At 35.9% G+C, this 288358-nt stretch overlaps 2 protein-coding genes across 2 annotated transcripts; one reads left to right on the top strand and one right to left on the bottom strand.

The window, feature by feature from the left end:
* Nucleotides 1-162811: 162811 nt before the first annotated feature.
* Nucleotides 162812-254878, bottom strand: Pcif1 (Phosphorylated CTD-interacting factor 1). The gene is made up of 12 exons (XM_081760553.1): nucleotides 254728-254878; nucleotides 253889-254126; nucleotides 223241-223396; nucleotides 220326-220486; nucleotides 218208-218362; nucleotides 216631-216862; nucleotides 206906-207026; nucleotides 199935-200076; nucleotides 194789-194988; nucleotides 189073-189353; nucleotides 183046-183315; nucleotides 162812-166316 (listed from the first exon to the last, which is right to left on the bottom strand). The coding sequence occupies exons 2-12, from the start codon at nucleotides 254090-254092 to the stop codon at nucleotides 166064-166066; spliced, it is 2175 nt and encodes a 724-aa protein (XP_081616679.1). The 5' UTR covers nucleotides 254093-254126; nucleotides 254728-254878; the 3' UTR covers nucleotides 162812-166063.
* A 20-nt stretch (nucleotides 254879-254898) lies between these two features.
* On the top strand, nucleotides 254899-287704 carry LOC145687002 (uncharacterized). The gene is made up of 6 exons (XM_081760554.1): nucleotides 254899-255109; nucleotides 264753-264829; nucleotides 268213-268294; nucleotides 273404-273596; nucleotides 277312-277427; nucleotides 284868-287704. The coding sequence occupies exons 1-6, from the start codon at nucleotides 255050-255052 to the stop codon at nucleotides 286128-286130; spliced, it is 1791 nt and encodes a 596-aa protein (XP_081616680.1). The 5' UTR covers nucleotides 254899-255049; the 3' UTR covers nucleotides 286131-287704.
* The last annotated feature ends 654 nt before the right edge of the window (nucleotides 287705-288358 follow it).

Here is a 288358-nt window from a genome sequence, read left to right as displayed (position 1 = left end):
AGATGCAGTTTTCTAGTATGGACGTGGAAGACGGAATAATAACGAAAATGTAACCTGTGAATTGTGCTTTAGAAAAACTTTGAAAGCTTTTACTACCAAAGAAATAAAAAGAAAACAATTCTATCATCGAAACTATAGCCACTTTGTTTAAAAATGGTAAATAACTATCCAGCTTTCACTACTTTTTCTCTAAACTAATACCATTAAGGAAATAAAGATACAAGTAAACGTTCAGGAAAGACTTTTAAGTCACAGGAAAGATTTTAAGAGCTTATTCGTAGAGTATATAGAATGTATGAATGAAAGTAAAGGCCTTCAAAAATAAAAAGAACTATTCTCCTAAATTATCAAATTATACCACGGATATGGCCTAAATTTACTACTTCTAATAAACCATTATTAAGCAGGAGCATATTTATGGAAAAAAATACAAAAGTGTCCTTAATTGGTAGAAATTGCATGTGGTATAATGACTGAAAACAAGTATTTGAAATAAATTCGCATTTTATTTCTTATTTACAATACACAATAAAATACAGAGTATTAGTTAGTTTTATAAATGCATTACGCTATTACAACTAGGTATTCGACAACTTACACACAACACATTTTACACTTAGGACATTTTTAATGTTTATAAAAAATGCAGTATGTTCAGATGTTCTTTGGGATTTTAATACGCAAAAACAACAATAAATAAAAACTAAAGTTGTGTGTGTGTGTGCCATTATAATGTTACAAACATTTAATTTCACAAATAAACATATCATATTAAAACTAATTTTATCTGCCATGAGACATTTGTTGTAGTGTTTGTTGGTATTTTGATAATAATTCAAAAACTATACTAATCCAATACTAAATATGTTATAGTTACAAAAACCAAATAAAAACGAGAAGCATCTAGTTAAAAAAAATAGAGGTGACTACCTTCGGATGTTCTTACTTAATCTAATGAGTTTTCATCAATACAATTATCTATAAATCTCCTTCTCTAAAAAAAAGGAAGAATTGCTACAAGAGTGGAAAGAATCAATCATTGTTCCAATTCACAAGAAAGGCGACAAAACTCACTGTAACAATTATCGAGGCATTTCTCTTCTCTCAGCATCCTATAAAATCCTTTCAAATATTCTATTAGCAAGATTAACCTTATACGCAGATGAAATTATTGGAGATTATCAGTGCGGATTTAGACGAAATCGATCAACTATCGACCAAACATTTATTTTTCGACAAATACTCGAAAAGAAGTGGGAATACAATACTCCGGTACATCAACTATTTATTGATTTTAGAAAGGCTTACGATTCGGTTAGGAGAGATGTATTGTATAACATTCTTACAGAATTTGGAACACCGAAAAAGCTAATTAGATTAATTAAGATATGTTTAAATGAATCCCAAAGTAAAGTCCGGGCAGGAAAATTTTTGTCCACGAGCTTTCACGTCGAGAGTGGCCTGAAACAAGAAGATGCGTTGTCACCATTCAACTTTGTTCTGGAATACGCTATAAGGAAAATCAAAGATAGCAACCAGGTCCTAGAGTTGAATGGGGTTCACCAGGTTATAATATATGCTGATGATGTAAATTTAATAGGAGATGCAATAGAAAGAAATGCAGAGGTCTTACTAAAAGCTTGCACGGACATAGGTTTAGAAGTAAATACATAGAAAACTAAATACATGGAAATTCGTCGGGATCGTAATACGGCAAATTATGGATGCGTTAAAATATCGAATATTATTTTTGATAAAGTGGATACTTTCAAATATATGGGATCAATATTAACAGAGGAAAACATATCCACGAAGAAATTAAATGTCGACTAAAAGCAGAAATTAAACGTCGACTGTTATTATTCAGTTCAAAATCTCTTGTTGCGAATTCTGTCGAGGAATTTGAAGCTTAAAATATATAAAACAATAATGTCTGTTGTTCTGTATGGTTGCGAAACATGATCGCTCATTCGGAAGGAAGAACATAGATTGAAAGTATTTGCAAACAAGATCCTGAGACGAATATTCGGATCCAAGAGAAACGTGAATGGGGAATTGCGGAAACTTCATAAGGAGGAAGTACATAATTTATACGGTTTACCTAACATTGTTAGAGTCATCAAGTCTAGGAGGCTTAGGTAGGCAGGGCATGTAGCTAGAAAGGAAGAAAGTAGAAACGCTTTCAAAGTCTTAACTGGAAGACGAATCGGAAAACGACCATTAGGACGACCTAGGCGCGGATGGGAGGACAATATTAATATGGATGTCGCAGAAATAGGAACACAAAGTAGAAACTGGATCCAATTGGCCAAGGATAGAAGTCAGTGGAGAGCTTCTGCGATTTTAGTTAATGTTAAATAATTTTCTGTTCACATCTCTTTGTACCTTATCTTTTATTGTTCAAATGAACATAATGAAATTTTCCTTTACTTAGACTATTTTAGTGCATAGTAATACAACCGGCAAGTAACAGTAGATAGCCTATTATGCAACATGTTTCGTCAGTAACTTGAAAGTGAACACATGCATTATATTATTATTATTATTATTATTATTATTATTATTATTATTATTATTATTATTATTATTATTATTATTATTATTATTATTATTATGTACTTCTACCTGTCGGCAAGTTCTGGAATAATGAGTTTTTCTTTCTTTCTTTCTAAAGTTCTGAGTTGAGTTGATTTTGAATTTAACGTCCCGTTCAGCAGCGAGGCTATATGAGACGTGGACCTACTGATTAACGTGGAATCCCAACCACATGAACTCCCGCCGGAATCGAAGCCGGGTCTCCCACGCTAAATGCACGTATGCTAACAGCTTAGCCACGAAGGAAGTCTTCTAAGGTTCTGGTCTGAATATATTACTTCCACTTTCCTTAAATCTTCAGCTTGCTCTTTAAAGGTGGATCACCACCCGGAAGTCAGTACATATGTTAGCTCATTCCCTTAACTACTGCGCAATGAAACGTTACACATTATAAATATTGTGCTGTAAGATAGAGTATTGTTTCAGCTACAGCACAAGGCACTGATTCATTTGGTTGTGTCTCCTGATATCGAAAAATGTAACAAATAAAAGAAAATATTTGATTCGTTTTACAATGAGCACACAAGATGGTACTTGCTGGTAGATCTTACTTGAAGTGCTCCGTTTATGAAATGTTTACTTGTATGTGTGAAGTATTTTAAGGTAACAATCTTATCACGAAATAGATATATTGTTTGACCGTTTTTCGTGTTATGTCTCATATTTTATTCAAATATTAATTTATATTTAAGGAAATAGATTTTGAGACGAAACTTGCGCAGAACACCATAATGCGTTGTTGCCAAATTTGTACATTTACTGTAGTAGTCACAATAAGAACATTCCTGGATTCTGGTATTGCAGTTCGAGAAGCGGAATCGCGGTAAGGGTCGAAAACTAAGTTTTCCAGTAAGTATCTAAGCAGAATTTCATGATTACTCTATTTATTATCTGGCATCAATAAATACTATCTGGCAATGCCGCATTATTCAGGCAGCGTTTAGCATAGCACTGAGAACACCTAGTGATCTACCTTAACTCCCAATGTTTTCTTCTATTTTTCAAATCATCGTATCAATTGTTCTTCCTACTCCTCGCTTTCTTTCCATCTTTCTTCTAGGACCTTATGAAGAAGACAAATTTTTTACGTGTATACCATGTATCCAATCCAATTGGCCTTCCTACGAAACATTTAAGCTAAAAGCGTTCCCTTCTCTCTTACCCTTTTTAAAACATCTTCATTTGTTACTCTTTCTATCCATTTTATTTTCCCTATCTTTCTCCAAGGTTCGAAATGATGTTAATTTTTCTTCTCTAACTTCTATAATGTTCAAGTCTTCTAACCGTACAATTCAATACGCCCTATATAGCACTTAACTAGCTTCTTTCTTGGTCCAATTCGTTTCAGCATATATTTATGTAACTAAAACAATATAATTATTTTTCCTAGGTTGTATCTAGTGTATCTGATCAATCAATCTGTTCCCTCATAGCGAGGTTTTGAGGAAAAAGTTTTGGTGGATATCCACGTTTACTACTGACTTAAAAATGTGCTTCTTGTGTTACATAAAATACAGGAAGAAACAACAAAAAAGAAATGTTGGTAAAGAAAATGTGAAAAAGTGCATTTAAAGAAAAAAAATTGAAAGATTGCTTCATCGTAAATGCTCTATTCAAGGCAACAAGTCCACTTTTTTGTTATTGGAATTTCAAAATGAAATTCTTTCTCTATGTTAACACGGAGAAACTTTTGGACTAGAAAAACAATGGACTATGTTCCTATAAAAATTTTGAATGAGAAAAAGAAGGGCATAGGACATGGCAGCACAATTAAAAATGGGGACTAAGAAAGTTTAAGAATTCGACGAAATGGATCATCAGATAATTACATACGAGTATGATTACAAGTTAGTGCGTATTTACAAAATTTCAGAGCCGTAGCTAGGGGGGACTAGCGGGGCGGTTGCCCCAGGCTCTGATAGCAAGAATTGGCGCCCTTTTAAATCAACATTATTTCCTACTTGGAAAGAAATACGGTTGTTAAAAATTTTCTTTCTCGCTCCGCTCGCAACACAACATTTTCAATAAGAGTCATAACAAGTTTTTACTTATTACTTAAAGAAGGTTATTATATACGATTTGTTAATAACAATGTGATATACAAGGTGTCAAATAATGACTTATAGTGTACGCAGGAGCGGTTGCAAAATCGGAAATCGTCAAAGTCTGAAATACGTGTTCAGCGTTGTGATGGTGGTGAGTTCGGTTGGTTAATCACGCTTTTCTACCCAATCGGATTAATGGGATGAAGATGGTGAGACTGAAGGTGAGTGAAGAGACACGCAAGCTGCTGTTTGGGAGGGAATATTAAAAATGAAGGTAAACAAGAGGAATAATAACATATTCGAAATCGTAGAGTAGAGCCAGAACTTAACCCAATAAATTTCGTCTTTTTCAAAGACTAATCACTACCAATGATTTCTTTTTATTCCATTGACATATGAAATGCTTCCAATTTAAAGGAATTTATTGGGATCATTTCTCCATCAACTAGCTGTACCGCCAGAATATGTTTTCTGTGTATACGCATCAGCTGTGCTCTGTTTTATCTGAATTTCCGTTATATTTCACAAAATATCTTTTACCGTAAAAGTACTAACTAACTAACTCTATGGCCTATAGAACTCGGAGGTCCAATGCTGCGTTCATAAAACTTCTCCAGTGACGTCTGTCCTTACTCAACTGAATCCAGTTTCTACTTTGTATTCTTATTTCTGCGAGATTCATCTTAATATTGTCTTGCCATCTGCGCCTAGGTCTTCCTAATAGACGTTTTCCGATTGGGTTTTCAGTCAAAATTTTGAAAGCGTTCCTACTTTCTTTCATTTTCGCTACATGACCTACTCATTTGAGCCTCCTAGATTTGATAAATCTAGCAATGTTTGGTAAAGGGTGTAAATTATAAGTTGCTCGTTATGAAGTTTCTGCTATTCTTTATTGCCGTTCCTCTTGGGTCCGAATATTCGTCTCAGGATTTTATTCTCAAATACTTTCAGTTTACGTTCTTCCCTTAAAGTAGGCGACTATGTTTCGCAACAATACAAAACAACAGGAATGATTATTGTTCTATATATTTTAAGCTTCAAATTCTTCGACAGAATTCGCGACGACAAATGATTTTGAACTGAATAATAACAAGAATTCTTTGCTTTCAGTCGACATTTAATTTCTTCATGGATATGATTTTGGTCTGTTAATATTGATCCTAGATAATTGAAAATATCCACTTTATCCAAAATATTATTTGATACTTTGACGCATCTATAATTTGCAATATTACGATTAAAGTAAACTTAAATGTATTTAGTTTCTTCTGCATTTACTTCTAAACATGTAAGCATTTGATAATGTATCTGCTTTCTTTCCATTGATCTCCTATCAGATTTACATCATCAGCATACGCCATAACCTGGTGAATATAGTAATATTCAGCCCTAGACAATGGTTGATACCTTTGATTTTCTATGTAGCGTACTCCAGAATAAAGTTGAATAATAATGTCGACAACGAATCTCCTTGTTTCAGACCATTCTCGACAAGGAAGATTGTGGATAAGAATTTTCCTACTCGGACTTCACGTTGGAATTCGTTTTAACACATCTTAATTAATCTAAGTAGCTTTTCCGGTATTAGAAATTCTGCAAGAATATTGTACAATATTTATCTCCTAATAGAATCGTAAGCCTTTCTAAAATCAATAAATAATTGTTGTACGGGGGTATTGTATTCCCATTTCTTTTCGGGTATTTATCGAATGGTAAATATCTGGTACATTGTTGATTCATTTCGTCTAAATCTACTGATAATCTCCAATAATTCCATCCACGTATAGGATCAATCATGCTAATAAAATGTTTTAGAGGATTTTATAGGATGTTGACACAAGAGAAATGCCTCGATAATTATTGCAATCCGCTTTGTCGCCTTTCTTCTGAATTGGAACAATGATTGATTCTTTCCACTCTTGTGGTAATTCCTCCTTGTTCCAGATAAGGAGAATGAGTTGTTTCACAATTTTCTCCTCTAGTTAAAATTAATTAAGACGGAATTTCGTATATACCCGGAGATGTGTGTTTCTTTAATTTCTTTGTAGCGATTTCTACTTCTGTTAGGCTAGGCTCTGAAATTTATGATTCTGCTGTGCATTTCCCTTTCCCAACGAACATTATTTATTTATTTTATTTTTTTGCCCGCGTGTTAAGCAAATCGTCAAAGAAATCTTTTCATGTATTCAAGATGCTATCTGTATCAGTGAGAATTGTTCCGTCGTCCCTCTTTAATATATACGCGCGAGTTTGATAATCTTTCTTAAATTCGTTGATGCCCATGAACATGTCTCACTTTTTCTTTTACTATTATCTTCAAGCCCATTAATTTAAGCTTTTCAAAAATTGCGTTTCTCTCTTCTAAACATTTTGGAAGTTTCTCGTCTGATGTCAACAAACTTTAGTGTAGTTATATTGTTCGGATTTTGTAGCTAATGCAGTTTCGCCTATTTTCTCTTCCGTTAGTTTGGTGAATTCCTGGTCGAACCATGATTTGTTCCTGCGTATTTCTGCATGTTCCAATTTTTCTCTTGCTGAAATTTTAACTATCCCTAATTTGAACCCAAGTATCCTCGACATTAATGCTCTCAAAACCTTATCCCCGTTAAGTTAGCGACCAAAAGTTTAATAAATCGATATTTTTTAGTTCTGAGTAGCACTCAAAGAGTTCTAGAGTTCTTGCTAGGTTAGACCAATAGTTCTGGGTAAATAAAGATTTTATAGCGATTTTAAAGTTTCGGTGCTAACTTCACGCAACACCAAAAATCTTTAAATCTCTATATTTTTTTAGAGTTCTGAGTAGCACTCAAAGAGTTCTAGAGTTCTTGCTAGGTTAGACCAATAGTTCTGTGTAAATAAAGATTTTATAGCGATTTAAAAGTTTCGGTGCTAACTTCACGCAACACCAAAAATCTTTAAATCTCTATATTTTTTTAGAGTTCTGAGTAGCACTCAAAGAGTTCTAGAGTTCTTGCTAGGTTAGACCAATAGTTCTGGGTAAATAAAGATTTTATAGCGATTTTAAAGTTTCGGTGCTAACTTCACGCAAAACCAAAAATCTTAAAATGTCTTTATGTATCTAGAATTGTCAGTAGTACTTGAAGAGTTCTAAAGTTTCTCATGAAAATTTAGAACAATTCTCGCAAAATCTTATATATAAAAGAGAACGCAGAAATCCTTTGTTCCCTCATCACGCTAATACGGCTGAACCAATTTCTTTCATTTTTGGGGGGTTATTAGGATTTGGACCCTAGATGGTTTTTATCATATCACTTTAATTTTCAATTACCAGTGTCTTGAGATAATTGACCATTCAAGTGTCCATAACGTACAAATCCTTTGTTAGTTCATCATAGGTAAAAATAAACGTATTTATATGCAACCCGCATGACCGTGTCACTCGGCGGGTTAACATAAATGACAGGCGATATAATGTTAACATTTACTGCAATCTACTATGGTTTTTATCATATCACTTGAAAGCGAAAAAGTAAAAATTATCTAAGTAACAAAGTTTATTGCGTTCCGGGGTGACCGCAGCGAAGCGGGGTGAACGCTGCTAGTAAGGGAATAAATGAGAAATAAATTTTTCGTCAAAATCTACTGACCACACATGCAATCGGTGCAAATCATTAACAAGTACGTATATAATACGTGCGCAATAAAACAATGTTACCTGAACATAGAAATCGACAAGTGCTACTCAAGACTCTCATCAGAACTCTATTTCATTACGAAATAAAAGTTCTAACACCTTGCTCACAGTCGGCTTGCGAGCGTCCCATAAATTGTTAATCTAATTTTTATAGAATATTTTAATAGAGCTTGAGTAGCGCTACTCAGAACTCTTATCAGAACTCTATTTCATTGCGAAATAAAAGAGTTCTATCACCATGTTCAGAGTCTGTTCGTGAGTGGCGCATAAATTGTTAATTTAAATTGTTAGAAATAAATATTTAACCATTCTACCAACAGAACCCTGTAGAACTTTACGAGTGCTACTCGGAACTCTTACCCAGCACCAAAATGTACTACATTCACATATAAAACCAGAAGGTACCATATCCATAATTTCTAAAATTTTAAATATTTTATTAAAAATTACTAATTACATGTATTCGGTGTCCCGACAAAACGTACCACTTGAATTTTTGCGACAAAACGTACCACTTTTGACGACCTGTCATAAATGACAACCTGTCCTGGACTAATTAAAACATTTCAGATATTTAATCCGCGACAAAACGTACCACTTAAAGGAAAAAATTGACCTTGAAATGTCAAACATTTAGTTCGAGGAAATCTGACATTGTACACAGGGTCGGTGGTGGGTTATTAAAATTTACTTTCACCAAAGGTTTTCGTGGGGGGGGGGGGGAAATAGGCCTCCTCGCTACTGAGAAGAACTCTACAGAGACAGAGATCTGCGGCGCAAGGAAATAGAAAAGAGCCTAACAAATGTAAAGAAGTGGTGTTGGAATAAGAAACACTCAAGATGCTTGACGGTACTTCTTTTCTGTTAGCTGATGACGGAGAAGAAAATAGAATTATAATTTTTTTGTGGCGATAAGGGCAAAGAGAGCTTGGAAAGCTTTAATCATTTTTTCATGAGTGGTACTTTCAAGTGCTCTAGTAAACAGTTTTCTCAGATTCACAGTATCCATGCAGATTTTGGCAGTTCGTATGAAGAAACAACATCAATCCGGTAGTTTTTGCTTTATTACCCAATAAGAATAAGGAGACAGATATTTGTTTGTTTCAACTCATCCTTCAGTCTGTCCCGGAGTGGAAACCAGAAATAGTGAACGTGGATTTTGAATCGTCGGTAATATCAGCGCTTGGCCAAGTATTTCCTTCGACAGAAATCAGTGGGTGCTTCTTCCATTTTAAGCAATGCCTTTGGCGGAAAGTTCAGGAGATAGGATATTCGGTGGAGTATCGATAGAATGAGGAAATCAGGCATGGTCATGGTCTTGCATCCCTTAGTCTTAGTCTTGGTCTTACATCGGTACTTTTCTCATCACCAATCTGTTCAACTTTTAACCTTATTATACTCATATACCGTCCTATCAAGTGGTAAGTTTTGACGCTTGTCATTATTTAAAGTGTTTTTAGAAAACCCTTCACAAGCAACCCTCAGGGTAAGTGGTACGTTCTGTCGGTGGTACGTTCTGTCGGTGGTACGTTTTGTCGCTAGTACGTTTTGTCGCGTATTCATGTATTCACCGAATTATGTATCATAAAAATAAATTGTAAAATATTCTACCTACATGAAACTGAATCACCATTCTAAAGCACAATTTAACGATCATATTTGTTTTTTCTATTTCCTTTAAAAATTCCTAACTGTGATATAGTACATTTTGAAAACAAGCTCCTCAATTGTTGATTTAAGTTGCTATAAAATAAAAGGTTAACCGTTCTCGGATAGGAAACAGCATAACCTTCAAGTATTGACTAATGGGCATTATCGTATATTTTGTGACCTGTTCATAATTTTAAAAAAGTAATTTTGTCGCCCGATTTTTTTGTTAACAATGTCAACAACAATCCTTGTGTTTAACAATGTCAACAAGAACTCTGCAGTAAATACCATAAAAATAATATATATATATTGTTTCCGTTTATTGTTTATTCCTTGTATATAGAAAAAAACAAAATGAAATTTATACTGACAATATAATAAAATAAATTGTTTTCAGCTGAAATTGTATACGTAGCGGAAGTAGTAGCTTAAGATGACCATCGAGTAGTACACATAATTCCGCCTTAGAAATTATCTCATTCTAGTAAAAGGTACAATTATTATTTTTATACAAAATTATCGCATATTAAATGCAGGTAGTGTTATCTAAAAAATAATATTTTTACATACTACACTGAAGAATGGTCCAATTAAGCCTAATCAAAATTTAATTATTTTTTATTCTAAAAAATGAAATCAGTCCGTTAACTTATTAAACTCTCTTATATAGACATTTTAAGATTTTTTGTTTTGCGTAAAGTTAGCAGCGAAACTTTAAAATCGCTATAAAATCTTTATTTACACAGAACTGTTGGTCTAACCTAGCAAGAACTCTAGAACTCTTTGAGTGCTACTCAGAACTCTAAAAAAATATAGAGATTTAAAGATTTTTGGTGTTGCGTGAAGTTAGCACCGATACTTTAAAATCGCTATAAAATGTTTATTTACACAGAACTATTGGTTTAACATAGCAAGAACTCTAGAACTCTTTGAGTGCTACTCAGAACTCAAAAAAATGTAGATTTTAAGTTTTTGGTGTTGCGTGAAGTTAGCACCGAAACTTTAAAATCGCTATAAAATCTTTATTTACCCAGAACTATTGGTCTAACCTAGCAAGAACTCTAGAACTCTTTGAGTGCTACTCAGAACTCTAAGAAATATAGGGATTTTAAGATTTTTGATGTTGCGTGAAGTTAGCACCGAAACTTTAAAATCGCTATAAAATCTTTATTTACCCAGAACTATTGCTGTAACCTACCAAGAACTCTAGAACTCTTTGAGTGCTACTCAGAACTCAAAAAAATATCGATTTATTAAACTTTTGGTCGCTTACTTCACGGGGGTCAAAACCTTCTAAAATGAGAATCTATTACACTTCAATCTGGTATTCCAATCTCGTCTGGTTCTCTTCTAATTTCTTTAAACTAAAAATCTCTGTTTTCAGATGTTGAATATTCTTTTTATTCAGCGATAATCTCTCTTGTTATCACTGCTACCAGTAGTGATCAGTGTCACAGTTGGGTCCTCTGAACTACTGAACATTAATTATGCTAGACCATTTTGTTCTATCTACTAAAACGTGATCAATTTAATTGGGTGGTCTTCCATCTGGCGAGGTATTTATGAACGTCTCAATGTGAGAGTTTTGAACTCTTCACGATAAGGTTTTTGGATGTTCCAAAGTTCACGAATCTAACTCCGTTGTCATTACTTTCCTTGTGCAGACTTTCTTTCCCTATAAGCGGTTTGAAAATATTCTATCGCCTACCTTCGCATCGAAATTCTCTAATAGAATTTTCATATGTTATCGCGAGACTTGGTCGAATACTGTTTACCCATTCGGCCGAGACCTCTAGTTGGCAGAGTGTCAAGAAGAGTCTATCTTAATGAAAGGAATGGACTGTAAAAGAAAATGAAAAGGAAGGAAGGCGTTGGTTATTCATGTCGGCGGTAAAGGTATTGTTTGCAGTGTTACCAACCCGGCCCAGTAAATTTATACCTGATAAGATTTTATAAATAATAATATGAGAATGAAATCAAAGTGGGCCTACAGTACTGAAAGCACGATTACCGATTATTATTGTCCATACGGCATGACTGGGGATCTACGGTGCAAGATGAACAAAAAAAAAAAAAAAGAAAGAAAGAAAGAAAGAAAAAGAAAAGAAGCAGAAGAAGAGGAATCCAAAATTTGGAGGCGGGGATAAGCACAATACTTTGCTTTCACTGGTCGACGGTATTGGCTCCATCATAACAAAATAACAAAACGACGCGCGTACCCACACACGCTCACGCAAACATAACCACGAAACAGATAAGGAAAAGAACTAGAAAAATACAGTAAACTCCACACGCACAAGCGTATGTGTACCGTACAGAAAGACAATAACTGAAGTTCTCCTGTGGGTTGTTGGCGCGATCCACCAAATGTCGAAGCCCCTATAAAACACAATGCTAGGCTGCATTTAAAATGCGCGCGCTCTGTTCACTGCGTGACATCACCTAACAAGAATGTATTGCTAACCTGGGACCAATTTACGTAGGCTGGCAACTGTTTAAACATCCAACCTTCTTTTTCTCGCTCCCAGAGGAGAAAACGAACACATGTTGTCCGTACATACACATACCCATTTTTCGTAATGGACTCTTCTACTTCTGTCATGCGCAGAAGTGTTGAGGGACCTAATATCCGAGGGTAAACAGTACCCGTGATACCTCTTAAAAAGCGTCTTTTATATCGTCATCCTGTTGGGTTATATTGTGATCTTTTATATTCTGTTGGGTTATGCATATTTAAAACAATAATATCACACCAGCGATTCTTAGGAGTAATAAAAGAAAGTCTATCATTAACAAATTCAACCTGATTAATTGCTGATATTAAAAGAATCGAGATTAAAATGCTATTTGTGTGTCACATACAAAATAAAATTACAAAAGTTTGCAATTTTTAATGGAAATTAATGCTGTCACCCATTTCGAACATTTTAAAGGTACATAGTTTCTAATGTATTGAAATTTCATTTCTTATCGATAGTGTGAAACGTTACAAATAGTTGTACTGTAAATTTGCACAACTGATCTGCATACCAATCAAAGGTAGTTTTGTCAAGTTTAACAAAAAGTCCAAAATACGCATCTTGAGAACAGCTCTTATTTGTAAAAGAACACATAATAATCGCTTTTGGCTGTTTCAATAATCTGTGCAAGCAGCTTGATTTAAAAAATCAACATAGCATAACAACAAAAGTTGCTTCTCTTATATGTAGAAAAAAAGAAAGAAGGAAAAACTTGGTGGTGAGTGTAGGAGGGCGCCGAATTCTACTTCGCTCCGGGCGCTAAAATCTCTAGCTATGGCTATGAAAAGAAAAGATTCACACCTGCGCCTTAGCTACTCTAGAGTCACTGCTTCAGTTCAGTTTGTATGCAATTATGCTAGTGACAAGAAGTAGCGATGTTGTTGTAGTCGAATACGGAATGCCGGGCAATTTTGCACTACAGTTTTGCACATGAGGTTAAGTGCTGATCAGCGTTTGGAGGAAATAGTTCTTGTGTTTGGAGAGCTGTGTCCTCATCATACAACAATATTTATGTAGTTACGAGAGTTTCAAAGACAGAATTTTGGCCTGGAGGACCCTTCAAAGTCGTGTCGAACGCCTTCGTCTATGGCTGGAACAGTGTTTGGTAAGTTACTTGTAAAAATGTAACGCGTTACAAGTTACTTTACTTTCTCTTAAAATGTAACGCGTTACTTGCCCCAAAAAAGTAACTGTTACTTTACTTCGAAAGTAACGCGTTACTTTTAGGTTCGAAACTTTAAATATGTGAAAAAATATTACTTCAATTTTCCGTACTATTATTACTATTGCTTTTATTATTGAAACCGTCAGTTTTTTTATTATGTTTTAACGCTAAAATAAATATAATCCTGGCCGATTTAAGCCAATTTGTCACACACCTTTTTCAGTAATGAGAAAGAAAAAAATATCAACATAAATAAAAAAATCATGATGAGTATAGCCAATTTGTAAACACTTAATTCTGTTAAAGCAAAGAACGAGAATTGATTTCTTATTTACATACGCAACGGAATTTCGAAAGCAATAGCAGATTCTTGTCAAGTGGTAGACCGTCAATGAGATCTTAGCAGCTGTGCCATCTAGCACATGTTCGACATCAACTTGCACTTTATGTTACTATTATCCTATAATCTAGGTATTTAATATAAATTACTGAAATGGAATCATACATTGCAGTTCAAGTTATCATTTATTGTCGAAAAGAAAATGATATTACATCTTAGAAAAAAATGGATATCAATTTTGAACTATTGTTTCAGAATAAGTTTGATTCTTTGCACTGCTTTAGTTTTCGCATTTGGTCAATACATAACTTCCCATCAACATTATTACAATTGTACGTGATTTACGTATTCATAGCTTGCCGGTACAAAGAAGTAGAAAAAAAACATATAGATGATACATTATTAGTAGCTTCTTTGGCAGGTTGACATAGAATATTACGCTCCAATGGAACAATCCTATTAATTCTAACTATTCATTGATCCGTTTATTTTTCATTCAAGACTCAGGAAAGTGTCAGGAATAAATAAATAAAAAAAACATGAAGAAGAATTATATTCCGTGCACTTCTGGCACGTATTGTATATGTGCCCACTTGTGTCATTTCCGCTTCTGTATACTACATTATTATTATTGCTATTATTATTCCTCTTTAGGAATCATTTCATAACATATGTTTGTAGCATATTCTAAATTTGTTTCTATGACATTGGGTCACATTTTCTATAACATAACAACAGTACTTTGACTATCAATATGAATGAATATGATATATATATATACAAATGAATATGACAAAAAAATACATCTACAATATTTAGCACTTTCCTGATTATACTGCAAACATGACATTTTACTCTATGGATCAATATATTCAAGGAAAAGAAAAGAACGACCAGTTGAGCATAACTTAACCTAACCTTGAAAACTACATAAGGACATCACGTTCGAAATCTGTACCACAAGCTAAGTTTATGATTTTACCGAATGCATACTAGAAATTTAATAATGAGATTAGTGGAAGTATTACGATAATCCTATTAGGTGCGTGGCACAACACGAGATTTTATTTGCACATGTTCGTCATACTATTGATGTACTGAATAAAATTTCATAAACAGTCATTAAGTTCCAAATGTTTTTGGTTTTATAGTACAAATGGTACCCTTGTTGTCATCAGTCTGAATGGTTCACGGTTCAGGATAAATAAATAAGGAAAGTTTGACCTTATGACACGTTGGTTGTATCCTCCTCACCCCTCCGGATCTCACAGTTTCATTAAGGAATGGAATTGTGTGCTCCGGAACACTGAAGACCATACACACAACTCATCAACCACCTGACACCGATTCTTTGCAGCATTCATAGGTGGTTGAATAAGGCGACTATTGACTAGACTTGTTAAGAATTAATTTAGCCTTCAGCCTCCAATTCTTTTATCCCAATTATTTTTAGGTTGGATCAAGACACAAATTTTATACTGTTAAGTCCGAAAGATGCGATTTATGCATTAAAATTTCAAATTGCTGTGTAGGACTGAAGGGGTCGCCTATTTCTTAGCACGGTAAAAATGGCTGAGCAGCATGCAATACCTGGTAACTACATAGCCCAGGCTACACCATATTTTTCATATTGTAAAACTTAACATTCTATTATAGTTACCCCCCTGAATTTTGAGGACTTAATGAAGTGTTAATATATATAATATATTTAATTAGACACATAATCCCTCAAACTAAAAACAGAATATTGATATTTCTCACCTAGTCGTGTCAATCCATTCACTTGAAGAGCACCAATCGGCAGTCATTACACTTTCATGTCTATCGCCATCTTGGCCTCGTTATCCAGCATGCAGCAAGCACAAGACAATTGAATGCCATGAACCGATGCTCGACACGACTGATTATACGATGTCATGGGTGAGTGTTATATAAATAAGAACTTTACTATTACAGTGTTAATAGAATTTACCTAGCAGATTTAGAGGAATCCGATATAATGTTAAATCATTTGTAATTTAATAGGTATTCAAACATAACGTTACATATAATTATAGCTCGCAGGTATAGAATAATCTCACCATCTAGAGGCTTGCATTAGTGATTAGAACATTTCTATATAAATAACAATAATAAACAACACGCAAAGTAAAAATTAAACCTGTATTTAAACTAATGGCACGATTAAAGCAAATGGGGGCCACTCACACAACATAACAAAAACAATAACAACAGTAATGTGAAGTACCGTAAAAGGGTACGTTACATTTTTCCCAGGGGCCTCGAAAAAAAAATTTTATTTAAAATCTTTCAATAACTTTTCGTTTGTCTTCTGTACAATTAAACAATTTTATATTTATTAAATTTTGGACTGGCACTCCTCTCCCCTTTAAATCTATCAAAAACACGGAATTGTGTTGCACTTTTGACACAAAATAAGGTCCAGTAAACACAGGAAAATATTTGTGCGTGACCTTTTTGAAGGCGTCCGAAAGGAAATGAGTTTTTACCATGACCAAATTTCCTTCCTTGATTTCGACTACATTCCTTTTCAATTTCCTCTTCCTCTTTGACAACAAGCGGGGTTCCACTTGTATCAATCTCTTTGAATTCTCTACATTTTGAAGTTCAGGAGGCCAAGGAAATTTCTCCCGAAACCTATCGGCAGCCGAAAAAGAAATGAACACTTCTGCGGGTGTGCAATTGATGGAACTATTGTAAGAATAGTTTAATAGGTCTTGGGCCACCTTCAAGACATTTTTCCATTTGGTATGGTTACTACTACATAGCAATCTGATGATTCTATTCAAATCGCGATGCGATCTCTCAACACAAAAATAAAAGTAATGTTTCTCCAAAGTTCGAATGATTTCAGCTGTGGTTGCTGTTCTTAAAGGTAGGTAACAAAGGAATCTGGAGTAAGCATCAACAATTGACAATACATAATAATATCCATAGGTACATGGAAGCTTACCCACGAGGTCAACACACACTTTGGAATGTGATTTATCTGCCTCAATATGCAAATCTTCGCGAGAGATAGCTCTGTTCAAAAATTTTGTTCGCGCGCACGATTCACAATTATTTATATGTTGCCGAAACGTTCGCTTTTGATCTTTCCAAAAGAATAGCTCTTGCACGAATTTCACACATTTAGCAACGCCGAAATGTCCTGTCTCATGAATGTGTTTTACTGTTCTTTCAATCAGAGATTGTGGAACCACTAGCAGCCAATTCTTAGTTTTTTTGAATTTTGAATATAAATTAGATTATTTATAACTTTGATTCTAGATTTCATAGGTTCCGAATTCATTTTAGCTCTCAAGTCACGACAGTACTTGTCCGTTGCTTGCATTCGCTCCAACTCGTTTGTATCAAAAAGACTATTATTGTAATTAATGAAATTTACGTGATAGTCCTCCGATTTGGCTTGGAGTTCAGGAGAATTCCTACTCAATATATCGGCAATTTTATTATCTACTCCCTTGATATGCTCAAATCGGAGATCAAATCTCTGTAGCTTCAATAAAATTTTAGTTGTTTTAGGATCAAGGTTTTGCAAAGTAAAGGCATACGTCACTGCACTATTGTCGCAGAGTACCGTCACCTTTCTGCCTAAAATGTACGGAAAATGCTCACATAAGAACAGGACAGCTAGCAATTCTAATTGAAAAATCGAGTAAGACACTTCATGGAGTTTTAATTTTCGACTCATGTATTCGATGACCAAAAGTTCTCCATCCTCGTCATATTGAGCCAGATAACCCGCCAAATTTTCTAATGAAGCGTCCGAAAATAGATGAAAATGCTTGTTGAAATCTGGTTGACTAAGTGCAGGAGGTTCACTTTGTAACTGTCTCAATTGTTGAAATCTCTCCATTAGTTCCTCCGTAAAACAATATTTCTTATCTTTCTTTAAAAGGTCAAAGAATGGAGCCGTTAATGCAGCGAATTGAGGAATACATTTTCTCCTCCACGAAAGGATACCTAAAAAGGATCTTAATTTCTTTTTGTTTTTGGGAAGCGGAAAACACTTAATGGCTTCATTCTGTTTACGGTTCGGCTTCAATTCCTTTCCTTTTACTACATGTCCAAGAAACGAAATTTCGGTTTTTACAAACTTGCATTTTTTTAAGTAAAATTTCCAAATTCTAGAATTTTGGAGAGAGTTTCTAAATGTTCAAAATGTTTAGTTAAGTTCGAACTAAAACATAACAAATCATAAAAAGAAGTGAACCTAACAATAGTTCAGCCTCCATATTCTTTACTATAAATATCGGCACACGGGAAAACTATCTTTGCCCGCAAACGCATTTAAATGTACACTGAGCACAGGTTGAACTTAGTCAAACGAAAAGAATTTTTGTAAGGTTTGCAAAATATTATAATTTGGGAAGTTCAGCTCGACTCCTGTGTTCAGGATACATCTTTATTTGTATTTCCCCCAACTTACACTTTAAAAAAAAGGGGAAGGAAATATCCCAGAAATTTCGATTTGCTATAATTCCTTCTTCTTCCTTCAGAACAAAGTACGTCAATAATTTGAAAGAGGGTAATACAAATTCACTTTGTTTCTGAACGAATTCATTTCAAATTCAAATATTATTTTGAGGAGAGAAGTTCAATCGAGCAACCATAGCCTCCCCTTAATGACGACTGCTCAATCTGTTTACCCGAATTAAGAACTGGGTTACTAACGAACTGGGAAACATTATTATGGTGATTATTGTTATTGTTAGCAACTGACTTCGCTACAACAGAAGAATACGGCGATGTAAAGAAGATGTGACCGTAGTCACTATTGGTACGCTTGAAGAAATACGGAAAATTTATCATTGGACCCGAAACGAATTAGCTACCAGGTAGGTTTATACCGTTAAATTATACATTTCCGGTACTGCATAATATACTGGTACGTAAAAAAAATTATCCTGAATATTCTGAGTTAGTTTTAACAATGCTTTTTACTGGAAACTATCTTTTCCTGTGAGCCTAGTTGCACGATAAGAAATTTTCAAGTTTTTTTTTTTTTTTTTTTTTGACCACTGCTCGGAGTGACTTGAGTCAACTTGTCGTTCTTTTACAAAATTTTAGTTCTTAGGTTTAAATTTTAGGCCTATTCTTAAGTTAAATAAGGCCACTGGCAACAAATCTATAAATCAAGGTTCTAAACCCTCCATTCTGTTATTGCATATCTATCTATAATCTTTTACCTCCTACGTCAGTTAAAAAAAACGTCACAAAGCATAACTTTAACTAATAGACAACACAACGAAAGAAACAAAAAAACAAAATTCAGGGTTACAATCTTCAGTTGTAGGAGGAGCTAATACAGGCGGTGAGATCTTTGCCTGTCTTATCTTATGAAGTTCTTCTAGCCACTTCCAACAGTGTTTTTCGATTAATATATGTCTCCGCCCTTGGCTAGAGCAATTTCCTACTAGCCACCTAAACACCTTTGATCTGTTTATATTAGTATCTACGACTAGCATTAGGTTAGATTTCCTTATCTCTTTTCTACCCGTTTAGAATCTACTCATTCTTTTCTTAACAATACCGAAGGAATTATCAACGTCATCACCACTCAGTATGTGGATACTTATAGTATCGACTATACTAGACTTCCCTACCCTATCATATGGATCTTTCCCATAAGAGACATGCATGGAAGAGCTATTGTTAACCTCATCGTGCATTATTTGGGGTACATTCAACAAATATTTATGAGATATATTATATTTATTAGTACAAACTAAATCTAAATCTACTTCTAAATCTACATCATTATAATACTCAGTCTCATTAGCTACTTCATCATCATTAACATTTAAATGAGACCTGAGCTCAGGAGCTGCTAAAGCAGCCATGTCATCTTGTAAACTATTATTCATTTCTAAGACACCACAAAAATTATTGTTTACTAATTGTATATCTGTGCCTTCAACATTATTATTTGCACATGACCCCATAGCTCTTATTTCTAGTTTATCAGTAGCTAGTTCGGTTACTTCATTCCCAGAAGTCAATATTGATGACATTAATGATGACATTTCCGTTCGGAAAACTAACATGTTAGACGATAATTCAATTTTCAACGCTGTCGCCTCAGATGATACTTCATCTTTAAGCGCTTTCACATCGGAGATCATTTCACCAAATAACTCATCCATAGTATTAACTATGCGTTGTTGGCATGGAACACAAACCCAGCATGAGTCTACTTTAATACTTCGTTCAACTCCGGGCTGCGATATTTTCAAACAGTCCAAGTGAACTTCTTTTCTACAATTCGCACATGCCATCGTTTTCACATTATTTCGATCTAAGCTTTCTTTACAATAAACACAATCATTTAACATCATCTATTTACATCAGAATATGAGTCACGCATCTTTCAGGCCTATCCCAATACTTCCACTAATTATTCTAAAATCTTATTTCAATCCTACCTACTAGACATTTAAAAATAATAATAATAATAATCCTGAAGCTGAAGTCGCCAATTTTGAAACCGTCAGTTTTTTTTATTATGCTTTAACGCTAAAATAAATATAATCCTGGCCGATTTAAGCCAATTTGTCACATACCTTTTTCAGTAATGAGAAAGAAAAAAATATCAACATAAATAAAAAAATCATGATGAGTATAGCCAATTTGTAAACACTTAATTCTGTTAAAGCAAAGGACGAGAATTGATTTCTTATTTACATACGCAACGGAATTTCGAAAGCAATAGCAGATACTTGTCAAGTGGTAGACCGTCAATGAGATCTTAGCAGCTGTGCCATCTAGCACATGTTCGACATCAACTTGCACTTTATGTTACTATTATCCTATAATCTAGGTATTTAATATAAATTACTGAAATGGAATCATACATTGCAGTTCAAGTTATCATTTATTGTCGAAAAGAAAATGATATTACATCTTAGAAAAAAATGGATATCAATTTTGAACTATTGTTTCAGAATAAGTTTGATTCTTTGTACTGCTTTAGTTTTCGCATTTGGTCAATACATAACTTCCCATCAACATTATTACAATTGTACGTGATTTACGTATTCATAGCTTGCCGGTACAAAGAAGAAGAAAAAAAACATATAGATGATACATTATTAGTAGCTTCTTTGGCAGGTTGACATAGAATATTACGCTCCATGGAACAATCCTATTAATTCTAACTATTCATTGATCCGTTTATTTTTCATTCAAGACTCAGGAAAGTGTCAGGAATAAACAAATAAAAAAAACATGAAGAAGAATTATGTTCCGTGCACTTCTGGCACGTATTTTATATGTGCCCATTTGTGTCATTTTCACTTCTGTATACTACATTATTATTATTGCTATTATTATTCCTCTTTAGGAATCATTTCATAACATATGTTTGTAGCATATTCTAAATTTGTTTCTATGACATTGGGTCACATTTTCTATAACATAACAACACTACTTTGACTATCTATATGAATGAATATGATATATATATATACAAATGAATATGACAAAAAAATACATCTACAATATTTAGCACTTTCCTGATTATACTGCAAACATGACATTTTACTCTATGGATCAATATATTCAAGGAAAAGAAAAGAACGACCAGTTGAGCATAACTTAACCTAACCTTGAAAACTACATAAGGACATCACGTTCGAAATCTGTACCACAAGCTAAGTTTATGATTTTACCGAATGCATACTAGAAATTTAATAATGAGATTAGTGGAAGTATTACGATAATCCTATTAGGTGCGTGGCACAACACGAGATTTTATTTGCACATGTTCGTCATACTATTGATGTACTGAATAAAATTTCATAAACAGTCATTAAGTTCCAAATGTTTTTGGTTTTATAGTACAAATGGTACCCTTGTTGTCATCAGTCTGAATGGTTCACGGTTCAGGATAAATAAATAAGGAAAGTTTGACCTTATGACACGTTGGTTGTATCCTCCTCACCCCTCCGGATCTCACAGTTTCATTAAGGAATGGAATTGTGTGCTCCGGAACACTGAAGACCATACACACAACTCATCAACCACCTGACACCGATTCTTTGCAGCATTCATAGGTGGTTGAATAAGGCGACTATTGACTAGACTTGTTAAGAATTAATTTAGCCTTCAGCCTCCAATTCTTTTATCCCAATTATTTTTAGGTTGGATCAAGACACAAATTTTATACTGTTAAGTCCGAAAGATGCGATTTATGCATTAAAATTTCAAATTGCTGTGTAGGACTGAAGGGGTCGCCTATTTCTTAGCACGGTAAAAATGGCTGAGCAGCATGCAATACCTGGCAACTACATAGCCCAGGCTACACCATATTTTTCATATTGTAAAACTTAACATTCTATTATAGTTACCCCCCTGAATTTTGAGGACTTAATGAAGTGTTAATATATATAATATATTTAATTAGACACATAATCCCTCAAACTAAAAACAGAATATTGATATTTCTCACCTAGTCGTGTCAATCCATTCACTTGAAGAGCACCAATCGGCAGTCATTACACTTTCATGTCTTCTCACCCGGCTATCGCCATCTTGACCTCGTTATCCAGCATGCAGCAAGCACAAGACAATAGAATGCCATGAACCGATGCTCGACACGACTGATTATACGATGTCATGGGTGAGTGTTATATAAATAAGAACTTTACTATTACAGTGTTAATAGAATTTACCTAGCAGATTTAGAGGAATCCGATATAATGTTAAATTATTTGTAATTTAATAGGTATTCAAACATGACGTTACATATAATTATAGCTCGCAGGTATAGAATAATCTAACCATCTAGAGGCTTGCATTAGTGATTAGAACATTTCTACATAAATAACATTAATAAACAACACGCAAAGTAAAAATTAAACCCGTATTTAAACTAATGGCACGATTAAAGCAAATGGGGGCCACTCACACAACATAACAAAAACAATAACAACAATAATGTGAAGTACCGTAAAAGGGTATGTTACATTATTATTATTATTATTATTATTAGTAGTAGTAGTAGTAGTAGTAGTAGTAGTAGTAGTAGTAGTAATTATAACAGCTTTTTATATACACAGCCTTGTATATAAGAAAGATAGGCGGTTTGTATTTGAATAAAAACTAGTTGATTGCCAGTCTCGGTAGTCGTGAAGTCTAAGAGTCAAGGACATTGTTCACGAGCTTCTGAATTTGGGTTGAGGGTTTAGGTTGAGTATTCGGGCTCGAGCCAAACACTGTTAAAATTTATAGGGCACTGGCCAAATATCTTCAAAACTACTCGGCCCGGTCTTAGAAATGCCAACAACTCGAGCAGCTCAGCTCACAGCTCATTCACTATCAACCCGAACCGAGAAGTGAGCCGAGCCAAAAGCTTATAACGAAATACTTTGGATAGATTAATAATTACCTGCACCTTGGGCAGAAAGTGCTCATACATAAGCAATATACTTAATAGAATGTTAATTTAATAATAACAAAAGACGAATGTTTTTAATATATGTAAAAAAGATATATTATGGGATAGTGTTATGTAGTTAGTTGCTATGTAGTTGTTTATGGATACCTAATCATCTTGTATGTGTGCATGACATTTTGAATAAGAATACATAAAAGTGTATCAACTAATAAACCATTTGATACCGTTCATCGACGTTATAATTTTGATAGAAAAGGTGAGGATAATAATATGTATAATTATTAAAGATATTTTTACATGCAAACTATTACTACCACTCAAGATATATATCATTGATCGAACCAGGTTGACGACTACCCTTGGTGAGTCGTTATAAAAATTTTGGTGCCTTCACACCGGGATTAGCTAAAAATTTTGGTTTACCTCACCCGGGATTTGCTGTAAATTCATATCCCGAAGCAAAGTAAGGGTGAATTTACTTTTGTAATAAAGTTAATGAATACAAATTTCACAAGACTGAGAAGTGGTAAAATAATTATAAGAAAAATGAACGGTGAGGCAATAGAAAATGAATCTAATAATGGTGATAACGGTGAACATAGTGTAGCACCAGGAATGACATTCGAAGAACGAATCTTGCTAACCTTACAGCGGCAAGAACAATGTCGAAAGGACGATTTTGAAGCCATGAAACAAAATTTGGTCGAATTGAAGCAGACGATAGAACAGAAGATAGAACAGAAGTCCGAAGAATCTAACAAGCAATACGAGGAGTTAAAGCAGACGATAGAGCATAAGTCCGAAGAATCTAACAAGCAATATGAGGAATTAAGTAGACGAATGGAACAGAAGTCAGATGAAACGAAACAGTCAATTGTCCAGGCGATGAATGACATCACCTCGCAGTTCGAGGAAAAGTTAAAAAGAATATCCGAGGATTGTCAGGATAAGCACAACCACCAAATCCAAGAAATCAGTGGTGTAAAAAAGGATTTAGAAGTAATAGAATCTTCTGTTCAACAGCAAAAGATTCAGGTCATCAATAATTCTAACAACATACGTGCAAATACGCAATTGATAGCTACTCTACAGGAAGAAATTAGAACGCTACAGGTTAAGGACAACACATACCACGATAATATGGGTAGTGATCGCTTGGAGTTTCCCCACTCACCAGAGATGACTTCGCCTTCACCTGTGTCTGATGAGGATATTATTTTGGAAGAAATTCATCCGAAGAGGACAGATGGGCGTGAAAGGGATGGTGTAACGACACATCACGTCATGGATAGGAATTGTCACCCAATAAGCACACGGAATGATAAAAGGAAGGTAAAGTTAAGTGTTAAGATGAGTGAAATACGGGCTATGAGTAAATTCAGTGGTAAATGTAATGAGAACGCTACTTCTTTCCTGGAAAAATTTCAGGACGAATGCAATATAATGTGTATAGATAGATCACAATATATGAAATTAATCCCTCATGTATTACTCCCACCATGTTCTTTATGGTTTAAAGCAGTACGTGATCACATCAATACATATGAGGAATTTAAGGCAGCACTGATCGCGAATTATGAAAATGACTTTTTGCTTGCAAATCGAGATGCCACCATTAGAAATCAACATTTCAATCCTCGTTTGCACAAATCTGTTGTTGAATTTGTCGTAAATACATACAACGAATTAAAAGTCGTTAATCCATTGCAATCGGAATCTAGAATAATAGCATCGATTCGAAATTTGCTCCCATTTAAGTTACAACAGATCTTGTTTTCTACACAATGTATGGGTTTCAACCATTTATTAATGCTTGTCCAATGCTATGAAACTCAATACCATGCTTTGAATCAACAAGTAGGAGTGGGTAAAAATAAGAATAATTCAGATCATTTTGTACCCGTTCGGAATCTAAATATCCGAAGTGTGAATGATACGGAACACAACCTAAACCGAGTAAATTCTAGCAATCAAAACGAGCAAAATAGGCAAAGTTACGTAGGGAATACGCCTAACCTAATTAATCGTAGCAATCCTTATGTTAGATCATATAATCAAAACATTTTTAAAAATAGACGGGAATGTATGGCGAAATTCCAGGAATACAACAAACTACGTGGATAGACGTAATTGGAGGTCAAGAGATGGCACTTCGCATCAAGATAGAGGTATCGAAGTAATTCCTGTACAGAACAGTAATACGGGACATAATCGTGATTGTGCAATACAATGTACTTTGTTAGAATCATATGCAAGTACGAATGTAAGCTGATTACCGTTAATGAAATTAGGTTAAACCCATATCAGTTATAGATTCTTGTGAACTTTTATTTTCAATTTTATGAGTTAATGTTGATAATGAAAACGACTCTTATGAATACTTGAAGTGCTTAAATATAGTTTTAGATAGACTGGAAAGTTAATTTTCAAATGATTTTTATTTTTTTCTTGTTAATGTGAAGAATCGTAATTCGATTCATAATTGATTAAAAGCAAATATTATTTATATTAGATTGATTTGTGTTGAAAACTTAATTGTCAAAGATTATGTTAAGAATAAGGTCCATTTTTATTAAGCTCATTATTCGACGACTGTTTTTATGAGCTATCCTATATGTTATTCAAACAAGATTCTTCTTTATTATGACATCTTAGTGCTACGATGTATACATTAAAATACACCATCTAACTTATTTGTTATTCAATGCGCCCTGAAAGATCAAACATTATTGGTAATATCACCGTTTTAATAATGATTGAAACTATTAATCATGGTAATTTGTGTTTCACCCTCGTTAATTATATTAATAAGCGTCGACGTTTTTAATAATAAAGGATAAATATTAATGTAATAAAAGATAAATGATAATGGAATAAAAGATTTATTGTGAATGTATTTATACGAATGAAAATAAATAATGTTATATATACGAGGGTTGATCAAAATGTAACGGATGTAATCAATGGAATATCATTATTGTAAACGGACCAGTGGTTCTTGAAGATAAAAGCCAAGCTCGCTTATGACTTTTGTATTCAGTCCAATTGTCGGGCGACATTTTATATAACGAAATACTTTGGATAGATTAATAATTACCTGCACCTTGGGCAGAAAGTGCTCATACATAAGCAATATACTTAATAGAATGTTAATTTAATAATAACAAAAGACGAATGTTTTTAATATATGTAAAAAAGATATATTATGGGATAGTGTTATGTAGTTAGTTGCTATGTAGTTGTTTATGGATACCTAATCATCTTGTATGTGTGCATGACATTTTGAATAAGAATACATAAAAGTGTATCAACTAATAAACCATTTGATACTGTTCATCGACGTTATAATTTTGATAGAAAAGGTGAGGATAATAATATGTATAATTATTAAAGATATTTTTACATGCAAACTATTACTACCACTCAAGATATATATCATTGATCGAACCAGGTTGACGACTACCCTTGGTGAGTCGTTATAAGCTCACCCAACCGACTCTGCTAGAGCCCTCGGCTCAGTTGAGCCGAACCGAGCAGATGGCTCATCCCAACCAAGCTAGCTAGAGTCGATGGTTCACCCCAAGCGAGCCGGCTCGAGCCATCTTCTCAGTTGAGCCGAGCCGAGCTGAGCTTAGCTTGTTATAAAAAATCTCATGTGGTCTTGCTATCGAGATGAGACGAGATGCGAGCAGAATCTCCTATCGTAAACAACACTAAAGTATTCTATATTACTGCTTAGCTTACATTTCTCATGGCTTTCGCTTTACAGTGTAATCAGGCCATGATTTCAAGACGAGTTAAAACGAACGAGCAATTTTATCAAACTCGACTGGACTCGAAACATGACGCGAAAAACTGAATCGGCTCGGAACTCGACTCGAGAATATTATAATACCTTTGACTCGACTCGAAACTCGACTTGAATTCGAGTCGAGTCGAGTTTTAGCTTGACTCGTGCTCATCCCTATGCGTTAGAAAAAATGGTTGCTTATTATTATTTTGCTAAACTAATTATATAATAATAACAATGTTGTTATGTAAATTTAAAAATACAGAATATAGAGAAGCATTACACTACAACTAATAAAATGAGAAAACATGAACTGGGGTGAATCAAAACTTGCCAGTAATTCTAAAATCGATACATGCTTTTTTTAAAAAAGCTAGTTTCAAACTCTATAATCAACGTTACTCTAGAATAAGCAAACTCATCTGAAAGAACTCCAATATTGCATACCATCAGCAAACTATTTTCTAGTAATAAAGTAGGCCTGCTCATCAGAACACAGTTTATTCATATTAACTCCTTACTGTAGAAATATATATCGTTAATTATGGTATCCTAGTTGTTGATAATTTTTCCCGCCGGGGCACTTCAGACACTTTACTTTTAAATTCTGTCCACCATCATCTTCAGCTCTTAAGAAAAAAAAGTATTCTTTCAAATGTTCGAACAGTAAAATATTTTCGTTCTCTATCTTTATAAAAACAACACCAATCAAAGTAAAATAGACTACCGGTACCATTGCACTCCTAGTTCACTCACTTAATTATTGATTTGGAGCTGTCAAAATCTACGAGTAAATCTTCCAGGTGCTTGCAATCAGTACACGTGATTTCCCTGAGGTTGCCCTCATCTTCCAAAAACAAGTGGTATCACGATCTTAACTGTTTCTCTGTGTGTCGATACTGTCGGTCACTGACATACGTAGTTCATGCTCCATTGTTTCATTCTGAGAAATTCACTTACAGGAAAGAAACATTTGTTTCCGAAAAAAATACATATATTGTAGTCACTCATCCGAAATGTAACGCGAAAAAAGGAACGCAAACTAGGTACGTTAATTAAAAATTTGTAACGCGTTACCGTTACAGTTACTTTGGAAAAAATGTAACGCGTTACTAGGAGACGTTACTTAAAAAGTAACGTGTTACAAGTAACGCGTTACTTGCGTTACGTTACTTCCCAAGACTGGGCTGGAGGAAATATTGCTGCAATAAAACAAATACTTTAGAAAGGTAGGCGTGTGACCTACCACCAATTGAAATGTCATTGGACATTAATGCATCAACATTATGTGCCATGCTGTACTACCACCTAGAAAGATTTGTACCCTTTGGGTTCTGTATAACTTGACTGACAATCAGATGATACATAACATTTTATGGTGCCGTAAAGTTTGAAGATGGGAAATTACTGTGAAACGTGACGAAATTTGGTTTTGATATGATATCCTGACCAAGGCTCAGAGCAAAGTATATGAGAGTCTGTAATGATAAGGAGGCACCATGGCAGTTCGAAAATTCAGACCATAAAAAAAAATATTTGTGGCCGTTTTTTAAGTGGAAACGGAGTTATAGAAGGCAGTCACAGGGAAGTGGTAAACTGAGAATTCCTTCTTAAAGTTAGAGAAGTTCTCAAGAAGCTTCATACAAACTCAAGAATGGACATAAGATATCTACACCATGATAATGCTCCAGTACAGCACTCCAAAGTTTTCTTCGAATATTTGGTTAGCACTAGAATAAAAATCGTTAAAATACATTACCTACAATTCTGATCTCTCTCTCCATGCGACTTTACGGTGTTCCTCAAGGTAAAGAACAGACTAAAAGGGAAATGTTTACGAATGATTATGAATGAACCAGATCTCTGACGAATCATGGCAAAGTTTATTTCAAGTTAGCAGTCGAAGGATGGAGGATTGGATAATATGTGGTAGAATGTTTAACAAGAATTTTAGGAATGATAAGAAAATGGTTCAAAAGACTGTGATCTTGGCCAAGAAGTTTAGGAATGATCAAAAAATATATATTAAAAAAAATTGTGATCTTGGCCAATAATTAGGGGTCACATATTTTAATTTATTTTTAAAATAAAAATCGTAACTTTAAAAATGTACTAATATTTTATGTGAATATATGCAATAATTTTCATTTTCCAAATCTACAAAAAAGTGTGCTTTCTTTATAAATTATTTGTTTTGTTAAGGTTTGTTTTTGTTTTTGGTCCTTCTGATTCTTTGAATTGCATAAGCATGATTAAGTAAGTTGCCACAGTTCCAGCAATCTGAAAGAAAACAATACATTGGTAACAGTAATATAATAAGTAATGTTTTCTTAAATGACAAAATATGTTACCTTTGCTTGCTTTTAAACTGTACTCACTAATTATTTTATTTAAGTATAGTGAATTTAACGAACATACTCAAAACATTTACGTGGAAAACGTTTCAGGTAAATAACAGAGCTCTCGTGACTGAATAGACGTAACGCCCCTATATAACACATTTTACAATTGTATTATCAGTACAATTTACAACTTACCTCTTGTAACCTTTTTGTATTTGGCAACCCTGTTGAAACATCATGTTCGCGGGTTCGCGCGAGGGATTCTGGGTACTCGAAGCTGAACAGGAAGACGCAATGGTAACCATAACCTTTGTGTGCTAACAAAATGGTGTTAAATCTCTCTCTCCAGTGTCCATCGTAATATTTAGACATATGTTTACTCTACTTCGTAACTTGGTGAACAATTTCTCACATTTCTCTTGTGTGCAACTGGTCTGCACAGTATAAATTTTTGAGTGGAGTTGGGTAATATTCATTCGCCCTAGCTAGCACGTGAGCCATCTTTGTGTGTGTGCATGTTTCAAGTTTGACTTTATCCAGTTATACTATCATATTCGGATATCTAGTGTGTGCTATTCTGAAGTAGTAGTAATCGCATGACTTGGCCTAACTTTTAATTATCCAATTTGGGTCCCCCATGGACCATAATGAATGAATCAGGGATGCTTTGGCCCCGGGATTACGTCACCTATTGAAATTTTGCTTATGCTTATTCAGGGGCCATGCACGATGGTACGAATGAGTCAGAGGTACCTTGGCCATGCTATGACGTCATTGAATTGGGAATATTGGATCAGAGGTCATGATGATTCTTTAAAATTACTAAAAATATGGTCTTGATGATTCATTACGTTATGAAATAGTACAGGTTTACGAATGCTTTCGTTCCCTTTTATGGCATAAAATTTGGAGATTGTTATATCTTTGATGAGATGGACTAACACTTGTGCAAATGAAATCTTTAGTTTTACGTCCCACGATTATGCCGGTTAGGCTAAAGACCCATACAGCAGAGGTGAACGCTCTACCACTGAGCCACCGCACCTTTACTGGTATGAATGAATTAGAGGTAGTTGGTTCGATCTAATATGTTCGTTTGACGTCACTGAACTGGGATTTTTAGCTTGGAGCTTATGATGGCTTGTTTCGTTTCCTTTTATGGGTATAAAATTACCAAAACAAGGTTTGATTTCTTTCTTGATGACCTATTACATTATGAATTAGTAGACCCCAGTAATAGTATAAATTAGTATTAATATGAAACTCGAAAACTTTGGAGTTCCTTTGTGGCTAACCGGTTAGCGTATGCGCCTTTAACGTGGGAGACCAGGGTTCGATTCCCGGCAGGAGCTCATGCGGTTCGGATTGTTATCCCTTTGATGAGATGGACTAACACTGGTGCAAATGAAATCTTTAGTTTACGTCCCACGATTAGGCTAAAGGAGACGGTGACGATGAGAAAGGAATGAAAGTGTGGGAGGAAACTGGAGCATAATGTTGCTTACCACAAAATTACTTTGAACCAGGGACCCCATACAGCAGAGGTGAACGCTGTACCACTGAGCCACCACCTTCCTTACTGGTGCGAATGAAGTAGAGGTATTTGGTTTGAGCTAATGTGTTTGTTTGACGTCGGGCAGACCCTATTTCACTTTTGGGACCCCACACATGGACCATAGCGAATGAATTAGAGATGTTTTGCCCCGGGATTGCATTACCTATTGAAAGTTTTGCTTATGTTTACTCAGGGGGCAGGGATCACTCAGGACACATAAGATCACATTGATTTACATCAGGAGTTGGGGGAGGGAGGGAGGGAAGTATCGCACCTCGTACTCTTTGATGAGTATAAAAATATCAATTTCGGAAGTTTTTTTTTTTTTTTTTAACTTATCCTATTATCTTTCACGAGACATTTTCGTTATATAATAGAGTACAATGGTTTACTTTTTGGGAGTTATCGTTCCCTTTGGAGCCTTATTACGTTATATGGAGGCGTATTTAAATATTCCCTTAAATTTGATAAGTACTTTGTGATCCATTTTGTTCCGGTTCAGGGGTGAACATGGATACCTTGGAATCGTCCCGAGTTCGATTCTTGGAAATGTTGAATTTAATGTCCCCACCGATGATGAGAAATGATGAAATGAGAAAACATCATAAACTTACTTGCTTGCGGATTGAAGCAGCGACCTCACACATCAGAAAAAAAAACGCTGAGCCATCATGCCAACTTCAGTGCGAGCAGTTTTGCGTATGAAAAAGAACATGATCAGATTATGTTACATTACACATTTCTGCTCGTTGTTAAGCATAGAAGTTTGTTATTGTGAAATTGCAGCATGTGCTTTTACTAGATCAGCATTTTTCTCAGCTGACGGACTTTTAAAGCTCAACTTTACATTTATGTCAAAGACAGTTTCGTAACATATCGATGAGTGTTACATCTTTTCAATCAAGTTTAAGGAAAATGAATCACATTTTAGATGTGGTAATTTGAATGTCGTATTAAACTAACGAGTCAACGGTATGATGTCATTATCAAAATTGCGATACTAGATGTCGTAACGATTGATGTGTAAGGAGAAAAACGTGAATAATGTCACAACCAATCAGATTGCTTCTTACATCACGTTTCGGCTCATGATACATGATGAAAGCTGTGTTTTCATTGGTTCTCCGTGATGTCATTGATTCATTTCCTCGTTTCTGATTGGCTGATAGTGTTGGCACTTTATAGTTGAACCGTTTCAGATCTAAATAAAATTCTTAATTTCATTTTCAAATCCTACTTCCACGAAGATCTTGAATGAACGTAGGTGTACCTCTAGTGACAGCGTGACTTTACTCCGTTCCTTGAATTTGAGGTAAGTATCAACCGCGTTTTCTTAACATCAATGGAGTGTTTTTGCATGAGGATAACATTGTTATCACTGTTTTATTTAACATGAAATATTTTAGCAAATGGAAGAATAACCCTCACTTACTTGACCGGGGATCGAATTAGGAATCCCACACATTAGAAGTAAGCACGAGAAATTTATTGATTTTGGTTTAGCGTCCCTTCAGTAGTGAGGCTAGGAATACAGCTTAATGTTGAATTTGAGCGCATACTGGGTGTTGAACCCGGGCCACATCCCACACATTAGAAGTAAGCACGAGAAATTTGTTGATTTTGGTTTAGCGTCCCTTCAGTAGTGGGGGGGGGGCTAGGAATAAAGCTTAATGTTGAATCTGAGTGCATACTGGGTGTTGAACCCGGGCCAGAGGTGCGTAACGCTAACCACTTAGCTCAGTTTCTGAAAGTTACCATTAACGTAAACAAAGAAACTACGCACGAATTTGTTCCCTACAACGTGAGACGTGGACTTGCAGTTTAATGTGGGATCTGATCTCCCGCCGAGAAACGAATTCGAGTCTTTCTTGTCTAACCGCTTGAAAAAAGCAAGCGCATGAGATTTTGTTTTCGTTTCATGTTCGTCGTACGTTTAAAGTTCAGTGTCAGGGGAAAAATGATTCTCTCAGCACAGTTAGAAAAACAATTTCATTCATTCTTTTTATCACTACAGAAAGTTAGGTCAGTTACATGTTGGTCCCGGGTTTGATTTCCAGTATGACGACAATAAAACGTTTCAGTAGTAGAACTGTTTGAGATATGATAATTCTTTTAGGATTGATCGTGTAGTCATTTTGATAACGTAGTGATCTCTGAATTCAATTTTAATTCGTGCTTTTTTTTCTCTTCTCGTTTTAGATATTTGTTTTCTTTGCCTATTCCTTTTCTGCTTACCTTACCTTTTTCCTATTTGAATATGGCTACTTCTGGCTTTACTGTCTTGCGAGAAATCAATAGACATTATCGGCGTTTTAATCTTGAAGGACGAATGCTGGAAATTCAAATTAATGCTCCGACCAGTGGCACCGATATTGTTGAATGGGTTCAGGCCTCCTTTCAACAGATGTTGGATTACTTATTGGAAAATGTCGACGAATTATCGATGGTTGGATTATCTATTTTATCTCATGATGAGAAGAACAAACCGTTTTATTTATCTTTTCGGCGTGCAAGTAATTTGACACTGGAGACTTTATGGGCTTCCTTTGATCGCATCCTTCAAAGTAACGATAGTTTTCTCATGAACGAACCGTTCATTGTACATTTTCATCATGTGGATGTGCCCCGTGGATTTGGATTGGTGCGTCGAGGTCTTTTATCAAACGACGAATTATTAAAGTGCAAGAAAGGCATCCTACGAGTAAAAAACACCGACAAGAAATGTTTGGCTTATGCAATTGTGATTGCTATTGGCTTAAAGAAATATAAGGATACGAACAAGAAACTGTACAGACAATATCACAACCAGAGCAAGTGTGTTGTTCTCCCAGCCGTGCATGAACTTTTGTCCAGATCATCAGTGAATTTAGATCATGGAGGATCCGTGGAAGAATTGCGACAATTGCAACGTTACTTGACAAATTATAAACTTACCGTATACACCAGCTTCTCCGGAGAAGATATTCTGTATGAAGGGCCGGGTGGCGAAGACAAGATTTCAATCAATTTAATGTGCATCAATTCTCATTATGACATCATCACGTCATTAACGTCTGTTTTTTCTACCAACTATTACTGTGCTGCATGCCACAAAAAATATGATCATCGTAATGCACACGTCAAGAACTGTTCGGCCATGTGCGAGAAATGTTTGCAGAAACCGCCATGCAGTAAGACCAATACGGAGAAGCAGTGCCTAGAATGCAATCGTGAATTTTATGGTGAAACATGCTATACAAATCATCTGACTCTACCATATCATAAAGGCCAACCAATATGCAAGATGGTGAAACAGTGTGCCAAATGTCTACGCATTTATTCGTTTGTCCATACAGGGGAAAGAAAACATGATTGTGCAGATTATTTTTGTAATGTGTGCCATAAACACGTTACGTCTACCCACCAATGCTACATGAAGCCTGATACGACTCAATTAAAACCTGGAGTTCCATCAGTGTTACATGCCAAGAAGGCTATGATTGTCTTCTATGATATCGAAGCCACACAGGATACTTTCTTCGATGAAGACACGTTCATTCATAAGCCCAATTTACTGGTGGCCCAACAAGTATGTTACAACTGTGTTCAAGATGAAGATATACATCATCCGTGTGAAGTTTGTGGACAGCGGGAACATATTTTTCAAGATGATCCGATCAATGCCTTTCTTGCGTATTTACGTCAACCACGACCCAACATCAAACTTATTGTATCTTTGGCACATAACTGTAAGGGATATGATGGTCATTTTATTCTTAAATCTTTAGTGGAAGAACATGAATTGAAACCTACTTTGATCTTGAACGGAGCAAAAATTTTAAGCATGAAAGTGAATCACTTATCGTTTATTGACTCCTTAAATTTCATGCCAATTGCTTTAAGTAAATTATCCAAGACATTTCATTTACCAGCGACCAAAGGATATTTTCCACACTTTTTTAATACTGCTGCAAATCAAGCGTATGTGGGAAAATTACCGGACATCCATTATTATGGTGCAGATGAAATGAAAGTGGATGAACGAGAGAAATTCATGACATGGTATAACGAACACCAGAACGATACGTTTATTTTCCAAAAAGAATTGGTGAACTATTGTATCCAGGACGTCAACGTACTTCGATTGGCTTGTATATCTTTCATGACCACTTTTGAACAAGAAACTCACGTCAATCCTTTCCTGGAGGCTATCACTTTGGCGAGTGCGTGCAATTTAGTATTTCGACGAAATTTCTTAAAACCTAATACTATTAGCATTCTCCCTGCACGAGGATACCGTCACAGAAACAATCAGTCACGGATTGCTTTGCAGTGGCTTGCCTACATGGAGGAAAAAGAGGGTCATTCAATTCTGCATGCGGCCAAAGGTAAAGAAGTTTATGTTGCTGGTTTTCATCTGGACGGCTACTACAAAGATCCTGACACTAAAGAGGAACACGTGTATGAATTTGAAGGTTGCAGAATTCACGGCTGTCCTCTATGTGTCCCTACAGGCCGTGATCAACCCATTTATGAGAACTCCGAAGAAACGATGAACTATCGCTACGAGAGAACACAGCGTAAAATGAAATTATTACGATCCATGGGATATAAAATACATGAAATGTGGGAATGTGAATTTCGTCAAGTGTTAAAATCCAATCCAGCATTGGCCTCTTCTTTAAGCACACATCCTTATACTAATAAGACACCATTAAATCCAAGAGACAGCTTCTATGGTGGCCGTGTTAATGCCATTAAATTGTACCACGTCGCAAATGAAAATGAAGGCGAAGAAATAAAATTCTTGGATATCGTTTCCCTGTATCCTTATGTGAATAAATGTGGACGGTATCCAATAGGGCATCCACGAATATATCTACAGGGAGATCCAGAAATGCCCGACATTCAAACTGTCAACGGATTGGTCAAGTTGAAGATTTTGCCTAGCAGAAATGTGTTTCATCCAGTGCTGCCATTTCGTTCAAATAAGAAGTTGTTGTTTCCACTTTGTGCTGCCTGTGCCACAGCATTAAATCAAGATTCTGAATGTACACATTCGGACAGTGAACGAAGCCTAACAGGAACATGGGTGTCCTATGAAATTCAAAAAGCCATTGAACTTGGGTATCAAGTCATTGAAATTTACGAAATTTGGGATTACGACATCACCGTATATGATCCAGAAACCAAGACTGGCGGATTATTCAGCGAATACATTAACACATTTTTGAAATCTAAGCTGGAAGCTTCTGGATGGCCTGCCAATTGCGTCACCGAAGAAGAAAAGCAGCAGTATATTCAAGTGGTACAACAACGGGAAGGCATAACTTTAGATGCAGCAAATATAATGACAAATTCAGCACGTCGTAGTCTTGCAAAACTCTGTTTGAATGCCTTCTGGGGACGACTCGCTATAAGAGACAATTTCAGCCAAACGACCATCATTAACGACCCCAAAGAACTGTATCAGAAATTAACTGCTCCAGATATAAAAGTCAACCAAATTTTACCTGTTAACGATTCGATGTTATACCTTTATTGGCAGTATGAAGATGATGTTCCAGTACAAAATCACAATGCTAATGTTGTCCTTGGAGCATTTACAACGTGTCAAGCTCGTCTGGAACTCTACAAATATTTAGAACTGCTGCAAGAAAGAGTACTATATTTCGATACAGATTCCGTAATATTCACGCAGCGACCATCACAGCCCACAATAGAACCAGAAGTATTTCTTGGTTCAATGTCAAATGAACTGGAATCAATTGGACCAAAAGCATACATTAAAAAATTCGTGTCTGGTGGCCCAAAACAGTACGCCTTGGAAATCTACAAACCCGACACGAAATCAACCAGTTATGTATGCAAAATTCGTGGATTCACACTCAATTATACTGCAAGTCAAAAGCTAAATTTTAACAGTCTGGAGCAAATGATCATAAATCAATCCAGTGAAAAAATCTCCATTAGCACGCCGCACAAAATTTACAGAACCCACGATCATCATCTTGTCACAAAACCTGAAGAAAAGAAGTACAGTTTCAACTATAAAAAACGCCGATTAATACCAGACACATACGAGACATTGCCCTATGGGTAAAAAAAAACCAGAACAGAATAACAGCCATATTTTCCCCTAATCCCACCAACATCACCTCCCAAAGACGGGGCAAAGAATCAACGCAACACGGGACATGCTTCAACGAGGCCACAGCGGAAACAAAACTCAGATGACATCACCTTGCAGAAACCCGTGGAGAAAAAAAAAGGAATTCAGGTACGTCACATTTGCGTTTCTTTTCTCACCTCACTCTCTCTCTTGATCAGTTAGTTCGATGTTAATAATCTGTTTTTCTTCTTTCACAGGAAACAAAATAAATATTACCATGTATATTCATATGTTTTATTTTCTCTTTACAGAATTTGTACCCGTCACGGACACGTCTTCCTTTGAAGAAAAAGAAATTCTGTATTCTATTTCACATGCTAAAATAAATGTACAAAAACATGATTCTGTGTTTTATTTCCTGTACTGCGATTTCAATTTATTTTTTCTGAATCAGTTTACCGATAAAATAAATCAATGTTTTGCGGGAAAAAAAATCAAACTAAATTTTTGTTTCAGAAAATTTTTTGTGTACGAAAAAAAAACTGATTCAGAAAATTTTTGTGTACGAAAAAAAAATGTTTTCAGAAAAAATTTTGTGTGTACGAAAACAAAATTCTGTTTCAGAAATTTTTTTGTGTGTACAAAAACAAAAACTGTTTCAGAAAAAAATTTTTTATGTACAAACAAAATTCTGTTTCAGAAAAAAATTTTATGTACAAACAAAATTCTGTTTCAGAAAAATTTTTGTGTGCAAAACAAAAATCAGTTTTCGTCACGAAACTGCTCCGACTAAATGAATCGATTCATTCTGATAGTATTGGCAACACTGCAAATTTTCGGTAAGTATCGCTCAGACCCTGAGTTACAGCGAACACAACTAGATTCGAACCAACAACCTTAAATGTCTGATTCATCTCTAAATACAGCCAACTAAACAATAAGATTATGTGTATACGTCAATGCTTTGCACTGAGTCAACAAGGTTTTCTTCAAGGTCAAAGTCGTACACAAAATAAAAAGATGACAACACAGATCTTCTATCTTTCTATATGAAACATAAACCTAGTATAAACTGTTCGCAATGAAATGTGTAATGTAACATAATCCGCTCGTCTTCTTTTCATACGCGAAACTGTTCGCACTGAAACTAACAAAAAAAAATCGAACTCGGGACCATTACAAACTGAACTTCTCAATGGAGTACAGTGACTCAGCTCTTATTTCTGATGTGAGGTCTCTGCTTCAATCCGCAAGCAAGTAAGTTTATGATGTTTTCTCATTTCTCATCATCGTTTCAAGGGAACGTTAACATTTCCTGAAACTAACACCTAGAATCAAACTCGGGACCATTGCATAGTAATCAACACACGTGTACGGTCGCTTAGCGCTTGTCTCTAGTGTATGAGGGCCCTGCTTCAATCCTCAGTCAAGTAAGTTCCTGTTTCGTCCTATCATTTCTCACCGTTTTCGCGGGGACGTTAAATTCAACATTTCCAAGAATCAAACTCGGGACGCTTCCAAGGTATCCATGTTCACCCCTGAACCGGAACAAAATGGATCACAAAGTACTTATCAAATTTAAGGGAATATTTAAATACGCCTCCATATAACGTAATAAGGCTCCAAAGGGAACGATAACTCCCAAAAAGTAAACCATTGTACTCTATTATATAACGAAAATGTCTCGTGAAAGATAATAGGATAAGTTAAAAAAAAAAAAACTTCCGAAATTGATATTTTTATACTCATCAAAGAGTACGAGGTGCGATACTTCCCTCCCTCCCTCCCCCAACTCCTGATGTAAATCAATGTGATCTTATGTGTCCTGAGTGATCCCTGCCCCCTGAGTAAACATAAGCAAAACTTTCAATAGGTAATGCAATCCCGGGGCAAAACATCTCTAATTCATTCGCTATGGTCCATGTGTGGGGTCCCAAAAGTGAAATAGGGTCTGCCCGACGTCAAACAAACACATTAGCTCAAACCAAATACCTCTACTTCATTCGCACCAGTAAGGAAGGTGGTGGCTCAGTGGTACAGCGTTCACCTCTGCTGTATGGGGTCCCTGGTTCAAAGTAATTTTGTGGTAAGCAACATTATGCTCCAGTTTCCTCCCACACTTTCATTCCTTTCTCATCGTCACCGTCTCCTTTAGCCTAATCGTGGGACGTAAACTAAAGATTTCATTTGCACCAGTGTTAGTCCATCTCATCAAAGGGATAACAATCCGAACCGCATGAGCTCCTGCCGGGAATCGAACCCTGGTCTCCCACGTTAAAGGCGCATACGCTAACCGGTTAGCCACAAAGGAACTCCAAAGTTTTCGAGTTTCATATTAATACTAATTTATACTATTACTGGGGTCTACTAATTCATAATGTAATAGGTCATCAAGAAAGAAATCAAACCTTGTTTTGGTAATTTTATACCCATAAAAGGAAACGAAACAAGCCATCATAAGCTCCAAGCTAAAAATCCCAGTTCAGTGACGTCAAACGAACATATTAGATCGAACCAACTACTTCTAATTCATTCATACCAGTAAAGGTGCGGTGGCTCAGTGGTAGAGCGTTCACCTCTGCTGTATGGGTCTTTAGCCTAACCGGCATAATCGTGGGACGTAAAACTAAAGATTTCATTTGCACAAGTGTTAGTCCATCTCATCAAAGATATAACAATCTCCAAATTTTATGCCATAAAAGGGAACGAAAGCATTCGTAAACCTGTACTATTTCATAACGTAATGAATCATCAAGACCATATTTTTAGTAATTTTAAAGAATCATCATGACCTCTGATCCAATATTCCCAATTCAATGACGTCATAGCATGGCTAAGGTACCTCTGACTCATTCGTACCATCGTGCATGGCCCCTGAATAAGCATAAGCAAAATTTCAATAGGTGACGTAATCCCGGGGCCAAAGCATCCCTGATTCATTCATTATGGTCCATGGGGGACCCAAATTGGATAATTAAAAGTTAGGCCAAGTCATGCGATTACTACTGAAGTGACTTAGTCATCATGTTATTATCGGCACACATTCTTAACTTGCAGCTTGAATTAATTAATATTATGTCCAGCTAAACCTTTAGCAGCGGGGCCCCCAACCCATCCGAAATGTCCGTGAAGCAAGGCAAAAGTAAGCATTTTCTTCGGCTGTTTTATTTGGTTATATCAGTGCAGTTATTTACCATGGAAGTACCAAGAGTGTATGGTAAGCTCACCAGTGATAATATAACCTTCTGTGAATGTAGTCCAGAAAGCTGCTACCGCAGCAAGTTATGTGAACAGTACGCATGGCTACAAAGCCATAGTATGTGCATAATAAGTTTGTATGAACTGTTCAGTTACTTAATCTTATTCGATCCGTTAATCAGCGTGAGCAAGTATTTTGTCGGCTATTAAAAGACTAAAAAAATGCAGCATCACGCCAAGTAATTAAAGTGGAATTTTGTGTATATACTCATATGGGAAGTGTTAACCAACAAGAGTCTCCTTCACGTACCTTTATTAGTCTTCTTTTGAACTTTCAACGAGGCGTTCAATTTCCAGTTTATTGTTATAACATCATACTCATTCTACTTATCAGTTGGATTTAAGTTCATAATGGTAAATAGGCGTAGTATCATCATTATCTTGTAACGTTCCTCTTTGAGCGTTACATTTTCTCAAAGAGAATATTTGCGGAAATGTTCAATCAGCTCTTAGCTAATATTATTTCTTATTATATTTTCTCAATTCTCGACTTTCATGAAGGATTCAAGATGGTTGACAATTGGACTAGTGCGTGTAGATGTAGTATGCTACTTTCCTTTGTATGTCTATGATTTGCGTTGAGCGGCTTTTGAGAGTAGCTCGGATCGTTTGAAATAATTTAAAATTTTGTGTTTCATGTAAAACGGAAGGACTATTATGAATCTGCATATATAAATGCTCGTTTATATAATTTTTATTCTCCTTTAGTTATATTTGTTTTGTTATAAAATCTGTTATTTCCATTCTACGCTTTGATGCGTAGTATGGAATGACCAATCCGGAAGTGAGAGGGCTGCGGAGAGCCCCCTCTGGTTCACCTTTTCTTTGTACTATTATACGAACTGCGAACATGGCCGTGGTGTGGTGAGAAGCACGATTGTCCATTTTGTGGATATTAATTTACAGTGAGCTATGCAGTGAGTGGCTGTTATTTAATATAAATATTTAAAGAAGCTGTTTTAGTCGAACGGTATGCTAGGCTAGCGGGTATAAACAAGAATCACAAGAGAACTTACTCAAATATTCGACCTGTGCGTTTAGAAGTATGGCTGAGATTGGTTAGATATTTCCTAACTGTTAATGTGATGAAAGCTGAAGTTCAGAAATCCCTTTTGTGCTGTCTCCGGGACTGAACTCGATTGATGTATGGCCTCCTTCTCTTGACGTGGTGAATTTCCGTCCACCCTTACTACATTTTCTTGGCAAGGGACTTCGTCCTATATTACTTGTTGTCAGCTCAGCCTGCCTCTCTGGAATTTAATGTGTCTAACTGTGGTCGCTGTTGTGAGGATGAACATTGCAGCAGATTTGCAGTGATTGTTTGTCTACCTGGTGGAGATAGTAGCGGAACGTATGCTTTTGCTATTAACCCAGGAGGGGTCGTCGTGTGATCAATCCACGCCGAGGTTATGGCTGTACACATGGTGAGATGTTGGAGGAGTCATCAGGACCGGTCGCCACCCTGGAGTGCTGTTTCACAGTGTTTCCACAGTGTCCCTATTCGTAAAGTGAAACCACGGTCGGGTGAGCTTTGGTAACTGTCTACTAGGTAAATATGTCTATTTCTTTTTATTCCGTCTGGTGAAGAAACTGGTATCATCCGGGAAGTTGCGGAAGAAATTGTCCACCATTTATAGTTGTCCAAATTGTTTTAAATATATCTAACGTCATATCAATGTCTTCGTGTGTTCATTATCTTACTACAGATTACTTATGAACAAACAGTAATATACGTTCAATAATTCTCAGGTTTCTTGGTGTATACATATATATATATTATCCGAGTCAGTTTACAATGTCCATAATATTGTCCGAAATGAGTTTTGTCTGTAATATGTCCGAGTAAACGAGAGTGAGTCTCTATCCAGTAAGTTGAATCATACGCCAGCGGGGTAGTCTGATATCAAAGCCGTTTCTCTCTTGCTCTGAATAAGATCATCTCTTAGAGTTGTCTAGATGTGTAATATATTACTAGCTGCCATCTAGCACATGTATGTTAGCAACAGGAATTCCGTATTGTCTATTCTCTCAGGCATTTTATTTGATAAATTAAAGATTGATTAGCGATGGCTAGTTTATGTCTGTCTAGCAGCGGGCATTCCGTATTGTTTATTAATAACTATATACATATGTATATCTATATAATCTACAATCTAAGCATTAAGTCGCCGCACCCCAAGTTTGCATTCTCGAGTTGTTCTGTTACGTTTGATTGTGATGTTGCTCACTAGATCAGTGAGGCACGTTAAGACGGTGGGTGTACGATACCACTCGTACTTCAATGCGGGAGTGTCAGAAGTCGAGTCTAATTTCACTGGCTGGTTTTGTGTTCCCCATAATGTGCTACAGAGTTTAATGTTATTACCGCCGCTGCTAATAGTAAATGTCGAGGGAAATGCCCTCTTAGCGGTTGGATGCGGGTGAAGTGGAGAAGTTATGTGCTAAAAGGGGGAAGGTTAATCGACGCAGCCGTAGGTCTCTCTCTCTCTTCGCAATGAGATGTTCACGAGTGGTAATGTAATTGGTAAATTTCCTTTGGTGAAGTAGCCTACCAAGGATTTTGTGCTATTGTCTAGAAATGTAAACAACTCTCTTACTGTTAGTACAGTGTGGCTTAATTCATATTGTTATTTACCTTTGAGTGGTGTTGGCGTTAAAAGGTTTGAGGAACTTAACGGAATATAAAGATTTTTTTTCCCCTGAATCTAGCTATCCACGATCATAAATGTCAATGAGAGTCTTTTGTTATGCGTTTATTACAAGGAAAGTTAAATAAACAGAGATGCAAGATATATGGTGTTATCCTAAATGATTTTTTTTCTTTCTTTTCCTCGTCTTTTCCTTAGCATTGACAACGCAAGTAGTGTACAAGAATCTGGAGTAAGTAGCGTTGTGTTTACTGGTCTATAAATTATAGTGTAAGAAGGAATAACGGCGACCCAATGTTTTTTTTCTTTCTTTTCCTTCGTTTCCTTAATGTCAGCTACGGATACAAATTCAAGGTAATATAAGACGCAGGGTAGCGCTTTTCAAGATGGCGTACGCAGCCAGAATTCTAATTATCGAAAGTGTCACTTTACAAGATGGCGAACCCAGCTGTAGGATTATTTTATTGTCTAAAATGTTACACTATTTTTGTCGTGTCATGCGGGAAGAAACGAGTGATACGGACTGTTGCGTTGGTGTTGATGAGATATACTGGATAGAGCTCACATATGTTTATGTTTATTAGACTTATAAGTCAGTAAGTAAGAATGTCGGCTGAGTCGAGGAATCTTCCTCCTAATGGAGATGATATTATTTGTGTTTGTTGTAGTGAACCTCTTGCTGCCGCGGAACAAATTGATTCTGATAAGAAACGTGCTATATCTTGTGACAGGTGTCACGAATGGTCACATTTTGTTTGTGTTAAGTTAAAAGATACTTCTAGTGTTTTCGAAGCTGTTAGCTCAGATTCTTTTGTTTGGGTTTGTCCTAAATGCGACGTGCATGTTTCTCCTGAAGTGTCGGAGCGTGAGAACGAATCACCTCCCAAGCATTTTTCTTCGCCTAAGTCCCCGCAAGGTAGCGAAAAAGGGACAGAGCACGTTAGTGAACTTGCTGAAATGTTCGCTCTTGTATTGAGTAAGATAGAAGAAAGTAATGCTAATATTAACAGGAAAATAGAAAGTAAGATAGAAGAAAGTAATGCTAATATTAACAGTAAAATAGAAAGTAAACTAGAAAGCGTTGAGCAGAAAGTTAATGAAAAAGCTGAAGCTAACAATGCTAGAATTCAAGAGTGCATTGTCGAAAATGTACCTAGCCTCTCCACTACAATTAACAAAATTGATGAAAGAATAGGTAGTGTAGAAAACCTTTGTAGTTCGTTGACTGTTAACCAAAGGGATTTGCAAGTGCAGTTAGATAGTATTAAATTGGAAGTTGACAGTAATAAGTCATGTATTGAATCTGTGAAAACGGAAGTTGAAAGTAATAAGTTGTGTATTGAGTCTGTTGAATCTCGTGTTGATTCCATTGAGAATGAGGCAGAATCTCATCATAAAGCATTAAAGGTTGTTTTTGATAGAATAAAAAAACTTGAAAATGAGAATGAGGAAGTGAAAATTGAACTAGAAGGGTGTAATACTAGTCAATCTAAGCTTTTCTCTGAAGTGTTAACCCTAACTAATAAAGTGGATAAATCGCAGAAACCTAAATTTACGTCAGTTGAGTGTGGGAGCCTGAGTAAAGAAGGTGTTCCCTGTAAACGTCCTTGTATTAGTGAAAATTCTTTTGTGTCTTTTTCTGAGTCAAGGGATAATTTGCCTGTTAATACTATTGTTAGTACGTCTGCTGAATGCAATGCGTCTGTTACTAGTTCTGATAGTTATCTGAGTAAACCTGTGTTTATGCAATCAGAATTAGATATTAAATACGAGTTTCCAGCTAGTCCTAGTGAAACCAAAGTAATTGCTAGTGCTTTAAATGTTTTTCCAAATGTTAATTCTTCTGTTTATTACAGCAATAATGTAAGTAATAGCACTCGTACTACTGACACTGTCACATGGTCAATGTCGAGAGGGATCACTTCTCATGTTGGGAATAGCCCACCAGTGTTTAATACTAGCTATTTAAAGCCTAGTTATGATCCTAGTGTTTTTCACACTGCTATTGTGCCGAATAATCCGGTATCGCGAAACAGTGTTGCCACCTTTAGTGGTATAGCACCGCATCCATTGCCTTTTGCGATTAAGCAGAAAGATTTACAATCTTTTCCTTCGTATTCTGGGGATATCAAACCTGGAGCCCCAAGGAAGTTTTTGAGGGATCTTGAGAAATGTTTAAGTATGTATTCACTTACTGATGGAGACAAACTACGGGTCGTAGAACATTGTATGGTGCGAGCCGCGTTTGCTTGGTATAGCTCAGTAGCTCCTGAAATTAAAACTTATCAGGATTTTGTGCGTCTTTTTAAGAATCAGTATTGTTCGCCTCAGATAGAGCGTGCACAGAAGAAGTCGTTGCAATCTTTGCGCTATGATAAGACGAAGTTTGCTTCATTGTTAGATTACGTTTGGTTTGTAGTCGAAAGTTACTACAATATATGCGAAACCCCGAGTACTTCGGAACTTGTGGAATTAATTTTGAATTGTTTACCGCCTAGGGACATGCGTTTGCTGTCCGTTCAGCAGTATAATAGTGTTGATGAATTAATGAGTAAAGTAGCGTTATTATCTGGGATTGAGGATACTTCTATGCATGAAGTTAGGCCTCCAACAAAGAAAGTATTCGCTAAGCAAGCTAAAATCATTAATCGTAATTCGGAACATGTTGACAGTAGCTGTCAAACTGAATTTTTAAGCTATGCTCAGACTGAAAATAGGAATAACAATAACAATAACAATAATGGTAATAATTATCAGTATAATAATCGATATCGAGGAAATGGTAGAAATCGTTATCGTGGAAGAAATCGAGGACGTAACGGAAGATATCAAAATAATGATAGGAGACGAGGTGAAGCATCTTCCAATCCAAGGGAAGATCAACCTTCATCTACTTCGGAAAACTGAGGTTGCAGTCTTTTCCGAACACGGGGGGAAACGACTGCTGTATTTCTCCAGTCCCCGTAGATAATGATTCGGAAACTAACGTCAAAACTCATAATGTCTTGGTGGAGTCATTATCCGGAGATGTAAATAATAACGAGAGTAATAATGTCATATCATTTAACGTAAACTTTGTAGTCGAGGAGGATGAAGAAAAAGAAAAGCCCGACTATTATTTTTCTTCTTCCCCTGTTGTCAAAGGAAACATTGGCGGAGTCCAATTAACCTGTACTATTGACTGTGGATCAGATTTATGCCTTTTGGACTGGAATATTTGGAAGCAGTTAAAATTAAAATTTTCATCTGCTAAATTGCGACCATATACTGGTTTGTCGTTAGGTGCCTTTGCTGGTACAGAGAAGTTTTCGGTTCAAGGTGTCCAGATATTTAGTTTAAATATTCAGGGTCATTTATTTGATATTCCATTGTTTGTTATAAAATATCTTCGAACAGATCTTATTTTGGGTTGTCCATTTTTAGACAAATTCAAAGCTGTTATCGACAGGGAGAGGAAAGAAATCCGATTGCGTGATAATGCTGGTAGCCATGTCGTAATTTCGACTAATCAACCTAGTATTCTTATAGTAGCTTTGTCTTCGAACAAGGTTGAGATCGGGAGGATTGAATGGCCATCCGATGAGCAGGAATCGCTTCCTTCTGAACTTTTGTGTTCTGATGTCAACATTTTAGAGGTTCCTCCTTCAGTAGAAAATCCAGTTACCTTTTCTGTGTCAGATGTGCATATAGTTTCTGAATCTAACCTTTCAGATACTGAAATTCAGAATTATATCTCATCTCGAGAAGATTTAGATACTAACGTTAAGCAACGTTTATATAATTTGTTACTCCGATATCGTAATATTTTCTGCGAGTATCCTCGTAGGATACGAACGCCCTTGTACAAGATAGAATTAACTGACGAAGAACCTGTCGTAGGACCATGTTATTCTGTGCCAAAATCCATGGAAATGGAATTTGAGGCAGAATTACAAAAATGGATTGAATTAGGCTTAGCCCGTGAACAGACCTCACCGTACCGGAACCCCATGCATTGTGTTCGCAAGGCGTCTGGTGCTGTTAGACCTGTAATTGATTTTCGCCTACTGAACCACCGTGTTCGAGCTCCTAAGGCTCAGGTGGAACCAATAGGTGATATATTGAACCGTGTAGCGAAAGCGCAATACTTTTCAAAGTTTGACTGTTCGTCAGGATATTATGGCGTAGGTCTCCATCCTTCGTCATACCACTGTACGAGTTTTGTTTATAAAGGGCGACAATACGTAATGATGGTCTTACCTCAAGGAATAAAGAGTGCGCCCGCTATTTTCCAGAGCGTCATGCATAGTTACTTCGATCAAAGTACTAAAGATTTTGTCACTTTGTTTCTGGACGATATTTTAATATCTAGCACTTCTCTAGACGAACACTTCGCCCATCTGGAGCGTGTGTTCGAAATTTTTGAACGTGGGAATTTTTCCCTAAATTTCCGGAAGTGTTGCTTCCTTCTGACGGAAGTGAACTTCCTGGGACATGTCATTAGTGGTCAGACTGTCAAAGTTGACCCACGTCATAATGAGCCAATCCGTTGCTATCCCATCCCGAAAACCAAGAAAAAGATGCGTCAATTTCTAGGATTATTGGGATGGCGACAGCGGTTCATTCCCAATTATTCGACACTTACTTCTCCGTTGTACGATCTTATTAAGAAGGATGTTAAGTACAAACTCACTCCTGAAGTTTTGGATCTCTTTTATAAATTGCGGGAAATCGTCAGTAATCCACCTGCGTTGGGACAACCAGATTTCAATTTGCCATTTCACATCCATTCGGATGCTTGTTCTGAGAATTTGGCTGGTTTTCTGGCACAGTACCCTGATGGGTCCGATCATCCAAATGTCATCGCCTACGCTAGTCGTAGAGTTAAACCTCACGAACTTTCATTGTCTTCTTTTCAGTTGGAATTGCTCTCTGTTTTATTTTTGTGTGAACGTTTTTCACAATATATTCTTGGAAGAACTGCGTATATCCATACGGATAATGCTGCAGTCACTCATTCTTTTTCTATGAAGAACTTAGATACTAGGACGACTCGTATGCTTCTTAAATTACAAAGGTTTGACCTTGTCTTCGAGCATTGTCCTGGGAGTCTGAATTTTGTCGCGGATACATTGAGTAGAAATCCACCGGAAGTGCCTTCGAAGTTAGAAGAGTATCATGTCAATTTCTTGTCTGTTCAAGATTCGTCTCTTTTCAATCTGGAGAAAGTCAGGGAAAAGCAGAAGTATGACGACTTCTGTATTAAGTTAAGGTCTTTATTGGATAGTTCCTCAGAACATGTCACTTGTTATCAAGGTTTGCTATATTTCAAGCATAGGAATTCGAACCAATGGCTTTTGGTTATTCCTCAAGAGTTAATAAAAGAAATAATTGGAATAGTCCATTCACGTGGTCATTTTGGAGCTAGGAAATGTATGTCTTTATGTCGTTCTTTATTTTATTGGAAGAAACAAAGACTGTCAATTCGACAGTATATTAGAGATTGTCTTGATTGTGCTGAGACAAAGTTCGCCAATCAGGTAATACTTAAAGAAGAAATTCATATAGAAGCTAGTCGACCTCACGACCGCCTAGCGGTAGATCTCGTTGGGAGGCTCCCAGTTAGTAATGGTTATTATTATATTTTATCTATTATTGATGTTTATTCTAGGTTTGTTTGTTTCTTTCCTTTAAAGACTGCTCATGTTAAAGGTATAATTTCAGTGTTGGAAAAGAATTATTTTTATTTGTTTCCTTATCCTAATGCCATTGTCTCGGATAAAGGTTCACATAGTTTATTTCGCGCCTCTGGCAGGACTATTGTAAGGAGCATAATATGAAATCCGTATTAACGTCTAGTTATTCCCCGTCTTCGAATGGTTTGGCAGAAAGGAGCCATAAAGAACTCAACCGAATTATTCGTTTAGAGTGTCATAGTAATCATTCTAAGTGGAGTACTGTACTGAAGCGATGTCAGGAACTCCTAAATTATTCATTATGTAGTAGTATTGATTGTACGCCTGCAGAGCTATTTTTATCTTATTCTGCTATTGAAGCATTTAAAAAGAATTTTCCTTGGCCTGGTGTTCTAGAGAAGACACCTACCCAAGATCGTCATATTACATTGTATCCTAAAGTTACTAATAAAACTAAGAAATCTTTGAAACGAACAGGAAGGGAAGTTAAGTTAGAAGAAGGAGACCTAGTAATGGTTAAACTTCACCATCTTTCCTCTTCAATTAAAGGAGAATTTGCTAAATATATGAAATGTTTCTCGGGCCCTTTTTTGGCTAGAAGGGTTCTGAAAAACTTTGTGATTTTGCATACCCTCACTGGGGAAAGTGTGGGAACGCAGAATTTTCATAATTTGAAGAAATTCAACTGTTCCAAAGAACGAAGAGATGAACTTCTTCGAAATTATACATATAAATAACTTCTAATAATAATATATAGGGTAAAAAAAAGAGAGAGGAATTTTTTTTCTTTTTTTCCTTGTCCTCTGGGTGGATGTAACGTTCCTCTTTGAGCGTTACATTTTCTCAAAGAGAATATTTGCGGAAATGTTCAATCAGCTCTTAGCTAATATTATTTCTTATTATATTTTCTCAATTCTCGACTTTCATGAAGGATTCAAGATGGTTGACAATTGGACTAGTGCGTGTAGATGTAGTATGCTACTTTCCTTTGTATGTCTATGATTTGCGTTGAGCGGCTTTTGAGAGTAGCTCGGATCGTTTGAAATAATTTAAAATTTTGTGTTTCATGTAAAACGGAAGGACTATTATGAATCTGCATATATAAATGCTCGTTTATATAATTTTTATTCTCCTTTAGTTATATTTGTTTTGTTATAAAATCTGTTATTTCCATTCTACGCTTTGATGCGTAGTATGGAATGACCAATCCGGAAGTGAGAGGGCTGCGGAGAGCCCCCTCTGGTTCACCTTTTCTTTGTACTATTATACGAACTGCGAACATGGCCGTGGTGTGGTGAGAAGCACGATTGTCCATTTTGTGGATATTAATTTACAGTGAGCTATGCAGTGAGTGGCTGTTATTTAATATAAATATTTAAAGAAGCTGTTTTAGTCGAACGGTATGCTAGGCTAGCGGGTATAAACAAGAATCACAAGAGAACTTACTCAAATATTCGACCTGTGCGTTTAGAAGTATGGCTGAGATTGGTTAGATATTTCCTAACTGTTAATGTGATGAAAGCTGAAGTTCAGAAATCCCTTTTGTGCTGTCTCCGGGACTGAACTCGATTGATGTATGGCCTCCTTCTCTTGACGTGGTGAATTTCCGTCCACCCTTACTACATTTTCTTGGCAAGGGACTTCGTCCTATATTACTTGTTGTCAGCTCAGCCTGCCTCTCTGGAATTTAATGTGTCTAACTGTGGTCGCTGTTGTGAGGATGAACATTGCAGCAGCTTTGCAGTGATTGTTTGTCTACCTGGTGGAGATAGTAGCGGAACGTATGCTTTTGCTATTAACCCAGGAGGGGTCGTCGTGTGATCAATCCACGCCGAGGTTATGGCTGTACACATGGTGAGATGTTGGAGGAGTCATCAGGACCGGTCGCCACCCTGGAGTGCTGTTTCACAGTGTTTCCACAGTGTCCCTATTCGTAAAGTGAAACCACGGTCGGGTGAGCTTTGGTAACTGTCTACTAGGTAAATATGTCTATTTCTTTTTATTCCGTCTGGTGAAGAAACTGGTATCATCCGGGAAGTTGCGGAAGAAATTGTCCACCATTTATAGTTGTCCAAATTGTTTTAAATATATCTAACGTCATATCAATGTCTTCGTGTGTTCATTATCTTACTACAGATTACTTATGAACAAACAGTAATATACGTTCAATAATTCTCAGGTTTCTTGGTGTATACATATATATATATTATCCGAGTCAGTTTACAATGTCCATAATATTGTCCGAAATGAGTTTTGTCCGTAATATGTCCGAGTAAACGAGAGTGAGTCTCTATCCAGTAAGTTGAATCATACGCCAGCGGGGTAGTCTGATATCAAAGCCGTTTCTCTCTTGCTCTGAATAAGATCATCTCTTAGAGTTGTCTAGATGTGTAATATATTACTAGCTGCCATCTAGCACATGTATGTTAGCAACAGGTATTCCGTATTGTCTATTCTCTCAGGCATTTTATTTGATAAATTAAAGATTGATTAGCGATGGCTAGTTTATGTCTGTCTAGCAGCGGGCATTCCGTATTGTTTATTAATAACTATACATATGTATATCTATATAATCTACAATCTAAGCATTAAGTCGCCGCACCCCAAGTTTGCATTCTCGAGTTGTTCTGTTACGTTTGATTGTGATGTTGCTCACTAGATCAGTGAGGCACGTTAAGACGGTGGGTGTACGATACCACTCGTACTTCAATGCGGGAGTGTCAGAAGTCGAGTCTAATTTCACTGGCTGGTTTTGTGTTCCCCATAATGTGCTACAGAGTTTAATGTTATTACCGCCGCTGCTAATAGTAAATGTCGAGGGAAATGCCCTCTTAGCGGTTGGATGCGGGTGAAGTGGAGAAGTTATGTGCTAAAAGGGGGAAGGTTAATCGACGCAGCCGTAGGTCTCTCTCTCTCTTCGCAATGAGATGTTCACGAGTGGTAATGTAATTGGTAAATTTCCTTTGGTGAAGTAGCCTACCAAGGATTTTGTGCTATTGTCTAGAAATGTAAACAACTCTCTTACTGTTAGTACAGTGTGGCTTAATTCATATTGTTATTTACCTTTGAGTGGTGTTGGCGTTAAAAGGTTTGAGGAACTTAACGGAATATAAAGATTTTTTTCCCCTGAATCTAGCTATCCACGATCATAAATGTCAATGAGAGTCTTTTGTTATGCGTTTATTACAAGGAAAGTTAAATAAACAGAGATGCAAGATATATGGTGTTATCCTAAATGATTTTTTTTTCTTTCTTTTCCTCGTCTTTTCCTTAGCATTGACACCGCAAGTAGTGTACAAGAATCTGGAGTAAGTAGCGTTGTGTTTACTGGTCTATAAATTATAGTGTAAGAAGGAATAACGGCGACCCAATGTTTTTTTTCTTTCTTTTCCTTCGTTTCCTTAATGTCAGCTACGGATACAAATTCAAGGTAATATAAGACGCAGGGTAGCGCTTTTCAAGATGGCGTACGCAGCCAGAATTCTAATTATCGAAAGTGTCACTTTACAATCTAGACTGTCCAGTGACCTCCATGGAGTGGGTGCACACCACCTCCTACCTGCCCAGGCCGGATCGTGTTAAAATGAAGATGTCTTCTTGCACTTAATTTCCTATGTCAAATAGTTTAGAGGAACAACTCAACAGCCATGATCATTTAATTCATCCAAGCCTCAGTGCCTTGTGTGTGCTTAAAGCAGCAGTTAGTGTGCATATCGTGTAATTTGTTCCCAGTTGGAAATGTGTTTCGCTAATGGTGAAAGTGTATTCGTGAAAAGTATAATAATTTTTGTTTATTTCATACCTGCCAAAAGGGTAAGTACCTTGTGTCATAAGAGCCCGCCTTCGTAGCCGGCTAATAATAATTCTGCCTGGCACAGAATTATCGTCTTCACTATTGGTGATTTGTGGAATTACGTGTACATAATCGCACCCTCATGTGGATTTGCTGGTGCACGTCTGAAGAATGTTGTTCTGCAGGTATTCATTTTGCACTTATCAACGCCGTAGTTATGTTGGAAGTATTCTACCAGTAACATAAGTGCATAGTTAATTACTATTCTTTGAGTTTATCTCTGTTTAAGTCACGAGCACGCCTCTAGCGTTTAAGAGTCACTTGGCCATCTAGCACAAGTTGATCAAGAATGTTGTCCCTTTAACTTATTATGTCCGCATTAACATTGAATTAACTTTGGCCAGTTCGTATTGGTTTCTCGCTAGCTCTTTCCTCTTAACATTGGCCAAGGTGTGTCTAAGCCACGGCAGTGTATTACTGTAAAATGATTACATGGGTTTTGTTAAGCATGTCATTATGTCTACATTAACATGATAATCCACTATGCCCAGCATCGGGATCAGAGCTTGGTTGTTAGCAACCCGTTGTCCGGATCGGTCATAACGTCTTGTGTCTATATCTGTCCAATTTGTCCACCTTTTGTCCACGTTTATATCCTCATTCAGTTAGGGTAGTTTATTTGTTTTATGACGACATATAATGTAATGAAAACTCAATCTATCATGATGTTTCTTTGGGGTTCACTATTACTATGATAATTACTCACTGTTATATAATGGTTACATTTTAAGCATTACATAATTTGTGTACACCCGACTAGTCGTGGTCAGTAAGCTTACTTCGCTCGAGCCATTGGTCCTAATACTTGTCAGAACTATGATAAACCATTTATCATGATACTTTTCTTATAATCATTGTTTTTGGTGTGTGTGTTTAATTGCTTATCGTATGTCTATTTTTCTACCCACGTATATTTATATTTAGTATGATTTTATTCAGTCATGTACCTGAATAGGTTATAAAGGAAAACATTGCAGAAGATTCTCAGCAATTAGTTTCAGTCTTAATCTCAGTATAATTATGTTGCTATATTTAACAGGTGTATAATGAATAATCTTAATTGTGAGAATACGTTTAGCCAAATAAATCTTACAACACCTAAATTATAAGTGTTATATTCCATGAAACCAAACATTACTGGTTCTTCTTTCAGCATCTGCATTCTCTTGGAATACGTATAGGTAAGGAAATCACGGCACAAGGAAAGGGCTGTTTTCTGTGCACTCGTAGAGTGTGCAGGGGGCAGTCTCGCACAGGTTGGATTCGTTTACCGTTGTACCAAAGAATTGTTTTTTTATTTTTATTGCATCAATTAAGTGCAGGTTTGTCCTGTTTTTGTATTTGTCTACTCATTTCCTGTGTTCTAAGGTGATCACAGGTGGCGACCCCTTTTATATATCTATCAACTCAGTGCCCCGGCACTGAACATCAAACTTAGCCGTAGCCTGCCAGGGATTAGGGCCCTCTGGGGCGCTACAGCGGTTTGTTGTTTTTGGCGACCCAGCCAGGATATCAGCTGGTACCCTTTTGATTTTTCTTGTGTTTTAGTGATTTCTATTCTTATTTCTCTATATAGGATTTTGTTGGTATCGTATTACAATTCTTGTTTATCAGTATCTTGTATATCTAGTATATTTTGTATGTTTCTTAGCTTCCGAAGATGGATACCGTCCTCTCCGAATCTTCCATAAAAAAAAACTTACTGTTTTAAGTCAACTTTCATTGTAGGTGAAGTGCAGTGCTCTTTGTTGACAATGTCGGATTGGGTTGGGGACCCGCATCATATGTCAGTAAAGTAAAAGTCAATTGAGTGTTTAACGTTAGATAAACTATTTTTTCAGTGTATTCTTTTAATTCTAGTGCATGTGTTAAACTGTTAGTGCCAGAATGAACAAGTTTAAGAGGAAAGCTCGTCAGTGTGGCCATTCAGGCACTTTATTAGAGTGTACTTCCTGTAATACTTGGTACTGTAAGCAGTGTTCAGGATTAAGTGATGAAGCTTTTGCCGAGAAGGGCAAGCCCAATGTTTCGTGGGATTGTAATTCATGTTTGGTACAATTCCCCGGAGTAGCAGATAATACTATTGAAATAGACGATGTAAACACTGGATCTTTAGTAGAGAAGAGTCAAAGTGGAAGTAGTAGTGAAGTTGGTGTTACTTCTAATTTTTCGGAGCTCCTAGCGCAGCTCACCGTCCAAATAGATTCCATTAAAGTGGTTGTAACGGAGGAAACATCGCAGCTAAGGTCAGACGTAGTTAATGAAACGTCCCAGTTGAAAGGAGAAGTCTCTCAAGTTAAGTCAACTGTGATTAATGAAATGTCAGAGCTGAAGGACACCGTGGATCGTCATATTAAAGAGCAAGACGCTCGTATAGCTGCCTTGAGTAACCAATTGGAAAATAACACAGCTGAATTGAATCATCAATTGGAAGTGGTGAACGAGAATTTAGCCTCTCAGGAAGAGACCCTGCTTAATTGCTTAAGGGACAATAGTGTGTGTAAGCGTCAGTTGGAAGCTCTGTCTACCCAAGTGAAAGAAATCCATCAGACCAGCAACTCCTGTTTAGAACTACGGGACGAACTTGAAGCCTTGAAGGAGAAGGTTGACAGCCTTTTTGATCAAGATTACGACGAAGAAGTGGAAGAGCAAAGTAACCAGCTCAATTCTGATGTTGTTAATGTGGAGCGTAGACACTTCACAGGCTTTGAAAGATTTTTGGGTCTTGTTAAGCCTAGCACTTGTGAAGGTAGTAGCCAATCTGAAATTCCAGTGGTTGTTTCTAGTCCTTTGATTGGAACTACTTCCGTAACCACTACCTCTTGTCTTCGCCCTGCCCAAGTCAATCTGTCCCAGGTACAGCATTTCTTTAACAATGCTAGTTGTGTTTCCACTGCTTCTTTTCATGGTATGCCGCATAGTCATTGCACTCATTCTCAGCCTAGTCATGATAAAGGTTTGAATGGTCGGAAAGCTGATGGTTTTCCTAGTTATGAACGAAATAATTTATTCAACTCTTCTCTTTCTCAGCATGCTAAGGATAGAAATGACTTGCCATGTGTTTCGTCCGTTAATATTGGTCGAGGTGACTCTGCCTACCCAAGAACTTCCACCTTGGAGCCAGATGTCCCCTCTTTCTTGTCCAACGGTTGTCCACTGTCTAGCATCAATGGTAACAATAATAATGGTCATGGTCTAAAATCGTTACGTTTGTCAGATTTGAGTCATTTCCCTGAGTTTACAGGTAATGTGTTGGAGATTTCTCCACTTGATTTCTTGCAACAATTAGAACAGAATTTTAAGTTGTTGAATCTTGATCCCGAATACCAAGTGTTAGTTGCTATGAGAGCCATGAAGGATTCTGCTGCTTGTTGGATCTCGCAGGTCTCGGATCAAATTCACTCATATCATGACTTTAAACGTCTTTTCCTGTCACAGTATCTAAATCCAAAGGTTTGCAGGGCTCAGTGGAGATATTTGTTGTCCACCAAGTATAACCCCAGCATTCACAGGAAAGCTTCTGAATTTGTATGGAAACTTTCTAAAGGTTTGAGGATGCTTAAGAATAACATGTCACAAATAGAGTTAGTAGATTATCTAATTGACACCTTACCTCCAGAATATCAGTTTACCTTAAGTCAAGTAGAAATCACCTGTTTCTGAACTCGCTGAGCGCCTAATGAGGCTAGAAGTACCTGACAAAACCAAGTTACTAAACAGTCCTCTAGTGTCTTTAGAGTCATTTAGTTTTAAACGTAAAGCAGGTAATGATAATGATACTCCTAATAAGAGTAAGAAACGAAATGTTCATTTCGATGTTAACCTAGCCACTACTATGATCAACGAAAATAATAATGAACAAGGTAGTTCTGGTGCTAGTTCTAGTTCTGAAAATAAAGTAACCACTAAAGAGAAATGGGCTCAAGTGGGATATGCCAATGTAAAGGATTACTTAGGCAATAATCCTCCTGGTAATAGCAATAACAATAGTAATAACAATAATGTTAATTTTAGACGTAATAATCGAAGAAGGTTTGGTTTTGGTAATCGTAATAACAATAATAGTAGTAATAATTTCAATAATAGACAAGGCAATAATGGTTTTCAAGCTAGACAAAGCAATCGCAATGTCCGAAGGGTTAACGTTAGAAATCGTAACATTAATAATGGCTTTACCAGAAACACTAATAATCAATCAGGAAATTCTAGTGAACAGGCTGAACCTATTTCTTCTTGTTGTAATTGTAGTCATTGTCCTAACTTTAGGAATAACCACGAAAGTATGGGTGTAAATTCACAAACTGTCTCTGAGCCTTATGCTCAATGTAATGCAACTTTAAATTAACAGGGCAGACTCCTGATTGGTCGCCTGGAGCCCGCCAAGATTGTAGTCAGCGACCAGAAGCTATGTTATCTAACAGAACTAATGGTACCTGGTTTACTCAGTCTCCTCTTCAAGTTTTCTTTATTTTAAATGAAAATTCTCATGATAGTGTTAATGAAAATAGCACCTTCGTAAAGTCACCTTATCTGTCAGGCCAAATAGCCGGTTTATCTCTATCTTGTATAATCGATAGTGGTTGTGAGGCTAACCTTTTGAGTTATGATAATTGGAAAAGGGTTGTAGAAGTGTTACCTACTGCCAGGCTAGCGCCAGCTAAGCATGTAACTTTGCAAGCCTTCGTGGGTGATAATAAACACCGGGTTAAAGGTCAAAAGACTTTATACCTGGAATTTTCCGGTCATGTTCTCGAAGATCCTTTCTTCATTGTGGAAGGGATGAAGTCAGACGTTCTCCTAGGAACTCCTTTCTTGAGTAAATACAGCTGTGTTGTAGACTTTGCTAATCGTATCCTTACCTTCAAAGACCTAGATGGCAAGCCAGCCAAATTGAATCTGAACTCCTTGTGGATAAGTTCAGTGGAACCGGAACCTTTAATACAAGAAGTGAACCAAGAAGATGATTATTTGGTACCAGTGAGCGAAATTCGAGATACCATCCTGTCCAGAACTGACCTAACCGAGGACGTTAAATCCAGATTAGTGGATTTGTTAACTCGTTACAGGGAGTTATTCTCCGAGAGACCTAGACCAGTAAGAATAAAGCCGCTGAAGATCGAACTCACTGATAACGAGCCAGTGGTGTGCAAGCCGTACCCGATAGCCTACTCAATGCGAGAGCCATTCCGAAAACTCTTGCAGAAATGGCTGGAATGGGGAGTGATTGAAGAAAGATTGTCACCTTATTTAAACCCTGTGCACTGTGTCTACAAGGCAGACAAGCAGTCTATTAGGCCCACGTTGGATTTAAGATGTCTGAATAGGAAGGTAATATCTGCTAATGTGCGTGTGGAGCCCATACAGGATATTTTAGCTCGCCTCAAAGGTTCTATGGTGTTTTCCTCATTTGATTGTAAAGATGGATATTATTGTCTACCCTTGGAAGAAGAATCCTACGAGAAGACAGCTTTCTTGTTTGAAGGAAGACAATATTGTTTTCGTTACCTAGTGATGGGGCTGAAATCCGCCACAAGTTTGTTTCAGTTCGTTATGAACAGCATTTTCGACCTGTCCACAAAACATTTTGTCTCCTGTTACTTGGATGACCTCCTTTGTTTTTCACCCTCTATAGAACAACACTTCAAGCATCTGGAATTTATCCTGTATACGTTAAACAAGTTGAACTTCTCTCTAAATTTTCGTAAATGTAGATTTTTGTTTCCAGAACTGTTATTCCTAGGACACATCATATCTGGCCGAGAAGTTAAAGTTAACTCCAAGTTAAATGAAACCATCAGAAATTTTCCTGTGCCAAGAACTCGTAAGCAGTTACGTCAATTTCTGGGTATAGCCAATTGGCGTCGCAAATTCATTAACAATTACGCCGAATTAACCGAAGATTTGGTGCATCTTCTACGCAAGGAAGTGAAATTTCAATTTGGTCTAAAACAACTGGAAGCTTTTGAATCACTAAAGCGAGAATTAATTTCTCCTCCTGCCTTAGCATTGCCTGACATGGGTAAAACTTTTCACATCTTTTCAGATTCCTCTGCCATAGCCATTGGCGGATATATTGGTCAGTACGAAGGTGACGAATTTAGAGTTATTTCTTATGCCAGTAGACGTATCAAACCAACTGAAATGTCATAGTCTATTTTCCAGACCGAATTGTTAGCGGTAGTATTTCTTTGTGAGAGGTTTGCAGATTATATTCTTGGTAGAGAAACTGTTGTCCATACAGACAACAAGGCCATAACACATCTTAAAACTATACGTAATCTAGATGCTAGAACCACTAGATTATTGTTAAAACTTCAGGATTACAACTTGCAGTTTGAACACCTGTCCTCTGGTGAGAACTATATTGCTGATGTCATATCACGTAATCCTCCTGATGAGGATGAGTCTGTTAATGCTATGTACATGGTGAATGTTGTGTTCAGAAATTTAACCCAATCTTCTTTCTTACAGCTAATGTCTAAAGAACAGCAAAACGATGTTTTTGTTAGTAAGTGTTTAACTAAGTTGGAAGAAGGTAATTCAAATTATTGTAAACATTTAAATTTAGTATATGTTAAGCAATCTAACGTCTGGAAATTAATCATTCCTAAAAGTTTAGTACATGTAGTAATAGACGAAATTCATAAGGAAGCACATTTTGGTTCCAGGTAATGTTACCTACATTGTAAAAAGCTTTTCTATTGGCCGAATATGAAACGTGACATTGCTAAATTTATAAACGATTGTGAAATTTGTGCAACAACTAAACCATGTTCACAGGCCAAAGTACATCAAATTTGTCATGTGGAGGCTGATCGCCCACATTGTAAATTAAGTGTAGATCTTATAGGGCGTTTGCCAAAGAGTAACTCCTATTCGTACATATTATCTATCTTAGATGTTTACAGTAAATTTCTTGTGTTGTATCCAGTAAGGAATGCTAATGCCAAAGAAATCATTTCTATCTTTACTAAAAGGTACTTTTACCATTATCCGATTCCCCAGGAACTCATTACTGATAGGGGAGCACAGTTTGTATTTTGTTTGTGGCGTCGTTTTTGCCGCCGGAATGGCATTCAACATTTGTTGTTGAGCCCGTACAATCCAAAATCTAACCCTGTGGAAAGATACCATTCAGAAGTTTCTCGTTTGTTAAGGGTATTTATTAACAAAGATCATACTCAATGGAGTCAAAAATTATCAGAGGTTCAGTCACTGTTAAATAACTCTGTGTCTCTTACTACTGGTTACGCTTCCTCAGAGCTTTTTCTAAATTTTTCAGCGCTAGATAATTTCAAGAAAGAATTGGATTGGCCTTCAGAGTTTGGTGAAGTAGACTATAAGTTTAAACATCAGTCAGTATTGTTAAATACAAGGAAAAGTCTCAGGAAAAATAATTCTAAAGTAAAAACCAAAGGTATCGAAATTAAAATTGGTGATCTTGTTTTTGTAAACAATCAGAAGCTTAGCTCTATGATAGATAAGACCATTAGCAAGTTTTTCTTGAAGTACTTAGGTCCATTTTTAGTCATAGGTGTGGAGAATAACGCAGTAAGTCTGGTAAATTTAAATAATGAATGGATTGGTACTCATAATTTGGATAATATTAAATTGTTTAACTGTTCCTTGGAAAAGCGCCAAGAACTGTTGGTGAATACGTACTTATAAAAAAAAACTGTTTGGTCAAAGTTTTTTTTTCTTCAACCAGGGCGAGGTTGTAACGCCCCTATATAACTCATTTTACAATTGTATTATCAGTACAATTTACAACTTACCTCTTGTAACCTTTTTGTATTTGGCAACCCTGTTGAAACATCATGTTCGCGGGTTCGCGCGAGGGATTCTGGGTACTCGAAGCTAAACAGGAAGACGCAATGGTAACCATAACCTTTGTGTGCTAACAAAATGGTGTTAAATCTCTCTCTCCAGTGCCCATCGTAATATTTAGAAATATGTTTACTCTACTTCGTAACTTGGTGAACAATTTCTCACATTTCTCTTGTGTGCAACTGGTCTGCACAGTATAAATTTTTGAGTGGAGTTGGGTAATATTCATTCGCCCTAGCTAGCACGTGAGCCATCTTTGTGTGTGTGCATGTTTCAAGTTTGACTTTATCCAGTTATACTATCATATTCGGATATCTAGTGTGTGCTATTCTGAAGTGACTTAGTCATCATGTTATTATCGGCACACATTCTTAACTTGCAGCTTGAATTAATTAATATTATGTCCAGCTAAACCTTTAGCAGCGGGGCCCCCAACCCATCCGAAATGTCCGTGAAGCAAGGCAAAAGTAAGCATTTTCTTCGGCTGTTTTATTTGGTTATATCAGTGCAGTTATTTACCATGGAAGTACCAAGAGTGTATGGTAAGCTCACCAGTGATAATATAACCTTCTGTGAATGTAGTCCAGAAAGCTGCTACCGCAGCAAGTTATGTGAACAGTACGCATGGCTACAAAGCCATAGTATGTGCATAATAAGTTTGTATGAACTGTTCAGTTACTTAATCTTATTCGATCCGTTAATCAGCGTGAGCAAGTATTTTGTCGGCTATTAAAAGACTAAAAAAATGCAGCATCACGCCAAGTAATTAAAGTGGAATTTTGTGTATATACTCATATGGGAAGTGTTAACCAACAAGAGTCTCCTTCACGTACCTTTATTAGTCTTCTTTTGAACTTTCAACGAGGCGTTCAATTTCCAGTTTATTGTTATAACATCATACTCATTCTACTTATCAGTTGGATTTAAGTTCATAATGGTAAATAGGCGTAGTATCATCATTATCTAGACTGTCCAGTGACCTCCATGGAGTGGGTGCACACCAGCTCCTACCTGCCCAGGCCGGATCGTGTTAAAATGAAGATGTCTTCTTGCACTTAATTTCCTATGTCAAATAGTTTAGAGGAACAACTCAACAGCCATGATCATTTAATTCATCCAAGCCTCAGTGCCTTGTGTGTGCTTAAAGCAGCAGTTAGTGTGCATATCGTGTAATTTGTTCCCAGTTGGAAATGTGTTTCGCTAATGGTGAAAGTGTATTCGTGAAAAGTATAATAATTTTTGTTTATTTCATACCTGCCAAAAGGGTAAGTACCTTGTGTCATAAGAGCCCGCCTTCGTAGCCGGCTAATAATAATTCTGCCTGGCACAGAATTATCGTCTTCACTATTGGTGATTTGTGGAATTACGTGTACATAATCGCACCCTCATGTGGATTTGCTGGTGCACGTCTGAAGAATGTTGTTCTGCAGGTATTCATTTTGCACTTATCAACGCCGTAGTTATGTTGGAAGTATTCTACCAGTAACATAAGTGCATAGTTAATTACTATTCTTTGAGTTTATCTCTGTTTAAGTCACGAGCACGCCTCTAGCGTTTAAGAGTCACTTGGCCATCTAGCACAAGTTGATCAAGAATGTTGTCCCTTTAACTTATTATGTCCGCATTAACATTGAATTAACTTTGGCCAGTTCGTATTGGTTTCTCGCTAGCTCTTTCCTCTTAACATTGGCCAAGGTGTGTCTAAGCCACGGCAGTGTATTACTGTAAAATGATTACATGGGTTTTGTTAAGCATGTCATTATGTCTACATTAACATGATAATCCACTATGCCCAGCATCGGGATCAGAGCTTGGTTGTTAGCAACCCGTTGTCCGGATCGGTCATAACGTCTTGTGTCTATATCTGTCCAATTTGTCCACCTTTTGTCCACGTTTATATCCTCATTCAGTTAGGGTAGTTTATTTGTTTTATGACGACATATAATGTAATGAAAACTCAATCTATCATGATGTTTCTTTGGGGTTCACTATTACTATGATAATTACTCACTGTTATATAATGGTTACATTTTAAGCATTACATAATTTGTGTACACCCGACTAGTCGTGGTCAGTAAGCTTACTTCGCTCGAGCCATTGGTCCTAATACTTGTCAGAACTATGATAAACCATTTATCATGATACTTTTCTTATAATCATTGTTTTTGGTGTGTGTGTTTAATTGCTTATCGTATGTCTATTTTTCTACCCACGTATATTTATATTTAGTATGATTTTATTCAGTCATGTACCTGAATAGGTTATAAAGGAAAACATTGCAGAAGATTCTCAGCAATTAGTTTCAGTCTTAATCTCAGTATAATTATGTTGCTATATTTAACAGGTGTATAATGAATAATCTTAATTGTGAGAATACGTTTAGCCAAATAAATCTTACAACACCTAAATTATAAGTGTTATATTCCATGAAACCAAACATTACTGGTTCTTCTTTCAGCATCTGCATTCTCTTGGAATACGTATAGGTAAGGAAATCACGGCACAAGGAAAGGGCTGTTTTCTGTGCACTCGTAGAGTGTGCAGGGGGCAGTCTCGCACAGGTTGGATTCGTTTACCGTTGTACCAAAGAATTATGTTTTTTTTTATTTTTATTGCATCAATTAAGTGCAGGTTTGTCCTGTTTTTGTATTTGTCTACTCATTTCCTGTGTTCTAAGGTGATCACAGGTGGCGACCCCTTTTATATATCTATCAACTCAGTGCCCCGGCACTGAACATCAAACTTAGCCGTAGCCTGCCAGGGATTAGGGCCCTCTGGGGCGCTACATAGATAAATTAAAAATTAATATTTTAATTCCTTCCACTAGTCGGCCAAGAAAACATCAATTCTTTAATTTGATTGTTTTATTATTTGAAGTTCGGATGATCAATTGTATGATAAGATATGAAATCTTTAAGTTTTATGTCCCACGGTTATGCCGGTTAGGCTAAAGGAGATGGTGATAATGAGAAATGAGTGAAATGGTGGAATGAAGAAAGTGGGAGGAAACGGGAGAACCCCGAGAAAACCCACGAGCACGGCGAGCTGAGATCGAACCAGTAACTCCAAGCATCAGGGGTGAACGCTCTACCACTGAGTCACCGCGCCCCTCTATTGTATGATAAGGATCCTAGTAAGTGCACATATACGATTTACCATGAAAGAAAGAAGATCGAAGTTTCTAAATTATTTCCAGCCTGAAGTTTGTTGTTAACGCTACTATGCGTATCGACACGAGTCCAGCTTCGCTTTCTACATACAATACCTGTAGCAGATCTAAATTAGCAACTCACAAAACAGAGTGGACACACGTTCACATGTGTGATTAAAGATGCAAACACCTAGATAAAGATGTATTAGATATCTAAGGATCTTCTGAGACAACGGATTCTCTTCACCAACGTTTCCTAACACAGACTAATAAGGGATTATTTACACAGGTTTGATTTACTGTAAAGTACCATGTGGTTTAGATTCCATGTTAAGTTATGACACCTGTCCTGAAAAGGACCCTAAAATGAAGCAGTAGCATCTTTAGAAGACAGATGTTCGAATTCGCGAACCTGGAGCTCTGTAGTCCGGGATTAATAACCAGTTCAATAATTAAGCTCAAGCCCGACTGAGGGACAATGAGTGCTAGACCTATACATATTAGTGACCACGAACCATAACAAAGTTATTGAGCCTGATCCTGAATGAAAGCTAGACGAGACCCATTGATGGTAATGAGACCGAGACCGAAAAAGCTCGAATCTCATTGAAATTAGAGAACCCGAACTCGATGTCCTTCTCGCATGCCACCACCTCTCTCTATACGCTGTGAATATTGCTTGCAATATAATTTTCATCCGACAAACACTCTACCACTAATTTGTTCTCACTGCAAAGGACCTTATAAAATTAAAAACTGCACAGTACTAAGTCAACCTTCTATCTGCAATACTTGTAATGACAATCATCCTATTTATTCCTACCAATGTCAAAGCAAACCTAAACCTATATCTGACAAATCTCAAACTGTTGTTTACAAGCCCTCTACGTCCAATGTCTCCACAGGAAACCAAACCTCGCTTCTACCGCCTCTAACCGTAGAAAACACCCTTACAATTCATCACATTAATGCTAAAGAATGTGTTTCCTTTTCAGCGTGACGCTATTCTTACGCAAGCCTCAAAAGCTGCTATCGACATTTTTCATCTTCATATGGCAGCCACCTATTCAGGCCTTTATTTGCACGTGCATTTTCACTCTGAATCTAATAATCATGGGCAGAATGGAGAAGAACAGGAATAAAAAAAAGCCGTCAAACTGCTCTTAGCTATTATCCGTTTGCTTCAAACTAATACAGTTCTGCTCGAAACCATGGCATTATTGCATGAAGTGGATTCCATTGCGCTCAAAGAAACTTTATTAAAGACATCAGACCATTTTTATTTTCCACGTTACCATCTGTTTCGATCTGACGGTAAAGTATCATGTGGTGTAGATTCCAAGTTAAGTTCTGACACCTGTTCTGAAAAGGACTCTAAAATGAAACAGCAGCATGCGCAGAATTCCATCCAGAGGGGATTCAAATACTTAATCTCACATTTACTTATAGGATAATCGTATACTTTTATAAAAGTACTTATATATAGGGTCTATATATAAGTGAAATAGCAGCTCTCTACGAGAACGTTAACCTATATAAGATTCATTATGGCCTATATAACGTTCACGGTGCCGACTTGACAAAGTCATGAAATGGCGTTTCCACATTATAATATAATTTAGAATTTCCAACTGTGATAACGAAGAAACTAAAGGAGACAGAGAAACGAAATTTTGCACGAAACAACTAGAGAAAGGATGACGTCTGTTCGTGTATTGACAAATAGCACCGAATGAACAGTGTTGCCAACCCAAGACAAAGTTGTGTTTTTGTAAATGGAATGACCTTAATTGAATATCAACGTTGGAAGCAGCAATGCAAATAAAGATAAAATAGATTGTAAAGGCAGATCAGTGTTGCAAACTTTTCGAGAAATAACGTGTAATATGTGTTGGCGCACACAGGGAGTGAGGTACTAACGTTTTGTACACCTTAAATCAGATATTGAAAAGAATTGTTTGCGTTGACTCTATGTCTAGAAGCATCCGCTGAACAGTGTTGCCATCAACATAAGGGAGATATTGAGTTTGGAAGAGATAAAATAACTCGGAAAGGGTCGCTACTAGTGCTGTATGCTTTAAAACCTATAATGCAAGGCGGTAGAGCATGAGGAGTAGAACCGTGGTTATGTGAGATCGATAACTGACCCAGATATACGATATCTTGTAAAAGCTGATAGGTTTGTGAAAGGTGGCTGCACAGCGGGTTGGAATCCTAACAACCTGGTTAAAATATGAAAACAGCGTTCAATTTGTATGGATTTATGTACTCGTGGGCTTTTGAGGACGCTGATAACCATGATGAAATCAATTGTTGGCCTAGCCCCCACCCCCCAGTTTTTTGGAGTGACAAAAATAGTTTAAGGTATTATTTATATATTTTTGAAAGTTTACGATGCTTATCATAGTCTGGGTTGTAGATGCCTTCCAGTTTTTACCTTCTAGATCCGCCACTGTTTTTAACTAATGAACTCCTTACTTTAAAAAATAAAAGGTTCATCCTCTGAGATACATAAAAAGTCTCTGGACCTAGTATTTTGTTCTAAGCTAGTCCAATAAGGATTGTTCTTATTGACTTCTTAAGATCAAGTAATATACAGTATTATCCTTCACCTTTATCTTAGAGCTCCCTTATAGCTATATGGTTAGCGTGGGAGATCAAGATTCGATTCCTGGTGGGAGCTCGTGTTTCAGCTCAAACGTTAAACTGTAGGTCCACGTCTCATATAGCTTCGCAGCTGAAAGGAAAACTAAATTTAATCAACAAACAACTAACGATCCACCTTTTTAGCCCTTTGCACTGGTTTTAAGCATCACTGGTAGAAAGGCATAGTGCCTTTCCTGGTGAGAGGGAGAGAAAGAGAAGGAGAAAGAGAGAGAGAGAGTAGAACACGCTACATTAGTTCAAATTACACTTTAGACTGTAAGTAACTATCACTGCTGAAGAAGGACGATTAATTTTCCTACCCAAAGGTTACTCAAGTAAAACTCTATACCTTGATGCCTCTAATCTCATATGCCTTATCTTATCCGTATGGTATTCAGTGACAAGTACTATACACGTTGTAAAGCTCCAAATACTATAATATTCTCCATTCACTCTTTGTTCAGTTCTGTTTTTTAAAAACATTTTCCTTAAAAGATTCGTGTGTTTCTCCGTGTGAGTTACCACATATTATCATTGTTACGCTGCGGCTACTGTACATATTTATTGTCTCTCAACTAGTTCTGATTTCATATGCAGTATCAAGTGAATTTTGTCTTCAGCGTTGCATAAATAAATCTTGTGAATCATTCTTCCATGCTGCATAGCGAATGATGTATATAATTTTATTGAACATATTTAGGGATGCGCACGAGACGAGTCGAGACAGGATTTTCCTGACAAAATTCGAGTCGAGACTCGGCTCTTCCAATAGAAAAATATACATTTTTCGAGTCGAGACATCACTTTTACAGCAAATTTTCGAGACGAGACAGCCACAAATCTTGTCTCATGCGCATCCCTAAACATATTCTAGTATTATATCATTCTAAATTGTAATACCTCGAGATTTTGATATTATAATCTTACATGTAAGTTGAATTCTGTATATTTTTACTCTTACCATATTCAATTAACTTCTAGACTCTGTACACACACAGTACAACACACAGAGTCGACTTGATATTCGACTTTTATCTCGTATTGTTCCAACTCACACATAACCAAGTGGTGAATTAAAAAGGGAAAATAATTTATTTGCGTTCGATATATTAATTCAATTACACATTTCTCCTAGATCAATTCCATTATACCTCGTACTAAATGACTCGAATTAACGTGTGACTGAAATCCAGAGCCGTAGCTAGAGATTTCGGCGCCCGGGGCGAAGTAGAATTCGGCGCCCCTACACTCATCTTACTAATCTTACCAATCATTATATATATATATATATATATATATATATATATATATATATATATATATATATATATATATATATATATATATATATGTATATATACAGTGAAACCTCTCTAAAGCGGACAGCCGTGGGGAATCAATAATTGTCCGCTATAGAGAGGTTTTGATATTTTCTTACGTAAATTAGTAAAGAAGGTAATATGCAATTAGTAACAATATTTTTGGATGAATCATGTATTCACGAATATTACAAAAATGTTACTGTAGCTGTGTTGTCCTCTGCAGTCCAATACTCTATGTTCGAGGCACAAGATGAAAATAAGATGTTATAGTTCTCTGCACTTTACACTTACGTTTTCAGTAGGGATGGCCAAAATTTTCCGGAATCCGGATTCCGGAAATTTTGTTTTCCGGAATCGGAAAATTTACTTTCCGGAATACGGAAAAATTCCGGATTTCGGAAAAATTCCGGAATTCGGAAAAATTCCGGAATTCAGAAAAATTCCGGAATTCGGAAAAATTCCGGAATTCGGAAAAATTCCGGAATTCAGAAAAATTCCGGATTTCGGAAAAATTCCGGAATTCGGAAAAATTCCGGATTTCGGAAAAATTCCGGATTTCGGAAAAATTCCGACATTCGGAAAAAATCCGGAATTTAGAAAAATTCCGGAATTCGGAAAAATTCCGGAATTCAGAAAAATTCCGGATTTCGGAAAAATTCCGGAATTCGGAAAAAATCCGGATTTCGGAAAAATTCCGACATTCGGAAAAAATCCGGAATTTAGAAAAATTCCGGAATTCGGAAAAATTGCGGATTTCGGAAAAATTCCGGAATTCAGAAAAAATCCGGAATTTTTCCGAGATCCGGAATTTTTCCGATTTTACTTTCCGGATTCCGGAAAGTAAAAATTCTGGAATTATCCATCCTTAGCTAATAGCTGTTAAAAGAGAAACACAATAATGAATAGGCTATATATACTGTATTAATTTCTTGTAGTTGGATATGTCTTTATCATTTACGTAGACAATTGCTACTGCAGTTATTTACTACTTTATGAGAAAGGTCTTATTTTCACACACAAAAAAGTCGCCGGTATGTCTCAAACATTATCGCGTTCCCACCTGCAGCTGCTCCAAAGCACTGCAAACTACTTTTTAATCAGGCGAAAGGCAGTGAAGGAAAACAAATCTCAACAAATATTCTAATAACATTCGCTTATTGTCAACATACCTACAGTGAGCGCAGAAAGTGTTCGTACACCGTGCATAGTTTATATTGAAAACAGCTAGCATGAGAACGGGAGGTGGAAAAATATATATATAACCAGAATTAAGACTACACATTCATACATTTTATTTCTATATACAAGAGAAAGGCCAAACAAACACAATCACTGTTTTGTTCAGAAGAAAAGAGAGAATTCCTTTTTTGTAAACGCAAAAAGTCACCGTACACTTATGCTTGAATTAATGCTTATAAAGTATATTACGTTATTTAATATTTTGTGGGATTACCCTGTGCGTTAATGATTGTCTGTAATCTTCGTGGCATTGATTTCACCTGTAGTAGTTCGTAGTTCTGTAGCTTCGGGACTGATTAGGTCCCATTCTTCTTGAATAGCTTTTCTTAGGCCTTCTTTAGTAGACAAGCTGTGCCTTCTGATTCTTGTCTCCAGAACAGATCATAGATGTTCTATGGGGTTCATGTCTGGGGATTGGGGAGGTGTGCGAAGCTGTTTCAAGGTATTATAGAGTCAGGGGCGGGTCCAGAGGGGGCAATCGCCCCCCCCCCCACAAGAGGAAACTCTTATTTTATACATAAATAAACCCATCCATAACAAGTTTGGAGCTCTTAAAAGTAGCAGTATTACCGCCGACCGCCCCCCCCAGAAGTCCGTCCTGGATCCGCCCCTGGCAAACCTTGCAGACAGGCCTTGTTCAACAGTACAAACAATAATTGCGATGTATAATGTTTCTATCACTGTGCGAAACCATAAAAAAAATAATAAAAAAAGAACTCGAAGACCAAGAGTGTTGAGTGAACAAGTTAAACGTTACATTATTAGGGAAAGAAAAAAGGTTCCAAAAAGTAGTGCTGTGCAATTGGCAACGGATCTGGAAACACGCGGTGTTAAAGTATCAGCCAGTACAGTGCGGAATATTTGCAGGGTATCATGGTCGGATAGCCAGGAAAATGTTCTGGGTGAACAAGACAAATCGTATAAAGAGACTAAAGTTTGAAAAAGAGTATAAAGATAAGGGATCAGGCTTCTTTCTGGAATAGGGTCATATTTTCGGACGAAAATAAATTTAATTTTATCGAGTCCAATGGGAGGCGTATGGTATGGCGCAAGGTGAATACAGAGATGAATCCTCAAAATCTCGTCTCTAAAGTAAGACACGGAGGAGGGTCCGTGCTCGTCTGGGGTTGTATGAGTGCCTCAGGAGTGGGTCGTCTCCACCTTATCGATGGAGTGATGATCCACAAAGTGTATATTAACATATTAAAAGAATATCTCCATACTAGTGCGCAGAAGATGGTTCTTGAAAACAATTTATTGTTCAGCAAGACAACGACTCCAAACATACAGCGGAAAATACTCGATTGTGGCTACTCTATACAGGGGCGGATCCAGGACGGACTTCTGGGTAAGGGGCGGTCGGCAGTAATACTGCTACTTTTAAGAGCTCCAAACTTGTTATGGATGGGTTTATTTATATATAAAATAAGAAAGTTTCCTCATGTGGGGGGGGGCGATGGCCCCGATCGCCCCCCTCTGGATCTGCCCCTGAGGTTTGCTATCTTTCTCAAAGACTTACCCTTCTTATGCACTTTAATAATTACTTTTCTTGTCTCCTCATTTGTTTCTGTTCGGTTGCTTCCCATTTCGACAGCCCACCGTGCAGTTTTTTCACTCCTATTCACAACTAAACTCATTCTGTTACTCGTCATGCTATACAGAGGTGTATACTCAGGTGAATACTAGTGAACCCCAGTTGTGGTATCTTTGTTTCGTATTCGTACGTCAGGTGTACGATCACTTTTTGCGTCTACTCTATATATTTTCTACGGAATTTATTTACTTTCTGACCATTAAACTTGTCTTTGTGGTTCTTTATTGATATATTCATAAAGCTTAGTTTTCATTATTCATATTGTGTGTGTTATTACACTTCTTAAATTTTCTGTTTCTTTTTCGCAGGCATTCTCGTTTCAATAGCATAGGTGTACGAACACTTTCTGCGCTCACTGTATGTACAGTAAATACAAATTTATAATTTTTGACTTTACGAAGTATACAATGTAATTGTTCAATAATTAACATAAGCAGGCATTCATTAATTTATATTAATATAATAGTTAACAAAACTAATAAGCGGGTGATTGATGACTCAGTGGTAGAGTTTTCATCTATGGTATTCTAACCCAGGACATGTGGGTTTTCGATGGCTAATTTTGTGTTCGAAAATTTTCCCGGTGGTACTCTTGGTTCCCTTTCTTATATTTGTTCCATCATCACTCATTAACGAATTTAGTTTATCAAAACTCTATAGCCATATATTCATTCTGTCCGTCAGTGAAACAAACAGTCTCAAGAACTATCTGATGGATTACCAATCAATTTTGGCCATGATGTACAGAGTCAATAGTTAAGAATCGAGTTCCCTGATGAATGTAATATTCAAACCGGAAGCGGTACAAATCAACCATTTCCGGTTTTAACGTTAATCATTATATAGTAAATATGGTAATAGATAGCGAGAAGCGGTTTCCAGTAATCGACATATATAACATTCATGTAGATAGCATGTTACCCAGTTTGTGCATCTGCTGAAAATAATGAGCTTAGGTATTTAGAGAGCATTTTCCGCTTTAGAAAATGTGTGCTTGGTAAAGAATGTAGAGATTTAGCTGAGTCAGGCACGTAGCTAGAATATGGTAATAGGAAGGGGGGGGGGGTTTGTCACGAAATACTATGGTTATTTACCAGGGGCTCAATCATTCTAAACTATTTTATTGGCAACATATATTGATTCGTTTAGCCAAGATTTCTAATGGGGGCATGATATGAAATACTGTGGTTACACACCAGAGGCTCGATCAATCTAAATATTTTACTGACAACATACCCATATTGATTGGTTAGGACAATAAAATGAGGATATATTAGTAAGTATTTTAATAAGAAGCTATGAAGAAATCTCGAGTAAAAGAATATAAAAAAAGTATTGAAAAAGATATCGTCTTCCGAGGTCATTCGAACGGTGTCGAGAATTTTGCGTCTGGGAAATTTGCGCCCTACCTCAAGAACAGGGAAAATTGCGCCTGCGATGTACCTCCACCGGGAAGTTTGAGACCTGCGAAATAAAAGAACCTATTGGAGCTTACGCATTTCCTCGGAGGGGCTGACATTACAGCATAAACAATCCTCCCCCCACAACCATGCCATTTGTGATTTATTTTCATTGTGGCTATATAAGGGGAGAATAAACTTCAATATAAGCCAAAAGAACACAACGGATCAACGCAATCACTGCTTCTTCCAGAGATGATTTTGGGGGAACACTGGCCTCCCCAGAGCTCTCAGAGTGCCCCCTCGGAGGAGACCAAAATAATACGTCTATAATATAATAATAAATAGAATAGTACCAGCAGTGACCCCCCTCCGGAATACTAAATGTGCCCCCCGGAACATTTTTCCTGAAAGAACGACTGAACGCAATTGTGTGTTTGAAGTGTAATTCCAGCAAGTAAACACACTGTACATAGTTTTCTTGATAATATTACTGAACTGATTTTACATTCACTTTACATTTTCTTTTCTATATTTTGTGTCCTGAAAAGCCAAACAACTCTCAAGGATTGTGAACAGAGATATCTGGGTAGAGCCAAACAGCCTTTTGTAGATTAAATTATACTCTTTGATTATATTAATAAATAATTATATATCAGTCATTTATACGTTTATTGTAAATTTTGTAGTATAATGAAAAATTGTATTTGTATGGATTGCCCTTTAGTGAACTAAAATTGTATTTTTTTTTCATTTGTTCGGAATATTATAACGGATGGAGTAACTCACTGAGACGATGAGAGGCAAGCCTAGTTCAAGTGCGAGTGGAAGTTACTTTACACAATACAATAATAAGTTGAATTGTAGGGCGCTAACATCCCAGTGCAAATATATAGCCGGCGCATTTCCCCCTCTTTTTGGGGTAGGGCGCAAACATTCCAGTGCAAATATATTGCGAGTGCATTTTTTCCTATTTTTGTGGTAGGGCGCAAAATTCTCGCATTCAAGGAAAATATAATGTCCGTGAAGTTGACAAGCCACTTATGTCAGACTCCAATTTCGACTTTAAACGTCGCTAGTGCTACGTTAGTGTTCGATAGTGACGCAAATCGTTAGTACTCCAACTGCATGCCAACACGCCCACTTCTAAGAATCATCTCAAAAGTGAGGTTAACCATTAGAGCAAGTAAGTGCTCATTGGTGCCATTAACATTAACGTTAAAGCCTCCATCGTACGGCCCTTTGAGTAATAATAACACCACGTTTTTTGCTAGTCTCAATGCGTCCCTATATTCTCGCGAATATTCTGACGTGCCCAAGTTAGTTACTTTTTTTTTGGGACTATTGTTTATGTTATTGTTTATTGTTTATTGCTAGTCTGCAGAGTAGTCCTTACATTAATATGCCATTGTCCTTGATAATCATTGCGTATTTACAAGCAATTTGTTATTACTGTTAGAAGATATCAAAAAACAACAGATAAAATCTACTACTTAACGGTTCATATTTTTCTTTTACAGTACATAAACGATTAATAATAATAATAATAATAATAATAATAATAATAATAATAATAATAATAATAATAATAAGAAGAAGAAGAAGAAGAAGAAGAAGAAGAAGAAGAAGAAGAAGAAGACTATTCCAGCATAAAAGTTATCAATTGCATCACACTGGCAACAAGCGACGCATATTTTAACTTCATAAAAAATCGTTTCTCACGATTTTCTGGAAAACTACGTATGATAACATCTTCATTATGTCAAGTTGTTTATCTCAGTGTGATATGTCTTACATCTGGACAATATCACAGTAAAACGAAAATTAAATATTAGGAGTACATCGTACTTTTGGACTACATCTCATTAACCATGGGAAGATTGAGTAGTGTATACTTTAGGATGTAAGTTTCAGCTTAACTTGCATCATACATTCTTAGGATTACAAAAAGGAAATTTGTTCGTTTGCATTTGAACAAAATTCTTAGGATTACAAAAAGAAAAAAATAATTTTTCCGAATTCCGGAATTTTTCCGAAATCCGGATTTTTTCCGAAATCCGGAATTTTTCCGAATTCCGGAATTTTTCCGAAATCCGGATTTTTTCCGAATTCCGGAATTTTTCCGAAATCCGGATTTTTTCCGAATTCCGGAATTTTTCCGAATTCCGGATTTTTTCTGAATTCCGGAATTTTTCCGAATTCCGGAATTTTTCCGAAATCCGGAATTTCTCCGAATTCCGGAATTTTTCCGAATTCCGGAATTTTTCCGAAATCCGGATTTTTTCCGAATTCCGGAATTTTTCCGAAATCCGGATTTTTTCCGAATTCCGGAATTTTTCCGAATTCCGGATTTTTTCTGAATTCCGGAATTTTTCCGAATTCCGGAATTTTTCCGAAATCCGGAATTTCTCCGAATTCCGGAATTTTTCCGAATTCCGGAATTTTTCCGAAATACGGATTTTTTCCGAATTCCGGAATTTTTCCGAAATCCGGAATTTTTCCGAATTCCGGAATTTTTCCGAATTCCGGATTTTTTCTGAATCCCGGAATTTTTCCGAATTCCGGAATTTTTCCGAATTCCGGAATTTTTCCGAAATCCGGAATTTTTCCGAATTCCGGAATTTTTCTGAATTCCGGATTTTTTCCGAATTCCGGATTTTTTCCGAAATCCGGAATTTTTCCGAATTCCGGAATTTTTCCGAAATCCGGAATTTTCCGATTTTACTTTCCGGATTCCGGAAAGTAAAAATTCCGGAATTGGCCATCCCTAGTTTTCAGTATATCGCTTTAATTTGTGGGTTAATTGCAGTCCAGTAGTGTCGTTTTTGTGACAATATGCGTACCCGTGGGCAAAAACTACTGAACTTGTCTTCTGCATGGTTAGAGGTTCCAGCAGGACAGTAGAATAACGTGTTATTCTAAACGGTGGGCTACTGTCAATCACTTTTGTGTCTAAAACAGCTTGGGTGGGAGTGGAATGCAAGCAAAGGACATGCGAGTGTTGTTAAACAGAGACTCTTCGTCTGGGTTGCTGAGTAGACAGTTGAGGAGACATAATGTCTTAATGCTTTCTTGGTGACACATGTATGAATTACTAAAAATGTATTTTTACAATACTTTTCAACTTATTTATAGAGAAAGTGTCCGTAATACGGAGGTAAATAATACCTATAAAGGACAGAAAAGACTGTCCGTGTCCGTATTAGAGAGTGTCCGCTTTAGAGAGGTTTGCCAATATGTTTTATCCTATTACAGTGTTTGGGAATTACAAAATATGTCCGTTACGGGAGGTGTCCGCTTTATAGAGGTGTCCGTTAGTAGAGGTTTCACTGTATAAGAAAAGCAGCTTTTGTTGTTATGCTACGCTGAATTTTTATAAATCTTCTTGGAAAGACCATTGCAACAACTAAAAACGATCATTATGTATTCTTTTTCAAATAAGAGCTTTTTTCAAGAGTCTTATTTTGGACATTTTTGTTAAGATTGACAAAACTACGTTTGGTTGTATACAAATTCACTAGGAGAACAGTTCAGGAAAATTACTACTATGTACAACGTTTAATACTATCGATAAGAAATTATATTTCAATACATTAAAAACTGTGTGCTTCTAAATTGTTCGAAATGGGTGACAGTATTAATTTCCAATAATAATTGTAAACATTTTAATTTTATTCTGTATGGGACCACATCAATAGCATTTTAATTTCGATCTTTTTACGGTAAAAATTATTTTGTGAAATGTAATGGAAATTCAGAAGGAGCCTTCTTTGTGAATTTCTAAATATTGATCGATGGGGGTGAAGAATATGTTCAAAGTTTGTACTTAAAATCCAAAATATACTTTTGCTACTACATATGTCTGAAATTATAGTAATTACTTAATTTCTTAATGAATGAAAGTTCCGAATTTAAGCTACTTATTATTAATTAACATATTAAAATACACTAACACGTACTTATATTAAGAGTATGCCTACTTATGTTTTGTATGTATGTAGATAGATAAAAACATCACACAACTAGACACGTATGCACAAAATAATATGCTGACAATACAAAAAGTTGATGAAAAATGACCCCAATAAATTCCTCCAAACTGGAAGAATTTCATATGTTAATGGAATTTAAAAATAAATCATTGGTAGTGATTAATATCTAAAAAAGTTGAACTTCTTCGGGCTAAGTTCTGATCCCTTAAGTCCCTATTCTACAACTGCTTGAAGTTCGAAAATGTTATTGTTCCCCTCGTTTACCTTTATTTTTAATATTATCGCACAAACAGCAGCTTGAATGTGTCTCTTCACTCTTCTCACTTTCATACCTTCATTCTCACCGTCGCACAGTGGGACCGAACCAAGCAATTCTTAGCAAAAACTCGAAGAATGAAGTAAAAGATTGACTTGATATAATTTGTTATAATGAAGCCTTAATAGTGTACACGTAAGATAGTGTTCAGGAAAATAAGTGATAGCAACTTACAATGAACTCATGGGACGTGTAAATTTGGTTATCCGCTGAAGCCGGAGAGAAGATAGGAAATTGATTTTGAATGCGACTATTTCTACATTGCGTGTAGATATCAGTGACTGGTAAACATAGTGACACGACCGACATGTATGTATCGTTTTGTATATTTAGAATATTGATGTAATGTGTAGTCAATAATCATATTAGCAATGATGCTAATATCATTATCATATTTTTATGATAATCCCCTACTTAATATCATATTTGGGAAATGCTGTGGTACTGAAAGCATATAAAGTATGGTCAAACGATAGAATGGCATTTTACTAGAAAATATGGCATAATATGTCTGTGATTTTTTAATATGTCGTAACAGAAACATTGTTCTTACTGTATGCAAAGAGAAAACCTGCACATATTTGCACGTTTGGAAAATATAGCACATGAAAATGTTTGAGAAAAACCGCATTCTGGATGCAATGTTGCTTTTGAATTGAGCTGGGATGAATGTGAGAACAAGTGTTAGGTTATTAGACAAAGTTGAATATAGGCCGATTCTGGGAATTTTGCCCCCAGACCCATCTTGTTTCCAACATCTAGTCACACTTCTCTGTCATTCACCAACAGAACTAAACTCTAGTCAAACATATTTGATTAATGGTGGCGACATTTTGAAACGCCAATGCTAAACAATCTATGAACCATATTAAAATGGTGTTGATCAATTCAGTATTGTGTTTTTGTGATGCATGCACAGAAGTGACATTAGAATCAACTGTAATGAGCCTCCGCTCGCTCCAGCTCAGAGTGTTCCAATCAAGCTATGAAATGAGCTCACGTAATGCACGATGCAATATATGGAACAACCTGAACAGGTTACTGATGCTTGTAAATCATAATATGTTTAATGTATCTGATAGTATATTCATAATGAGATAATTTTTATGTATTGAAGGTCCTTGCATCTTCATTGTCATAACGAATCCTCTACAACTTTGAAATAATTTTGAGAAGCAAGAACTTTTCTTCAATTTTATTACTCTTCAGTTGTAAAATGAATAAGTACACTCTTTCCTTTCATACATAAGAATATAAGTCAATCGTAAATTGCCAAATCAAAGCATATTGCCCACGCGTTTCTTTATGCCAATCATATAATCTGTTATATAGTTTAGGCGCGAATATAAGGGATATTTCCTTTTATGATTAAAACTCTATGTTTTTGATTAAATAATGTCGAAATAACATTATTGTAGCCACTGCATACGCCGAACTAATTGGTTTCAATTTTCCGCTTCATATTGCGAATTCTTATTTTTGCCAAGAATTCAGTGCTTTGGCCCCACTGTGCATCGTGATTAATGCGATTGGGTAGAAAAACGTTTTGAAGTCAGCAAATTTATCACTGTCAAAACGCCGAACACGACTTTGCTCGTTTCTGATTTTGAAAATGCTCATGCGTACACTATAAGTCATTACTCGGCACCTTGTATACCACATGTTATTAAGAAATCATGTATAATAAATCTTCAAGTAATAAGTAAAAACTTGTTGTGACTTATTTAAACTCTTGTATTGCGAGCGAAGCGAGCAAGAAAATTTTTAAGAAATCTATGTATTTCATTGATAACCTACAGCAATATTTATCTAATAGGGCGCCAATACTTTCTGGGGGCGACTCGTCTTTTACTCATGTTCAACACCACTTTTTCTTTTTCCTTGCTCGTGCGGCGCCCCCTTGCTGTCAGCGCCCGGGGCGGGCGCCCCGCTGGCCCCCCCCCCCTTAGCTACGGCTCTGCTGAAATCTGATTCGTTTTCATTTTGAACCTCATATCATTCATAATGGCAATCAAGACATTGGAGTTCAGATATGTACTCTTGGTAATATCCTGAGTTTAATAAGTGGAAATATTTAATATATTTAGGTGTGGCATAAGAAACTTACCGATTGTAACAGAGTAAAATCGATTGCAAAGAATCCACATGCAGAAAACTCGACTTTAGTACTAGCCAACTGCGTTGAAAACTGATTTATCTGTGAAATAGATAGGGGAAAATATGACAGGTAAACTTACATATATATTAAGTAATATTAATTTTCTTATTAATGAATTTAACACGTTAACTGCCGGCCAAAATTAGCTGGTTGGGCCCCAGGCGCCATCGATGCAGTATTATGTAACTCTCACTGAAATATTCACTGCTTGCTATAATCCTCCTCGCATAAAGTTAGTAAGCAAAAAAAATAAAAAAAAAATCAGAGGTCATTAGTTCTGGTATACTTTCGTGCGCCGTGTTGGTCCCAAAGCACGAATAAGTAGCTTTGGTTGTGAGCCAACGGCTGGAAATAGAGTCATAAACTCAATATTACAATGTTGGTCCCATCGGACCAACGCGGCGCAGTAGGAAAGTTCACTGTTAGGCCCATCCGCCCAACACGGCAGCCAACGTGTTAAGAAACTATTGGTACTACCGAATCAGATAAAAGCAATTCCATAGTCACATTTTAAAATTACCTTTTATTAACATATTTGTGTATTTTTTCATTTGAATTGTCCTTTTAGCCTTTAGACTACTTTAAAAGTAACCTAGAGCTCATCCGTAGCTAAGCGGTTAGTGCACACGACTTTGGCGTGGGAGATCCGGGTTCGATTCCCGGTGAGAGCTTATGGGGTTCGGATTCCACGTTATTCAGTCGGTCCCGTCTCATATAGTCCCTCCCTGCTGAAAGGGACGTTAAACTCAAAATCAACTCAATTAAAAGTAGTCTAATTAGATGCTTTACACTTCTTTATACTTAGGGATGCACGCGAGACGCGAGAAGTCTCGTCTCGTCTCGCATTTGCGAGACGAGACACGAGACGAGACTGAAAATTTTATGCGAGACGCGAGACGAGACTAAACCATGCGAGACGAGACGCGAGAAGAGACTCAGTTAAGTCTCGCACGAGAAGTCTCGCGAGACTTCTCGCAGTCTCGCAACATTTATGAATTACATGTAATTATATATTTAGTGATTTTACATTTATTGAATATTCTAAGTTGAGCGTTAATGTCTCCAGAAACAAAAAAGTGATTGGGGCAATAGACATTTTATGAGATTTATTATTATTCAAGGTTGATTTTCAGAATTAAAGCCTTCTTTAGTTTCTAAACATCATTAAAAAAGAAAAGCTTTGTAAATTGGAAATTTATTAGAACAACATGGATTTAGGACTTTATTTTGCGACACAAACACATACACGCGGGCGCGCACGAATACATGAACTTCTGTTTTTTGGTCTGAAAAGCGAATAAGACTCCCTATTGCCGCAAAATGTGATATTTCTGTTGTTTCTGTCTTTTCCACATTACTACTAGCGATTTATGTTGGGGGATGGCGGGGAAGTCCCCTCTCGTCAAAGTTTATCCCGGGTCCGGCTCGCAGAAATATGATATTTTTACATGGAATAAGTATTTTCTTTCTATATATTTATCAAAAACCCCTCTAGTTCGGAAGTTTAATTCAAACACTGGTTTGGTAGGATGGCCCTATAGGTTTGATGCGAGATGGTAGGAATGGCCCTTTATCTGTCAGTAATTTTATTTTCTAGATCTGGCAACACTATATAAGGTGAAAGTGAAAGTTGATAAAATGTGATAATGCAACATTGCTACAAGCGCGAACGAACCAAAAGAATTGGGTCGTATTGTGTTGTGAGGAGTTCTTTTGTTGTCTACAAGCGCTTTTGGTGGTATAAAAACATCTTTATAATGGAAAATCACCCTTCAAGCAAACGACCAAAACGTGTAAGTGTTGATAGTGGCGACGATATTTTAGAAGGACCAAATATTGCTGGAGACCTCTAAGCTGGAAAACAATGTTGGATCCAGCAACAATTTATGCTGGTTTTGCTGTAGATTATGCTAATAACCCTTTGGGGATCCCATGGTACAATCTGTACCATACGGAGTGTTTCATGGTACATTGCGTTATAACTCTCCTATTTGAGCTTTTTCGTCGGTTTTTTTTCAAGTCCAGAGGCATTGTAGAAGACCTTACGTATGGTTTCACACCTTCCTGCGTCGAGACATAGGAGGTGATGACGTCATAATTCTAAAATATATATTTTCTTTTAATATTGCGGGATCGGTCTATGTTCATTATTTTTTGGCGGGCTTATTTTTACACATAGAAGATTGAAATTGTGCACAAACATTCAGTCCACCGAGTAGTATTTACCAGATTTTTTTCAGATTTCTGCGTTAAAACAGGGGGGGATCCAGAGGGTCAAAAAGTTGAAAAAAGGGATATTTTTACCCAAAAATCCCGTTTTTCCTCATTTTCCCGCCTTAGATACATGATGCAGACAAGTGAATGGCCGCCTGAAAGGCAGTTCTATTCTGAAGAGAATGATGTGCGACACATGGCCTTAGGGTAATTAGGGAAGTGTCAGGGAATTTTTATCAAAATATACTTCTGTATAGGGGAATGTTGGACATTTTGGGTATTATTTTTTGCGGACTTATTTTTGCACCTAGAAGATTGAAATTGTGCTCAAACATTCAGTCCACCGAGGAGTATTTACGAGATTTTTTCGTACTTCTGTGTTAAAATATGGACGTACAAAGGGGCTAAACGTTGAAAAAGAGAAATTTTTACCAAAAAATCCCTTTCACGGGATTTTCTCGCCTTAGATACATGATGGAGACAAGTGAATGGTACCGCCTGAAAGGCAGTTCTAAGCTGAAGAGAATGATGGGCGAAACATGACCCTAGGGTAATTAGGGATGTCTTAGGAAATTTTTTACCTGAGATCGTGGTGTTTTACGGTAATTTGGGGCATGGTGGGAATTCCTGATAAAATTTCTTCCGCCCTTACTATTCAAGATAGAAACTTGAAATTTGGCACACACATTTAGTATACCAAGTACTATTTATCAGATTTTTTTTAGATGGGTACGTTCACACAGGGCCGCTCCAGAGGGGCCCAAAGTGCGAGAAAAAATTCCCTCCGTAATTTTCCCTTTGACATCATTTTCCCGCTCCTGGTATATGGTATGAGCATGCAAGTGGTACCATTTGAAAGCCAGCTTCATTCGAAGAGATATGAGGTATGAACCATGATCCTAGGATAAATAGTAACGAGGCAGTAGCTGCTTGACTGAAAGTCTAAAAAATAGCCCAAAAAGCCGGGTACCGGAAAGGGTTAATTTGACGAAAATTAATGGTAAAGGAATCAAATTCCAGCACAACTTTTCTTTTAATTTGGAGCGGAGGGGACACAAGTTCGGATACCATTTTGAACTTTAGGTTCCGTCTCCTTAGGATGTTATGAACATTCATCCCATGGAAAGCAATAACAAACCACCAAGCTTGCCAAGGGACTTTTAGGTCAAATACCTGCCTTCGGACAGAATATCACATCATCATTCATTAACAGCCATAGAATAACACATTGCAAAATTTTGACCAGAATATATGCGAGACTGCGAGACCATGCGAGAAAGTCTCGCGCGAGACGCGAGACGAGACTCAAAATTTTATGCGAGACGCGAGACGAGACTTCATATGCGAGGCGAGACGAGACGCGAGACGAGACCAACATTTGAGGCTGCGAGTCGAGACGAGACTTTTCCATTTCTCGTCTCGTCTCGTCTCGCGTGCATCCCTATTTATACTGAATATTTAAGATACCTTACACATCTTTAAGATGGACCTTGAGACTGCCAAATTTTAATTGGTTGTCTTTCTACTCTTGTATGTTTTTTTTCGTAAATATTTATATCATGCGTGCTAGCAATTCATACCAACTTCAAATATGATCTATGCATAAAATAGATATTTAGTACGGAATTATAATAAGTTCTTTAAATGTACAATACTTTTATAGCTCAATTGTTCTTCTATAGCTATAGTTTAGACTTCAAATCCAAAACAAGTCCTTTAAAGTCAAAATTTAATGAAAGTTTGATTTTAGAGCATTCAAATTTGAAACCCCTTGAATTAAGTAACAGAAACAAAACTTATTTTCATTAAACTACAGACCTTATCCAGAGCGAGAAAACATAGTACATACTCAAAAAGAAACTTTAATTGATCACATATATGCTCTAAGATTTGAATATGGCTTCGAGATTGAAAAACCTGTCAAAAATACCATATCCAAAACAAGTCCTTTAAAGTCAAAATTTAATGAAAGTTTGATTTTAGAGCATTCAAATTTGAAACCCCTTGAATTAAGTAACAGAAACAAAACTTATTTTCATTAAACTTATCCAGAGCGAGAAAACATAGTACATACTCAAAAAGAAACTTTAATTTATCACATATATGCTCTAAGATTTGAATATGGCTTCGAGATTGAAAAACCTGTCAAAAATACCATTCGGCTATATGATCTGTGATACCAACGTTTGCTATTAAATTTCTCTCGTCTTTAAGTTCTTCAGTTATTTTGCTAAAGTCATGAGCAAGAGCAATTTTTAGAATTGTATGTGTGGTAAGTTTGGGTATGATTTATTTCCTTTCTGTTCTTTCTTTCTTAAACATTTTACTTGTTTTTTTCATGGTATTCTCATTTCTATTTTTCGCAGTCGTTTATTTAGGTGTGCATGAGATTATTTAAATCATTCATTATTTTCTGCTAAAAGGATTTCGTCATCAGCAAATCTTGATGTGCCGAAGAATTGCCGATTAGTAACAATAAATAATACGTATATTACATATAAAAATAATGCAACATTAATTTTTAACGAGTTAAAAACCTTGTTACACAAATTATTTCATTTATTCCATTTCTAATTAGACTAAGTAATATTTAGATCTTTATTTATGTTTGTTCATTGTAGACTTACGTATTCTGCATCATGTCAATATTATTATAAAGTGTACATGTCCGCCATTTTGAGAAAGCATGTGCATAAACTAATATTGGTTAAATAGCTGGTTCAACATCATGAGCAAGCAAAGCGAATATCAAACTGATTCGCAAAAAAAGGTATATTTCACAATAGTATTGACATGGTACAGAACAAGTTTATAATAACCAAGCAGAAATAATGATGTTAATATTACTTAATCTAATTAGAAAAACAATAAATGAAATAATTTATGTACGAGATTTTTAACTTGTTACACACTTATCTTTAGACGCTCATACATCTATGTCTAATTGCATTCTTTACAGAAATCCTTCATATTTTCATCTCCTTAAGAGATCTGGGTATTCTTTTACCTGTAAGTTAAAGATAAATTAATTTTGAAGAAAGCTAAATGAGTATTGCAGTTCCTGAGCATAACTATTTTTGTACAACAAAATTGATCCTAATGAATATTAATAGGCCAGCCACCTTCTGTACCTACGCCCCTATCAAGAATTAACCTACTGGAAATGTATAAGATTATAATGATATTACTTACCTCTTCTCTGGCAGCTGGCCAGATGTATTTGTTATTATTTATCTTTTGTAACAGCCAATTTGTTCTGGCAGCCTATAAGATTGAAAATAAAAATATCATCTAAAATATGCTTTAGTGGATTGTATTAGAATACAAGATAATTTAAATATATGAGGGAACGTTATCAAGAATTCTCAGTAATAATGAATGTACCCAAAGTACTGTACTTAACTTCATTTAATAGATAAGTCTCACTTACTACATTTCTGGTAATTCAAGATAAATAACATCTTACAAAAAAGTTCTTATAAAAGTATAAATATAATATTGGTTACGGAAGAACAATTGGAAACGACTCCTTGGCCATGTACACTAACGAAGTTCTAGTGAGCGTTCATGTAAATCAGTTCAAAATTGAGTTTCCTAACTTGAATGTATTTCAAGGAATTTTATTCCATAATTGAAAATCTAAGTTTAGTATATTTGGTTTGGTAGACTAACCAAGATCAACGAAATCAAACCCCGAAACTGTGCCGTTCAAGGTTAAACCTAGTTAATCCACCACCTGATCGAGTCTTAACGTTGAACGTTGCTCATGCAAAAAATATTTTCACTGAAATTTAGTGTTAACGTCATACAACAGTTGAACTTCGTTCGTACACAACCACTGTTAGTGATATATTGTGATGTTCTTGATTCATTACTAAAATCTGTAGTGTTAAGCCCAAGCCTTTCCTCACTATGTCAGTACAATAATTTTAAATTTGCAAATTGCCTGCAGCTGGCGACACCTGTTGGCATCAGGCAAACAGCACAGCTAGCGACACCTATTAGCTTGACTGCTTACTATTTAACATTAATGCCATGCATAGGCTGACATATTTTACTATTATAAATAGGATATGTTGTATTCACTGAAAATCATGCTATTTCTAGTTTACAGTCTGCTTGTTGGTTGAAGTTTAGGGTTTCTTTTCAGCGCCAAGGTTACATGTGACGTGGACAATATAAGGTGGAATTGGAACCTTCATAAAGAGTTCAATTTTTTGGAAGATATCTCACCAGAAATGGAACCCGGAATCGCATGCACCAAAAGCACACACCCCAGTCACTAGACCAACGGGGAGAGCACGTGTTTAGGTATTCAGAGTCCCAAGTTATACTTGGAGATGGCACAATAGTGGTAATATTCTGATTAGTGAAAGTATTTTTAAGATTCTCCCCCCTCCCTCTTAGAGTTCCAATTTCTCAAAACCCAGCCTTATATGTAACCTAGGGTAATCTTTCATTATCATCTCCAATATGAATTTACACATTATCATTACAAAACAAATGAAGCATTAGACCAAATACATGTAACGCTGCATAGCACAGTTTAGAATGTGCTAAACTACCAGTGGAATGAAGTGATGAACATGACTGAATATACAGAAAGGCTTGTTTCTCCGTTGTTCAAGTGATGGCACTAGTATGCTGACAAGCTGGTCTCAGCCGAAGAATGCTGTAGTACAGAAATGTACAGTCATGGGTTTAATCACTGTTTGGAGCACCATCTATAACGTTATTAGTCCCTGTGAAGCACAACCATGTATAACAATCACGGGGTTCACGGGTCTCTATAGAAGTTAAAGCTATATGTAACAGTAGGGTCTATGTGTTCCCTTAGAGGGTTTTAACTAGACTTTTACGGTCCAGGAAAGGTACTGTAACTGGATGGAAACATAAATCACATTTACACACTTTTTACTGTTTTGGAAATATTCATAATATTTTGAATTGTAATATTCCATACGTTTATCATAATTTTGAAATGTCAATTTCATAGTAAAATCCACTTTTAAGCACTGTTTATCTTCAACCACTCGGGAAAGTGCCGAAGAAGTTCAGCTACTTTGCTATGACGAGAGTAGGTAAGAGAGTAGTTATCAATAGTATACTTGGATCATTTCTAAAAAATAACTTTTGATTGTATGCAATCACATAAGGGCTGTTTAAAATGCTGAATTTTTTGTGTATTGATATCTAATAGAACTGCCAGAGTGTCATAAGTTTCCTCTGTTCTTCTCGAATTCACTGAAATGTGCCATACTGTATTAATCTGTGGAGTGCTTCAATTTTTTATTGGAAAACTGACTCATATAGGCGACTAGAGCCTAGATCTGCTTCCAAAGATATAAAACATCTTGTTAAGAAAAAGAATATGTAGAATCCAGGAAAACATTTAAGAAAAATTTGCTGTTATACCTTAAAAAAATCAGATCTGGCCAACAACAGAAACATAATCTATTCCAAGGATCTTATAAAATAGCATCTACTTATAACATCCTTGATCTAGTCCTTCTTTTCTACCTTAGAATTTGCATTTCGCAAAACCTCGTCTTTTTCTTCCTCTAGTCAGGATTCAAGCACAACATTTAAGCAAAATACCAAGTTCCTACGCCAAACATTTTCGGGGATCAGGTGAACGATGAGCTCACTCTTTCTCTCCTTAGGATTCATATTTCACAAAACCTCGTCTTATCTACAGCCTGAGACTCGAGGAGAGCATTTGTGCAATATTTGATATTCCTAATTCTAATTATTTCGGAGATTCATTGGTGAGTGAATCATTGAGTGCTTCAAGAGATTTGCTCTTTTCACTTTTCTGTCATTGGTTCACAACAAACTGTCCTTGATTCTTAACAATTATTCATATATAATTGAATTCTGAAGAATCAATCAAATATTTTCTAAACCATGGATTATCATTTCTTTTGCTACATAGCCAATAGGAACAGTGACAATCGTAGAGTTTTTAACGAAATATCATGTGCTGTGAATGACATGATTGCAGCATAAGAGATGATTTGTCTATAAAATTGATAACGATGAGAAAAAACCTATGGGTAAAAGTGTACTTGAGTGCAACAAAACGCTAAACTTCTAAGTAATGAAAGTTGTAATTTAAACACTTGCAACATTGTGATTATGCTGTGTCACTTTGTTTTCGAATAAACACTCGATAACTTCAGTTTTAATCACTCTGTATTTTCCAAACAAAATAACAAATAATCCTAAACACAAAAATATTAATACTTCAATAAAAAGAACTTACTTCCTTTGAAGCGTTATTGCAGCAGACTATTAAGCAAAAAAGACGTATCCCATAGCACAAAATATACGCAAATCCTACAGGAATTAACTTACTCTTATGTGGAATAGTTTCATCGGTAACGAAATCAATTACAATGTAGATTTGTATAGTTAAAGAGAAGAACAAGTCAGCTATTCTACATAGGATAGGAATGCCATAAATAGAATTCAAATCAGCGACAATTTCGGTTGAAGAATAGTAAGCAACACGTAAAGTATGAACACGCCTTTCGATAGATATATTTTGAAATCGCTTCAGTGACATGAATGCAGATGTTTTACAATATTGTGCAACAGAATATGGTTGATGGCTGAATTTACCTTCTGACAATTGATCACATAATTCGGATATCTTTCTGTTAATATGATTATAAATTTGAAGTAAAATATACCCAAAATCGGTGTATTGACTTTCTACCACTATTGTTATAATATAAGGAACTATGAACGCAAGTGCAGAAAAAGGGTAGAGATTATCTTTCTTGAGATTAGGAACACAGGCTGCAATATGTATCGCTACAATTATAGCAGCGATACATACCTTAATCCAAGAATGGATCCTATATCTCTTACATTCATTAGGTTCAACAGACAAAAGATGATCTGTGTTTCTAATTCTCGAAAAAACATTGATAATTAGATTCCTCTTCATAAGACATGAAACGTAGCAAACAAGAGCTGAAATTTCTGAAAAGAGGTGAAACACTTTACTGACAACCGCTAACCAAGCTGAATAAAAAGAGTCGTCAAATAAATTATTGGGCACAAAGTATAAATAAAACAACTTAATACCAATGGAGAATAGAATGAACATAACAAAGCAAAACCTATAACAAATAAGAATGAAGATATTTACAAATCGTTTTCCATTTATTTCAAATGTGAACGGCAAACCACCTAATAACGCCGAAAGTAATTTTACTGGACTACGAAGTGCACTCTTATATAAAGCATGTGAGGACATTTTTACTTCGAAAAGCTCAGTTTTTGATGGATTTCTTCTCTAACGTACGGACCTCTAGTTACAAATAGTGTATCACGCAGAACTCGAGCAAAATCAAAAAACATTATTGGTCAAGTTACTTCATATAACATTGAAATGTCTTTCAATTGCAAGATTAAACCACACCTTTATAAAACAAATTTAAAATATTGATATATTGGAAACACGTGACAATGGAAATCCAGAAGTCGAAAGTAATTAAATATGGTTTATTGCGATACAAGTTATTTATAATGTCCCTCTAAAACCATGGACTTTACTCTAAGTTACTGTATTCTGTTGATTATAATTATTAAAAATAGCTTACTTCAGATGGAGTCTAGTAAATGAAGTTCTTTAAATTTCATAGTATTATATCTGTGCCTAATCACTATACTATAACGTGTAACTACAATATTTAAATCTTTGATAGTTTTACTCGTCTAATTACCCTACTTTGCCACTCTAATAAAGGGGAAATTTATGATTCCATATATGCAAGAAGATACATGTACTTTTATTTGACACGTTTCCTGATCCAAACACACATAGATTACATGGATTTTATGTCAAGTCGAGGAAAACTTCAAGAGGCATTTCCCGCGTCCAACAAAACAAAGCTGTTTTAAAATGAATCAAACTATATATTGATTAGGGGACAGATGCATGAAAGATTTAATAACTGTGAAACCTTCAGATAAAAAGATGTTCGAATTCGCGAGCCTGTAGCTTGGGAGTTCGGGATTGTTAACCAGTTCAATAATTAATAGCGAGCTCGATACTGATCTCCAGGCATATCGATATAGTGAGCACGAACTATAACAAGATTATTGAGCGTGATCCTGAGTGAGAGCTAGAGGAGATAGTGAGGGGATTATTTCTCGGAAGCTTATTTTTCCACTGGAATCATTTGTGAATCGTTTCTGAACGCACTTTTTAAATTCCATCTTCTATTATTGGTACGTCATTTCCAGTAAAATAAAAATCTTCTATTCACCACGATTTTAAGCCGATCTTTTACCAGGAAAGAGTCCGAATGGGGCACTCGAGTTGCCGAACGACATCTATCAGACATGAAAGAAGATGTGAAACTATGTATATATGCAAATTTATAGCGGCTGAGGGCAACATGGAAAAGCAAGAGAGCCGGAAGAAATATGGCTGACTGTAGGGCCCAGCAACACAGAAAGCTAAGGAATCATTCGTTCTACGGTCCAGAAATTAAGGCTACAGAAATTAAGGTCAAGAGTTTAGTAGTGCATGATAAGATCTGCTATCCTGTAATTAACATCCTGGCCGCCATATTGAGTGGCCATCTTGAATTCGGATTCACAACGTAAAAGAGAAAATGGGTCATGTGGCATATGAAATAGCACTAAAATTTTACCAGGAATTCATTGGTATTAACCATTTTGTAGTAACTTTATTGTGAGTTGAGAAGTAACATGCAAGACAGTCGTGCCGGGATGTTTGAACAAACTGCGGAATAACCTGTCTGAATAATGTTGGCACAGGATGTAAGTACATCCAGCAAAATATTACAAAGAGCATTTGCGCGTGTAAAGAGCTAGTAATATTGCAGAGTAAAAGATGGATAGTTGTTGTCACGTTAAAACACCCGACACAAAGGAGAGCTGGGGATTACAGGTACAATTACGACGTGGTTCTTCTCAAAGAAAATAATATATATCATCACATAAGCAAGTATACTAATGAATGTACATACCAATCTTTGAAGGACAGTTGATATGAACAGTATCTGTAAGAGTGTGATGAAAACACAAGAGCTGTTCTCAGCTGACACCCTATCATCTATCTCTGACGTTTAATATTCTTTGACCACTGTATCAATATTCACTAATAACTACATTTCCGATCTTCTTCACAGGGATTATTGTTGCACGTCCTAAACTCACGCACCAATAATGACACAACCACCTGGAGATTCACATTCATGCCCACAAGAAATAACTTATTCATATGATGAATTAGAATATACCTTTCCATTTTCTAGCACTTCCTCAACAGTGACTCACTGACCAAGGGTACATTTACCTTCCTACCAACCACTCTACTGATAACGCAGATACTAGCTAATGAGTAAGGCCCGGATTTTTATGTTTTTACATATTTTTTCCTTTGTATGTACGCTGGTGAAAATATGAAATGTTCGCAAATTACGAAGTAAAGAGCCATATAAACCAAAATCACGTTACATATTTTTACATATTTTGAAGTCTGTTACATATTTTCCGTCTACTGTACATATTTTTACATAAATTCAGTTTCCTTGCTTCTTTTCGCTAATTTTCTTTAAATAATGCGCAAATAAAAATAGGCCTATATATGAAACAATATCCCAAAAAGTACTTTATTTAATTATCTGTATTTTTTTCTCTCACTTTGTTCAACCGATTTGCATTGCGGGAAAGCTGGGTTAAAACAAATCATACACCCTACAATATGCAAAGAAACGTCGTCAGTTATCGCTTCCAATCCTGAAAAAATCTGTTTTTTATATATATATAAAGAAAACAATATAAGGATTTTTGTGCTTATCGCCTTTGCAAGCAGACGCCACTCGGATGTGTGCCGACAAAACAAACTAAAACGCACACAGTTGACTGGCTCTCTCACTTTTTTTTATGTGCAACCTCTACGGGTGGGGGCGGGGGTGGTGGTGAGAGGGAGGTGATTGGAGCGGCTAGACTTTATCACTTGTTTCTTAAATCGAATAAAAAATCACTTTTGTATGACTCGATGGCTATTTCGCCACTTCGTCCTTCAAACAAAGGGAAAAAAGATTCAGTTTCGAGACCGGTTTGTTAGTGTCCAGCTTGTGACCGAGTCAGTTTTGTTTCTTGTTTTCAATGATGGCTTCCTCTTTAGCGTCAAAATTGGAGTTGTGGATAGCTATGGATGACGCTTATACCACAGACGGTAAAATTGTATTTTGTCAAGTATTCGATAAGAAAGTGGGCTGTCCAATGAAGTCGCAATTGGACCAGAACAAGAAAACAGCTTTCACATGAAAAACAAGGTGTTACAGCGTGCCACAAAGCAAAAACTTTTAACCGAAACAAAATCAGCATCTGAAAACAGCAGTGAATTTTACGAAACCTTGCCAATGCGTTCATAGCAGCAGACATACCGTGGTATAAATTGCAAATCCCAGAGTTCGCGTCGTTTTTGGAAAAATATTGCAAGAGACACATTCCTGACGAATCTACTATTCGCAAGAATTATTTGGATGTGTGCTATGAAGATACTATCAAACACATTCGAGCTGAAATTGGTGATTCGCATATATGGTTTGCGGTGGATGAAACTACAGACGTATTAGGACGTTTCGTTGCCAATCTGGTAGTAGGAAAGCTTGACCCTGATTCTCCATCACGACCATTTCTGATCTGTTCAAAAGTTTTGGACAAAACAAACCATTCCACAGTTGAACGTTTCGTAAATGATGGACTGAGAGTGTTGTGGCCAGAAAGTGTTCCTGCAGAAAAAGTGCTTCTGATGTGTTCTGATGCTGCGGCGTACATGTTAAGTAGGGATGCGCACGAGACGAGACCGTGTAGCAGAGGAAGTGCGGATCAACTTTTCTGAAGTCAATGAGCTTGTGTCTTCTACTAAGAAAGTTTTTGTGAAAGCCCCTGGTCGTGTGCAGTGCTACAACAATATGCTACCAAATATGTCGCTACCACCGAAGCCTGTACTGACACGGTGGGGCACCTGGATACAGGCTGTTAACTTCTACAATGAAAATTTTGATGCTGTAAAGTCAGTTGTCACCACATTTCCTGCAGAGTCCAGTGCAGCAGTACGTGATTCTCAAAGTGCGTTCAAAAATCCTGTTGTTCAATGTTCACTAGCGTACATTGCAAGTAATTTCGGGTGGATTGCAAATGTTAGCGAGAAGCTAGAAAAAAATCAATATTTTTTATGTTCAATAATGTGATTTTTTACTTTTTTCATACATATTTTCATTTGTTTCTCTTGAAAATTTGTACTATCTGTAGGAAGTTATTACAGAAAGATGTTACAGTATATTTATTAGCTAAGAAAACAGCACAGACACAAAATAAACACGAAAAAATATTTTTACATATTTTCATATTTTTAACATATTTCTTACATATTTCATTGATTTTTGTTACATATTTATGTACATATTTCGGTACTTTGTACTACATAAAAATCCGGGCCTTACTAATGAGCTTTCTCGCGTATTTTCTGTCTGCAAACTGGACACACAGTAGGTGGCACGGACTCACCTTTGGTCTCTTCTTTCTCTGTCGTCAATGACTATCTTTCCCTTACTCGCAATTATTCTGGATGTAAACACACTTTTCTTTTAGTCTGCATACAAACCAGAGTTCTCCAAGCTGTAGCTTTTGCGTCATACTAGTGAGTCTATATCATACAGTTTATATGCGTCCTTCTTGCATGTTACTTCTCCACTCACAACAGTTACTACAGAATGGTTAACACCAATGTATTCCTGGTAATATTTCGGTGCTATTTCATGTGCCACATGATCCACTTTCCCTCTTCCATTGTGAATCCAAATTCAAGATAGCCACTTTCAATATGGCGGCCATGATGGTAATTACATATAGCAGATTTTATGCATCTACTATTAAGCATTTATCTTCATTTCTGTGGCCATTTACGCGTGGAACAAGTGATTCCTTAGCTTTCTCTGTTGCTGGGCTCTACGGTCGGCCATATTTCTTTCGGCTCTCCTCCTTTTCCATGTTGCCCTCAGTCGCCACCCGCACCCGCACCAAATTTTAACTTAAGGTTGCTATAAAATTTCCTAGGGGTGTTTTTCGAGTTTCCTTCCTACCCAAAAAATTAAGGGTAGTTTACTGAAGTGCGAAGATTGAAAACTGCGATTTTTTTTTATTTTGAAAATGGCTCCAAGGACTTTGTTTAAATTTCAAACATCAATATTTTATTAACAATCCTATACTGTTGTATGTCACTTCTCTAGGAAAAATCCAGAAGGGGTAGCTTTCTCTTAGGAGTGAATTCTTTTAGAGTGATATTCTCAAGAACGTCTCAAGCGATTTTGTCCTATTTCATATAAATATTTCGTTTATAACCTGACAATATAGCATAATTCATTTGATCAAAAAATATTCAAAGGGCTCTCTTTTCTCTTGGGTTTGAGTTTCTTCCGGTCCATTTTCTCAAAAGAGACTCGGGCGACTTCATTCATACTTCATAAATAAATATTTTATTACTAACCTGACAATATGGCAAAAATCATTTGCTGTGAAAAATCACGAGTGGTAGTTTACTTTTGTGGTGAGATTTTTTCAAGCAATTTTCTCAAAAACAGTTCAAATGAGTTTGTTCATATTTCAGTAATACACATTTCATTACTAACCTGGAAATATGGCATAAGTCTTAAAAATGTGCCCAAGGAATAATTTACTCTTGAAATGATTTTTTTTTCGGGTGATTTTCTCATAAACGACTTAGGTTATTTTCTTCATATTTCATAAACAAATATTTCATTCCCAACAATATGGCATAAATCGTTTATTCAGAAAAATTACATAAGGGGTATTTTATTGTTGGGGTGCATTTTCTCGAACGATTTTCTCAAAAGTTTCTCAGGTGATTTTGTTAATATTTCATAAATAACTTTCAAATAATAATTTATTTCATAATATTTCATTAATAACTTCACAATGTGAAATAGCTCATTTCTCCTGAAAAACTCCACACAGGAAAGTTTACTCTTGTGGGTGAATGTTTTTGGACAATTTCTTCAAAAACGTCTCATTTAATTATGTTCACATTTCTTAATTATGTTTCATTAACCTCAGAATGCACAATATTCCACTACTCATCAAGTAATCAACAACGGGTAGTTTACTCTTGGGGATTAGTATCTTTTCCAACATTTTTTTAAACGAGCTAGACGATTATTTTCATATTCCATAAATAAACATCTCATCGATACCGTGTAAGTTCCGTAAATTATTTCTTTTGAAAATATCTACAAAGGGTAGTTTACTTTTGGGAACGAGTTTTCTTCTTTCCAAGTTTCCTTCGAAAACGCCTGTAATTTTGTTCGTATTTTACAAATCAATGTTTCAGTTGCAACTCTGGTACAACATGATTTAGTACATGAAATTGGAGCGAGAAAGTTTGGTGTGGTGGCCTGTAACTTTATTCTTTTTAATGAACCATCACCAGCAAAAACTGTAGATAAATATTTATCATTAAATTATTCTGAAGTTTAGCACACTCATTCTCCCCTGCTTATTTCGGTTTTCTGTTTCTCTTACTACGTCACTAATATATATATATATATATATATATATATATATATAGGGCTGGATTTAGGAGGGTGCACCGGAGCACGTGCACCCATCCCACCCCGTTTTGAACATACACTATCTAAAGTGAGAAACTGGCAGTGTAAATAGCCAATACTTTCCAAAATTTCATGTCATATTTCCGTTTCGGACTTATTATAAAAGAAAGCGGTTTTGCTAAACACAATAGTTTAAGTCAGTTAGTTTCTCATACACATCATAGATGCCTAAAGGCATTTTTTTAATTAATTTGATTCAAATGTACTAATAGTTATTGGTGCACCCCTCTCAGAAAATCCTGAATCCGGTCCTGTATATATATGTATATATATGGCTGGATTTAGGGGGTGAAAAGGTGCACGTGCGCCCTCTTTCGTGTTAAATATGCATTACCTAAAATGAGAAGCTAGCAGTGTAAATAGGAACACTTTCCGAAACTTTTCGCTGTCATGTTCCCGTTTGGGCTAAAAGGAAAGCGAAGTTTTCCAAAAATCAAGTAAAGTTTCTGAAGGTTGAAGGAAAAGGATTCACGAGAGCGGGAACCTAGCATTTCCAGTGCAATTCCTCATACACACTACAGTGTATGCCTAAAGGCAATTTTAAACAAATAATAATAATTTAATTCAAATGTACTGGTAGATATTGGTGCACCCCCTCAGAAAGTCCTGGATCCGACCCTATATATATATATAAAGAGAGACAGAGAGACGCTAGTATCAAGATGACAAATAAATAAAACAGATCCGTTGCGATAAAAGTTTTTTGCAACAATTTTGATATTTTGTAACATTAATTATCACAATTTTCGCATTTATGTTCCATTAGTTTTATAAATATCATAAGTTATTTTTAAAAAATTATAGAACTTGTAAACGGTATATTTTTGATAGTAAGGTGTATATCTAATACAAAAATGATAACTTGATTAGGTGCATATTCTAACTAATGTGTTTACTGAAATATAGAAATTAATGCAAAAATTGAAACACTTCCTCTAACGTCATCCTAAGTTAAAGGATAACATGCCGCAAGACATTACCAATTCTTGTTTTAAGTTTGTTCTCCTAACAGTAACAATCATACTATACTTGGAAAATAATCTCTCGGCATCAAACACTCGAGACTGGCAACCATATTGAACGTAACGAGCTGACAGCAAAAGACCTGTGGTTAGCTTTTAAACTGTTTAACAATGATACAATGTCAATGATACAATGATACAATGTCAACTTCCTTATCCTCACTCTTGAGAACTTCAATAATCTTAGTTTGCAATTCACGGTAAGCAACCAACAGATCATGAATATTTTCACCACAAAACACAGACAACAGTTCAGTTTTGTTTATGACTACATCTTTATGAAGTGAAAGTTTCTGGATCAAATAACTCGCAGAGCTTCTTTTTCGTAAATGCAACGTTTTTAAGTTTAATAATATTGGAAATGTGTGTTTTTTTTAGTTATTATTGGCAATAATTAACAAGAATTGTACTTTTTCGTTTTCATTTGCATTTATCGCAAGTAATGCCGAATTCACCCAAAATTCGCAATAATATAAACGTGAATTCTGGCTCTGTAACGAAAAGTTTGAGGTTTCCTGAAACATATACGCATTTTTAACGTTTCGCACATATTGGATTAACAAAAAAGTTTCGTCTCTACAGATATGGGTACGAGACTTGGGTATGCCTGTTTTGTCATTGTGCTCGCTTCACTGTCGTCTCCTTCTAATCACACACAGAATATAAAATTCTTATTTCTTTAGCTTTTTGGTTGATGGACATCATCGTTGTTATAAAGTGTTTTCCTCTTTTGATACAGATGTTTTATCCATTTGTTAAAATATATTTTAATATATCTACTACGAATTATCTGTGTCATCCTCGCCTCAATCTCCGTTGCATAAAAATAAAAAGGTCAATAAATAAATAGTTCATCCTGAATGTCTTGTTATCTGAGAAGTACATTCCTATAATCAGGGCCGGATTTAGCATTTTGGCGCCCCTAGGCCCAATAATTTTTTCCGCCCCCTAGTCTGGTTAAAGTTACTTTCCAAAAAACCTCTATTTAAAAAATATCAGGCCTATATGTTAATTGCTTAAACACCACTCCACGATGCAATTTTATCATTGCAGGTTTTTTGAGGAATTTACTTGGTTCTGGGTTAACAAAATACCGTTAACGTATTAACAAAAGATTGGTGAACCAACAATTATTTGTTACCAACAATTATTTGTTCCAATGAACTTCAAAATCAGAATGCTTTATTAGACTGATTTTTAAAATCAATTCAAAAAATATGTTATGGCTATTTATTTTTATTTCTAGATATTTTTTCTATTTTTTTCTCTCGGCCGTGCGCCCATAGGCCCGGGCCTACCGGGCCTATTGGGAAATCCGGCCCTGCCTATAATTGTCTGAATCTGTCTTGTATCTGTTGCTTGGATCTATTTCTATATACAAAAATCTATTTGGTATATATCCGGCCGATTTAGGAACGTAGCTGTTTCCTGTGTAGTAGAGCCAAAAGCGTGAAACGGGGATCATAATCAGTGCGCTGTCTCAGCTTGCTGGTGACAGAGTATCGTGTAGGTGCTGGTGAAATGCTATTCAAAATGTATCTTTATTAGAAACATACATTTTCTCTTTCCTCTTTCCTGCACATTTTTATACAACTGAATAGCGAAAGTGATGTGAAACCATTTAACCATCGGATTGTCCACTGCTAAATATCTTGTGGTCAGGCAAACACATAGAGAGCATGCAGAAACATTCGACAAGGTAGAAGGGACTTTTTTTCCTTCTCGCAGAAAAATATTGACATATATTGCTTCATGGATGAGAGAATTTCACAAAAGATTTTCGAAACATTATGTTTGCTTTGCGTATTATGAAGGAGAAAATAAAATACCTTCTTAATGCACTTTGCAATATCGGAATTTAATAACACTTGATATATGTTTATGTAATTTCTTTTGTGTAAAAAACATATAGGAAACGAATGAATATTCTTGAAGTACATTTTAAATTGATTTACCTCTGAAACGTTACTGTGAAAGCAAATACGCGAAGCCACAGACAATTATACAGAATAATCGTTACACTTATACATCAAATGAATAATTACAAAATACCAATAAGCAGAGAACAGACAATCTTGTAGTCATGTTGTAGGACAGGTTTAATGCTGGGAACGCTCAGAGGGTTCAGTTCATTCAGTCCACGCTATATTTGCGAAATTTCATGCATATTTTGGAGCTATGTAGATATAAGATTAAAAATACGTCTATGGCATGGAATACCGGCTTTCGACTCCTGGTAGGAGCACATATGATTCATATTCTACCTTAAACAGTAGATATATGTCATAGTGCTCTAAATGAATTATCATATGAATTACTCATCTGGAAACGATTCAATTAGAATATATACATACTTGAGTTTAAACACATCATGAAAATATTATCATGCCCCTATTTTACAACTTAATAAATATTATAAATATTGTCATATCTAGCACATGATTCCATTTGTAAACATTAACATGTGCTCTTATGTACAAATACTACCACGTGTACTTACTACAAGCCACTATGAGAAGCTGATGACAGAACATAAGCGCCACCACTCATCACGTGATAGAGGAAGAACACCAGCACCACTGCCAGACATGAATAGCTATAAAAATTCAGAGGATTACTGCAACGGACATCAGTCAGTCTTTGGCTGGTCAAGTCCTCTCTCCTAGCTTTCAGCAGAGCTTTTAGCCCTTCTTCTCAATTGGATTTCAGCTGAATTCTGTTGGGTACCTAACCATTCTCATAGTTTGCAGTAAAGATTTGAGAGAACCTTAATCACAACACCGTCTAGTTTGCAGCGGAACTCTGTGGTTCTCCTTTTCCCGCCTACCCTTCCGTCGAGTTTTGCGAGTCTCTAACCTTTCTGCTTCCAGTGGAGCATTGAGAATCCTATCCTACCTCAATTAGCTTGCTGTGGCGCTTTATAAGGAATCCTTCCCTTGGCCATCTGGTGTTGGGACAACTACTTATCCTATTCATTAGAAAACATTTGTACTTATTTTAGTGAAACTGAATCATACTAACAAATAAAACACAGTTCTGACCAGAGCAGAATGAAATATATTAAAAACTATACTTACAATGTTACAGTTTCAAGGACCTAACGTCCTCTTCATCAGACACAAACACTCTATGAGAGTGTTTGTGTCTGATGAAGAGGACGTTAGGTCCTTGAAACTGTAACATTGTAAGTATAGTTTTTAATATATTTCATTCTGCTCTGGTCAGAACTGTGTTTTATTTGTTACTCTACTTATCCAGAGCCATGGAGTTTGTTCATTATGAATCATACTGTGTTATACCTGTAAGTTCTGTAATGAAATTGGTGGTGGGAGAAAACTATTCCTGTGTATAATTGCTCTAGCTTCTACCTGCTTCAGCAGAACGTCACAACATACAAGAAATAAACCTACACAGTAAAAAATGATTGTGTTAATTCAGCTCAATTTTAACATAGAGCAGTGGTTCCAGCGTGACAACCACTATGCGGTGTTAGTTCGCCACAGACCCCGCGGTGTTGGGGTTTAAGACACGGGGTGTGTTACGTCTTTAACACAGAACCGGTGTTGAGCAGTGTTAAATTCGGATCTGTGTTACTATTTTCGTGTTGGTTCGACACCATTTCAGGTCGGTAATGTCGAGAAAAGTGTTGAGTGTTACTTGTGGCGGTGTTGTATCAACACGAAGAAAGTAATACAGTGTGTAGTGTGTTAATTATTTTGTGTTAATATTACACCATGTCAAGTATCAATATAATACAGTCCCTGTGTTACTTCAACATCATTTTCTTATTATTTCAACACACAATCTTGTCATAATTCAAGGTCAAAGCCGTATAAGTAACACCGTTTTGGTGTTAATTCAACACTCCCTGTGCTAAAATTCAAGGTTAGACTGTTTATGGTGTTAGTTCGACTCCACTTCTGTGTTACTACGACACCTGTTTCAGTGTTGAAATAACTCCGTGTGTGGTGTTAATGTAACCATTTGTCTGTGTTGGAAAACAATGTGGTGTGCATGCTTACGCTTACCGAGGATTCTAATTTTAAAATAAGAATAGTAAACTACAGAACACTTCATATAGAAAATCTTCATAAAAATGTTGTCGTCCTCCACAACATTTATTGTGAAGTATTTCTTGATGGTGTGAAACGCAACCTTCACCAACATCTTGTTCAAGAACAATAGGAAACTCTTACGTACATCCTTATAATATATTTGCCTCTTAATCATGATTCAACTTGTTTTCCACCATTTTTGAAGCACAGTCCCCGGTGTTGACTGGTGAGCTCTAGTGCAGTGTAGAATTGACACAATAATACGATGTTGTTTCTCGCTGTTGACATATTTCTTCGGAAACATTATGTAAAACAATTGAAAACACATTGCGAGGTTTGCATGTTGAAATTTTGCGTATAGTATACCTGGATTTATTTAAATATTTCTTTCTACTGTGTTTGTCTGTAGCTTCAATTTATAAGCCTTTATAATTAGATGCCCAACATATTTGGCAATCACGCATAAAACAACACCGAAGATTCTACACTTGCCTTAATTTAACACACAGGCAGTGTGTCATGTCAACTACAGGCATTTGACACACAACTATAAGTGGAGAGTGAGTTGTTCTAACCACCAGTTGTGTTATATTTTAACACAATCGTGTTAACACATAGGCGTGTCGTTGAAATAACACAACGATTTTTTCAGTGTAGTTCCAATGCCGGATCTATAAACCACAAGACCACGCAGCGAGGGGGGCCCGGACGCTAAGGGGCCCAAGAGCTTTTCAAAGCTCCCATGCACTTTGCCTTTAAATACTAATTTTTAAAACACTTGGAAAATAATGATATCTTCACAATAGTTGAATTACTCGAACCAAGTAATGAGTTAGCAGGACTCATAACGATGCACAAGATGTCTCTTACTTTCAAGGAGTTTAAAAATAAGCTTATTCGCACATTGTGCCTCTTTCTCATTAATCATTGATACGACTCAAGATTTATTAAAGATCGAATGAGTTTCATTATTCGCTATGTAAATTTTATAGAAGTAAACGATAACTTAGAAAACAAAGTTTCTAGACGGGTCGAGATTGAAGAAATGTTCTTATTATTCTTACATGTAAGAAATCAAACTGTATCCGGACTTGCAACACTAGTGTTAAGTCATTTGAAGTCAATTGGAATTGTCTGTGAAAAAAATGCATAATTCGGGGATATATGTAATGGCACTGCTCTGATGAGTAGTGCTTACTCAGGTGTTCAGAAGAAACTTCAAGAAATTGAAGTACGAGTTATATATATTCACTGTGCGGTACATAACCTAAACCTATACCTAGTCGTTAATCATGGGCGCTCAACGGGGAGAGGAGGGTGTCCCCTGGCTCACGAAAATGTATTCAAGTTCTTAAGATTTTCTTAATACAAATAAAAAATATCAAACGTAATATAGCAATCAGGGAGATTACCCCTGATTCGGGCGACTATGTCGTTAACGATGCCGCCAAAGGTGTAAAAGAAATTGCTAGTTATTTCATAACGCTCCAGGATTTGTATATATTTTTTGGTCAAAGTATAAATAGGTGGGATATTCTGTGATCATTGACAGGAGAATCAGATGTCACTTTGAAACATCTCAATCCAATCAGATGGGCCTCATGGTATCAGTCCATTGTATCTATCAGGTTGAGGTATGCTGATGTAATGAAATCTCTCCGAAAACTTTCACTGACAAGTAAGAAGGCTAGAGTGATTGGTGAAAGTAGGATTCCTTCGATTTTGTGTTTCTGAGTGTGGTACTGTCAAAAATATTTTCACATCTGAACATCACATCGCAACTTCTCGAAACTAAACAAATTGACCTTGAGAAAGCTTTACGCACTGATAAAAAGAGAGCCGAAAGGAATTTAAGAAAATGAGGGAAGAATACCATCAAATAAAACAAGTGGCCATAGCTGTTGCTGCGAAGTGGAAAGTCAACCCTGTGTTCGTAGAAAAAGGGCAACTTAAAGTAAAAAACGCTTCAATAAACTGGTAGAAAATCATCGGTTTTCGGACACAGAGGCTTCTTCAGGATTAATGTTTACAATAGACTACCTACACTGTAAAAAATCGTTGTGTTATTTCAACGACATGCCTATGTGTTAACACGATTGTGTTAAAATATAACGCAAACAAGTGGTTAGAACAACTCAACCTCCATTTGGAGTTGTGTGTCAAATGCCGGTACTTGAAATGACACACAATCTGTGTGTTAAATTAACACAAGTGTAGAATCTTCGGTGTTGTTTTATGCGTGATTGCCAAATATGTTGGGCATCTAATTATAAAGGCTTATAAATTGAAGCTACAGACAAACACAGTAGAAAGAAATACTTAAATAAATCCAGGTATACGCAATATTTGAACATGCAAACCGCGTAATGTGTTTTCAATTGTTTTACATAATGTTTCCGAAGAAATATGTCAACAGCGAGAAACAACATCGTATTATTGTGTCAATTCTACACTGCACTAGAGCTCACCAGTCAACACCGGGGACTGTGCTTCAAAAATGGCGGAAAACAAGTTGAATCATGATTAAGAGGCAAATATATTATAAGGATGTACGTAAGAGTTTCCTATTGTTCTTGAACAAGATGTTGGTGAAGGTTGCGTTTCACACCATCAAGAAATACTTCACAATAAATGTTGTGGAGGACGACAACATTTTTATGAAGATTTTCTATATGAAGTGTTCTGTAGTTTACTATTCTTATTTTAAAATTAGAATCTTCGGTAAGCATAAGCATGCACATCATATGGTCTTCCAACAGAGACAAATGGTTACATTAACACCATACACGGAGTTATTTCAGACAAATGGTTACATTAACACCACACACGGAGTTATTTCAACACCGAAATAGGTGTCGTAGTAACACAGAAATGGGGTCAAACTAACACCAAAAACGGTGTTAATCTGGTGGTCTGACCTTGAATTTTAGAACAGGGAGTGTTGAATTAACACAAAAACGGTGTTACTTATACGGCTTTGACCCTTGAATTATGACACAGATTGTGTATTGAAATAATAAGAAAATGATGTTGAAGTAACACAGGGACATGTTGAAGTAACATTATATTGATATTTGACATGGTGTAATATTAACACAAAATAATTAACACACTACACACTGTGTTACTTTCTTCGTGTTGATACAACACCGCCACAAGTAACACTCAACACTTTTCTCGACACTGGTGACCCTGAAATGGTGTCGAATCAACACCGAAAATACTTGAGTGCTAAAGACGTAACACACCCCCTGTGTTAAAGGCCAACACCGCGGGCTCTGTGTCGAACTAACACCGCATAGTAGTAGTCACGCTGGGACCACTGCCCTTTGTTAAAATTGAGTTGAATTAACACAACCATTTTTGACTGTGTAGATATCCTGTACAATGAAAAAGAGAACCGTTTTACATCATTAGAAACAGTTCTTAACGAATTTTCGATCATATTCTCGAAAGTACTTGTGAACCACTCAGACGAAGAAATTTTAGTTTAGGCTGAAAAACTACAAAAGAAGTACCAGCAAGACATTGGCCCGTCGCTACCATTGGAATTAATTTCCCTTCGCATTGGACCATATTGGACCATATTTCAAAGATCAACACTGTTCTTGAATTTGCGGTATTACTATACAGTACGTCGAGTTTAATACTATTGCCTCAAGTTATCCGGAAGGTTTGACTACACTTGCTTTATTCTTGACTTTGCCCGTGAATGTGGCTTCTGCTGAAAGATCGTTCTCAGTTTTAAAGAGAATCTAGAGCTATTTAAGGTAGTTCAATGACACATAAGAGGATGAGCGACTTGGGAATGTCGGCAATCAACTATAAGAGGCTTCGACCATTGAAAAGAGAGATCTTATACGGGAGTTTTCGGAGATGTAGTCGAGTAGGAAGGATTTCTTGTGAAACGTAAGATTTTAATCTGTATTCCATAGCAAATAGAACATTAGGAATATTTCATTAAAATGTACTATTAAAAAAAAAGTATATAATATAGAGGGGACCCTTTCAAATTTTCTTGCGGGGGGGTCTGAAATTTCTAGATCCGGTATTGCCTAGTTCACTTTTCACCGTCTCATTTTTTGCACCTATTGCGAGTTATACTGTTAATAAGAATTTGTGTTAATGGAAATGTAACAAAATGAATTTTAAAGAAACGATTGATAAATTCAAATTGAAGAAATAGGCTCAGCAATGTTAGCTACATAAATTGTTTTAGACATCTTGATTAGCTTAAATACTTAGTGCTGAGTGAAATATATAAAAACTAAGTTCAATAATTTTGTAGGCAAGACAGATACTAAATTTATGATTTTGAGATAGCAATTTTTTTCCTTCTTTTCTTTTTCTTTCTTTTTTCTTTTTCTTACTTTCTTTTTTATTTATTTTTTTTTTGTTATTTTTCATGTAATATTTGTGTGTCACATCAGAGTTTAAAGAAAGCATTCAAAGTGAAAGAACACTGAAGACTCTAAAGCCAGTTTTCCGTTAATGCTGATTTGACACCTCTTATACAACTCGGAGTTGCCACTGATAAGTGGATAGGAAATATTTTATAAATTGATACTAACCGCTTTTGTAATTTCTAAACGGGATTTTATTATAATATTTACTATAGCGATACAATGTTTTTTGAGTATGTGATTAGGTGTTAGTAAAAGTACACAATCTTTTTTAAGTGTACATGTAAAGGGGAAAATGTCTAGAGAATATGAGTTTTTATTTATGTCACGTCTGTTAAAATGCGCATCATAATTGATATATATACTCATTATTTTTTAAAAAATAAGTTGAGTTCCCAACGTTTACGAAAAGTCCATCTCTTAAGATGAGAGAAGACAATTATTATAATATGTTAATACCACATTTCGTATTCATAAAAAAAATAAATAAAAAATAAAATAAAATAAAATAAGGTAAGATACGGTTGAACTTCTAAACATAGCTAACAGTTGTGAAATATAACAAATTTTGATCAAGGTACAACATTCTTCATTTAGTGCACTTAAGATAACTTGAAAAACATTCATACTTTAAGTCTGAAAATAAATTGCAGTCATTCACTGCTGATGCAGGTCAGTCATATAACATCTTAACAAATATGGAAGCTCAAATACTTACCTTAAACTATTTATGCACAAGATACCCCTTTATCTAGGCAATGAGAATCGGTATCTAACCGTTGCCGAATCGGAGAGTAAGTTGTCTTTCTATAAATAACAAATCTAAGAAACCTTCTGCAATTGGTTTTTGAAGACCGACAAGCGCGAAAGTTAAAAGAATCTTGTTAAAAAAAAAGTGTAAAGAGTAACATCTAATGAACACGAACAAAATAACTAATGAAATGAAATCTTTGAGTTTTACGTCCCAAGGTTATGCCGGTTAGGCTAAAGGAGACGGTGATGATGAGAGATGAATGAAATGTGGATTGAAGAAAGTGGGAGGAAACGGGAGAACCCTGAGAAAACACACGCACACGGTGTTTGTCCACCACAAAGTTCACTTGGCGGGAGCAGGGTTTGAACCCGGGACCCCAAGCAGCAGAGGTAAACGCTCTACCACTGTGCCAGTGCGGTCCCAAAATAACTAATGAGTATAAAGTTCCATTACGTTGATAACGATGCATTATAGCATTAAGACCGATTCATAAAAATTCGTCTCTCATTTTTACATCATAATAATACATTTATAAGTTTACCATGAGCTATTTTCATATGTTATTAGCTTTAGTATATCATTTAAATCTAAGGGAACGTGACCAATAGCTCCCACATATACGAAAGTTCGTGTTGCACTTGAATTGGACTAGGATTTTATCATTACACTTCGATTGAAATAGTATCCTAAGGGGGTGAAGGGGGCTTAAATTCCTCGCAAATCATAACAACTGCACCGTTTGAAATGAATTTTTGAACTTTGTTAGTACATGCGTCAAGCTACTTATTTTTTAAAAAAAATCATTTCGATTTCAATATTCATCCTAAAGGAAGAAGGCAATTCAAATATTCATTTAGTATACATTTCACAAACGTATTCCTCCCATGCGAAGAAAAAACATTTCATCTGGTCAGTTACCAAAAATCTAGTATTATGCATCAAGGAACGTTTAATCGGAACAACAGGCTAAATTAATGTGTAAGTAAAGAAGGTCGTAATTTCAATACTTACGAAATTGTACCCGCCAATAGTAGTCCATTATAACATTCCTTTAATTTGATTAATACCCTGACTAAATTTTGTCAATCACTCAATCGTAAACCTACTTTTGACCACCTGCATTTTCCAAACAAATTAACTTAAGTGTAAAGAAGTCTGAGTACTTAAATAATAATAATAATAATAATAATAATAATAATAATAATAATAATAATAATAATAATAATAAAGAACTTACTTCTTTTGAAGCGTTATTGCAGCAGACTATTAAGGAGAGAAGCCGTGTTGTATAGCATAAAATATACAATATTGAAACAAGAACTAATTTATTCTTATAGTTAATATTTTGATCGCTAATGAAATCAATTGTAATGTAGATTTGAATAGTTAAAGAAAAGAACAACGCAGCTATTCTACATAGAATAGGAATACCATAAACGCAATTTAAATCAGTGACAATTTCGGTTGAAGAATAATAAGCAACTCTCAAAGTATATATATGCCTTTCGAAAGAGATACTTTCGAGTCGTTTCAGTGGTACCACATCGGATATTTTATTACACCGTGTAGCAGAATATAATTCGTGAGTCAAGTTACCTTCTGACAATTGATCACATAATTCGAAGATCTTTTTATTGATATCATTATAAATGTGAAGCAAAATGTTCACAAAATCTGCGTATTGACTTTCTACCACTGTAGTTATAATATAAGGAAATGCTAACGCAAATCCAGAAACAGGGTAAAGAATGTCTTTTGGAGCACTAGAAATGTAAGTTCCAACATGGATCGCTACAAGTATGACAACAATACATACCTTGATCCAGGATTGGATACGATATCTCATACATGCACTAGATTCACAAAACAGAAGACGATCTAGTTTTCCTATCCTTGAGAAAATGCTGATAATTAGATTTCTCTTCATGAGACATGAAACATAGCAAACAAGAGCTGAAATTTCTGAAAATATGTGAATGATTTTACTGACATTCCTCGTCCAAGATGAATAAAAAGCGTAATTATATGGGCTTGCATCAGCAGAATATACAAAATAAATGTTAACTCCAACAGAGAATAGAGTGAACATAACCAAGCAAAATCTATAACAAATAAAAATGAAGATATTTGGAAATCGTTGTTCATTGTATATTTCAGATGTGAAGGGCAAACCACCCAATAATGTCGAAAGAAACTTTACTGGGCTATGAAGCGCATATTTATGTAAAGTATTCGTGGACATATTTACAAAGTAGAAATCAGCCTGGGAGATAATTCTTCAGTGCTCAATGGATTTCAAATAAAATTTATGTATTAAGGAGTACTGAGACGAAACAAAAGAGCCTGTTATTGATCAATGACCTAATACAATATTTTAATGATTGCCATTTACATTAACTAAACCACACCTTTTTGAAACAAAAATATCAATTTACTTGAAACAAATTGCAATGGAGGTCCAAAAATCGATAGTACTTAAGTACATTAAGTACGTAAGTACATTAAGTTTATTACAGTACAAGAGAACATTGTACTTCAGAATAACATAAAATTCATTAATTTTAATCAATCAGATTTGTATACCTCAGGGGAGTCTATTAACTTAAGTGAAATTGCATATGAACACATCGTGATAAGACACTATAATACATTTTAAATATTAGTAATACTACTACTACTACTACTATTACTACTACTACTACTACTACTACTACTACTACTACTACTAATAATAATAATAATAATAATAATAATAATAATAATAATAATAATAATAATAATAATAATAATAATAATACAAGTTTTGGACATGTCAGATTGGCCTGGCCTCCAACTCAGTGAAATGTATGAACATTATTCATTTGATGTTATGAACAGTGAATTTTCTTTATCAAATCAATGTTAAGATTATATTTTAAATTTTCATTTTCTTCAGTACAATTTATAGTTCATTTACACTTTCAGACATAAAACAATTTCTATATTGTGATGACTTTTCCTTCCTATCGTATTTCCTAATGAATAAAAACACAGATTGTTCTTGTATTAATATTCCTAAAGATCTCCTCATTTGACATCAGTCTACAAGTAGATCTACTGTCTTTTTACATGCTGCTTCGATTCATTGAATTAGAGATTTAGTGACCGAGGTCTTTCAACACAACTAAAGAACATGTCCTCAGGAGGATACTTCAACAATAGGATAGAGAAGTTCGCTCAGTAAATCAAGTTTTTGATGCACCTACTTTATATAGGCAAAAGAGGACAATACGTTCAGAATTATGTGTTCGTTTTGGTAGACTGCAACGATGGATTTCTTATCTAAGAGAGCTTTAATTTGAGATAATTTTGATGTACGAAACTTATGTTCTTTGTGTCGTTTTAGCGCAGGAGTTTTGTCCAAAGCCACCAGGCAAACCATAGCCTAAATGTCAGAATTCAGAGGATGGATTGTAACACGCCGAGAGGACCATCAATGAAGATAACCAGCCGTGCCAGACAAATCCTGTGTAGAGTTTTCCTATTTTAAGCAAATCCTTTCTGTTTCACACTATTTATCACCCTACAACATCACAATCTGTTTTTATTCGAAAAATTTTAAATTTCATTTTGTTAAGAAATTCACGCCACGATTCCATCACCTTTTGCTTTAAAGTTTTGATTTACAAAATCTTGGGATGAGTTTATTAGTTCTGAGTTCATAAATTCTTAATTTTCCTTTTGTTTTATAGATCTACAAGAGCTGACAAGATCTTATTGCACAGTACATACTTCATTATTTCGTATGTGATAATAATCATCCAACTTTATGTCATATAATATTAAAGTGGAAACTATAATAAAATACAATGTTTGCTTTAGAATGCATGTCATCTCGATCTTTAATTCTCTACTAAAACAGGAAGATATAAAAATCTAGGACAACTTCCGGTTTGAATATTGAGTTGATTTTAAGTTTAATGTCGCTTTCAGCAGCAAGGCTATGTGAGACGGGGCCTACTGATTAACGTGGAACTCGAACCACATGAACTCCCGCCAGGAACCGAGCCCAGGTCTCCCACGCCAAAGGCGCGTACGCTAACAGCTTAACCACGAAGGAGCTCTCTTCTTGAATATTGTTCTACATAGAGAAAACACGATAAAAGATTACGAGAAGTGATTTTTAATCGATTTAATGTTCTAAGAATAGATACGCCTTAACCCTCTATTCAAGCCGGAAGTTGCATCAATCAACCACTTATTGTTTTAACGTTCATTAAGGCTTTTCACCGCGTGAGTTGGGAATTGTTGTTGGACGTTCTAAAGAAGATTGGGTTGAATGGAAAGATCGAAGACTCATAAGGAACTTATATATGTAAAAACAAATAAGTTAGAATAGGGGAGGAAGTGACTGTGGAGAGTGCAATTGGAAGACGAGCTCGACAGGGATGTTGTCTCTCGCCATCAATATTTAATATTATCTAGAAGAAATAGTGAAAAAGAGCCTACAAAATGAAGACAGCATTTCAGTAGGAGGTAGAATGATTAGGTGTATACGGTTTGAAGATCATATGGCGCTTGTTGCAGGATCTGAAGAGAAACTTAATAAGGTTAGAAGTTTGAGGAAGGGCTGAAAAGTTAAGAATATGGGAAGAAAATAAATGATAAAAGCCATGGTGATTGAAACGAAACGGTCAGTGTAAAATATAGAAATAGTAGGAAAGAAAATATAACAGGTGACTAGTTTTCGATACTGATACCTGAGTAGAATTATTAGTGATGATATGAAATGTGAAGGTGAAATAAAAGCAAGAATAGGAATGGCGAAAAAGCCTTTAGGAGGAGGAACTTATATATGTAAAAACAAGTAAGTTAGAATAGGGGAGGAAGTGACTGTGGAGAGTGCAATTGGAAGACGAGCTCGACAGGGATGTTGTCTCTCGCCATCAATATTTAATATTATCTAGAAGAAATAGTGAAAAAGAGCCTACAAAATGAAGACAGCATTTCAGTAGGAGGTAGAATGATTAGGTGTATACGGTTTGAAGATCATATGGCGCTTGTTGCAGGATCTGAAGAGAAACTTAATAAGGTTAGAAGTTTGAGGAAGGGCTGAAAAGTTAAGAATATGGGAAGAAAATAAATGATAAAAGCCATGGTGATTGAAACGAAACGGTCAGTGTAAAATATAGAAATAGTAGGAAAGAAAATATAACAGGTGACTAGTTTTCGATACTGATACCTGAGTAGAATTATTAGTGATGATATGAAATGTGAAGGTGAAATAAAAGCAAGAATAGGAATGGCGAAAAAGCCTTTAGGAGGAAGAAAATATTTTGTAAGACCTTGAATAAAGAGTTGACAAAGACTCATAAAATGCTTCGTGTAGAGTACCTTGGTATTGCACTGTGTGGTCAGAAACATGGACATTACGCAAAAATGATGAAAAATGACTGGAAACTTTCGAAATGTGGGTGTGAAAAAGAATGGAGGGAATACGCTCAGCCGAGCGGAAAACGAATGAAAGGGTATTAGAAATGGTGGGGAGAAAAGAGCAATTTTAGATATCACTAAGAAGAGGAAAATAAACTGGTTGGGGCATTGGATAAGAAGGAACTGTATCATGAAGGAAATGCTAGAAAGTATGGTGGCAGGAAAGAGAAGAGGAGGGCGAAGAAGAGTACAATGGAAGATATCAAAGCAGAAAAATCGTACTTGAAGATGCAGAGCTTAGCGGAATACCATAGAGTATGGAAGTTTCTCAGTTACTGCAAGTGAGCTGCCAATAACGGCAGAATACCTATGATGATGATGCCAAAGAGTAAAAGCGGTAATACTGACCAATAAGCAGTTTTCTGCAATCAATTAAGCGTCCAAATATTCCATCTCCACTCTAATATCTTTACTAAAACCAGAAGTGGTAGAAATCTCCTATCACTTCCGGTTTCAATATTGATTGAAAAAATACACACACACTATACAAAAAAATAGTCAAATAGTATATAGATGACACTGCTACTTATTTTATTTCTGCATAAGCTTGAAAAGCAGCTTCACTAAACCAAATATTGTTCCAACCTTATATTCATGGACAATGTTTGAGATTTCCCTAGCGAAGGTTATGGACTTGTGCCATTAAAAAAAAAAAAAAAAAAACGAAAATATATGTTTCTTGCAGCACATACAATTACTTTTCACATAATTAAGCTCAAGGTAATAGAAAGTTACAAAAGTATAAGAATTTAGATTCTGTTACAGCCATGTCTTCTGTTTAAAACATATAAAGTTACTCGGACTAGAGTGTTTTGTAAGTCTTTGCACAGCGAGAGCAGAAGATGCTTCTGGACTGATTATTTTTAGCTACTGAAATGAGCCGTGTTTTTTTCTGATGAACCATTAAGGAGCAAACACTTGTTGACATCACATCATATCTTATTCCAGCCTAAGAAGCATTTTTCTTTCTTTCTTTCTTTTTATATAAGTGGCGTACGTATCACACTGTTCAGGTTCTTTTTGTCTATTTTTTTGCATGTGCATGTGTGTGTAATTTTGAAATGCTTACTTGGTGGGTAAAGTAACTTAGAATAGGTCCGCAAAAGTTGTAGTTAATTTTCCTACCCAATACAATAACTTGGGAAATGAAATAAAACAAACATTTCTAATATATTAAAAAAAAGTATTTCGTTCTAACAGGAGAAATATATGCATGTTGAGTTGAATTTGAAATTACAACAATTTATGACGGTATCTAACAAACGCAAAACTAAATGATTTTACATTGTATTGTTATCTTCCTCCATTCTAATGCTTATTTGGGGGAGGGGACATCTTAGTGGTAAAGCGCTCATTTGTGGTACTAGGAATTCTAGCTTGATCCCAGGTTATGTAAGTTTGTGGTGGATAACATTGTGTTCGTGAGTTATCTCGCGTTCTCTCAGTTTCTCCCACATTCTACTCCCACCAATTCCTTCATATTTATTAATTTTCATTATTCATTGATCACCTTTAGACTAACATTCACAAATATGGAATATAAAATTAAAAGATTTCATTTCTAATATTTATTTCTGGATTTGTCCAGTGTAAATCACAGAAATTTTAAAGCTCTGGTACACAAACAATACGTTCGTCATTATTTGATATTGACATTTTGCTTAAAGCATCGCCCTGTTTTAAAGGTGACAATCGCTCAATATAGTAAAGACTGTTGACATACGCTACATAAAGACTGTTGATTCATTTGTTTACTTACTAATATAGTCCCAGATTTAACATTTTTACATTAAGAACGGAACAAGAGAATTAATTTTATAACGAAGTCGATATGCCTATTATACACGATTTTATTTTTATATCATATATTGTATCTAATTTTTTTGCATGAAAGTTTGAGGAGACTACAATAAAAGTTGAACGAAACTTCTATAGGTATTATACATGATCAAATAATAATAATAATAATAATAATAATAATAATTTTCGTTACTGTGTTAAATTAGATTTTATTTGTAAAAATAAATTATACATTAGTCAGGTTTTCGTATTTTACTTTCGAGAGATGATAAAAGAGGGGAAAAAATTGTGGCAATCGTGGAAAAATCAAAGTCGAGATTTTAACGGATATAAGCGTTTCATGGACGCTACATGCCAAAAATTGCTTTTAGATTGTCCGTTTGTACGCTTGTTCGTCCTGAAGTATGTACATTTGCCTAGAGGACATTGTTCAACGTATCCAGAACAAATTTGAAACGTAGGCTTTTTATAAGATTTCCCAGATTTCGAGTTTTCTTCCTACCCCAAAAATAATGTTAGTTTACTGAAGGATATAAATAATAAATTACAGCTTTCCCAAAAACAGCTCTAACGATTTTATTTGTTTTATATATCAATATTGGGTCAATCCATGTGAAATGGTCCAAAAATTGTGAAAATGGTTGCTTGACCACCTCCGAAAATGATAAAAATTTGAGCGTGACGAACCGTGTGTATGAGAAGGTCAAAAACATCATTCACGTTTTCGTATGTGTAAGTGTTCCTAAATGGCGGCCATTTTTGTTGTCGATGGAGTGCCAGTTTTGCATTTGCAAGCGTTTACGAAAACTACAGTTGCTCAGGATGTACGAATCAGACGAACACCAAAGACAAATCTTCAGAGGAGAGACTCAGGTAGACAAAGAATATAAACTTTTGCGTCTAAATAAATATGCAGGGTTGCAAACCAATACACGAAATTACCAGGAAAAATAAACAAAATTACACTTTTAAAGGAACTGTATTTTGGAATGGCATAAAATGGGGGTTCATAAGTTTTGTGCTGAATACTATTGCATGTAAAGAGTCTGCAGAAACATCCACAGCTATGATGCTACTGGCAATGTAGATTTATGGAAGTCCGAAGGTTGAAGTTTGTGATTTTGATGCCATTTTTGGGGCGTAATATCCCAGGAGGGCAAAGTGCTAAAAATTGTTGCTTATGCCACAAATAAAAGTGATTCTGCATATGAATAACCTATTGCAAAAAAATCATGACTGATATTACACGGAGAAAAAAGTGAGGACATGCTAGAAACGCAAAGAAAGCACGTGCGTGATGATGGTTGTAGCCCGGAAAAATGTAAATGTTTGGATTGTTTCATGCTATTACCTGACCAGGATAGCAGTGCGGTTTTGGGAGGATGGCGCTGGTGTTATGTTTACATCAGTTTCTTGGCAAGCGCGGTGGGACAGGGGAGCGGAGAGTTTCACTCTGCAGTGTATCCAACGGCTTTTAAAAGTTGCAGTTTGGATGTTATGCATAGCCTAATCTCTTCCACTCAATAAAGAACGCCGTAAGTTATGTGGTTGTAGTGAACCATTCCTGCAGTAATGCAGATGTATTGTGAATAGTGATATATGAATGGAAATTACCAATTTAAGAACACCAATGCACAATTAACAATTCAGTGACCTCCTACCGTGTATTGAGCAGATTGTATAAAAATTGATTACATTTTATTCGATGTCATTTTAAAACAGAAGCAACCTGTAAAACGCTACTCGCTAGTTTGTTCGCAAGTTAATATGAACTGTGTGTTTTTGTTGTAGTTGTTTTTTTTCTTTGTTACTTAAGATGTTCTGCAAATAACTTCAATAACTTTTGAAACTGTTTGTCTTAACTTGAGCTAGGGGCGAATCCAGGCTGAATGTTCAGGGCGCGGTCGTTCGAAGTGAAATCAAGCAAAGAGTATTGCAAAAAAAAAAAGAAAGAAAAAGAAAAAAAGAAAAAAGAAAAGTAAAACAACTTTAGAAAAGGAGAAGTAGCTATTGTCTGCTATTTCTAGAACAGAAATGGCCACCTGCGATTTCGAAAGTGGACATTTTTTAAGTAAGAACGACAATGTAATTAATTTATTGCATTTTATTGTTTTATTTGACTTCTGCAACGTAAAACAAAAAAGTATGGCCTGCCTATTTTAAGTTTTATTTTACATTTATAATACAAAGGTGAAAATTCTTAGGTTTTATTTTTAAAACAAAAAATATCCTATTCTGGGGGGAGGGCAATCGCCCCGATCGCCCCACCCCCTAGATCTGCCCCTGACTTGAGCATATGCGTGAAGTGGTTTATTACGAACAGAACAAAAAGAACTGTGATAGATTGATTACAAGTAATCCGGTTAGAAACACTGCTGCTTGCATTTTAGTTCCAAAACCGGCCGCCCGCACTCGTTCGCTGGTCAGGATATAGATCTCAAAAACTATGCATGGTGCAGCAATTAGGCTCGCTTTTGTTTGTGTTCAGTTGTGCGAAAGCTTGCGAATGGCGTTTGTTGCATCTTTCTAGCTCCGTGATCATTGCCACGTCTATATGGTAAGGAGGTTAGCTCCCCCATACACCCACGACACTCATCGTCTAACTGGACCTCGGTATTAAGGCCCTTAATGTATCAGCAAAGTGACATTGAAATTCAATCCCAGTTACGGAAGTTAATATGTTCAAAAGATTGCGTTATATCTATCCTAACTATGTATAAAACTACTTGAACTGACATAAAATAAAGGGGGTACTTCGGGTTGACGTGGAAAGTTGAAATTTAGCATGGTTATAGATTTCAATTACTAACAAACAGGAAAATTGCCAAAAGTTAACATTTTTAATTTTTAGGGGGTCTAAGGGGGATGAAGAAATTCTCTATGTTATTTAAATGAGCCCTAATCTCATCTTTTAAATCCTTGGAATTGGAATAAAAACTTGAAATTCTATATGCTTGTATACGTTTCCGTTAGCGTTACTTAACTAAATCACCAAAAATAAAAAAGTTCAACAGCAGAGAGGTTTTATGGGAAACTGAAAAGTCTTCCCAATGTTATTTATATGGAACATCTTCTACACTCCAAAATGTTTAGGCACTTCCGGCAGGATTAGAATGATGAAATTTGGCATGATTGTAGACTTCCGGGACTAACAAACAGGAAAATTGCCAAAAGTGAATGTTTTTAGTTTTTAAGGTATCTTTTGGGGAGATGAAGTAATTCCCATGTTATTTAAATGGGTGTTTTCTTGTGATACAAAATCTTATCTTTTAGATAGTTGAAATACGAAAAGACACTTGAAATTGGTAGAATTATAGGTTTTAAAGGTTCAAGGCCCTAGGCCAAGCAAACGCGGGGGTCTGGGGGCAGAGTCCCCAGCTAGCCAAAGATTAGTCTATCCTATATAAAACAACTTTGTGAACATATTAACTTCCGTAACTGTGATTGGATTTCAATGATACTTTGCTGATAAATTAAATGCTTTAATACTGCGGTAAAGTTCAACGATATGTGTCGTGGGAGCAGTTCCCTGCGCCACTGCGTGGGAGCAAGAGGGAGCTAACCCCCTTGCCATGTAGACGTGGCAATGATCATGGAGCTAGAAAGATGAAACAAACGCCACTCGCAAGCTTTTACACAATTGAACTCAAACAAAATCGGGCCAAATTGCTGCACCATGCATAGTTTTTGAGATTTAGCATGAAACAATCCAAACATTCACATTTTCCCGGGCTACAACCGTCGTCACGCACGTGCTTTCTTTGCGTTTCTAGCATGTCCTCACTTTTTTCTCCGTGTAATATCAGTCATGATTTTTTGCAATAGTTTATTCACATGCAGAATCACTTTGTGGTATAAGCAGCAATTTTTAGCACTTTGCCCTCCTGAGATATTACGCCCCAAAAATGGCATCAAAATCACAAACTTCAACTTTCGGACCCCCATAAATCTACGGTGTCACTAGTATCATAGCTGTGGATGTTTCTGCACACTCTTTACATGCAATAGTATTCAGCACAAAACTTATGAGCCCCCATTTTATGACATTCCAAAATACAGCCCCTTTAAAATGTAATTTTGTTTACTTTTTCTGGTAAATTCATGTATTGGTTTGCAACCCTGCATATTTATTTAGACGCAAAAGTTTATATTTTCCGTATACCCCAGTCTCTCATGTAAATATTCGTTTTTGTTTGGTGTTCGTCTGATTCGTACGTCCTGAGCAACTGTAATTTTCGTAAACGCTTGCAAATGCAAAAATCGGCACTCCGCCGACAACAAAGATGGCTGCCATTCGGGAACACTTGTACAGTCCGCAGTTTTTTTTTTTTTTTTTTTTTTTTACCGCGGACTGTACATAGGACGACGTGAATGATGTGATTGACCTTCTCATAGACATGCTTCGTCACAATCAAATTTGTATAATTTTCGGAGATGGTCGAGCAACGACGTCTGGACCACTTCGTATGGATTGACCCTATTTCATTAACAACCCAATACTTTTTAATAAACTATTTTTCTAGGAAAAATCCTGAAGAGGTGCTTGGAGTGGAGTTATATTCGAGTGATTTTTCTCAAAAACGACTAAAGTGATTTTGTTTATATTTTATAAACAGACATTTTATATAAATATAAATTAATAATTTGGCATAACAACTCGCTTGTCCTGAAAAAATCCATAAGGATAGTTTAATTTTTAAGTAAGTTTTTCCAGACGATTTTCTCAAATTGAAAGGAAGGAAGAAATAGATGTACTTATGGACTTCGTTAAGACCTTTGATAATTTAGATCACAACATATTAATTAAGAAGCTTATAAAATTTAAACCCTCCAAATAGCTTAGTTCTGCGGGTTCTATCTTATGTACAGAATATACAACAACATAAGAAATTTCAACAAAAAATATCCTTTAATTTTTTTAAGGTCACCTGATGTTCCTGAGGGTTCTAATCTTGGTCTTTATTATTTTTTAAGTTTAATTAATGATTTCCCGGGAGTGGTAAGCAATTACAATTGTTTTCTATTGGCGGATTTTCTAAAAAAAAAAAAAATTATAAACCAATTTCAACTATAGAATGATTACAAGATGGCTTGGATAAAATTAGTGTTTGTGTGAAAGGAATAAGCTACAACTTAATGTAAATAAGTGCAAACGTGTAACTTTTAATAGAAAAAATAATTAATTGTAAGTTCTTACTTTATATGTACAAAATCAGCAACATACATATTCAAACTGACACAGTGGTTGAATTTCTTGGTGTAATACTTGATAGTAAATTAACAATCAGAAACCATATAGTTACTGTTATTAATTCAGCAAACAGAGCCTTAGGTTTTCTTACGAGAAATACTAATTTTTTTTACAGCCATCCGTAATTATTAAGTTTATTTAACTCTTGTGAGAAGCAAGCTTGAACATGCTTCAGTAATCTAGAATCTCTATTTAAGAAAGATATACAATCCATTGAAATAATTCAAAACAAATTCTTGAGGTGTATTACAGAACTTTCTCATTGAAACTAAGAAGTTTAAGCAAAAGAATAATTGTAGACGTGATGCTTGGTTTAAGAATTGTTTAATAAAATTGATGGTTCAACAATTGATGGTCTGTGCGAAGTAATTTATAAGGAGTATGCATGATCATTTTTGTTTGATAAACTTGCTGGCATGTATACTTTTTTTCTCGCGGTTGTATTTATTGTATGTTCTTTTCCACAATATTCATCTTATATATATATATATATATATATATATATATATATATATATATATATATATATATATATATATATATATATATATATATATACACTTATTGATTTCTTATTTTTCTTTCTTCCTTTCTTCGTATATTGTATATTGTAGTGTTTATATTATTATTTAAGTACGGTAAGTTAAGAAGACATGTTGTGGACTTATGTCTATGCTCTTTCAAATAAATAAATGTTTGTAGGTTTTGTAGGAATTCTTTTGTTTCCTTCCACAAAAGAATTCCATCATTCCATCAATTCTTTCATAATCATCTGTTTACGTTTATCATCCATCTTCTTCAACATAAAGGGTATAAAACGTAGGGTAATACGTTTAAGAAAATTAACAAATTCACTGTTGAAAAATAATCAGTTTCAGTTCATCCAAAATTATAAAAATGCAAAAATGAAATTTTTCAGTTTAACCCCCGTTAGTCTAAGGGAGTTGGTAATAAAGCAAGTGAATGATAATGGAAGAATTGGTGGAATGAGAATTTGGGAGGAAATAAGAGTACCCCGATAAAACCCACGAACACGATGTTGCCCACCACAAACTTGCTTGGGCGGGGATCAAACCAAGGACCCCATGCACCAGAGGTAAGCGCTCTACTACCGCTTCAATGAAAATTATAAAGCATCAATGAGTGATCTCAAATAACCTAGCGTAATGCTTTTTGTATGACCGGATGGTACCTGAATAAATTGTATGACTTCAATAACAAAGATGTGATTATCATTGCACTAAAACTATTATAAAAATATTCTATGGAACAGTCAGTTAAATAAATACTGAAAGCAAGAAAATTATATTATTTATTTTGTTATATTTTCAATGCTTTTTTTCGTATATTTGTAAACTTGACAGATTTATTGAAATGGGAAGCAAGATCTATTGCAGAATGTTCCTCTCACGAGAACATTTACTAAGTAATTAACATCAGAAGAGATCTCGAAGAGTCCTGGGCGTCAGATCTCATGGGGACTTGAAATTCGAGTCTGGTGCATAACTAATTAAAGGCCAAGAAATATAGGGTTATGTATAAAATTGGATTTCTATTATTATAGCACCTGGTTTTCCGAACTGACGCTAGGGCAGAAGAGAATTTTTCTAGCACTGATTAAAGGTGAAACATTTGACAGATCGTTACGCTTTAGTGATCATGTACAGAACATATGTAATGAAGCAAGAAAAATAATTGGTTACCTATTTAACTAATGACCTGCTTTCTGTCAGTCAGATACTTATGTACTCGTATATAAATTACTGATAAGATCAAAACTAGAGTATGCATCGGTGATTTGGAACAGCCTAACAAATGCTCTCGTGAACAAAATTGAAATGGTTCAGAAGTGTTTTCTTAGGAGACTTTGTTTTAAGCTAGGACTGAATTATTACTCTAGCACAAATGAATACTGGAAAACATTTAAATTCGAACCACTGGCCGACAGGAGAAATTTAATTGATTCTGTATTCCTAGGAAAGATATTTGACAACCGATGTAACTCAGACTATATTTTCAAAAATGCGGAGTTTAAAGTTCCAATCCAATGCGGTACAAAGGGAAAAAATATTCTAACCACATGATAGGCAATATATTTTAATCTCTAGGCTTTTAAAAACTATAATAGACGCATATCTGAAACTGTGACTTTATTTTAGAATTTTTTATATATCTTTGCAGTTGCTTTTATTTTTGCTTTTAATTTTTGACGTCTCATGGTTGTGTGCACCAACAAAGTTCAACTGTTGAACGAGGGTCATAACCAAGTTCGGTGAAAATGTATGTTGCACCAACAACGTTCAAGATTAAGTCTTGGTCAAATGGTGGATAAACTTGGTTTTAGCTTGAACGGCCGAATTTGGAGATTTAAAATTCGTTGATCCAAGTCAGTCTGTTTACATTCAATAATGTATTTGTATTTTTCCACTAATGAAATTACAGTACATTTCTCGTGTTCGGAATTTTTTTTTCATTACTTTTTCCATTATAATTACAATAACTGAAATTAGACTACTCACAACTCTATACACACAATCTCGAAAGTCGAAAAGACCGGCACGCGGTATGCTTTCTCCATTTGTTAAACCAAGATTAGAGACAAAAGACGACAACCAATCAGAGTCGATTTTACAAATTGACCGAAGTTTACTTAAACGTGATGTACTAAACTTCAACTTTCAATGATGTAACAAAAGTCCTGGAACCACGTTTAAACTTGAAAGTTTAAAGTTGAATGCGTTTGAGCGAACGCTCGTTTAAGCTTTGTTGGTGCCAGTGGCGGATCCAGGAAGGGGGGGGGGGGTGATCGGGGCGATCGTCTCCCCCAGAAGAGGAAACTTTCTTATTTTATACATATATATATTAATAAAACCCATCCCAGAGTTCGGAGCTCTTAAAAATAGGTCTAAGTAGCAGTATTACAACCCCCTCTCCGAGAAGTCCGTCCTGGATCCGCCCCTGGTTGGTGCACACGGCTCTCAGTGTTTTAAAAATTGACATATACTACACTGTCGGAGTTTATCTTATTATCAATTCATGTTTACAAGTTAATAATTATTTATCTCTTCTACTATATTATAGGGTTAAAATAATGTAGAATAGGATAAAGTGTTGTATTTTTGCTGCATTTCAATTGTTCTCAGCACTTAAAAATAATTTTATTATTATTATTATTATTATTATTATTATTAATAATAATAATAATAATAATAATAAAAATATTATTATTATTATTATTATTATTATTATTATTATTATTATTATTATTATTATTATTATTATTATTATTATTATTATTATTATTATTATTATTATTATTGGAGTTAGAGATTATTGTGAGACAACATTTGAGGTAGTCTCGTCTCCTGTGCAACCGAAATTGGTGTATAGTAAAGAAGGCCCCCCATGAAGTTTCAGACTCTGACTACACCTTTCCCAAATAAACCTTAGTTACAAGGTATAATTTCATTTTTATCATCAGTAGATATATTTTTCAGCTGTTTCTATTTAAATTATTCTAATATATTATATTTTAATACTAGTAAGCACATTGAAAACTGGCATTATCTCAATTCTTTATTGGTTAGCATGCCTACATTGTTGTACGAACTGAATTTGACTTGTGTCTTCACCAGAACAAGATTCAGACTGTGCTACTACTTCCATTTATGTTTAATAGCTTCAAATCATACTGATTGCCCTATAAAATATATCGTTCAGAAAAATTTTGCTCGTGGTTCGTAATGCTTATTTTGCTTATTACTTACGTTTTACGTTGAACATAAACGGTCAAAGTTCATCCCTTGTTATCAGAAGGCTAGGTGGAAACTCCATGACATATCATCTTATCTTATGATTTTCCATAGCTTTTTTCGGTCTCATAGGAGAAAACTCAAAAGTTACCTTTACATCGATAAGAACAATCATATTTTGCATTATATAGTGCAAGGTATTTCAACTTTTGGTACGCGTACGACTGGTGGTATGTGAGCCGCTGTTGGTGATATTTACAATCTATAGTGGTATCAATTAATTAATATATTTTGGTGGTTAGCCAGTGGAAAAGGTTGATAATCCTGATATAGCATATAAGAGATACCATTGTACTAAGGTTTGAATGTGTACTACGACTTTCTGTGTGAAATTTTAGAATTGCATACTAATATTTGATGCAACGATATATTTCCACCCAACACTGGTTCAATGAAAACAAATGCAAAGCATTGTGTGGAAGCATTAATATTATCAGCATTTCTTTCGAAATGATGTATAATTATGCAAGGGGTGACTGTCACATAACTTAAAAGTTCATGAAAAACCATGTAAGTATAGTCAGTTTATTTAAAATATTCTAAGCATTTTAACATTAAGTGAAATTCATTTCGAGAGACTAAGATTATGAAATGTGTACTATAACATCCATAATCACTACGCATCAAATTTTATTGGATCACTTTGGCAAATTGTAGAGACAGGCAAAGTGACGTAACTAAGGGGAAGCAAACGGGGCTTGTGCCCGGGCGCCGGATTGGGACGGGGTGCAAAACTGGACAAATATTTATTTTCAATATAAGGCAAGGAAAGGAGTTTTAGCAAAGTAAAGATCATTAAAAAAAATTACTTCAGAAACTTAACAGAACAACAATGACTCATCAACCTTAGGATCATCCATAGAGCATAAGTTAGCTTCAAAACTATCTTTTGAGGACATTGTTAGAAACCCTTGCAGCCGAAAGAGCCCGCAATGTAAAATTTTAGTTCCAGCTTTTTGTGTTCTCATTTAACTTACATCGATTTAAGAGATTTGCAAAATGTCCGAGTATAATATTCAAGACAACAGCTTGGCTGTTTGTCATAATTAAATATTTTATTCTAAAGCAACAGAGTGTTGATTCATTCTACACATATGCACATCCTGATATAATTCCAAAAACATTGTGATTTACAGTTATTATGATAAGACTATAAGAATGTCAACCATGCTACTCTCAGATTTTTGACAATCAAATACTAATTAGGTTGGTATTTTATCTTGTACTAAAAATTAAATTATGTACTGCAATTTTGAAATCAAACTTTACCACTTGAAGAAAAAAATAAATAGGAGAATCACTGTGTGATGTCAATATCAGGTACAGTCGTCGGAAAGCGTTTTAGTTTGGTTGGCCAAGGTGGGGGGGTTGCCCCGGGCGACAACTAGCCTAGCTGCGTCGCTGAACAGGCAAAGAAAAGAAAAGAAATCAAAAATGCAAACATATTGCCATACTAGTTACATTTTGTTATTACATGGAGACATTCAAGAAATAATTGATCCCTTAAACCACCGAGGTGAATTTTTTGATACCGAGATGATTTCCCCCCACAAAACTTGCAGGTTACAACTGTTGATTTCTTTGAAATAAGATAACATTTATTATTATTATTATTATTATTATTATTATTATTATTATTATTATTATTATTATTATTATTATTATTATTATTATTATTATTCATTTTCTATGTCTTTGGTTCGTACATAACTATCGTGTTACGATTTTCGACAGCATAAAAAAAAGTACGATAATTCCGCCAACGAACAAAATATCGCTTGAAATAGATTCAATTCCAGTCGAATCGTGCTATTTCTAGCTCTATTTAGCTTGCATCATTTGTTTCATGACAAATTAGAAAAGTCATGGTATCCCCTGTAACAACTTCCTGGCCACACCGCTGCTGAAAGTTAAAGTATACACAAAGGGTACATCAATTTCCACGTAATTTTTTTGCTAGTATTCCAAATGCTAGAGTGACCATCAATTTAGTGGCAAGCTAATTTCCACTTAACCTCCATATCACTGGAACATGTAGAGGCTGGCCGACTATATTTATCTGTGTCGTTGGCAGCTGTACAATTTTTGCTCGTTTTCATGTTGTTCAGAGCTGAAGAACATCTGCTCTTTTGCATACTTTTTTTTAAATCATGATGCATTCAGTTCTTACACTTATTACACGTTGCTTGTTAATAATTAGTTCAAAAATAATCGATCAATTCGAGTAAGAGTACATTTTACGATAATATAGAGAATGTAAGTTTCGCAAGAGTTGGACAAATCTGATTCAAAAGTCCATTTGTTTCGAATTTTTTTTAAACGAATCACTCGTAAAACTGAACAATAATGGTATTAACGTTTTGTTCGTTAAATGCATCAATGAATGATTCAATTTCAAAAATGAAATGAAATTTTTGAGTTTTACGTCCCACGGTTATGCCGGTTAGGCTAAAGGAGACGGTGAAGATGAGAGTTGAATGAAATAGTGGAATGAAGAAAGTGGGAGAACCCCGAGAAAACCCACGCACACGGTGTTTGTCCACCACAAAGTTCACTTGGCGGGAGCAGGGTTTGAACCCGAGACCCCTAGCACCAGAGGTGAACGCTCTACCACTGAGCCACCGCTGCCCCAGATGATTCAATTTCAGTATTACACAGGATCTAAGGAATTGTTCTGGACCATAATATCATTATCAATCTCCGTTGTAAGATTTCCGCTTTACTTTCTGATAAAATTGAAGAGGACGCATAATGTCAGGATCTCATTTACTAAGTGAGCGATTAAATAAATTCTATATTGGTGGTAACTATTGAAACTAGTATTTAACTGATTCTATATTAAGTAGAAATCAGTGTTTATCGTTACCATTATCTGGTTACAGAATCATTACACATTGTAATTTAACCTGTATTAAACGAAAATCTGTGTAACATAAATAAACGCGAAATTAATAAAGTTTGGGTTTACTGTATACCAGTACTGTTATGTTTAAAATAGAATGTAATATGAGCCATTTTTCCTTCAATATTTCTAGAAATAAATTTGTGGTGGCCGCAATTGCTCTAAATGTGAAAAGTAGCAGAAATACACGGTTTGTCCAGAAAGTAATAGGACTGATTTTTTTTTTTTTTTTTTTTTACACATTGAATTAATAGTTTTCAAAATATACCCCTTCTGCATCAACACATTTCCAGCGACTCTGCTAATTACTGAAGGCTCCCTGGAACGCAGAAAGTTGAATGGTCTGGACCGTGCCGTCCTTTTATGACCCTTTTCAGTCGGGGGAAGAGAAAGGAGTCTGCAGGAGCAACATCCGGGCTGTAGGGTGGCTGGGGAAGCTGGAAAACACATGGCATCACATAGCTTTCCCAGCCACCCTACAGCCCAGATGTTGCTCCTGCAGACTCCTTTCTCTTCCCCCGACTGAAAAGGGTCATGAAAGGACGGCCCCACGCCTCGGCCCAAGCCATTCAAGAGGACATAACGAGGGAACTAAAGAGCATTCCAGTTTCTGCGTCCCAGGAAGACTTCAGTGATTGGCAGAGCTGCTGAAATCGCTGTGTTGATGCAGAAGGGGCATGTTTTGAAAACTATTAATTCAATGTGTCAATATATATATATATATATATATATATATATATATATATATATATATATATATATATATATATATATATATATATATATAACACCAAAATAAGATGAAAAGTGTAGACCAACCTGGGTGTACAAATGTTTCCTTTCGGAATTATATCTTGCTGAAAACATGAAAAAAATAACTTTAAAAGTCCATAGTTCCAATACTATGGGACTTACCGTAGTGGGATCAAGACTTTATCTAGGAACTAGTATGTGCCCTATCCAAACATCCATTTCTCAGAATTCTGCGATACTTCCACAACAATTTTTATGGAGGTAGTTGGTGAGTACTTCAAATTATATGCCAGTAGTCAAACTGCCTCTATAAAAATTATTGCGTGAGTATCTTAGGATTCTGAAACATGTATTTTTTGGATAGCGCACATATTAGTTTCTAAGTGAAGTCTTGACCCAGGAACTTTACATTTCATTTTTTCATGTTTTCGGCAGCCTATAACTCCGAATATATATTAATTTAGCCCTACTCTTGGGGCCGCGGTGGCTCAGTGGTAGAGCGTTCACCTCTGGTGCTTGGGGTCCCTGGTTCAAACCCTGCTCCCGCCAAGTGAACTTTGTGGTGGACAAACACCGTGTGTGTGGGTTTTCTGGGGGTTCTCCCACTTTCTTCATTGCACCATTTCATTCATCTCTCACCGTCTCCTTTAGCCTAACCGGCATAATCGTGGGACGTAAAACTCAAAAATTTCATTTTTTTTCAGTCCTACTAGTTCCGGACAAATCCTGCAACCGAAGACAATAAGTTGAATCTGAATCAGGTCTTCAATGTTGAGTTCCCGAAAGCGAACCAACCTATGTAACTTGGTTACAAGGCAGCTTAAGCCGAAGACAATCCTTATAAAAGTTCATTTACTTTAGATTTCACGAACATTTCCGAAGCTAAGGGAGACGGTGATGATGATGATGATAATGAACGAAATGGTGGAAGAAGAAAGTGGGAGGAAACGGAAGAACCACGAGAACACCCACGCACACGGTGTTTGTCCACCACAAAGTTCACTTGGCGCGATCAGGGATAGAACTAAGAGCTCCATGCACCAGAGGTGAACGCTCTACCACTAAACCACCGCGCATATATTAATAAACCATACAACTGGAGTGAAAGAAATGGGTTATATATAAAATAACAGTGGTTGCTTTCAAATAACATTACTTACCAATCAACCCATCCTGCATTGGTTGATACCACTGGCTGAAAACTTGGCACTAAGACTGGCTAAGACTCCATGGTATTCTAGTGCTTCGTTGGTCCTTCAAACTCCCTCTATCATGTTCAACTCTTAAAAATCTTATAGTTGCGAACTAATATGATGATACTTATTGTGATACCTATATTACCTGTCTATATACATACAAGAAAGCACGAGGAAGACGGTATCTTAAAAAATGCAGTTATAAAGTTTCTTTCTTAAACCTGGAGTTGTGTTTTCACTTACGTATGTATGATAAAATTGTCAACTTCAAACAATACATAAAAGAAAAGCAATTGATTCAATAAGAACGATATACATGTTCTTGTATTTAGAACTCGTACCCTACGTAGCTATTGTAATTACCATACCAAGGTAGAAATCAACGAAAGTAAATTTATGATCTGACATAGACTAAAAACGTGTGTTAACCAAAGCATAAGACATATTTTTATCAATATAAATAGTATCATTTTTATTAATACAGTTTTGTTTGTAAATCGTAGATAATGAATTTATAAAAAAAATGTTTTATTTTAAATTTACAAAACATAAATATGATAATTTAATTTAATTTTTGATTTATGATTATGCTAATCAATTAATTATCACCATCAAACTAGTAACATTTAATGATAAATGCAATCACTGGTAATTTGATGATGGATTCAAGAAAATATTTGATCTTGAAAAACTCTCGTATCAGAATTATGTTATTTTACATGTGAGAAAATCATTCTTTCGAGTATGTTCTCAAAGAACTAGGAAAATTGCTGCTGCATTTAAAGCTAAGAAATTTGCTAATTCTTTTTAAGGTTCTGCATATAACAAGTCGATCATTATTTTTTAAATAAAAATACGTACATAATTCAGTTTGTGCTAAAACATTTCTCTTATTTACTCATATTCTAGGACGTGGGACATTCGGGAATCATAACTTGACACTAAGCTTTCCAGCATACTACATCATGCAGTCCTTTTCTGCCAGAAATAAAGCAAGGATTTCTTTTAACGAAGATTCTTCATCTATACTTGGACTGAGTAATTTTCCAGATTTAGTGCGTCAAAAAATACTATCGTACCTTTTGGTAGAAGACTTAGTGAACTTAGGTCAAGCGTGCAACCGGTGGAATGAGTATGTAAATGATCCATATGTATGGAAAAATTCCAAATTCGTCTATTATGAGTCGCAGTCCATTACCAAATCGATACTTATCATTACTCATGCACCACTGTTGGAAATCTTGTGCATTTATAGTCAAAGAGGTCTCGATGAAATTCTAAATGCAGCCTGTGATACCTGTTTTAATATTAATACTTTAATCATAAGAAAAGCGGATGTTTTATCCCTAACAATACTCAAAAGGATGGCAAACAGCTTTCGTAAATTAGAAGTGCTTGATATTAGCGATACACTTCTTTTACGAGGCCTAATGCCAGGAGGTAGTGTGGGTCCTCAAAACACTCATGGACATATATTTGGAGAATTCATACATTTACGACGACTAGACCTCGGATCCTATGAATACCTAAGCTCTTCTTCATTTAGAACTATAATTGATCAATGTCCACGTCTTAATGAGCTGTACATTCCACGCGCTGTTCATATTAGGGATACTGATGTTCTATATTTGCTACAGAAAAAGGAACATATTATGTTAGGTTTGTCTTTGTGTGGGACACAATTAACGGAAATTTCACTAAATGTTGTTGGAAAATTCCACAATTTAAAAATTCTTGAAGTGTTTAATTGTTTTCGAATGACTGATGAAAATGTAACTAATATTAAGTGTTTGAATTTATTATCTTGTAAACTGCATGGTGGTGAAATGCTCACATCATATTCAATGGTTCGTCTTTTAGCACAAACCAGCATGATGAATTTACAACAAATTGATTTGTCATACTGTAAACTACTAGACGATGCAGTAGCTGTGAGTTTATCAAAGAGTTGTCGTTTATTACAATTTTTAAAACTTCGAGGATGTACGTGCATAACTGAAAATGGTTTAAAATCTATCGTTAAATATTGTACTCAGTTAATAGTTCTTGATATTTTTGGCCTGGGTTTACAATCGGTGAGTTGGATGAAGGTAATCCCTAGCTACCTGAAGTGTTTGAAAGTATGGGGTGTAGGAGCTTATAATGACGAAGTAAATATAAAATTACGGTTGTTGGTTTCTGATATACGTAGGTATTTCCCGAAACTAACAGTAGTAACAGACAGTTGCACATTTGATACAATTTCTCAAGGTAAAGAATACAAGCTTACATTATAAGTATTCTTCAAAATTACAATAGAGCATCCGATAGGGTGGTGTAATTTTTATATATAGAGTTACTATAAACATTTAGAATTGAATTCATTTTTAAAATATTAGTATATTAATATTTCGGAAAATCTTTTCAAGTGTCGGAGGCAATGTTGATTTTTTAAATGTTTCAAATATTTATACGAAATTACAGAACGAATTAAAACTTATCAGCACAACTTATTAAATCAATACTTCGGTGAGTATTCTATCTAATACATGATCATTGCTCTTATTATTATTTTGTATTTTTTTAATGTTTTATTTTAAATATGTCCTCTTTCCAATGTTCTTGCCATGCTTGATATTTCTTCTATTTTCTTTTTTATTTCATTTGTTGTTGTTGACGATGTAATTATGTAGTAGACCGACTGGAAGATAAGACACAAGACACAACCCTTAACTCAGTCTTTAATAAATTGAAATTGGATTAATATAATGTACTTTAAATATGAATATGAATTCTATTTTATAAAGAGGGACTACAATTCATATGGCATCGAATTGCAAATAATACTAATTTGTTACACAGCTGATACTTTATATATAGATGAACATTTGCATCTAAATCAAATTTAAATTCATGTGTATGTAATACTTAATTCGTATGAGAAACCTAGTGATTTTGTAAAATCGAAACACGTTGTGCATTTTGTGTTTAACAATTTACTCATTATTTCCTATTTGAAACTCGCATTACTTTTAACTTACACAAAACTACAAATAATAAAACCAAAATAAGCTACAGTTAAATTTCTATGTTAGGATTATGCCTGAGACATCAGTCAAATTTTACTAATGCTACTAACCGACGAAGGGAAAGCGTAAATATGATAAATTTCAGAATCATTGTATTATTTTATAACTTTTTGTTTATATTAGAGATACAATAGATGCATAAAATCAAAGTGACTGTAATTACGAAAAGATAATTATAGCTAATATTATTCTGAACACCTACTATGTTTAGTTGAAAGGGAGTTTCTTCCAACTATGAAACATTACCTTCTTTTTATTGTGTGTACTTACTTGAATATTATCTATCTAATGTGTAATTTTACACACACAAGTGTATTTGAATTTTTGTGCCTTATCCCTGTTTGTTGATAAGTAAATATATCCATGCTTACTTCAAAATGAGTAATGTCATTGATTAATATACATATTCTGGATATACTAATTCAATCTCTCTTTTTTTCTTTTTTTCTTTTTTTCTTTTTCTTTTTTCTTTTTTCTTTTTTTGTAAAATGCATTGTCATGAAAAAGTATAAATTACATGCTTTATTGAGTCTTTTCTTTCATAGATTTATGCAAATCCCTAAACACCTATCGGTTGTGTGCTGAGAGTGCGAGTATTACGAAAGTACCATGAAAGGGAGATATTCGGAATTTCAGTTGAATTTTCCAGAAGTTTCTTTGTCTAATCATGAAGATATAACTGAGCTGAACGATTTACCCACCGAAATATTATCGAAAATATTTTCTTATATTGGAGTCAGTGATCTGTGTTTCAATGTTTGTAATGTGTGTAGTCGATGGAAAAATGTTGTAGACCAACCATTTGTTTGGCGTAACTCTAAATTTGTTTGCGACAAAAATCAACCAACTGATCAAATTATTAATATTCTTTCACGTGCTCCATTTTTGCAAATATTGTGCATATATCATGACAGTGATCACCGTAAGATTCTAGAATTTGCATCTGAAAATTGCAAAAACATTCAAGTCTTAAGCGTTAAAAGTTCAAACTCATTACTTCTCAGTACCCTAGAAAATGCTATGAAAACTTGCTCTAAACTTAAAATATTGGATGTGTACTGTCTTCTGGAGTGTGACAAACAAATTGGTGACATAGTAGGATTATTCAGAAACTTGAAAACATTAAATATACCATATTGTTCTTTTGTGGATAGTCAAATATTTAAACAAATTGTAAACGATTGTATAAATCTAGAAGAATTAAATATTGAAGAAGCAGAGACAATATGCGATAGCGATATTCAATATTTATTTGAAAGGAAAAGAGAAACACTGATTAGTTTAACCTTAAATGGATCTGAATTAACAGATGTCGCTTACGTCAAATTGGGTAACTTTCGCCAATTGCGAAACCTTGAAATTAGAAATTGTATTAAAATGACAGATGCAAGTTTAGTGGAGATTTCAAAATTACACTTATTAATTTTACGTCTTTGGAATGGTTTTAAATTAACACCTGCTGCAGTGTCTCAGTTACTCAGAATGCAAAATATGTCAAAGTTAATACATATTGATTTGTCATTTTGTATGCTATTGGATGATCAAGTTGTGGAAGCTATTTCTGTAAACTGTTCTTCTTTACAAACTTTACAACTTATTGGCTGCGACAGGATTACGGAAGATGGTGAGAATCGAGTGAAAGCTTCTTGCAATCAGTTAATTTGTTATAATTTACGAGTGTTGTTTTAATATTGTGGCAGAGAGAGAAAGTGGTAATCACTGGTCATTTTGAAAAAAAAAATATCAATATCTTGTTTGTATTAACTACATGGACGAGCACTGACGTTAGCACAATTTCATCATGTGAGGATTTCAAGTATTTAATCTAATATTCTTTCAGAGCAAGTGAGATTTTTGTATATCTGTAGTTTTTATGGAAGGGGATGGAGAACGATTCCAAAATCTACATTTTATAGTAGATACTTTGAAGTTTTTTCAAATTAATTTTGTTAGTAGGTTGTCCTAACAATACAATGTTGTTTCTTAATATTTCATATATAAATATTGGAGAACAGCATTCTATTGTGAACACAAGTCAGTAACAAAATATGTAAAAAATTTCCGAAAATTGAGGTTTTGGGTCTTCTCTCCTTTTCCTCGTATATATGTATAAGAAATGTTTGTTTTTTATATTTTACTCAAAGGGGAGGTTTTAAACACTGAAATTCCCCTTATATACGTCAATGTGAGCTAGTGTATCTTTTTTGAGATTTAGACATAGTTACATTGAGAATTTAATATGTTTTCAGCTTCAAATTTACAAAATCAGATATTGTTGGTATAGATTGTGCGAAAATGTTGAACTACAAACTAGGAGAGAGTGGAGAAGACAATATAACATGCAACTTTATAAGAAAATATTTTTTTATATATTCCCTACTGTTTTGGTAGATACTGTACAATAGTGTGAAATTAATCAATATTAACACTAGAAGGACCGGATGGGTCAAAATGACCCATCACCATATTTTAATATTCTACTGTAAACGTATTTGAAATACTAAGTGAATAATATTTTATGAATTTGTTAATGCTATTGGCCTGCAGCAATACTAAAATTCAGAGCATTGTGGGTTCACAAACTAAGGCAAATTTTATAGTTATACCTAAAATGCCCGCAATGGGTCATTTTGACCCATGTTAAATTCCATACATTTTTACGGTATATTTCTATTTAAATATTTGGTACGAACTAAACACATAGCAACATAGTTTGTACTATTGTGTTTTACAACTGTGTTACACATAACTAGACGTACCTCATTTTTACTGAAGTTATTGATGTGTCTGACAGATGGCGCGCAAGGATAAAATACATGTAACTACCAAGTGGAATACATAATGCTACCTCTAGATATTATTCGTTAATGCTGTAATCATGCATATAAAAAATCTTCTTTCACTACGTCTGTTATTTTTTATTCCATATTTATTCATTTCCAATCCTTGTCAGTAATAACTAATTAAGCTCCAATGGAGAAATGGTCGCTTGCTTTCTAGAAAAGCATCTTGATCTTCTCAAAACTTACTCAATATTTACAAGTTACTTGTGTTATTGGTGACGGGTGATGTGATGAAACAGACTGCTTTGTAGACCAAGATACAATTTTTATGTGATCATTCTGGAAGCATGTCACAGGAAAGATCGAAAATTGTACGTAACAACGAAGAAATACTAGCATAATTGCAAAGTATTCCGTACCACAAACACATAATCTACCAAGATCTGTAACTGCAGCTGATGGAACAAAATGGGAGGTTATAGATTCATCAGCTCCATCTCAGGGTAGAAGACAGACGCATAACATCGTACGTATTACTCCAGGGCCAACACGTTATGCAAAGCAAAATATAACCGAGGATTCGTTGTTTAGTGCATTTCGACTGATTATCAATGGTGAATTCTTATCAATTATCAAAAGATGTACCGATAAAGAGGCGGAGAAATAAAAACCTAATTGGACAGTAGATAAAGATGAACTTCTAATTTTCATAGCATTGCTCTATGTTAGAGGTGCGTTACGTCTGCGGAATATGCCACTGAAAAGTGTTGGTCCAGCAAATGGGGAGTAGCTCTTTTTAGAGATGCAATGCCTAGGAACAGATTTATTGAAATCATGAAGTACATTCGATTCGATATACGTGCAGAGAGAAGAATCAAGCTACAAACTGACAAATTTGCCCTTGCATCTTCAATATGAGACATTTGTGAAAAATTCGTTGAATTGTTTCAACCCTGGGGAAAATGTTACGTGTGACGAACAACTATATCCCAGAAAGTGTAGATGCAGATTTTTGCAGTACGTTGCAACGAAACCGGATAAATTTGGAATAAAGTACTGGCTGTTAGCTGATGTCAATACCAAATACTGTCTTCACGGGTTTCCTTACCTAGGAAAAGACGAAAATAAGCCTGCAGATCAGCCTTTTCCCGAATATGTAGTTTTACATCTAATGGAACCATATAAGAAAACCGGCTTGAACCTTACATGCGACAACTTTTTTACTTCTGTTTCGCTAGCTGAGAAGTTGAAGAAAGATGATATCAGCATTGTTGGCACAGTACGGAAACAACGTAGAGAATTACCAGTCTGTGTCAAGAAAGTGGAACCAAATCGAGAGCTATATGATACAAAAATATATAAAAACCAATATGGCCACACGATGACAGACTACCTCTGTAGAAAGAATAAGAACGTGCTAATTTTGAGCACTCTGCATCCTGATGTAGAAGTACCAACAACAAGGAAAAAGAAGCCTGAAACAGTTGTCTTTTACAATCACACGAAAGTGGGTGTAGATGTTCTGGACCAAATGGCGCGTAAGTACTCTGTTCGAGCTGGTAGTAGACGATGACCAGTTCATATTCTTTATAACATATTGGACTTGACAAGAATAAATTCTTGGATAGTTTACAAAGCAGTCACTGGAAGACGGATAAGCAGAAGGAAGTTTCTCTTGGATCTAGCTGACGAAATCATAAAAGAAAGGAAAGGGAATCTACAACCCAAACAATATCATCCACAGCAAACTAAGGGTTCTACAAAACGAAAGCACTGCCAGGTCGCACCAAAAAGTGCCAACAAGTCATCTGCATGCTGCCCATCATGCAAAAGATTTGAATGCGGAAAGTGCTCATCGAAAGTGTTGGTGTGTAATGAGTGCAAGAAAGACGTGTAAGACAGTTTTCTCCTTGCACCATTTTCAAGAGTAGGTGAAGCTCTATAGCTCATTGTATTCTCAAATTATTTCAATAAGAAAGGAAAAATGTTAACTAAAGTGTTCATCTATAAAATAACAGACTGCCTAGAAACACTTTTGTATTCAAAAAAGAATAATAAAAGGAAAATTATTAGAAACATCATTTTGTAATAAATCATTTATTTTTTTCAACATGTTAATTCTCATACATATTAGGAAACTAAATTGTGTATTGTTTAAGCATATATCATTTCCATATATCCTGTAACTAACTAACTAACTAACTAACTAACTAACTAACTAACTAACTAACTATATAAGTATATCTGTATATATATCTGTATATATAAGTATATAAGTATTTCTGTTTACACCTTAATGTACGTAAAAAGTACTTCTGAACTAACATTTACTATAATTCGCGCTCTCTAGTGCATAAAGACAAGAACCTAACAGAAAAATCCATAATATCAGTATAAAAATTAATATGGGTCAAAATGACCCATTGCGGGCATTATAAGTAGGTAGAAAGTGCGGTCCTTCTAGTGTTAAGTCCTCAGTGTTGTTCATCGCAACTAACTCCGTAAATAGTAGAGGAATTTGTTTAACATTAAAACAGAAATATAAGTGACAAAAAATAATTTACACACAAAATATAGTCGTGATAAATTTATTATTCCTTTCAGACCTTTCTTTATCATTGAAAGAAATATTTCTGCATTTCAGAGAATCAAGAAAATCGTCAGGTGCAAAGTTGAAAAAAGAAAGTAAAATCTAGTACGCATCTAAGGTAACAGATATTCTCAATTAAAGCATTCCATTATAAAAAAAAATAAGAAGTAACACGATAAACTACATGTCCATTTTAATGAAAACTGGGTTTGAACGGAATATAATGACATCTACATAGTTACACACGGAAGGATTTTTTTTTTTTTTTTTTTTTTTTTTACTTTCGTTGAATTTATGTCCAATGAAGCTACAAATTTTCTTCATTTTTACAGAATTGACATTTTCTTAGATAAAGTTGAATGTTATAGTGTCATCTGCACTCTTTTCTAGTGTGTTAGTTTAATATTTATTACATTATATAAACCTTTGGGTATAATAGTAATTAAAAGTGAAATCATGTTATTTTGTCGTTAGAACTTGTATTTTCGGTTTTTTAAAAAACAGAAGTGTATTACTTTTTAAATTGCCGTTATGTTTAATACAAGCACAGTATACGTTAAAGCTGAATAAAGTAAATTAATATTTGACAATTTTTATTTATAATGTTCATCAGTTAGAAAACAAACACAAGTTAATTTTATATACTATTTAACAGTTAATACAAGTAGATGATTTCATCAGACTCACCCCAGCCTCATAAGATACATGAAACCAACACCATCTAGAAACAGGATGTAAACATTATTACCCTTAGAGTTTTAAGATAGGGGTAACATTTCAGAGAGGAGTATGGACCAATAAGTGTTTGCAAGCAAGTACGTAATAAAAGTTTGATACTGGATTTGTTGATTGGTAGTTTATGACTTTCTAGGATGAAGATCATGAGATGTGGATCTACCGGTTCATTTGGAATGTAATTGGGCATATACGTACCTAATACTTTTATAGCCAGTATGTACTTACCTCAAATTTACGAGAGACTTAGCGTATACTTGGGATGAATATACGCTATGTTTTTGAAAATGGTCTGGTGTATTATTGAAAGTTCAGACATTATGTCACTGTGTTTAACGCAGTATCCAGACCATATCCTTTCCAAAATATTTGGGTTGGATCTATGATTGATGTTTGCATATTGATTATGATAATGTATGTTATTGTGGGGCGTTCAGAGCACAAAAGAATCAAAATCCAATTAATAAAGTTGTAGGAAAATGAGACATAACGTCTGTGCGGTACGCTTAAGTTCATGGAAAAGTTAACAGAGTGTGTGTTTTTTTTTTTTTTACATCAAAAGAATTGTTTACAATATCTGAACATGAATCTTTTAAGCACTGAAAAGAGCTTCAGATAGAGTTTATAAAAGGTTTCATAAGCACAAAATGACCAAACATGGATTTGAATCCTTAGTACACTGCAAGCGCTGTATGTTGATGTTAATAACCGTGTTGATCCAACCTTATGAGTTGATGACGAACACTATGATTATTTTTCCATATCTATAATCTATATTTGAATGTTTCCCACTTTTGGTTTATTTTCTTGTGTAACTATAACTTCATCAGGGTTAGATTCAATCACTCAATTTTATATTATTTCAGGATATATATGTATGTATACAGGGTCGTATCCAGGATATTCTGAAGGGGGTGCACAAATAACTACCAGTACATTTGAATTGAATTGGACTTTTTAAATGTCTTTAGGCATCTCTGGTGTGAATGAGGAAATGCCCTGGAAATGCTAAATGTCTGTTCTCAGTGAATCCTTTTCTTTCAACTTTTAGAAAAATGACAAACTATCGATTTTGCAAAACTTCCCTGTTTTAAGCCCAAACGGAAACATGACAACAGAAATTTTCGTCAAGTGTTGCTATTTTCACTGCTAGCTTCTCACTTTAGGTAGTGCCTAAATTTGGCCCTATATATATATATATATATATATATATATATATATATATATATATATATATATATATATATATATAGTAAATATTAATTTTTCATTATATCTGGCTTAAGGTAGGGGTTTAAACCCCAAAACTCTCTCTTGTGTACGCCATGATATATATTGTTATTACGGTTTTCGGGTAAGAGTTAAGTCCATCAAAATACCAACACATATTAACATGTAATATGAATATCTCATCATAGTGACAATAACAACAACAACAATAAATAAATAAATAAATAAATAAATAAATAAATAAATAAATAAAAATAAAAAAGGTTTTGTAAGACAAATGGTCATTTATGGAATTGAGTGTTTGGAAGATAGTAGTTTCTATTTATTGGTGTTTTATTGGTCATTGAGCCTTCAAAATGTCTATACTTCAACATAGGCTTATGCATTTTTAATGTTCAAAATAATACAAAATGTAAAATGTTTAGAGAAAGCTTTAATTATGAAATATAAATTTATATAATTGTATAGATACAGTATAAATGAGAAATAAAAATTTAAATTGATTCCAAGTTTGTTTTCACTCATTTTGTTAACACGCATGAAATAACATTGACTTTGCTACCTCTCAAACAATGTATATTTTATGTTTGTTCAATAAATTTGTTGTTGAAATATTTCTTTCTAGAAAGATAATAATGGTAGACTAAAATTCGTAAATAGTATACTGATTATGCACTGTGCATTTTTCATGGTAAATTGCCTGTAGTATGGATAATCAAGGACACTAATCAATACCACTAAAGAGTAACATTTCAAAATCATGTGACATCACAAGGTAATAGGGTATATTGTGACAGATTGCGTGCAATGTTCGTACCGTGTTCCTTTGTCCTTTGTGTAATTTTGGTGAAGAAATTACAAGCTTTTGGAGGGGGGAGATTAAAGACGAAAATTCAGATTTTCATTTTAAAATTAGGTTAGGCTAAGTTAATGTATCTGTGTTATTCAAGCCCTTCTCACATGGATCTGAACTGAGACCTTAACCCAGGTTACAACCTGACAGTGTTGCTAAACTCAAACTTCCATGCAATTTCTTTTATTCTGAGGTGATGTAGGGGTCACAGACGATCCTTAGAACAAGGTACCGGTAGGTTTTACCATCGGAGCCTCTCGTGGCTGCTGTATTAAACAGACGAAAAACAATTGAAGAATGTATTACGTGCAGGGCAATCAGCTGTCATAATCGTAAATATTATTGTTTTTCTATTTCGCAATATGAGTTCATCCGCAATATGACTTGGCCAAATATGATATTGAGGGCAGTTATCAGACGTGGAAAGATAAAATAAAGGAGGAAGAGCAATTTTCTATTTTAGGTACTGAGGGTATCCACTCAGCTCTGTACTCACATACCCCATAAAGTAAACTTATACCGCACCGGGGATCCTCTCATGTACCACACTCAGACTTTTTGTATTGCACCAGCATTCTAGAACCGTTCCCTAAAATTGAACGAAGGCCATACAACACTGATGACAACTCTCATTGTTTCCTTTTTTAACATATTACATTATTGTTTGGTATACAAATTGCACACAGCTATTTTTAATCTTTTAAAAGATGTAATTACGTTTGTTCACACCTATAGTGTTCGGGAGGACACTCCTTACTTCACTGCATACCTCCTCTAAGGTCTCTATTCTTGCAGTTTCTTTTATAATAAAAATCATGCTTCACGTTATACAAAAAATATCTTATTTTTCGATGCATCCCTTGTCTATGTTTTGAAATGACAATAAAAAATAAAACAGAACGTCGTCACGTGCTATTCTTTTCTGATTGGTAATTGTATGCAAGTCCAGGAGAAAACCAAGGATCTTATAAAATATAGGATCTGCCCTTACAACAAAATCTTGAAGCCATACGTCACAGTTTCGTCATTCCTACACTGCCCACTCTGCCCAATAGGATCGCAATGTTTTGAGCCAACAATCATGGCGGAAACGAAAGTAGCCAATCAGATGATGCAAGAAACGAGAGTAGCCAATCAGACTTAGCGATGGTCGGTTGTTTTTTTGGCTTCATTGATTTAATAGGATGAAGATACATATGGGCAGATCCTCTATTTTATAACATCCTTGGAGAAAACAGGAACTGCTTCTATTTCTTCCAAGTCAGGATTCAAATAAGGACAGCAAAAAATTTCAACCTGAACTAAGGACAAGTTACCTCTTACACGATCTTTAAGTAAGGTTGTGAGTTTTAGATCGTGAATCGCAACCTTCAGGCCCGTCTGAGACAAGCTTTACTAAATACTTTCTTAAATGATTATCCCCCCCCCCCCCCCGTTTGTAGTTTACTCTCTTTTTATTTTATTTCACTTTATGTTGTTACTTTTAGGGAAAAAATCATATGAAAAAAATTATATATCGGTGGTGTAGGCAAAAGGGGGCTTACCCGCCTCAAGCTCACTTCGTGAGTACAGTAATTTGGAGAATGCATTGTACTGACATACAATATTTCCGACTATTTCCGATACATCGTGTTACTACCTTTTTCAATAAATTATCACAAATAGTGTTCAAATAAGTTATTTCTGAGAGGCTCTATATTTTTCACCTAATATCAAGATTTAAGAAAATTAGTTGTATATAGTGTTCCTAATCTTTTTGAACTCTTTCTTTTTAGCATATACATCAAAATATACCATCTGTAGGTGTAAATACAGAGTATTAAAAATGAAAATCATTTTCTTTTTAATATATACGAAGCGCATGTCAAAAAGGGATCGATAATTTTTTTATACGGGGTTGGCAACACTCATAAAGTAGAGCATCCGCAGAAGCATGTAATAATACTCTGTGCTTGCAACAGAGATATAATCGTCCCAGCAGTGTTGCCAGATCTACTGATTTTGCAGGAGATCTCCTGCTTTTTCTACGTTCTACTGAACTACTGCGAAAGAAAATGAAAAGTGAACAATCTCCTGCGTTTTCCTTATTTCGAGGAGTTGAAGAAATATATTATTATTAATATTGAATTTTCAATGTTTCCTCACATAAAAAGATGAAACTTCTCTGTTATAGTACACAAAGCTCTGTAGAGCATATAGTTATACTGTACTATATACTTTACTGTATATAATCTTTACTGTAAGCTTTATCTTACTTATAAGCTTTACTGTATATAATATGAATCCAAAGAATACAACTGTACGTCATCTTCTATAAGATTCGTCTACATTCTGACTTTCTGTAAGATTTACAAGTAAGTGTTGTTTAGATTGGGACTTAGGTTGGAAGAGTGGCTTAGATCATTTCTCCACGATCGTCAGCAAGAAACCGTCTTACGCCACGATCACGTGTGACTGTACCATATAACTACGTTATCGCTACGTGCATGAAAAGGCATTTTCCCACTCCACTTTGCTCTTCACTACGTTTTACTTCACACACGTGTGTATCAAATAATATTAATATGAATCGGGAGTTTCCCTTTTATTTGCTCAATGTAGTTAATCGGAAATGAATTCTGGACTGCTTGTTTTGACTACTGCCCCTTAATAATGGCAAATTTTACTGCCCCCTCCCCCCGGATTTACAATGAAACGCCACCACTGTAAGTGTCTACTGCTTTCTCCTGTTTTTTTATCTTCGAATCTCCTGCTTTTCCAACTGATTGATCTGGCAACACTGCGTCCCAGTGGACTTGTGTACGTACGAGGAACAGTAATGTTAAATGGCTGCCGTAATACAAAGTTTCACCAAATGTGAGATCTGTTATGCGATTTCTGAACGATAAAGGATAGAATGCAGCTGACACCCATTGGAAATTGTGTGCCATTTACGGACCGACAATTATGAGTGAAGAAAAGGTCAGAAAATGGTACAGAGAGTTTAGGAAAAAGTGGTTCAAATATTATGACGATGAGCGTTGCAGAAGGCCTAGTGTTTCAGACGAACTATCTGAAAAAGTGCGATCTAATCGCCGGTTCACAATAACTGAAATCGCCAAAGAGTTTCCAGAAGTGTTTTCAAAAACAGTGCATCGAATTGTAACTGATAAGCTGAGTTATCTCAAACTGTGTGCTAGGTGGGTGCCAGAAATGCTGACAGACGTTCTCAAAGAACAAAAATGACTGCTGGACATGAATTCTTGGCCAACTGGGGGGGGGGAGATTGGGGATGTTCTATTTTCTCACGTAGTGACGGGGGACGAAACCTGGATATCATACGCAACTGGGAAGTCGAAGGCAGTCATTGCAATGGCGGTTCTCCTAAAGCAAAGAAATTCAATCAAGCAAACACAATCAGTTCACAAAATCATAGCACTCGTGTTTTGGAACTAATAGGGTATGATTATTGCTGAATTATTTAAACCAGGATGAACAATTACAGGAGATCGTATTGTCAAACACTTAATAATCTGTGACATTGCATTCAAAATCGGCGGAAAGGAATGTTGTGCTCTGTAGTTCTTCTAATCCATGACAACGCCCTCCCAAATGTAGCTGCTCGTACTATTGAGATAAAGATCTCGTAGAAACTATTCAATCATCCCCTGTTACAGCCACGACCTTGCTCCAGCAATTTTTTCTTGTTCTTCATCTGAAGAAGCGTTTCAACAACGATAAGGTGCTCAAGACATCAATTCTGGACTGCCTGCACTCTCAGACGTCAGAATTTTACACAGAGGGTATACGGAAACTTATGCCACACAACCAGAAATGTCTCAAGGTTCATAATGACTACGTCGAAAATTAGCAAAAGTGTATATTTGTATATCAATTACAATAAATTTCTTCTATTACTTTCTTGTTTCTTTTTAAAGGAATTTCGGCCATTTTTTGGCATGCATCTCATATTTAAAACTTACTATGCTCATGCTCACCCGAATAGTTAACCCGCGCCACTTCGCTGTGCATCGTCTCTAGTTCTATTCCCGGTGGAAAAACTAAAATTATCCAGTGTTGATTCAGAATCATGACGCAACTGGGATCTACCTGAATAAGAAAGTAGCTAACTCAAGTTTAGAAAACCAGAAATAATGGTGCCTGAGAAATGATACGCTGACTACACATCATCCAGTTGAACGTGTACCATTTGGTCGACCTTACATCTTGATACGATATAGTGTCAGGGAGTTTTGTTTAATACTTTTTTTTTTCATCTGTTAACTAACTTGAACAGTATTTCAATAAGTCTAACTGAAGAAAACTAATAAAAATGTAACTTCTTTATTATTTGTTTCCTGCAATTCGCGTCGCCTCTGTACACGTAAATAAAAATAATGTAGTAAACATATGTTCCAAGAACACATGACAAACTGGCCGGCCATATAGCGCATATTGTAACCGATGACGAATGGTTAGTGCATTGGCCTCTAATGTCATAATTTTCACCCTCTCAGGTCTGTATTTTCACACTCATAATGTCACTTGTAAATTCTCTCCTGGGCATATCTCAGATCATGCTTAATGTGGGTTACCAGCTTTGCAATAGTAGTTTCACCTTCTGTGTATTGAATTTACCCACCTAGGGTCAAAATTCTTCAGAAATAATCACGTGCACCATACGAGGATAATCCTAAAAATAAGGTCTCGTGTTTTTTTTTTAAGGAATACAAAGAAACGTTTATTCTCAATAATATTTATATCATTTTTAGCTTGTATGTACATTTAGCTATTTTTCTACATGATCGTAATTTCGGTCGCTAAATTTTTGGAGGCACTGTAGCAGTTTTTATATGCCCATGTCATACCAGCTTGCTGCTATTTGTTTGAGGAAGCGTTGAACCTCATCTTTCAACTTATTGTCGTTGCTGAAGTGCGTTCCGGCCAATATGTTCTTACAACTTACGAAACAAATGCTAATCACTGTTTTACTCAATTTTCACGACTGTCAGGTCGGAACTTAACGATCTCCGTTCCTTTGTTCATCGCAAAATTTCTGTATGACCAGTTGCAATCTCCCTACACTACTTGCGGACGCTTTGACATTCATACATGACTCCACACACATCAGTCAAATGGTGATTTCAATCGGTTTAATACCTTTAGCGTTGAAAAACTGAACAACTGCGAGAATTTTGCACCTTCAAGCGGGAACTCCATTATAAAAAGCTGCGAAGCCAAGACGCAGGGTTCCAACGAGGTGCCCTCATGTTTGCTGGGTAGTAGAGGAAACAACAAACATGGACAGTGTTACCGACAACCGCACGAACAGTTTCCTTGCGTCCCCAGCGCTTTTGCAAATCCTACATTTGAATCACTCTCATGTATAATGTTCAGTGTTTTACCAATTTCTTGACAAGCACAGAAATTAGTTTCTGTGTTAATGTTATTTAGTTTCCTGCAGCTGAGGTAGTTGGTTTAAAATTTTCCTCCTTTTTTTTTATCTTAATTTACCAGATTCAACCTAGTAACTATTTATAGCGTAAACACATCCAACCGATATTAATTCTCATCATCGTCCATGTAACTTCTCCCCTTGTTAATCCTTTACTTCAAATCCGAGATGTCTTTTACTTCGTAATGATAGATTTAATTCTCGATTAGTGAAGGAACAACGGAATTAGGCCACCTCTGCAACCTTAGGAGAAAGGAAATACATATCTGTATATTTTATTGAGAAAAGAACATACAGGACGGCTCACATATGGTTGTTAACCTCTATGATTGTTTAAAGTTAAATTGAAACAACTTTGTAACAGACCCGTAGCTCAGAAATGTTCACAAATTCCCAGCGCTCTCTGTTACCACCTTCAGTTCTCTTTGTTAATATGTATGGATGGAACAGAGTCCTTATTTGGGGAAGGCATTTTCCCTCTTACAAGCAAAGGGTACAATATCAGGACTCCAGTTGCGCAATAGGAGTTATATATCCTTAAAGAGCATCAAATAGTTAGTTAATTACCAAGTTGTTAGCTGCAGTCCGATAATAGGTAAAAAAAGGGATGGAACTAGGGTGGCCAAATGTCCTGCTTTTGGCCGGACAGTCCAGCTTTTGGAAATCCTGTCCCGTGTCTGGCTTAATATTCGAGCCGGACGCCCATTTGCCCTGCTTTTCAGTTGTCTCATTATAAATGTTTAACATTCCATTATTCTGATGGTTCCAGTCTCAGACATTTCAGAATTTCCAAATTATTATCAGTACATTTTTGTAAGTTGTAAAATAAAAAAAAAAAAGTTTAGAGTTCCAAAATTTGGTAGGAAAACCATTAAGCGAAACATCAAGCGAAAAAGGTTTTGAAAATTTAAAGAAAGTCGGTTCATATTGTCCATATAAAGTAGTAATGCTTACTGCGAACGGGTATTTTCATTAATGAATGCTGCTCGGACAAAAGAACGCAATTGACTTAATATATCCACAGTTAAGTCCTAACTTCAAGTTTGTTTCAACTTTTAAGGAAAGAGTGAGAATGGAACGTGCAGTGACATATTTAAAGAATTCTTGCAGAACAAGCGTCTATTGAAAGCCGCTCGAGCAGAGAAATATAAATGAGGTAAGAATTTTAACATGTAAATGTAGCTTTCCCAGCTTGCTTGAGCCAAAGATGCCTAAACGCAATTAATGAATTGAATTCTTATATGTGACGAAAAGGTTTACAAATTCATAAAGTCCGGCTTTCTAAGTCAGTGTCCGGCTTTTTAATCATTGCCTTCTGGCCACCCTAGATGGGACTGGAAAGGTAACATGGAGGTTTATGGCAAACACAAGAAAGAAAGCGTTTATTCTGTCTCTCCTATGTATTTGGGAAGGTGAGATAGCGATTGAAATGACATGTTCAAGCCATACAGTTGATATAGAGAGTAGAAAGAATCGAATGATCCAAACAAAAGCAGTTTGTGCAGTATGTGCACATCCTACAATGGCCATCGACTCGGAGTGATAACACAATTCAGTGGCAAGAGTGTTGAGGCTGTACTGAAGGGGTGTCTAGAATGTTTCCGGTTCGATATCCGGGTATCCTGCTTTGTAGAAAGCAAATCGAACCATGTTACTGGACAGGGGAGCACAGAACTGATACAGCGTAAACGATTGGAGATTCAGGAACTTGTCACGGTGCCACATGTTTGTGTCCTGGAATTGCACCAGTGACGCAGTTCTCGTAAGGACCGAAAAAGTACCGCAGGGGCTGCGCATCCAGCCGGGATCAGTTTCTTCATGAATGTGACATTCCCAGGAACATGTTTGTCGTAAAGCTCGTTGTCTTTGTTCGTTGTTGTAAGATGTGCACATTGTACAAACTTCTTTTGTTTGGATCATTCGATCTTTTCTACTCTCTACATCAACTGTGTGGCTTGAATATGTCGTTTGAATCAATGGGTGATATCAATAAAACGGAGAAGTTACTCATTACGCCCAATTTTGAAGTAGTTACTCGCATTGGTATCAATAAAAAGAGAACTGAGCACTAGTCGCCTCGGCTGACCTCGGAGAAGCCCCGCCCTTTTGAAGTAACCACACCTCTATTCTCGAGCCGAGTAACTACTCCGCGTTTGATATCAATAAAAATCAAAGACTCCTCTGTGATGCTAGTAACTTCTCCAAATTTGTGGAGCAAGCTAAATAGGTGACTCCGTGCGAAATATGGCAGAGAATATGATTGTTTTACTACGTGGAAAAACTTATAAACTGCATAGAAATGTTGGAAATGGAGATTATAAAAAGCATTATAAATTTATGAAAGAAAATGTAGTGATTAGCACAACATTTTTAAGGAGAATCAACCGAAATTCGGGGTGGTGGACTACGTAATGATGAAAAGATGCGGGTTTTCTTCAAGGGGCCCCCTATTGTATTTATGAATATACAATATTTGGCATAATTAGAGTGCAATTTGTCTTAAAATCCTGATATATATACCTTCTGCATCTGAATGCCCTCCCCCCCCCCAAATTTACAGAGAAATCGGTGCCCTTGGTTTTCTTGCGTTACGTGAGTGATCTGGGATTCCAGGTCGGAGTGTCAGGGGATTCTGGTGTGGCTCAAAGTACTGTCTATGACTACCTGAAAATGGATTGTTTCCGGAAGTGTGCGTAATATACAAACAGCAAAGGCATAGTGGCAAGAACAATATACATTTCCGGGTGCTATCGGAACACTTGACTATACACAAGTGGCATTAAAGAAACCTAGTATTTTGGAGAGTAATACGTTAATAGGAAGAGCTATTTCGTGGCTAAGCGGTTAGCGTACATGCCTTTGGCATAGGAGACCCGCGTTCGATTCCCGGCAGGAGCTCATGTGGTTTAGATTCCACGTTAATCAGTGGGTTCTGTCTCATATAGGCACGCTACTGAAAAGGACGTTAAACTAATAATCAACTCAACTCAACGTTGATAGAAAGGGTGTATACATGAGAATGTATTTTGTTTATGTCAAGGCGAAAGGGGACACGTATGGTGTGGAAAAAGCAATCAAATGGACGTGATTTATGACGTGGGTGGCTGGACTTCTTTAAAAACAAAACAAAGGAGCCAAGTGTCTGATTTCGTTCTTAAAGCCAAACAATCTACAAAGACCTTGGACAACACGTGATATGCGCTTGTCGTGTTAATCTTGATATTGCTGGATTCCAATCAACATCCATGAGTTCCAAGAAGTTCATTCCCGTGGTTTCAGTATTACTTTCTTATTTCCCGTTTTCTTTTTCAAATTAGTTTTTTTTTTTTTTTTTTTTTTTCTTAATGCTCGCTCGGATATTAAAGATTCTCTTTTGGATTTGTGTCTCATTTGTAGATGTATTTGATATTTCGTTGCATTTCACTGTAATTGCCTTCAAAGCTTCGGCTTTCCTTCGTTTACTTTCTGGTAACTGTGACTTTGAAAGTACCACTGGAACTTTTATAATATCCACAAATGCATTTTAATTGAAACTGTCGTTGCTACTTGTCCCTTCCATGGCGTTTAGGATATTACGCCATAAGTTAAAAACAACGAAATGACCACGCGACGGAAGGGAGAAATGAATAACTACTTCTTTTATTGATACGACTCAGTGCTACGTGCAGAGGAAGCGCGAGAAAACGTTCATAAATCTGGAGCAGACTAGACCTGAGTAGTGGCTTGTTTTATTGATACAAAATTGAGGGAGGAGATTACTCCAGGTGTAGTTACTCCGATTCTCGAGCAGGACTTCTCAGGAGGAGTTACTTATTTTTATTGATATCACCCATTATCTCACTTTGTAGAAAAAATGTTTGTATAACTGTGCATATTGCAATAGTCCTTTTGATCATTGTAGTTAATACTGTAATAGGCACTTATATATTACATCTTTTTCTTTTCTGTTTTTTTTTTTTTCTTTTGTAATAGTATTTTGAAACATATGCTTGTACACCTATTGTAATTGGGGGGAAACCCCTGTTATAAGTAATAAATAATAAATAACTCTGGAACGCCTGGAAATTTTAAGCACACTCGGTGCACATATTACTTACAGTCTAGAAAAGAGCACTGTTGGGATCAGAGCCCCTAACACATCTAGAGGGAGAGAGACATAAAGTGATCGAAAATTATTGATACTAGTGTCGAATACATAGTTTTAGGGTCCATCAGCTGATTGCTGACAATTCCAATTTTGTAATTTTCTTCTACATTAAATGATTGTTTTCTGTATATGCTTGGAGAGTACTCCTACCGTCCAAAAGATGGTTTCTACCCTTAAACCAGCACCATTGCCGAAATAAAAAATTAAAAAAAAATACGTGCCGATTATTTTTCGGTGTTCTACAAGCAGTGTTCAAAGTGGAAAAAGAGCAGAGGCGGTATGTTTTATCATGATTTTGACTCAACATACCGGCTATTTAAATATTGTCTTGATCAATGAAAAACCAGAGGAGGTATGGCATACCACCGCATACCGTCTCACTTCGAACACTGTCTACAAGTATGCAAAGTTTCATTCAAATCGGTGAGTGACACTTCCGTAAGTCTCCTCGTCAGTATTCACAAAAATCCAGCTGCACTATCCCACAAAACAGGTAGGAAGAATACCACAGGTACGGACAGAGAGGCGATGTTAGGTACCTTGTGTGTCGACGCGAACTGGTATTAGTGTCGAATGCAGTTTTCGGGGTCGCTCAGATACATAGTTACACTCCAGATGCCGTTAAAGTCCGATTTAAGTCCTCATTGGCACCCGGAGTGTGTGTGTTTGTGTGAAATAGTAATGTAAAACATTGAGAACGACGGATATTAGTGTCGAATCATTAGTTTCCGGGGTCGCTGAAATGAATAATGAGCAAGACGATCCAAATATTTCCCCTAAAGATATTGTTCCCGTGCGAAGAACGGACATTTCATCTAGTATACTCATAAAAAAAATCGTGAAACTCTTTATGTCAATGGAGAATCTAATCTAGCCTTCCCCCTTCAGCAAAATCTGAAGTGTTGCATTTGGTATGAATGTAAACTAAACCAAAGTTAACCCTCTAACAATTATCTCGCTTTACCTGTATTCAGTGATTTATTTGTGGATTTTGTAGAAGGGGGAATGTTTACGCAAGATTGTGTTCCGTATAACAACAACTTTAAAGTGGGGTTGGGACAACGATATTTTTAAACCTACCTACTTTGAAATTATGGTACTAGTTTGATAGGAGACCCCCCAAGTTCATCATATTTTAAACTTTTTTAAAAACAATTTTAAGATAAATACGGATAGGTACGTTAGATAAGATTTGATTAGGTAGATTAGATTGCATGCGTTAGTTACTTACTACTTTTTGTCCTACTGCTGAGGACAAGTATAGAGCATCCAGTAAAAGCCCTATAGTTGCATTGCAATCTGCACACCTTGTCATAACAAGTGTCACACTCCTACGCAAAAGGGCTTTGCTATGACAAGTAATTCTTTAGTCTGTTCTAATTTGGTCCTTAAAGACCAAATTCCTCGCCCGAACAATAAATATAACAAAAGGTAAGAGTTTACTTTGGGCAGAACAGTGATAGGTGCATATATACTTGAGCCTAATTTTATTAAATAGAAGGGGAAAGACGCTACTAAATGTCATTCCTCATTATCAAAGTAAGTTTTAGTACCATTTTGCTCCTTGTACAATCCGCGGCAAAAAACGTGCAACATGAGGATGTAAGTTTATTGTGAAACTACTCCTAACAGCACAGGGAATGAACATAACGTCTAAGTGGAACGAATCACGGCAGGATAAACCTCGGCCTCCTCCCGTGCACACTTACTTTGGAGCAAAAGACTTCGTCATTTCACAATAAACTTATATGCTCATGTTGCAGGTTTTTTGCCGCGGATTGTACTTAATAAAATTAGGTTCAGGGGTGTGTGCACCTATCAATGTTCTGCTAAAAGTAAACTTTTGGCCAACAAAATATACTGGTATTAAAATGAATCCAGAATTGAACAAAGACAGGGTTAAGCTGAATCATGATTTATGGCATGTTATCTAACACTGTCTTTAGAAATTAACAATACTCTCACACCGTACTTCACTTTAGCAATACGTAGAATAGTGTAACAATACGATGTTGTTTTATATCGGATACCGTCTTTTTCCCAGTTGATTTGTTGATAGTAGCATGATGTCATGATGTCCATTTTTTGTCCAGCTGATGGCATACTTTTCTGCATTGAACAAGGTAACATCTGGTCCATTAACGTTTATGAAAACAATAAATTCAAGTTTTTTTTTTCTTCAGATAAATGGTTTCTAGTATCAGTATGTTGAAAGTTTAAGCTGGAAAAGCCTCTCTCACACTCTGCAGAAGAAACTGGAAGAACTCTGATTTCCACGTTAAGATTTTGTAGATTTGGGCCAATATTAGGTTTCATCTTATGCTCTCCAAATTCCTGCAGAATTTTGGCTGAATCATCAGAGGAAAATTTTCATTCTTTTATTTCTAATTTTAATTTTTTTCTTTTCTTTTCTTTTCTTTTTAAAATTTGCATTACTTCTGTGTCGACGTTTAATTTTCTTGCAGACAATTCTTCTCGCCAATTGGATTGTAGCAAAACTTCGGCCCCATTGAATGTTTCGAGCGTTTGTTGTCTGCTAGACCCTTGCAATTTTATTTTCAGGTGCTTCACAAGAGAATTGTCTAAGGGTTTTGCCAGTGAGACTCCACAAAACTGACCAGTTTCTTCAAACTGACGTAATTGTTCCATGGACATGCCGCCTTTTTCTTTCAACGCTTCCAGAACATTTACAGTTTTTCAATTTTGCTTACCTGTACAAGGAATGCAGATCTTTCTTTTAGAAACAGGCTAAGGATATGTAGAGGTTCCAACGCATCTCGGATCATGGACATTTTATAAACAAAGTTCCACTTACTGAGTTTTACGCACAGATCTGAAAATATTGCATGCTGCTGAAAGCTTCTCTGCGAATTTGTAGAAGCTTCTCGAAAGTGTTCCACTAGCGCAGGGTAGGACTTCCGATATGTTTCTATTGAACGGTATGAAGAGCCTAACCACCGTACATCAAAAACTTCAGTAATATTATAGAACCGAATACTTAGTTCTCCTGATATTAATTCGATTTCTCTCCTGTTTTTCGGGGACATTGAGTAAACACTGTGCAATCGCTCTAGAAGGCTTTGAAAATGAACCATATCTGAAATTGTATTTACAACGTTGTGAACAGCCAGTTCCAGATTATGACTCATGCAGTGAAACACGAATAAATTGGTGTCTCTCTGGAGTAAAGAAACTAACTAACTAACTAACTCTATGGCCTATGGAACCCGGAGGTTCAATGCCGCGTTCACAAAAACTCTCCACTGACTTCTATCCTTAGCTAACTGCATCCAGTTTCTACTTTGTATTCCAATCTCTGCGAGATCCATCTTAATATTGTCTTCCCATCTGCGCCTAGGTCTTCCTAATGGTCGTTTTCCGATTGGTCTTCCAGTCAAGACTTTGAAAGCGTCTCTACTTTCTTCCATTCTAGCTACATGACCCGCCCATCTAAGCCTCCTAGACTTGACGACCCTAACAATGTTGGGTAAACCATATAAATTATGTAGTTCCCTGTTATGAAGTTTCCGCCATTCCCCATTCCCGTTCCTCTTGGGTCCGAATATTCGTCTCAGGATCTTGTTCTCAAATACTTTCAGTCTATGTTCTTCCCTCAGAGTAAGTGACCATGTTTCGCAGCCATACAGAACAGGCATGATTATCGTTTTGTATATTTTAAGTTTCAAATTCCTCGACAGAATTCGCGACGACAAGAGATTTCGAAACGAATAGTAATACGAATTCCCTGCTTTTATTCGACATTTAATTTCTCCGTGAATATGATTTTCCCCTGTTAATATTGATCCTAGATATTTGAAAGTATCCACTTTATCAAAAGTATTATTTAATATTTTAACGCATCCATAATTTGCTGTATTCCGGTCCCGATGCACTTCCATGTATTTAGTTTTCTCTGCATTTACTTCTAAACCCATGTCCCTGCAAGCGTTTAATAAGATCTCTGCATTTCTTTCTATTGTTCTCCTATCATCTCCTATTAAATTTACATCATCAGCATATGCCATAACCTGGTGAATACCGTTCAACTGTAAGCCCTGGTTGCTATCTTTGATTTTCCTTATAGCGTATTTCAGAACGAAGTTAAATAATAATGGCGACAACGCATCTCCTTGTTTCAGGCCATTTTCGACGTGAAAGCTCGTGGACAAAAATTTTTCTACCCGGACTTTACTTTGGGATTCATTTAAACATATCTTAATTAATCTAATTAGCTTTCTCGGTATTCCAAGTTCTGCAAGAACGTTGTATAATGTTTCTCTCCTAACCGAGTCGTACGCCTTTCTAAAATCAATAAATAGTTGATGTACCGGGGTATTGTATTCCCACTTTTTTTCGAGTATTTGGCGAATGGTAAATATTTGGTCGATAGTTGATCGATTTCGTCTAAATCCGCACTGATAATCTCCAATAACTTCATCTGCGTATGGGGTCAGTCTTGCTAACATAATATTTGAAAGGATTTTATAGCATGTTGACAGAAGAGAAATGCCTCGATAATTATTACAGTCATTTTTGTCGCCTTTCTTGTGGATTGGAACAATGATTGATTCTTTCCACTCTTGTGGCAATTCTTCCTTGTTCCAGATAAGGAGAATGAGTTTGTGTATCTTGTTCCACAATTTTTCGCCTCCAGCTAAAATTAACTCAGCCGCAATTTCATTTACACCCGGAGATTTGTGTTTCTTTAATTTCTTTATAGCGGTTTCTACTTCTATTCGGTTGGGCTCTGGAATATACGGTTCTGCGGTGTGTATCTCCTTTTCTCCACGAACACTAGTTTTTGGTTGCGTGTTAAGCAAATCGTCAAAGAAATCTTTCCATCTATTTAAGATTCTATCCGTGTCAGTGAGAACTGTACCGTCAGATTTCTTTCATATATAAGCACGAGGTTGATAGCCTTTCTTAAATTCGTTGATCCCCTTATACATGTCCCGGATGTTTTTATTTTTACTATTATCTTCAAGTTCCTTAATTTTAGCTTTCAGAAAATCGCGTTTCTTTGTTCTAAAAGTTTTGGAAGTTTCCCGCCTGATGTCTGCGAAATTTTGTGTAGTCATTTCATTCGGATTTTGTAGTCAGCGTAATTTTGTCTGTTTTCTCTTCTCTGCTAGTTTTATGCATTCCTGGTCGAACCATGGTTTGTTCCTACGTATTTCCGCGTGTCCCAATTATTCTTTTGCTGAAATTTTAATGCTATATCTAATTTCAATCCAGGTATTTTCAACACTAGTGCACTTCGAATCTTCTAAAGCCGAGAATCTATTCGAAACTTCAATCTGGTATTCCTCTCTTACTTGGCTCTCTTCTAATTTCTTTAAATTGAATCTCTCCGTTTTCGGACAATGAATATTACCTTTATTCAACGATAACCTCTCTCGTATTATCGCTGCTACCAGGTAGTGGTCAGAGTCACAATCAGCCCCTCTAAACGACCGGACATCAATTATGCTAGATTGTTTCCTTCTATCTACTAAAATGTGATCAATTTGATTATGTGTTTTCCCGTCTGGTGATGTCCAAGTGTATTTATGAACGTCGCGATGTGGGAATTTTGTACTCTTCACGATTATGTTTTTGGATGTTGCAAAGTTTACGAGTCTAACACCGTTGTCATTACTTTCCTTATGCAGACTTTCGTTCCCTATAATCGGTTTGAAAATATCCTCTCGTCCTACCTTTGCATTGAAATCCCCTAATAGAATTTTCATATCGTATCGCAGGAGTTGGTCAAATATCCGTTCCACTTCTTCGTAAAAACTGTCTTTTATATCATCATTCTTATCTTCAGTTGGGGCATGTATCATACATTTAAAACAATAATATCACACCACCGTCCCTTAAGAGTAACAAAAGAAAGTCTGTCAGAAACAAATTCAACCCGGAGTAAAGAAACAGCACCATTTATTTCGCCATGCATGTTATTTGCGCAATCAATACAAACTACTATAAGTCTTTCCCGCAGGGGTGTAGCCAGCAGGTTTGTGTAGGGGGGCCCGTCGTTTTTGAGGGGGGGCCAACTACAATGTACAAAGCCCAAAAAATGTGTTGCTGCTAGTGTTTTTGAGGCCTGAAAGAAAGGAAAATTTGGTTTCCTTCTGGAAAACTGAAAACGTTATTTTATCTTCTTCTTCTTCTTCTTCTTATTCTTATTATTATTATTATTATTATTATTATTATTATTATTATTATTATTAGTATTAGTATTAATATTAATATTCTCCATAAATTATATTCAAGATCGTTTTTATTATGCTTAATCAAGAACTACTGCCTGGGACCAAACGCTATACTTTTGTGCATAACTGTAAAGGTAACCAAGAAAGTTCTGTCCCTTTTCGTGGAGGTCTGTGTTCAATTGGATCTTACACCTTGAGTTGAATGCGAATGGAGATACGGCGAACGTTAGTTGTTGGTGTGGGTATATCCAACATTCTACCTGGTTGTGGCAATTGAGATACACAGTGAACTTACATAAAGACAGAGGGAACATGGGACATCCACAGAGCGTCATAAGAGCATGTATGCTGAACGAATTCAAATGGAGGTCAAACGCCGCTGTAGCGGGACAGAAGATATGCCAGGCCTTTGGTGAGGGTGTCGTGACGACGCGGACAGTGCAGCGATGGTTTAACAAGTTTAAGGACGATGACGAAACACCCGAAAACACCACGTACCAGAAGACCAACACAAGTACAAAGAGGAACTGAGCCTACAATTCAGTGTGTGGAGAAACCATTCGGCAGCACATCTATGAACTTGGGAAGCACTACAAGTTACGTCGATGGGTCTCACATGTTTTGACTCCGGGCCGGAAGGCAACGCGGCAGTCGCCTGTGTTTATTTACTGTTTCGGAGCCATTTCTGGACAGGGCGTTGACATGTGATAAAAAGTGGGTCCTATACGAAGCTCCACGGCGCCGTCATCATTGGTTAGCATCCCACGAACCGATTTCAAAACAGCCGAAACCAGAACTGTACCAGAATAAGGTCCAAAATAAGGCACTGTGTTTGGTGCATCGTGCATCGGGAACTGCTACCAGCTGGTCAGAGTATCAATGCAACGGTGTAGTGTCAGCAGTTGAGCTGTGCTCAAAAAAACTCAAAACTCTGGAGCCATCACTTCTGAATTGCAAATGGGTCCTCGTTTACGGGACAACGCTAAGTCCCACGTGGCTAGTAGGACTCAGGACACCATTCTCCGCCTTGGATGGGAAACAATATTACAACCACTATATTCTCCGGGTATTGCACCGTCCGATTATCACCTGTTCCATTCTTTGGACAATCATCTTAGTGCCTGCCAGTTCAAATCCCTAGTAAAAGTCCAAAATGCAGCTGATACCTTCTTCTTTTCACGGCCTACCAAGTTCTACCGCGATGGATTCCATGGCCTTCCAGAACGTTTTCAGGTCGTCGATGCTGATGGGGACAATTTTTGATCTTTCAGGTTAGGTGTTCGAAGGTGGTGGGTGAAAAAGCGACAGAACGTTCCTTGCTTACCTTTATATTTAAATTTAAGACCTTGTATACAGAACCTATCTACACAAAATTGATTTTCTTTGAAATTTCACTTAATTTCTTTACGGTTTCCTGACAAAAATACTTATTTGTTATTCGTGACTAAAAAGAACGTAATTATTTTATTACACTGAGTAGAAATAAAAGAGAGAGCGAATTAAATCCAAATTAAATAAAATCACTGTTTCTCCCAAATTTTCCATCCTCTGTGTCTTTTAAAACACTTGTTAAAGCATATAAAATATACTGTACTTACAAATCAGTTTAGTACCTTTGTTTTATGGCTGTATTTGTAGTACCTTGTTAAAACGTTTGTCTTCAAACTGTCAAATATAAATCGCAGTAAATTGTGTAATCTGCTGTCACAAAAAAGTATCCTATTTTTCGATCGGTATAAGGAAGAGATACTATACTATTTTTCGATCGGTATTTAAAAACAATATTTCTCCATACTATTTTAAAATAAATTATTAATTGTCAATAAACTTTGTTACTTTTAAATGAATGAATCGAGATAACTTTACTATGATGTTTTAAAAGCTGGTCATTTGGGGGGGCCAGGAAACCATTTGGGGGGGCCGGGCCCCGATAGCCCCCCCTTGGCTACACCCCTGCTTTCCCGTAATATCATTTTGGAAAGATTCATACTTTCACATATTTTAACTATGGAATTACAAACCTTTCTGCCTGTTATTACCTATAATTCAAATAAACCTAAAAATATATTGCTACACACCTGATTAACTACAGTACGGATATACACAATGAGATCAGATTTATGAGACACATTGGAAGATTCGTCCATCATTAGCGCGAAGGATTAATCGGAATTCGCAAGATATTGGGTCATTTTTCGTTTATTTCTGTAGCTACAAAGTCAATAATATTTGAATACGTAACAATAGAGTAGAGAACTTGTTCGAGGTTCATTCCATTTATTTCTTACTATTTAATAAGATGCACGGTAAACGAGAGACGATTTTGCGCAATAACATAGGCAGTTCTAAATATCACAGTTGTCTTTTAAACACGAATTTCATTTACAATTAACACAAAGGCCTCTTACTTTCTTACTTTGTGTACCGGAATTACTTGCCTTTTAATCGTCAGGAGCTTTTCTTTTATTAAAATATAGTTTAATATCCATATAGTCTAATAAAATTTATTGATATTTTTTTTTTATATACAGCAGAAAGTTTGAATTTATTACATGTGGAATGATTGTGTACATTAGAACGTTTAGTCAACTTATTGAACAAATAATCTGGATTCTCAGTTAAGAATCGCTCATTGTTAAATTTCACAATACTAATTTTTTTTTTTTTTTTTTTTTTTTTTTTTTTTTTTTTTTTTTTTTACGTATAAACAATTTTAATACTTCAACTAAGTATTGTAACAGTCTGAACTATTAAACATTGTTATAATAAACAGAAATTGCGAGAGTTTGGTGACAGGAGGGTGGTTACAGAAGGAAGATTTCTTCCAGTGCCTTTCCCGGTGGAAGCGTTCCTAGCATCGCTGCTACGTTCCCTCTTTGCACAGCCATACTTAATCTCTGTATAAGAAAAGCTGAAGCTCGAGTGTCGCCTGTTTTGAGAGTTATTCGGCGCCCAACTTCTTTAATAAAATTTAGTCCTTCATGACCCCAGGACCCACAAGTTTCGATGGTGATGGTGATGAAGTGGTCTAATAAAATATAGTCTAATTTCCTTATGTTCTTTTTAAGTTGCTAATCAATGGTATCAGCTGCAAGATTTTTTTTCGGGAAACAATTCTATAAGCAAGACCAGCATAGCTCACGACAATAAACATACTAAAAAAGTAAAGAATTGTTACTAAAATATGAAGTTGAATTATTGTATTTTAAAACAGATTGTATAGGCTAAGAAAGGTGGAAAATATCTTCCCAGGCTGGGAAGATAGAATTAAACCTACAGACAGGGAAACCGAAACTTAGAAGAGGGGAAATTCCCAGGCTTCCCTGGCTACAAATAAATCCCTGCCTGTATTAGTATTCTCGTTACGAGCCTACTTTGAAGTGATGTGTTCGTTCGCTTTATCATATTACGTAGTTCTAAATGCATGAATTAAGACATCGTATTATTGAAAAAATAGTTCCCAGAGTTCAGAGTCCCCTAATAAATGCTATTACCAAGGTATAAATAATATTGTACTTACATACTGCCACAACGCTGTATGAAGTTGAGTCGTCTATGCATTGCAGTGAACACGTTGATAGGCCTATGTAGGTACGAGTAATACTTATTCCCATGCATAGTCGACTCACAGCGTCGTACAAACAAACACACAAACGAAAAAAAAAATGTTTCATTACTTCTGTTTATATGCTGAACTTCTAAGTTCTTAAAAACAACGGTATGATACTATAGATGTGCTCTTCAAATAAGAAATAGGCGACAGAAATAATACAATAAAAGGTGCACAATGCTCCTTCACACTTTTAACACATTTTAAGGCCAATAAGCGTCTAATACTAGAATTTTAGTAGGAATACGTTCGGCCATGTTAAAAAATAGTGAGTATATTCGCTTCCATATATGCTTGTTCTTTCCAACTTCATCAAAAACAAGTTTATGTAGACCCTGATACGACACAATCATCCATTCAACAAGAGTATTCAGCGTAAGAGGGTTTAGTGCTTCAACTGTTCTCCATCCTACATGGTCCCAGAATTAGTACTTGAAAATAAGGGCGTGTGTGAAGTTGGCCCAACCACTCTGAAAAAATGAAAAATGTTCAGGTTAGGATTTAGTGCTTAATTAGCGCTCAATAAATAAGGTCGTACGGTGTATATTTATGTTTGAGGTATATGTGAAAGTGGCCCAACCAGTTCGAAAAATAAATGCTCTTTTTTTTTTTTTTTTGTCAGAATTTAGTGTTTATTCAGTACTTTCCATCCTATATGCTCTCAGAATCAGTGCTCAACAAATTGGTGCGTATTTATGAGCCTTTATACATGAAATTGGGCTAACCTGATAAAATGGGAAAGATTTATGTTATGGTTTAGCGCTTAGTGCCTACCAGGTGTTTTGCTAAAATATTAATGTAATGGGAATTGTTTTATTTTGACTGCTCTTATACGATTTGTAAGTGTGTTTGTGAAAGTTCTCACTTTTTATGAGGTTTAAAGACTAATTAAATTTCACAGAAATTTAGTGTATTATTAGAAGTCAATATCTTTCATTATACAATACTTACTTTAAATTCATATTTTGTTATAAAGCTGGACATGCTAACTTCATAATTGTAGTATTTCTTGAAGATGATAATTAACTATTCATGGTGATAATGCTTAATTAGTGCTTACTATTGTAGAATATCCTAGAATTAATACCTGATCCTTTTAGCTCCCGGAGTTAGGATGTGAGTTCAGGTGTATATAGACGTAAGGCTTCATTCCATAACAGTCTTCGTAGAATTTACAGATCATAACGCAACGCACATAATGCTGCAAGTAATTACAACTGCAATCCCGACTGTCGCAAAATATAATGTAAATTTTGTGTTGCGCTGGCGCAAACCAGTACGTAATGAGGCCCCCAAACGAGAGCCTCCAGAACGTAATTCGCAGTTTAAAAAAAAAAAAAATGTTCAAAATATCCTATTTGAAGTCTGAAAGAAATAGAGATATACATTTACTGTTACATAAACGCCATAAGCAACCTCGGAGCTTCTATTCTCGAACATGAGAACGAACATATATACTTCCATCATACCCCTATCTCTCACCTTGTCGACGTAACCGTCAGCCTATTTCTGTAAAGGCGGATTTTCATGTGTCCTTTACCTCCGTGAGTTGCGAGCGATTGTGCTAAACAGCCAATGAAATCACGCATCGGAGATGGCGCGCTACACTCGCGTCAGAGTAGAAATTTGTTCAATTCTGACGGAAGTAGCGCGCGTACACTATTGTATTTACTGACTAACATGGCGGAAGTCGCAAACTTTCTATTTTACGCATGCGCATTAGCTAGGGAGTAGTAATTTGGCGCAATACACGCACGGATGTATGAAAACGAAAATAATTTACGGTGAATACGCTACATGTGATGCTTCCGTTCTAACGCGGGCATGAAAATCCGCCTTAATAGTTACGAATTCTTCCACTCAGCAGCGCTTGACTCAACTAGAGCCTTTCTATTTCAAGCGTGCCCCTCCTGACGTGGTTTTTTCCCCGTACTTTTTTCAGAGAAGCAAGTTGCTGTGACTGTGATCCTTCAATAGTTGGATGTGGACAGGGTTGCCACATTGAAATATTCCGAATTATTTTACAGGCTTTGCTGTGCACTATCATGTTAGACATTCTAAGTAGCTAACGATCTTCACTTGCCAAAACCAAACGACTAACTGACAAACTGGGAACAGCCAAAGTCATTCACTTCTTTCCCCAAGGCAAAGGTGGGGCCGAAGTATATTTCAAATATTTTCCGAGACTTGAAATAGAAAGGCTCTTTCCCTTGTAGCTTTGGTGCGAATGAGGGACGGGTCAGGTCGCAAGAAATTTGAAGTAGCTAGATAATGATCTACAAAATACTCGTACAAACAGCTTCATAAACAGGGAATTTTTTTACACCCCCTACAACCCCCTGTGATAGGCGATATACCCCTGGCAAAACTCTGACTTAACTGAAGTGGTCAGCATTTGTAATGTTAATAAATCTGAGCTCGAACTCGAGTATAGAATTTGCAAAAGAGTTACTGCAGGTCCTAACATCAGCATCCACCAAAAATTCTTGGATCTTCCCTCTGGAGAAGAAAGAATTATGTTCCCAACTCTGTCCGAAGTAGCAAATGTTCTATTACTTCCTGTGGGCACAGCAGAAGTAGAGCGTCCATTTTCTACAATGAACAGAGCGTTCGATGCCGACGTAGTTTTGAACATGTAAACGATTTAATGAAAATGTGAATAGAAGTCTCTATATTCCTGATATTTGCTCCGGTACTAAAGAAGAAGAACAAAGGTTAAATGAACTAATATATAAAGCTTGCAACATCTGGTTGAAGCTACCTCACAGAAATGTGTAGATAACTACTATTCATTCTGCGCCAGTATAAATCACCTCCTTGGAGGTGACCAAGACAAGACACAAACTACTATTCATAAACATACGTGAAGAATGAATGAACGTGGTACAACTTTGGTAGAACAAATTATATGTATGAGGGCAAGTGTGTGTCTGTTTGTGCATAAGAGTGAGAATAACAAAATGTGTTCATACAATAGCAAATAAAAGTGAAAGGAAAGTATTTTTCTGTTCTATTCATAACCAAAACAAATAATGCAATCCTTTGCCGAAGTTATGCGAAATTTGTAACGTGTATGTAATATTAAGAAAAATTACACTTAAGAACTAAAAAAAAATACAATCTACACTCCTTCCAATTCATTATACCCCCTGAAGAAAATTTCTGGCATATACCCTGTTCACAAAAGAACGAATTCACGCTAATAGTGGTACACATAATTCAATCCGTTATTTAAAATTGTTATACTTAACGGTTTAAAAATGCCGTGTTGTGTAGAAACAAAAAAATAAACTCACGTTGATGAATAACTGCTAATTATCTTTGAAAGTGCGAGGTGCATACCAAGAGTGTATATGCCGTTTTTTTTATAACACAGTTTTCAATATTCGAGTTACATATTTCTCTGTTTTCAACACAATTTCCATCCCCTTCTGCACTCTATTGCAATATTTGTATCTCATTATCAACTGAGAAGTCTTTTTATAAGGTATGTTTTCGACGGAAGTGCTCTCTCATCATTTTCAGAGGGCACTTCTAGAACGAAAAGTCCTGCCTCAAACGAATCCTTCAGTTTTCAAAACATAAACAAGTAACTGGAGGATAGTTCTTGGGAACAGAATGAGGGACCACTTCAATGTTCTTATCTTGTAAAACGCCTTCTTCTTATTCGGGAGCCCATTCCTTCATCCAACTGTCGAGATTTTATGTGAACCGACCTAGACATCATCTAGTGGTCTGTCAAAATCTTTACCACACTAAAATGAGAAAAATCTGTAAGGTTATTGATACCCTGAACGGTTAACTTCTTCTGTCCTCTATACTCAAAGCCTGAACAGGAACTTTTTTTAAAGGCAAGGACAGTGTTCTCACAAATATCCTTCAATTGGCGATGGATATCGGTACCTTTCCACATCTATGGTTAAATCCGTAATTTCAGGTTAGTCTCAAAAAGGCTTTCTTTCACAGATGAATATATTAAAAAGGAATACGGAAGCTTGAAATTTTGCACAGGTAAAAGTTAATTCAGGTGTAATTATAATAATTTACCCTTACTAGCTCTTGAACTATGTCAAAACAGTACGCACTTTTGGTGTACTACACCTCAAATCAATAACTATATATAGAAAGATCAGCATACATCAGGTATTCTTCTGATCATATAACACTCCCACGCAAGTCTTTAATACATACTTCAACCGCAGACCAATCCAATTGCACAATCAAGAAGTTTCCTGGAGGTGATAAAGCTGTTTGAACACCGAATGAAACTACGTATAACGATTAAAAGATAAAGTTACGTATGATAGTTAATTGCGAAACATTTAGAATTTGAAACTAGATTAACGCATCTTCGTCGAATTTTTTCACTTTTAATACGAATGAGCAATGTGCAAATGCTTAATGGTATGATCATTTTCCCTTCGTAAAGGAATATCTACAAGCCAATTCACCGAAAACTTTGACAGTAGCGATTTTTATGAATATCTTTCAATACAAAGGGTACTAGGAAAGTTTTGCATACGATGCAGCTGTGTGTTGCATAAGTCTGCTTCTTGATACATGCTGAGAGATGTTCATAAATGTACAGTAACCGCTAACCGCTGCGCCAAGTCGATGGGCTGAGTTATTCATTAGTAGTGACAGTCTAAAGTGCTTGCTATGGCATCTTGGTTACGAAATGAGATACGAGCAGTTTTGTGATGTAACTTCGCGCGTGGTTTAAATGTAGACCAGTGCTTAGTAGAAATGACTTGTACTGGGTGATGTCTGTCCACATCGTACGATTATATTCAGAGAATTCCAAAGGGAAAATTTCACTCTGGAATACATTGAGAGGGCGGGGTGGCCACGAACTTCAGTTACCGAGGAAAACATCAGTGCTGTTAAGAAAATGCTTGACGAAGACAGGCGAGTGACCTACCAACAGATTGAGGATATCTTAGGCCTAAATGCACCTGCAATTCGTTCGATTCTGCATGATCATTTTGCACGTGAAAAACTTGGTCGTCTTTGGGTGCCGCGTAGTCTGATGAAGAGTAGATGACACGATGTATGACATGGTGCCGAGAGGTGCTAAAAATGTTTGGTAAGGCATAATCTCAATATGTGAACAACATCGTGATAGGTGACGAGACTTGGTTATATTATTATGATGTACCAACCAAGACCCAGAACAAAATTTGGGTCTTTGATGATGATGATACACCTGCAGCTGCCACAAAAAACCCATCAGTAAAGATAGCTGCATTTTTCAAATCGAGTGGAATTGTGGAGTGTGTCGTTTTGGACACACAATAGAGAGTCACAGCTAAGTGGCACACTAAACAGTGCCTGCCTAAAGTCATCGAATGTATGAAGAACTACAAAAAAGCCACGAATGGATACCTGGTACCTCCATAATGACAATGCTTCAGCTCATCACGCGAAAGCCTGCACCGAATATTTGACCACTACAGAACTGAAACTTCTTAAGCATCCTCCTTACAGTCCAGATCTTGCTCTCTGAGACGTTGCACTGTTCCCGCATGTGAAAATGAAGCTGAAAGGGATGCGGTTATCCAGTGATGAGGATCTTCTGAGGGCTTGGGACAACAAGTTGCCTTACTCCCTAGTGAAACTTGGCAGATCTGGTTTAACTATTGGTTTCGGAGGATAGAGGTACTGGCAATTATTTTGAAAAATTAAATAAATAAAACTATACTGCAAAACTTTCCTAGTACTTTTTTGTATAGCGTGTAACAACTTTAGATATTCCGTAAGTTTCAGAAGCAAATTTGTCACCCAGAATTACTCATTACTAGAATTCAACCAAACCAAAAGCATTATACCCTCGTGTTCCCATGAAAACTGTGTTGCACGCGTTAAGGTTTCACAGCTTCCCTTAATATATCAGAAATAACTGTAATGAGATCTAATATGCTAATCATATCTCACCTAGCTAAAAGACTGTCAGACGACTATATCTATCCATAATAGTAGATTGTAGACATTGAAGAGTACTTTTTTTTTCATTCAGAATATGTGAATGGAAGTTGTAGGCAACCTTGGTCATTCCCGCTTGGCATTTTTTTAAAGTTTGTGCTTAAATAATTTTCTGCCAGTACTAAATACACTTAGAAATCTTGTGTCAAAACATTAACTGGTATTAGAAGGAATCCCATCTTCCAAATAAGGGAAACTGCGGAAAATAATGAACAGAATTACATATACGAAATTATACTTTTCATTCACTTAACTCCGAAACTTTTGAGCAAAGAATACCACTTTCAAAAACTGAATATGAAATCTTTCAGTTTAACGTCCGACAATTATGTCCGTTAGGCTAAGGGAGACGATGATTAAGACAAGTGAATGATGATGGAATGAGAATATATGGGGAGAAACGAGAGTGCCCAGAGAAAACCCACGGACAACACAAATTAACCTGGCCGCGGATGGAACCAAAGACCCCACGCACCAGATGTAAACGCTCTACCACTGAGCCACCGTACCCTCTAATACAGGTTTTTCAGATTGGAAGTTAGAACTCTTGGAGAAGTCAAATTTTCTTCCAATAATTTAGCTTAATCTACAAGTAACATTTCAACTAATAATACATAAATATATTTATTGTACAATATGGTCGTTTGTTTTTATTTTCAAAACATTCTAAAATCAACATCAAGAAAGTAAAATACCAACATACAAAATATAAACTATTCCAGTTTGACATTTACTTTGTGTATTTGTAAGAAAGAAAATAAAATAAACATATAAACAAATTAGTTGATATTTGATTGGAGGAGGAAAACAGGAATCTCACCACTAAACCTTTTAAACAACAAGAAACTATGGCAAGATACAAAAAACGAGCAACACACATGAACATACAAAGAGAGTGAGACAAACAAAAAAAAATATTCATTAGAATCAAAAAGTACAGAGAAAAAAATATTTCAATTGACCATTATATACACACAATACTTTGTTGTAAAGCAGCAGGGTTCTGCACTAATATCCAACAATGAAACTAGTTTTGTTTACAGCTACTGAACACATTATGGTCAACATAGTGTAGTGGTGAGTCTGAATGCCAATCATTAACAATTCTCTAGAACCATATTTTTTTCTTCAGTGATGAAACTGGATTATTATTAATATATTAAACGTGTATTACTTATATTTCTATAGATGATTTTACTATACACACGTATGAACAAAAATAAATCTATATTTATATATCTATATATATATATTATTAATTTTGTATTTTTGTTCTATTTACACTACAAATCTGCTATCTTGACCATATATATATATATACGTATATACATTTATAAGTTTAGATGCATTAACTCTTTTTCATTGAATAAACAAATCTATGTGCGTAGAAATAATAAGAATTGCTACGAAGTGTGAAACTGTAGAAGAGAATTCACAGCTTGAAGAAAGTAGGTTTTATAATGAAGTTATAAATTGAGAAAACCAAAACAATTATAACACAGATGTATATTATATACATAAAATATACCATAGCTACCACTCTATGCATGTTGTTACTGCTAGATGAAATTTACTAGGATTTAGATTTAAAATGAAAATAATGTTAGTAGTAAAACATTTGATTTGTACTTTGTGTTTTCCTTTCCAAACTCATATAAAATTTATGACATGAAACATTTACTTTTCAATATATTTATCTATATCAAGCTATTATGAACAAAATTTATAATTGAGATAAGTATTTATTTCAATATATAAAATTGGAAAATAAACCTTAAAGATTTCAACACCATTGGTGTTTCTATATAAGAATTCGATATTTGCTCATTTTTCATAAATTTGCACGCATTAAAATCCATTTATACATACTTTTATTCGCACGTACACTCCATAAATAGTTCAAATTTTAATCACATTTTTAAAAAAAATCATACATTTTATGTGTTTGTAAAGCTTTCATAACTTGAATCAGCCACTAGTGAAAAAAAAAAATCTACATATTAAAAATGTCCGCTTACTTTAGATTTTTCATATGTTCATGAACATACAAGAATTTAGTTTACATATTATAACGCTTTTACCAGCAAACAAAACTAATGTAAAAAGAGCATACCCACAGGGCATAAAATAACAAAAACTTATTACGCCTTTAAAAAAATTAAGTGCCACTTAATGAACGCGAATAATCGGAAACATGCTTTTCTAATAAAAGCAATATAAAATCACAATAAAATGATTTTGATCTTCTCATTAAAACTGTATATACATAATTCGTAACTGCAGAATTTTATACTTTTGTTTTTCTTCTACATTTGTCAACAAGAAATAAAGAAGTTTTATAAATTGAAATTTACTGAGAACATATGTATGACAGCACTATGTTCCTGAATCTTTTGTAAAGAAAGAACTAAAATTATTCTCATAAACTTTGTATTTCCATACAAAATAAACAAGATTTGAATACGTAGCACTGTTCCTTTTTATTCCAATCTTTATGCTACTACGTATATAGTCGTGTTGCTATCATTAAACAATACATATATTATGCATGTCCATACACATCATGTCATAAAATATTGACTTCTATTCTTTGCGGTGAAATTTAAACTCCATAAACAGCTAATTTTGTGCCATAAATATATATACGGAACATTCTTAAAAGAAGGGGAAAAAATCTAAAAAGTCACAAAGTTCGATTATGCTTGTTTTTACTGAACAGTACAGGAATTAATCAGAAAAACAAACACTACCCGAAAGAATTAAAACACGAAAATATTCGAAAAATGACGTCAATTATTTATGTTAATAAATAAGGCGAAAAACCACTTCATTGCCCTACTTATGATGAGATCATTGCACAAGACTATAAATGTCACTTCCCTATCTTATTGATCATACATAGCACAATAATATTGCAACTTTCTCAGTCATGTCCGAAATCTTGAAAAGCGATATATGAGAAACACCATCAACCAGTGGTTTCTGTAATAGGACATGAATTCTGGAAACATTGTTTTAATAGCACACTCTCACTAATGCTTTTCTTTTAACTTTATATGCTTTTCCTGCTTGTATATTATTTCACTGCAATTTGTGCATACATATTTTCGTTGACTAACTTGCATCGTATAGTAATATAAACAATAACCACGGCAACCACCTATTATAGTTTATTTTAATGAAGTGGCTATATTCAATCTACCTGCAACATGCTTTCAAACAAGTAAATAGTTTTAAAATAAAATTCTCAACTTGTAAAATTCATACACACTCTCTCACACACAAAAGTACACCTTACGCCATATGTACATATATTTATATATTTTATTTAACTCACACCAGGAAGTCACTCTTTCAAAAAATGTGCTGACGACTAGCATACAAAATTGCAATTGAGTGGGTTGGTCATTTTCATAATAATTATTATACAATCTTCCCCTCTGAAAATTGAGAGAATCATTGTCATTTTACATTAAAAATCTGTACATTATCAGTCAGGTACAAACAGAAATGTGCAATGTTCAGAACATGACATTTCACAAAATTTAACGGTTTGCGATGCCATAAATACATTATGTCGCATGTACATATTAAAATATTTTTAAATGGTTCATTTAAAAACGAAATATATGTATGTACGTTAAGTACTGGCACTATATACAGAATCAGGATAAAACTTTTTAACTTATTATTATTATTATTTTTTAGTACATTGTCATGTTTCCTTAGGTGAAGTACGAGATGTCTTGAAAAGCGGAAAAAATATCTTGAGATTCAGGTTAAAATAAACTACATTAACTAACACATTCCAACCTACATTTGGCGTCTTTTTATTACTAATATTACTCTTTTTTCACAGGTACTTTCCAGTTCACTTCACATCTGCAGTAACAGTTTTTTCAGGTGTATTTTGTACAGTCGGTGTTCCTGGAGTTTCTAAAGTACTGTTCCGTCGCTGTGGAGAGAGCAACTCCTGCCGATCACGTTCTCTTTCACGACCTGGTCTAAATGCCTCCAAAAGGGCTTCCACGCGGTCTTCTGTTGGCCCCCATCGCTGAAAGCCTGCGTCATTCTGAAGCCAAACAACGAAAGTACCATGCGCTGACCTCACGTTCAATTCGTTTCTGAAAATAATCATTGAAAGTCATCTGATATAATGAAGAAAATAAAATCCAGTCAGAGTTAAGAGAGAAAAAACTCGATTTAAATTTCTTCCAACATGTAGGTGGACTGATCTCCCTCACCCCCCTTCTTTTTTTTTCTTTTTAATCTGTTTTATCGCACCTGGAATCTACGTATTAGTTTACCCGAAAACTTATAAAATGAAATTTCACTTTTAGGTTCAATCTGAGTTATGACCTTAAGACGAGCAGTGAATAAACTTAAAATTATATTAAAAGACCAATATTGTTGCCAAATTTGTACAATTTATGAAGAGTACAGCTTAAATGACAGATTATTCGGAAATCAATTACCGTCATCGTCATGCACATACATAACTGAATTTCGCAATATAAAAAATAAAAAAAATACCTATTTCAGGGCTCATAGTGGTCTGGTCTCTTGTAAATAGTTGAAAAGTGACTAAAAGGTGACCAAAATCTCATCATGCCCCTTTTTTCCTTTGTCAATTTCTCAATCACCACTCTCTGTTTGTTGTTTTGTTTCATCTTTTCTTCTTCTTTTTGAGCTTTCTCCTTTCTTAGGTTCTCTGTGCATATCATGGACCGAAAAGAAAAGGAATGAAGATGTACTAAAGGAAGCTAATGAAGGACGACAGATCATGAAGATAATAGGAAAAAGAAGAAACAGCATGATTGGCCATCTTATTCGACACTTCGATTGGATCACTGTGCTGATAGAAGGAAAGGCAGAAGAAAAACCAGGAAAAGGAAGACCAAGGATAGAATATCTAGATGCAGTTACGAAGAGGAGGCCTTATCAAAGTATAAAACAGCTCTTCCAGACGAGAGAAAAGTTTTAAAATTTCCATGTTACCTATCAACCTATGGTTGAGGTGAATAAGAAGAAATATGCTTTGTAGTTACGGTAAGCAGACGTAGCAGATGTAAGAAGCTTCTGAGTAAGTGGAACAAGTTCTGGCCTATTTCCGAATTCCTTCATTCCAGACATAATATGTAACTTAGCACTGAGAGTTCTCAAAGCCGTGAAATATTCAAATTCATCACCTACTCTTAAGAAGAACATACAAGAAGCATAACACAAGACGAACATGATGAACCACACAAACACACACAACGTTGAGCGGAGCGTTGACTGTTTCTCATGTGGCAGCAAGTACTGAAGTTTTCAGAAGAGTAATGAGTAACAAGTTTCTGCCTTTTTCCATTTATTTTTATATTTTTTCTTAGAAAACTGCCAATACAAAACATAAATCACAAGAAAAAAGTCACTTTACCTCCCCAAAAAGTAACTTTTAGTGACAAATTTGAAAAAAAGTAACTTTTAGTGACCAACTTGAAAAAAAGTAATTTTTAGTTAAAAAAAGTGACTCGCTATGAGCTCTGCTATTTCATTCAAAATAGTCTCTTGTCTGAAGCAAAAGTATCTAGTACTCAACGAGTAGGCAGCCGCTTCCGAGCCTATAGCTGATAACCTATAGTCGAGCCCTGATCACGAAGAGGTAAAGATAAGTAAGGAAGTGAAATTTCTAGTTTAACGCCCCACTATTATGTCATTTACGCTACGGGGCGGGTAGTTAATGAAAGTGAACAACAGAATTATGAAAGCATAGATAATTATGAACTGATGGAAAAAGAATGTGAAAGGAAATGGGAAAACCCCGAGGAAATATATGGACACGATGTTATCAACGACGAAGTCCCATGGCCCCTGGAATCGAAACAGGGAACCCTTGTATCAGACAGAAGTGAGCGCTGCCACAGAACCGCTGCGCCCCCTAAAAGCTGAGTAGGAGTAGCGAGACAGAACATGAAATAATCTAATTGATCAACAACTTTATAAATTTGTTTTGTTGAGTTTCATATTAAGCAGAAGCTGAAAATACGTAAGAACCGTTATCCGTCAATACGTTAACGGATTTACTCCAATAACGAATTTGACCGAAGTATTTCGTCTAGCTATCTACTGCAAAAGATAGAATTAAAAAGTTCGTATCCGTTCAAGAGTTATCCTGTGGAGTAACAGACAGGCGTATTAACAACACAATTTTGTAAGTCTTACTGCTTGATCCTAATAAATTCTAAAAAGTAAAGAAATATAAAAGTGAGAAGGGCAATCAGTTTTGAAATACAGGTCCACATTCATGAATGCATTTTGGATCCTTTCTATGATACACTTTTGTTGTGTAATTTTATAAAGTGCAATTAAAAACTCAGTTTCGTTGTCATAGATTCTGAGACTGTAGAAATTCTTTAATCTTCAGCTGAAATGATTTTCTAAGACTGGGAAGAAACATTTGTTCACAGATGTTCAAACATCACTTATTTCTTATAGCGCACGTACTATAGATATTCAAGTCATTTCCTGATTATTGGCTTGCCTGAAAGCACACCATGTGAATCGAGATCAACCACTTCTTTCAGTTTATATACAGTAATGAAATATCAATTGCAACTCTGTGTAATTTTATGCTTTTACAAGGTTTAATAAGAAGTTTCCACACAAGTAAGCATAAACATACAATGAAATATACATCAATTGAAAGGAAATTTTAAGCAGAATGCAAATTAAGTTACAGAAGTTGCCTACAACTACAATAACGGACAATAATTAACAAAATGTGACAGCCATTATTGGCGCAAGTTAAATTTAAGTTTGTAAAAAACGACTGACTTGAGCTAATACTTAACTGGATATTCATGCGAATTGATAACTAGATTGCACAGTTTTGGCATGGAGTTCACTGTTTTGCAGTGTCTCTACTTGACTGCAATGTTGCCAGAAGTCGTTTATTGCTTCAATTAACAAATTTCTTGTTATAGGTGTCCTTACATAAACCATAACCTTCAAATCACACCACAAATCTTCAATAGGGTTTAAGTCTGCCGAATTACCGAGTCAAGAAAGTGATTAACACACCGTGAAGGACAGAATAAAATCTTTTATATCTCTGGCACGGCGGCAAGGGACAGAATCGTCTTGAAAAATAATTGGTTCACTCTTGAATAAATCTCTTTCCGAAGGTATCATTTTAATCTTAATAATAATTTTGTATGTTTGTGATTTTGATACAACACACTATCACAAATATGGATTCTACCGAACTCACGAAAAAAAAAAAATCATGATACTTGTAGGGTACTTCGAGGTTTTACCAGTACAAGCAGGAATAAGTGCTTCACCATACATGGGATACATCCTGGCACGTGAATCATTTCCATAAACGTTGATTTTTGTCTCATCACTAAACAGTATTTCACGCCACTTTTCACTAGCCAAGCCTCATGAGCCTTGGCCCACTGCACACGCATTGTACATTGTTTTTATGTAAGGTATGGCTTCTTGACAGCCCCGTGTGAATGCAAAACCATCGATTTCAACTGTTTCTCACTATACGTGAACATTGACACCAGATGTTTCCCACCAACTCGTTACACGGTCTTATGATGGCTGAAATCTGCAAAACACAACCACCGTAATCCACCCGTTCTGTCTAGGAGAGGATTTTACATTTTGACCACATCTGACAATTCTTCCTCTCTTTATGTACCCCGCTTTCCGAATCTTAGCCAACTGCCTACCTACTATGCTTTTATGCCGCAATTTCAGCATTGCTTTCGTCACACTCACTAAATGTTCGAATTTTACTGGCTTTTGTCAGAGTTATATCACACCTTTTCCCCATTCTGTCTGATGTAAATGAATTGTACGACTTTTCTTCTAAAATGTACTCAGTACAAACATTTATGAAAGAAAAATAATTTTTAGGATATAAATTTGAATTTCAGATCCGACAGCAAGTTTCACTACACATTTGACGACTTCAGCACTCCATCTGCGTAATCCTGAACACTTGCACAATGAGAATGGACAGAAGAATGGTACTGCACGATTAAGGAATTGATTCAATAGTAGAGTGCGGACCTCAGTAAGCTGGACCGGGTCGGCCATGAAATTAGCATTCGGAAAGGCTGATTTGTGTTTCATTTACGTCACATTTTGTACAGTATCACTTATTGTTGCAGATATAGATAACTTCTGTAACTTAATTTTAATTTTGCATAGTATATAGCTAAAAGAAACTCCATATTTTAACTCACGACGGAAGAACAAATTGCAGCCTCATGTACTTATATTTTAATTTCGATCGGGCAGCACTGTTGAAGCTTTAGTCAGGAAGCCAATACTTTCTGCAGCAATGCTAAACAGCTGCTAAGTCAATTTCAGTTTCCTGGGCACATCTATGCCAAAGGTTCTCATTTTCGAAAAAAATGTGGATTCTAAGAGTGCAGGAGTGGAAAACTCTTTCTAGTGACCAAGCACAGATGTTTTTTTACACAACCACTCATTCATTGTCAATTTTTGTACAGTACGTGACAACGGAAAATGTCCTCCGTACTTGCCTTGGTATTGGTTATTCTTATGGAGATGGTTCATTCTTTTTAGTATTACTTATGGTCAATTAGAAATTCTTCACATTGATATTAATCTGAGCCATCTGATGCACAAAAAATTATGAATATCGAACAATGAGTCAGACAAGCAAACATGTCAAATCGTATAATGGTAAGAGTATGCCCACAAATCGTTAACGACCACTATTCTCTATTACTATATTCAACATATAAAACTTAAAATATATTTAATAAAACTACAGTATTGGCTCAATTTTGCTACATTATTTATCTTCTATTAAGAAAAAGTATTTAATAGAGGAATGCCGTTACCTGATACCCACGACCGTCAGTGCGGAGAGTCCCTTAATTGGTGTTAGACATTAAGATCTCTAACAACCAAGACTGGCAGTTCAAGCTAATAGGAGTGATGAAGCAGATCGGCCTCCGCTTGAGGCATGTATAAGATACAAATTGTAAGCGGGCGAGAGAAGAAAAACTCACACCGCAACTGTTTGCAGTCGGAAAACTATGTTAATATACAGAGAATAAAAAGAATTGGTGACACACATTGCCACACCGCTAGCAGCGCGACCAGCAAGAAGCTTGAAATTAGTTTCCTGCAAATCAGAGACCAGTTGTTTCAATTTCTCAAGACGATTACTGAAGCCATTAAGGTTCCACTAATAATGCTAAAGATTAACGCTTAAGACGAACCTTCCCGCGTGGGCCAAGTATTCATGAGGTCGTCTTCCACCATATCATATCTCAAAGATATTGCAAATGGAACCTTATATATTTCGCTTCTTTCGGGAGAGTATAGTTCAGTTGGCGCATATGCTGGCTGTTTCAGACTAGCGATGTAAGGAGAGCAACGATGGGTGGAATTGTGCCGAAGACCATTACTACATGAAACTCGTCGAAACTACTGGGGTCTTTCCTTCTGGACGATTATCAGAACAAGATCTGGTTGGGTGGAAACGTCTAATGTCGGGGTTGCTACAGACTTCCGAGAAGTAGCTATAACGATACCAAACGAGACAGAGAGTGGGGAGGGAATGCTTTGTTTCAAACAATGCTTAGCATCGGCAGCAGATACCCTCTCAACAACCATACGGATACCTTTCCCAGGTTAAAAGGTTGGGACAGTCCCGAGACCACGCAGAATGCTCGCCCTTGCAGTTACACAAAAGGGATTCGTCGTTGTACAAAGCTCCACACCATGACTACTCTGGCCACAATTAGCACAAAAAGCAGCGCTAGCATCACTGGACGTGCTGGAATACCTGACATTTGAAACAGTGCACGGAACTCGGAATATGCGGATGGACTTCAAGATGATAGTAAGCAGCCTTCACGTATTCAGGAAGCGTAGGCAAACTAAAAAGTAAGGATAAGTAACTCAGTAGCAACGAATTCACCTGACTTTTTACTTTTGATGCGAGTTACTCCTATAATATGTTGGTCAGCCAGCTCCGATTTAATATCCTCTTCGGTGGCATTGAAGAGGTCCCAACACGATATCACTCCTCGGGACACGTTCAGTAGACGTGACAGTAGACGGTTCTACTGACACGTTCACTGGTTCAATAGCAGTCAATTTGAGTAGCTTCGCTGTTTGCTTCTCGTCGCAGTTTCCACTAATGAAGTGTCACTGCGTAGTTTCTTAATATCTTTAACCTTGTAAGTAATAACTTTATTAATAAGAAAAGGAGACAATCCCTTAATACCACTTGACGGTTAGCTTCTGCATTGGCACTTTCAGCAACTTTGTCTTTAATTACAGGATATCGGACTACAGGAGACCCAATACTTGATTTTTCCACATTCTCTACTTCGAGAGTGTGTCTCACTCTCGATTGGTTTGGGCTAAGTATTTTTATTCATGAAATGTGTATATACAAAGTGTGCGAACGCCTCAGCCTCACACCGGGGCGCCTGCGAGCAGTTTCACGCTACTCCCCTGGCTATTCCATGGGCACGCCTTAACCTGAGGAACAGCATGAAGCTGGCGTAATCACGGGGAATGGGGTGAAGCAAAACCATTCCCATACACAAATACACGTGTACGCGGAAAGAGAAGTGAAACGCAAAGAATTACCTGACCAACTATAAAATAGGCCCACACTAGCCAACAAGAAGACTAAAACGTGCGGATTTCTTTGAGAATTTTACACTTTTTATATTTTTAACATACGATTTTTCATTTTTTTGTTTGTTTTCGTTTTGTATTTTTTCTCAGAGACTAGGCACATAGGGACACACACTCACTGGACGTATACAACAGCAGATCGATGTATCAGAAAATCTTTACCTCAGGGAATTATTACGGGGGCAATCCCACGAATTTTCATTTATTTGATATGTTTCACCGGAAATCACACTATATCAAAAGATATATCAAAGAAACACCCCGACGAGGAGTAATAAAAATACTCTTAAGATATTACCCCCCCCCCCTCGAAATCTAATTTATATCAAAGGAACATTCGACGAGAAGGGTAATAATATTCTAGGGAATTATATCCCCACTTGAATTTTCATTTATTTCGAATGTTTCAACGGACAATCATACTACATCAAAAGATACATCAAAGGAACACTCCGATAAGACGAACAATAGTACCATCAGGGAATTATTATCTCTCCCAAAACCCTGTTTATTTAAAATGTTTCAATCCTATTTTATCAGAATATATGTGAAAGGAACACCGCGACGAGAGGGAGGGGGAATGTTGTGCTTCTTCTCTGTTGAGCAATTATATCCTTTCTGACATTGAGAGAAGATAACGCATTATATCTGATTATATATTACAATCCACTGCGAGATCTTGTACAATTCTTCCTTGAATAATACGAAACATCAAACAGAAAATACAATAGAGAAAGTCAGTTCAAATCGTAGAGCTCCTAATTTTAACTTTTATAACATACTTTCACACAACTTCAAAATAAATATTTTTAATAGCATATATTTGACTCAAATATCATGTAAATAAATCAACAGGGTACTGAAACAGAAGCAAGGTGACAAACGAAGCAGAAAAAGCAGTAATAATAAAATCATGGATTATTACATATGTATACATAAGATTGGAACAAACGAAACACGACGTATGGAAATAGTAGATAAAATAATTAACGGCTCATTCCACGTCAAATCACCCAGGTCATGTCACCCACCAATTCAGATTTTAATGAAACTTCATGTACTTGTTAACACTACTAAGGTATGAAGACCTGTAAAATTTTTCTTCCGAAATCCTAATAGTTTGTGAGAAATACGAGACCAAAGTTTCAGAATTTCAGGCATCCCGGTCGTTCTCGAGGCAATCTAATATTTCGTAGAGCTTAATACAAAAATTCATATCTCAGTATCTAAGCAATGTATCACTTGGAAATTTCTGCCCGAAGTTTATATGTCTGTAGAGCTAATAAAAAAAAAACACCATCGAGTTTGCTGTACATTAAGGGTGAAATATGCACCCTTGCACTTCAAAATAGTTAATTTTTTATGTAAATTTCTAATTTTACCTAATGCGCATTATCAGTGAGGCGAACCAATTACCTTGCCGATCTGTTTTTAAAATTGAACCTTAAGGTATGTTCTAAGAGACTGTAAAATAAAATTAGTGGTTTTTTGAAAGCTTCGGTTAGTAATTCTCGTTTAACTCTTCAAGACCAACGCGCCAGCTTTTCGTGTCATCTGTAAAGTGTTATTGCTATTGATACAAGCAAGGTATTGGCACATCACTGCTTGATTCACTTACACAGGTCTCAAGTAATTACTAAGTATACGTGTTGTTTGTGTTGAAGTGTGTGTGTGGGTTCAGAGAAGCGGGATAACCAGGCTAGAAACATTCACTTTCGAAATTTTATATATAAAAAAAATCTGTTTGCCGAACTATTAACATAATCAAAGTGAATTTAATGTTAAAATTGAATTAATTTTCCAAATCTACAGTCCATTATCTTTCAAAGTAGAAATAAAGGTTATATAACAGTCAAGGGGAAGCCAGTGCTAGATAAAAGTCCTGCCAACCAAACTTAACCTAACCACGCAAACTAAAGTGCAAGCTTTTAGTCATAATGCAAAGTTTTGTATGACTTGAAGAGTATACATTTATTTAATATATTCGTTGATATATGTATCTATAGTGTCAAAGACCTTACGTTCGTAGTTGTTAAATATACAGGGTGTCTCAAAAGTCCCCTGGCATAGGATAACTGTTATTATCATAGTTACAACAAAGTGTAAGAGGAAAAACAGTTTCCAAATATGATGTTTTCAATCTAAAGTGAAGGATTGTTTTTTAAAACGGACTAGCCGTTTGGGCTGTGCACTCTTTATGCGCCCAACGTTAAACGAAAATGCAACGTTGCCATTAATAGAGAGGCTGGGGGAGGTGGATAAATTTTGTAAAAGTATGGTGGATAGGGGTCATGTTTTAAATGGGGGCTGGCCATCGACACGTTAGCGTAAAAGACAGTAATTTCATTCACTTATGTTGTGGGTTCAGGTAAATGGCAATGTTGCGTTTTCATTTAACATCGGGTACATAAAGAGTGTACAGCCCAAACGGCTTGTTCGATTTAAAAAAATTCCTTCACTTTAGATTGAAAACATCATATTTGGAGACGATTTTTCCCTCTTACATTTTGTTGTAACTTTGATAATAACCGAGTTACTCTATGTCAGGGGACTTTTGAGACATCCTGTACACAAGGACAAATGTTCGTTTCATGAGCACCCGAATAAAATACTTTCTCCATCTGAAGTTCTAAACTCTCTGTTATTTTTAGAGTTATTGTGTAGCTTTCAATATTTGAGATGAAGTGAGATTGACCGAATTTGCAACTGTGGGAGGGTAATAAATTTCATTTCTTCACCTCAGAACTTTTAGCTGTAAATGTACACGATGCATAATACACTATCAAATCTAATGCAGGACTAGTTACGGATTGAAAATCGTTTACTTAACGCGAACATGCAAATTGTGTCTTAACTACCAAGCTGACGTGAAAAATCTTGTCTAAGCAATGCGAGTAGGAACATGTCTAGTCTTGTCTCATTCTGCATTGTGGCCGTGCAGTAACTTGTTCATTTCGGTTTCAGATGTGTTTCTGTGCAGATGTTTATGTCGTATTGAGTGCTTAAGACTGAATACTTATTGGGGTTGCTGCAAGATAGTGTTGTTCATCCTGTCAAGTGACAATTTGGCCTACAACAATGTCGCGAAGTGAATTAGAACTGTGCAGTGTAGGAAAGGAAACTAAAAGTGAATGCCACAAAAACAGCTATACAGGGGTGGTCAAATTGCATTGTATTATCAGTGCATCCGAGAAAGAATTATTATCCCAAAGGAGTGGAATCAGTCCTGATTTGCTAACTAGTGTTTGTGAACATCATAAAACATATTACTTGAAGAAGTATGAACATTATCAGACAAGTTGTTTTCATCCATTTAATTGCCACAAAAAACCAATCACTAAGGCTTTGCGAAAAGTAAGTGTTGATTTTGCTAATGAAATTAATAAAAACATTGATTCTGTAAAGGCTATTCCTGGACAAAAGATATGCGGTAATTGCAGAAACAAACTTGGGCTTTCCTTTGAATGCAAAGACGTGGGCGGATTTAGTGAACACGATGTATCTGTTCTAGAAGAATCTGTCGCAAAAAACGAAACTGTAGAGCATCTTAATGTTTCACTTACAGCATTAGGGGAGTCACCTCTAAAATTCCATGCATTCCGTCACACAGCAAGCCTGCATATGCTAAAAGAAAGCTTGACTCAGCAAGTTCTGCTCTGAAAAGTAAAATAAGCGAAGTTGCGGGAAAAGAGCTTGTCTCTAAACAAGATTCTTGTAAAATTTTAAAGGATGTGAAACAAAAGACTCATGATATGGATAAACTTCTTGATTTAATAAAGACCAAACTCCAAGGTAAAATCACTAGAAGAGAAAAAGTACAACTGTTAACTTTAGTGCCCTCATCTTGGAGCAGGAAACATTGCCGATGAATTTAATGTGAGTGAATATGCCATCCGGCAAGCAAGGGAAGGTCTGAAGAATAAAGGAATTTTAGCTATTCCTGAATTGAGAAAGGGAAAACAGCTCAGTGAAGATACAATTCAAATAGTAAAGAATTTCTACGTTGATGATGAATATTCCAGACTTCTACCTGGAAAAACAGTAAGTATTTCAAAAAAATGTTCCCTTGGAGAAGCGATTATTACTTGGGAATTTAAAAGAATTATACTCCTCATTTAAACATCAACATCCCACCATTAAAATTGGATTTTCTAAATGATGCACGCTACGTCCTAAGTGGTCCGTATTTGCAGGTTCTGCTGGGACACTGCAAAATTCGAGGATTTTGGTCCTGGGGAGGACGTAACATATTACCAGTGGGTATCAACGGACAGAACAGAATTGGTGAAAGGTACTGTCACACTGAACGAGTATGTGACAATTTTGATACAAAAGCTTGTACCACATTCATTTATTTCCAAAGCACAGTCACATTTCTTAAGGACAGAAAGAAAAATCTTGAGCCAGAGACAGCCGTCGTTCTGATGGACTTCAGTGAAAATTATTTCTACATAATTCAAGACTAAGTTCAAGAGTATCACTGGTCTACTGATTCCTGTATCCTACACCCAGCAGTACTATATACACATCTTCCTGGATCTGCAGACCTGACTGTTTCTAGTTTGTGTGTGATATCAGATGACTTGGAACACGATGTCGCATTTGTTTGAGACTCAGAAACAAATAACTTCATTTCTGAAAGAGCAATTTCCATATGTCAAAAATGTAAATTACTTTAGTGATGGATGCGCTGCGCAGTAAAGGAATTGTAAAAACTTCATGAACTTGTGTTACCATTATGAGGATTTCTCCTTAAGTGCATCATGGTCATTTTTTGCTACAAGCCATGGTAAATCCCCATGTGATGGTATTGGTGCGACAATTAAACGTCTGCTTACTAAAGAAAGCCTCGCATTGAACATATAAATTTCAGCTTGCTAAAAAAGGAAACACTCATAGATACACGCAAAACAACTACAAAATCGTTTTTCTGATGCAATAACAATTCCTGGAACACGATCATATCATCAGCTCTCTCCTCTAAGCGAAACCTCGATTGGGACAAAGCGAATCAGTGCTGATCCAGATTTCAGTTCCATTTTTCATTTTACTGAAGGGAAGACATCTTTTAGAATGAACATCGCAGACATCATTACTAATTCGTATCTTGCATGTGTTTACGATAACCACTTTTTTTTTTTTTTTTTTTTTTTTGTTTGTTTGTTTGTTAGCACTAGGTAAAGATGAAGAGGAAAATTATGTTGAAGTCAATTTTATGCACCCTTTTGGGCCGGCTCTATCCTTTTATTGGCCTTTTGCAGGAAAAAGACAACTTGTGCCATTTTCCGATATCCAATATTATTTGTTATATGTGCGCCCCCTTTACTAAAGATATTGGAAGAGTATATTATTTCTCAGATAAGGAGGTTCAGTTTGTGGAGGAACAATACAGGCTGCGTTTTGCTTAAACGAAGTAGCAAGTTCCTTCAGTCTCAAATAGTGAATTCCAATCAGTGTGATTGGCATAACAAATTGACTGCATGCACAAGGAGTTTTGCATATTTCTTTGGTTACAAATTTTCAATTTAATGTAGTGGAAAAGTTCAATCATTATTTTTTCGTTTTGAAGACTAAAATGTAACTGTCGCAAATGTTGATAAAAAGAAGTACGAAATTGAGTTTTGTTCTGTATTTTGTATTGGTCCTGTTGTTCCTATTTGTAAATTACGTTTATGAAAGTACGTATTCCCAATCGAAAAATAATCCGGTACTGCCTCCCCCCCACTCGGACTGTCATATAGCCTTCATTTCTACTTTATTTGAAAGATAATGGACTGTAGATTTGGAAAATTAATTCAATTTTAACATTAAATTCACTTTGATTATATTAATAGTTCGGCAAACAGATTTTTTTTATATATAAAATTTCGAAAGTGAATGTTTCTAGCCTGGTTATCCCGCTTCTCTGAACCCACACACACTTCAACACAAACAACACGTATACTTAGTAATTACTTGAGACCTGTGTGAGTGAATCAAGCAGTGATGTGCCAATACCTTGCTTGTATCAATAGCAATAACACTTTACAGATGACACGAAAAGCTGGCGCGTTGGCCTTAGAACATACCTTAAGGTTCAATTTTAAAAACAGAGCGGCAAGGTAATTGGTTCGCCTCACCGATAATGCGCATTAGGTAAAATTAGAAATTAACTATTTTGAAGTGCAAGGGTGCATTTTTTACCCTTAATGTACAGCAATCTTGATGGTGTTTTTATTATTAGCTCTACAAACTTATATAAACTTCGGGTAGAAATTTCCAAGTGATACATTGCTTAGATACTCAGATATGAATTTTTGTATTAAGCTCTACGAAATATCAGATGGCCTCGAGAACGACCAGGACGCCTGAAATTCTGAAACTTTGGTCTCGTATTTCTCACAAACTATTAGGATTTCGGAAGAAAAATTTTACAGGTCTTCATACCTTAGTGGTGTTAACAAGTACACAAAATTCCATTAAAATCTGAAACGGTGGATGACATTTCGGATTTTTTCTGGGTGATTTGATGTGGAATGAGCCTAACCAAAAAATAGTGAACACAATCTCACACACCAAAAAAAGTATAGCATATAAAGTTCATTAAACATATCATCAGATAGAGAGGAATAGATATGGAGGAAAGCAAAAAATATTAAAGATAAGAGAAGTAGCTTCTGCGTGTCAAAACGTTCTGTTGTAATGGAATGTTTGTTTGAGACAGTTACCGGGTAAATATGGGTGCTGTAGGAATATAGGTGGTTGTTGGTGCATATCGAAAGAGCCAATATAAAAGGCTGAAGGTGGATATTTTTTAAGGTTAGAAATGAGGCTGGAAGAACAGCAACTGTCAGAATGGCAGAAAGTGTGTGTGTTGTCTTCATGATGAGATCTTGAAAAGCTGATGTTGAATATAGGTTAATTTTACATCTGGATTCCTGACATTCTTTCAGTGAAGGTACAGAATGTTTCAAGAGATCAATTCTCGCAATGACAATGTGAAGTTTGGGATTTCTTTGCAAAACGATTTTAGGACGATTCGGAAGATCCTTTCGTTTCAGAGGAGATGGTAAGCACGTGGTAAGTGAGATTTCAGTAGCGTTCCTTGCACTATTGAACTGTTTGCTGATAAAAGTTGAGACCTTATCACCATTTGGAAAGTGCTGATGAGAGGATCTTGAGATAATTGTTGACGGGTGATATAGAACAGATACGCTTTTTCCGAATTGCCAAGAAGGGTAGGGAATGTTTGCGTGAGAGTTTTTGGAAAGAAATTGTATACTATTGGTAAAACTGATTGTACGCCATGCATGCATTCTCAAGTCTGACGTTCACATTAAGGATGGTGACTGTATGGTTGGAGAAGGGCCACCAAATCTGACTAGGTACTTACTGTTTTGGGACTGTAGGAATAGTTCCACTGATGGTTGATTGTGACTTCGTATTAGGAAAATAGCACTTAAGAATCGAAACCAGAGAAAAAGATTAAAGCAGTTTGTGATGCGCACAGTATTTGTTGTTCTGGTAGCTCCATGAATAGGTTGACGCATCAGGGGGGCTTACGAGTGCCAGTGGTAGTGCCCTCCCACATCTAAAACCCAGTTTAATCTAGTCGAATATGGTCCATGCGAAAGCCTACTCAATACACACTATATTCCATGTTACTCCAAAAACATCTAAATTGTTACTTCTCCCTAAAATCCACCCCGGGGGACCAACTCTTTCTGATATTGGTGAACTCAACGAACGCATCTTTGCTTTCATTGATTACTACCTAAAACCTCATTCCAGGCTCTCTCATCAAGCCTCAAAACAAATAAATGGCCCCGCATAACGCAGTCGCTGACGCTTTCGCCTTTAGTGCGAGCGCTCCCGGGTTCAATTTCCAGTAGGGGCAGTCGATTGAAAAAAGGTAGAAGCTATTTCAGACGAGCCATCCTGAATGAGGTTTTCCTCATTCACGCAAGGCAAATGCCGAATATACCTAACATATTGATCCCAGGCCACTTCCTTCTTTCCTCTCCAGTCCCCGAGTAGTATGATCGGCGAGGGACGTCATTCCTCATACGTGAAGGGAAACTCGGCCACCGATGCCGAAAGCCCAGAAATCTAATCCTAATCAAAAGACACAAATTACTTCGTATTATAATGCACTCCACCACCGAACCAATATCATTCTCGTATTTTGTAGATGCAACTTTGTTTTTAAAAAAAATATACATAAATATTCCACTTACCTAGAGACTCAGCGCCCTTAAGTTGCACAACGAATGCCCCGAACCTCAAACTCTAAGCTAAATTACGGATCTGTCCGAAAGTTCCACATTTGAAAATAACCCCTTTGAAGAGCACTCACATGGGCTCCTCACACTAATCTATCAATAGGGAGCCTAGAATAACAAATACTCCTCCATCTTTTCTTGTCCTCAATTCACAGACATTTTCCTAATACGGATCCACGTTCAACGTACACTGGAATTAGTCCCTAACCTGGTCATTCTCCAACCATATAGAACCATACTTGATGTGGGCGCCTCGAAACAGATGCACATATCAAACCTACCAACAGCCCTCAGTACTACAATTCAAGAACTCGTATACTTAAATCACACATTTCCTGCCCTACACTGCCTCTCGATGATCTGTCCTTCTACAACCATTTCCAAGATCTTATCCTCTGCACTCTCTAAATGGTCACTTTATCAAGAAACAATTCGGTTGTGCAAAAAACCTCTTCGAAAACAAAATAATCCGCCATTTACAAAATTCTCAAATTTCCTTACCTAAAATCATCCAAGCCTCTATATATTCACTAGAAACTGATAAAGTTTTCCTGAATTGTCCAAAAACTGTTTATCGAAGGACCTCAAGCTACACACCTCCATTATTACGAAAACTGGTCCCTTAAAGCACCATTCATCTTCACCAAAGAAATGTCAGAAACCCAGATATAAAGAGTCCCCTATGTACATTTGATGCTACCCTTCCAACCCCCATCACGAAGACAATCCACACTTTTCACTATTCTGGTTGTTAGGATTATATCACTCTCATTTACATCCTTAAAATCATCCAAATTCCAGCATTTTATATTGGTTCTCTCGATATGCATCAACAATCACCGACACTTCTGCAACACTCGAATCCTCTACCCACTTCTTCCAGAACAAACCACCCACCACAAGTATATTTGATGACTCTTCGCGAAAGTATCCCATGGACTCCTTCATGTCCTTAAGAATGTTTGGAAGAAACTTCCAAGATTACCTTATCTGCAAACTAGCTTCTTGGTTCTAACGGACTATATTATCCTACCTCGCTACTTACTCAGTTTCCTAAACCTATATATATATATTTAATTTTTTGCCGATCTCTTTCTGTAGCTATTATTAATATTTACAAGTATTCTCTGTACATGCTTTTTATTCTACATTATATCCTATTTATACTACTTATTTTTTGTTAATTTCTTCAATAATTTATATATATTTTCAATGCCCATTTTTTTCTTTCCTTTATTATATAATTATTTCACTTCATCACTTCTACTTCCGACTCCTGGACTCTTAATAGCTCACCAATCCCATTAGTTTTAACTTCCTATAATAAACTATATCGACTACCATCACTACGTTTTTCGGTTCTACACAACAGATACTACTTTCAGCCTCGCAACATTATCACAAGCCCTTGTAATTCAATATGGTGCTTATCTGGACGCCCACAACCAACTGCTTCCCTGTTCTTTAATTTTTCTGCTTTCCTCCGTACTTCTTCCTCTCCCTATTTGACGAGAGTTTAGCTGACTTTTTATAGTGTACTTCTTTTAGTGTGTCTAATAATGCTTTCAATATTTAATTCATTATGCATACAACCACACATACACACTAAGAAACGGTACACTATATCCTCTTTTGCAAAAGTTCGAATCAGAAAGGAAGGAGGAAGATAGAAAAATTAAGTAACAGGAGGGCATTTATGACCTGTCCAGGAAGACTACATCATCTTGGCCCAGCACTTCGCAGTTGCTTTTCTGTTATTATTATTTCTTTAGCGAAAGATGTAACAGGCCTTTTTCCAGTGTGTCAATAAGTTTTCTCTATTTTCTGGCAAATAATTAATTTTCCATTCTCGCTTCGGGATTTCGCCGTTTCAACTACACATTAAGCACACACTAACACGTACTTTGGTATAATGTGCTGAAATCCATGTCTATACTCATGTTCATATGCAGGTACCACAACCTGTTTTCTCTTAAATGGACTCGCTTCTAGTTTTATGAGGGCACTCGGAGCTGGATCTCGCCATTCTGGTATGAAAATAATGAATGACAACGGTTCTGGTGAGTCTGCCAGCAGACGTTCGAAGTGGTTTACCATTGTCTCCATCAGTTCCTCACAAAACGGTGGATTTGCTTCAAAGGAGCCACTCACAGCCTTGAATTCCAATATCGGCCTAGAAATAATACATATCGTGAGAATAAATTTTATCACAATAAACGAAAGAAACTTAAATGACTTTAACTTTCTTTTCCTCTCCCCCATCCCCATATTGATGTTTAGTTTTAGTCTAAACATTATCATGTTATACACCATCTAAAGAAAGAAAACTCTCAGATAATACAGCACAATAACTAACTTTATTACTTCTCAATATTTAACATGATGATGTAATTTTGGGAGACATTCCTGCTCTCTTCGTCAGCCACACTATGAAAGATGAACGCAGACGTTGAAAAACTCTGTATACTTGTCCTTTTCTAAGTCTGCACTGTAATATCAGTAATTCTATTAATAACTAGCTGGCCAACTAAACCTGTTCTTACTACTCAAAGAAACATATAATTGTTAAACTAATGCAGAAAAGAGTACAGGGACATATTTACAAAGTACTTCACAGAATTCAATCAGTACTGTTTTTCTTTGTGTTTAAATCTTGCATGTTATAGCAATAACAACACACTTAGTTTGCCAACTACTTCTTAGTAGAAAACAGAATGATTCACATTACAGTTGAATACAGTTTCAGTGTTAGAAAACGACACACAGAAATGAGCTATTCGATGTCTGTGTTGGTCTTTCACACTGTGACCGAAGAAGACAACAAGAGCGACTCGAAATTAAATCATGTTAAATAATACAGATCAGATGTTGTGTAATGTTAACAAAATGTGCCAGACGTTTTCTTTATTTCAGATCATTAGTTAATAAAAGAAAATACGGAACACATTATTTTCTACATTTCTACGAAACACATTATTCTTCATTTGTGCTACCTCTTAACAGATTTATTATGAATTATCAGCTGTTATTTTGAGAAAAAATTAGTTCGTCATTCTCATCGAAGAAAACTGTTGTGAACTGGCAAACTATGATGTTTGAGAATGGGAACGCATAGAAAGCAAACGGTTCATTATCAGGGTTGTGAAAAACTCGGTTTCTTTTTAAATTTTGTACGTACATTTAAAGCCGTATTCCTACTTAAATATCACTTAAGGAGGGAAGCGAATAACCACTCGTCCACTCGCCCGGGGCGAGTGGTTCATCCGTGTGAGCGAGTATTTAATATCATACCGAAAGTAAGTAAATGATTTATATTGTGGGATGTGGGCTAGTAAAATTTTGTTGCTTATTTGCATTCCTTCACTTAAGCATTCATGTTCTATTGTACACATTTGGAATGAAACTACCGAATTTTCCTGTCACACAAAAGGGAATCTGTGACTACTACTCATATCCGCGTTTCGTGGGACATACACTGCACTCGCTTATACTTCGATTTCTCAAAAGGAGGAAGTAGATCCTACTATGTTCAGGATTCAAAGGCCAACCGTCCTGACAGAATTTTTTTTAACTCCCCTCAAAACATGCCAGGCAAATACTAGGATAGCACTTCAAGCCAGGAGCCAGAGATGGAAGAAAGCCGCTTTACTAACCCTTTTTCCAAAAACGCTGTGTTACGCAATGTATCATCAATTATCATCCCCTACGACCTATATGCTTACTTCGAAGTGTGGTTTATTATTATTATTATTATTATTATTATTATTATTATTATTATTATTATTATTATTATATCTCTATGAACATTATAACAAAACGCATTTTCCACTTCTTGCTTTTGACGATATAGGGTGATGATGTCCCTTAAAGTTTATATTTGAAATGAAGCCACGTGTTTTAGGGTAGCGTAGAAATATGGAAGGGAAAGAAAAGTTCATAATTTACTTTACTTATTTTATGGTACTTCAGGTCCATAGTTCATGTGTATATTAAGAAATAAACATTGTAACATTTTCTTCCCTCCTTTTCCCCATTTCCGTCCTTACATCCAGAAAATTTTATATAATTTAGTTCTGGCCCAAGCACAGAAAGTGAATACTGTTTTAGCTGCTATTTATTTGAGTTTGTTGCTTTTTTTATTAGCGAATGGTAATTGGAAGGTACAATTTGAGTGTAATGTGTGGTATATTAGAAGAATAAGAGTGTTGTTACTAGATTCGATTCTCCTACATTATGTAATTCTTATCGTCAAACAGGATTGAGAAGTATATTTTCCTCGTAAGTATTCTATATACTGCAACGAAATTTGACATGTGCATTACATATACGCTATAGTACTTTTCAAGCTAGATTATATTCAGGAATCTGTATCCGGGACCGCTCCAGAAGCGTTTTTTATTTTATTTTTTTTAAAGAAAAATTTTCCTATTTATCCCAAATTTCTCTTTCTTCGTACATTATGAACACATGCACATGGTACCATTCGAAAGTTTGTTCCATTCTGAAGAAAATGACGTATTAACCATATACTCGAATAAATAGTTGTGTTTGGAAACTTTTATGGTATATATAAAACAGGACTGAAAAATATTTTTGGCTCCTAATTATTCTAGATACAGCAATGAAACATGGTATACGCATTCGTAGATAGTAGTCGAGGCCGCTCCAGGGGTCATCCAATTTTAAGAAAGTTTTTTTTTTTAGCATTTTCATTTTACCCCGAATTTCCCTTCCCTCGTACATTATGCACATATGTGCATGATACCATTTAAAAGCGTGTTTTACTCTGAAGAGAATAAATACTCGGATGAAAGCACAGAAGCAGCAGCTACTTAACTGAAAGTCAACATTTTAGTCAAACAATGCAAGAATCTAAACGGGTTAATTTGATTTTTTTTTTTTTAAATGAAATGTGGAATTACTTTTTAACAAAAGTATCATTTCCAGTTGCCATTCCACCAGATATGCAAGAAGAATTCGGGAGTTTTCCGATCTAATTTTTCTATTTAACTATCTTTTGTTTTTGTGTGTAATTATCCAGGTGTAGTGTTAAGAAAAGAGGTACATCTTTAGTATGAGGGGCGTCCAATAAGTTATCTAGTTAGGAAGGAATGTAGTCCTCATGGAGGTCTATGCACCGTCGCCACTTTGTGAGCAGCGGAGAAATCTCAGAGAAAAAATAGTCTTTGTCATGACTTGCAAACCACTGGGAAACAGCTTGTTGGACCTCATTGACCAACGAAAAACGTTCTTTCTGCTGGTGTTCCCTCAAGTCTCGGAAGAGGAAATAGTCACTAGGTGCCATGTCCGGACTGCAGGGAGGATGATTCAACACTTGGAAACCACAGCCAGGAACTTGTCCTGGTTCTCCTTAAAGAAGTCCAACAAGTCTTGGGACAGTGCATCCGGCTCCGACTGACCTCAAATTGCACAGCAGGGTTCCCCACAGTGACCTTGGAGTGCGTGTCAGGCGTTATTATGCTCCGCCCTTCCCCTTCTGTCTAGGTAGCGAACTTATTGGACGTCCCTCGTAATTTCCTTGTTAAGTGAAGCGTTTTTAGTGTCCTTGATTCAAATTATGGTATTAGAAGAAAAAATGTCTGATTCATGTATTTGTAATTATCGTAAGAGAAGATTTTGTTTCCTTTTTAATGCAACTCTTTTTCGTATTCCAATGAGAAATCTTTTTCTAAGTGAAGCACTTTCGATTTATAATCAACTGACACATGAAGAAAGACATTTTACTATTTATTTGTTCTAAATACGTCAGTAAGTACTACCAAAACAAAGGGAACGTAATCGCATTGCTTTTTGTCCCAGATTACAGTTGAACACGGTTACAGCGAATTTCATCGAGTGGAAAATAAATTCGTTATGCACGATTCCAAAGCATTTTTTTTTTCAATATGATTCTGTTCTGGAGATCTCCTTTTGATAAATACATATTTAAAGTCAATTCCGAAACTAGGTCTGCACTGAGAAACGCGACTGAAGCAACTAATTATGATCATATTAAAGTTATCAATTCAATCCAAGCTTTTGAAGTATATTTTTGGAGGTGGGTTTAACTGTGTTTTTCTAAGGTGAGTTTTACCCAAAAATATCCATTTTTTTTTATCTCAAGAAAATTCCAACCACCCTGATTTTTATATAATCACAGCGAGCTTCGTTCCAGTTTGATTTTAATGCTGGATTTAATTCAACGGTAACTTCGAAGTGAATTGTGTGTGTTATACATAAACAATTATTTTTACTGTATATAATTTAGTTATGAAGTTAATGCAACTAAAAAAAGTACTGATTTCTGTTAACAAAGCATATTGGTTACAAATGAACCAGTGTGGTTGATTTATTTTAGTTTTCTTTACAGGTTACAGGTTTTGTTTTCTTTGAAGTTAACTAGTTTTCTCAAGAAACACTTGAAAGAAGACAAGAAGAAACACTTTTAAGAATTAGAAATGAAACAATAATTAAATAAGAAGTGAACGTATGTAAATCTGCAAACTGTCGCTGGCCGAGGATGGGAAGCGTGTTCTTCTCAAAATATAAGCAGATAATTCATAAAAGATCTAAACAAAATAAACAATATTTTCAGTACAAATCTAACACACATTTTTTTGTCCTCATTATCACCAAGTTCAAAGAATGCACTAAAAACGTTTTATAAGACATTTCTTTCAGAACAAATCTGATGTGAACAAGATGACAGCCAAAATATCGAAATTAGCCATGACATACTAATAGCTGTTATATTAGAAATTTGCTGCATTTATTGTCATTCGATAATTATAATTTGTTAAGGATCAATCTTCGCAAAACGACGTTCCATGCTATGAAAAGAATAGAAAGAAGAATGATGATGTCATTTTTCTATTTCCAATTTGGTGTAACGCGAAACGTTGCGTTTCGTCCCAGAATGGCATCATCATCATTAACACATGCATAGGACCGTCTATTCATTTGTCTGTGATTTCTCTAACGCACATCGCTAAATGCTGTTTTTTTTTGTTTGCTGTATTTTTAAGAATAAAGATTTTGGTGGTAGGAGAAATACACTAATATCTATATATATAAGCACAAGTCCTGATTGACTGATCAATGCCTAGCTTAAATTGCTTAAGCTAGGAATTTGAAGTTTGAATTTCTGATGTAAGGTAAGGGCGAAGCAATTATCGTAATAAGATGTCCATATCTCAGAATCCCTTAAAATCTGAGTCATGAAGTTTGCTGTTTAAACTATTAATTTACAATAATTAAACACACGTTTCAGAATTTTTTTATTTGAACTGAAAGGGAAGAAAAGAGTAGGGTTGCAATTATTATACAAGATGTCCATATCTCGGAATCTCTTAAGTAACAGAATGCTATTTGGTGTTTGCACTTTTCATGTAATATAATTAAAATTGACCTCCAATCGCTCGGCTCAGCATAAGTTCGATAATAATACACGAAGTGTGCCACTGACAGTCACACTAACCTAATGGATTCAACTGATATATTGGATATATATATATAATTTTCAGTATTTGAATGTTTTGAAATTAAGGAAAAACACTCAAGATTACTGGCTCTGAAAATTCCCAATTATAAAGTATGTATTCTAGGCAAATTTTAAAATGTTAAGTGTACCATGCAATCTGTTTCCATGTTCTTCAAAAACTTTTACAAGCAAACGAAACCGCCTACACTTTTCTGACAGAATAAATTAAACGAAAAGACCTAAATTATCGGATCAAAAGCGGACAGTCATGCTGCTCCCTCAAACACAAAAGAGACTGTCAAACGCCTACCATGCCGGTAGAAATTTACTGTTCATTCGAATTATTGGTAGCGTTCATTCGAATATGGAACGGTTGTCTTGAAGCGAACACAATACTTTATAAATAGAAGATAATACACAAACATGTCAAAGATTACACAAGACACTCACCCTCTTGAACCAAAATACGAGTCTGTATCCGGGAATGCAGAACAATACTGCTTGAAATAGCAGTTCAAAGGGGAAGCAAAACACTCAAAGGTAACCCCAAAAGTTCTATTTAAGCACTCAAACACTGTCACTGGGAGAGCAGCTTGTGTGCTTTGCCCTTCACTGGAGCTACTTGATGAGTTCCCAAAATACGTGTTGTAACGTTTTAGTAAACACCACACTCTTGGCAGAAACAATTCAAACTTCTTGTCATCGAAGCAACTATACCTGTACAACTGTTCCTGAAAAGAGAATACAAAGTTTATTTACGTAATTACCGATAATGACTACTATATACTCTACAACTAGAAGAATTAATCGATTTCTCTTTCCACTATAATGAAAATTTAAAAAAATGAATAAGTGCAACTGGGTTGGGAAACCGATCTCGAACCCTCAGTTCACCATATCGGCGCACCAAACATCACGCCATACAGTCCACTCCATGACAAGCAACACATGTCTACTTTTAAGGCTAGTTTTAGCTACTCATACCATATGAACTCTGTTGTACTCAGATATGACGGTTAAATTAGATATATCAAATCACAACTATATCAATCACGTTATTTTATTTTACATCATCCTCTATAGGTGAGAATTCAATGAAATTCAAAGAGTATCTAGTATAGCACATGGAATTCAAACGTCGTAAGATACAATCACATAGACTCTGAGTTGTCCGAGAACAACAGGAGTTGTAATGAGTACACGGAACTAATTATAAAAATTCCAAAGATGTATGTATGTATGTATCATAAAATTCAGTATGGTAACTAAAAGTCAACTAGTATGTACAACATCCAATCGGAAAACCATACACTATACACAAACAGGCTCGTAATTACTGGTAGAAATCATCGTCAGATTTAACTTATGTGCAGCTCTTGCATGTAAACTTGACATTAGTCCTATCTATCCGTGAAAAATTAGTTTCTGTTTGTCAATACACCCAGGCATTTCAAGAATCTAACGTAAAGGAAATCAAAATTATCAGCAAAACTACATTAATCACGCAAAATTGAAAGAAATGTTATTGATTCATTTTGTGTAAGAACAAAGGCAAGCCCTACTTAGACGAAGTTAGGGGTTTTGTTATAAATAACTTTAAAAATACTAAGTTTAGCAGCCGATAATACATCGGGCTGGACCGTTTTGAACGTTGACAATAACTTAAACTGGAACACAGCACTTCCACTTTATTGTCAGTGGAAAACGCGCAATTAATGACGTAAATTCATCGATACCAACTTTTTTCGGTGTCAACTGAGGAAGAGAGGCTCACAGCTCTTGGAATCATAACGAAAAGATTTCTAGGTCGCCAGCTTTGGTAACTACCTCTTTTCATTACACAATATGTGTTAGATGTACTCTAAATTACATATTATTCCAGTTCTTCATAACTGAAAATTACTGTCATCTTCCAACTACATTTGATATTTTCCTTTCAAAATACACCGAGCTCTTTCGTAATCCCTCTTCCCACGTTTGACGAATAGTCTTGAACCACTATGAAAATAAAATCCTACAAAATCAGTTTAAATTTATCACGTACGCATTTTAATTTGCAGATGATGAATTTATATCTATTTTAAAAATGACGAATTACCTGTTCTCCCAGAGAACTCACGTTTGAAAATAAAGTTTACTGCAGAGATTTGGCTATTAATAGGCATGGGAACAACTTCATTTCAAAACCTTACAGAAAAACCAAATGAATATAATTACTATTCACAACAAATCAGCGCATTCATATACAATAAAATGTAACATTTGGATTAATTTTTAATTAATGCTTCACAGGCCGGTTCCATTAAAATATGATGTTGGTGATCAGTTGTATGTAATTTGGAAACAAAAAATGACATCGTTTAAAGCGTGGGGAAAACAAGCTTTTGAATTTTTTTTAAAAAAAAAGGATGCAATAAAACCGGATCAGATATAATTTTCTTTTTGGCTTAAAAAAAAAAAAAATCAAGGAAAATACCGAACAAACACAATTTTAAGATTTGTATAGAGTGGTCTATTTTGGTGTATACGTGGTTGTGAATATGACAAGCCGTATATTAGTATGTCTACAAGGAATATAGACATTAGAATGAGATAACTCACTGTAGTTGCTTAAAAAAAAATGTGAATTACACTGTTCAACAACGAAAATGTAAATTGAACAAAATCAGCTAATTCTTATTGATTTTGTGGTGCTGATCACGAATTTGAAAGTTATTTTCCAATATTAGCTCTACTTTTCGTTTTACAGGCATGTCTAATAATAACGCTTTAAAAATAAATATATTGGCCTCGTTTGCGGTAAAATGTTACACTGATCCGGCAACACTGGAGAAACTATATGAACGCTTGTTTTCGTTGTGTTCCTTATCTCAGTAGTGTTCTGCTATTGTTAGAAAAGACAGGTTTAGTGCAGTTATCAGCGTTTTGGGTGTGACGTTTGTGTAGTGCAGGACATAAAAATACAACTACAAGTACGCAAAAATACTGGTATTTCGAATGTATATTTTTAAATAGTTGTCGGAACTATTTCAAGTGACATTTTGAGGATTTCAATAAACAAAAATGCCGCGAAATTGTGTAAACAGTGCGGATAGCTTCTGCTACGTGTGTGGGGAAGTGACATTTTCCTCACAAAAGCAGACTATAACACCACTAATAAGAAAAGCCTATCAATATTACTTTGGTTGTAAAATTGGAGACCAAGATAAATCTTGGGCACTCCACATTGTGTGTAACACTTGTGCCAGCAATCTAAGAAATTGGATTAATGGGAAGGGGCGCTCAATGCCTTTTGCAGTGCCCATGATTTAGAGGGAGGGGGGCGCGGTGGCTCAGTGGTAGAGCGTTCACCTCTGGTGCTTGGGGTCCCGGGTTCGATCCCAGCCCCCGCCAAGTGAACTTTGTGGTGGACAAACACCGTGCTCGTGGGTTCTCCCGTTTCCTCCCACTTTCTTCATTCCACCATTTCATTCATCTCTCATAATCACCGTCTCCTTTAGCCTAACCGGCATAACCGTGGGACGTAAACCTGAAAGATTTCATTTCATTTCATTTTCATTTAGAGGGAGCCAAGCGACCACATCAGAGACTGTTATTTTTGTATGGTTCCTTCCGTCAAGAAGGGAATTTCCACGAAGAAGAAGCGGGCCTTCATCTATATTAACATTCCTTCTGCAATGCGCCCTGTTCCACATGGAGAAAGACTACCTGTTCCTGACCCACCTAAAGAATACGATCTTTTTTCTGATGATGATCAAGAAGTTGAAGCTCCTGAATCAAGTACTTCGAAGGATCCTACGTTTGTTGTAGAAGAATCTCCATGTGAACCACATAGACTTACTCAAGAGGAACTAAGTGATCTAATCAGAGACTTGGACCTCTCGAAAAGCAAAGCCGAAATTTTAGCGTCACGCTTAAAGCAATGGAATTTATTGCAGGAAAAAGTAAATATTTCAGTGTATCGGAATAGGGAGAAGATGTTCACTTCATTTTTTACTATGGAAGACACACTTGTGGCATGTACAGATGTAAATGGTCTCATGAGGGCACTTAAAATTAATTACGAACCTACGGAGTGGAGACTCTTTATAGATTCGTCCAAGGTGAGTTTAAAGGCAGTGCTTTTACATATTGGAAATGAACTTCCTTCAATTCCTGTAGGTTACGCAGTTCATATGAAGGAATCTTATGAAAACTTGAAACGTTTACTTCAAGCCATTAAATATTACGATTTTCAGTGGCTCATTTGTGGTGACCTTAAAGTAATAGCACTGTTGCTGGGTATGCAGTTAGGGTATACAAAGTATTGTTGCTTTATATGTGAATGGGACAGTAGAGATCGTGGATCTCATTACCGCAAAAGTGATTGGAGTACCAGAGAAACTCTTCAGCCGGGAGTGAAAAATGTGCAGCATGAACCACTGGTAGATCGTAACCGAATTTTGCTTCCCCCTCTACATATTAAATTAGGTCTTATGAAAAGTTTTGTTAAGAGCATGAACCAAGAGGATGAGGCCTATAAGTACCTAAGAGGACAATTCCCTCGAATAAGTGATGCCAAAGTTAAAGAGGGTGTTTTCATAGGCCACAGATTAGGCAACTATTCAAAGATCACAAGTTCGACTAAATTCTCCAAGGTGAGGAGAAAGCTGCGTGGGAAAGCTTGAAGAGTGTTTGTTCACAGTTCTTGGGAAGACACCGAGCAACAAATTACAAACAACTGGTAGCAAAGTTGTTCTTGTGCTACGAAAATCTTGGTTGCAATATGTCTCTGAAACTCCACTTTCTTCATTCACATCTAGACTTCTTTCCCGAAGATTGTGGAGCAGTAAGTGACGAACATGGTGAGCGTTTCCATCAAGATATTGCAGCCATGGAGAAGAGATATGAGGGAAAGTGGAGTTCTAACATATTGGCCGACTACTGTTGGACTATTGCAAGGGATGCTCCAGATGTAACCTACAAAAAACAAGCCAAGCGAAGACGCTCAAAATAAAATAAACATAATCCTGTACAAGGGATCACTTGAAACTTTTGTCTACATTGCAGTGTAGTTCTTGCACAAAAAGGTATTTGTACATATTTTTCATGTTTTGATGTTAATACTGATTTTTATTACGGAATTGTTAATGTTTAACTTGACCACGGTTATTTTATTTTCTGTATCGCTGTGAAACTGGTATTTGCGCAATTTTGAAAAAGGAAGTACAAGGGTATAGAAAGCTATAGGTTAGGGTACTTCTTAACTCCCCAGCTTATCACATCACAGTGAAATAGATAAAAAAAAAAGTGAAATGTAGGTTTTTACAAGGATTTTGCTTAAATGTTCTATAAATATTAATACATTTGTATATATACAGCTACTGTTGTACAAGGGCGTTTTTTTCACAACCTGAGCTAAGAAAATTCTTCTGTTATCATTTCCTTTCATATTATGCTTAAATGAATGTAAAATTGGCAATTTCAAAGAATTTACATACTTTCGATCACAATTTGTTGAACAGTGTTATCTGTTTAGATGCTGTCTAAGCACTTGAACGCTTCAAAACATAAATCAGTGATTAACATTTTTACGTAAGATCTCTTCATCTGTTGAACGAAGTGTGTTTTAATAATATTAAAAACGAACAAATAATCTCAAATTAACTATGCTCAAGGGTAACTACGACAGACAATAGGATTACATACTCAACAACTGTATTTAAAAAATTGAAGTTCGTAGCAGTCGAAGATTTTTATTTATCCTTTCCACCGAAATGTGCATTGGATTTCAGAATTACAAAATAATTAAATTTTATATACCGATACATATGATTCGGTGACGCTGACTTTTAAAAATGTGTGGATTTTAATATGGCGCCTACACAATATCGGCGGGTGTGGTTACAATTAATAAAGTGCTTTATATAAATACTTTACCACAATTTTGGTGCATCAAATCATTTACCAACACTTCTCAGGAGATTTCAGTTCCAGTGTATGTTTGGTACAATCAACTGGCCTTAACGAGATCACAGAAAAATTGTAAGTGGACGAGATATCATTAAAACTGAATTCTACATCAGAGATGTATCACGATAATATCGAAACTATTACCCCGTTAAAAACTAGACGCAATGCTAAGTCTAGTTTTTCTTAAACAAAATGCAAACTTTCACACACTTACCAACTTTTGTAAATGTGTTGTATTGATGCTTACTGCGCCACCTCCAACCGAACTAACGCTATCTCCATGTAAACGAAGAATCGTTTGATCTCGGTCTGGAAGGTAGTCTATTTGTGGCAGCCTTGGACAATGAGTAGCGAACTGTACCGGATAACACCAAACTTTTCTTAGAGCAGGCATCTGGATTGGTGCTATAATTTCTACAAACAAGGAAAATTAAATATATATAAAAATTAACTTTTTAATTGATGATTAAAAGAAAAAAAAATACATAAACATCACAAAAATCTAGCAGTTTACATACTAAACAAAGGAAACGCCAGAAAAAAAGAACAAAACCAAACAATGTATCACCAGGACAGTACGGGCCCGAAGACACTATAGACAGAAATTTTACTGTTGTACGAATCATGTTCAACACATAACTAGAATTTTGCTCTAAAGATACTAATAGTTGAAAATCCCTATTTAATTGACATTATCTTTTAATGTGGTCCCCTACTCTATCGATGATCTTCTACCGCCGTGTCTCCAGTGAGTAGATACATTCGACAAAATTATTATTATTATTATTAATTTCTGCTGCTTTAAGCAAGAGTGCCCCATGTGATGTACTTCATCATGAGATGCCAAGTATTTCTGAGAATTCTTCCTTGTATATCCGAAGACCTATAATGGCTGAAGTTTATTTAATCTTTGTTGAAGTTTAGCGTCCCTTTCAGTACTGAGGCTATATAAGACGTGGATATATATTTTAAGGTGAAATCCGGACAAATGAAATATGTTCGATTTTTAGTGCCCTCCCAGAATCTACTTACACCAAAAACGCACGCGCTAGTCACTAGACTATCGGGAAGTAATCGTTAATAGCTATAAGTTGAATGAATAATAAATGAATAAAAAAATACTATATTTGGTGACTTGGCTCGACTCGGCTCCACTCGCCTTGTATGTAGTACTTTATTTCTCGGTAATTGCTGGTTTGATCTGAACTCAGTTCGGTAGGTGAGTAGCCGATCGTCTAAGGAATAAAGATCGTTATATTTGGTAGCAGGGTTCAGCCAAGGACAGACTCAACTCGGCTTGCTTTATATGTTCTGCCTTATTTCTCGATAACTACTGGCCAGATATGAACCTAATTTAATGAGCAAATAGCCTATGGTCTAGGGAATAAACGTTGCTATATTTTATGACCGGACTCAGAACGGGATAGGCTTAGTTCAGCTCGTCTTGTATGTAGCACCTTACATCTCGGTAACTACTGGTCAATGGACGAAATTCGAAGATGCTCAAGCAGCCCATTGCCTAGAAACTAAGGATCACTACATTTAGTGGCCAAGCTCTGCTCGACACACAGCTTGCACACCGGGAGCTTCTGAGTTCGGTTCACCTTGGCTTGTTCATATGATGGCAGAACTAAGGAAAAGGGACTGTAGTATTATGAATGCGTCAGGGGATGCAAATGCAGACATTGTCAAAGCAGCTGACAAGTTACCAGAACATCATCCAATGACGTTAATCAGAGAAGATTCAAATTTACTCATCCTAATACTCTATTGTGCACAGCTATGCTATAGAAGCTTACATTCTCGTTCAGACAAGTCAACACTTCATATGACATGTTCGCAACTGTTTTTCATTTATGTTTACACATAATGTGATTTAACTTCACACACATTTAGTACGGACAATAAATAAGATTCCAAAACATTAGTGAACAAACGCTTCAGAAATGAAGAAATGTGTTTCTGCTGCCACACCATAAAGAAGCTGATAACTAAACTAACGGCAGTCTTATTTGGGGGCAGAAGTATTGATTCCCCGACCTCTTTGTGCTACCAACTCTTCAGAAAAAAAAAAGGAAAAAAAAAAAAAGCAGCGCCATTTCTCACTCCAGAGCCGTTTCCTCCTACGGAGTCCTCAACCAAACACCATAGCTTTGGAGTATATTACCAAGTCATGGTTTGTATAGAAAATGACAGTGATATGAATGATGTCGATTAGGGGTGATAGCTGTGGAACAATCCGTATGTACCAGTTGCGACGAATACATCTGTTGCACTAGAAAGTCATCTTCATATGCTCCACTGTAATTGTTGACTGCCTGCCAAACAAAACGGTGCAGTTGCACCAGATATGAACTACAATGCATGTCTGCTTGTGGATCATCGCAAACAGAAAATTGTGAAAATCTTTTCAATGAATCTGTTTTTGCGAAGAGTGTGACAATGACTATTTGTAAATAAGTTAACGTTTAACGAAGCTTAGTAATTTTTGGTAAACAATGGATAAACAAAACATTGTACATCATTTGAATGTAACACATGCATTTCAAGACCATATAAACATAGCAGCAGACACTAACTTTACTTTTGTAGGATGAAAACTGTAAGATATCCTATTTCTTATCCCTTTATTGGTTCAGTTAGGTATATTCAAAGAGTAAGATATTGGTAAATAGTGTATTCCCTCGTAACTATTGAAGATATCAGAATGTAATCTGGCATGCACATAGTCTACATCCTATTGAGGATCTTGTACTCTTACCAGGGGTGCTTCAGAGAGCGCAAAACTTTAAAAAAGGGATTTTTAGAGACAATTAATCCCAATTTCTCTTTTCCACGTACATTATGTGCACATCTGGATCATACCACAGCACTGTTTGTTTCATTCTGAAAACAATGAAATACGAACCATGATACCTGGATGAATAGTGATGTATTTAGAAATGTTTGTTATGTCCTATTTATAGATTCAGTTAGGTATATTCACAGAATAGTGTAACGTTAATTTATTTCGTCAGCTACGTTACATATTCCCTGATTCTAAATGTTTATACAGTTCACAAGATTATCTAGAATAACTCAATACAGTTATGCACTTCAAATATATATTATTATCTTTCAATTTATATCTCGTTCGCCGCATTAAAATATTATACATTCAGAGTACACAAGATGGTTCTTCGTTACATCTATATTTTTCAGTTACCATAACAACGACATTAAACAGATAAACAAATCGTCATAGCAACCAAATTAAGAAAATCTCTCGATGGGATACAAATATTTAAATAATTTCTTTCTATTTTTCTTCTTCTTCTTCTTAAGTGTTTGTGCCTTCAAAATAGCACTTTTGCCCGTAACTATAAACAATACTCACAAAGTATTTACAAAGATAGACAATAGCAGGATACAGATTAATATTTTGTTCCCTCGTAACTAATGAAGATATGTGCATAAAGGTCGTATACTCTTACCCAGGGCTGCTTCGGAGGACGCGAAACTTTTAAAAAGAGGCTATATACACATATCCAGATGGCACAATTGGCAACTTGCTTTATTCTGAAGAGAATGAGGTTCGAACCCTAATACCAGCATAAACAGTGATGATCTAATAGCTACTTGAATGAAAGTCTATAAGATTTTAAAAGGGTTAACAACAATTTTGGACGCCATCTTGAAAATTTGTAGTTTCCGATTATCACACTTTGGTAAACTTTCATACTGTAAACCACCGTTGTGAAACCTTCTGCAGCAAAATTTTGATGTTCAACCCGTATTTTCAAGCAACTATTTGGTCTAGGAATTAATTCGTGCGGTTGGTACGCACACATTGAAGCTGTAGTACAAACACAAAATACATAAATACCTTAAGAAAAATATTGTCCATCGCTAGCCACCACTTTCGCCCATCTGTCAGGCAATGTACGGATTCCGTGGCGAAAGAAGTCCTCATCCTTGGAAGCGATCCAGTCAGAGACCCATGTTTCGATATCTTCTGAAGAAGTAAACCGCTGTCCAATCAAATCGTTGTTCATGCAATCGAACAAGTAGTAGTCCGAAGGAGCAACGTCTGGTGAATACGGCGGGTGGGGTAAAACTTCCCATCCGACATTTTCTAAATAGGTTTTGACCGGTTTTGCGACATGTGGGCGAGCGTTATCATGTTGAACAATAAGTTTATCATGTCTGTTCTCCCATTCTGGTCGTGTTCTGGCCAGAGCTTGCTTCAAACGCATTAATTGTCGTCGATAACGTTCTCCATTCATAGTTTCACCCGGTTGCAGCAGCTCATAGTACACCACACCTTTCATATCCCACCATATGCACAGCATAACCTTTGCACAGTGAATATCTCGTTTTGGTTGTGATGGACCTGGTTCACCTGGTTTCACCCAGGCCTTTTTTCGTTTAGGGTTCTCGTAATGGATCCACTTCTCATCACCCGTAATAATTCGATGCAGAAACCCCTTTCTGCTCTGTCGTTGAAGCAGCAATTCGCAAATGGGTTTTCGTCTTTCAACGTCTCTGTCTTTCAATTCATGTGGAACCCAATGTGACATCTTTTGAATCATTCCCATGGCTTTCAAGCGTTTGGAGACTGTTGTTTGATCAACGCCTAATGCTGCTGCAAGTTGTTCCTGCGTTTGACACGAATCCTGCTCGAGCAATGCTGTCAATTCTTCGTCTTGAAATTTTTTTGGCTGTCCAGCTCGCTCTTGGTCTGCCAAGCCGAAATCACCACTTCTAAACCGTGCAAACCACTTCTGACACGTTCGCTCAGCTAGAGCATGGTCACCATACACTTCCACCAAAATACGATGACTTTTAGTCGCACTTTTCTGCATGTTAAAGTAATGCAGCAGGACACCCCGCAAAAACACTTTATCAGGCACAAATTGCGCCATGTTCACTTAACTACAAACTGGTGTTGTTGACGCTTTAATCCACTGCCCTATACTACGAACGATACGCGATGACAGGGGTTTGCAACACATGTGTGGATACACGGAACTGTGGGACGCTCCGTTCGTTGCGCCATCTCTTGTCCACCCGCACGAATTAATTCCTAGACCAAATAAATACGAATATGATATTCATCACATGAATTCAAAATGAAGAAGGCAGGGAAAAGAGGGACGAAAATATTGTTCGCGGTACCACATCTGCTAACTATTTCTAAATGGATCCATGTCCTAAAAGCAATAGATAGTTTCATGTCAAATTAGATTACTTTCTCTTCAATTTGTCTGAAACTGTATAAAACTTGTACCATTCATTCGGGGTTCTGTGAAAAGAAAATTGAACAATGAAAATCTACTTTTCTATGTTTAAAAAAAAGAAAGAAAAAAAAACTACATTACCTGGTATTCCATGTTCTTTCAAAAGCTCTCTATGCTTCTCTTTAATTTTTAGCGCATAATCCCTTGATAAATGATAGATCTTCAGACATATTCCTTCGACAGAGTCTTTAGCTGCTTCCGTCAAATGTGGCTGACATTGACGCTGAAAAAGAAAGAAAAAATGAATATGTTTACTTAAAAATAAGAAATAATATAAAAAATCTAACGGGCAATTCATTTCGCTTATATTTAGCCTCTAGATTTGAAATGTATTGTCATTGATCTTTGAACAATTCTTGTGCGTTAAATAAGGAAGACTTTAAATCTATAAAGTAACAATCTCGTATATACGGTAATCCAATTATATCCGGGTCGTTCTCCATTTAATCATTTAGCTCACAGCTGTTCACCGTACCATCTCAAGATTCTATGAAATTTAGTATTTACAGGGAAATACAAAAACACGAAAACCCACTTTTTATTTTCATTTATTTATGTTCCTGATATTACTTTTAGCTTTCTGATATTACTCATTTTACAACCTCCGGAATATTACTGTGCTCGAATGCATTTTGAACAATGGCGTGCAAATAGGGAATGCTATATCTCATTTCAACTAAACAGTACAAGGCCGTGAATGAAACAAATGTATTGTAATGTAATACTGATTTTTTTATTTATTTTTTTTATTGAAAATAAAGCAAAAGGTTAATCTCTACAAGACAAGCAAATTCACTTGCAAGGAAGTGAAATCATAGAAATAAAAGTGATAGAATTGAAATACAGTAAGAAACAGGAAAATCATACAGGTGAAAAGCCAAGACTGAAAAATATATAAACTGACTACAGAATAAACAAAGGGTCAGGAGCGACATTATTATCTGTATTCTCAGTATCGTCAAATTTGTTGACTGACTAAATTACCAAGTCGTCATCACGGTCAGCATTATACCTAATCCTCTTTTATTCTGTAAATAGAAACCTTTTAATTATCAGTTATGTAAAGAGACAACATACAACAAGTTCATGTGATGGAGGTCTTCTTCCTAGACAGGTTTAAATTTATTCAAATCAAAATTCTGTATGTATCAATGATTTAGTTTAATTCAATGTAGCTGTATATCGAAAATAAATAGATAGATGCATCTAACTTATTCTTTCAGGTTACTACCGACATTCCAACAACCTATATTTCTATTGTTTATATATTCTAAATTACTAGACATTATCTTTTGAAATATCTTTCTCAGAATAATTGTATTCAAAACTAAAAAATCATCCCTTTTTGAATATTAACATGATCATTTAAATAAGAAAACCTCTATATTGTAAAGATTTCTCGGGTAGAGCAATAAATGTACTCGGGATTTGGACTTTTCCCTTCACCCTTTTATTACAAAAGTTTTATGTACACAAATAGTAAGATATTCCTCCATTATTTAGGTAAGATTAGGTAGGAGCCCGGTGACCAAGCATCGTGGGCTTTGGGGTTAGGTACTCTCGGTGACCGTGCATCGTGAGAGGGGTGTAGATTAGGTTTCTCTCTCTCGGTGACCGTGCGTCGTGAGAAAGAGGATAGGAACCCGTTGACCGAGCGTCGTGGGTATAAGGATAGGTACCTCTAGGTGACCAAGCGTCGTGAGAGGGGTTTTAGGTGTTGTGATCAATCCGTAAGATTGATGTTGGTCGAGGTGTGCAGGTCCTTTTTATTCTGTCTTGTCGGCTTCCATCGTGGGTACTCGTCCTTCCGACTGTTGGCGATGGTGATCGACTCCTCTTCGGGAACGTCGTCTGTTTGTTTGTATTTATTATCAACACATGTAGTTCACACGTGGTTATTGCCTGGTACGGCAACATGGGGATCCTTACAATATTTTTATAACATTCTCTTAAATTTTTAAAGTTACGAAACAGTTCAAAAATTTTATGTGAAACACACGGATTGGGATCCTAATCTGTTCTAAGTCGTGATAACCGATTCTGAAAAGTATATAATAAATTTGCAAAAGTCGCTATATCTTTTTGTCAAAATGCACGGCACTGATGTAAGTATAAAGTGAAATGACATAATTTCCTACAATGACCTTTAAAATATCGTTGGGTATTTATTGCTAGCAATCTACACCGGGAATAAAAGCTCTCCCCGTTGGTCTAGTGACTATCGCGTGAGCGCCTGAAGTTCAGATTCTAGTTTAAAGTCTAGATCCGAATCTCATAGCTTTGCTGTTCAAGTGAGACGTTAAACTCTTAACTACCAACCAACTACGAGAACATAATATACAGATCAATTCAAAAGTTGTACAGTATCCTTCTTCCACCGAAACTGAGGATCCATTGCACATTTTAAGTACACCATCGTACACCTGGAAACAGGCCCCACGTTTGAATGTATTTCCAACTCATGGATGCCATACTGGATCGGGGTGATTTTTTTGAAATGAAAGAAAGTTAGGAACCAGTAATACTAGATAGTTATCCTGAATCAATTTATGCAATCAGAGTTTGCATATGTTGTTATTTAAGTGTTACTAACACGGACACACTACACCTTTCTTACAGGCACACATCGATATTAGCGAGACGAAAGGATAGAAGCCATCTTAATGCCTGGGGGACGGAGCTGGTGTACCACAGCTATTGATTTTAAAAACTGCAACAAATTTCACAGAACAACTGAATCCTGGAACTGTTGACAACAAGTCTCTTAATACCGCTTAAGTCTAATACTACTACGAATAAGAGAACATCACCAATGATCTTAGCAGTATTCACAGTCAAACGCACAGTACACATGGTCTCTCAGTATAGTCAGTGTTAAACCAGATATCAGTTGTGAGGATTCTGTATACAAATGCACATAAATAGCACCCATTTAAAATTCAACTGAAGCAGCGTCTTTCCGAGGACGATACTGATTGGTATGGAGTTTCGCACTTTGGCTTTTGATCAATACGAAAGGAATAACTTATTTCCTAAGACCACTCTGTTCACCGATGAGACCAATCTTTTTGTTACTGGAAAGGTTTATAGGCATGAATCATACGTATTGGAGTGACTATAACCTTTGAACGGAAGCCTTCAAAGAGTCAAAGTAATAGTGTGGTGTGGAATATTGAATACCACTCTTGATGCACCAGTATACACCGATACCACCATGCTGAGCAGTATGTATGTTACAAGAGAGAGTGCTTTCTCTTCTGCTAAATGACGACAGACACTTCCCTTACTGCTTCCACCAGAATCATATGGAGGTTTGTGTATGGTTCAAGATACAATTTCCTCTTCATTGGATTGAGTCCCAGGGTCATTCCTCATTGTATGGTGGGCTAAGATATAATAAATTTTAGTAACATGTGATGATTGAAACAAAAATTCACAGAAATGAATGAATGTATATCATGACAATAACAACTATAAAGAGACACTCGACCGATCGCTCACCACCGGGTAAACCTAGATTAAGCTTATTAAGAATATGTTTATTCCATCCCCATAGAAGGAACTTCTACAATCTCTCACAAATAAATAAGATATTTAGAATAATTTTGTTACAGGTCGATAAGTTAGTAAACTATTTCCAACTGCCCCATGCGAATGTTAGTAGGCGTGGCCTACCCCTTTCAATCTTTTCCTTCATTTTCCCCAACATAATACAAGCCGATTCACCAGCCTGAATAATTTCGCCGTGTGTTCAACAGAGGTTTGGAGTACCTTAACCATAAAAATTAAGCACTCCGATTTTTCATCTAGAATAGTACATGAATGTTTAATTTTTCAGTGCTATATGCAAAACTATCTTAAAATGCTACGAATATAGTTAACATACTTTCACAAATAAAAGTGACATTATAAACAAGCATTACATACATACATACCTGAAATTAAACTATACGCTCCCGTTAGCTTATGCCAGGAGTCAATAACGATATACAGATTTAAAAAGAAAAAAATCCTGTGTAACATATTCTGAACACATGCAAATTACAGTATATGAGGTACTTTTTGCCTATTAAAGGTGCACAAATATATAACGTACAAAATATGAAGAAAGATCTAAATTTTGCTTTGAAACAAACTCGAGATCGATACTGAATTTGAAAGCCTGATTTTTGAATTATAGTTTCTACTTACGTATTATTATATTTGGTCTAGGAATTAATTCGTGCGGGTGGTACGCACACATTGAAGCTGTAGTACAAACACAAAATACATAAATACCTTAAGAAAAATATTGTCCATCGCTAGCCACCACTTTCGCCCATCTGTCAGGCAATGTACGGATTCCGTGGCGAAAGAAGTCCTCATCCTTGGAAGCGATCCAGTCAGAGACCCATGTTTCGATATCTTCTGAAGAAGTAAACTGCTGTCCAATCAAATCGTTGTTCATGCAATCGAACAAGTAGTAGTCCGAAGGAGCAACGTCTGGTGAATACGGCGGGTGGGGTAAAACTTCCCATCCGACATTTTCTAAATAGGTTTTGACCGGTTTTGCGACATGTGGGCGAGCGTTATCATGTTGAACAATAAGTTTATCATGTCTGTTCTCCCATTCTGGTCGTGTTCTGGCCAGAGCTTGCTTCAAACACATTAATTGTCGTCGATAACGTTCTCCATTCATAGTTTCACCCGGTTGCAGCAGCTCATAGTACACCACACCTTTCATATCCCACCATATGCACAGCATAACCTTTGCACAGTGAATATCTCGTTTTGGTTGTGATGGACCTGGTTCACCTGGTTTCACCCAGGCCTTTTTTCGTTTAGGGTTCTCGTAATGGATCCACTTCTCATCACCCGTAATAATTCGATGCAGAAACCCCTTTCTGCGCTGTCGTTGAAGCAGCAATTCGCAAATGGTTTTTCGTCTTTCAATTCATGTGGAACCAAATGTGACATCTTTTGAATCATTCCCATGGCTTTCAAGCGTTTGTAGACTGTTGTTTGATCAATGCCTAATGCTGCTGCAAGTTGTTCCTGCGTTTGACACGAATCCTGCTCGAGCAATGCTGTTAATTCTTCGTCTTGAAATTTTTTTGGCTGTCCAGCTCGCTCTTGGTCTGCCAAGCCGAAATCACCACTTCTAAACCGTGCAAACCACTTCTGACACGTTCGCTCAGCTAGAGCATGGTCACCATACACTTCCACCAAAATACGATGACTTTCAGTCGCACTTTTCTGTATGTTAAAGTAATGCAGCAGGACACCCCGCAAAAACACTTTATCAGGCACAAATTGCGCCATGTTCACTTAACTACAAACTGGTGTTGTTGACGCTTTAATCCACTGCCCTATACTACGAACGATACGCGATGACAGGGGTTTGCAACACATGTGTGGATACACGGAACTGTGGGACGCTCCGTTCGTTGCGCCATCTCTTGTCCACCCGCACGAATTAATTCCTAGACCAAATATTAACAAATCTGTTAAGTGATTGCCGCGCTGAAAAGTATGTAATCTACAAATGGAGTCAAGGAAGGATGAAGTCAATGAACTCTTCCGACTTTAATTAGTTTTAGAAGTTAGTAGGATAAACCATAATTATATGAAGAATGAAACATATTTTATACTGTAATGTCAAAGTTCAGCCACAGGGAATTAAGCCTACAGTTCTTCACTTAAAAACAAAGGAAACAATGAACTTACAATTACGCAAAATTACAAAAATCACGCCATTTATTAATATTACTATTACGAGTTGTTGAACATGTATTTTATAAAAGCATAAAAACTACATTTCAAACAATATTAAAAAAAAAGAGACTGGAATTATCAACAATGAGCAAAGAAGGACTTTCCTCATAATAAAATGTATTGTTTAGTCACCAATCTACTAGTCTCATACCGCTTGTTTTTATTCTGACCACCGTCTGTTTGAATCGTTAAGCTTGGTATTGCAGTAATACGATGCAAAGCAAGAGATTATTATTTGTAAAGAAGAAAATCTGTAACGTAAATTCTACTAATTCTTTCACTGAATGCTCCGTTATGATCTATTTTTTAAGGTTTGCAATTGATTCGCTATATTAAAAAGTTAAATACACAATGCCTTCTAAGAACAGGTGATCCTAGAGCGGAACATGTTCGTGTAATTGTGTGTATAGAGTGCACCAGGCCGTAGCTAGAACACTAACAAAGGAGGTGGGAGGGGCGAGAGATCACTTTTGTAGGGCTGATTTGAGTTCACCTTTTACTTACACATACATATCAACAAATAACTGAAAGTTTCAGAGGGTTTCAGTGGAGGAAGGGGAAGGTCTCAGACCCTTGGCCGCCATATACCACACGCACCTTTTAAAAATGAAGAGTTTAAAGTCCCTCTTTAATTCTGCATTGTGTTATAGATGAATTTTGCAGTGCATAGCGCTAGCGTACACAATGCCCCCTTCAACTTGATATGAAAAAACTAAAATTTACCATATATATAAAATCATATACTTGAGAGCTTGAACCTTTTCCCCTCTTGCTGAAATTCTGTATATGCTACTGTGAACAGCGCGCTGTATGCGTCGGTTTTGTTACGGTTTTGCGTTCCCTCCGATCGCGCTTTTAATTCCAATATTTACTTCTTTATTATCCCGTTTTATTTACCACATATCCTAAGAGTATGATTGGTAACATTACAACTACAACACAACTTTATATATATATATATATATATATATATATATATATATATATATATATATATATATATATATATATATATATATGTGTGTGTGTGTGTGTGTGTGTGTGTGTGTGTGTGTGTGTGTGTGTGTGTGTGTGTGTGTGTGTGTGTGTGCGCGCGCGCGCAAACCGTCGTGTACACTAGTAATACCATAGTTTTCGCAATTGGTAATAGAGGAAGTAATATCTACTGCCTCTTACTTCTTCCACCACGCTAAGAAATGGGAGAAAGCACCTTCCCCTCAATGGTCCGGGAGCAAAGGTATATTTCAAATTTGTCAATCTATAGTTACTAAAACTCTCTGTACATTCTACAATCTTACCTTTAAGTGTGCTAATCTTTCCTGGAAATCATCGTACGTCGCTCCCACTGTTTTTCTAAGCCACTGGAAAGTATCTTCTGCATTCCACTTCACAATTTTACGACTTTCTGACGTCACATTCCTGAAAAAGAGCGAAATTTCATTTATATTAGTTAGCTAAATAACATTTATTTTTCTCTCACTTATATACGTACCTCCTGTAACCCGCCGGGGTTCGATTCTCATGTTCGGGCTGTTATTTTTATATTTAAAGCGAACTTAGTGGTTAGAACGAACAAGCGCTTCACTCTGTAGGTGGTAGTGATTAGGATAAAAGTCATGCAAACCTCCAAATCGAATCACAAACCAATATAAACTCGGGCTGAGGTTGAACTCGCGCGTACCCACCGTCCTAGGCACGCCCGTTTGTATTTACAGAGTGCTCACAAGTACATGTACATAATACAAACAATTCCTGTAGTGATTCATGCAAGAGACGATAACACAAAACAAAACAAATACATAAGATAGGTTTTATTTGATTAAAAATAATTCACATGTTAAGTTACTTACGTATACCCTTATTCAATAAATTTCTGTTGATAAATCTCTTTAGTATGTTTTCAAAACCTTTTAGCCCATTTAGAATTTCAATAAAAAATAAAAAAAAATTTTAAAAAATGACGAGGAATAAATTTAAAATGAAATGATAGATTTTTCCGGCGTGTTTTAAGCTTGGTGACACACGACCATCTAGCACATGTTGATTCACTTAGTACCACTTCACTACACAACATTAACAGGGGATTTAAAGGAGGGGGAACTTAGAGTAATTCCTTGCAATCTTGCCTTTTATTCTAATGATAGTTTCCTGGCTCTATCTTGGTTATTGTGGCTCACCTCTTCCCATGATGAAATTTGTGACAAAATCACTTAATATTAAATAAATTGATGGCGCAGCAGATGGAATTGTTCTTGCAAATAACTCATACTGTCTTACCATAATTATCGACGAGCTTGATTGCGAAGATTAAATTTTCTTCTAGATGAAATACGTACATTCCTAGTTTTTACGGCGTGCATTTAAGTAACTTTGAGTAATCTGCATTGTTTTAACATATGTTCAATAACTTCATTAAGATTTCACGTTGAAACAACTGCATTAACAGGGTGGCCACTCATTTGGAAGTTCAAAATTCCCTGACTTTTCCAGAAATTTTCCCGGTTTTCCAGAAAATTTCTAGAGAGATCTAAAATTGGTATATCATTGTTTTTCTAAACTTAAACGGAAGCTACAAGTGAAATGCAATGTGGACTAGAGGATCATTATTTAAAAAAGAATCACAAAAACCGCTAGCGAAGATAAATAGTCTAATTTTAATCACTTACTTGCCTAATTTTCAATTCTCCTGTGTGTTTCCACTCCACTGTAACCAACTGCTGCACAAAACGAGAAGAGGAATGTCTATCCTTATCGCTTTCCAACCTTAAGCTTAATACTAGTCACAAAAGTACACACACCTACAAATTACTGGAACGAACACTACTTTACTGAAATGTTTTAAAACCTCAAATCACAAACTTACAGTTCACTAAAACCAAACTGAAGTTAAGACCACATCCACTTAAATGTTTTAACACCTCAAACCAATAATCTCATCAATTGCAGACAGTTTCTCCTTGACATCATTCAACAACTTCATTTTCTTCACCTCGAGTTCAATAACTTTATCCTTAATGGCATTTCTCTTCTGTTTCTTCTCTTTCTCTTCTTGATTCCTCAGAGACTCAACATATACTCCATGAGCATTGCGGGCAGCATAGACAACCCTCTTTGTAATTGGAAACTTATCAATACCACCCACAGCTGAAATTTTATCATATACCTGCCTGAGTGCAATTAGACTCAACTCGCTTTGATTTTCAATTAAACATTCTTTGTTGATTGAAAATCCCCTCTCCACACTAGCATTTCCATGAGATAAAATGAGGAGAAATTTCACAAAATCAGTCATATGTATTGAGCATGCACCTAAATGCAGCATCTCCATCCAATGGTCATCTAATCTCTTACTTTTCCTGTCATAAGTCCTCATTGCTTCCAATACAAGAGGATTTTTAGCAAAAACTTTGAAGTCACCTTGGATTTCATCAGCTAATGTTCCTGAAATCCAATTCTTGGATACTACAATTTCTAGGCAATTGGACAATCCCTTTGCAGCTACAGTGTCATCCATAACAAACACACTTGGATCCATGAAAGAAATTGCTCTTGTCAGGTTGAATTTTAGAGGTGACCTGTCTATTATTTTCAGTATGAATTTCTGACATCATGCGCGATAGTTTTGTCGAAATTCAAGAATCTGTCTATCCGATACGGTACTGGCTTTTCGTATAGCATCCTTTGATGTGTACCCAATGTTTACAAACTTGGCTGGCTTTAAGTTTTCGGTATTATTGAAATCAATCTTAACCAATGGCCTGCCTTCCAAAACACTATCTTTCAGAATACGACCTGCAACAAACAATACTTTGGCCTGGAGCGAGTTGTAAAGTAAAGGAGCTAATGGAGCTTCTCCCTGAAATTCACGCAGGAAAGGTTCAACAGTTTTTGCTAATGTTGTGAAAAAGCCAAGTTTTGCACCAAGCAGGTTATCATTTGTGAAATGTCTTACAATATCAAAGTTTTTGCACTGTGGTACTTTCTTCTCATCAACAGCCCACTGTACGTATTTCTTTACGTTCGGTCGGGAAGCAACGTCTGAATTTTCTGTCCATCTAATGCTGCAAATTTTTTTCGGAAACACAGAAGACCCTGTGCATTTTATGTATTATGCACGACGAGCTGGAACGTCTTTGAATAAATTATAAGACGCCCTTAGGAATTCTTTTAATTGCCAACCTGTTGCTTGCATTGCAGCTTTAAAAGCACAATTCATAGTATGCAGCCAACAACTTTCAATATCAAGAAGAATTGGATCTGAAGGTGAACTTGCAAGATCTTTCTGCAGGTCACTTAAAAATTTGAAGTTAACATGTGGGCCATCTATCGAAACTTGAACCATTTTCTTGAGGTCCAAACCTAAGATACCATTCTTGAAACTAACTTGAATGTCTGCTGACGTTGAATGTCCGAGGAACACTGAATTTAAATATCTTGCTGACATTTGGTTTCTTTCATTGTCCCAAAACCGAATCGTAAAGTCTATTTGCTGCTTTTGCGAGACTTTGTTAAGGCTTTCATCAAACCCAATAACATAATGCTTGCAAGCTTCTATTTCTTTGAGAAGATCACCTTTAAAAAGTCGTCCAAGACCATGAACGATAGTATAAGCTAATCTGGTACGTTGTAATTGCATCTTACTACAAATTTCGCTATCAGGGAACATGAGCTTGAAATTTGTTGCCAGTCGGAAAGCAGATCGGAATGACAAGTGTTCCATTACTGCCTGCAAACACCACAGAACTTCAGCTTTAGTTACTGACTCAGACACTAGAAACGACTCCCATAACATTAGCATGTTTATTTTTAATAGATTCTTCGGAAGCCACCAGCATCTCTTTACTTACAACCAGTTCTTCAGCGGGACAAGAAGGACCTGGACTCTGACCACTACATTCCACTGCATTCTTTTGCTGACAAAAAGTTGTTATCGGCCGAGTTACTAGAGAGTTCTTCACAGCTGCAGTGTGTTTTTTTACCTTCCATGTGGCTAATAATAGCCCGTTTCCCCAGAGAGTATGGAGAGGAGAATTATGGAGCTACCTGTATTAAGAAGTAGCGGACTTTGGTCTAGAAAGCCGGCATTAAGAACTTTAGGTAGGCCCGGGTCCCAAAGGTTTTGTCGTGCCAGCAATGGCGTGCGGTGGTTATGCAACCGGGGAACAGTTCGACATAGATAGGAAATATTGTGTAACAAAGCAACGGAACTGAAGTAAATGAGCTCTAATAAAATGTGCTTTTAAGAAATCAGAAAATTTTGTTTGTAGCTTTTTTTTTTTTTTTTAAAGAACAGTAGTACATGCAGCAGCGGAATTGGGTGTAAAAACTAGGAGGAGGGGAATATGCCATTACCTCAAATTGGTGGTCAAAAGATCAAATATCTGTAAAAAGCATAGCCAATTAATCGTGTGTCGCAGAAAGTACTGCCGCCACTGAGTACAAATGCATGTGGAATCCACACAGTTTTTGATTCCACATAGAAATACACGCATTAACCAAAATTCCACACATTTTGTGAAATCCGAAACAAATTCGGAACTCTTCCGGCAGAACTCAACTACCGTTCAGCCTTTATATTAATCACGTGACTACCAAAACGGGATGCAGGGGCGCAGCCCCGAGCGAATTCTGAAAATCGAGCAGCCATCGAACAAAACAAATGTGTTAATTACAAAATGATCCCGATTTCGCTCCAGCTCAATTCATGGGCAGCACTAAATGACAAAAGAACATGAAGAAAGTATGCACAGCCCAAACCAGCAGAGCTAGATAAACGAAACCTGGAACAAATGAGAGATCTGGGGGCGAAGCCCCCAGCGACCAAAGCTATTTTGTATATAAATAAACCGCCTAAATGGCTAGGAATACAGCAGAACGTAAATTTTCCCCCGAGTAAAAATTCCCGGTTTTATCAAAATTCCCTGACTTTTCCAGAATTAAAAATTTCCCTGACTTTTCCCGGTTTTCCAGGTGAGTGGCCACCCTGATTAACCATTGTTCACATTTACATAATTAATTCTACAACATTTCGAGCGATGATTCCTTAAATTAGAGATTTTCTTAACACGCAATGCACCTCTTGGTTCATCCACATAACCATGGCGTCGGAATGCTCATCTTCGCGCGTAGAGCACAAAGCGTCTGTCTTCCTACACCTAGCACTGACTACGCTTATTATTGAAAAACACTCTTTGATAGGTAATATGCACATTGACGAGTTTTATTCTTATTCGCCATTAAAATAACATAACCAAAGTACTAAAAATAGTAGGAATAAACATCGATTACGCTGGAATTGACTGGACTATTTTTTAAAGGATTATAGCCACTTCACAGCTCATTCTCTTCTGAGCAAATAATGCAAGTCACCACTGAAAAGCGTTGCCAACACGTTGAAACAGACAGGACCATTATATAAGGTTTGCGTCAACGTATACTGCATGGAGCCTTATTCCACTTCAGATGAGACTGACTGGGCATTTAAAATGGAATGGGAGTGAGGGAGGGGACACGCTCATACTACCTATCTATCTATCTATACTCCATATATATCTATCATTCACTTCTTGGGTGCGACGGAAACCATATTTCCGACTATATAGTACGCTCTTTATCCGTTGGCAATTTGGAAACAGAATACCTTATAATCTTTTAGTGAAGTGCCTCTATTTTTTACTGATAAACGATAAGGGTGAACCACTAAAAGAAAAGGAAATGCTTTCAATTTTCAAATTGCAGACTAAGGGAGGTTAAGAAAACTTACCGAATGTAACAGAAAATTATCTTCCTATGCAGAGGACAGAGAGTGAAAGATCATCGTAAGACTTACTTTTCTACTATTAAAATGCAAACATCGTGCAGCCCTAAGAAGTCTGCAGACTTACTAAATGTAAAAGACAAATATATAAACCAAAGTTCAAAAACTGAGTATAACTTGATCAATTGCTTTTTACCATGAAACTCTTTTCATTTTAGTGGCATGAAAATACAGGTCACGAAATATAAGATAAAGGTATGCCAGAAAACTTTCTCTACAAAATTATTACAAAGAGTTAATTCATAATACCAAAAATCCTGTCGCTTTAAAACCCGAAGCATTGTTGCATCAAATTTAAATAATTATAGGCAACAATTCATAACTGAAAATGAATTAACTCATACTTAGTATATTAAATTCTTTTGTCAATCAAACCAGATGTTAGCAGCTTCATCGATATAACATATGACAAACGTTCTAACTTTTTATGCAAACTTCACTACTTACGCTCTGCGGTATGCGAGAGCAATCATCTTAATACTACCCTACTATCTGCGTCTAGATCATCCTAATGGTGTTTTTCCGATTCAGTTTCCAGTTAAAATTCTTGAAGCATTCCTACTTTCTTTCACTGTGGCTACATGACCTGCCCATCTAAACCTCCTAGACTTAATGACCCTATCAATGTTGGATAAAGGATATAAATGAAGTCCTAGCTATGAAGTTTGTGCATTCACCTTTTCCGTTTCTGTTGGGTCCGAATATTCGTCTTAGGATTTTATTTTCAAATAATTTCAGTCTGCGTTCTTCCCTCAAAGTAAGCGACCATGTTTTGCATCCATACAGTACGACATAATTATCGTTTTATATATTTTAAACCTGAAATTCATCGACAGAATGCGCTAAGACAAAAGAGTTTGATTGAATTCCCTGCTTTCGGAGATATTTAATTTCTTCGAGGATAGATTTTGACCTGTTAATATAAATATTAGATATTTGGAAAGGTTCACTTTGTCGAAAGTATTTTAAAGTATTCATAATTTGCAGTATTACGGTCACGGCAAATTTCCATGTATTTAGTTTTCTCTTTATTTATTTCTAAACTTACGACCCTCAGGTATTTCCCTACTCAGACTCTACTTCGGATTTCTTGAAGTATCTTCATTAATATAACTCACTGTCTTTGGAATACCAAATTCCTTACGAATATCGTACAATGTTTCCCAACTAACAGAATCGTAGACCATTTTTGAAATCAATAAATAATTTATGTATCGGAGTGTTGTAGTCCCATTTCATTTCAAATATATGGTGAATTGTATATATCTGATTTATAGTTTATCGATTTCGACTGAATTGGCGCTCTTAATTTCCAATAGTTTCATCTGCGTATGGAGCAAATCTTGCTAACAAAATGCTAACAGAATGTTCCAGATGAGAACTCAGTTTCTCTCATTCCACACTTTTTTTTTTTTTCCTACAGCTAAAATTACTTCAGCGAGAATTTCGTCTACGCTAAGAGATTTGTGTTTCTTTTAATTTCTTTATAGCAATTATTAGAAAATATAGTTACACGAAGATACGTTTGAATTGTTATTGTTAAATAATGGACACCGATGAGATTATTTGGAAAGGATTCCGCTACGTAGAGGTTACACAAATTTAAATTACTCATAGCTCATGCGGAAATTGTATTGACTACATTAATTATTAATATAAATGTAGTCTTATATCGAAATACTGCACCTAATGTTTCTATTATTTGGATGATTTTCGAAACATGGTACGGAAAATACTCCTCATTTAAATTTTACCCTAAAACTTACGACGTTAGTTACTTCGTCTTTGAAGTCGTAAGCAAAGAAGCTCCAAGTGAAAGAGAAGTGAATTTGTCAGGAAAAAGTAGAATTCCCGATAGAATTTTCAGCCATACGACTGGTTCTACACGTTCTTATTTACTTAAGTTTCTCCAAGATTTCCACAAAAGCAATTTATTATGAACAGAGAAAAGAATAATTCCAAGTTTAACTTGCAATTGCCCTTGTGATGGTTCACCAGATCATAGACATATGAGAAGACATTTTGTGGAGAAGAGATTTTTTGTGCTAAATACGAATGAACTGAGAATAATTCCTTTCCGCTATGAAAAGATTACTAAGCTTTTGCAAAAGAAAGAAAAAAAAAGAAAGAAAGAAAGAACGAAAAAGCTGTCCGTATCGGATTGTTTCTGAATAAGGAATAACTCTGTTCCATAATAATACATATATTTTTGCCGAAATACATGCAAAATATGAGAAAACTTAAGTTGAGTTGTGAACTATGGCAAATGTTCAATATGCTTTCCTCTGGGAGCCTTACGGATATCTAGCCAGTACACCATTTCCTACATTACACGACCTAGCATATCACGTGTAACACAGTGTGGATGGCACTGCGCGCTTTTAGATCTCAATTGTTAGCGGTAATAGGATGATAGTAAATTGTATCTTTAACATAGCCCCCAGAGGAAAAAATCTCAGGGAGAAAGGTTTGGGGACGTGACAGCTATGACGGAAGTTTGTCATCATCATCACTTCCGTGCACAATCCAACGATGTGGTAGTTTTCTGTTCAAGAATGACCTCAACTCGCTTTGGGTTTCATGGATAAGACGTTAACGTACAATATGCCATAACGTTGTGGGTGCAATTTCATGTTCCTTGGATCCAGCAAGAATCGATTTCTTCGAGTTCTGTAAGTAGACTGCACAAACTCACTTCACAACATCTTCAGACATTGAAAGTGTACCACTGCTTTTGTCCTTGCAAATGCAGCCCCTTTCCTTAAACTGTGCATACCATAAGTGTACATAAATGCTCCACAACTGTAACAGACCTTTTGTGATATTTCAGGAGACAAAAGGCCTTTTCAACAGGGTTGGCAAAAACCATGGTTTTTGAAAAAAAAAAAAATAAATAAAAAAATTTTTTTTTTGGGGGGGGGGTGTTTAAACCAGTTTTTTTTTTTTTTTTGTTTTGTTTTGTTTTGTTTAAATAATTTGCTCTATGTATTCATATCATATATGGACAGAAATAAGTTTGTTTCGCCTTGGTGTTATTATGCACCAACCGGGTTATGCTGGAAGGGGTCACATAAGCTTAAAGCGGAATCCAAACTGATTCTCGACTTACATCCGAGAGAAATTGTCCTTCATTTGAATTCGGAACCAGGACTAATTGGCCACAAATGCGATACGTCTGCCAACTCACTTACGAAAGACTCCTGATAAACATACGTTACACTGATCTTTACGTAGGCCTACTTGTTAATATAATTGTCAAGAGACATTTCAGAAGGACAAAAAGATAAACAGTTGTACAAGTGAAACCATTATACAGAATTAAATATGGACAATTTCAAAGTACTACAGAGTACAGAAGAACTAATTTAATCCAAGTTAGTTAACAACGACTTTTATTAGTCCAAGTTAATTTGCATATCAGTAAGAAAAGTGAATAAAGATAGGAATTATTTGAGTTCACTTTGGCTCTAACCCATTTATACATAAATAGATACCGAAGATACTTCTCATTTCACTAAATGCCTCTTGTGGGGTTTGTATGACCCCCCCCCCACACACACACACACATACACACAAAAGTACGGCTTTTCGATGTATTTTATCAACAGTAAACATTATTGAAACGAAACAATATTTAGGATTTTTCTTTGATTGCAGTTACTATAAGGAACTATAAAAAAAAAAATCACAAATCAAACATTCATAAACTTATAAAAAAACAAAAGCTGCTTTTGAAGTATAATCTTTTTGAGTAATGAATGGGGGATTTAGGTCTGAATATAATACGAATAATATACGGGAGTGAAACGTGATAACCCACAAAAGTGTGTTCATCAAGATTTCACAAACACTTACACTTTTAAGAACGTTTTTCGTTTTTTGGTTTAAACATTTTTTTTTAAACCAGCCAACCCTGCTTTTCACTAACGTCAGTCATACTGCACAATTGTAAAACTGCAGCCTAGAGGCAGAATCTGGAAACAGAGGTACGAAACAAATAAGAAAGAACCTGTCCAGTTATGCTTCATTTACATGCATTTCCTTCAACTGTATCAATCATTCAGATCTAATACAACAATGACGAAACCCAGACAATCATTTTGAACCCAGGCTATATATTTGTGCGTAGTATGAGCTGATTACATGAAAGAGTAACGGCATAATACGAATAGCATGCATATACATAATTATATTTCGAATACATACCTTGACTCAATCATCTTTTTTGCAGCTTCCGCATACCTAGATAACTGTTTACGCGCATCACCAGTAAACTTTGGTCTTACTAGTTTGATTGGTATGTCATTCATTATTTCTCTGTACATTGACATGGATATTTCAGGGAAACAACAGCTAGGTAATAATGGATCACTTCCAGTATCTATTAATTTCCTTTCCATCAACCATCGATTGAATGAATCTTTCGGTGCGTCGATGCCTAGGAAGAATAGATCAAATAATATGTTTCATGTTCATACATGCAGTAAACGACTTAGCAATCTCACGAATAAAAGTTAGAATACAGTCACTATATACCATATTATCACTCAAAATGAGATTAAGATTTTTGGCAGTTCTAAATTATCTGATGTTTATTCCAGATATTCTACAAGTATCAAATACTCTGTAGGATGACAGTCTTCACAATACCTAAGAATATTTGATACGCAAGCGTGTCAGGACCACTTCATCTCGGCGAACAGTATGCGACATCGTCTACCAATTGTCTACCACGAGATGAAGAGAAGCTGTTTTTTTTTTTTAATCGGTTTAGCGTACTAAGAACATATACCATTTTCTCTCTTAACCCTTATTCAAACCGGAAGTGGCAGGCATTAATCACTTTCGGTTTTAACGTTGATGACTATAGCATAAAAACCGTAATGGATAGCTAAAACCAGTTTCCTATAATCAAGTAACCGTCTCAAGAATATATTCCATTTGCACCCTAATCTCTCTACGAAAACCATAAAATGTCAGAAATCGACCACTTCCTGTTTCAGTGTTGATCGTTACAGTGTAAAGACGGGAACAGATACCGAGGACCTGCTTTCTGTAATCAATCAAACGTCCCGGTATATATTCCATTTTCCTCCTCTAATCTATATTAAAGCCAGAAGCGGCAAAAAATCAACGACTTCCAGTTTTAACGGTGACTGCAGGGGAGCGACAACGGGTTTACTACAATCGACTAAGCGTTCCATAATTCATATAATCTCCATCCTTAGGTATCTACTAAAACTGGAAGTAGTAGATATCCACTGCCATTTCAGGTTTCAATACTGTTCTACGAACACAAAAATGGCAAGAAATAGTGAGAAGGTCTTTTATGGAATCAATTTAGCGTTCAGGAAGTGCTTAACCCACTATTCATACTGGAGGTGGCAGATATTAACTACATCCAGTTTCAACGTTGATCGCTACAAAGCAGAAATGACAATCTATATCTAAAAGCAGTTTTCTGCAATTAAGCGTTCCAAGAATATATTCCAACTCCACTCTAATCTCCCTATTGAAACCAGCAAATAATCCATTTTCAGTTTTAACAATGACCACTGTAGAGTACAAACGGTAATAGAAAGAAGAGGTTCTCTGCAATCACTTAGACGTTCCAGACATATATATATATATATTCCATCTCCACTCTTAATATCTCTACTAAAACTGGAAGTGGTTGATATCTACTACCGCTTCCGGATTTCAATTATTAACTGAGAAAATATATCATTCGAACCAAACTCATTCACGTGGTGCATGTGATACTGCTATTTATTTATATGTACCTTCTCTGCTGTGACAAAGTTCCTGGTAACACTGCCGAAGTTTTAAAGCAAGACTGCAACGATAGGCCTCTATTTCTGGATGAGGATGTGGAAACGTAGTTGGTGGTCGTTCATAAATTATTACATTTGTCTGAACTTCCAAATCCCAAGGTCCACTAGAAAGAAAAGAGAAATTTCAATGAAGATTGTTAAGAAATGACCAGAGAATCGAACTACATGATATTTTCTGTATCTTCGAAATCTCATTTCAGAATCGATTAATAATGACTTAACGCTTAAAAACAAATAGCAGTAACTACCAACTTTGATAATTTGTTGCTGTTTCCTACGTTTCGAGGTTATGTTGCTGTAAAATTTGCAAAGACTAAGTATTCATAAAATTACAATATTGGTTTTACAGCAAGTTGCACCGGCAACACACACACATAAACAAAAAATACACGTAACTGTAACACCTAAAATTCAGGTTTTCCTCTCCACAGAATGGCACCATCATATCAATAAAGCATTGGCAGCCACTCACAACACGCATGAAATTAATGGTACGAATCCCTATCGAAATGTTTACAGAAGTAGAATATGTGTGGATCAAGTGGCTGAAGTACACAGGACTGTTTTCAGGGACTGTGTGAAGCATGTGACGAGGAGCTGCTGCATCGGAGGTGGCGCGATAGGTGAGTGTTTCCAGAAGGTAGAGGTGCCGTTTACGGCAACTCTTGTTCAGAATATCACACTGACACCGCATAATACAGCTCCTTCTTTGCTGAAGATAGATTGTCAATGGACCCTGCCCGTTAAGCGCAGAAGTAGATATACACCACAAAACCGTGCTCCACATCTTGCCCATCTTTTGTTAAGGTCCGCAAAATTGTAGCGTGGTCATTACCCTATCATATTACCAAGGTGCAAAAATGGCAACGCTACGCAATTGCACAGGATTTCCTGCACCGCTACAAGAGAGATGGTAACTTCATTGGACGGATTACTATGTTCATGGATTCGAATTCTACCGGACGCAAAAATTCAATTGAGTCACAAGGGCCGATCTCCATCCTAAATGGTGATTTGACACATACCATTGGGTCGGGGATGAGATATGGGAATATCTCGAAGTGCTCGCGATACCTCTACGTGATGGGCGGTGGCTCTTGAACGATACAATTATGCAGGGCTGGGAATTAGCAAGCTACCCCCTCCCCTGATTCACCTGATGCTTCCGGAAGTCCGGTTGGACTCTTGCTGAGCTGTAATCAAATCGAGAAATTCGATAGTTGATATTCGTACTGGCAGGACGTGAACCTGCCTTATAACGTTCAAGCGTTATGTCTGCAGAGCATAGTAGGCCCTGACTTGGTAGCAGGGCTACCAGTAGGTGTAACTGGTAGGCATTCAGGACTTCGGTCTGGTCGCGCAGTAGAAGTATTCCACTTCCCTAGTGAGATAGGGGTTACATGCTCAACTGGAACATGGTCGAGAGACAAACCTTGAAAGTGCACAGAGAACACAGAGATTTACAGTCAACTTGAGAAAATATGGTATGTATAGCCCATAAAGTAGGTCGACAACTATCTCCGAATATCATTAAATATTCATAACATAGTCTGGAATGTGTCACATAGTTTTCGCCTACACTGGTACAATAAAGGTGGCACACATGCAGAATTAGGCCTATAGATCACAGAGAAAAACATACCGACACATTCTGTTCGTTCCACAAAGAGTACAGGATGCATTTGTATCAGCTAGTCCCATCATGTTTAGGCAAATGTAAGATACTTCTTCCTTTTGCTACACTAGCATCTCTTATATAGATTAGTTTACTTTATAGCATGTTGAAAATATTACATCAAATTTTCAATGATTTGAAAAATCTAAAAATATGTAGAGGCAAACAAAATCAACTCTTAGAGAAAGCCAACAGAAGGTCACATTTTGGTAATATACTCCATCACTGTACAACTGCCCAGTTATTAACTATATTAAAAGGTTTCAGAACAAATTACCATCTACTTTGAATAACAATTCTACGAATCATGAAGTTACTTATTATCAAATCTAGTATCAAACACATTCTTATATTTAACACATTTTTTCTATTTATTATGATAGGCAACTTACGCCAAAACGAATTTCTTCGTTACTGGACTTCCAGAAGCTTCTTCTGAAGCCCGTCTTTTCATTGGTAAGGGTCCAGTAACATGTAAAGGTGTTGGTGGACCATTTGGCGAAGTAACTGATGGAGGGCACTGAATTCCTAGTGGATCAGTAATTGGATCATACTGAAAAAATACAAATGTTAAGACAGCATGAACCTGTGACCAGACATTGTGTTATTTTTGTTTATTACCCGAAAAAAAAAAAAAAAAAAAAAGAGAGAGAGAGAGAGAGAGAGAGAGAGAGAGAGAGAGAAAAGAATCAGAAATAAAAGACACAAGCAAACTAAATTTCTTAATACATAAGAAATTCTCTGTTCTTCCCTGAAAGAACTGTATAAATATACAGACACAGGAAACCTAGTGAGAACTCATGTAACTAGGATCTTACATTCAGCTGTAGGTCCATGTCTCATACAGTCTCGGTGCTGAAGGAGAAGCTAAAACTTCAAATAAAAAGTCCGATTATTTATAAAATAATTCGAAATCGAACGCAATATCAAATCCATTTATTCTCGAATTATTCACAATAATTTTAATTACATATATTGTAATCTTCGTCAGATGGTGAGATAATTGTTGTAAATGTATTAAGTCAAAAACAATATAAATAAGTTTTTGTGTACCAATATTCCTTAACTATCATCGATATTTCACGCACAATACATAAATACCTTTCGTCAGGATAAAATCTATGCTAAATTCAGAAATTTAGACTATTCACATTCTAGATTATAACACTTCAGTAGCACTAATCAACAACTCAGTCAAAGTAATCCAGTATTTCACCAAATGTTGAAAACACTAAGTGTGTTTTATATCGATTTTCTTACATATACTAACAGAATACCCGTCGTTCGCACGGGTAGAATACGTTTCATTTTGGGCAATGGAGGCTGAGTTTGGATTTAAACAGTAACGGTAATGTTACTGTTCGTCTCAATGACTCCGGACACTATATAATCAACACTAATATCGGTCATTTTCGATCAATTTTATGTATCTTCCGCTCCCCTCCCCCAAGCTGCGGGGCTGAATTTGGATTTTAACAGCATCAGAAGTGTCATTGTTCATCTCAGCGACCTTGAAAACTATGGATTTGACACTAATATCGGTTATTTTCGATCAATGTTGAAAATTTGATCGAGATCGGTCGGGTGGTTCAAGAGTCGTTAAGTAACAAACATAGTAATTTTTATTTTTATATGGACTGATTTTTTATATATCTCCACCCTTTCCCTCTCCTATGTTGCACAGTCAAAGTGAAATGATACATACCATCCCAGGCCCGAACTTCATCTAGTTGAAAATTTGATTCAGATCGGTCGGGTGGTTCAAGAGTTATCAAGTTTTATGTATTTTTATACGTATCTCCCTCCCTCCCCCTCAGCTAAGTTCTACCGTCAAAGTGAAATGAAAAAAAAAAAAAAAATCCAAGGCCTGAATCTCATTTATGTTGAAAATTTGATCCGAGATCGTTTGGGTGGTTCAAGAGTCGTTAAGTAACAAACATAGTAATTTTTATTTTTATAAAGACTGATTTTTTATAAACCTCCACCCTTCACTCGCCTATGTTGCACCGTCAAGTGAAATGATACATACCACCTCAGGCCCGAATTTCATCTAGTTGAAAATTTGGTCGAGATCGGTCAGGTGGATCAAGAGTTATTAAATTTATTTATTTTTATATATCTCCCTCCTCCCTTAAATTCTACCGTCAAAGTGAAAAGATAAAAGCCATCCTAGGCCCGAACAATTTATCTATTTCTTCCACACTAGTGTCGTATGTCTATGCTTAACTTCGTGGTACAGACGAAGTAATCAAGAATATGGATTGATTTTTATTTGAAGTTTATCCTTTTTATACGTATATTATTGTACAGTTTTCATCTCATTAAATGACGATGATCACAGTATCAATAATGAAAATTTCCGTACATTTCAAAAACAGGAACACGAAAGTATGACTAAAAACTTTCAAAATATATATGAATGAATCCATGAATATCATAAACTGTATCTATCCTGATTCGGCAAAAAATTACAACATTCTTTATGACAGAACTTAAAGCATATCGGCCACATATTCAGTACGTTTTTCTTTATTTTTCATCCAAATGTGCCTTGAATTTTTTTTTGATAACGGTATATATTTGAATAAGATTACTAGGAAATACGATTTGAGGTTAGTTACAAATTCCCTCGAACACAGAAAAATCTTCAAGAGTTATTTTGTGGATGGAGTCTGTTCTGGAGTGAAGAAGGCCACACGTGAGTGTCACGATACATACGTAGATGTGTCAAAAAGGAAAGCTGAAAACAAAACGAAGGAACATATTAGGGATGCAAAAGGGTGATTTCAGGTCTACCGAAATATTTCAAAATAAAATTAAAGTAATGGTTGAAATTCCGCATACAAACATCTCACGCTGAAACAAAAGCATTTGAGTAAGTTTATACTAGAACAAAAAATCCTTTATTAAATCTAGATAAAGGTAACGTTATCTAAATTTAAAGAGGGATTCAGCTTTAGACAAAAATTCAAAGTTTACTAGAAATAAGATAGCTCCATATTCATGCTGAAGTAGTGATCCGTTTGATTAATTTATAGTAGACCTAATAACATCAAGAATGTAGTACAGCACACTGGAATAGTCTAAGCAAATTCATTTAACTTTGATACCAGGCAGGAGCCCTACATTTAAATTAAGTACCCTATAGTATCTATGAGCAATTACATCATACATGTTTATCCACGACATGAAACAAATAGAAATACGTTTCTCGTGGAAGATAAGAAAGGTAAATCAGAAACAAACTAACTGAAATCTCTAATCTGATACAATCAATACACAATTTGTAAAATAAATAAATTCTTACGAGAGGCTTAATAGGAGGCATCTCCCACAAAGATTCTCCTGTTAACTTGTTCCAAAAGTATGGCCTGTTTTCTCTCTTGCTCCAGAACTTCCGCCAGCCTTGATGTAGTAGTTCTGGAGGTAAATCATGTTCCATGGATGGCACTGGAGGAACGCTCTATACACAAAGAAAAGGAATTGTTAATTAATCGCTTATACATTTACAGGATATATGGTTAGTAGAGACCGGATTTTACGCCTATATTATTTTGCCTATTTCCCCACTCCTGAGTAAATAATTGCTTTAGTGCCTAGTGTTGCCTATTCTATGCATTTTCTTCAAACTACGACTTTCTTGGGGAAAATATATAATTTGGTATTTCAAGAAAGGATTCTGACTCTTTCGAGAAATACAAGTGATGTTTGTAGTGATAAGATGTCGTAAAACTTTGGATTGTTATGTGTACTGATAAAGTGCTATAACACTTTGGACTGCTGTTACTGATAAGTGTATAAAACTTGGTCTGTTATGTATAGTGATCAAGTGCTGTACAGATTGTATTTACCAAGAATACATGGAATGCATGTCAAGCTTAGTTTTTATATATACAGTAGAAGATATTAACAAACAGGCATGTTTATATAGTCTTTGAACATTATCTATAACATGAATTTATTTTTTAATCTATTGAGTATTTATCTTCATTACTTCGAGTTATATTCTAGTGCGTATTTTACTGCTTATTTTTAAAATTTTAAGTGCCTATTTTCCAGGTTTTTAAAGCCTGAACATCCGGTCTCTAATGTTCAGTATTATCACAATATTGCAAATCTTGACCAACAAAGACTTACCAGAAAAATAATAATAAATAAATAAATAATACGACAATATATTGAAGTTTAATTTCCCAAATACAGTGAAACACAAAGGTGGTGAGTGTTACGGTAAAGAATGTTTCAGCCTATACGTAGTACTAATTGTAAAGTACGAAAGTTTTGAACAACTTTCGTATTTTACATACAAGACTGATCACTCCTGGTTACTCATATAGACATCGAACACAAACTTACGATGGTTTATTTATTTATTTATACATATTTCTGGGCATTATTGGCATCTATAGTCTTAAGCCCGTCATATGTGAGGGATGACGTCCTTCGGCGAGCACACTATCCCGGGAAGGCGGGAAGGAAGGAAGGTACCGGCCTGGGACCTGGATCGGGCCTGCGACCATGTTAGGTACACTTCTCTTCACAAAAATCTAGACTGCCTTCAAAGACTAAGTCCGACAAAATGACTCTATATCCTTACGGATTCCCTTTAGGTCTGGATCACTTTTCCTGCATCCTTGCCACAGTCAGGGATGAAAACTGAACGATAATATTCTAGTATGCATATGAAACTTTCGTTGTATATAAATAAAATAGCTACCATACAGGAAATTATGGTAATTTTAAGTCGCTAATTTGACACATTGTAGAATAACTAACAATCTGCTTTGCACGACTTGTTATTGTTTTAGTGCCTATTCGAGTGTTCTCAAAACATACCTTTGTCCGGTTACCTCCCTTGGAGCCAAAACTAGGGAGAAATTTATGAAAAAATATTGATAACAGGATAAAATCAAGAATATTTTTACAAAATTTTGCTGTTTACTCATATAACACGAGATACATCCAACTTCTTTTTCCTAGGAGGTTGAGAGGAAATTGTTGTTTGTTTTTAAAAGGGTTGGAGATTTTAAGAATCAAAGTAAAATCACATTTACTTGCAATGTCAGTATTACAACCTTCATGTCACAATAAAATTACCTTGTTAGAATATACTACAGCAAAAAAATAAAAATAAAATAAAAATAAAAAATAAAATAAAATAAAAAATAAATAAATAAAATAAAATTTAAAAAATCAAAATTTGAATAAATTTTATAGAGCATAAAGTGAGTTACTTTTTTCATTTCTTCTTTTTTTTTAAGCTGGCTCTTAAAACTTTATTTTTCTTCAGAAAAAAGAAAGATTTTCGTAATTTATTTTCTTTAAAGCCCTTCAGCAAGTAACTATGTACTTCGTATTCAAAATAACATATGAACAAGATGAGAAGAACCTTTAAAATTATGGACCTTTAAATAATTAATTTGTTACTTCTATCTCTGGACTTTGTGGTGGATAAACATCGTGAGTGTGGGTATTCTTGGAGTTTTCTCGTTTCCCCCCATGTTCTCCATTCCAGCATTATCGTTCATCTCATTATTACAGTATCCTTTAGCCTCGGTGCATAATCGTGGGATATTCAAATCCCTCCTCAATTTTTAAATTAGACCCCCCCCCCAAAAAAAAACAATAAAACTATTCTAAGATAAATTTTGTAACAACTCTACGTTTTGCCAGAGAGAGAAATATGATTTTTTTAAAAAGCACGAAAATGCTGATGTTTCATTATGTGAAAATAACCCTTAAATATTTTAAATTAGTACTCGACAAATAAAAGAAAGGTAAGATTCTTCTAAAAGCATTCCTTCTTAGAATTTCCGTAGTTTACGTTTATGTACATTTACGTCCCTTTGCGCCCTGCAACGCAATTTCCATTAAAGCACTGCGAGTCGAAAGTGTGTGAGGGGAAGATCACACCGCTTGACAAGCTTTCCAGAATCCCACTATGGTGGTGGGACGCCTTCGCGCGAAGCCTTGTTTCAGAAGGCCAAAGCCGCAGAAATGCATCGGCGACGCATCTGGTGACTTCACAGGTATGGACGAGAAGGATATAACAGACACACAGTCTCCGTGGCCATACGCCGATAATACGCGACAGAACTGCGAGCAGTGTGACTGGATGCTTTGTCCATATGGATCCACACCTTCCGGGTGTCCCTACCAGACAACTGCGGGATGTGCGCTGTGTATAAGGGTTCCATGATGTTTGTTGGAAGTAGGCTGCATCAAAGTGTCCAAACTCATGAGGTCAGACTGGTAATGTGAGCGTGAGGTTGAGTGAGATTGGATCAAAGTAGAAACCTGGTTCTTCCAACAGCAGGGAGAAGTATATTGTAATTCGAAGACTATAGATTATTGTTCCCTACACAAAAGCTTCTTTTTCTCTAGCTGAAAATAACACCTGCTGTGAAACGACCACAGGTAAGCAGGGAGTATCTTTGGTCCGCTACCTTTTTTCTTCATTGACCAACTTGGGATAGAAGTTTTAGTGTCTTTGTGATCACGTATTTCTTAGAAGCAAGTAGAAAATAATCATGGAATGTCTTGATGTTTTGTCAGGCACACTAGAGTATTTGGCCTTGAAATCTGGTCAAGAATATTCATCATAAAATAACCGATTAAATTGTTTTGTATTTACCTACATTTTTAAAGATACATTACCGCCAAATCTAGTTTGAATATTTTCCTTTGTCCCTTTAACTATAGTTTTCTCTTGTGATTTCGCTTGCCATTGTTTAATACGGATTTTGTAGGTTAAGTCAGTGTTTTATTTACGAATGTTCTAGAGGGAAGGGGAATTTTGAATCTTGGGCTAGCAGTTAACTACATAAGAATTGCAGCCCTCCCCCGCCCTCGGCCGAGGAGAGCCTATCTCTCCAACTACTTGGGCGCAATTTCCCCCCGAATATACTATTTCGCCCCCAAAACAGAGTGCTTAAATTCTTAGCAAGATTCCCCTTCCTCAATGAGTTTCCACACTGGTTTGTATGTTGAATACATTGCAGGCTACATCACTTAGTAGCCCTTGTCCATTCTTTCTAAACAGGATCAGTTTATACAGTATTTTCTTTCACCTTTTATCATAATTTTATCCTTTCAAGCCACAGAGAATACATTCATTCACCTTCACAGTTGTCGTTCTTAAAAGGAAAATCATAATATAATTAAAGGAGCGATTTTGTCATTTTGAAAGAAAATATGCCCCCCTCCCCCCCAAAAAAAAGTATAACGGGTGTAACCAACGCCCCAAAACCAGCCTGTGGGCACCTCTGCCTGCTCCAAATAGAAAATAGAATTTACATATTTTCTGGGCGAGTATTTGAGAGACATTATTACATCTTGATAAGTATATAGAATTTCATATACACCGACTATTTACTTGGAAATAAAATTCATATAGTTAGCAAGTAATTGTTTTTGTATAAATATAACTACGCAGAACAGCCATAAATAAATGTTTTGTATTACTAGGGAAAATGTGCCAGTCCTCGACCACTTTAGTCGTTTTCGTATAATCCTTTAATCGTTGTTCAGAGAGCGGAACAACTTAGGAGGATGCAACTAGCTCACGTGTGTTCCTAAAGCTATATTTTATCTATATTTTATCCAAAACGGAAAACGGAAATAACATACCATTCATGTAATATTAGTCGGACAACACCGATGATTGATTTATTTTTAGTGTTTGACCAGGGCCGGATTTAATGTTTTGCCGCCCCTAGGCCCAAAAGCGTTTGGCGCTCCCCTCCCCTTGTCGATGAACAAAATTTTAACAATACAAAATAATCATATAGAAAAAAATTATTTTATAAATATCTTCGTTTTTGTACAAATTTTAATGCATTTTTACTTTGTATCCTGTAAAGAAAGATTTGAAGTAAATTTACAAAGAATGATTAATTTGAGTTTTACAATATGAGTTAGTTCGATAATACAAGAAATACGTTTCGAATTTTCGACTCTACGTAATAGTTTTAATATTGAAACTACCGAGAGTGTCTCTAAAATTACCAGAATAACTGTTTGGACTGTTGAAATTTATCTAAATAGAGATTGGTAAGGTGACAGATGTCGAGAGTCACATGCGAAAGACAACTTAAGGAAGGGAGCGAAGCGCATCAAACGGGCCGGCCTCTATGCAAATGTCTACTGCAAGCATAAGGTTAAAATTTCACTTAACTTCGACCAATGATTCAAGCCATAGATTTGCAAAATCACTTATTACTTGGAGAGCTTCATTTTTACTTATTATTATTATTATTATTGAACTTTGGCTTTTTTGGCGGGCGCCGTGGCTCAGTGGTAGAGCGTTCACCTCTGGTGCGTAGGGAACCGGGTTCGATCCCAGCCCCCGCCAAGTGGACTTTGTGGTGGACAAATATCGTGTGCGTGGGTTTTCTCGGGGTTCTCCCGTTTCCTCCCACTATTTCATCCATTATTTCATCATCACTGTCTCCTTTGGCCTAACCGGCGTAACCGTGGGACGTTAAACTCAAAGATTTCATTTAGAATGAAGGGTTACGAGAGATGACAACTATTCTTAGATGCCTAACCAGATTCCAAAACCTACTTCTCGCTAATTCTTACCTTTTTTGCAATATGTATTGAATCCACAAGTTGTAATGTACTTCTTATCATTTCCGATTTCAGTTTGAATAGAAGGTTAAGAGTAAATGTGAGAACTTTTCTTAGAAAACTAAATCGATTCTTCAAAAACCTCACTATCTTTTTTATATATAGTTTTTGATCTATGTAGATCAATACTGAGACTGAAAGTTTCCTGTAAAAAATGAAATGAAATCTTTGAGTTTTACGTCCCACGGTTATGCCGGTTAGGCTATAGATGATGATAATGAGAAATGAATGAAATGGTGGAATGAAGAAAGTGGGAGGAAACAGGAGAACCCCGAGAAAACCCACGCACACGGTGTTTGTCCACCACAAAGTTTACTTGGCGGGGGCTGGGATTGAACCCGGGACCCCAAGCACCAGAGGTGAACGCGTTTGAAGCCAAAGTCGTATAGGCGTACGAACTAATATTACAATATTGTAAATCCCACTTGGGTGTTCCTGATAAATCGACGTGTGTTTGTCATATGTGGTTGTATTGTGTAGTAATCCCGTGGAACAGAGAACGCTGAAGTATTGAAAGTCTAGGTCGTGTTATATGAATAGTTTTCGTTATGTTGAGCAAGTGGTATCGGGATACCTTGATATTGAAAACAAGAAAACATCGAAAACTATCCAAATATGAAAACTACCGAAAAATCACGACATTTCGAACTATCGATCCATACATCGAAATATCGCAAGTCCTACCCACGACCTGTGCACCAAAGGTGCGCGTGCTAGCCAATAGATTAGCGGGAAGAGCTGTGCCCAAACTCACGAAATCGGCGCTCACGAGTTCGGAACTCACGCTCACTCGACCTCAACCTCAAGAAGTGAGCGTGAGGTTGATTATGAGGTCAGACTAGTGATGTGAGCGAGATTGGGTGAGGGTGAGGTTAGAATGATGTGACCGTGAGGTCAGACTGGTGTGAGCGTGAGATCAGACTAATGATGTGAGTGTGAGGTTGAATGAGCGTGAGGTCAGACCGCTGAGGTGAATGTGAGGTCGAAATGAGTTTGTGAGCGTGCGGTTGAGTGAGGTTAGGTCAAAGTGGTCACCTCTGGGCTGCATTCACCTTGACCTTCGAATCTACACGATGCATTGGCAACTTCTCACGGGCGCAGAAACCTGCCACAACTGTGAAGCCTTTCGAAGACTTCTCGCGACATTCACGGACGAACTCGCCGCAGCCCTTCGCATCATGTGGTGAATAAAAAAATAGCCCTGGGCCTATTGGTATCATCAAGGTAGATCCAGGCTTCATCCAGAGTGACAACCCACTGCCATTTGTCACCTGAGAGGTACTGTTCATACAACTTTCTTGCGTTCGTGAACTCTCTTGAATGTGCCTTGGTGATAACTCCAAGTCCCAAATTGTCCTCTTTGTACGCATTTTTAACTTTTCTCGCCATCTGCTGATAGCGGCATTCTCCACTAGTGCTGCTGTGGGTGATAAGACAGTGAGTCACAACTAGTAGAGGTCTTTGCGAGCAGCTACAGGTCTGCAAATTTTTTAGTATAAACTTATGACCGCGGACTTCATTTATACACAAATTCAGACCTCTACGTCAATTGCTTCCTCTTCTTAAACATGTCTTTAATGTCCAAAAATGTTGCTACTGTAGGCCCTGATTTAACCTTTTTCAAGTGGGTTTAGGCAAAAATGTTAAGAGAACAAATACATGCTGAGATATTCAAAACAACGTAAACGCCTGAAATTGAGAAAACGCAAAATGGCGGCAGAAGCTGTGTCGCTATGAGATGTTTTAAAAAATAATTAGTTGTGGTTTAGAAGTACCCTGATATAGTATAAACATTCATGAAAAATTAGATTTTTTGGAGACGGTCGAGGGGCACATGCTTGATCACTTAGAATGGATTGACTCAGCTCTGAAATTTTAACTCTTTGCGGTGATTTATATTACCTGTAAGTCTACATCTCGTATAACTTCGGCGCTGAAAATGTCGGCTAAACCCCAACCAATCAACCAAAATAAGCAAAATCAAAACATACTTTGAGCTACAACAACAGACAGTCATTATTTTAAACTACTCCTTAAGAATAATAATTCAGGGTGCCTCAGTTTTATATGTAATGTGATGAGGTGATACTAGGGATGGCCAATCCCGAAATTTTCACTTTCCGGAATCCACAAAGTAAAATCGAAAAAAATTCGGAATTCGGAAAAGTGAAATTTCCGATTCCGGAAAATTTTGGTCATCCCTAGGCGATACCTATAATATCTAGACTCTGACCAGACCTTACCGAAGTATACATTTCAAGTTCTTGAAGATTCTGAACCTTTAAAAAAAAATGCATCGAGCGTGAACTATTTGTTGCTCGGGTTGGCGTTTAACTTTTCGCTTCGGTGCTGAGGCTATATGAAACGGAAAGAGGAACCTAGTGAGCAAATACCACTCAATAATTGTAATCACGTGAATAAAGTATAAAATAATAATTGCTCTTTAACGTGGAACCCGATCTACTATTCGGGCTTGTATTCACGACAAATATTCCTACCAGGAATCAAATGTGGGCATACAGGCGCAGAATATTTGCGTGCTAGCCACTGAGCAGTTAAGGTGTTCATATGGGCCTATTATTTGATGTAAAATCTAAACATGTATTCTCACAGAGAATCAAACCGATGTTTTCTATGCCATAAGCGATGAAGCTTACCGTTTAACTACTAACCACTGCAGTCACTTTCCAAGATCTGTATTCTTACTAAATAGGCTTTTTCAGTTCTGTTTTACCTTTTATAATAAATAAACAACAATAAGAGTCTTTAGTTTTAATTTATTTGTACTAAAACCTCTTAAGTCCGTAACTCGTTTCGTTCAAAAATACCAAGTTTTTGAGTTAAGCGATTTATAAGTAGACAAAGGTTGATTTGTTGATGAGAGTTTAGTGTCCCTTGCACCAGCAAGGCTATATCAAACCGTGGTCCTACAGGCTAATGTGGGATCCGAACACGTTACCCGTACTCCCACCGGAATTCGAATCCTAGCTTCCCGTGCCAAAGACACCTACGGCATCCATATAAACATAAGCGAGCTCACTAGATTTAGGTAATGTCGGTGGAAAACTTTCACTCATTTTTTATTTCAAACTTCTTGATTAATTGGTTGATTTGTATTTTCAACTTTAGCAGTGAGCAGCGAAGCTATATATAATGTGACTTACAGTTTTCTATAGTGTAATACCCTTCGGGTAACTGGAGACTTTGCCACTAGCCCCCCAAAATGTTCATATATCTAACATGTCTCTAAACTTAAAGAATTTCGAGATATGGTCATTTTATTACAGCAATAGCAACCACTTTTTTCTTCCTTTTTAAGGGAAATATTAAAAAAAAACGTTGGAACACTTTTAATTAACATGTCTCTACTCTCAAGGGATATCAAGGTATGATCATGTTATTTTAACAAATATAACTCTAATAATTTTTTTTCTTCCTAAAAAAATAAAATAAAAAACGTTGAAATAGTCTTAAATTATTGTAAATAAAAAGCCTAAATACAAGTTTTCATATTTCAAACCTTAAGGAATTTCGATATATGGCCATCTTATTTTAACTTTTTTCTTCTCGTCTTTTCATTCCCTTCCAGGAGAATATATATATATATATATATATATATATATATATATATATATATATATATATAACGCTTAAATACATCTTTCATTATTTTAAATAGAAGATCTAAATACCAAATTTTATGAATCTAACCTTAGCGGATATCGATATATGGGCATCAAATCATAATAAATATAACTCCACCCTTTTCTTTCCCTTCTAGGGCAAATATCAAAATACGGTTAAAAAAAAAAAAAAAATTAATTCTCTGAAATGAGTTTAGATACCGAACTTCGTGTCTCTAACCAAAACAGATTTCGTGATATGGACATCGTATAATAACTGTAATTCCCACACATTTTCCTTCACATTCCATTTTCTTCCCTTGTAGGTCAAATATCAAAAAATGCTGAAACACATGTCTAATTATTTTAAACGAGAGATCCATATACCAAATTTCATATCTCGAACCTTAGATTCTGAAATATGGACATTTTAAGATAATAATTCTCAACTCTCTTTCCCCGTTGAATTTCCAAAAGTCCTTCCTTAGTGGGACCTTACATAACAAATCCTATGCCCTGTCCAAATTTCAAGTTTCTAGCTTAAACGGTTGGCCTGGGAGTTGATCAATCAATCATTCAGTTAGGACTTCTTTTGTAGAACTTTCGTTATATATGAAATACATAAATACAGTGAAACCTCTCTAAAGCGGACAGCGGTGGGGAGTCAAATATTGTCCGCTATAGAGAGGTGTCCGCCTTAGAGAGGTTTCTTACGTAAATTAGTATAAGGTATTATGCAATTAGAAAAATATGTTTGCATGAATCATGTATTTAAGAATATTAGCAAAATGTTACTGTACCTGCATTATCTTGCGCCATCCAATACTCTATGTTCGATGCACAACATGGAAATAAGATGTTATAATTTTCTGCACTTTACACTTATCGCTACTTACTACGTTTTCGGTGTATTGCTTTAATTTGTGAATTAATTGTAGTCTAATAATGACTTTTCAGACAATATGCGTCCCCGCGGGCAAAAAATACCAAACTCGTCTTTTGCTTAGTTAGAGATTCCAGCGGACAATAGAATGACTTATCCTAAACGGCGGGCAAAGGCCAATCCAATCACTTTTTTTATCTAAAACAGGTTGAGTGAGAGTAGAATGCAAGCAAAGAACATGAGGATGTTGTTAAACGGAGACCTTTCCTCTTGAGCAGGCAGTTGAGGAGGCAAAATGTTGTCACACCCTCACGTGCTTCCCTGCTGTCACGCGTATGAATCACAAAAATGTATTATTTTTTACTGTAATTTTCAACTTGTTTCTAGAGAAAGTGTCCGTAATACGGAGGTAAATAATATCTATAAAAGACAGGAAAGACTGTCCGTGTCCGTACTAGAGAGTGTCCGCTTTAGAGAGGTTTGCCAATGTGCTTTTTCCTATTACAGTGTTTGGGGATTACAAAATATGTCCGTTATGGGAGGTGTCCGCTTTATAGAGGTGTCCGTTAGTAGAGGTTTCACTGTTTTTTTTTTTTTTTTTTTTTTTTTTCAGCGGAACCGAATGACGTATTTTTAGCACCAGAAAAGTGCGTTTTTCCAGATGTTCTTGTCAGAAACCTAAAAGAGTTTGCTCTTATACTTGTTAACTTGTTAAGCTCGATGTGATGTATCAACTGATAGATGCCTTATATGTGAACAACGTTTAAGTTAAATAAATTTAAGTTCAGAAGTTTCTTTTTTGTTTCATTAACGAGTAACATTTGTTTCAAAATAATTAACTTATTTGTAACTTCTATGTGGAATATTTGAAGTGACGACATAATAACGAGTAAGGAGAGTAACCACTTGGCAAGGCTATTGAAAAGACATTGAAATCCATACTGTCAACAAAAGTAAATATGTATATATATATATAGAATAAATAAATGAATATATATAGAATAAGTTAATATAAATTACGATGTATATATAAAATAAATGAAAAAACGCAAACCAATAAACTTTAAAAATATCAAAGTATAAAAAAAAATAAAATAATGAATGCAAATTGCGAAGGAAAGGTCCACTTGCTATAACAAAAACAAATAAGCTACTTCGGTGTAAATTATATTTTTCACTGATATTTTTCTCAGTCACCTGAAAGAATGTTTAGCCCAGGAAATCCTTCACAATGAAACCAAAAAAATTATGATGAATTATAAAATATATCACGAATGAAATGTTGTACTTTTGAGCAGATACATTTCCTTCACAAAATTCCAACCCTTGAATAGAAAGCAATATAGAAAGACTAGCTGGAATATCTGTTCTTTGCACGAGAAGAATATAATTATGAAAAATATTTGAGCTCCTTTTCCACTCTCTTCCTTAGGATGCAGTTTTGAGTTGAAATGAAATCATAACAACCCAGCTAGATCCGAGTGCTACTTTCCAAAAATTACCTCAAACGGTTCAACTCTTATTCCGTGACAGTGAGAGAGACAACGTCGACATCGTTTTTGTATATTGAGTAAAATACAGAAGTTGCACTTTTCGCCCCTTCCATTTATCTTTAATAAGGAGTTCTATTTCAAGCAATCCTTTAACATGAGGGCTCGTGATACACTCTATATTTTTTGCATACTTTTTGAACCCCTCTTAGGATACGTATTTTAATAAAAGCGATATGATTAAGATACTAGTTCGGAGTACGTACGAACTATGTTCAGAAATTCATTTCAAACGATTAAACCTTCTTTTCATGTAATGCTGTAACAAACATCAACTTCATTTGTGTATATATATATATATATATAGCTTCCTCGTGGCTTCGTGTCTTTGGCGTGGGAGACCTGGGTCAGATTCCCGGCGGGAGCTCACGTGGTTCAAACCCCTCGTCAAACTATAGGCCCACATCTCATATAGATTCATATGCTGAACGGGTCGCTAAACTCAAAGTCAAATCATATCAAATCTGTACATACTTTATTAGATGCTTATCTATAACACAACAATTCTAAAATACCCCAATTTTATTGTATGTAATTTCTCGGGGTTCTAGACAACATTTGTCTCAGTATAAAGACCAAAATTTGTAATACGGCAGAACCACGACTATCCTAGTTAAGGATTAACCGAAGTGGTTCTATAAATACATTTTTTAAAAATACTGGAGCGAAGGATCGTGGTTTAAATGGCGCACGTTGTGGTGTACGAGAAGCCGAGGAGACGCGGCAAATTGGTATAAAATCAACTAATGTAAGAAAAAAAAAATCAAAAGAAATTGTGAAAATACGAACGTCCAACCTCGGGATTACCAACAAAAAGCTCTAACACGCACGGCTATCGAGCCACTCTTGCTGTCGTATTCGGAACATCTACTCATTCTTTATATATATATATATATATATATATCGGGTGTTGCAAAATAAGTGTTACAACTCTTGGGAGGTAACTCCTGCCACAGAGACAAGAAAAAAAGTTATCTTCAACTTTTGGCTATCGGACATAGTTTCGGATCTACAAGGTGCCGAAAGCGTGGGAAAATGACTTTCGGACGCCAATAGTTCGGAAACTATCCAACGTAAAGTGGGCGGGTAAAAAAATCACTGAAGAAGTCATACCTGCTGTACTGAATTTTGCATGTTTCACAATCCTACCATGCACGCGCAAGGGATTCCCCAAAGGAACGCAGGGAGTCCCGAATAATCTGCCAAATGAAAATTGGTCTAAATGGATATGAATTGATAGGGTTTCTACCAGGTAACAATAATTCGTTTGTATTAAGTCGATATCTGGAACAAATACAAAATGGCGGGCACCTTCATGCCCGTTGTGTGTGGTTGCATAATCGCCAGGTACGGATGCTGGCCAACAGTGACGCTCTGAGTATGAAGTGTAGCGAATTTGTACTCAAATGCTCTAGAAATACATCTGGAGTGTCGGTAGAGAACAACAGATGAATTAGGGTGATTCACATGTATGGAAACACGTAACGAAAAATGCCCAGAAATGCACTCATACTAAGTAAACTTGAGTTCAAAGCGTCGGAAATGTAAGGATTAGCATCGAGAACATGAAAGCAATTGCCAATTCAACAATAATATTCCCTCAATTCGATGCAATATGATGTGCACGGTTGTATACCAATGAGGATGCAACAACTGAGGCCAAGTTGAAATTGTGCAAGGGGACTCACCAAGAAAGTGGGTAAACTAAATGAATGTCACTAGTGGGATCGCATGAGCGATATTTAAATATGGCCCATGTGTATGTTGATATCAACATGTAGCTAATGGACAAATGTCAACATGTCCCACTACTGCTGGGACACCATCCCACGTGTGAAAAATAAGAAAATAACTACTTGGGTCTTGATTCTGAGGCCGTAGGCTCCCAGTAGGGTTGGAAACGGCGACCACGCGAGCGAAAGCGAGCGCTCTAGGCCTGAGGCTTCGAGGGAGCCTCACTTTCTCTGTATTCATTTCTTTGAGGAGTACCCACTTTGTTTGGCAAGCGCTCTTATACAGCCTTCAGACATGCTTGTGTGTTTGATTTTGTTACTCCTACTGCACAGTTGTAAACAATCAGACCTTTAAGTCGTTTCTTCCTATTTCTCATGTCGTTTTATTTTCCATGGTGTTCCAGCTGTAGTGTTACATGTGCCAAATTGGTTCATTTTCGTCTTTGTCTTGGCATGTCCACTGTGTGTAAGATACGAATTTCTGGAGATATTTTCCTATATTTCGAGTACGTCATATGTCCCACAAGACGTAAGACATGATACAAGTTTGTTATTTTCAGGCTCTATCAGAATTTGAACCATTGATTAAGAGATTTTTTTCATATGTGTCGACTGTGGGACAATGTCCCAAACAAAGAGGGACATTGATACAATCGTGTTCTAGTTACGTTCTACCAAAAAGTGGACCAGATGTAATAGCAGAATGTACAACAATATTTTCCTAGTTTTCGCACTTGGGACGGTGTCCCAGCGGAAGTGGAACATGTTGACATTTGTACATTAGCTACATGTTGATATCAACACACACATGGGTCACATTTCAATATCGATCATGCGATCCCACGAGTGACATTCATTTAGTTTACCCACTTTCTTTGTGTTCCCTTGCACAATTTCAACTTGGCCTCAGTTGTTGCATCCTTATTGGTATGCGACCGTGTACATCATATTGCATCGGATTGATGGAATATTATTGGTGAATCGGCAATGGCTTTCATATTCTTGATGATATTCCTTACATTTCTGACGCTTTGAACTCACGTTTACTTAGTATGTGTGAATTTCTGGACATTTTTTGCCACGTGTTTGCACACATGTGAATCAGCCTGCTTCATCTGTTGTTCTCTACCGACACTCCAGATATCTTTCTAGAGCATTTGGGTACAAAATTCGCTATACTTAATACTCAGAACGTCACTGTTGGCCAGCATCCGTACCTGGCGATTATGCAACCACACACAACGGGCATGAAGGTGCCCGCCATTTTGTATTTGTTTCAGATATCGACTTAATACAAACGAATTATTGTTACCTGGTAGAAACCCTATCAATTCATATCCATTTAGACCAATTTTCATTTGGCAGATTATTCGGGACTCCCTGCGTTCCTTTGGGGAATCCCTTGCGCGTGCATGGTAGGATTGTGAAACATGCAAAATTCAGTACAGCAGGTATGACTTCTTCAGTGATTTTTCTACCCGCCCTCTTTACGTTGGATAGTTTCCGAACTATTGGCGTCCGAAAGTCATTTTCCCACGCTTTCGGCACCTTGTAGATCCGAAACTATGTCCGATAGCCAAAAGTTGAAGATAACTTTTTTTCTTGTCTCTGTGGCAGGAGTCACCTCCCAAGAGTTGTAACACCCGATATATATATATATATATATATATATATATATATATATATAAAACTCATAGCACAAGTGCTTTTTCAAAATTACATTATAAAATAGCCCTGGAGTTCGAAGATCACTGTTTGCAGCAGTACAAACGGTAGTGGAGCTGTTCCATTACTACGCGCGGAGCCGTGAAAATTCATTTATTCACTACCATTTGTACTGCTGCCAACAATGATCTTCGAACTCCAAGGCTATTTTATAATGTGATTTTGAAGAACACTGTACTGTGAATTTTTTCTTTGTTTTATTGCTTTGCTTTTCAACTCTCACTATAACGATTGAACTTGCTGTACAGTAATCAATACAGGTCTATTTATACTCTACCTCATGCCTTTACTATTGGATGTACAGTATTGCCCTTCATTTTGCAGAAGAGTATTTTCCGAGGTTAGCTCCGGCGTACAGACTGTACTCCTTTGCAGATAATGCAGCTTTTGATTTGTTATAACAATTAACAAATATACTTTATGGCAAAAGCATCCTGGAAGTTCATTGCAACAGAGGCAAATCTCCATTTGATGCTATCCTCTGCTAAGACAAAACTAGTTCCAATTATTATTAATCTATCTAAAACCTTGTTTTACCCCGCATTACACTCACAATTTCTTGCTCTACTCAAAGAATCTTTTCTCCTAGGCGCTCCGATTACAACGTGTACTACAACTCTGTGCACCACTCTATATTTTACCATGCTCCTATGTTAGACGTCTCATTATATTGCCCGCATGATATTCGGATACCTGTAGCCATTGAGACGTTTGTTCTTTTGGCACGAAATCAAGAGATGTGATACAAATGATTTATTGATATATGTATCCTAAGGGAGGATTTAGAGGGGTAAAAAATGTTTTGCCAAGAACTGACTATCTCACAAATCGCTACTTTAGAGGTGAAATTCGGCGTATAGACTCATCATTAAAAATTATAAAAAGAAGCGCTTCAGCGCTTTCGAAAACTCTGCTCCTAAGAGGGAAGGAGTATCGTTTCTATAATATTCAAATTTATCTTTCTTCATTCAGAAAATGCCAAATGTGAACGTCTGCTTAGGAGGTGTCAACTTCGGCATACAAGCTCTCATTTACAAGTACGAAAAATATTTCAGCGTCTCAAAGAATTCCGCTCCTAAGAGGTAATTTCTATATCCAAATTTCCTTTTACTTTCTTTACTCTGGAAGTTCTAATCGTAAGGAAACGTTTACGTTGCAGGTATGAAATTCAGTAAATAAAGTCTTAATGGATAATTTCTATAAAGCAAGAGAACGCCTGTTTCAGTGTTTTCGAAAACTCCCCTCCTAAAAAAGAAAAGGGGGAAACTTTGGCGCACTATACGTTCGTTAAAAGTACGTGATTTAGCATTTTCTAAAATTCCTAATCTTACGCGAGAAAAAGAGGGTAAGTTTTACAATATTCAAATTTAAGGTTTTATACTTATTACACGTTCTTCTCGCCGTGTTCACTCCTGCTAGTATTGATGTAATTTAATGGCATTTATTGCAAAACCACGCTAAGGAATTTAAACTATCACTCTACTTAGAGATCTCTGTAATTCCGAAATTTTTAGAGTTCCAAGCTTTCGACTCTCTCATGGAGTTTTGGTCAGGGGATTCTTAGATCAGGATTCCAGGGGAGAGTCGTAAGCTTGGAATTCTAAAAATTCGGGAATTACAGAAATCTCTAAATAAAATGATAATGGCATTTATTTTCTTTTACAATAATTGTACATGCGCTTAAAGAATTAGTTTCTATGATACATGTTTCCATATTGCTTTCTATTTAAGAGTATACACTAGGGACAAACTGGAAAGGAGCTGAGCTTTTGTTTAATAAGTATATTCCTACATTTTTAGCTGTGATATAAATTTCATACATGGATGCTCCTTGTCAATAAAATGCATTTTTTTAAACAAAAAATAAGTATTTTATGTGGACAGGATTCGAATTTATGCCAAAATGAATAGAGCCAGACACCTCCCTGACACTATCCACTACATCAAGAACGAATGACTGATTCTCCTACGTTGTGCTCTGTTGACGGTGTGTACCCGCTAAAGCCTTGAATCTATCATCATGAAGTATACAGTTTTTGACTTCCTATCTCCTTTTTAGTCATATTTTATGATGTCTTTCTACATGCCACTTGTAGCAATGTCCTGATGGTCTATCTTTATTAAAGAATAGGCATGTTGCTCCGTAACAAAATGAAGGCAAAATAGATTTTCCTTATAAAAATACCCAAGAGATTTAAGCATCTAAGTTCAACTTTTTAGACTGTCTCTCAAGAAAGTCGGTTTTTATGAACAAAGGTGTACATACAGTTCTATGAATAAGGAGAGCAACACAGTAACGAGAATAACATATCAAGAACGCCAAGCATCTATATTCTGCAATTTCTGAAGCCTTCCTCGTGGCTATATGGTTGACATACCCGTCTGCTGCAGGAGACCCGTTTCGATTCCCGGAGAGCTCATCCCACGCTAACCTGTAGGTCCTGGTTTCACTAGCGTTGATTCTTAATGGGACGTTAAATTCCACTTCAACCAATAAATCTGCAATATTTGCTATCTAAACACAGCCATGTTCAAACAAAGTATTAAGAAGTCAAAATTATTCGCAAAACTACTTTCCAAAATGAAAAGGAACGGTTTTCAACATTATATATATATATATATATATATATATATATATATATATATTTTAAATAGGAAGTGATCTTTGAATATTAAAAATGTATTTAGTGTATATTTATTTGTAACTTGGGATTAATACTGGCATTATGAACAAAAACTATAAAACACTGTTTCTATGCTTCTATTGCTGCTTACAGTTTTGGTGACTTAATTTACTCCTTCAACTCCCTCTGGGCACTTACAAGAGGAGTCACGAAATTGTATTTATTACAGAAAATAAATGTGTATGAAAGAAAAAAAAATCCTTCTTTCTGATAAACTGAAATTTTCCTACCGATCCTATGTAAAAATATATAAATAAAATAAAATAAAAATAAACAAAGAAGAAAATAAAATTTCTGACTTTTATATTTCATATTTGCTGCTTTCCTTTTCAAAAACATCTGAGCAGGACCAGCAAACAGTTGCAACAAGGTAATCGAAATATTACCAAAAATAAAGCATCTAGATATAATTGAATTCGCACCTGAGAACAGCATGATACAAAATAATTCATTTTAATTACTTATCCTATACAGGGTGTTTCAAAACAACACAGACAACGATTGGGAGGTGATTCCTGACACCAAGATAAGACGAAAAGTATAGACCAACCTGGGTGTACAAATGCTTCCTTTCGGCTGCCGAAAACATGAAAAAATGAACGTTAAAGGTCCATAGCTCCAAAGCTATGGGGCCTACCGTAGTCGGGTCAAGACTTCACTTAGGAACTAATATGTGCGCTATCCAAAAATCCTAAGGTACTCACGCAACAATTTGTGTAGAGACTGTTTGGCTACGGACATATAATTTGAAACACTCATCAACTGTTCCAGAAGTACTGCAGGGTTCTGAAGCGTGGATATTTGGATAGAGCACATACTAGTTCCTAAATAAAGTCTTTACCCGACTACGGTAGGTCCCATAGCATTGGAGCTATGGACCTTTAAACTTAATTTTTTCATGTTTTCGGCAGCCTTTAGCTCCAAAAGGGAGCATTTGTGCACTCAGCTTGGTCTATACTTTTCGTCTTATCTTGGTGTCAGGAATCACTCCCAAATGTTTTCGGTGTTGTGTTGAAACACCCTGTATAATAAACTACTTATAGCTTGCATTCATTAATTATCGAACGATGTGAACCTTCTCACAGTAATATCTCCATTATTTTTGTGAATGTTTTTCAAGATCAAGCATGAGTGAGTTTAAATTGACGGTAGATTCAGTATATTATTAGAAGAGAACAGATCTTAATGTGAATCCACTGAAACCGGGTTTTATCTTTACAAACGAAACCCCCTGATTAAATATCGTACCCACCGTATTCCGAAGATCTACAAGAATCATTGATGACTAAAATCTTCTGAGATAAAATACAAGCCGTCCACCTCCTCTCCTCCCCCAATATAGAACTTACTTGGAAATTGAGAGAATTATACAAAATTTAAGCATCAGACAAACAAAGATATTAAAAAGTTATAACTGTACGGTGATTTAATTATGGAGAAAAATTAAGTTTAATCTCGGACTATACAAAAGTATATAGTAAGGCCGCATTAAGGAAACTGACAATGGAGCATAATGTGTCATTGTTTCAAACTCACAGTCTTAGTAATTAACCTTGGAAGTATGTAATACAATAGGGAAGAGAAAGGTGCTGATTAATTCTAGCAACACTCGATAGTGCCCCACAATTCAATCTTATTTTATTGGAGGGGTAAAATTCCAAAATCTTCGAAATATATAAATTGATTTCACAATAAGATTGTACTACATGATATCTACTGAAGCTGACTACGGTAAAGAAAAAAAAAAAAAAGGGAGTGGTACATACGACTGTACGCTATGACATCAAACAGGTTGTAATATATATGCAGCAAAAGCAGAGAGTCTTCTTTAATACTGATACAAAAAATGCACAGAAACTAGTAGGTTAATATTGCAGAAAAAAAAAAATTCTGTACGTAATTTCTGACAAAATGACTGTCGTAATACACCTTCACCATTCCTTGGCGTATGTATGTTTTGCCCCCACTCACCCCTCAAAGCCAACATTTTCCACATTGGTTCGTAGTATTACGTATATTTGGACTACCTCTTACATTCCCATTACATTTGGTACAGAAATAGTAATCTGTTTACTGTTCATGCATACACCACCCGGTCCATCCTTTGGTTCTTTTCACAAAACGAAAATTTTGTTGTTCACATTTAGTAAGCGTACTACATCAATTACTACTACTATTCCATAAAGAAAAATTCAAATAAAATATAGTGAATATAGAAGAGGATACATTTATTTCTCCATGAAGTAAAAACCACTTGAAGTTGTCAGGACAAATTAATGGATAAACATATTAGAATATAAAAGAAAAAAAATACAATCAGTTGCAGAAGCAATCTCACCATCAACTTCATAAAACAGTACCATTCGTGGAATGACATCAATATTGCTTTGACTAAGTCCTTCAAGAGAGGGCAAAAGAAAAAAAATACTTGTATATCACTCACAGCTTCAAGAAAAAAATATTTAATCAATTGTTTAAAGCTTTAGATTAACTTATTCAAAGGAGTATGACTGTATATCATGAAACTTTGAAACTTTTCAATAAAAAAACAAATGTCTATCTACATATAATATACAGGGGTTGGACAAAAAACTTGGATCCGACGTGGAATGGACGTATACAGCTCCTGAATCGTGGTGTGAGGAATTTTGTACCACTGTTCCTCCAAAACATGCTTCAATTCCTTAAGGGATGCTGGTGGAGGGTAATGAGACCGAACACGCCTTTCTAACTCAGACCACAATGGCTCAATAATGTTCAGATTTGGTGTTTGTGGGACCTAGGGGAGGTGTGTTAGCTCCTGGACATGCTCCTCAAACCATGATTTCACCATATTTGCAGCGTGACAGGGTGCCAAGTCATCTTGGTAGATGCCATCACCATCAGGGAACAATATTTGGGCCATGGGTAGAACCTGGTCCCCCAAAATGGCCTCATACGCCTTAGCATTCATCATTCCATGCAGGGCTATGATGGGACCTGCAGAAAACCACGATATCACTGCCCATACTGTAACAGAACCACTCCCATCCTTTACAGTTTTCAGCAGACAGTCTGTATCATACGCCTGCGACGGTGTTCTCCATACGTAAACACGACCGGTTGTTGGAAACAAGGTGAAGGTCGATTCATCGGACCACATTAAGCGTTTCCACTGCTCATGAGTCCACGCCTTGTGGTCATTGCACCACTGGATACGCCTCTTCGCATTTACTGTTGTGACCAGGGGTTTGGCGATAGCGGCCCTGCCATGAATTTTCATTTTATGAAGTTCCCGTCGCACTATTTTCGATGAAACCGGGTTCTGTAGGCCGGAATTGAGTTCAGACGTAATTTTCATTGCAGTGGTCTTCTTTTTAGCTGCTACCATCTGTTTTAATGCCCTCCGGTCCCTATTTGACAGGATTGTCTTTCGACCACTGTTGTGCTTTGCAGACGTCGTTTGCCCATGAATTGTGTATGCCCTCGTGACATTGGACACAGTGCCTCTCGCCACAGTTGCCACTGAAGCTCCAACCAGACGGGCACCAAAGATCATGCCTCTTTGGATGTCTGTCAGGTCGCCCACTTTACAGCACCACTTTCACACAACACTCACAGGTGAACTGGTTACTGCTGAGGAAGAGGAAGGTCCACATGACACACTGAAAACAAAAAAACGATCGGCAACCGTAACACGTGTTGTACAGTGGAGGGCCAAACTTACGTGTCCTGTATGAAGTGTTTTATATTTTTTGTCTACCCCCTGTTTATGTGGAATCAAATAATATTCTCGAGGCCAATGTAAACTCACATTTCAGGAGGGCAAAGAAAAGATCTATTTTAAAAATTAAAGGTAACTTTCCAAATGTCTTTAAACGATATATAACTAAATTACTTTATCATTTCCAAGTTCTCGATCAATAATTTGTAAGTGGGTAAAGTTATTTCACAAAGTTTCTCTTTTCCTAACATGGAAAAGTTAAAAAGAAAAAAAAAAAAAACTCAGATGGACCACAGGTATATGTCACACTACGTAGGTAATCATCCTTTGTTATCACCGTCTTTAATATCAGGTAAGGAATGACAATAAATGCTGTTCAATACGTCGGTTCTCCGATGGCGTAACTTCACTATAGCTTTTCCATGCAATTAACCTCCAGATGGTACCACTGTTTTCAAAAATTTTCACTGGGTAAACAATAAAGTGTATTTGGTAGATCATATTTCCTCTCCATTATTTGCCAAGAAGGATCGATTAACAACGATTTTATCCACAAGATTGTAATTTGGGTTGTTATAAACTGGAGACTGGTGATGTCCACAAACAGAATAGCTGGGTGTCCTTACGATGATAGTTTATGTTTTCTACAATGACGTCTCGATCTATTAGAACTGGTATGTTATAATACTGACTTTTAACTTAAATGGCGGGCGGTACAAGTGGCACCGTTCTTTTCCGAAAGACCTATATAATGTTCAAGATGACCTTCCAAACACTAAAGTTTAAGTTCGACGAAAGATTATATTTCAACTCCCCAACCAATGGTTAAACTTGCCTGTTCAATTTTGTAAAAAAGTGTCGATGGAAGACTACTGATCAGCTGCATCTCTATCACTTGGCGTTATAGATAATTATTTACATACGCACGAGGGGTCTTACAAAGTTCTACTACAATTACAACATTAACTTCGTAATACATCAGTATGGCATTAGAATGCAGGGGATAGTCTCGTTAATGTACGGGTCTGTTCAAGAAAATGCTCCGGCTTCGAATAATATACCTTTCATCAACATCATATTACTTCCGTCAACTACTTTTTCCTATTAACATATTTCTGTATCATTACAAACATTCTTGCATCTATTCATCGCAATACAATATTTAACGTTACGTTATTATTTCATACAGCGTTACTCATGAACGCGAAGGTTAATTCTCATCTTTCATATATTAATAAATTCAGAAGCCATTTAAAATCTAGATCACATAGGCCCGCATAACCACGACGGCAGTGTTTACTCAACAAACACATCGCATTTCGAAATTCCACCTGCAATGGCTCAATTCCACAAACATAAATTACGACCCATTTTAAATTTCAATAATTCATTCGAATGTATGTTATTATTATTATTTTTTTTTTTTTTCAAGAAAGTTTTCAAAATATACAGCAAAATCAATAGTTCTGAGCTTTTACAAGATTTATCTAACTACCTTCAATATTTCTACCGGGGAAGCGCCAACGGAAAATATAATTAATGTATTACTTACTTTTCAAAATTCGTGTTAAATACAGTATTATTATTTCTAGAATATCACAGTAGCAGTTTGAGATCAACATTAGACTTAAAGTATCACCGATGAGAGAATTTTAAAGTTTATTAGAGTATAGGTTTACTATTTAACATCAATTTTCGGATACTATCACAAAACATAGAAATTCAAAGTCATGACACCTTTCAGCCATCGAGGGACATCAAAATAAGAGGGATTTAGAGAAAGAAAAAAAAATAATAAATTTTGAGGAACTATAATTCTCTATGACGTATCTGAGTTCGAACCCCACTCAACGCAAAACATTTAGTTGCACTGCATCAACTGTGAGCTAAGTAATCTAACTAACGATGGAAACTTTTAAAGGAATAAAAAATAATTATATTTTACAAGTGACGAAATACCAATGGTCATCCCACAAGTTTAATAACTCTAATTACGAAACGTCATTTAGTCTAACCAGAACATATAGTCAATAGCTCAGGAATGATGAAAAAAAAAAAAATAATAAAATAAATAAATTTGAGCAATTCAAAAATCAACGTTTGCGCTGTCGACAACTTCTCAAACTTGAGTAAACTTTAATTTCGAGTATACTAAATAAAAGGAGGGTGCAGCATTAACCCATAAACTGTTATGTCCACAATGCCATGAAAACTACACAGTAAATAACATCTACAAACAATTGTTTACTCCATTTCATACTAGTAATATTGGTAGTCTTATCGAGGTTATTCTTTAAAGTTTTAAAAAGCACTAATATCTTTATAAATATACTACTATTCCAACTTAAGATCAAATAAAACAAGACCCTCTCTCAGTATAACTGATTATCGAAGGTAAATTAGTTTAACAATTTCTAAGAGGTCAATGTTCATTCTGTAAAATATTTAATTTTCTCATACACATCAAATTATAAAATCTGGTCAACCAGCTTATGAAAACGTTCGCAAAATAATCAAGATTATTTACTAAATTCCATAAAATATCCTTTACATGTATTTAGGTATCATCGGTAATCGAAGTAAGAGACAGTAACTACCTGAGACTGACGAAAGAATGTATCGCTAACTTTCAGTTCGCTAATGCATAGAGCTCTCCTTCCGAAATCCTAAAGTAATAGCGTAACATGTGTCACTATGGCAACATACAATATCTCAAATGGTATAGGTACTGACGAGAATCAAACCTAATACATCGAGGACAAAGTTTTTTATGTTCAACTATAAAATTGATTACTATGATTTATCCAAACCTTTGAAGTTGCTACAGACGAAAAACACATCTTTTAGTAAAATAGGGGAAGGAACCTATGGCTCCCCATTCGGAGCACCTCTCCTCTTAATCTAGTGCATAACCCTACTTTTTTTTTAAGTATAAGTAACTGACTGGATTATTCTAGGCTATTAGCTTTACTTACATTACGGTATATAATAATTAAAATAATAATATCAAATTAATATCCAAACTATCCTAAAATACTATAATAATAATTTTGGAGTGTACAACTCAATCGTATCTTAAAACTAACTCATCACTTTCGGCGCGAATATGTTATTACATAATAATCTGTTTTCGTCGAACATCAAATGCAACTAATCTCACAGTATACTCCGATTTAGACAAAACAATATCTATTGAAATCGTATTAAATAAAAAGATTAACTACTCCATTTACAACACTCATACACTCATTCACTCTACAATGAATTGAACTTATAAAACAAATGTGTACGCAATTGTTAGATTAATGTACTGGTATCAGTGAGCAAAACATATAGTGTTAAATTTCTGTATAAACTAGCCATTCTAGAAAACAATAATTACCCAGCGGGAGTAGATATCCTCCACTCGCCTGCCCTAGCTATGGCTCTCAAAAGGCTCCAGTAAACCTTTGATATAAGAAAAACAGGATTCGAGAGCTTACGTCACTCATATATGTCATAATGCAGTAATTTGTTCTAACCCAATATAGTTTGAAAATAGTGATTATTAAACAGAGTCGGCTGGTTTAAACAAAAAAAAAAAAAAAAATGTTTTAAATCGTGTGAACTTCAGGGTGACGTTTCCACATATCAAACCATCTGCATTAGTTTTATCTCCTTTTCACCTTTTAATCAAGGTGTCCCATGTTCAATTCTCGGTTGAACCACAACCCTTCTTTCATGTGTAAACCAAGTAGCGGTTTGGATGTCACTTTAAAGCGAAAGTCTTCTTTATACCTCGGTATTACATAAAGATGTTAAGCCGAAACATACGAAACGAAGCCAAATTGTATGTTTTTGCTTGCCTGAATGCTTGTTGTTTTATAAAGAAGCAAGGGTTGCCTAAATGTATTAATAGATATTGGCAAAATTTATCGACTGCCTACGTAGCTTACAACATTAGCTTGGATTGGACTTCGTTTTAATTTTATTAAATGATATTTACATACTAAATTTGGAATTTAATACCTCAGTTTTAGCGTACTGATTATGATACGTTGACCTTAGATTTTACATTACTGATAACAGGATTTGCCTTGCATTTAAAGTAATAACAAGATTTTCCCAATGGCTAACGCGGGAGTTTCCCGATTTAATGGTAATTCTGTATAATAGTTTTACTTGTGCAACTATTTATCTTTTTATCCTGAAATGACTCTTGACAATTATATTAACAAGTATGTAAAGATCAGTACAACGTATTTTTATCAGGAGTCCTTCGTGAGTGAGTCGGCAGACTCATTGCATTTGTGGCCAATTGGTCCCGGTTTCCGAGTCCAACTGGAGGACAATTTCTCTCGGATGTAAGCCGGGAAGCTGTTTGGATCCCGCTTTAAGCTTATAAGACCCCTTCCAGCATAGCCCGTCGTTCCATAATAACAGCAAGGCGAAACAAACTTATTTCTGTCCATATGTAATATAAATACATAGAGCAAATTATTTAAACCAAAAAACCGGGTTTTTTGTTTTTTTCAATAAAAACCATGGTTTTTGCCAACCCTGTTATTAAACTTTATACTAAAACGATTCAGTGAGCAAACATCTACTATCAATTAAGATCCTAGCATCCTACTTTCGGTCTACTCCAAATATCTCTTGATACTGACTACAGAAGAATTAGGGAAAAGTTCTGTATTTCTTAATACTAGGATAGGAACTTCACATCGTAATACGATACTGTTATTGTACCAGCTGATAAATATAGTTAAATATAGCTCATAAATATTAAGACAAACAACTAACTGATGACTTTGCGTTCAACTATTGCTTTATACGGCACTAAAGGGTATCTCAAAACAACACTAGGTCGCGTCTGGTGGGCATTCAAGGTCCGCGTAACCCTAAACTCAACAATGAAATTATACATGTTTATTTAATTATTCTACTAATCTCCTAATACACTGAACATTCGCAGAACAAGATAATAGACACAGGGAGTAGCATATTTATTACTAACAGAAACATCACGCTTTATCATCACAGATACATTTACTCACCCTCAGTGTTTACTATGCAAATATTATAACCATCACCAAGTTATAGAAATATTTTTTGTGGACGCCCTGTATATTATGGGAAGAGTAATAATTTTCTTGATTTATACTATATTCTGCGACGCCAATAAGTTCTTTCTTTCTTTCTTCGATGGGAACTGTTTTCTTCCCACGCAACAGGACAAAGAAGTCTTTCATCGTTTTTTCATATATATATCTAAAACGTTATTTTGTGGTGAGAACATTTCAGTGAGCGACGAAGCTTCTCAGTGTTTCTCCCTGACTTATTAATATGCAAAAACTATGTTCTATGGGCATTTGGAACTGAATTAAAAGTATTCTCCAATCATTTATGGAAATACTGCGATCTAGAGCACATCAGGTGCAGAAACGACTGAATGATACCAGCCATATCGCTTTAGCAGCTCGTTATCTAAATGTCCCCATCGTCGTTATCGCAATGTCTTGTGCGTCGTGGCCAGTGGACTAACATTAACGTTAATTATTTTTTATGTTCTATTTGCATGTACATACAGGTGATTTAACCTGAGTGCTTTTGAGAATGAACTGTCAACATTGATCAGTAAATCAATGCAGCTCATATCTCGAACCTCTTGGTTCGAGGAATGTCACTCCACGTTTCGAGGCAGCAACCACGCACGTCACGTCGAGCATCAAGTATAATGTTGTGCTAAGGGGTATACGTTATTAGCCACCAGTCAATGACTTAGTCGTGGCTAGCCGCAATCAGTAAGTCTCAGGTTCACACACCTTGTACAACACAGCTATAAACGCGCCCTACAACATTATCATAACACTTTGGAGACTACCTATTTTTACTGACGATAAACGTCAACATTTGAGGATTGTTTGGAGCAGCAACTATATTACTTCGTGGGATTATCCCGGTGACTTTTCCCCAGCGCTAATCCCCAAGTGCATTAGTGGTGTGAGAAAAGTATATCTAGTGGAATCATTATCTTAATCTTCAATCCAAGTGACAAAGGGCTAAAGTATAATGAGAAAGTAAAGTGTGATTATATTAAAGGAAATAATTATACATATGCAGTGTTGTGTGTTGTGATTATTTTTCTAATCCGTTACTTTTTTCTTTAAATAGTATTTTAATAAATAAGCATAATGTCGTTTAATCCAATGTGTCTTTGTTGTGTGTATGAATATTTGTGTGCGTTGTGGTCTGAGTGACCGTCTGATGGTCCGTGAGGTTTTCGAGACGAGACATCCGAACCTCTCGGTGGCTAATGCTCATCTCATTATTGAGACCGGTAGGCAATTTAGAGATAATTTTGTAATCCCCTTTAGGATATGTCCTTCAACGCTTTACCCAGGTAAGTCCAGGTATCCGGAACATACTCATTGGCAGGACCACGGAGGACAGACTACGGAAAGCGGTTACAATATCAAGCAATATTGGCCACATGACTAATTCCAAAATGCACTTATCCTTCCCACAACAATTCAATTTTGTCACACATCGTTAATTTTCATAAGTAGTCATTCAATATCGGTAAGATATGAGCACGCTTTGCATGAAATGTTAGATCTCATGTAATTATTATCACCACTTATTATAACCAACAACAATAAACATGGCGGATCAAAACATGAATTTTAACAATTAAGTAATCTAGATTTCTATATATGTTCTTTCATATCAAGAGGTAATTGCTGTCATATACAACGATACTTACTACAACTATGGTGCTAACCCGGTGAGGAAGAAGAGAGAGAGATTCGGAAATTAGTAACTCATCATATAAATTCTCAGTTACACACCAAAATAAAGAATTATGGTTGACCCCTTTTGTCTTCCTTTCACTTTCAAACACCTATGTCACAAATTAAATTTCCGGCAATTGTACAACAGTTTGGAGTCAACTTGAAGTTTCTCTCTCTTTGTTACAACTTATCGCTTAGATTGGGGAGGACAGTATCATTTTTCTTTCATTCTTTCCCTAGATTTAAAACAAAAACCTAAGGAAGCTAGATTACAAGATCTTGTTCTTTTCAACTGTCGCCGTTAATTCACTCTCCCCTCCCGTATTCTTTTCAAGCGAGAAGACAACTAATTGGTCTATACTGAGCGTGATTTGGCTCACAATTCTGATTGGCAACAATCATAAAATTCTAGAACATTCCATGGAAAATCTGGCGAAGAAAATAAAAACAATTCTCCCTCTTCCTTTCCGAAAGCACTGAAATGCAGTATTTCAGCTCTATATTATAGCAAGACACCGAATCGAGTCAATTTTTTTTTTCAATTGCTAATCACGAAATATGTTTAGCAAAATTTGTCAACAGAAACACTATACCTATTATTTAGTATAATAAAATAAAGATATCCTAGACTCTATCACTACACTAATCTAAAATATCCTAAATGGAATGAAATCATTCAGGAGTTCGTTACAACAATATTAAATATATAAGAACTGTCTATAAAATAAGTTATAACCTTTTACAAACACATTATAAAAACTATCCAGTTTCTTTTTCGAATTATCTAGTTAGAGGTTGGCCAGTTAGTCCCATCACGAAGGATCTTAAAAGGAAAATATGTTTCTCCAGTATTAGCCTATATAATAATCTCCAGCACGTTTTCAGTATTTCCTGTATCGACACAAATTTCCAGTATTTGAAGTAACAGTGTAGACACCCTGTATAAGTAATCAAAACCGGGTTGACAAAAACCATGGTTGGGTTTTATTTAAAAAAAAAAAAAAGGGGGGGTTTGGTTTAAACCTTTCTAATAGTTTGCTCTATGTATTTATATTACATATGGACAGAATAAGTTTATTTCGCCTTGATGTTATTATCCAACAGGATTATGCTGGAAGAGGTCATATAAGTTTAAAGCGGAATCAAAATTCTTCTCGGCTCACATCCGAGAGAAACTGTTCTCCATGTGGACCCTAAACCGGTACTAATTGGCCACAAATGCGAAGATTCTGCCGACTCACTCACGAAGGATTCCTGATAAAAATATGTTATACTGATCGTTACGTATTTTTAATGTAATTGTCAAGAGTCATTTCAGAAGGACAAAAAGATTAACAGTAGCACAAATAAAACCATTACACAGAATTATACATAAATCGGGAAAGTCCCGCCTTAGCCATTGGAAAAATCCTGTTATTACCTTAAACGCAAGCAATAACAGAAAAATCCCGTTATTGCTTGACACCTAAAATTTTATGGTAAACGTATCATGATCAGTACTAAAACTGAGGAATTAAATTACAAATTTGGTATGTAGATATCATTCAATTAAATTAAAACTGAAAGTCCAATCCAAGCTAATGCTGGAAGCTAGGTAGGCAGTCGATAAATTTTGCCAATTTCTGACAATATATATTTAAACAAGCTTGGCTTCTTTATAAAATAACATGCCTTTAAGCAAGCAGAAATATACAATTTGGTTTCGTTTCCTGTGATTACGCTTAACATCCTTATGTAATACCTAGGTTATTAACGAGAACACTCATTTAGTGACATCCGAACCACTACTTGGTTTACACTTGAAAGAAGGGCTGTGGTTCGACCAAGAATTTATGGGACGCCTTGATTAAAAGGTGAAAAGGAGATAACTAATGCAGATGGTTTGATATGTGATAACGACACCATGAAGTTTACACATTTTTTTAACAGCTGGTTTAAACAAGCCATCCTTGAATCAAAATATATTGGGATGTTATTTCTCACCTGTATATTAAAAATGCAAATGCAAAATGTAGTACTCAACAAGGAAGATATGACGAAATAAAGCGCTATGTGAAGGCAGTCTACAAGTGATCATGGAAGTGCAACAAAGCTGTCCCACATGTTGGGAACATGTTTTACGTGTATACTTATTGTCGCTAACGTGACTGATTCAGTTAGATAGCATTCATGCCATTTTCTAACCACCCAGCATAAGTTGGTTTGTGTTTTATGTACTGTAGATTTGATACCTAGCAATATCCTCCCTCACAGTGACATAGCAAGAAAACACTTCGTAATTGTATTGAAACATCCTTTTCATCATTTCTGAATGTAACAGGATTTGCAATAGTGAATCGTTGAAGGTATTATTTTTGCTGTAGTAATAATACGGATGCATACGTAGTTCATGAATAAAGGAAGCAGCAAATCAATAAATATCTGCGAAATACAGTTACAAATGAAGTAGAGAAAAATAGCAGTAGTAATTAGGAACAAGGTATATTAACAGTAGGTAGGCCTAATTAGAAAATATACGTTTAAAACACCTTTATCCTGCTCTGTTCACGGGGAGCCATCAGTAGAACCTTTGCCTATTATATATTGAATGTTTATCTATGAATAATCCTAACACATAATTACTTTTAAAAAAAAGTACGAAACCACTTACCTGTGGAGTTTGTGGCATCTGGATCCCAGGAGACTGAACGCCTGAATCCACTGCATGTAAATTTACTACCGGCGGAGGTAATTTGATTGGCGTAGGTGTGACAATAGACATCGTGTCATGAGAGAGAGGTGCACTTACTACGGGAGACGGTGTTTCCCATGAAGAAGTACTGGGAACGTCCTGCTTCACCGTAACGTCATTCATTGCACTTACGTAGCTACGAGGTATTGGGTGTTAACTGTAAAATTCCAGAACATCTTAACGAATTACCCTTTCATAAGCGACGGATATAATTTAAGTTTTACTTAAATAATTTAAACTATATACCAGTATTACAACTCCATAGTTAAGTGAACTCCATAGTCAGGAAAAATTGTATTTTGTATTTATGAAATCGGTATAACCTGCTATTGCTAATAGATTAAATAATCTTGACATAAAACATAGCATGAGTTTGATTTTAATTTGCTTGTGAACGAGTGTTTTTTCATTAGAAATAATGTACGACATCGATAACGCTAATGAACTCTTCTACATATTGACAATTTCAAATTGAGCGTCTGATGACAGTACATGAAAATGTGAAAAATAATTAGATTCTAATAGTTAAAAGTCAAGAAAATAATATCATGACATCAGCACCTATCAATAAAATATATTCTACCACTTACTTATATATTATTAGTATCAATATTGAAGAATAACTTATTTTCCAAAACGTAATAGCCAATGTTTACAAACTAACACCGCACGTGAAATGCCATATTTATTTACCAATTACTGCCTTCAAGAGCAATACAAGTACACTATATAAACATCTGAGAAATCTATGCACTTACCGGGATCGTCTGATATGATATTTGTTTACTTTTACATAAAATTCGAAATATTCATTCATGATTTTTCACAAGTCAATAAAGTGAACTCCACCCAAGACGACGCCATTTGCCTCATCTGAAGACGGTCACGTGACAAGTATTCCTCGTTCCTCTGTTAGATGTCACTAGATATGCATAAAGAGTTCTTGTTGGTGATTGGATAAGGACTGAAAAGGAACATATTCGTGAAAAAAAGAAGTGAGACGCCTAAAAATTTTTGCAAGTTTTGTGTTCTGTAATATAATAACTAATATATAGAGCATAATTTAAATAAGTTTGCAAAATGTCAATTGCATTTGTTCAAAGAGGAAGACCGCCACCCAGTCCAGCTCATATCCAAAAGGTAGTATTTTATATATTGATAGTTTTGGAAGAGGTACTTATTTGTTGAATAAGCATCGTACAGAAAGATGTCAGTGCTAATTCCATAATTCACACAGTTACTTGTCTTTTGCATAGTAATATTTGTATTTTATGTAAGGGGAACGTATACCTAGACAAGTGACAGCCGGCTCTATATATAATCGGTTGATTGTGATTCAAGTGGAACAAGGAACAAGCAAGTAGAACAATTTGCGTGGGTTGGAAATACGCAGGTTGCCAATAACAAGATTTTCATAAGTATCTATCAAACGACCTGTTTCACAAAATTTTAAAGGTCCACAAATATTTCGTACAAGTCGTAAAATGTTACGGAGAGGAAACATTACAAAGTAATAAAGTTGCAAATATTAGTGCTGTTGCCGGTTGTCATAAATTCATTGGTATTGTGATTAGGGCCGCTGTTCAATGTTCCGTTAAGGGGGTCCAGTAATTTCTTCCACACGAAATTTGCAATTTCTCCACTTCTTTCCATTGATTTTCATTTGATTACATAGCATAACGTTATATTATATTAGGTTAGGTTAGTTTTGGACACCCTTAACGGAACATGGACGGAGCCGCTTTGTGAAAGGAGCCAGTTAGCACCCTGAATTTGCACTGTTGGCCCCTTACCCCGCTTCCCCTCGTTATCAGAGGAATATTGTCCTGTTTCAAATGTTATTTTCCTACTTAAGTTTCTGTTAATATACATTACTCCTCTTTCATTTCCCTACTTTAGTTGTATTTCCCAAATATTTGTTAATTTTCTGCTTTATTCTTCATTGTATTTCCCGAATATTTGTTAATTTTCTGCTTTATTCTTCATTAAGTATGCGTCCATATTGTATTAGTGCGCAAAAGTAGTCTTCTCAATTGTTCAGTATTCGGATTTGTCATATTGAACGGAAACCTTGTTCCTTTATCTTATCACTGTGAGAGAGGAGTTGCGTTCCATATTAACTTTAGGAGAATTAAGTATAAGTATAGTGAATGGATATGTGGCAAAAAACACAAACCAACTTATGCTTGGTGGTCACTAAAGAGCACGAATATCTAAAAGTCAGACCAGGAGTGCTGCACGGGGGTGGGTCATACATAGGAAGCAGGCGCGTTAGCGATGTGGGTATAGGTAGGAGGATGGGACATTTTATATATCATAAACAGTTTAAACCAAAAAACGAAAAATGTTCGTAAAAGTGTAACTGTTCGTAAAATTTTGATGAACACATTTGTGGGTTATCACGTTTCACTTCCGTACATTATTCAGATCTAAATTCCGATAAGATCCCGATATATTATGATTTCTTGTACAATCATATTGTGAAGTCACTATCTATCCGTAGATTTTACAAATTTACACCCCCTAATATAGGATAGCACGAAGCCCCAAAGAGGTGATACATTCTTTGGCACTGAGAGTTGCTAGGATCAATAGACACCTTTCTCTCTGTATTGCATTACACACTTCCTAGGTTATTTACTAAGACAGTGAGTTTGAAACACTGACACATCATGCTCTATTATCATTTTAACTAACATACAATGACAGCGACCTTTCATACGAGTATAATCGAAGATAAATCTTCATTTTTCTCCTTAATTAACCATCGTGCAATGATGACCTTTATTACGGTACCTTTTTTTCTTTGTCTGGTGCTTAAATATCGTATAAATCACAAAATTTGCTCTATATTTTGAAATTTTAAGGGGCTACCCGTGAAACGTCCTATTCAAGTTTAGAGAAACCGTGTAGATGTACAACACACTGTCAACTTCATATTTAAAAAAGCGAGTGAACTTCATAGTACACGTTCCAGATAACTGCGCATCAGTAAGTAGCTGACCGCTTTAAAAGATACGTATAGTAGAGTAGAACAGAACAGAGTTTACTACGGTCGGGTTAGGTTAGAAAAGTTTAGAGCCCTTTTTATTCAAATTAAGTATGCATAAGGATACCAACTGAAGTGGGCATTGTAAAGTTCACCCAAATAAACTAACTTCACTTTTTGTGCCGCAGAAAATTCCCTAAAATATTCTTCACTCTTATTTCAGTGTCGATTTGCAATACAGCATCATGAAGATGGTAATTTTACGGTTAAAATGAGTGCATGTATATGAAGGAGGAACACCTAAGATGAGTGATTCCATTTCAGATCGTCCAGGGTGATCCACACGACTGTCTCAGATTTAGTTTATTTTTTAAAATAAGAAAGTACATACAAAATTATTAGACCCGTATTTTTTCTTTTTGCTGAAGAAATTTTTTCTTCGATATACAGCCTTCCAAAATGGCTGCCCTCCTTTCGGATTTCTCGAAATACTGAAAAACATGTCAAATTAAAAATTTTATTGTAGAGAAACGAATGTACTTAGTAACATAATCGCAATAGCAGGAAGAGTATAAAGTTGTATGTTTCGGTGGAGGGCCAAAATTCGTATATTGGTCCAATATTAATCGCACAATTCACTCGCAATGTTGCCAACTTTGGTGAAATTTTTGCTAACTTCAAACATTTTTTTTTTCTATCTTCACGAGCAATATCAACCATCTGCTTCTAGCATCGAAATCTGCTCCATAAGGTCTCTTGAAAATGTAAAGGACTTACGTTTCTGATTATTACATCCGACGTTATAGCATGATAAAAAGCTAAAAATTTCATTAAGACGCCATTTTCTCGAAAACCCCACCTTTTAAAAATCTGAATTTTTTACATGTATTGGAAAAGCACCTAAGTATTGAACACCCGTTAACCGTTCATGCAGCTGCAGCTCCTAACATTCGCAATTAATTATTGAAATTTCGATTTTTGTACTTGCAATGTAAATATTTCCTATGGACATTTAGATCCTATACACAAGGCGAATTGAAAGAGAGTATGAAAATTTTGAGAGATGAATCCTGACATCAAATCCAATGGAAAAGTTCCGATAAACATGAGTCGAATTCCGCTTCGTTTTCGAGTTACAGGGTTTCCAACTCGGGGCCCAAAATCGGCCCGGGGCAATAGAAAATAAAATGTATATTTCCCGTTAAATCAGAAACTGTGTGTTAAAGCTTTGATAAAGCTCAGAAAGTTGATTTGTATCAAAATGATTTTTACGTGCGTTGCAATTCGGTTGGCAGTGTTGCCAACTTGGTAGAACTTTTATTTGTTTCCAAATGACACTACGTGGATTTTATTTGGTATTTATTAATGATTGTAAACATCACATGAAGCACAATTTTCCCCACGTCACCACAGTTTTCGAAAACTTACATTTATTTCATTAAAAGGTTTTATCTCGTGCGTTATTGATAGTTTGTGTGATTCGGTGTCGTGAACATCGTCCTAGTGTTCTCTGGAACCATAAAAATTGTTTTCACTGGTAGCATGACATCGTAGTGCACTAGTTAAATGTTTGTGTGAATAACGATGGGGAAGTCCTATTATAGTAAGAACCGTATTAAATGTGTTGATTATGCTAAAAGCCACAAGAGGATTGTGCACAGAAAGAATTCTAGACAAAAAATTTATCTTGCGGTAAAATATATGAATTGCGTACAGCGTGTCTGCCCAAACGTACTATTAGGGGAGGATGATTATTTGTGTCCTGTACACTAGGCGATTTGAAAGGCAGTATGAAAAGTTTTGAGAAGTGAATCCTTCACCGTATTCTAGGTTTCACCGATAGTGGCCGTTTTAATGGCGACACATTCATGTTTAGCATGTTAACTGTCTGGTTAATGGTTTCCAAATCTAGATTCAGAGGAACAAATTTTTTATCTTGTTGGTGCATAATTTCATATTTACAACTTCTTCCGTGGTCACCAATATCGCATATATTCACGTTGTTCATGGTAAATATTCAAAGCACCCTGTACACAAATAATCATCCTCTCCTAATACTACGTTTTGGCAGACGCGCCGTACGCAATACATATATTTTACCGTAAGATAAAATTTTTGTCAAGGAATTCTTTCTGTACACAATCCTCTTATACCTTTCAGAATAATCAACACATTTAATATGGTCCTTACTGAAATAGAACTTCTCCATTGTTATTCACACAAAAACTGTAACTAATGCACTACAATGTCATGTACCAGTGAAAACAATTTTCAAGGTTCCAGTGAACACTAGGATGATGTTCACGACACCGAATCACGTAATAAAATGTTTCGTGGTTGCAGCAGAACTTCTTGAACAAGTTCGAACTTAATGCGTGGAGTTGCGAGAGGTTTTGCAATAAAAAAAAATTAATTTTCTTTTTCTTCTTCTTCTTCTTCTTATTATTATTATTATGACAACTTACACAGACGTAGTTTTTATTCGAGGGGGGCGCGGTGGCTCAGTGGTAGAGCGTTCACCTCTGATGCTTGGGGTCCCGGGTTCGATCCCAGCCCCCGCCACGTGAACTTTGTGGTGGACAAACACCGTGCTCGTGGGTTTTCTCGGGGTTCTCCCGTTTCCTCCCACTTTCTTCATTCCACCATTTCACTCATCTCTCATTATCACCGTCTCCTTTAGCCTAACCGGCATGACCGTGGGACGTAAAACTTAAAGATTTCATTTTTGTAGTTTTTATTCGACATTTTGGTTTTACTAATGATGGCAAACATCAGGTGAAATTCACACTTAATATTGATAACTATTAATAACGCACGAGATAAAACCTTTTAATGAAATATATGTAAGTTTTCGAAAACTGGTGATCTGGGGAAAATTGTGCTTCATGTGATGTTTACAATCATTAATAAATATCAAATAAAATCCACGTAGTGTCATTTGGAAACAAATAAAAGTTCTAACAAGTTGGCAACACTGCCAGCCGAACTGCAACGCACGCAAAAATCATATTGATACAAATCAATTTTCTGAACTTTATCAAAGCTTTAACACACAGTTTCTGATTTAAAGCGAAATATACATTTTATTTTCTATTCCCCGGGCCGATTTTGGGTTCCGAGTTGGAAACCCTGTAACTCGAAAACGAAGCGGAATTCGACTCATGTTTATAGGAACTTTTCTACTGGATTTGATATCAGGATTCATCTCTCAAAATATGGCCGCGGTGGCTCAGTGGTAGAGCGTTCGCCTCTGGTGCTTGGGGTCCCGGGTTCGATCCCGGCCCCCGCCAAGTGAACTTCGTGGTGGACAAACGCCGTGTGCGTGGGTTTTCTCGGGGTTCTCCCGTTTCCTCCCACGTTCTTCATTCCACCATTTCATTCATTACTCATCGTCACCGTCTCCTTTAGCCTAACCGGCATAATCGTGGGACGTAAAGCTCAAAAATTTCATTTCATTTTCATCTCTCAAAATTTTCATACTCCCTTTCAATTCGCCTTGTGTATAGGATCTAAATGTCCATAGGAAATATTTACTTTCAAGTACAAAAATCGAAATTTCAATAATTAATTGCGAATGTTAGGGGCTGCAGCTGCATGAACGGTTAACGGATATTAAATACTTAGGTGCTTTTCCAATACATGTAAAAAATTCAGATTTTTAAAAGGTAGGGTTTTCGAGAAAATGGCGTCTTAATGAAATTTTCAGCTTTTCATCATGCTATAACGTGGGATGTAATAATCAGAAACGTAAGTCCTTTACATTTTCAAGAGGCCTTATGGAGTAGATTTCGATGCTAGAAGCAGATGGTTGATATTGCTCGTGAGGACAGAAAAAAAATGTTTGAAGTTAGCAAAAATTTCATCAAAGTTGGCAACATTGCGAGTGAATTGTGCGATTCCTATTGGACCAATATACGAATTTTGGCCCTCCACCGAAACATACAACTTTATACTCTTCCTGCTATTGCGATTATGTTACTAAGTACACTCGTTTCTCTACAATAACATTTTTAATTTGACATGTTTTTCAGTATTTCGAGCAATCCGAAAGGAGGGCAGCCATTTTGGAAGGCTGTATATCGAAGAAAAAATTTTTTTCAGCAGAAAGAAAAAATATGGGTCTAATAATATTGCATGTAGATCCCATATATAAAAAAATAAATGAAATCTGAGACTATGATGGGGACCAATTGTGGTTTGTCTGGACGATTTGAAATGGAATCGGTCAGATATTAATTTCCACTGTCTGGTCATTTCTGCACAATGTAGAAAACCAGTATTTTATGTTTTACAAGTGTAATATTAAGGATTACAAGGGCTTTAATAGGGTTAAAGTCAGTGAGTGCGATGTCAAGTAATCGTTGTAGTTTTCGTTTATACACATACCATCTTCCTACGGGCACTTTCTCCCCTGCTGCACTCCTAGCCTAAATCGTTAGATAGCATTATCACTTTTAGTGGCAACCTAGCATAAATTTGTGTTTGTTTGCACAATCGTTTTTATGGCGTACGTCATGATGGTATTTATAGCCATCTCCATAGCAGAACATAAAATTTGCCGCGCCTGTGCAGAAAAATTGCCAGGGAAAAAATATAGCTAACAGAAAAGTGTAAAAACATGCCTGCTATGTGTAGATCTCTTAAATCCACGGACGACTCGCATAAATATATTTTGAACTGTTTTTTATGTCGCGTAAAACTATTATTATTATTATTATTATTATTATTATTATTATTATTATTATTATTATTATTATTATTATTATTATTATTATTATTATTATTATTATTATTTTAACAATCACAAGTGTTTCTTAATGAACAAACTCCATGGCTCTGGATAAGTAGAGTAACAAATAAAACACAGTTCTGACCAGAGCAGAATGAAATATATTAAAAACTATACTTACAATGTGTTACAGTTTCAAGGACCTAACGTCCTCTTCATCAGACACTCTGTCTGTTTGACGAAATGTTGCATAACTAATAGGATACTATCTTTTTCAGTTGAAATACTGTATATTGTATTTCGTGTTTTATCAACCCTTAAAATGATAAGCCTTTTTGTGTAACACAAAATGATCAGGTGAGTCCTTTGGACTCAACTTGTTTTTCTTCACTATTTTGAATTTTAGGCATATTTTTACCTAATAAACCTTCCACATGCATCAGGGCTGCTTGTTTATTCGTCGATGATAGTAAACAAGGGATCATATATTGAAGGCGGCATCTATAATGCTTTATAGTAAACTACTGAAATTGATTTATTTAACGAGATGAGTCCAATGGACTCACCTTATCATTTTAAGGGAGAGCAACAGAAGTAGGTATTAGCTCTTCGTACTCAAACAACGAAGCGTAAGAAGAAAATTGATTCCTTGCTCATGGACATCTTAAAACTCTGGAAAATTGTGTGATCAGATTATTAAATAACAAATTTGCAAAACAAAAAAATAGAAAGGATAATATTAATCATAGTATTGAATAATGAGGTTTGTTTTGTAGAAGTTACATTGAAACTGGGATTATTGAACAACTTAATTTTTAATCCCACACATGCTATTAAATGTGTGTTACTACTCTTAGAAAATGAAAGACAGTGAATACTACAAGCATATGCTACATTTAAAGAAATATTTACTTTTGCAGATTCTCGAAACATGTTCGTTGCCATTAGTAGCAGTTTTCACTTTTTGGGACCACATCAAAGCACAATACTTAGAATCACTCCACAGTTATACAAAATAATCCTAAAACCTAGAATTATGTTGAATTCACTAAATTAATTGTATATATACGTACACTCGTACACCCCTAAACACACCACTTCACTCGTATATTACACTGCAAAACAATGGAAAAAGTAGAAGTTGTTTCATATTACTCGCTTTTTAATCAATATTCCTTACTATTAGAAAGAAGAAAAGACATTTTAGGAACTGTCAGTTTTTGTGTAATTAAAGAATAACTTGCAAAAAATTTCTTTTTTTGCGAAATGTTCTCTCAATTAGTTTCAAAGAGACTGATTAACATATCGAGCCTTTGTAAGAAGAAGTGAAAGTATGCTGGAATTGTTGTGCTCCAATAGGTTAATTTTTGGGTTATTTTCGGTGGCAATTAAAATCCAATTCCTGTTTAGCTTTCTCAATTCCATGGGAAGACAACTAATACGTACTCACGCAACAGTAAATATTATATGGCACCATTTTTCCATGAACCAGTAATACATACAAAAACTTTACATTTCCAAATGAAACTATATACCTTAATAAGTTACTTCAAAAAAGTGGGGGGGGCAACTGCCCCCCTTTGCCCTCCCCTAATTGCCGCCCATGCTGTCCATATATAATATGAGTACATAGACCAAATTATTTTAACGAAAAAAAAACCTGGTTTAAACCCAAAAAGAACGTTTTTTTTTTTTTAAATAAAAACCATGGTTTTTGCCAACCCTGATTGGTGGAATGAAAATCTGCCAAGAAAATGGGGAACCCTGAGAAAACTCATTGGATACATTGTCCACCTCAAACTCATATGGTCTGTGGTATCGAAGCAGGGACCCATAGCATTAGATATGAACACTGTGTCCGTATTGTAACAGCGGAGTTACTCTTAGAATTTGTAGAATGTTTTTGTAATTTCGTCCTCATTCTTCAAAGACATTCTTGTCAGATGCCATCAGCTACAGCAACAGGGTTGTGTCATCGTTGTCTGCTGAGTGCCGGATCGTCAGCATTCGGGGAAACGAACGTGCTGACACAGCTGACAAGCATGCCACCTTGCGAGGGTTGCATTGGACCACAGTCTTCCTGGCTCCGATCTCTATGGTTTTTCTATATCTTGATGCGCTCCCATTGGCAAGCAGATTGAGACCAGACAAATGAAAATAAACTTCACGCAGTTAAGTCACGCCTTGGAAAATGGCACACATCCTTTCCCTCTTCTCGTTGAGTTGAGGTGCTCCTTACGCTTTACGTATCGGAGACTCTCATCTGACGCATAGTTATTTGTTGCGTGGTTTGAATCATCCGTATTTTGAGGAAGGTATTGTCCCACTGAGTATTCGGCACATTCTTGTCGATTGTCCTGAATACTCAGAGCTCAGGCAGCGTCACGGACTTTCACTTACACTTTTGATCGTCCATTGAGCAATGATATTGCTATTGTTGAGCGTTTTGTGCACGCTTCTAACATTACTCACGTTCTCGGAGTTTTCTTTACGTACCCTTTTCCTCGTATATTGTGCTACTGCTGAATTTTTATATTTTATTCGGACTTTTTATTGTTTTTTCACTATTTATTTTTGTTAGTTATATATTTTCTCTATTGTGACCATTATTAGTATTTATTGTTATTATTTTTACTATTTTTTGTGTTGTTCTATCGCACAATTTGTTGTTTTATATTTAGTATTTGTTGTTCATATATTTCTCTCAACTTTTATTTTTTACTTCTATTTTCAGTAGTATTTTGATAACTTGATTTTTTTCCTTTCATTTTCGGCATGTGTGTTTATATCGTGACGGGGACAAATAGCCTCGTTGCCAACGTCCCAATTAAACCCCAATCAGTCAATGGTTTGAGATATGAAGAAATTTTACCTTGAAGTTCACACAGTTTGTGGGATTTTTGCTCTTATTTTTCAAACTTTTTTTTTTCTTGTTTTAAAAGCACTTGATTTAAACCACCTTGGTTTAAATCAGCTAACCCTCCATTTAGGGTTCTTAAGGTAAGATATGTGAAGAACTAACATTAATATTTCAGAAATTATTATGATTGAAATGTTTATTTCAGATGCTGGATGAGAATAGCCATTTAATTCAAACTATTCAGGATTATCAGAACAAAGGGAAAGTGCAAGAATGTATGCAGTAAGTATCTTCAATAATACTTTCTATTGGTATACTCAGCTCATAGATTAAGATAAGATTTTTCCTCGATGAGCTCAGTATATGGTAGATAATTTTGTATTTTGCACATTTATCATTATTGGAGAGTCACTTGTCGCATCCAGCTTAGTATCGTCCATAATCTGTAACTCGTTTCGACATATTTTCCCTCTTTATTATCTTCTTCCTCTCCCTCGTTTAGAATTACCACATCCGTAATACGGCTATTTCTTTCCAAATAGTGTAGTCTTATTTTGTATTACGAAGTAGTAGTATTGACAAAGGCATCAGTGCATACAGAAACTGTTTGACTAAACTACAACTGCTTCGTAATACAAGATAAGACTGTTCTTATTTGAATGTTCAAGTTAGTTTCTTTCCCCCTTGTTCGTCCTTCATTAGAATTCTCAATGACAGGGACACAACCGAACTCATCTAATCTGGATTAAACTTGGCATGGTGGTAGACTTTAGCCTTGCTATACTAGCTTGTTGAGATTTTATGATGTGCAAACCTTCAATCCCTAAGTTATACGTAAAATCAAAATCAAATGAAGAACTATTTTTTACGACTATGCGTTTGTTTTACTAGTAATTATCGTCAGTATTTTTAAAATTGCACAAATGATAGTCCTTTAAAGAATAGTATTGTCCGTTTTCTACAGCTTGGCGTTGTGTTTTGACACAAGACCTGGCTAGCGAATCGTAGAAGTCCTTCCCCTTCTTTCCTCTTACCGCGATGGTAACAGGGGCACTAACTCATCAACTTTAGCACTAGTAGGGTTTGGTATTTGCCAGGAACGGCTTTAGGATTTCTATGCATGTTATTAAATCAAGTAACTGCAACATAATATTATTTAGTTTATGAAATAGGAACGGGGAACTTTAGTGCCGTGGCCCGTACCTTTTATTCCATTGTCTTTTTTACATGGAGTTCCTGAACTTCCTATGATCGTGTCTGCCACATTCTTCCGAATCTTTTATCTAGAAATTGATTAATGATAGTTAAGTTTTGGTAGGTAATAAGAAGGACTAGTTCTAATTTTGCTGGGATAAATACATTGGCATTGTAAGGTTAGTAATGTTATCTATAATAAATATTTTACTATCTCAAAAATTATATAATATATTTGATAAATACAAATTCAGAACGACTCAAACACTTCAAATCAATATTTGAAAGAAAGAAAAAACCGTAAAAATGACTTTATTGCCAAAGAAATGGCAGCACTGGAAGTTCATGAGGTGACATCCTAATGTCAAAATAAAGGTACTGTTGAAACAACAAGGAGTTTAAAAGTTACTGTGATAGGGGATAATATGAGGGCAATAGAAAGAAATGAGAGGTTTTATTAACGCCTGCAGGAACATGGGCTTAGAAGTAAGTGCAGAGAAAACTAAATACATGGAAATTCGCCGTGACTATAATACTGCGGCCAAAAGCATACCCACGAAGAAATTAAATATCTTTTGAAAGCAGGGAACTCGTGTTATTGTTCAGTCCAAAATAATTTGTGTTAACGTATCCTGTCGAAGAATTTAAAGCTTTAATTACATAGAATTATAATTATGCCTGTTGTTCTATATAGTTGCGAAATATGTCGATTACTTTGAAGGAAGAACGTAGACTGAAAGTATTTGAGAATAAAATACTAAGAGAAGTGTTCAGATCCTATAGGGACGAGAATGGTGGAAATTCATAACGCGGTACTACATAATTTATATCGTTTACCTAATGTAGTTAAGTCCAATGAGTCTAGGAGGCTCAGGTAGACATGTCATGTAACCAGAATGGAAGGAAGTAGAAACGCTTTTAAAATTTTAACTGAAAATCCGATCAGGAAAAGACCATTAAAAGGGGCTAGGCGAAGATGAGATGACAAAATGGACGTCGCAGAAATAGGACTACAAAGTAGAAATTGGATTGAGTTTGTCAAGGATAGAAGTCAGTGGAGAATCTTTGGGTTCCTTAAGGCATAAAATTAGTTATGTGAGAAAAGACTCGAAAAATAGTAAAAAAAGCAATATGCAGTTTGTCGCAGTATTTGCTTGACAGCAAAATAAAAGTTAATACGATAGCTTAAAAAAATTCACAGTTGGGCGAAGCTTAAGATCAAAAGAAATGCTTAGAAATTATTACTCATTGAATAAACAGTCTACCTTAAATTGGATACCAGCAACGGAAACATAACATGAATTACTATCATCAATCTTTTAAAAAGTCACCAAAAAATCTCGTTAACTTGTTTAGTTTCTTACACACCAAAATTGTACCAGTTTAGTTTGTGACTTAATAATTCCCGTATCTGTCACAGTCATTGATGAGTTGTGGATGACATCCTTGATATTGTGCTTCCCATTCCCTCAATACCATGTGATATCCACAACCACTTGTCGCATAGATCCATAACGTGGACAGTCAGTTATCTGAAAATATGACATTTGATTGTCCTTCTTGGTCCGAATCACAGTGTTCCCTAAATCATTTTAATCCGGCACAACTGTGGCGGGGGATAATGGAACATACTTTTCACTGGTTTTCGGCCATCCACCACCTACTAACCCTTACGCAGATCTTTACCGTATACTGTTAACATGAAAAATATTTTTATATTTAGCACAAAGGAGCATTTGCGTTAGTTTCATACGTGCTCAGAATAGAAGAGCGATTGGTGTTGATACCAAGGTCAAACGTCCAACTCTTCTGAAGGCCAGACATGAGTGCTCCCAAAATAAAATGTACTTTTTGTTCTCATAACAGTTTAATAAAATGATTCTGTTTATGCTTTGGATTTTTTTTTTTTTTTTCAGCGGGGTAGGGCTCTGTTGCCTTCTCATTTTCCCATTTTCTGATATTTTCCTTTGTTTTTTATAATTTCTGAAACTGCACATTTTCGCAGCAAGTAGTTTTAGTATTTTCTTACTATAAATTGATTTTTATTGTGTGTAAATATTGTTTGCAGGCCTCTGAAGAGAACTTGACTCTTCAAGAGATTGGCCGTTTAACACTGTTTTTTTGTTCGGGGACTTCCAAAGAAAGAAGTCGTGCACTTGAAATGTTGACCTCTCGTCCCCGCTTTCGCTGCTTCAGACTTTTTACAGTAATCATTAGAGGAGAGTAAAGAACTTAGTTGAGGTCTAACATTCGGTCTTGGCATACATACTGATACACCATCAACTATCGTTGTAAGAAATAAAAGTTAAAGCTTTTCAAAGCAATGAAAAGTTTATGGTGCTGAGACCAGTGGTTGAAGTTGAAATTATATGTTAATATAGTAAATTATGTAGTAAATCTTTCTATGTTTATTTAACAAATTTTCTAGTAAAAAGGAAAATATTTAGTTCCTCTGTTGTTTCTTTTCATAGGTATCAACAAATTTTGCATAGGAACTTAGTGTACCTTGCTTCGATTGCAGATGCTAACCAAAATATACAAGCTCTTCTTCCTGTAAGTACTTTTTGATGTCAGAAACTCGCCCTGCACCCACAACTGTCGCTCCTGTGTAGGGCTTTTGGAGTGATATACTAATGTCATAGATAAATTCCGGTTTGGATCATACTTGCGTTTGAAAATAGTTCCAGAGAGAACTGAAATATCTTATAGAATGATGTCCTAAATAGGACGGGCAGTTGTGAGTGTAGGATGAAATTCTGAGTTTTGTACTATGTATCCAAGGGATCAGTTTAGTATCTGTACTTTTTTGATGTGTTTGATTTCACTGGTCAACAAAATTCAACTTCGAACTCTTTTTCCATGAAACAAGGCGTTCCTTGTAGTTTTCGATCAGCTAAAAACGTATTTGAACTTAGTTTTGGATCTGCACTCTCCATTTTAAAAGTAATGCTAGTAATAGTATTAATCTTTCGAAAATAAGTTATTTTAGAAGGAAATTTTGTACGTTCATTTAGAAAGCTTCTTTTCTTCCCTAATGATTCGTGATTTCGAATCATACCACACACATGCCTCACGACACTAAAGTTTCTGGAAGTCCGGCAAAATTCGAGGAATTTCTGAGAAAAGCACGTTGTTTAGCAATGTGGAGGCTCCTGGCGGGGTCGCAATGTAAGATCCTGCACTACATGTATCTAAGCATTATTACATGTTGTGGACTACATTTATGACAAGTTTCATTCAACTATAGTTATTAGTGTGGAGGTAGGAAAATTTTTCGAAATATATTTCGACATTTTGAAATATAAAATATGTCTTTAATAATTCTCTGGTCGTACCGTAGCTATCATAGCTACGGTTCATATGTCATTGCCTTTAGAATAATGGATGTTTTCAAATAATACCAAATGCATGTGTAACAATGCATAAATTCGGGAAATGTTTCCTTAAAAAGCTGTATTTTAATTTGGGTCCCGATACTATTCGAAAGGTTCCCCGAAAATTCTACATATCGTAGATTATATATAAGGTATTATAAAGATATAGTAAGTTTTAAGTTTTTGGAACAAAGAACACGCCTTAGTTCGAGCGGTCCCGGGTTCGATTCCCGGTGGGATCACTCAGTTGAAAAAGTGTAAAAGCTTTTCAGGCCAGCCTCCTCATTCACACCAGGCAAATGCCGGGATGGTACCTGAGGTAATGATCCCAGGCCACTTCCGGTTTTTCCTCTTCAATTCTCTGGGCAGTGTGATAGCCGATGGACGTCATCCCTCATACATGACGGACTGACATTTCTATAGATCCCGAAAGCCCAGAAATATAATACCTAATCTAATCCGGAACAGAGGATAGTTTCAGAGAGAGAGAGAGAGAGAGGAGTGAGGTATGAGTCTGTTTTCATATGACAGTGGTAACCTTAACTGCAAAGTGGGTTGGGTAAAAACACGCATGTACAGTGAAATTAAGAGGATGTAAATATTAGTCGACTGAAACTATTCCGACCACATGTTGGTAACTGTTGTATTCCTAACGGGAGTTTCGGAAGTATATCTTTAAACTGTTGTGAAAAATAAATGAATAAGTTTAAACAAAGATAATTTAAACATAGAAAGGTCTGTTCTCCTGCATTTTATAATATCAGAACACTAACGCTGTTGTAAGAAGTGCTTTGCAAAAGCTATATAAGTGAACATCTAAAATTCACTTTTTAAAAGACGTGATTTTCAAAGGGATAGTACTATTATTAATATTATTTGTAAATTGGAGGGTGTAGGACCAAAACTAAGTTTAGTTTCGTTTTCAGCAGCTCAAACTATAGGGAGCAGCTAATTTCATGTAGAAAAATTTTTCACTTTCATTCAAAAGAGAATGTAAATTTTTAAAACAGATTTATAAAACACGTATAGTGTCACTGTTCATAGGGAGATAGGATTAAATTATTCTTGCAACAGAGACAAGTTTGCGTGAATTAAATTCTTAAAGAACACTAAAATAAATTTATACACTGTATTTGGTTATACAAATCGTGAGAAACATAACTTATTCGATTTGAGAGTTTATTTCCCTGTATTATTAAATGTGCCTGTTATATTATGAACATAATGAAGTGTGCTTAGGAAATTCAAAGAATGAAAAAATCCAATTGAATTGGTAATCGAACCTGAATCTCGGCTTACCATCCCAGTAATACACTACATTAATTGTATTATGCTATGCAGTCTGTCTCCAATTTTTACTCTTGAGGTTGGTATTCAGTTACTCAGATATTTTCTGTTTGAATTTCATTGAATTTTCATCCTTCATGACACGATGTAAGAAAAATATTTCTTATACGATAGATAAGAAAATTAATTGATTTTCAGCCTCATATATAAGCCGAAAATTTCGTTTAATTCTAGCTTCCTGCATAGTATCACATGAATTTTTTTTCCTTTCTGCAGTAAAACAATAAAATATTTTCTAGCAAGGCAGAACTAGTAAGTAAGTAATATGATATTCTAGATAGTCGAATATTATTTTGTATCCTTGTATATTTCATCGAACGTTCGCTTGTTTCACTCTTTTGTCAAGACAGTATCAAAGTACGGGCTCCATAGCGATGTAGCACTAAGTATGTGTTATGAAATTAAGTAGATCCTATGTTTGATTTATTGCTTATCACTATGTGATTTGATTTGCTGTTTGCTATGTCGTTATACACGAGGCCGTCAAAGCGCTAGTAATAAGCAAATTTTCTAACATATTAATTATATTGTTTAGAAATAATTTAGAAGTACTGAATGTTCTAAACATTTTTTTAATTATAGAATCCGCTACAGGAAAACAAAGCAAATGCTGAAATAAAAAAAATCATAAAACGTCCTCCTGAAAAGAAAACTAAAACTACCGTGCTTTTTTTAATGGGAAAAGAATCTCCGCCTCAAAGAGCAGGCTTTTCTGCATCTGCAAATTGAATAGGGGAAGGAGCTTTGGAAAGAAGTCGGCCATTGCCTACATTTAAAGATACCATCGTAAGAACTTGGAGAACCTGAGAAAAATACAGAAAAATTTTAATCAGCATTGTCAGCTTCGAGGCTTAGCATTGAAGCCCAAATTATGATTTTGTTGTTCCTTTTTGAATTGCAGTTATTACGAAAACTGTAAGAAAAAACATTTCAGATTTTTAAAATTAGAATAAGGCGACTGTTGGTGCTGAAATGTGTTCGAGTTCGAATGTGTGTGTATAAAAAAAAAAAAAAAAAAAAAAAGAAGAAATCTTTAAATTTTACGTCCCACGATTATGCCGATTAGACTAAAGAAGACGGTGATGATAAGAAATGAAGGAAACGGTGGAACGAACAAAATGGGGAGGAAACCGGAGAACCCCGAGAAAACCCATGCACACGGTGTTTCTCCACCACAAAGTTCACTTTGGCGCGAGCTGGAATCGAGATGAACTCTGTACCACTGAGTCGCCGCGGCCCGAATGTGTGTGCAAGAAGAATAGCGAAGGTATTATAGAAATTGTCCTGAGGCTACTTGACACCAAGATATTATTATTTACTTAAAGAATGTAAGGAGTCCTTATTTAAATTAAACCTACTTATCTCAATGTTTCTGCTAACTCAGTGGTTTGAATTTCAGTTTCTGAATATTTTGGAAACCAGAACTGCTTCCTTTATTCAATAGATCAAGCCCTATGTTTTGTCTTCTAACAACTTTATTAATCTGTAACATCTTATGGAACAAAGATAATCAAAGGAAATTTGTTAAATGAAAGATTTTATGATCACTAAACGCATAATTTAATGATCATAAAATCACGCTTCCAAAATTTTAAGTGTAAACCCAATTGGAATAAGACCATTAGGAAAATCTAAGCATGATGAGAGAACATTATTAAGATGGATCATGCAGGAATAGGAATATAAAGTAGAAACTAAATTCATTTGGTTGAAGACAGAAGTCAGGGGAGAGCATTTGTAAGTGCAGCATTGAATCTCGGGGTTTCCATAGCCGTAAGTTCGTTAATTACTTAGATGTTACACGTATTAATAAAGAGAGCAATATTACGAATATAAGATAAAGTAGAGACCTTGTTTCATTAAATAAAAAAAAGTCGTAAAGTTTTCCAAAATAATCAAATTGAAATTAAAACCACTGAGTCATCAGGAACAAGGAAACTAGTAAGATTAATTTAAGATCGTAAAATCGTAAAATATATATAAAATGTACCAGTATGTCCAGTTACTTTAGTACAAATGCGCTATAATGACGAAAAACATCTTTACCCCGCTACTTCGAGCTGGAATTTGACAAAACTACTTCTTACCTATATTGTAGGCTGTAAGAAGAACATCAGTATATAACTTCAAATTACTAGTCCCGTCAGTTTCAGGGATCTGATGGATGGCGAGGAAGCATATAACGTTCGCTTCCCATTGAGGGTAGAATTTTCGGAAAACTCTTTTACTTCTAGTTTAGGGTATAAAGAGAATATCTGTACAAAATTTTACTTTCCTAAATTCAGCAGTTTCGGAAATCTGATTTAAAAAACAGAAAATATTTTTATCCCACTTAAAATCGAATTTTGCAAAATCCTGTCTTATCTGGTCTGAAATTCGAGAGCATTTGTACAATGTTTCAAGACCTAGACACAAGAGAGTAAATAAGTGAGGTTCTGTTTTCATATCAGGTAATCTAAAAAGTAGTGAGTCTTGCCCACGAGATGTTGTCAGTGTCCCAAATCTCAGTGTATGTGAGTCGCAGCCGATAAGGACTAAGGCCGTTCCCCAGCTGAAGTTTTATGTCTCAAAAATTGGTGACTTCTTTCAGCGGAGAATCAACATTTGGTTGACAGGAGGCAGAGGGTTGTAGAGTCTGATGGAAGCTATTTTAGTGACGAACAGTAGTGTTCTATGCAGGTTATCATTCTTGTCTTTACAGTGGAAAAATAAACTATTACTTATGGAATGATCATAATTGCATTGCGAGGAAGATCGAAATTTATAAATATAAACGAAGAAATTCAAAACAATAGAAAATGCAGTAGTAAGTGAATAAAACTTCATGTAGTAGAATCATATTTAATTTAGTATTACATCAGTTTTCATTTGAAGTTAGTTAGTTTATCTTAGTGTGCTTATTCTATTGTATGTATATCGCTGACACTTTTCTTCCGTGCAGCCACCACAGGGACTTGCAGGTGGACCCCAGCATTCCATGCATCCACCTTCCCAATCTGGACCACCTAACCAATCATCGGGCTCTGGTGGAGAAATGCCGCCTAATACGCAAGGACCTATGGGTAATTTTCCTCAGCAAACTCCGTATAGAGGTCCTGTGATGCAGGGTCAACAAAATATGCCTCCACAGAGGGGTAAGTTCTGGAGAAATTTGAAAAAGTTACATGATAATCAGACTAAAATTTGTTTCGTTAACGTAACTTACTTGTAGTTATTTGAGTGTAATAGTTAATTAGTATCTGTTTTAAACTATTTTTTTTCTGTTTTCAGTGGTAAAACTATTATTGCTAAACTATGGTTACTTTAGTTCGTAAAACTGAATATTGGAAAAATTATTAGTTTTCATAATTGGTTATACGCACTTAATAATATGTGTAACATGAGATGGGGAGGGAGGTAACTATAAATAAGTACACAATACGCAAATATTTTGCTTGTGTTTCAGTCTTGTGATATCTGGTAGAAGGCCCGAAGTTTTATTTATTTATTCGTTCATTAACTATTACCTGACCAGCGAACGAGTGCGGGCGGCCGGTTTTGGAATTAAAATGCAAGCAGCAATGTTTCTAACCGGATTATTTGTAATTAATCTATCACAGTTCTTGTAATCCTATTCGTAATAAACCTTTTCACGCATATGCTCAAGTGAAGACAAACAGTTTCAAAAGTTATTGAAGTTATTTGCAGAACATTTTTGAAGAGGCCTCATCCCGGCGAAATTAAAATACCACTAATTTCACAGTAATTATGTGATATCTTCAAATACCGTTATCACGTCTCATTTATCTGCTTTCGATTTCCAGCCATTTTGAAAATCGGCATTTATTTTCGCGTTTCAAAAAGGCTGAAAACGGAAAGACACTAGGTGACTTGTGATAACGGTACCTCACGCAAAATAATATTGTCTATGGCGCTCTTGTTCCACATTTCAATTATCTTTTATCTATTTGAAGATATCACATAATTACTGTAAAATTTGCGCTATTTTAATTTCGCCGGGATGAGGCCTCTTAAGTAACAACCAATAATAATAATAATAATAATACATCCTCCATATTAACTTGCGAATAAACTAACCTCGGTATTGTACAAAGGATCAGATACTCTCTGTGGGAAAGAAAATGATTTCTTATACTAAAATTTTCAATAGTCAAAGAAAACGAATTAAAATTGGTCGATTCGACTCGTTCCGAAGTTTTTGACGAGAGGATATGTAGGATGTGTACTCATTAATTTCTGGTGACTGTCTCTAATATTTTTAAGTCTATAAAATATGCGTAGGGACAGATTCAAGGGAAGCTCGGGGCAAAAAATCATCGGAGGAAACAAATTGTAGAGTACTCACAAGAAACACTAGAACTTTCGGTAGACATACTATCTCCCGTTTTCAAAAATATAGTGCATGCTTATCCATGTGTACGCTCCTTCTTTCATAAATATGAAGTGAGACGTGAATCGAGAAGAGGCGAGAAAATTGTCGAGTCTTGTAGGCATGACTTGTTCACCCAAATGTTACATCTTAATTTCAAACACTATTTAGTATTATATGACTAATTGTATATATGTGATATACAATTTGATAAGTAATAGTATGAACACAAGAAAGAGCATTTATCAACGTTTAAAGATACGCAAGTCATTACACAATTTACTTCAATAATAAATATGATTTAAATGTCGTTATATCAATCTTTCGTGGATTCGTCGTAACCTGGAAGAATTCTGATAAATTGTACATGAAACTAAGACGAAAATCAGGACACATTTTGTACATAAATTTACAAAACGAGACGAGAAAATTTTGATTCGAGACAGGACTTTTACAAACATTTACGACATGAGACGAGAAAACCTGAATTCTCATCTCGTCTCGAAGGCAACGCTATGAGCAAGCGAATTAGGAATCAAATATGAATGATCATGGTTCCTTTAAGCTGCACTAAGCTGCAAATATACCCAATGTCGCATTGGGGGTGAAGGGAGAGCGATTAAAGTGGGGTACCTAATAATTTAAGGTTCCTCATAACTCCAGTGAAATTCAGAAAAAATCCTGAATTACGATAAAAAAGAAAACATGCAAAATACATTTTCAGAGTAACTCTTACAGCCATTACGTCATTATAAGATAAATGCTACTTCTGAAACTGATTAGAGTGAATATTTATTTGGATAACGAAACCACTTTCATAAGTTTTTCAAAGTACCAAGTTTGAAAAGAACGAAGTTTGTCTTCCACTGTTGTTATCTGATTGCTCATAGATATCAGTGATGAAATAATTAGTCGAAAATCACGCGGCCGCTTCTTACATCAAACAAGATGGTACATCTGATATGTTTTAACTATAGGCAACTTGTACTTACAGACTAAATTCAGTCTTCTGAAGTCAAACGACAAATAACATTAAGATGTTCAAGAGAATAATGTATCAGCATTATTATATACTACAGACACAAAGGTACCACTAGGCTCCCAAGTTTCAAAATTATGTTGTGTGTGAAAGCAGTTAGTAGATATATTTTTTTGTCACATGATAGCTAGAACCTGAGAGAAATTCAGAGGGAGTCCACGGAAAATTTCTTTCGTCATAAATAAAAGTTGTGAACTTATGTGCTGAATTATACTTACGCTTACACTACCCATATGCTGATGTTTTATCAATATTTTTATTCGAACTCTACCAAAGGGCTAGATTTCTATCATGATCCTTAAAGAAGGATGCATTGAATCAAATTTCACAAATCAATCCCGAAAAGCAAGCTATCCAATCGCATAAATCTTTAAAAAATGACGGAAAAATTTCTTCACCTCCCCCCTCCCCCCCCAAAAAAAAAGATTCACTTCTCTTTAAAAAAATGAAATGTCTTTATTTTAATGTCCCATGATTATGTTGTTTATGCTAGAGGATACAGGTGATTAATGAAAGTGAAGAATTGTAAAATTAAATTTTGGTCTCTCACTGGGAATCAAACCCAGAACCAATTACAGTAAAAGCACATACACTAGCCAATGGACCAACAGAAAGGACTTTCAGAGTTCTCGAGTAGAAACATATCGGAATTCTTCCCTGGCCAGAACTCGAGAAAATAATTTATTTGTCAACCGATAAACATACACTTAAAACAAACACAAGAATCGTGAGCCTTAACGTTAACTTGATTTATACTTACAAAGTATTTCGCAAATCTCTAAGTTATCAACTTTAAATTAACCTTTTAGTCATTGATATTGTCATTCCTGCGTTTTACAGTTGCTCCTGTTTTGTAATGAAATCGAATAAAACGTAATCAATTTTTTATATAATCTGCTTAATATATGGTAGAAGCTCATTGAATTGTCAATTGTGCTATGTTCTTAAATTGGTAATTTCCATTCATATATCACTATTCACAATACATCTGCATTGCTGCAGGAATGGTTCACTACAATTATATAAACTTATGGCTTTCTTATTAAGCGTAAACAGATTAGGCTATGTATAACATCTAAACTGCGACTTTTAAAAACCGTTGGATACACTGCAGGATGAAACTCTCCGCTCCCTTCTCCCACCGCGCTTGCCCAGGAACTGATGTAAACACAACAGCAGCGCCATCCCTCCAAAACCGCACTGCTATCTTGGTCAGGTAATACTAATGGGTGGACCATTTCTGTAATTTCTAAACTATTACACACTCCTCAGGATGATGATAATAACGAATACCAGAATAAGCACGCTGTCTCGCAAATATCATTGATTTTATGGTTCACCAACACGAATTTCAGTATAAATAGGTAGAAAAACAAATATGTATAAGTAATGCACAAGGAATACTGTATTTTCTTCAGTATTAACACTTCGTCTATTCTAGGACCTGGTACTGGCCCTGGACCACAGCAATATAGACCTCAACAAGGCTACCCACAACAGGGTCCACCCCAGCAATACGGTTCGCAGTACAGTAGTCAATCTCAACCATCAAATCAGGTATGTTTGTGAATTACGCGATGTATTTTTCTTACGATACTCTGTAGTAGTTACATGGAAGTATTAAAAAGAGAAAAGCACAGTTTATATATATATATATATGATTTATCCGGGAAGTAGTAGAACTGATTTTTTCCCGGTGGAGGAGGAGGATGTTACTACGCTGGTTGGGTGGTGATGGTCTTAGCGCCCAGCACGCCAGTCGTCTCCAAGCCTTCTCGGAGTGTAGTTCTAGTTTAAGGTGAATCCTGTTCAAGGTGTCTTGTCATCTCCACAGCGAATCGTTTGTTAGAGCAGAGATGCGCGATAAAGTTTTGCGTCAAACTGGGTAAAACTGCGAATGAGACCCATGACATGATTTAAGACTACTTATAGAAGTGACTCTATAGGATCAAGTGTTTTGAGTGGTACAAATTGTTTCGGGAGGAGAGAGAGCAAGTTGAAGATGAGCAACGGTCAGGACGCCCTTGAAAACGCAAAAAGTGACGAAAACTTAGTGAAAGTGCGGAATCTTTTGAACTCTGACTGCAGATTGAGTGTACAGATGATATTAGAACAATTGAACTTGCCAAAAACTATTGTGCACAAAATTGTGACCGAAAACTTCGGAGTGAGAAAAGTTTGTGTGAAATTGGTGCCGAAGGTGTTACCCGATGAACAAAGCAACTTGTGATTTGTCATGAACTTTGTGATTGTGTTGTGGTGAACAAAATTTTCTCGATAAAGTTACCACCGGAGACGAGTCGTGGCTTTTTGATTACGACCTCGCGACAAAGCGCCAAAGCTCTGAATAGCACACCTCTACCTCACTTCGCCCGAAAAAAAAGCCCGCATAAGCAAGTCGAGAATTTGTACCGCTTGGTCAGACTGTGAATGCTGCATTCTACGTTAAAGTACTTGAAAGACTCAGAAAATGAGTCGCCCGCCTCCGTCCAGGGATCGCTGGATCATGGAAGCTTCGTCACGGTGATGCTCCGAGTCACACTGCCTTTGCTGTGATGGACTTCCTGACCAAACATGGCATCACACAGCTTCGCCAGCCACCCTGCAGCCCAGATGTCGCTCCTGCAGACTTCTTCCTGTTCTCCCGATTGAAAAGAGTCATGAAAGGACGGCACAACGGCTCGAACTAGGCCATTCGAGAGGCCGTAATGAGGAAACTGAAGAGCATTTCAGTTTCTGCGTTCTAGGGAGCCTTCAGTGATTGACAGAATCGCTGGCAACGCTGTGTTGATGCAGAAGGTGCATGTTTTGAAAACCATTAAGTCGATGTGTTAGAATTGTATTTTTTCTGTGAATATTTTCAGCAGGATATTTCGATTGCTTCCAGGTTACTATGTGTGAATCGCAGTGTCTTAAGATAGACCAATAGACAGAGAAGTTTACGGTTTGTCTGTTCTCTCGACTCAATGTCGGATAGTTGATGTGGGCTATCGTGGAGCAAGGCTCGTTTTCAATTTCACGTCACCATCTTTTTCATCTCTAAAGGTCAGTCTATAAAATATTTGTACGACAACACAGAATAAAACCGAACTTTCACAATCGAAGATTATACTTTTTGTGTAGGTCTAAACATTAAGACAACATACTTTGCTACGAATGTAAGTAAAAAAATAAAATTGCAATAATTATTAGATATAGGGTTGCCATCATTGCCAGAATGAAAAAATCGGATAATACTTGGTAGTGACGAATACAGAAAATAGCTGAAGACTAAGTACTTGATACCTACATGCATACAATAGCAAAATGCTCTCTTACAAACATACATTGTTTTCTCATTATTCTCGTGTAAGTTCAGTCCTTCCACTTTTTGCTTCCTGCAGTAGTTTATTTTTATTTCATACAAATTCTAAAATTACATAACGTTATCTGAGGATTTGTTTTCACGACCAATCTCAATCATAAAGTAACGTGATGTCTGTTGCGCCCATTGTTTCATGATCAAGAAAATGTGTTCAGCGGTAGCGTTAAATTCTCAGTACAAGTTCTACAATTTTTAAGCCTATTTGGTTTACAAAATTTCGACTAGAAATAAACATAATTTTTATCTGCTGACTTCCTCTAGATTTTGATCAGATCGAAAATCACATGCTATCTTTGAAGCATCTATCTGAGCACGTGGCGCCCACTTAGTCTCTTCAAAGTCGTTTTTATTTTTTCCCTCTCTTCTATGTTGAGGCTGTGAGGGCTCTGTGGTAGAGGGCTCACCTCTGGTGCGTGGCGTCCCTCGTTCGGCCTCAGATAGCACCAAGTGGGCTTTGTGTTGGACAGATACCATATGACGGTGTTTTCTAGGGTTTTCCCGTTTCCTTCCACTTCATTCATTCCACCATTTCATACATTATCATCTTTACCATCTCCAGCATCTCCGGTGCATAATCATCTTACGTTAAATAAAAAAACAAAAGATCTCACCTTTTTTTCTACTAGGATGACAATATAAAGGACAGCTTTTCCAATAAAGTGGAACATGTATTCGACCAACTCCCGCGATACCGTATAAAAATTATATTGGGGGATTTCAGTGCGAGTGTAGAACGAGAGGATATTTTTAAGCCGATTGAACTAGGCCTACATAAGGAAAGAAACAAGGCCGTTAAACTCGCGAACTTTGCAATATTCAAAATCCTTACCGTAAAGAGTACAAAATTCCCACATTACGACATTCATTAATATACTTTGACTTCACCAGGTGGAAACTTACATAAAATAATCAAATTGATCACATTTTTACAGATAGAAAAAGACAATATAGCGAAATTGATACCAACTCGCTTAGAGGAGATGACTGTGATACTGACCAGTGCATGATAGCAGCGATTATAAGAAATATATTAGCGTTGAAAAAAGGAAATAATCAGCATCTTTCTTTAAATTAAGTTAGAGCATATGCCAGACGAAAGGGGAATACCAGATTGAAGTTTCGGATAGATTCTCGGTTTTGGAAATTCGGAATGTCTAGTGTTGAGGATACTTGAGCTAAACTTAGAAATAACATTAAAATTTCAGGGGGAAAAAAACACGCGGAAATACATAAGAATACACCATGGTTGAATTCTGAATGCACTAAACTAGCAGAGGAGAATAAACGCAAAACTGCGTTGATTACGAACTACAAATGATAGAACTGCATAAAATTTCATTGACATCAGGTGGGAAACTTCCAAAATTTATGAGTAAAGAAAAGTAAATTTTTCAAAGCTAAAGTAGTTCAACTTGAAAATAACAGTAAAAATAAAAGTATTCGGGACATGTATGAAGGCATAACGAATTTAAAAAAGGTTGTCAATCTCGCATTCATATATTAAAGAAAGCGGATGTTACTGTTCTCACGGATACCAACAGATTTTTTTTTTTTTTTTTGGAAGGGGGGGGGTTGGAACACGCAGCCAGAAAATAATATTCGTGGAAAAATTGAAATATATACAACGGAACCGTATATTCCAGAGCACGACCGAACAAAAATAGAAATTAGTATAAAGAAATTAATTAAACACAAGTCTTGGAATGTGAAATTTCGGCTAAGTTATTTTTAGCTGGAGAGGAAAAATTGTGGAAAAAGATACACAAACTCATTCTCCTCACCTGGAACAATGAAGAATTGCCACAAAAGTGGAAAAAATTATAATTATTATCACAATTCACAAGAAAGGCGACAAAACTGATTGTAATAATTAGCGAGATATCTCTCTTTTGTCAACATCCTATAAAATCTTCTCAAACATTTTGTTAGCAAAATTGACCTCATATGCAGATAAAGCTATTGTAATTTTAATACAGATTTAATTGAAATCGTTCGACTATCGACAAAATATTTACCATTCGTCAATAAATTCGAAAAGAAATGGGAATAAGACACCTAGGTACGTCGATTATTTATTGACTTGAGAAAGTCCTACTACTCGGGTAAGAGAGAAACATTGTACAACATTCTTACCGAACTCGGTATAGCAAAAAATCTAGTTAGATTTATAAAAATCTGTTTAAATGAAACCCAAGATGAAGTCCGAGTAGGGAACTACTTATCCACGAGACTTCACGTCGAGAACGGTCTGGAACAAGGAGATGGGTTATCACCATTATTATTAAAGTTTGTTCTGGAATACGTTATAAGGAAAATTAAAGGTAGCAGCCAGAGCCAAGAGATGAATGACAGTCAGCAGGTTATAGTGTATACTGAAGATATCAGTCTAATTGGCGATAATATGAAGACAATAGAAAGAAATGAATTAAACACCTGCAAGGACATGGGTTTAGAAATGAATATAGAGGAAACTAAACGCATAGTCATTCACCGCACCGTAATACAACAAATTACGGATATGTTAAAAATATTAAATAATACTTTCGACAAATTGAACACTTTCAGATAGCTAGAACTAGCATTAACAGATCAAAGCCATATCCACGAAGAAATTGAATGTCGACTCTAAGCAGGGAATTTCAGGGATGAAGCAAGTCTCTTTTTCAGGTAAAAGTTTTTTAAAGAAAGTGTGTATCAGTAGTCTCTATTATTGAAACGTAAGTCTACTAGATCTCCTGTTTCCCATCTCTGCTTAGTCAAATTGATTGAATCATGTACTGGAAAATGTCAGTGATTAGATAAATAATAATAATAATAATAATAATGACCAGATGACCACATAATACAAGGTAAATATAGTCAAAGTGTGTGTAAGTTGGTGGAATTTGTATCTCCCGAGGAGAAGGGTGACAGGAAGACCTTTCATATTTCTCTTAACTTTTTTGTTCATTATAAGCAAATTTGCAACAGGATGTCAGTTCTCGGTGATTCAGTTTTAATATTGCATTTTGTTTCTTTTTTGCTGGTATTTTACTTACTCGTTCTGTGAACTTTCTGTAATATCTAAAACCACACAATTCATTTCGAAAACATTTATATTTCAAAAAACCCTGAAATATAGAATTTGAACTACACTTCGGAGAACTAGTTCTTACATCCTCTATCATGTGACCACTGATGTAATTCTGTGAAGAAATGTTGAAGACCAGAAGAGCTACAATCGTATTGGAGGAGGTTTGTCCTTGACCAATATACAGATGATTGACTCTGATGAATAGCAATAATGATATGCGAGGTGTATTAAGTAATGAGACCGATTTTGTTTTAACGAGGAATTTTATTACTCTTACATATCAAGGTTATCTCCTGCAAAGTAGTCCCGTTGGGCAGCTACACAGCGATGGAGGCATTGTTTACAATTTTCGTAGCAGTCTGTTATTATCAAAGTGCCAAAATGGCGCCCATGCAAGTGGTTTTTGACCAAGAGGAATAAATAATAATGATAATAATAAAAAAAAAAAGTCTCATGGCTGATCCGACGAATAGGGAGCTGAGGAACCACAGCAATGCGTGTTTTCTGCTAAAAATTCATTGATGAAGATTGCCCTGTGACTTGGTTCTTTGGAACTTCCTTGATGCACACTTTTCTCATGTCCAAATTCTATATTACAATTTGATGGACACTAAACACGTTCTAATTTGTCACTACTGATTATTCTTACCGTCAGTCGACGATCTGACCTCACAAAACATTTTTACTCGTTTCACATTGTCATCCGTTTCTGAGGCTGAAGGTCTTTCCACACAAAGTTTGTATTTCACTTGTTCTCGGTCTTCTAAAATAAGCTTGTGCGCCCTGGATAGGAAATGTATTCCATAAGTTCTTTGTAACTTCTCATAAATCACAGTAGTGGATTCGCAAAGTTGTACACAAAATTCGATGCCACAACGTTGCTCAAACTTTCGTGTCCTTCTTTGTAATGCACCTTACAAACACAGTTCCACTTCAGACACACTCAACAGCAAGAGTTCATTTAACTTCCGTGTAAATATGGAAGCAGCAGCGTTGTCGCTTCGTGCACTGTTGCCAGGCTCATTACTTGTTTGAATGTTGGTAATTTGCCGTTGAGTGTTCAATTTAATATTTAAACTTTTATTACAGGTTTATTTTAATAATAATGTATAGTTTAGTTTAACATAAGGAAGGGATAATATTGCAATTATCTGAGGGGTTTTCTAGTATTATTACAGAGATTAGTGAAACATTGGTTCATTGGTTGTGTTGTGAAAAAATTTCTGTACAGTTTCAGCTACTTAATCTATGTCCTTGCTCACCAGGTTAAGTTACTCACATGAAAAACGAATAAACACATTGTGCACTTTTGATATAGTAGTTGAACACTATTGAAACACTATTGATATTGTAGAAAAATAATATCAATTTGTTTGTGAAAGTACTGAAAAATTTACAGTTCGTTGCAGCCTACTTACAACGAATTTCAAGGGACCAACGCATCCGAACTTCGTTATAAACAAACTCATATATTTTTCCGAATTAGGTAACAAGCAGGTACGTTTAAAAAAGATTATACAGCAGTATAACATTATATCTGAAAATAATTTCATTAATTAGGTTGTTATCTAGCCTATTGTACATATAGTATTTTTTCCTACCTGTTCAAGCACGCTTGAAGAAGTCTGCAATTTTCTTCTGGACCGTGTCTGCTGCCGCTGTTCGTAGCACCGCCGTTTCCACTTCCTCAAATGCCCGAAATGCATTGTCCGGCATCGTGTTGGCTGTGTTCGAAAAGATAGCGTTGCAAGTTTTCCAAACATTGGATCGCTTTTTTGAAACTCATGGGCTGTTTCACATTTTTTACTTCTGCCTCATCATCGGAATCTGCTTCATCTTCCTTCGTAGCCTCTCTCACGTTTCCACAATTGAATTGTCAACATCGAGATCCTCATTACAAGCGTATCATCTGCAGCAACGTACTCAGCAAACGTAATTCCCAGTGTCACTGCTTCCTGAAATTCATGCGTGGCTTGCACAGCGACAACAGCTATAAAAACCAGTTTTGCGGTACCTGAGTTATCCACGAGTAGAAGAAAAGAAAATATGATCCCGTTCTGAAAACTTCGCTATAAGCGGTCTTCATTGAAAATATTGTTTGTGATATATGGTCATGTCTTCCATGTTTTAAATAGGCAGTGACAAGGATTTCATTTATTTTCGTAATATCCAATAATTCACTATTTCCGAGTTCGTTATAAGTGGGCTGCACTGTACTAATAATGTGAGTCTTGTAGACAAATATTTGAGAGTCTCTCTTAGGCGCTGTTTCTCCTTTCCTTTATGTAAACTTATATTTTTAACTTTATACTTCTGTGTCAGAAATTAAAGTACGTTGTTTAATTAGTGATGTAAGAAGTGCAAAACTCGTACAGACACAATCAACGAAGTAAATGTTTCATGTGTTTCGTTAATAATAAAATCTGAAATGTATCAATTACTGTCTTGAAGTAAACATTTTGTCGTAAGTTTTCTGTAACTTTTAGCTGTTAGATTTTTTTAAATGTGTTTTGAATGCTATTTAGTGAACTATGAAATAATAGTTTTCACTTCGTTTTAGAATTACTGTCCTCCTCCGCCAACTCAGCAACAACAGCAGCAGCAGCAGCCGCCACAAACACAACCACCACAGCAACAGCCGCCGCAGCAGCAGCAACAGCCTCCCTCTTCCCAACAGCAACAACAACCACCACCACCACAACCACAGCAGCAACAACCTTCTCAATCATCTGGATATCCTCCACCCCCATCCTCACAACCTTCAGGTTACGGAGGACCTCCATCGACTCAAGCTCAAGTATACGGAAGTCAATCGTCGCAGCCAAACTATGGACCACCGCCAACAACCACTCAGGCTGGTCCTTACGCTCCTCCACCTTCTCAATCCAATTATGGTCCTCCGGTGTCTCAGTCAAATTACGGGCCACCACAGTCATCTACCCAGACAACCTATCCTCCCACAGCTACGTCTCAAGCAAACTATGGTCCTCCTACTACTCAGAGTAGTTACGGTAATTCTAGCACGCAGTCTAATTACCCACCTTCGCAGACAACTGCTCCAAGTAGCCAAAGTAATTACACACCGGTTTCTCAGCAAAGTAATTACCCGTCACAGCAGAGCTATCCTACAACAACTCAAAGCAGCAATTACATTCCTCCAACATCTCAGACACAAACCACTTATGGCACTGCTACAAGCCAGCCTCAGTCTCAAACCAACTACAGCCAGCCAAGTCCGAGTTACGGAACTGCCACTTCTCCAAGTGGTCCAACACCATTCACTACACCTTCGAACCCCCAGACAACATATTCTCAGACAACAGGGCCTATAACAGCTCCTTCAGCCTCTACTCAAACCTATCCCCCAGGAGGAAGCCAACAAACTTACACTCCATCCACACAGTCAAGTTACTCGTCTGCTCAACAAACAACCACAACTTCACAAACGAATTTCGGCTCCACTCAGTCGGGCCCTCCTCCATCATCAACTTCACAGCCAAGCTATGGCCCTCCACAAACTCATCCTGCAACCACTCAAACCTACGGCTCACCTGCTGGAGCTCCAGGCCAAGGATATGGCCCTCCAGGTTCTCAACATAGTTATCCATCCCACCCTCAGCCTCCTCATCAGCAGTATCCTCAGTCGTATCCACCACCATCTGCTCAACCAGGATATCCACAGTATCGTAATCCAGGTCCTCCCCCATCCCATCAACCAGGGCAGATGCCTCCTCCAGGACCACAAGGACCACCACCTGCTCAAAGCCAATATGGTGGGTTTGATCAAAGCAGATTTCCTGGCTACCAGCCGCCGCCCCAATAAAACGGAAAGGTCTTCTCTTCAAATGTTAAAGATGGTTGTGCGTTATGGTACCTAGAATATGCTGTAGTTCATGTAGCCTTCATAGTGTAGCAGCTACTAAACTGAGCAGCTAAATAATGTTGATAACACAATAATCGAACGAAATGTTTGTATACTTGTGTAATTGTTCGATTATAAATATCGCTTTTTCCCCCTCTGTGTTACTATCATTTGCTGTATAATATTTGAAGATTTTGAGGTAGCAATGTGTACAAGGCTACTCTGTATGTTTCATTACACAGCATTACTTATAGCTTTTGTGCTTGTAATATGTAGTTTTGATATCATAGTGGATCAAGTAATAAAGAATTTGAAGGCTTAAATTATAAACAGTATTGCGCATATTCAGCAGATAATAGTAGATATACAGTGGCTTGTCATCTATTGACAGCTAGTGCCAAGTTGCTCGAGGTATAAATATACTGTATGCATTTTAGCTACAGAAGGATAACGTACTTGTAAAAGATATGGGATTGTGCTTAAAATTAAAATCATATAAAATTCTGTGATAAAACATGTCCTCTTTTTTGTGATAAAATAAGTCCTTTTGTTTTATTTATTTTTTTATTATAAGAACGAGAACGTGTACTATTACCTTCTGTAGCTACAAACCACTCAATCATATTCATTGGGTGCAATTTCTGCTTATACATATGTTGGAAGTTCCGAGTTCTATAATTTTCCATTTAAATGGATAAACAAACCACTTATAAACTTAAGTTTTCAACCAGCTGTTTAGTATAGATGTGAAAGTTTTGAGTCAGCTGTGTAGTATAGATCTTTTTAAAAAAAAAACTATGATACGTGGTGATAGTGCACATTGTATTGCACTATCCACAATGTGCGTAGTGTGCATAGTGCTTACTATTACTTGTATTGTTCATAATGTGCACTGCAACTGTGAATTCTGAGTTCACAATTCCAAACATTCTTGCAGAATCTTAAATGTGCAGTGTAATTCGAGCTAAAAGAGAGTAAGAAAATAGTTTTTTTTTTTTCTGTCCTTGTAGTGATACTATTTGTCTTCGATAGTAAGCTGCTAAGTTTGCATAAAGAAGGATGATGGTTTCAGTAGAAATTATAATAGAATAAAAAAAAGTATGGAACATTTCATTTTATGCAAATACGTTGCCAAACCACTTATATGTTTATCGTATGACTGTGAGCATTTGTTGTTGATACCTTCCTAATCTATTTAATTTAATGATCCAATTTGATACAAACTTTATGATCGAGCATATAATATTTTTAACTTGATGTTTTCATTTTTTATTTTGAAAAGCATACATTGGTTACGCAAGATGTTCTGGTAGTTGAGTTTGCAACAAAGGCTTAATAGAAATAGAAGATAAGAGCATTTGTAAACAGTGTACTCGCAGTTTTTGACAGAACAAATAACTGTATGATGATACGTAAATAATCTTCAATCTTATAAGTGTACATGCATGTTAAAGTAAACAATAATGAATGCGAAATTAAGATTGAAATAGTACGTGTCCATGAGATGTGAATTTTTTTTTTTTTTTTTTTTTTTTTTTTTTTAATAAAACATTGTTGGTGTCTGGTAATTTTGTGTGTGCATAGCGGGTAAGTACTCAGTCACTCTTAAAACATTTTGTTCTAAGAGTACGGATAATAACTGTCAGTATTGCAGGATGTGCAAGTTGACATGTGGTAGAATGTTGCCTTGAATATTTTATATACATATATGTATTTTTTTACGTATAGTTTTTGTTTGATATAGGTAGTGAATTTAAGAACTAAGAATGACAGTAGCTTTGATTAGCTGCAGATATTGCTTTTAAAGACTTTTTTTAAAAAAAAAAAAATACTGTTGTAGGTTTTCTTTTGTAGTTATTAATGATCATGGATATTAAGTTATAGCTGATTAAACTTGCTCCTTTTAGTTATAATTTTGGTTTTATTAATTACCTCAGACCGATAGGTTTACGATAGATAATCTTAGTTGTTGATAATTTCCAGGACACATTAATTGCAAATACCAGTATAGGTGCTTCAAAAAATAAGTTCTCTTTTTTTCTTGTAAATAGTGTAAATACAACAAATTTGAAATTGTTTTGAGCAAACAAAAGATTTTTTTTATTATTTTTCCTTTGGAAGAACGTAAATTAAACGCGACTAGTTAACATAATGAAAAATCATAATTGCTATGCGGAGAAAAAGAAACA

The sequence above is a fragment of the Thermobia domestica genome, chromosome 1 (genome assembly GCF_964235325.1).
Source record: "Thermobia domestica chromosome 1, izTheDome1.hap1.1, whole genome shotgun sequence".
In the NCBI taxonomy this organism is placed as follows: domain Eukaryota; kingdom Metazoa; phylum Arthropoda; class Insecta; order Zygentoma; family Lepismatidae; genus Thermobia; species Thermobia domestica.
Note: the sequence above shows the minus strand (reverse complement) of the source record. Positions and strands in the feature narration are given on the sequence as shown.

Coding starts and splice junctions, on each gene's coding strand:
- LOC145687002 (XM_081760554.1), top strand. CDS start 255,050: ATGTCAATTGCATTTGTTCAAAGAGGAAGACCGCCACCCAGTCCAGCT. Junction 268,295..273,403: donor ATATACAAGCTCTTCTTCCT/GTAAGTACTTTT, acceptor TCTTCCGTGCAG/CCACCACAGGGACTTGCAGG. Junction 277,428..284,867: donor AATCTCAACCATCAAATCAG/GTATGTTTGTGA, acceptor ACTTCGTTTTAG/AATTACTGTCCTCCTCCGCC.
- Pcif1 (XM_081760553.1), bottom strand. CDS start 254,092: ATGAATGACGTTACGGTGAAGCAGGACGTTCCCAGTACTTCTTCATGG. Junction 223,397..253,888: donor AGATGCCACAAACTCCACAG/GTAAGTGGTTTC, acceptor CTTTGTGTATAG/AGCGTTCCTCCAGTGCCATC. Junction 220,487..223,240: donor TGCCTCCTATTAAGCCTCTC/GTAAGAATTTAT, acceptor GTATTTTTTCAG/TATGATCCAATTACTGATCC.